Source organism: Odocoileus virginianus, chromosome 31, assembly GCF_023699985.2.
Source record: "Odocoileus virginianus isolate 20LAN1187 ecotype Illinois chromosome 31, Ovbor_1.2, whole genome shotgun sequence".
Classification (NCBI taxonomy): Eukaryota; Metazoa; Chordata; class Mammalia; order Artiodactyla; family Cervidae; genus Odocoileus; species Odocoileus virginianus.
In genome coordinates this window covers 24,068,148-24,356,505 of record NC_069704.1, presented here as the reverse complement: position 1 = coordinate 24,356,505, position 288,358 = coordinate 24,068,148, and the positions used below count along the sequence as shown (strand labels likewise).

The 288,358-nt window shown below is 43.1% G+C and overlaps 2 protein-coding genes and 1 non-coding gene across 9 annotated transcripts; 2 read left to right on the top strand and 1 right to left on the bottom strand.

The window, feature by feature from the left end:
* The first annotated feature begins 143,299 nt into the window (after positions 1–143,299).
* TRNAG-CCC (transfer RNA glycine (anticodon CCC)) lies at positions 143,300–143,372 on the top strand. Its single transcript has one exon. It is a non-coding gene; the product is annotated as a tRNA-Gly (tRNA).
* A 19,317-nt stretch (positions 143,373–162,689) lies between these two features.
* SYK (spleen associated tyrosine kinase) lies at positions 162,690–267,195 on the bottom strand. Of its 7 annotated transcripts, XM_070459405.1 has the most exons (15): positions 267,109–267,193; positions 250,500–250,593; positions 218,804–219,232; positions 216,316–216,476; positions 203,626–203,761; positions 200,354–200,435; positions 199,937–199,980; positions 198,198–198,266; positions 189,094–189,181; positions 187,335–187,512; positions 183,619–183,828; positions 182,577–182,766; positions 172,915–173,055; positions 171,665–171,777; positions 162,690–165,088 (listed from the first exon to the last, which is right to left on the bottom strand). In XM_070459405.1, exons 3-15 carry the CDS (start codon positions 219,203–219,205, stop codon positions 165,016–165,018), a joined length of 1,887 nt encoding a protein of 628 aa, XP_070315506.1. In that variant the 5' UTR covers positions 219,206–219,232; positions 250,500–250,593; positions 267,109–267,193; the 3' UTR covers positions 162,690–165,015. The 7 variants fall into 7 exon arrangements, with proteins under 7 accessions (XP_070315506.1, XP_070315510.1, XP_020750114.1 ...); XM_070459409.1 differs by lacking the exon at positions 250,500–250,593 and having other exon boundaries at positions 187,335–187,509; XM_020894455.2 differs by lacking the exon at positions 250,500–250,593 and having other exon boundaries at positions 267,109–267,192.
* On the top strand, positions 266,659–284,302 carry LOC139032374 (uncharacterized). The gene is made up of 4 exons (XM_070459131.1): positions 266,659–267,466; positions 267,690–267,811; positions 269,546–269,607; positions 283,553–284,302. Exons 1-2 carry the CDS (start codon positions 266,659–266,661, stop codon positions 267,713–267,715), a joined length of 834 nt encoding a protein of 277 aa, XP_070315232.1. The 3' UTR covers positions 267,716–267,811; positions 269,546–269,607; positions 283,553–284,302.
* Positions 284,303–288,358: the final 4,056 nt, after the last annotated feature.

Sequence of the window (288,358 nt, the reverse complement as noted above, 5' to 3'; positions counted from 1 at the left end):
TCCGGTGAGCAGCCCAGTTACCTGGTGGGGGGATGTTCTCTCCTCCTGAAGAGAGGAGCCAAGGCCAGGTACCATCCACGAGAGCAGTGCATATCTGGTTTTACTTCATTGATTTGCTTCGCTTCATTGCTACATTAATCTCCTTCCCTCTGTATGTTTTAGCAGGAAGCTTAGTCTCCAGGTTAGGAAACAAGAGTTGTTTGCCCAGTTGAGCCTCATCCAAACACCAACATTTTCTTTAAACCTCTTTCAAGTATTGCATCAGAACCTCGAGTTCTGGGGGCCGTGTCTGAGGTCCCAAATCCATAGCGCTTGCTTGGGTCGGGGATGAAAAGACAGGGAAGCAATGGTGTCTTTCTGTCACCATCCATCCTCTGCAGTAATTTCTCATCCCTCATAAAGCGCTGGCTACATGTGTCCAGTCGGGCTGACACTGGTGACAAAATCAGTCCTCAAAAGTCCAGCCAGGCCATAGTCATGTGGGCATCGTGGTGAGAGAGGCTTTTGTAAAGAGTTTTCTGAGCACAAGCTTTCCTTTCAGTCATAATTGTACCACATTTTAATAGGAAAGTTCTGTCTGAAAGCATGCCAACTGGAAATCAGATTATGTGGAGGGGATAAAAATAGCCCTGCCTGCTACTCAGCACAACGCAGCCCATCTTTGTCCTCATGTCTCGGGTGGAATCAACTTTGCCGTGACTTCTTCACCCTACCGGCTTCTTTCTGGAGCAGTGGATCAAAGGCCATCTGCCTTTCCTCCCTTTTTTTCCAGGTAACTTGAAAGTGAATTGGACTCAGCTTCCTTTTACTCCCTGAGAGCTCTGGGGGAGTGTGAGGAAAGGGGATCCAGTTGGCTTTTGGTCACTAAGGCTCTCCAGGTAAGGAGGAGACTAGACGTGCATCCAGTCAAGAGGCCAGTTTTAATCCATCCTTATCCCTCCCTGGGCTCCCCAGGTGCTCAGAGGGTAAACAATCTGCCTACAAAGCAGGAGACGCAGGAGACTCGGGTTTTTGACCCCTGGTTTGGGGAGATCTCCTGCAGGAGGGTATGGCAACCCACTCCAGCATTCTTGTCTGGAGAATCCCATGGACAGAGGGCTACAGTCTGGTGGGCTGGACTGGTGGGCTACAGCCCAAGGACTGGTGGGCTACAGCCCATGGGGTTGCAAAGAGTTGGACACGACTGAGTGGCTAACGCTGGCTGACATCCCTCCCTTCTCCTACCCTGACCACGTTGGGATTTTGAACTTGGGACAGAGAAGTGAGTCAGTCTAGAAGTTGTTTGGGATCATGTCACTTCAGGGGGTTGATATCTGCTTTTGTTTTTAGCTATTTTTGCTGACTTTGTCTGAGGCATCACCCATCAGGGACTGTAAACAACTGTCTCTGTCTTCTTGACTGGTTTCTGCACTGTGGATGGGCCCCAGCAACTGACTCTCTGGCCCCATCCAGGAGGCCCTGATCCAAACACTGCTTGGCTGGCCCCCTCTCTTCACAGGGCCAACACAGGAGAGCAATCCAATGAGTCTTTGTTTTTCTGGATCAATCATCTAATGCAAGAAACCCAGAGAACAGGTGAAAACCCTTTCTTGCAGTTTGGGAACGAATGGAACCTCTCTGTTCTGTGACCTGAGCTGAAGCTCCAATACACTGGCCACCTGATGCAAAAGCCAACACATTGGAAAAGACCCTGATGCTGGGAAAGACTGAAGGCAAAAGGAGAAGGGGGTGGCAGAGGCTAGATAGCATCACCGACTCAATGGACATGAGTTTGAGCAAACTTCAGGAGATGGTGAAGAACTGGGAAGTGTGGCGCACTGCAATCTATGGGGTTGCAAAGAGTCAGACACAACTTAGTAACTGAACAGCAACAAGGAAGTTAATTACATTAAAATGCAATTCATAATGGCTAGGTTTACGTGTTAACTTGATATATATCCAGATATCCAGATATTTAGTCAATCTAAGTCTGAGTGTGTCTGTGGGGGTATTTTTGAATGAGATTGGTATCTGGATCTGTGGAATGAGTAAAGCAGATTGCTCTCCCCAGTGTGTGTGGCCTCCTCTAATTAGTTGAAGGTATGACCAGCACAAAAAGGCAGACCCTCTGGAGAATGAGAGAATTCTTGGGAATTCCTTAGAGTTCCAGTGGTTAGGACTTGGAGCTTCCACTGCTGAGGCCCTGGGGTTTGATCCCCAATTAGGGAACTAAGATCTCCCAAGCCTTGTGGTGAGGCCAAAACAGAAAGAGTGTTTCCTACTTGACAGTGTTTCGCTGGGACGTCAGTTTTTTTCTGCCTTCAGACTGGCGGCTCTCTTGGGTCTTTAGTTTGATGGCTTACCCACAGATCTTGGGACATGTCAGTTTCCACAACTGTAAGAACCAATTCCTTATAATGAATCTCTCCCCTCATCCCAGCTTCTTTATACACATCCTACTGGTTCTGTTTCTCAGGAGAACCCTGACTGATACACAGGTTAAACTGACAGAAGAACTCAAAATGTAAGAGATTATGTTCAAACGACAATGCCCTGGATTCTCACTTACCAGCAGGCAAGATCACCCACCTATGATGTGTGGAGACTACACAAGTCCAGGAAATAAAAGGAAGTGTAAGACACAGGACTGCTGCCCTTTGGGAGCTTCTGCTGTGTGTGAAGGACTGCCAGAATTGAGGATGTGGACAAATGCGCTGAAGTGAAATGGTGCGATGGGGAGACAGGCAAGTCCCCAGGTGGAGCTCTGGAAGGGCCCAGGGTTCTGGGGCAGCTGGATTTCCTGGCCGCCTGGAGGAGAGAAAGAGTTCATTTGGATCAGCCAGGAGAGTGAGTGGTGGCCTGTGTGCTTCCCAAGAACAGTGGAAAGAGCGCTGGGACTCTAAAACAGAGTGACAGGAGCCATTGGAAACAGGCCACGCTCAGACAGTTCTGGGAGACCTCCTGAGGGTTTCTTGGGAGGTCCTGCGGAGTTGGCCTTTCTGTCTACCGCAGGACCTTACAATGCACTTTGCTGACCAATCCCCTGTTCCAAGAAAATCCCGCCCAAGCCTCAGGATGCGTGGGCCCCTTCCTCCATCCGGACTGCTCGGTCTCTCCGAGTCCCCAGGGGCATCCTGGAGCGGTGGCTGCTTCCACCTTGAACCTTGTTTCCTGAGCTAGCACCACTCTGTGGTTAGCAGACTCCACTGTCCACCGAAGGCCCTGCTGAGACTCCTCATGGCACTCCTACTGTGTGCAGGCACTTCGCTGACAGTTACCGGTCCTCACTGCTGCTCAGCCAGCAGGCATCGGAGGTTCCGTGTGAGAGCCAGTCAGTTACTAGAGGTGCCACTGCCTGGCCCAGCCCGTCAGCCCCTCACCAGGTCCTACTGCAGGTTCGCAGCGTGGCTCCACGCCTGGGTTGACCACTTGCTATACCAGAGGTAATTCTGTCACAGCCGGGACGCAGCAAGCAAAATGCCCTCCTTTTGTTCCAGTGTCATTCAAAACAGCATCAAGTCCCTGATCTTGATGGGCAATACTGGTTCCATCCTTCCTCTCCAAGCTTCCAGCCCCTGGAAGAGTGAGCAGAGGAGGCTCACTCAGCACAGGCTGAGCACATGCTTCCTGAGTCCCCTGCCCCAACTTACACAGCCCCTTGTGGAAGGTGTTCATGGACTTTTCATGCAATCTCTTTAACCATTTTATTGACTATTCCCACCCACTGGACTTTTAATTGCACACAAAGCACTTACTCTATTTCTAGGTCTTTTCTCTAGGCAGCTACCATGTGGATCATTCTGGTGTTTCTCTAGGTGGGAGGGGTTGAGCCCAGAAGTCAAGGGCCAGACCCTGAAAGTCAAGAGGTGTGTTTGCTGTAGCACGTGGGCAGCAGACTTGCAGCCCTGGTCATCTCTGTGTCAGCACATCTCAGTTTCTAAACTGGCTGCCTTCTCTCCTCTAAAAAGACCCCTTTGACATAGTCCCTGTGGGGTTCAGCTCCCTGGCCCAGTTCTATGCTGGAGTTCACAGGTTCACAATTATGGCACATACAGGGCCTCTTCCAAAGCATACACTCACTCAGCCCTCCATTGAAACCCACAGAGAGGGAGGGCCAACTCTGGGATTTGAGCAACCCCAGATTTTGATATCTGTGGGGGGTCCTGGAGACAACCCCACATGGGTACTAATGCGTGGCTATCCTTCCACGACCCCTGCTGTGCATTTTGCCTCTTCGTGGTTACTGGAATTGCCGCATACTAATCAGAGGGTTTGTATTACAGGCTAGCTAGCCTAAGACTCCCATTTTCAGTTTCCTCAAAAAATTCCACCTAGAGAGGGGCCAGAATTATGCAGTGAGTGCCTTGGTGGGGGTTCTGAGTGCAAAGGACTGCTTCCTCATTTCTGATCTGAGCACCTCCTCCCTCCTCTGGAATGCCTATCTACAGGTTCCTGGAATTCCTGCCTCGTCTCCTCAGAAGGAGACAAAGATCCATGTAGTCAAAGCTATGATTTTTCCAGTAGTCATGCACAGATGTGACAGTTGGATCATAAAGAAGGCTGAGCACTGAAGAGTTGATGCTTTTGAATTGTGTTTCTGAAGAAGACTCTTGAGAGTCCTTTGGACAGCATGGAGATCAAACCAGTCAATCCTAAAGGAAGTCAACCCTGAGTATTCATTGGAAGAGATGCTGAAGCTGAAGCTGTGATTCTTTGGTCACTTGATACGAATAGCTGACTCATTGGAAAAGACTCTGATGCTGGGAAAGATTGAAGGCGAAAGGAGAAGAGTGTGGCAGAGGATGAGATGATTGGATGGCACCACTGATTCAGTGAACATGAACTTGGGCAAACTCCGGGAGATGATGAGGGACAATGAGGCCTGGCATGCTGTAGTCCATGGTGTCGCAAAGAGTCAGTCATGACTTAGCGACTGAACAACAACAGCAACTCCTCGGAATTGCCCGCTGTCCTGGGCTCTCTCACGGCTGCAGCCTGTCCTGAGTGATCTGCTGGCTCTCAAGGTTAGGTCCCAAAGGGAGAGCAGAGATACCATGAGTGACATGGACTGGAAGAGTCCTTTTAGGGGTAGGAAGGGTGGAAGGGATGTTGGGGGATCTGAGGAATTCTCTGACCAGCTTCCTGTGGCCCTGGAAGGGTGGACTTGTCAGGAGTGCAGGGCAACTGGGCAGCTGGTAGGGAGTCTCCCACGTGCCGCCACATCTAGCGGACTGTGCAGGCCGCTGGTTCAGGACGAGAGCTGGATGTGGAGCAGGTGGTGGGATGTGCGTCACACCCCAGAGAGCCACCGTGACCTTCAGGAGGCAGCAGCTGCTTCAAGCTTCTGCCTTGCAAAAATCCCTTTTTGGGCTGACTCTGTGACATGGAAGGAGGTTCTGGGAAATAATTCAGGTGTGATCATGTTTAATTCAGGTGAATCACATCAGGCAAAGTGCCATGGTTTGACTTTATTTTTCTTTTATGCCTTTTCATGTCTTGCCCAGAATAGATAGGTGTTAACCACTCTGAACGTTAGGAAGGAAACAGATTGAAGAGGCAAATCAGATGCCATTGTGGACCCAGCCTAGATTCAGGATTACCTATCCATTATTATCCGTTGCTATTCATTGCTCCAAAACTTTGGCCACCTAATCCAAAGAGGTAACTCATTGGAAAAGACCCTGATGCTGGGAAAGATTGAAGGAAGGGGAGAAGGGGATGCAAAGGATGAGATGGTTGGATTGCATTACCAACTCAATGGACACAAGTTTGAGCAAGCTTTGGGAAATGGTGAAAGACAGGGAAGCTTGGCATGCTGTAGTCCATGGAGTCACGAAAAGCTGGACATGACTGAGTGACTGAACAAATCCGTTGCTACAATGGCAATGCCTAGCCCTTCTCTCGAGGCTGTAATGGGGATCAGATTGAAGTACTTTGTGTCTATTTCTAATGTTCCTGTCATTTCAAGAGTGTTATAAAAATGGAATCATAAAGCATATACCTTTTGGGAATGGGCTTTTTTCATTCAGAATAATTCCCTGGACATTCATCTGAGCTGTTTTGTGTACAAATAAATCATCCTTTTGATGGCTGCATTGTATTCTACAGTGTGGATGAATCACTCAACAGTTGAAGGCTATCTGGGTTGTCTCTAGCCTTTGCCTGTTACAAAGAAATCTTCTATGAACATTCATAGACAAGTTTTTGTGAACGTAAGTTTTCATAGCTCTGGGATAAATGCTCACATACACAATTTCTGGGTTGTATGCTGCTGCTGCTAAGTCGCTTCAGCCGTGTCCGACTCTGTGCGATCCCATAGACGGCAGCCCACCAGGCTCCTCCATCCCTGGGATTCTCCAGGCAAGAACACTGGAGTGGGTTGCCATTTCCTTCTCCAATGCATGAAAGTGAAAAGTGAAAGTGAAGTCACTCAGTTGTGTCTGACTCTTCGTGACCCCATGGACTGCAGCCCACCAGGCTCCTCTGTCTATGGGATTTTCCAGGCAAGAGTACTGGAGTGGGGTGCCATTGCCTTCTCCATCTGGGTTGTATAGGAGTTGACTATTTAGTTTTATAAGAAATGGTCCATTTTTCAGAGTACCATTTTACATTTTACATACCATTTTACATTCCCACCAATGCATTTTATTTTTAAAATGAATTTTCATTAAATTATTTGTTAGAAGGGGAGTGGTGATATGGTTTAAAAAGAGCAACAGGAGGGAGTCCTTGGAGAAATGGAAATGGTTTAGTATCTTGACTACAGTGATGAATATACCAATGTATACATGTGATAAAACTGTGTAGAACTAAATACGCACACACATCAGTACATACAAAGCTGGGAAAATCTGAATATGATAGGTGGTTTAGTCACTAAGTTGTGTGTGATTCTTTGCGACCTCATGTACCATAGCCTGCCAGGCTCCTCTGTCCATGGAATTCTCCAGGCAAGAATACTGGAGTGGGATGCTATTTACTTCTCCAGGGGATCTTCCTGACCCAGGGATCGAACCTGGGTCTCCTTCATTGCAGGTGGATTCTTTATCAACTGAACCACCATGGAAGCCCCATGATAGGTGACTATGATATGTTATCATTTCACAAGATGATGCCATTGGAGAAACTGGGTAAGGGTAACTGAATGTGAATCTACAATTATCTAAAAATAATTAAAAATAAATTAAATAAAATATGTAATATTAACAGAAAATGTCATGGAAAACATTATAAACTATTAAAGTTTAGGCAAATACTGTCGTTAGTTGCTTTTCTGGTGTTTGTGGCCCGGTGTCATCCTTTCCTTCACACAGCTAGGAGACCTTTTAAATTTTACTCCTCCCCCTCTGGCCTCATTTTAGGGAACAGAAACATGAGTTGGCAAGAATCGAGGGAAATGAAATTTGGGCAGTGGTGCATGCCCTCAGAAGAGTGGTCCACAGCAGACAAGGGAGGGGATGCAAGCATTGACGTATGTCTGGGAAAAGGAGATCTGAGTTGGCATCTCCCAAGCTGGACTCCATGATGGAATGTTCAGCACACCAATGCTTAAAAGCCTAGTGTGAAAATTTACTTCGCAGCCAAGCAGAGGTGGTACACGAGTGTCTGTGGGGCTGAAGCATCGGGCCCATCCCTGCCCTACCCTGGCAGAGATCACTGAGAGCTGATGATGCTGCAACTTAAGAGGAGAAGATAAACTTTTCTGGGCCTGGCCAGGGGTTCAGGGTCGACATGGCTTAGAGCTGGCGGGAAGTTGCCTTCTTTAGTTGACTCCCCTCTGACGTTTGGAAAATGGACTCTGTGTTAAAGACACAGGAGGGCATATTAAGTACCACCTGTGCTCCATTCGTGGTTCCTGAGGTGGCAGATTCCCTCCGGGGAAATGTTGACCTTTATGAGAGTCTATCTTATGACCGAAAGCTTTGCAGCCTTAAAATGTGGTCTGTCTCATTAAGTTGCTGTATGAAGCCTATAAATAACTTTAGAAAGGAGATCTTATGACAGCCTTTCACTCTTATTATTTAAAACAAATATTTGTTATTTATAGCTAGGTCACTAAGGGAGCCATTGCTTTCCAAAGCCTCTTATTTCCTTCAGTCTAACCTCAGAAATGGGGCGTGTAAAACTCCCCAAGTGGTGGAGGGAGGCCCTCTCTTCCCCACTTTGTTACACACCACTTCCTGTTTTTTGCCCTCCTAAGGACAGAAATTCTCCTCATACCCTTTATACCCTGGTTACCTTCCTGAAAAGCCAATTGAACCTTCTCTGCCTTGGACATCCTTATCTGTACATGATGTTTTCTCTGCCAGTAAGTCTGCCCTTCCAAGAACTGTGAAGGGTCTGAGCTTTCCTCTTCTTACAAACTAACAAGTTAGCCTGCAAGTTTCCTGTGTTCTTGGCAGAAGACAAGAGACTCCTGGGTTAGAGACAAAGAACAGTTTGTTACTTAGCTCAATTGCGGCAGCCAGAAGATCAGCAATTTTGATTTTGTGCTGCTTCTGTGAGCCCTGAATCCTACAGGAATTCCCCTGTCTCCCAAGTGGTTGCTGTATAGAAGAGGCAGCCCAAGCTCAGGGAACCTGAATATTTTGTACTCAGTCCTGCATCTGTTTCTGCAGGGAGGCTTTATCTTTATCATCCTGAATAGTAGACATGCTGACCACTTGTTTCAGAGGAAGTTACTCTTTCTCCACAAATCTTCACAGAGAGTTCAGAACAAAGCAGGAGTCAGTGCCTCATTCATGCCTCATTCCTGATTCATGTAGAGCTGCCAGAGACCCAGGGACAGTCGTCTGCTGAAGGACCAGAGACTAAATTTGTCTTTTAAACTTTTTTCTGAATCAACTCCTGTCCTCAGTGCTGCAAGTGATGGTCTATTCTTTTGTCTACCGCCAACGGACATGACTGAAGTGACTTAGCATGCACGCATGCATTGGAGAGGGAAATGGCAACCCACTCCAGTGTTCTTGCCGGGAGAATCCCAGGGACGGAGGAGCCTGGTGGGCTGCCGTCTATGGGGTCGCACAGAGTCGGACACAACTGAAGCGACTTAGCAGCAGCAACAGCAGCAATGAGACATGTGGTCTTGAGATGCAGCCACAGAGAGGTGTTGCCTGGTTCTTCCTTTAAGAAAACCACTGCCTTTCACCTGTAAGGAACACAGTCAGCTAATAGCCTTCACCTGCAGTGCCTTTGGGGACCCCCCCCCAGGCAATGTTTAGTCTGAAGCTGTATTCTCCTCAAGTGTGTGTGTGTGTGTTCAGTTGTGTCTGACTTTTTCCCACCCCATGGACTGTAGCCTGCCAAGCACCTCTGTCCATGGACTTTTCCAGGCAAAAATACTGGAGTGGGCTGCTGTTTCCTTTTCAAAGGGATCTTTCCAACACAGGGACCAAAGCTGTGTCTCCTGGGCCTGTTGCTTTGGCAGGCGGATTCTTTACCATTGTACCACCTGGGAAGCCCCTATATTCTCCTCAGGCAGTGCCAGACCAATGCCTGAAGACAACAGGGCTGTAGACTCTGGGCACTTCTGCTCAGCATGGAACTTCTCTACATCTATCTTGTGGGGGAGCTGCCTGCTGGGCTGGTGAACACCTTTTCCAGGCTGCAACCGCAGCCTGCGGCTCACACTTGCTAGTCTTCCTTCCTCCTCCCCCTCCTCTCAGAGGTATTAGGTTTGTGTTATGATGTGAAGGCTTCCCTCCTTTTAACTCACAGGTGTTACTCCCAATATATTTTAGCATTTTGAACTCTGTTTGAAGAGCCTAACCAACAGACTTGGTTGAAAAAGTCACTAAATTGCTCTTAGAAGAATTACTTGGCAACTTCAATGCCTACATGGCTTCCTCCAAGCCTTCTTGCAAGGTTTGATTCAAGAAATTTGAGATTCTCAGGTAAAGGCCTGAAGTGTTCCCCTGAAAATTGAAGGGATAGTTCAGTATTTACTCTTCATGTCCCAAGAACTTGTCCACACCCATCAACTCTTTCCAGAAGCCAGGGGCAGATTTTGCTCAGTCCCATGCCCTTGGTTGGACTTCTGTTTGCTTGTATTGGAGGCTTAGCTCGGAGATTGTTTTTCTGACAAGTCTTCTGCTACCCTTTTTATGTTTATTTGTTTATAAATATCTATTTCCTCCATTAGATGGTAAACTTTATGACTATAATGTTGTTTTTCAGTCACTAAGTTGTGTCTGACTCTTTGTGATTCTATGGACTGCAGTACACCAGGCTTCTCTGTCCTTCACTATCTCCCGGAGTTTGCTCAAATTCATGTTCATTCAGTTGGTGATGCTATCCAACCATCTCATCCTCTGTTGCCCCTTCTTCTCCTGCCCTCAATTTTCCCCAGCATCAGGATTTTTTCCAATGAGTTGGCTCTTGGCATCAGGTGGCCAAAGTATTGAAGCTTCAGCTTATGACTATAGGTCCATGTTTGTCCTCAGGGGCTGGAGAAAGGCCTGACACATAGTAAATGTTAAATAAAAATTTATCAAGTGAATAATGAACAACAGATGCTCCAAATTATCTGTTTACTGAATCCTGCCTGAGCCTAGTAATAATTCCAACTCAAATTCTCTGCTCCTAACACTTCTTAATTCCCTCTGCTAACTCCTCTCTTAAATATACCCTGGAGTTGTCCTGTGAAATGAAGCGAAGTGAAAGTCACTCAGTCGTGTCTGACTCTTTGTGACTCCATGGACTATACAGACCATGGAATTCACCAGGCCAGAATACTAGAGTGGGTAGGCATTCACTTCTCCAGGGGATCTTCCCAACACAGGGATCGATTCCAGGTCTCCCACATTGCAGATTCTTTACCAGCTGAGCAACAAGGGAAGCCCAAGAATACTGGAGTGGGTAGCCTATCCCTTCTCCAGCAGATCTTCCTGATCCAGAAATCGGACGGCGGTCTCCTGCCCTGCAGGTGGATTCTTTAACTGCTGAGCTACCAGGGAAGCCCAGAGTTGTCCTGTACAACTTTGTAATCGTTGTCATTGCTTTGCACTCACAGTGAATATATAAATTGTCACTCAGGCAAGAGAACAGTAGTAATTTCCCAGCTGGTGACATTCAGGTACCGTGGACGTCCCACGACAGCACTTATAGGCTCCAAAAAAAGTTTTATCGGTATTTATGTGGGAGCCATTCCAGCCTGCACTGTACTGAGAAATGAACTTCCTCTGTGGTCACCTCTGGGAAAACCCACAAAGATGAGAGAGTCCCTTCACAGTCAGAGGGACATCCCCGGAAAGGGAAACAGCTGGAATGGTTGGAACTCCGAGTTTGTTGCTGAGACCCAGGAGTGTTCTCTGATCAGCCTGATGGCCGTTTCTAAAAACACGAGGCTCCAGTTCTCTGTCACTCCCCTGCCATTCCTGGAATGGGCCCTAGTAATACCAGAACATTCGTGTGTTTCTGTAAGTACACCATGTTCCTGAACAAAGTTTAGCATATTTTTCAAACCTCTAGGGATAGTGAAACCAAGTTGTCCATGCAGTTATATGGCACATATATTAATAACCAAAGACTTGATTTTAACTTAGCAGCTTTGAGGATACTTCTGATACCCACTTGCATGTTTAAATAGTCACTTTGCCTCTGTTTCTCTCCCTCCACTATGCCCAGCCAGCCTGCAGCCTGAGATTTGGATAAGCAACAGTGAAAACCAAAGAAAATAAAAGGATAGGTTGGCACTATGCCCCATAAAATGATTTCACAAGTCATGGGTCTGCTTGCTCAATAAAACAACCTTCCTATAACCAGTTATTACTTATTCCCACTTGCTGCTCTTGTGGTTTTGGAAAGCAGTCCTTGCCTGTTTTTTTCCGTATTATATAAAATAACATCTTTCAGCTTACTCTTCATGCTCCCTCTTACAAAATCCCCGATGGTCAACTTTAAGTTTTAGATCATTTATTTTGTGTTATTTCACCATTGTGATCACTATTAACATTGTGATGTTTGTGCTTTATTTTTCCCTCTGTGTTTATGTCAACAGGTTGAAACCAAAATGTCATCATACCATATGAGCAACTTGATAATCTGCCTTTTTCCCTCAATGTTTTTTGTGAGACTGTTCCCGTGGCTCTGAGAGACCCTCAACATGTTAGTTTTATTTGTTGTATTTGTTATAGTATTATACTATGCCACTGGACATCATTTATTTGTCTATCTTCCATATTTTTAAAAAATTACTTTATTGAAGTATAGTTGATGTACAATGTTGTATTAACTTTTCCCATACAGCAAGTGACTCAGACATTCATATACGTGCATGTGTGTGTGTATACATGAAAAGAATGTGTGTATATATATACACACATCCTTTTTGTAATCTTTTCCATTATAGTTTATATCAAGGCATTAAATATAGTTTCACGTGCTATACGGTAGGACCTTGCTGTTTATCTATTCTCTACATAATAGTTTGCATCTACTAATCCCATACTCCTAATCTACCCATCCCCCATGCCCCCTGCCCCTTGGCAACCAGAAATTTGTTCTCTATGTATTTTTTGACATTCAGGTTGTCGCTAAAATTATACTATTTCATGTCATGTTACAAGGAATCTCATTTGATATAAGCTTTTGTGTATTTATCAGGACCATGTAGGCTTGAGCTGATAATAAGCAAGCTCAAAATCTCAGTGGTTTAACAGAGCAAAGCAGAGTCACTCAGTCCTGGAGGCAAAAGAAGCACCAGCACTGTAAGTGACCTTGCAAAGTTTCACTTCAGGAGAGCTCCGAGTGAACAGACAGCTCTCACTGCCCCTCCGTGCTGGGCGGGATGTGAAACTCACCACTTCCACTCATGGCCTTTGGCCTGAGTCAGTCCCAGGGCCGAGCCTGCCTGCCAAGGAGGTGATTTGTAACCTTCTATGAACCCAAAGGAGAGAGCAGGATGTGGACAAGCAATGATAATAGCCCCTCTATATGAGGGTATGACTTTTATTTAAGATGCATGTCCTTAGAAAGGGACTTACTGGGTTTTGCCAACTGTTTTTTCCTAAGAAGATTATAACATTTTTATGATCCCACCAGCTTGTTTAATGTCTTGGAAAAGCCTCAAATATTACCACTTTTTACTCTTTGGTGATCAGAGATGAGAAATGCCATCTCATCTTTTAAAATTTATATTTCTTTCATTGCTATTGGGAGTACAGATTGTTTTCTTTTTTTTTCTTTTCCAGATTGTTTTCATATGTTTAGTAATTCATTTTTTTTTTTTTTTTTTGCAAGAGGCCCACAGACTCATAAAAAGGTAACCGAAATTCTCCGAGCATCCCTTGCCCACTTTATCTTTGGAGTTTAAAATGTTTTAAAATATCCATCACAATGGCCTCCAACACTCGCTCACCCTTTCTCCCTCTATGGTAATTTGAATCCTTTCCTTAAGATGTAGGTCTACCCCTGGGATCTTCCTGCATCTTATAAGCAACTCATGATGAATCTCAGTTCCCTTACCTTCACAAATCTTCAAAAAAACAAATCTCCAACAGAAAACCCATACTCTGTTGTTTGGATCTTGTCAGAGGGATGGGAAGATTGAGGGTGTCCAGAGTCTTTCCATAGGCAGTTGAGTGTATGGAAAGATGGCTGAGAAGAGGGATCTTGTTAATATTCTTGAGAGTTCAATAGAAAATTTTAATTTTAGAAGACAATCTCAAATTTCAGTTTTCCAGGAGCACAGCTGTCAAAGGGCTCTAGCTACCTTGAAGACCATCTATTGGAGAAAGGTCATCAAATTATCAAAGGAAGGCTTTAGAGGTGTTGTTTCCTGCAAATCGATCAGCTAAGATGTCTGCAAAAACTGCCCTGGGTAATTGAGCTGACACACACAAGAACTTCTGAAAACATAATTCAAATGGAACTTAATTATGACTGAAAAACCCAATAGAAGAGAGAAACCACAGATTAGATGGTACTTGATCTGAAAGTCAACTAAAAAACATGCATTATTTTCGAGCAGGATATTTGAAGCAATTATGCATGTCCTAACCACAAAGCAAGGGCTTCCCTGGTAGCTCAGCTGGTAAAGAGTTTGCCTGCAATGCAGGAGACCCTGGTTTGATTCCTGGGTCAGGAAGATCCCCTGGAGAAAGGATAGGCTACTCACTCCAGCATATTTGGGCTTCCCTGGTGGCTCAGCTGGTAGAGGATCCACCTGTAATGTGGAGACCTGGGTTCAATCCCTGGGCTGGGAAGATGCCTTGGAGAAAGGAACAGCTAACCACTCTACTCTCAAAGAGTTGGACACAACTGAGTGACATTCACTTTCACTTTCAACCACAAAGCAAGTATTTGTTATCCAAAGAGTTAGTAGTTATACAGACATGATATTTTGATTATAATGGAAGTTAAGTAAAAAAAAATCAGTTAATATGTACATGTCCATAGATATGCATATATAATATATTAAGTTCTACACTATATATATTTAGAATGGAATGATAAAACATACATTAAACCAGATCTGAAAGAGCCACATGCACCCCAATGTTCATCGCAGCACTGTTTATAATAGCCAGGACATGGAAGCAACCCAGATGCCCATCAGCAGACGAATGGATGAGGAAGCTGTGGTACATATACACCATGGAATACTACTCAGCCATTAAAAAGAATTCATTTGAATCAGTTCTAATGAGATGGATGAAACTGGAGCCCATTATACAGAGCGAAGTAAGCCAGAAAGATAAAGACCATTACAGTATACTAACACATATATATGGACTTTAGAAAGATGGTAACGATAACCCTATATGCAAAACAGAAAAAGAGACTCAGATGTATGGAACAGACTTGTGGACTCTGGGAGAAGGAGAGGGTGGGATGTTTCAGGAGAACAGCATTGAAACATGTATATTATCTAGGGTGAAACGGATAACCAGCTCAGGTTGGGTACATGAGACAAGTGCTCGGGCCTGGTGCACTGGGAAGACCCAGAGGGATCGGGTGGAGAGGGAGGTGGGAGGGGGGACTGGGATGGGGAATACATGTAAATCCATGGCTAATTCATATCAATGTATAACAAAAACTACTGTAATGATGTAAAGTAATTAGCCTCCAACTAATAAAAATTAAAAAAAAAAAAAACAAAAAAAAAACATACATTAAAACTTTTTGGACACAGCTAAACCAGAAACTGGAAGAGAATGTGTAGTGTTTAATATGTATAACTGAGGAGAAAAAAAATGATCAAACATAATGAGGAAAGCAAAAAACTCAGGAAGAGAAAAAACAAGAAAACAAATAAAGTAAAAAAATGTAGAAAGAAGGGGGTAATAAAAATAAAAACAAAATTTATGAAATAGAAAGCAAACATAAAATAGAATCAATAAATCTAACAGCTGGCTTTTTAAATGACAAATAAAACAGACAAATTTAGTCAAAATAGATTTAAAAAAAGAGTGAGAAAGCACAAATAAGCAATACTAGGACTGAAAAAGGCATACCATTGTAGATAGAGTAGAAATTAGAAATAAGAATACACTAAGAACAACAGTTTTAAAAAAAAAAACATAGAACAGATAATTACTTCTAAAAATGAAACTTTGCAAAACTCAAAACGAAAAGAATCTGAACAGACCTCCGACTGTTAAAGAAATGTTAAGCAGCAGTTTAAAAGTCTGCTCTGCTTAATACTACACACAAAATACCAGGACCAGACAGTTTTATAAGAGAATTCGGCCAAACAGTCAAGGAACAGTTATCCTGGTATGATGCAGTATGTTCCAGAGAGAGAGAAGGCACTGCTCTCTGACACATCTTCTGAGGCTAAATTTATTTTTTACACCGAAACAGACAAGGGCAGCTGAGAAAGGAAAAATTCATCTTCCTTATAAATGTGGACATGAAAAGCCTAACAGATATGAGCAAATAGAATTCAGCATTAATAGATCAAGACAATAAGGGCTATTTAAGGAATGTAAGATTGCATTTAAAAATCCATTTGTGTATAGTTGACCCTCTGTATGGGCTTCCCTGGCGGCTCAGCTGGTAAAGTGTCCCCTTGCAATGCGGGAGACCTGGGTTTGATCCCTGTGTTGGGAAGATCCCCTGGAGAAGGATAAGGCTACCCACTCCAGTATTCTGCCTGGAGAATTCCATGGACTACAGTCCATAGGGTCACAAAGAATTGGACATGCCTGAGTGACTTTCACTTTCACTTCACTTGTCCCTCTGTATACTAAGGTTTTGCATCTGCAGATTCAACCAACCACGGGTTGAAATTGTTGAAAGAAAATCCCAGACATTTCCAAAAAAACAAACTTGAATTTGATGCATGTTGGCAACTATTTACATAGTATTTGCATTGTATTTACAACTATTTACATATAATTTGTATTATATTAGGTATTTTAAGTAATCTGGAGATTATTTAAGTATCTAGGGGACTGTGCTTACCTTAGGGCTTCCCAGGTAGCTCAGTGGGTAAAGAATTTGCCTGCAATGCAGGAGAGGCAGGTGACAGAGGTTCTATCCCTAGGTAAGGAATACCCATGATGGAGGGCATGGCAACCCACTTCAGTATTCTTGCCTGAAAATCCCATGGACAGAGGAGCCTGGTGGGCTACAGTCCACAGCATCTCAAAGAGTCAGACACGACTGAAGCAACTGAGAATGCATGCACATGGTTAGGTTATATGCAAATACTACACCATTTTATATAGGGAATTGGGAAATTCTTGAATTTTTGTGTCTGAAGTATCCTGTAACCAACCTCCCTGCATACCAAAGGACAACTGTAATTCACATCTTAACAGTTTAGAAGTCTACATCCATTCACAAGACAAACTCATAGGAAATGAAATAGAAACTGGGAATAGTACTTACAACAACAAAAAAAAAAAGATGTAGCAAGCAGCATCCAAAGGTGAACCATTAGAATAAGTTAAAAAAGCTAAGAATGTCCACCATCACTCGTTGCATCCAATATTTTATCTGAGTTACAAACTATTATAAGATACTAAAGAGAAATAATAAGTGCAAGAATTTCTAAGAGGGAAACAAAATTGACATTACCTGTTGATGATAAGATTGCCTACATAGAAAAATCCAGGGGAATCTACAGACAAATGATTAGAACCAACAAGAATGTTCAGCATATTTCTGGACACAAGAGCAGTATACAAATATAAATATGTTATCCCTAGCAACAGCCAACATAAAATGTGTTGTAACAAAGATGCCATTTGTAGTCATAACAAATTTTGAATAGTCTTTATGGAGGAAATATAAGTGTTAATTGAAGTAGAGAAATGCTATTGAAGTAATGAAGACTTGAATTGATGGAGCATTGTTAAGAGGTTCGTGGATGGGAAGATGATAGCATAAAGACGCCTATTTCTTACATTAACCAAATAATTCATTGAAATTTCAAATAATATTGAACAAATATTTGGGGGAAAATTGAACAAACTGATCAAAAACTCAAGTGGAAGAAGAAATAGCAAAGGAAAACCCAGATTAATCAAGATGGGAGGATTTACTTCCTGGGTATTTGGACATTTTATGAGACTATAATAACAAACAAACTGGTCAAAGGAACAAAATAGAGAACTTAGATTCAGATCTGTGCATATGTAGAAAATTGATATATGACAAGGTGGCCTTATTGATCAATCACAGTATAATCAACATGTCAATCAGTATCACAGGGAGAAGTGTTGGAAAACAAAATTAGATCTCCATTTCATGCCATAGTCAAACACAACTTCAGGCTGATTAAAGATCTAAATGTGAAAGGCAAAATAAAAAAGATTGAAGTATATTTAGAAGGTATTTATGATCTTAAAATTGGCAAGGATTTCTAAAAGATGGAAGGCAAAAACATAAAGCAAAAATTTGGTCCATTTTGTCATATTAAAGTTAAAGAAGAGCATAGTAGATGATATTAAAATGTGAAAAGATGAGGTGCAGTCTAGGAGATAATACTTGCAAGCATATAAGTGATCAAGAATTGACATCCAGAATATATGAAGAATCCTTTCAGTTTTAAGAAAAAGCAACCAACCCAATGGAGAAATGTGCAAAGGATATCAACAGGCATTTCATGTAAGTGAATAGAGAAGTGAAATTCTCTCAGTTGTGTCTGACTGTTTGCAATGCCATGGACTATAGAGTCCATGGAATTCTCCAGGCCAGAATACTGGGTTGTGTAGCTGTTCACTTTTCCAGGGGATCTTCACAACCCAGGGATCGATCCCAGGTCTCTTGCATGGCAGGCAGATTTTTTTTACCAGCTGAGCGACCAGGGAAACCCAAGAATACTGGAGTGGTAGCCTAAACCTTCTCCAGCGGATCTTCCCAACCCAGGAACTGAACTGGAGTCTCCTGCATTGCAGGTGGATTCTTTACCAGCTGAGCTACCAGGGAATCCTTCATGTAAAACATAGCCCTAAAGGCCAACAAACATGAGAATATGCTCAGTCTCACTCATAACCAGGAAAGTGAAAATTAAAATAAAATAGGCAAATTGGAAAAAGGTAAAAGTTGGCAGTACTACATAATGGTGAAAATGGAAGGGACTCAGGCCTCTGATGATGGGAGTGTAAATTAGGTGACCTTGGTGAAAGGTGACTTGTCAGTATCTGGTTGAAAACACAAATCCCCTACAATCTGGCAATTCCACTGCCAGGTTAAACTTATACAGATGCCCAAAGAGTCACAGGTGAATGTTCACAGCAGGATGGCACTTAATAGAAGAAAACACATAAAAATTTTAATATACATATTCAGGAGAATGGATCAAATCATAGTAAAGTTCATATAATGTGGAAAGTGTATTTTTTTATATTTAATAAAATGAATGAACTAACACTGATAAATCTAAACAATATACTGCTGACAAAAAGCAATTTATATACATTTAGAACATAACATTTATAAGTAATTTAATAAAGCCAAATTTGCAAGACATATATACTAAAGAGTAGTATGTGGGGCTTAAGAGTTTTTGATTAGGGTGGCAATGACTAGAGGAAGGAGTAGTGGGGATGTGATTGAAGAGGGGCATTTAAGAGTCTTCAACTGAATGTAAAATTTTATCTCTTATATAATAGAAGATCTGACTGAAGCAAATATAACAGAATATTGAGTTCTTATAAAGTTAGGTAGATGATCCATGGGTTTTGTTATATTATTTTCTTCTTCGTGAAATATTTTGAAGTAGTAATTTACAAAAAGAATATTTTAAATTATTTTAAAATATAGTATGAGATAAAACCATCAGTAAAAAAAAAAAATCTTTGTCATTCTATTTACTATTTTAAAGCAAAATGTAAGGCCATAAACGCTTTTTCAAATTTCAGTCTCCCATAAGTTAACTACTCCCTTTACAATTTTACTTCATTTCTATAGCTTTTAAAAAATACATAAGAACTTTATTGAGATATAATTAACACACCACACAATTCATCCTTTTAGAGTGTATTTAGTTGAATAGGGTTGTGCACCACTTTCAAATTTTAGAACATTTTTATCACCCCCACCAAAAAACCCCTGTACCCTTTAGCAATCAATTCCCATTTCTCACTTCCACCCACCCCCAATCCCTGAACCACTTATCTTCTATCTCTGTGTATTTGCTTATTGTGGACATTTAGTATCCAGAATAGTGCAATATGTAGCCTTTTGTTTCTGACTTGTTTCACTTAGCATATTTTCGGGGTTCATCCATATTGTAGCGCATGTCAATACTTTACTCCTTTTTGTTGCCAAATAATAATCTATTTTGTGGGTATTATATCACATTTTGTTCATGCATTTATCAGTTGATGGACATTGAGTTATTTCTATTTTCTGGCTATTTTGAATAATTCTGGTGTAAACAGTAGCGTACAAATTTTTGTGTGATATGTTTTTAATCTTCTTGAATATGTACTTAGGACTGGAAGTCCCTATGGTAACTTTATGTTTAACTTTTTGAGGATCTGCCAAACCGTTTTTCAAAGCCACTGCACCACTTTACATGCTCACTAGCAATGTGTAAGGGTTCCTATCTCTCCATACATCCTCATCAATACTTGTTATTGTCTGTCTTTTATTAATAATTGCAGCCATGCTAGTGTGTGTGAAGTGGTATTTCATTGTGGTTTTGCTTTACATTTCCCTAAAGATTAGTGATGTTGAGTATCTTCTCATGTCTTATTGGCTGTTTGCTTATTATCTGTGGAGAAGCATCTATGCAAATACTTTGCCATCTTGTAAATCAGGCTATCTTTTTCTGTGTTGACTTGTTTCCTGTATACAGGTCCCTTATCAGGTAAATGACTTGCAATTACTTTCTCCCATTCCTTGGGCTGACTTTTCACCTTCCTGATGGTGTTTTTTTTAAAGCATAAACATTTTTAATTTTAATGAAGTTAAGTTTATCTTTTTTCTTCTTTTGTTTCTCATGTTCTTGGTATTATATGTAGAATTTCATTGCTTAACTCAGGATCACAAAGATTTGCTTCTATGTTTTCTTCTAAGAGCTCTATAGTATTAGCATTTCCAGTTAGTTTTATGATCAATTTTGAGTTAACTTTTGTCTGTGGTGTGAGGTAGGGGGTCCAACCTTGTTTCTTTGGATGGTTGTTTCTAGTTGTTTTAGCATCATTCAAGGAAAAGACTATTTTCCCCGCATCAAATGGTCTTGGCATCTTTGCTGAAAATAAATTAGAAAAAAAACATATATATGAATTTATTTTTATACTCCTAATTCTATTCTATTCATCTCCATGTCTATTCTTGTGCTAGAACCATACTGGTTTGATTTCTGTAGCTTTGTATTAAATTTTGAAATCAGGAAATGTGAGTTCTAAAGCTATTCTTCTTTTTCAAAGTATTTTTGGCTGCTCAGAGTCCCTTGCATTTCCTTATGAATTTTAGGACTAATCTGTCACTTTATGAAAACAAAGCAAGCTCAAATTTTGATAGGGACTGTATTGAATCTATAGACTGATTTGACAGGCAATGCCATCATAACCATATTAAGTTTTCCAAACTATGAACATAGATTTTCTTTACACTTATTTATGCCTTCTTTAATTCTTCCAGCAATGTTTTATAGTTGAAAGCACATAAGACTTATTTCTTTTGTTAAATTTCCTCTGAAGTATTTTATTCCTTTTGATAATATTTTAAATGATATTTTCTTAATTTAACTTTTGGGTCATTCATTGTTGTTGTACAGAAGAACATCGATTTTTGTGTATTACAACATATTCTTTCAGCTCTGATAGACTACTTTGTGGATTACTTTAGGATTTTCTACATGCAAGATCTTGCCTTCCATGTATAAAGATAAGTGAAAGTGAAGTCACTCAGTCGTGTCCGACTCTTTGCGACCCCATGGACAGGATCCTCAGCCCATGGGATTTTCCAGGCAAGAATACTAGAGTGGGTTGCTATTTCCATGTTTAAAGAGAATTTTAATTCTTCTTTTCTTTTTATTTCTTTCCCTTGCCCAACTGCTCCCAAAGAATATCCTCATCATTTTAAAAGAACATCCTAGAGGATGAATTAAGGGTAAATAAGTGTGATGCCTCATTGACTCAGAATTGGAAAGAGTCTTAGAAATAATTCCTTCACTCATTTATTTGCCAAATATATCCTCAGTGCTCACTATGGGTTCAGGGCTAGACAGACAGTAGGGATCTGCCTTTATGAGTTGACGATGGCAGAGGCAGCTAGGGGAGTCAACAGGCAAATAAAGATGATTACAGATTTTGATAAGATTCTATGAAGGAAATAATCTTGATGTTATGATAGAGAGTATCTCAGGGTGAGGGGGTTGTGGTACCATGGATACCACACAGACAAAGTCATTTAGTTCAACCCTTTATCTGCTCTGTAAATTTTCTCTGCAAATTCCCCCAAGTGCTCATTGGGACTTAACCTTAATACTTCATGGGAGAGGTAATCTGTCCCCTCTTGTGAAAATCCATTCTGTAGTAAGTCTACTCCAGTTTGTAGAAAATTCTTTTTTAAATTCATTTATTTGGGCGCATCAGGTCTTAGTAATGCAACTCTGGATCTTCACTGTGTCATGTGAGATCTTTCCTTGTAGTGCACAGACTCTCTAGTTGTGGCACAGAGGCTTAGCTCCTCCCTGCCATGCAGGATCCCAGTTCCCTGACCCAGAATTGAACCTGGATCGCCTGCACTGCAAGGGAGGATTCTTAGTCACTGGGCCACCAAGGAAGTCTTGAAAATTCCTTCTTAACACTGGGTCTGAATCCCTCTCTTGACCCAGTCTCAGAGCTGGTCTTGGTTCTTAGAGTGGAGCTTATTTCTCTGCATAACTGAGCACACCCAGTCTCTCCCCTAATCAACCAGATGCCCTGCTGGTCACCCAAGTGAGGTCTGTGCTAAGAAACAACAGGCTCAGACTAATGCCCTTACATTCTGAAACCGGTGTGGTTATTACTTCCACCAGTCTATGGATGGAAACCTAAGGCTTGGAGACCTGAACATACAGCCAGGAAGGGGTATTGCAGAACCAACTTAGATTTTTATGTACTTGAAGCCAACTCTCTGCCATACCAGGTTCCTGGACAAGCTAGAAGGAGTGAGAGGTGATGAGCAGCTGTGCTGCGTTAAGAAGAACAGCTCAAGCTAAAAAAAAAAAACGAAAAAAAAATTGTTGGTATTTCTATTAGAAACTCCTCAGGGTAACCTTTGACATAGTGACAGGCTGGAAATGCCAACAGAGAAACTCACACACTTGCTTTTACTACTGAAGCAGAAAAAAAAAAAAAGCACAACAAAACTTCTGCTGTGGAGCAAACCTCAGGCACTGAGAGAAATCTGCCATCGCCCCATCTTCTGCTGACTTGAGTGTAGAAACGCGCTCGAATTTTGAGGATGTGGGTCTGATCTGTGACAACCCGCTGATGTTCTTTGGCAACATGTCTGCTCACTCCACTCCATCAGACAGTTAAAAATTACTGATAAAGCATGAGGGGTTTTTAGGAAGTTTTTGAAGAGACTTGAAACTGATACTTAAGTATGCCAGTAGGTTGAAAAAATAGAAAGAAAAGAAAACAAGCATGTCAGTTCTTCCCTTTGATGAATTAGATTTGAACTTTAAAACAAAAGGAAACCAATTTGGTTTGTTTCTTCTGAAGTCTCTCTTGCCCACGTGTAATCTTCATGATGTAGAAAGTGAAAGCCCCACTCTAAGGGGGAGCTGGCAATGTGTTGGTCTAAAGCAAAACTCTGGGTCATGCTGCCAACACCTCTACTGTGCAGCCACTGAACACAATAATCAAGTAACTTGTAAGTTTTCTCTTCCATAATAGAGCGTTATGACCCTCCTGGGGTTATTGTAAGAGTGAAGTGTGTAAAAAATATGCAAAATGCTTAGAATAGGACCTGTTATAGAGTTCAGTTCAGTTCAGTTCAGTCGCTCAGTCTTGTCCGACTCTCCACGACCCCATGAATCGCAGCCCGCCAGGCCTCCCTGTCCATCACCAACTCCCAGAGTCTACCCAAGCTCATGTCCATCAAGTCGGTGATGCTATCCAACCATCTCATCATCTGTCGTCCCCTTCTTCTCCTGCCCTCAATCCTTCCCAGCATTAGGGTCTTTTCCAATGAGTCAACCCTTTGCATGAGGTGGCCAAAGTATTGGAGTTTCAGCTTCAACATCAGTCTTTCCTATGAACACCTAGGACTGATCTCCTTTAGGATGGACTGGTTGGATCTCCTTGCAGTCCAAGGGACTCTCAAGAGTCTTCTCCAACACCACAGTTCAGAAGCATCAATTCTTTAATGCTCAGCTTTCTTCACCGTCCAACTCTCAAATCCATACATGACCACTGGAAAAACCATAGCCTTGACTAGATGGATCTTTGTTGGCAAAGTAATAGCACTTAAGAAATAAATGTTATAATCTCATCCTAGCTGGAGGACATGGGCCAATTTTAACAATTTTACTATTGTCCACCGAGGGCAGGTGAGATATTTTATATAACATTATACTTTAAAAAGAGGCATCCAGGGCTTTTCTCACGGTGCAGTGAATAAGAACCCACCTGCCAGGGCTGGGGACATAGGTTCAGTCCCTAGTTTGAGTAGATTCCACTTGTCTCGGAGCAACTAAGCCCATGTGCCACAACTACCAAGCCTCTGTGGCTCAACTACTGAAGTCCGAGCAGCCCAGAGCCCTGCACAGCAACTGCTGAGCCTGAGAGCTTCAACTACTGAAGCCCATGTGCTTAGAGGAGCCTGTGCTCCTCTCTGCAGCAAGAGAAGCCACCCCAATGTGAAGCCCTTAAACTAAAATGCAGAGTAGCCTCTGCTTGTCGAAACTAGAGAAAGCCCGAGCAAGCAATGAAGCAATGAAAAAGCAAGCAATGAAAAAGCCAAAAATCTTTTAAAATTATGTTTACTTAATTAATTTAAAAAAGAGCCATCTGAATTCTGTGCATTTGATTTGTGACTGTACATGAATGTTTAACGTTACATGAGGAAAAACTCCTCTAGAATAGAGATGTTTCTACCCCTGTTACGAGGGTTATTTGAAATAACCATCCTGAAATTTCTCCAGTTTCTCAGAACTAATCATGCAACTAAAATGTTTATTAAGCATCTATTTCTATTATGTTCTGGACACTGTGCCAGAGCTAGTTTTTGTGTAGCTTTCTAATGTTTCAAAATCTGTTTGTGATTAAGTTTATAACTCAAGATCCCTGCAGGTCAGAAACCTGGTTTAAATATCCTTGTCAGAGTGGTAATTAATTTTGAGGAGGAATCTGAACACTAAGTAGATATGCCTGTCTCCCTCTCTCTACACCTCTTCTCGCCTGAGTCCTGGCCTCTGGCCATCACTGGCATGGACTAGGGATGGAGGTTGACTCAGGAAAGGATCATCAGATTCTCTTGACCACGGATTTGCAATAGGATTTGGGAGGATCAGTGGGTGTCTGAGTGGTTGAGGCACCCAGAGTCTCGGCTGAGTCTGAAGGAGTCCAGGCAGTTCAAGTGCTCAGATGCTTAGTCCTGTCCAATTCTTCTGACCACATGGACTGTAGCCAGCCAGGCTCTCTGTCCATGGGATTTTCCAGGCACAAATACTGGAGTGGCGTGCCATCTCCTCCTCCAGGGTATCTTCCCAACCCAAGGACTGAAGTCAAGTCTCTTAACATCTCCTGCATTGACAGGTGGATTCTTTATCACTAGCACCACCACTTTGGCCACCTGATGCAAAGAGCTGACTCATTGGAAAAGACCCTGATGCTGGGAAAGATTGAAGGCGGGAGAAGTGGACGACAGAGGATGAGATGGCTGGATGGCATCACCGACTCAATGGACATGAGTTTGAGCAAGCTCTGGGAGATTGTGAAAGACAGGGAAGCCTGGCGTGCTGCGGTCCATGAGGTCTCAAAGAGTTGGACACGACTGAGCGATTGAACAAGCGCCACCAAAGCCAGGAATCAGCAGAGGGAGTTGTTTGCAGAGAGAAGCCACCAGGAAGCCCAGAATCTCCACAGAAAACAGCAGGAGGGCCCTCTGGCTGGTTTAATCTGGCTGGATCAGGATATTTCCTGATCACAGCAGGGGCTCTGGATGTGCCAAAACAGGCTAAATTCTTTCAGTAACTGACTTCTCTAGCTAATCTATCAAATTGCCTTGCCTGAGGCAGAAAACTTCACAGAGATTATTCTTGTTTTCGGAGAAGACAATTTGCATATATGTTTTGCCATTGTTGATTTTTTATTTGTTGGTTTATTTATCTTTTAAAAATATTTATTTTTTTATGTTCTATTTTTTTTTCTTTTTTAGAAAAAGGATGTCAGTGCCCCATCGAGTCTACATTTAAATTTAAAAAAGGTAAACACAGTAGAAGCTCATTGTGGATAAGCTGAAAATAAGCAAAATATAAAAATCACCATTAATTTCCCCTTCCTGCCCTCCCACAGAAGAGACCATCACCATAATATTTTATGTCACATTCTGTATGCATTTGTGTGCTGCATGATACGGGTGGCAGGATACGTTCATTCTGACTTTGCATGGTCTCGCCAGCTCACCAGGGGTCAGTCATGCATTGTCAGCTGTTTTATCACCTCATGACTGCTGGTGGAGCCAACAGCCCAGTGGGAAATGGATCTGACCTAGGAGGCCAAGGGGACCCTGGGAGAGAGCCTCCAGCTTCCCATGTTGGGGGGATTCCAGGCTTCTCCCAAGGGGGAGGAAGTGGAGGGAGGAAGGAAAGGAAGAGGGAGGGGAGAGAAGGAGAAGGAGAGAGGAAGAATAGAGAGTGAGCATGGAAGTCCGAGAAATGGAAGTGAGAGGAGAGACGGGGGTGCAAGAGAGGGGCTGGTGACATGTTGGTACAGCCTCATTGGAGAATGGTGGTGGAATAGAAGGAACGGAAATGGTTTACTTAATTTTTAAATTTAAATTCAATTTAAATCATTCAGCCACAGGTATACATATGTCCCTTCCATTTTGAACTTCCCTCTCATCCCACTGCATCACTCTAGATTGTCACAGAGCTCTTGATTTGAGCTTCTTAAGTCATACATAAAATGAGTTACTTTAAAGGGCCAGGGGCTACTACAGGAAGAGGAAAAAAAAAGGGTGTAAGGAAGGGTGTGGGATAAAGGCTGATGGAGAGTGAGAAGGGCAGGAAGGAGGGGAGATTCTGAACAATTGCTGTAAGGATTCTGTGGCCGGGAGAAGAGTGCGGAAGCCTAGAGAGTAATGTCCTGTGCTATGTGATGTCAGCATCTCTTTGCACCTTTTGGGGGCTCTGGTAAATGCCCATGTGTATTTTTGAGGCAGCTATGTAATCCATTTAGGCTTCCCTGGTAGCTCAATTGGTTAAGAATTTTCCTGCAATGTAGGATACCTATGTTTGATCCCTGGGTTGGAAAGATCCCCTTGAGAAGGAAATGGGAACCCACTTCAGTATTCTTGCCTGGAATATTCCATGGACTAAGAAGTCTGGCACCAGGCTACATTCCATGGGATTGCAAAGAGCTGGATATAACTGAGCAACTGAACAATAACAAATATCCATTGAGTTGGTGATGTCATCCAACAATCTCATGCTCTGTTGCTCGCTTCTCCTCCTGTCCTCAGTCTTCCCCAGCATCAGGCTCCCAGTGAGCCTGCCCTTTGCATCAGGTGGCCAAAGTACTGGAGCTTCAGCTTCAGCGTCAGTCCTTCCAATTAATACTCAGGGTTGATTTCCTTTAGGACTGACTGGTTTGATTTCCTTGCAGTCCAAGTGACTCTCAAGAGTCTTCTCCAGCACCACAGTTTGAAAGCTTCTATAATTCAGTGCTCAGCTGAAGAGTCAAATTTAATGGGGAGCCAAAAAGTTCAACCATCAAGATAAAACAACATTTTCTCCAACTTTTTATATGTACCTGGGTATTCTAATTTCTTTTTAAATTGATTTACAACACTGTGTTATTATAGTTTCAGGTGTATAGCACAATGATTCATTTCTCTCTCTCTCTCTCTCTCTCTCTCTCTCTCTCTCTATATATATATATATATATATATATATATATATATATATAAAAAATGTACACACACACATATATATATAATAACCCTTATAGGTTATTGCAAAATATTGAGTATAGTTCCCTATGCTATACAGTAGGTCCTTGTTGGTTATCTACTTTATATGTAATGGCGATAAATAACATTTCAATGCAATATTTTAAAAAGTCAAAAGTAATGCAAAATCATCCAAGATTGTTAAACAAAGTCCATCAGTGATGGAGCCATGCTGACCTGCCTTGGAGCCTTAAGCAAAAGGAAAAATCAGTAAAATGGATCCCATTCTATCCCCATAACCTAATCGAATCTGGAAGAACATTCGATCAACACAACCAAGGGGCATCTACAAAACACCTGAAGAATGCTCTCCAGAAGGGACAGGAAGATCAAGGAGATCAAATAGCAAGGAGATCAAACCAATCTCTGAATATTCATTGAAAGGACTGATGCTGAAGCCGAAGCTCTGATAATTTGGCTACCTGATGCAAAGAGCCGACTCACTGGAAAAGACCCTGATGCTGAGAAAGATTGAGGGTAGGAGGAGAAGGGGGCTACAGAGGATGAGATGGTTGGATAAACATGAATTGGGGCAAACTCTGGGAGATGCTAAAGGACAGGGAAGCCTGGTGTGTTGTGGTCCATGGGGTCTCAAAGAGTCTGACATGACTTAGCGACTGAACAACGTGTGTGAGGTGGAAGTAGGTATGTGAACAAGTATGTATGTGAATGTTTGTGGTATTCAAAGGGTGTATATGTGTGTGTGTGCATGTGAGTATATATGTGAGCATTAGTGTTTGTATGTATGTGAGTGTGTATTCCCAGGTGGTTCAGTGGTAAAGAATCTGCTTGCCAATGCAGGAGATGTAAGAGATGTGAGTTTGATCCCTGGGTCTCGAAGATCCCCTGGAGAAGGGAATGGCAACCCACTCCAGTATTCTTCCCTGGAGAATCCTATGGACAGAGGAGCCTGGAAGCCTACAGTTCACGAGGTTGCAAAGAGCTGAATATGACAGATCAACTAAACACACACATACACAGTGGTGTGAAGGTGTGTATGTGTTTGTACGAATGTGTGAGTGTGTAAGTGTGAGTATGTGTGCCAGTGATGGTTGCCCTTGTGGGCTTGGTCCAGTCCTGTGGGTACAGAACCTTCCTAAGTGGGGAGCATCCGGTCTTCCATTGTCCTGGTTGTGCTTGGTCTCAGGCTCACCACATCTCTGCTGGTGGCCCATGAGTTGGTCATCATCTGCCCAAATCGACACAATTAACAGAGGAGAAGCCCATGGAAGTCAGAGGAGCTGGTGCCCGCTCCACCACTGCAGGAGTCCTAGAGTCCTAGGAAGGAAAGAGGATCCCCGCTGACAGGGAGAGCACAGACTCCAGCAGATAGAAGGGGCAGAGGAAGCAGGAAATCTACTAAATCTGACTCCTGTAAATCTATCTTCTTCCTGAATCACAGTGGTTCTCTGGCTCATGTTTCCTCTAACATTCTCTGTCTGATTGCATTCTTGTATGTGAATACAGTTTTCTGCATTTCCTTTTCAATGAGACCTAAAACAGTGCACTTCACCCACTCCGAACACCAGCTGGTAAGCGTTGGACAGCACATGTATGCATGCACACACTCCTTTCCCTATGTATTAATACTTTCAGCAATTCCCCTAAATGAATCATCCCACCAGTCTGAAATTCTTCAGTACAGAGGACTTTTTGTAACCCTCTGGAGTCCGTGGGTGTGTATCTGTTGCCCTAAGTGCCTGCAGACACACACGTTCACACCATACACTCTCATACATATGACATGCTCACACATTCTTTTCTTCTGGGCTGTCATTTGGGTGTGGATCTGAAGATGTTTTCATCATAACAGTGAAGAAACCTATGTCAAGCTTCGGTAAGATGCTGGTTTCTCTTTCACAAAACTGGGTTTGTCCCTCTGAAGGGGGCCCTCAGCTTGCAATCACTTGGAGGTGCACAATAGTGGTAAATAGTTACCTTCATGTCACTCAGAAATGCAGGGCAATGCAGAGTGAACAGAGCAGTCAGGGGTCATTGTGTTTTCAAGAAAGCCCTGGGTCCCCATTCTGTGGCAATTCCCCCTCTGCTGGGGTTTCCAAGAACTGCCACCAGGGCTGGGCTGGTGGACTTCTTAGCTGCTCCTGCTGACTCTGCTGGCCACCCCCTTGTTTGTGAAAGTCCGGCTCAAATGCCGCACATGTGAGTCATCATCGTGCATCTTACATCACTCAGCTTCCTTTGAACTTTTGCTCATTAACCAGGCTCCCTTTCTGGAACTTACCATGCGTAAGCATAATGCCTGTTTATTAATGTTTTGGTCCTGAGGTCCTCACAATACTGCTGTGGGGTCCTGTTTCCATCAGTTAAAACGCCGGCATGAGGGAAATGAAGATGAGAAGGACAAAGTCCAGTTCTCCAGTGAGGACTCTGGCAGAACATACCCAGGCTGTAATTTCAGTCTGTTTTATGCCCCTTTCTTCATTTGTTTAAGATCTGATGATTTTATGACAGAGAAACCGTACATACCTCCTTCACTGAGATGAAGTGTTCCCACAGGAATGTCAGCATTATTAGAGAATGAGAGGCAGAATGACAAGGAAATAAAGCTGTGTGTCAGTGTGTTACTCTAAATCCACTTAAAACGAAATGTCTCTGAATCTGCCCTCTCTTCCCGTTTGCTGAGGGGCTGTGATTTATGAGTCTTGCAAGCGGGGCGGTCTAGCTCTTTCATCCCATCTGAGTGAGTGGTCTGCAGGCTGGTGGGGCTGGACCACTGGGACTGAGTGTGAACAGCATCACCGGTGGTCTTGTTTAGCGATTAGACTCCAAGTTGTCATAGCATGTCCTAGAGTCACCAAGTAAAGGCTCTGTTCTCAGAGTGAGCTGGAGCCTGGGCAGGAGGAGGCTTGCAAAGGACAAAGCGTGTGCAGTGTCGAATGACTGCCCCCCAGTGTCCCTCCCTGGGAGATGAACACAAAGGAACTAGTATGCTGCTGCCGCTGCTGCTGGGAGAGGGGCTCTGCTGGGAGAGCGCAGAGGGAGCCCAGGAGAATAATGAGTGGCAAAAGCTCAGTGGAAGCTGCGCCCTCTGTAGGACCACCTTTCAAAAGCACAGTGCCCTAGCCACGTTTCTAGAGCATGTGCTGTGCCTGCTAAGTCAGTTCAGTTGTGTTTGACTCTTTGTGACCCCATGGACTGTAGCCCTCCAGGCTCCTCTGTCTATGGGAATTCTCCAGGCAAGAATACTGGAGTGGGTTGTCGTGCCCTCCTCCAGGGGATCTTCCCCACCCAGGGGTCGAACGTGCGTCTCCTGCATTGGCAGGGTGGGTTCCTTACCACTAGTAGCACCTGGGTCAAATGTTCACTCTCTCTTGTGGGACAAGCACTGTCCTGGGGGTTGAGCAGCATCTTGAAGAAGGTGATGCCTGTAAGGTAGCTGTGCCTTATGGGACAAAGTTTTTCTTTTCCGGCACCCTGCTGACCTGCTGTGCTCCTTCGTGTGAATTTTACAGAGGCCCCCTTAGCAGAACACACTCCCTTGGTGTCTCCACATGTGCATTCAGCCCAGGTGAGCAGACCTTCAGGCTGGATCAGGTCGCCTCTGCCCCGTGGCTGGGCAGAATGGAACAACTTAAGTGGTGGCCCTTCAGATAAGTTGCACCTTCTTATATTCCATCCAAGTTGGCAATGGATGAAATCCTCAAAAAACTGGAGAGTGGGCTGAATTTTGCACCCCAGGGCTCGGAGCTCTTGGCCAGTGGGCTGGCCTCCACCTCTCCTCACTTTGGGCCAGTTGAGACCAGCTCTGCTCATTTTCCACACTCTTCCTCCAGATTCCCTTTTCCCAGGTTCCAGGTTTGTTTCAGTTCTCATAATTTCAATTCCCAGGAGCCCTTCTTAATCTCTGATTGTTCCTTTTTGTATCAACTCTTCTTGATAAATGGATACAGTGTCTTCTGTTATTTCTCCAAAGATACTAATGACACTTTTTTGAGGTTGTGTTTTGTTTTCCATCTTGTCTCTATTTATCTGATTTGATCTTTCTCCCTCCTTCTCTCCTTTCATTCCTCTCCCCACTTCTCTTTCTTTTGGCTCTCTCTTTCATATTGGAAGATTTCCTGAAGTGCTTGGGAAATCTTTGTCTATTCTTGTTAAAGAGACAGTTGACAGAGATCTGATTGTTTCAGGGGCAGGTTGTGCTACGTGGGGACTACCTTGCAGGGGCATGCATGTGTGTGTGGGCAGGTAGGGATCCACACCTCTCTCTTTTTAAAATTTATTTTAATTTTATTAAAAAATTGTTATTGGAGCATAGCTGATTCACAATGTTGTATTAGTTTCAGGTGTACAACAAAGTGAATCAGTTATACATACACATATATCCACTCTTCTTTAGATTCTTTTCTTATATAGGTCATTACAGGGTATTGAGTAGAGTTCCCTGTGGTATACACTGGTTCTTATCAGTTACCTATTTTACATATAATAGTGTGTACATTGGGCTTCCCTGGCAGCTCAGATGGTAAAGAATCTGCTTGCAAAGCGGAAGACCTGGGTTCGATCCCTGGATGGGAAGATCCCCTGGAGGAGGGCATGGCAACCCACTCCAGTATTCTTGACTGGAGAGCCCCCACGGACAGAGGAGCCTTGGGCTACAGTCCATGGTGTCGCAGGGTTGGACACGACTGAGCGACTAAGCATAGTATGTACATTTCAACCCCAATATCTCAGTTTATCTCTCCACTCTCCTTTCACCCTTCATAGTCATAAGTTTAGTTTCTACATCTGTGATTCTATTTCTGTTTTGTAAATTAGTTCATCTTTACCATTTTTTTATATTTCACATATAAGTGATATCATATGATATTTGTCTTTTTCTGATTGATTTACTTCACTCAGTGTGACAATCTCTAGGTCCACTCATATTACTGCAAATGGCATTATTTTGTTCTTTTTTTCTGGCTAATATTCCATTGCCTATATGAATGGTAGGAGCAAAGGATGGTGCTGCAGCCCAGGGCAAAGTAAGTTGGGGAGGGTACTGGCATCTAGCAGGGGAACAGAGATGGTGACTTGGTGGTTTGTAAACGTTTTAATCCTGTGACTTTCTTTTATATCTTCCAAAATTCCTGGTGCACCAAATCCCTGAAACTTTCTGGTGCTTTTTGGGAGCATTTGTCCAGTTTTATAAGAATCCCTTACTTTGTCTACCTTGCTAGCCAGTTACTATTTCTCCCTGGGCTTTATTTACTTTTAAAAATAGCTTTATTGAGGTTTAATTGATGTATAATAAAGCACACATTAAAGGACACAATTTGATAAATTTTGACATAGAAATATGCTTGCAAAATCATTGCCACATTCAAGGTAATAAACACACAAGTCATCCCCAGAAGTTTCCTCATGCTCTCTTCCAAGCCTTCCCTTCTCTCCCTACCACTCCCATCCCCTGGTAATTACCGGTCTATTTTTTGTTGCTATACATTAATTTACATTTTCTAAAATAAATGGAATCATATGCCATACAATTTTTTTAAACGTATTTTTTAATTGGAGGAAAATTGCTTTTCTGAGGAATTCAGCTCAGTTCAGTCCAGTCGCTCACTCGTGTCTGACTCTTTGTGACCCCATGAACCACAGCACACCAGGCCTCCCTGTCCTTCACCAACTGCCAGAGTCCACCCAAACCCATGTCCATTGAGTCAGTGATGCCATCCAACCATCTCATCCTCTGTCGTCCCCTTCTCCTCCTGCCCTCAATCTTTCCCAGCTTCAGGGTCTTTTCCAATGAGTCAGCTCTTCCAATCAGGTGGCCAAAGTATTGGAGTTTCAGCTTCAACATCAGTCCTTCCAATGAACACCCAGGACTGATCTGCTTTAGGTTGGACTGGTTGGACCTCCTTGCAGTCCAAGGGACTCTCAAGAGTCTTCTCCAACATCACAGTTCAAAAGCATCAATTCTTTGGAGCTCAGCTTTCTTTATAGTTCAACTCTCACATCCATACATGACTCCTGGAAAAACCATAGCCTTGACTAGATGGACCTTTGTGGACAACATAATGTCTCTGCTTTTTAATATGCTATCTGAGGAATGGAGACACATATACTCTTTTATTTGGCTTTTTTTACTCAGCATAATTCTTCTGAAAGTGACCCTTGTTGTAGCCTATAATGCTTTCTTTTTTATTGTTGATTAATATTCTATTGTATAGATATATCAGTGTTTGTCCACTTACCTGCTGTTGGACACTTGTTTCCAATTTTTGGTTATTACAAATAAAGCAGCTATGTTCATTTGTGTTTGAATCTTCCTATGAACATATTTTCTTTTGTCTTGGGTAAATGCCTAGGAGTGGAATGGATGGGTTATATAGTTTACATGTATATACAGGTTATACATTTAATTTTTATGAAACTACCTAGGTAATCTCCTGAAAGGTTGTTTCATTGTACATTTACACTGGCAACGTAAGAATTCCAGTTGCTCCACATCCTTGACAAGACTTGATATAGCCTTTTAAATTTTATCCTCTCTACAGTGAGCATTGTGTCTCATTGTAGTTTTAATTTTCATTTCCTTAATAACTGCTCAGATGTTGAGCTTTTCATGTGTTCACTTGTCATCCACACATCTTCTTTAGTGAAGTATCTATTCACATCTGTTGCCCATTTTTTTTGTGGTTGTTTTCTTAATAGTTTTTGTGAATTCTTTATATATTATGTATGCTTATATGCATTATTTTTAAAATTAGGGAATGTTTCAAATATGGAAAAAATTTCAAATAATAAAATAAAAATCCTATAAACTTGCCACCCATTTTTAATACATGAAAATATGTTCTTACATTTGCTTAGATTTTATTTTTTAAAGTAAAATTATAGATAAGATACACTGAAAGCCCTCTTCTTTTTTTTTCATTTATTTTTATTAGTTGGAGGCTAATTACTTTACAATATTGTAGTGGTTTTGTCATACACTGAAATGAATCAGCCATGGATTTACATGTATTCCCCATCCCGGTCCCCCCTCCCACCTCCCTCTCTACCCGATCCCTCTGGGTCTTCCCAGTGCACCAGGTCCAAGCACTTGTCTCATGCATCCAACCTGGGCTGGTTATCTGTTTCACCCTAGATAATATACATGTTTCGATGCTGTTCTCTTGAAACATCCCACCCTTGCCTTCTCCCACAGAGTCCAAAAGTCTGTTCTGTACATCTGTGTCTCTTTTTCTGTTTTGTATATAGGGTTATCGTTACCATCTTTCTAAATTCCATATATATGTGTTAGTATACTGTAATGGTCTTTATCTTTCTGGCTTACTTCACTCTGTATAATGGGCTCCAGTTTCATCCATCTCATTAGAAATGATTGAAATGAATTCTTTTTAATGGCTGAGTAATATTCCACGGTGTATATGTACCACAGCTTCTTTATCCATTCGTCTGCTGATGGGCATCTGGGTTGCTTCCATGTCCCAGGCTATTATAAACAGTGCTGCGATGAACATTGCACGTGTCTCTTTCAGATCTGGTTTCCTCGGTGTGTATACCCAGAAGTGGGATTGCTGGGTCATATGGCAGTTCTATTTCCAGTTTTTTAAGAAATCTCCACACTGTTTTCCATAGTGGCTGTACTAGTTTGCATTCCCACCAACAGTCTAAGAGGGTTCCCTTTTCTCCACACCCTCTCCAGCATTTATTGCTTGTAGACTTTTGGATAGCAGCCATCCTGACTGGCGTGTAATGGTTCCTCATTGTGGTTTTGATTTGCATTTCTCTGATAATGAGTGATGTTGAGCATCTTTTCATGTGTTTTTTAGCCATCTGTATGTCTTCTTTGGAGAAATGTCTGTTTAGTTCTTTGGCCCATTTTTTGATTGGGTCATTTATTTTTCTGGAGTTGAGCTGGAGGAGTTGCTTGTATATTTTTGAGATTAATCCTTTGTCTGTTGCTTCGTTTGCTATTATTTTCTCCCATTCTGAAGGCTGTCTTTTCACCTTGCTTATAGTTTCCTTTGTTGTGCAAAAGCTTTTAAGTTTCATTAGGTCCCATTTGTTTATTTTTGCTTTTGTTTCTAATATTCTGGGATGTGGGTCATAGAGGATCCTGCTGTGATTTATGTCGGAGAGTGTTTTGCCTATGTTCTCCTCTAGGAGTTTTATAGTTTCTGGTCTTACATTTAGATCTTTAATCCATTTTGAGCTTATTTTTGTATATGGTGTTAGAAAGTGTTCTAGTTTCATTCTTTCACAAGTGGTTGACCAGTTTTCCCAGCACCACTTGTTGAAGAGGTTGTCTTTTTTCCATTGTATATCCTTGTCTCCTTTGTCGAAGATAAGGTGTCCATAGGTTCGTGGATTTATCTCTGGGCTTTCTATTCTGTTCCATTGATCTATATTTCTGTCTTTGTGCCAGTACCATACTGTCTTGATGACTGTGGCTTTGTAGTAGAGTCTGAAGTCAGGCAGGTTGATTCCTCCAGTTCCATTCTTCTTTCTCAAGATTACTTTGGCTATTCGAGGTTTTTTGTATTTCCATACAAATTGTGAAATTATTTGTTCTAGTTCTGTGAAAAATACCATTGGTAGCTTGATGGGGATTGCATTGAATCTATAGATTGCTTTGGGTAGTATAGCCATTTTGACAATATTGATTCTTCCAATCCATGAACACGGTATATTTCTCCATCTGTTTGTGGCCTCTTTGATTTCTTTCATCAGTGTTTTATAGTTTTCTATGTATAGGTCTTTTGTTTCTTTAGGTAGATATACTCCTTAGTATTTTTCTTCTTGTTGCAATGGTGAATGGTATTGTTTCCTTAATTTCTCTTTCTGTTTTCTCATTGTTAGTGTATAGGAATGCAAGAGATTTCTGTGTGTTAATTTTATATCCTGCAACTTTACTATATTTGTTGATTAGCTCTAGTAATTTTCTGGTAGAGTCTTCAGGGTTTTCTATGTAGAGGATCATGTCATCTGCAAACAGAGAGAATTTCACTTCTTTTCTTATCTGGATTCCTTTTACTTCTTTTTCTGCTCTGATTGCTGTGGCCAACACTTCCAAAACTATGTTGAATAGTAGTGGTGAGAGTGGGCACCCTTGTCTTGTTCCTGATTTTAGGGGAAATGTGAAAGCCCTCTTCTTTACCCCTCCCTTAATCTTTTCTCTTCCTTATACAAAGTAGGCATTAATCTGAACTTGGTTCATATCCATGGCTTTATTCTTTTACTGCACACACACATACACACTCACATGTACACATACATAGACACTAAATTAGCAAAGTGTTAGTTATTTTCCCTGAGTTTTTCTCTGTTCTTGGACTTTATGCTAATATAATTGTACTGTGTATATTCTATGTGAATGCTCTTACTTACATTATGTTGTTTAAATTTATTCATATTGATGCATGTAGCTGTGGATTACTTCATGATTGTAGGCTTCCATTATGTGATAACACCAAAGTCTGTTTTCATAGTACTAATGATGGACATTTGGCTATTTTCATACTTATTATTATCAAAGATACTGCTAGGAACATTCTTGTGTTTGCTTTCTAGAGCATGTTTGTAAGTGTTACCTTAGGAAAATGATGGGCGCAAGGTGTGCTCAGGCTCCACTTTACTAGGTAACACCTAACATTTTCCTAACTGCTTAAGCAAATTTACAGTTCTATTAATTGTGATGAGAGTTTCCACTGATTCACATTCTCTCTAATACTTAGTATGATCAGACTTCATATTTTTGTCAATCTGGTAGATATGATAACTCAATACTTTTATTGACCATCTGCCCAACCTAGATATTTACTTTCTACTGTCTTCTGGATCCTGTTACTACTATCAACTCTTTTGTAGATAGCTATTCTTTTGTAGTTGATCTATTTTACCCTTGAAAGTTAGTTACTTGATCATGTCCAACTCTTTGCAACCCATGGTCTGTAGCCTATCAGGCTCCTCTGTCCATGGAATTTTCCAGGCAAGAATACTGGGGGTGGGTAGCCATTCCTTTCTCCAGGGGATATTCGCAACCCAGGGATCGAAACTGGGTCTCCTGCGTTGCAGATTCTTTACCATCTGAGCCTGCAGGGAAGCCTGTTTTACCCTTAAGATGCCTTTTGTTTCTTTTCTTCTGGTGTTATGCAGTGTCACTATGATATCTATGTGTAGGTAGGATGCTTAAAAGCTCATACTGGGAGTTCATTGAGCTCCCTGGATTTGAACATTTTTCGTGTGTGTATATGTGTGTGTTAGCCACCCCATGGACTGTAGCCGCCCCCCCCCCCCCCCCACTTCTCTGTCCATGGAATTCTCCAGGCAAGAATACTTGAGTGGATTGCCATTCTCTTGTCCAGAGGAACTTCCCAACCCAGGGATTGAACCCTGGTTTCCTGCTTCACAGGCAGATTCTTTACTGTTTGAGCTACAGGGAACATTTTTAGTAATCCCAGAAAATTCTCAGTAGTCACCTTTTAAAAACATTTATTCTTTTTTGTTCTCTATTATTGACTTTAAAAATTCTAATTGGACTTCCTTGGTGGCTCAGATGGTAAAGAATCTGTCTGCAGTGCAGGAGGCCTGGGTTTGATCCCTGGGTGTCAAAGATCTCCTGGAGAAAGATGGCAACCTGCTCCAGTATTCTTGACTGGGAAATCTCATGGACAGAGGAGTCTGGTAGGCTACCGTCCATGGGGTCACAAAGAGTTGGACACAACAGAGTGACTTTCACTTCACTTTGATCTTCTCACTTGAGCATCCACATCTCTAAACCACCTTTTACTTTCTGTTTCTTTGTTTCCTGGATTTTATTTTGAATAATTTATTTATCTCTATCTCCTAGCCCTCTCTCAGTTCTCTAGCTGATGTTTGTCTGTCCACTGCACTTTAGCCTAAGTGAAACTTTTTTTCACTTCTAGAAATAATTTTGAAATTTTCAAAGCTTTGCAGGTATTATTCACAGTGTGTTGTTCCTTGATCATATTTTCAGACTTACTTTAAAACATTGCTTGGTAGCATAATTATTTTAGGTTCATTTCTGTTCATTTCAAAATCTATGGGATCCAGCAATCTGTGTTTTTACAGATATTTCGAATGACTCCAGTGCAATTGTTCCTCAGAACACTCCATGAGAAACATGGATGATTTAAGAAATGTAAAAATGTCCACTTTTCAGCAATGGGTTTTCCCGTCAATTTTTTTTTATAATTTGATAGAAAAAATTATATGTTGATAATTTAAGAATAAGTACAGGTTTTTCACATTAGGAAAAATGTTCAGTTTTTCTTCTTGACAAGCTAGTAGAATTTGTATTTCATAGTTCCCATAAGAATATCCTTTGCAGTATCTTTTTAAACTTTGGTTGAAAGTTAGATTTTATGATTGGCAGGTTAGAAATACTGAGGCTTCTTATGGAAGAGTGAAAGAGATTCTCAGAATTCCAACTGTATAGGACTATGAATGGATCATGGATTCTGGAGTTTTCAGAGCAAAATGATTTACTGAACCTCTTAAAATTTGACAGCCATTTATTCTCCCTAAACTAGACAGATCTATGCTGCTGCTAAGTTGCTTCAGTTGTGTCTCTGTGCGACCCCATGAACTGCAGCCCACTAGGCCCCTCCATTCATGGGATTTTTTCCAGGCAAGAGTACTGGAGTGGGTTGCCATTGCCTACTCTGTATACCAGCACTAGATCTATCAGTTCAGTTCAGTTCAGTCACTCAGTCGTGTCCGACTCTTTGCGAACCCATGGATCGCAGCATGCCAGGCCTCCCTGTCCATCACAAACTCCCGGAGTTTAGAAGGAAATGGCAACCCACTTTAGTACTCTTGCCTGGAAAATCCCATAAATGAAGGAGCCTGGTGGGCTACAGTTCATGGGGACTCAAAGAGTTGGACACGACTGAGAGACTTCACTAGATCTATAGACACATTCAAATCCACAGAACATTTAAAGGATGACTTCCAATTATAAAGTATTTTTTGTGTGTGTGTGGAATGAAATCCCCAAAGTGAAAGTCAATAACAGTAACACTGAATGATTAGAGATTCTTTATAGTGTCCTCCTGTCAATAGCTGTAAGAGGTAGGTATTATTATTAATCTTATTCTACAGATGAAGGAGCTGAGGCACAGAGAGGTGAAACAATGTGTTCAAGGTCACACAGGGAATAATAGAAAACCCAGGATTAGAACTGTGTCAGTGAGGTTCCAGCACCTCTTCCCTTAACCTCTATGTGATAATATATTCTTTAATATTTTATCCTCTTTATATGTGACTGAGTTCTGTAAGGTGTATAGACTAGTATGTTTAAGGTGTCAGTGATAAGATAGGATGAAGTACTACCTGTGAATTTATAAAACTAAATTATTGTAGAGTTTATTATGTTTTACTTTTTAATACAAGAGATTGTGGCTACATAATAGACCAAAAATTGTGGTGAGTCACATGAAATTGCCAAGCATTAACCATTTTCAACTTAAGAAAAAACTTCAATTGTAGGTAAAAAATGGTACCTGTAGCTAAAACATGGTTGCTTCTTGGCAATTTCATGCGGTTCAACCAAATAAAAGATTTACATCTGCATGGTGATTTACAGAAGAGCATTTATATCATTCTCTCTGTGGTAGTGAGACTTGGATGAGGACATTGTTATGACCCTTGTTTACAGAGGGGAAGTGGAGGCCCTGTGGAAGGGAGCTGCCCCAAGTGGTGGACACCTGGGAGGGGACAGCATGAATCTTTAACCTGGTTTGCAGGAGCTGATTCTGCTGCTCCATCCCTCTTATCCTAGTACCTGTCCAGAGGTTGCTAATCCTGGACTGAGGGGTTTTAGGTGGTCCCTTTATATGAGCATGTTGAGCTCATCAAATACAACTTAATAGAAAAGTGAGGAGCAAATCTAAGAGGGAAGGTGCTGACCACTTAAGTAAAGCATGTGCTACAACTCAACACGTGATTATCTGCTTTTTAAAAGTAATTTATTGAGTTGAAACTCACATAGCACAGAATTAACTACTTTAGCAGTTTGGTGGCATTTAGTACATTCATAACGTTGTACAATCACTATTATTCTATCTAGTTCCAAAACATCCTTGACATCCCTTCAACAAAAAAGAAACTCCACATCCAGTAAGCAGTTGCACCCATTATCCCTAACTTCTGGCAACCAACAACATGAATTCTGTCTCAATATATTTACCTATTCTGGACATTTCACATAGATGGAGTTGTACAATATGTGACCTTTTGTTACTGCCTTCTTTCATTTAGCATAATGTTTTCAAGGTTCATCCAGCTAGCATAATGTTTATAGTATGTATCTGACTTCATTCTTGTTACGGTCGAATAATATACTGTTGTATATATTTACCATAATTTGTTTATCCATTCATCTATGGATGGACATTTGGGTCATTTCCAACTTTTGGCTATGGTGAACAGTTCTGTGATAAAAACACACATACATGTATTTGTTTGACCATGCTGTGCTAGACTTAGTTGCTCAATTATGTCCAACTCCTTGTGACCCCATGGACTGTAGCCCGCCAGGCTCCTCTTTGCATGGGATTCTCCAGGCAAGAATACTGGAGTGGGTTGCCATTCCCTCCTCCAGGGGATCTTCCCAACCCAGGGACCAAACCCAAGTCTCCTGCACTGCAGCCAAATTTTTACCATCTGAGCCACCAGGGAAGCCCAAGAATGGGTAGCCTATCCCTTCTCCAGGGGAACTTCCCAACCCAGGAATCAAACCAGGATCTCCTGCATTGTAGGTGGATTCTTTACCAGTTGAGCTACCAAGGAAGCCATTTGTTTGACTACCTGTTTTCGGTTCTTATTGGATATATATTAGGAGTGGAATGAAGGGTCATATGGTAACTCTATATCTAACTTTTTGAGGAACTGATTTTCAAAGTGGCTGCCCCATTTTACAATTCCAGCAGCAATATTTGAGGGTTCTGGTTTCTCTACATTCTTGCTAGTACTTGTTATTGTCTGTCTTTTTTCCTTTTTATTAGAGTTATTGTAGTGGGTGTGAAGTAGTTTTCACATTGTGGTTTTGATTTACATTTCCCTAATGACTAATGATGTTGAGCATCCCTTCATGTGTTTATTGATCATTTGTATATCTTCTTTGGAAACATGTCTATTCAGCTTCTTTACCCATTTTAAACCCTTTTTAAGCTGTCTATTCAGCTCTTTTACCCATTTTACACAGCAATCAGGGCAGAAAAAGAAGTAAAAGGAATCCAGATAGGAAAAGAAGAAGTGAAACTCTCTTTGTTTGCAGATGACATGATCCTCTACATAGAAAACCCTAAAGACTCTACCAGAAAATTACTAGAGCTAATCAACGAATATAGTAAAGTTGCAGGATATAAAATTAACACACAGAAATCTCTTGCATTCCTATACACAAACAATGAGAAGACAGAAAGAGAAATTAAGGAAACAATACCATTCACCATTGCAACAAACAGAATAAAATACTTAGGAGTATATCTACCTAAAGAAACAAAAGACTTATACATCAAAACTATAAATCACTGATGAAAGAAATCAAAGAGGACACAAACAGATGGAGAAATATACCGTGTTCATGGATTGGAAGAATCAATATTGTCAAAATGGCTATACTACCCAAAGCAATCTATAGATTTGATGCAATCCCTATCAAGCTACCAACGGTATTTTTCACAGAACTAGAACAAATAATTTCACAATTTGTATGGAAATACAAAAAACCTCGAATAGCCAAAGTAATCTTGAGAAAGAAGAATGGAACTGGAGGAATCAACCTGCCTGACTTCAGACTATACTACAAAGCCACAGTCATCAAGACAGTATGGTACTGGCACAAAGACAGAAATATAGATCAATGAAACAGAATAGAAAGCCAAGAGATAAATCCACGAACCTATGGACACCTTATCTTCGACAAAGGAGACAAGGATATACAATGGAAAAAAGACAACCTCTTCAACAAGTGGTGCTGGGAAAACTGGTCAACCACTTGTGAAAGAATGAAACTAGAACACTTTCTAACACCATATACAAAAATAAGCTCAAAATGGATTAAAGATCTAAATGTAAGACCAGAAACTATAAAACTCCTAGAGGAGAACATAGGCAAAACACTCTCCGACATAAATCACAGCAGGATCCTCTATGACCCACATCCCAGAATATTAGAAACAAAAGCAAAAATAAACAAATGGGACCTAATGAAACTTAAAAGCTTTTGCACAACAAAGGAAACTATAAGCAAGGTGAAAAGACAGCCTTCAGAATGGGAGAAAATAATAGCAAAAGAAGCAACAGACAAAGGATTAATCTCAAAAATATACAAGCAACTCCTCCAGCTCAACTCCAGAAAAATAAATGACCCAATCAAAAAATGGGCCAAAGAACTAAGCAGACATTTCTCCAAAGAAGACATACAGATGGCTACCAAACACATGAAAAGATGCTCAACATCATTCATTATCCGAGAAATGCAAATCAAAACCACAACAAGGTACCATTACACGCCAGTCAGGATGGCTGCTATCCAAAAGTCTACAAGCAATAAATGCTGGAGAGGGTGTGGAGAAACGGGAACCCTCTTACACTGTTGGTGGGAATGCAAACTAGTACAGCCGCTATGGAAAACAGTGTGGAGATTTCTTAAAAAACTGGAACTAGAGCTGCCATATGACCCAGCAATCCCACTTCTGGGCATACACACTGAGGAAACCAGATCTGAAAGAGACACGTGCACCCCAATGTCCATCGCAGCACTGTTTATAATAGCCGGGACATGGAAGCAACCTAGATGCCCATCAGCAGACGAATGGATAAAGAAGCTGTGGTACATATACACCATGGAATATTAGTCAGCCATTAAAAAGAATTCATTTGAATCAGTTCTAATGAGATGGATGAAACTGGAGCCCATTATACAGAGTGAAGTAAGCCAGAAAGATAAAGACCATTACAGTATACTAACACATATATATTGAATTTAGAAAGATGGTAACGAACACCCTATATACAAAACAGAAAAAGAGACACAGATGTATAGAACAGAGTTTTGGACTCTGTGGGAGAAGGCGAGGGTGGGATGTTTCAAGAGAACAGCATCGAAACATGTATATTATCTAGGGTGAAACAGATCACCAGCCCAGGTTGGATGCATGAGACAAGTGCTCGGACCTGGTGCACTGGGAAGACCCAGAGGGATTGGGTAGAGAGGGAGGTGGGAGGGGGGACCGGGATGTGGAATACATGTAAATCCATGGCTGATTCATGTCAATGTATGACAAAAACCACTACAATATTGTAAAGTAATTAGCCTCCAACTAATTAAGAAAAATAAAAATTTTTAAAAAATCCAAAAATAAACCAAGCTATCTTTTTATTATTTAGTTTGTGAATACATTATCTGCTTTTGTTTGTTGTTTTTTCACTTTTTTGATAGTGTCTTTTGATGCACAGAAGTTTTAAATTATGATGAATTCTGCTGCGGCTGCTAATTTGTTTCAGTCGTGTCCGACTCTGTGCGACCCCATAGACTGCAGCCCACCTGGCTCCCCCACCCCTGGGATTCTCCAGGCAAGAACGCTGGGGTGGGTATGATGAATTCTAGTTTATCTTTTTTGTTGTTGTTGTCATTTGTGCTTTTGATGTTACATTTAAAAAATCATTCTTTAACCCAAGATCATGTAGATTTATTCCTATATTCTCTCTTACAGTTCTTTTCTTTTCCAGTTTTAGCCCTTAAATTTAGGCTTATGATCCATTTTGAGTCAATTTTTATATTCAGTGGAGATAGGGGTCTAACAATTCATTTTTGGTAATAAAAATTGTATATATCTAAGTTGTGTGACATAATTTTTAAAATATTTTTTATGTGGACCATTTTTAAAGACTTTGCTGAATTTGTTGCAATATTATCTCTGTTTTATGTTCCTTTTTTTTTTTTTTGGCCATGAGGCATGCGGGATCTTAGTTCCCAAATCAGGATCAAACCTGCATCCCCTCTACGGAAGGCAAAATCTTAACCACTGGACCAGCAGGTAAGTTCCTAACATGATGATTTGATATGCATATATGTATCGAAAGGGCTTCCCAGGTGGGGCTAATGGTAAAGAAACCACCTGCCAATGCAGAAGACTTGAGAGACCCGGGTTGGATCCTTGGGTTGGGAAGATTCCTGGAGGTGGAAATGGCAACCCACTCCAGGATTCTTGCCTGGAGAATCTCCTGGACAGAAGAGTCTAGTGGGCCTCAGGCCACAGGATCGAAAAGAGTTGGGTACAACTGAAGTGACTTAGCACAAACATGCATGTGTATTGAAATGATTAGTATAGTCAAGCTAATTAATATTTTATCTCCTCATATGCATACCATTCATGATTATCTGTTTTGATTTTTATATTTTTCTTTTAAGCTATAAATATATTGAGAGCAGGACAATTAATATTTTCTCATCATTGTTTCCTCAACTTCTTGTACCATTTCTGATGTGCTTGCAAAGTAAATGAGACCTTATTGAAATCGTTTCATCTTAAGAATCAGCTTACATTCTATAAATCAATTGCTCTAGACCACATCATTCTATGTGAATCTTCAAGCCCGAATTGTAAAATTATGTCCATTTTTTCAACTGGGATGACTTAGTAATATGATTATGTATCCTTTAATAACTGGTCTCTTCCCACTCCCAGACTGGGCAACTATCATCTAATTTTAGCTTGAGAGCTCTCTGGAAAAACCTACTATTTCCTGGCACAGAGTACCTATTGAATAAGTCTGTTTTATAGTGGAGCCAAGAATAACAATCATTTCTCATAGTTGAAGTCATTGAAAATACCATAAATGGCCATACCTTTTTGTCATTCCAGAGACAGGTCATTTTTAAATTGGCAGTCTCAATAATAATGATGATTATGCAGTGAATGCAGTTTCCTTTGAAACACCCTGAAGTATTCTCATGGAAACCTTTTTTATCTTTACTGTATCCTTGTAAAGTAGGAAAGGGATGAGTAATTGTTTGTGTCAAATGACCATTTCCTTAGACTCAGTGAATTGGTCTATTCTCATACATTTTTGTTATACAGCTTTAGTTTTATGGTTTTCTATTGTTCTGGTTACTGTGATGGGCTATGTGAATCCTTTATTGGTATTATTTCCATCACCTCAAAAGTATATTTTTATGTGTTTCAATGAAGCCATTTAATAATACATTTCTCATGAAGAATACTATTGATTTGACAATATAGTTTGGGCATGAAACTATATTTGACTTTTAGAAGAGTTGGGATGAAATATGTTTTCTCTAAATGTTAAAATGTATGTGTCTCATGAATCAGTGTTATTTCTCTGATTTCCAAGAAGCTATTTATTCAGGCAAAAAAATACTTTTGTGGTACTGTATTCACTAGGAAAACACATCACTTCATTTCATAGTGTCTGGTGCCCTTAGAAGACATGTCCTAATAAATAAAACATAGTTTTCTTGTTATTCAAGCAAATATAGCACGTCATAGAAAATGAAGAAAACTTTTCATTCATTCTATATTTCAATCATTACAGTGAAATACCAAAGTCTGACTTTAAAGAGATTAAACTAAGAGGGAAAACAATGGATCAATTCCATTTGTAAATATAAATGCGAAACCCAAAAGTACTCTAAATATTAGCAAATGAAATTCAGGAATGAATTAGAAAACAAATCTTGCTTGACCAGGTAGAATTTACTCCATGACTGTAAAAATGACTCAGTGTGTTTAGCAAACTCATTACATAAACACATTAAAGAAACATGTAATTGTAGCAACAGATTTAAAGTAACATTTGAGTAATTTTTAGCTATTGGTATAGAGTTAGCTGAAAATGAAATAGGACTAAGAATAAACTACTGAAACATAATGAAGGCAATTTACCAGAAATCTACATGTCAAATTGTGAAATATTAAGTATCTAAAATGAGAAACATGACTGTAATGCCCTCTATCATCACTATTAAAGGACATGATTTTGGAGTGTCTAGCTAATGTAATAAAATAAGAAAGAGGAAATAAGTCATATTACTGTTAGAACAGAAGTATCAAAATTATCTTTATTTGTAGATGATAGAATTGCAGGCTTGGAAAATACAACAGGTCAAATAAAAAAATACTATTGAATTAAAGAGATAATTCTGCAAGCAAAACAAATAAAATTAATAGTTTAAAATATTATTAATCAATAGAAATTAAATGGAAAACTACCCCATTTAAAACAAAAATAAAAGCTAGAAAATTAATGGAAATGAAATGAATTTAATAATGAAAATAAAAACTAAAAAAATGAAAATGAATTTAATAGAAAATATTGGAAGATTATTAAACAGTATTTAGACAAGGTGATGCAGAGTGAATTGAGCTTAAAGATGTGCAGTCTTCAGAACTTCTCTGAGTCTCTTGGCTCTGCCTTCCTCATAGGCTTCCTCTGGTGCATGTATACTAAGTCACTTCAGTCACGTTTGACTCTTTGTGACCATATTGACCACAGCCAGTGAGGCTCTTCTGTCCATGGGATTCTCTAGGCAAGAGTATAAGAGTGGGTTGCCATTTCCTTCTCCAGGTGATCTTCCTGGCCCAGGGATCAAACCCACATCTCTTACATCTCCTGCATTGGCAGTCAGGTTCTTTACCACCAGCACCACCTGGGAAGCCCCCTACAGGTGCTCAGATGCTGTAGCAAGTCTTGGCCTCTTCCCAAGCATGACCACTTCCAGAGGAAGAAGAGAGACGTAACTTGTGGGTATTGACCCAGTTGAGCAAGACATAGCTTTATCCAAAGACCACACAGCTCTCCTCACATCCTCTTGACCAGAATTGGGCTGTATGCCAACTTTCAAACCAAACTTGGGGGAAAGAGTAGACAAGTTAGTGTTACTTTGGAATTGAGTGGGGACAACTTCCCATTCATTGGAAGGACTGGTGCTGAAGCTGAAACTCCAATACTTTGGCCACCTGATGTGAAGAACTGAATCATTGGAAAAGACCCTGATGCTGGGAAAGATTGAAGGCAGGAAGAGAAGGGGATGGAAGAGGATGAGATGGTTGGATAGCATCACCAACTCAATGGACAGGAGTTTGAGTAAGCTCCTGGAGTTGGTGATGGACAGGGAAGCCTGGCATGCCGCAGTCCATGAGGTTCCAAAGAGTCAGACATGACTGAGTGACTGAAGTGAACTGAACTTCCCATGAAAACATGGCAGAACTTGTTTCCTGAGAAAAGTCTAGGATTATATTGGTAAGGAGGAAGTAGAAAGGGATTAATCATCCTTTTGGAAGGAAAAAAGACCCCTACCTTGTTCAATGTAAATTAATCCCAGGTTTAAATAGCTAACTGTAAAACAAAACAAGAGAAGCTACTCCAAATTGGAAGTGGTCAAACAGGAGATGGCAAGAGTGGAAGTTGACATTCTAGGAATCAGCAAACTAAAATGGACTGGAATGGATGAATTTAACTCAGATGACCATTATATCTACTACTGTGGGTAGGAATCCCTTAGAAGAAATGGAGTAGCCATCATAGTCAACAAAAGAGTCAGAAGTGCAGTACTTGGATGCAATCTCAAAAACGACAGAATAATCTCTGCTCATTTCCAAGGCAAACCATTCAATATCACGGTAATCCAAGCCTATGCCCCAACCAGTAACACTGAAGAAGCTGAAGTTGAATGGTTCTATGAAGACCTACAAGACCTTTTAGAACTAATACCCAAAAAAGATGTCCTTTTCATTATAGGGGACTGGAATGCAAAAGTAGGAAGACAAGAAACACCTAGAGTAACAGGCAAATTTGGCCTTGGAGTACAAAATGAAGCAAGGCAAAGGCTAATAGAGTTTTGCCAAGAGAATGCACTGGTCTTAGCAAACACCCTGTTCCAACAACACAAGAGAAGACTCTACACATGGACATCACCAGATGGTCAACACCGAAATCAGACTGATTATATTCTTTGCAGCCAAAGATGGAGAAACTATACACAGCCAGCAAAAACAAGAGAGGGAGCTGACTGTGGCTCAGATCATGAACTCCTTATTGCCAAATTCAGACTTAAACTGAAGAAAGTAGGGATAACCACTAGACCATTCAGGTATGACATAAATCAAATCCCTTATGACTATACAGTGGAAGTGAGAAATAGATTTAAGGGACTAGATCTGATAGACAGAGAGCCTGATGAACTATGGACGGAGGTTCATGACATTGTACAGGAGGCAGGGATCAAGACCATCCCCATGGAAAAGAAATGCAAAAAGGCAAAATGGTTGTCTGAGGAGGCATTACAAATAGCTGTGAAATGAAGAGAAGTGAAAAGCAAAGGAGAAAAGGAAAGATATTCCCATTTGAATGCAGAGTTCCAAAGAATAGCCAGGAGAGATAAGAAAGCTTTCCTCAACAATAAATGCAAAGAAATAGAGGAAAACGATAGAATGGGAAAGACTAGAGATATCTTCAAGAAAATTAGAGATACCCAGGGACCATTTCATGCAAAGATGGGTTCGATAAAGGACAGAAATTGTATGGACCTAACAGAAGCAGAAGATATTAAGAAGAGGTGGCAAGAATACACAGAAGAACTGTACAAAAAAGATCTTCACGACCTAGATCATCACAATGGTGTGATCACTCACCTAGAGCCAGACATCCTGGAATGTGAAGTCAAGTGGGCCTTAGAAAGCATCACTATGAACAAAGCTAGTGGATGTGATGTCATTCCAGTTGAGCTATTTCAAATCCTGAAAGATGATGCTGTGAAAGTGCTGCATTCAATATGCCATCAAATTTGGAAAACTCAGCAGTGGCCACAAGACTTGAAAAGGTAAGTTTTCATTCCAATCTCTAAGAAAGGCAATCCCAAAGAATGCTCAAACTACCACACAGTTGCACTCACCTCACATGCTAGTAAAGTAATGCTCAAAATTCTCCAAGCCAGGCTTCAGCAATACGCCAGAAGTTCAAGCTGGTTTTAGAAAAGACAGAGGAACCAGAGATCAAATTGCCAATATCTGCTGGATCACCGAAAAAGCAAGAGAATTCCAGAAAAACATCTATTTCTGCTTTATTGACTATGCGAAAACCTTTGACTGTGTGGATCACAATAAACTGTGGAAAATTCTGAAAGAGATGGGAATACCAGACCGCCTGACCTGCCTCTTGAGAAACCTGTATGCAGATCAGGAAGCAACAGTTAGAACTGGACATGGAACAACAGACTGGTTCCAAATAGGAAAAGGAGTACGTCAAGGCTGTATACTGTCACCCTGCTTATTTGACTTATATGCAGAGTACATCATGAGAAACCCTGGGCTGGACGAAGCACAAGCTGGAATCAAGATTGCCGGGAGAAATATCAATAACGTCAGATATGCAGACGACACCATCCTTACGGCAGAAAGCAAAGAACTAAAGAGCCTCTTGATGAAAGTGAAAGAGGAGGGTGAAAAAGTTGGCTTAAGTTTAACATTCAGAAAACTAAGATCATGGCATCTGGTCCCATCACTTCATGGGAAATGGATGGGGAGACAGTGGAAACAGTGCCAGGCTTTGTTTTTTTGGGCTCCAAAATCACTTCAGATGGTGAGCGCAGCCATGAAATTAAAAGGCGCTTACTCCTTGGAAGGAAAGTTATGACCAACCTAGATAGCATATTAAAAAGCAGAGACATTTCTTTGCCAACAAAGGTCCATCTGGTCAAGGCTATGGTTTTTCCAGTGGTCATGTAAGGATGTGAGAGTTGGACTGTGAAGAAAGCTGAGTGCCAAAAAATTGATGCTTTTGAATTATGGTGTTGGAGAAGACTCTTGAGAGTCCCTTGGACTGCAAGGAGATCCAACCAGTGCATCCTAAAGGAGATCAGTCCCGGGTGTTCATTGGAAGGACTGATGTTGAAGCTGAAACTCCAATACTTTGGCCACCTCATGCGAAGAGTTGACTCGTTGGAAAAGACCTTGATGCTGGGAGGGATTGGGGGCAGGAGGAGAAGGGGATGACAGAGGATGAGATGGCTGGATGGCATCACCGACTCGATGGGCATGAGTTTGAGTAAACTCTGGGAGTTGGTGATGGACAGGGAGGCCTGGTGTGCTGCAATCCATGGGGTCACAAACAGTCGGACACGACTGAGCAAGTGAACTGAACTGAAAACAAAACGAACCTAAAAAAATAATAGCAGGAAATGAAGAAGAATATATATCTAACCTTAGAGTGAGGAAGGCCTTCTCAAGTGAGAGACAAATGATAATAGATTCACTGCAGACAGTAACATTTCTATATGGCAAAGAATATTGGAGGAGTCAAGTAAATGATAGAAAGGTGAAAATTTTGCAATAAATATAAAGTTTAATGTTGCTCCTACTGCAAAGAATTTCTGTATAAAGGGAATAAAAGGCAAAGACCCAGTTGAAAAAAATATCAAAGTGTCTGAATAGGCTAGATAAAATGCAAGAAGTGAGAAAAGATTAAAATGCTCAATTTCACCAGTTCACTAGGATTAAGAAAATTTAAATTAAAACAAAAATATCAAGTTTCCAAGCAAATTTTAATAATTTGGAAAAAAAACTGATAGGATCAAATATCTAAAAAGGCTTGGAGAAACTGGCACCCTGTAATTTTACTAATGGGAATGTCAATTGTTGCAACTTCTGCTTGTAGAAATTGGGGAAGCAATCTGGAAGTAACTGTTAACTCTGAGTATAGAAATCCCACTTTTAACAATATATTTTACCAAAAAAAACCCCACAGAAATGAATGTCTAAAGATATTCTTATGCATTTTCATAATAGCAAAACACAGGAAACCATCTGAATATCCATCTATGGTGGAATTGCTGATGAAACTATGGTACCCACAAACTGTGGACAAGCATGATGCTATTAAAGGCGAAGGGAGGTACAATCGTAGGACTGTGAGTATGAAAGAAGAATGAAGTGAAAGGAAGAGCAACAAATGCCAAAAAGAACTGACTGTAGCTTAATAGGACGGCACAGTGGGGCGCTCATTATCTGGAGTATTTTTAGTCAGGCTGAACACAAAGAACAGAAAGACAGTGTTAGAACAGCCCATCAGAGGAGGGAAGAGAGAGTTTATTTCCTGGTGCTCTTATCTTGTCTCCCTTTATTAAGTTTCCCCTTGAGGGTTTGGCACCTCCCTACCCACCATACTTCTGAGTATGCTGCCCTGGAGAAGTCAAGTCCCAGGCAGCAGCTGAGTTGACAGGTGGGAAGGCAGGAGCCTGAGAGTCTGGTAAGGCCACACCTGTGCACTGGAGTTGCTGCAGCTCCCACCATTGCAGCGACCAAAACAGAATGTGAAGGAGCTTGATTTCACTCAGAAGTGAGGTCAAGCTATCCTGGCTTTTGGATGTGACCTAGTGGAAGCTGCAGCTGCCGTCGTGGTGGCAGCAGCTTGGGATGTCCATGAACAAGGGGCCAAGATTTTCAGATTTCAGAAATCATCGTCCAGTAGCTCTTTAGATTGCTTCTGCTCCAGTTTGTCTGTTACCTCTGGTTGGTAGACTACATTCTTGTGTCTTTTCCCCTTTCTTTTATGTTTTCCATCTGTTCATCTCTTTCAGAATCTTTTCCTCTAATCTATTCCTTTTCACTTTTTTCCTCCTTGGTTGTGTCTAATCTGCTGTTAAGTCCTTCGAGTTTTAATACGAATAATTTTATTTTTTCTGTTTTAGTATATTCATTGTTTTTATTTAAAAGTTTCCAATATGCTGCCAGAAATTTCAGTTTTGTTCTTAATTTGCTTGATGATATTAAGGGTAGTTATTTTAGTGTCAAACTAGGTTTTAGATTATTGATAAATTATTATTAATTTTATGAGATATGATAATGGTCAGATGGCTAGGTTGTTAGATTATATATTGAAGTCTTTAGAGGTGAAATATTATGGCTGGGATTTGTTTTAAAATGCTGCCCTCCCATGTGTATATGTGTGTATTTGTATGTAGTTATTGAATAATTTGTGATAATATTGGGGGTTCAGTATACTATTCTTTCTCTGATGTATGCCTAAAACTCTCCAAAATAATAATAAAAAAAGTTTTTAATAAGTCTTGTTCTGATGACTCAATTTCTGGGAGGTGCTCCTCAGAGTTTGCTTCTATTTTCTCTTGCTTTTTTTGGTTTATTTTCCTGTGTTTTGTCTCATGGATGTTTGGTATTTTTGATTGAGGGTCAAATGACAAGTATATGACAGGTAGTAGGCTGTATGTAACAAGTAGTAGGAATAATTTGAGACCTAATCTGATATCTTCCTCCAGGAAAGGTTTGGACTTTCTCCCAACTGGCAGCTGGGACATTTACAATAATCCAGTTTCACACATGATTTGAAGGTGGGATTCAGTCCGTCTGAAAAACAATCAACGTTTGGGTCACTCTTATTCCTAGGATGGGAGCTCTTCATAGTCCCTGAAGGAGTCTTTTGGGTCTAGAAAAGAAAACAACAGTCTCAAAGGCCCCTTGCTGAATCATCTAACTTCAGAGAAAACAAAACAGAACTTCAGTTCCACCCTGATGCTCCAGTCTGGTTGCATCTATCTGGGACTTATCACCCCCGTCCGGAAACCTTCCACCCCCTACACCTGCCCAGAAGACCTATCCCCCCCTGCCCAACTACAAATGTCATCTCAACAAAAGAATACTCACAATATCCCGCCTGATTAACGTTTCCCTTTTCACTTCCACAAACCTCCCTATAAATATGAAGACTCTCTGACACCTCTTGGTGCTCAGCCTGGTCGTTAGGCCGACTGTTGCCCCTCCTTGGCTGAATAAAGGTAACCTACTTCTGTTGAGGTCATCTTTCCTTTTCTGCCTTGCCCAAACCATACCTTACAGTCCCCACCCAGAGTGTGGGTAGCCTAGGTGACTCTCCTGCCCTTTGATTGTCACTGGGCTCCAGGATTCATCTCCTCCTGAAAGGCTGCCAGGAACTCTTGATTTCTCTTAATTGCTTTTTTTTTTTGGAACTGGTCAACATCCCTGGGAAGACTGGGCCTCCCTCCATCCTTCCTTTAACACTCAGATTTTTCCCTGCTAATTCTTTGTTAGCTGTTTTTTTTCTCTGGTAGCTTAAGAAGATTTTCTTCTTTTGTTTTTTCTTTTTCTTTTTAATATTTACTCACTGTTCAAGCTAATCTCAAAGAGGACTGGCTGAATTAGTAAGTCCACTGGTACCATATGCCATCTTTTTTCTTTCTTTTTTTTTTTTTTTTTGTCCTTTGATAGGTGTCTCTTGTCTTCTTTACCATCACTCCTGCTTAGGGGCCTATGAAGACTGCCTTGAGAGAGCTTCCTGCTTTCATTTATGAACTGAAAACTGCTCTAGCCATCCTCAGAGCTGTTGATGCCCACAAAGCTCTTGGTGGCCCAGTCATATGGATTGAGCCATTTGTGTCTCTTTTGCAACAAGTCCATGTGCTCCCTGATAGGCATGGATAACTAAATTGACTGCCCTTGAAGACAGAGGGTGTGGCTGCCTCTGCTGGAGTCTCCTGAGTGCAGAGGAAATATCTGTGGTGGGTGAATGGGCTTGACTGAGAACTGAAAACTCATCCCGGAAAAACTGATGAAGTGGACCGTTCATACTGGTGACTCTGTCTGGCACAAATCACATTTTTTTTTCAACAGTAAGGTTTTAGATGCTTTTAGAGGATGTAGCTTAAGACCCAGAGAAGGCAGAAGCAACCCACTCCAGTACTCTGGCCTGGTAAATCCCATGGACGAAGGAGCCTCGTAGGCTGCAGTCCATGGGGTCGCTAGGAGTCGGACATGACTGAGCGACTTCACTTTCAGTTTTCACTTTCATGCATTGGAGAAGGAAATGGCAACCCACTCCAGTGTTCTTGCCTGGAGAATCCCAGGGACAGGGGAGCCTCGTGGGCTGCCATCTATGGGGTCGCACAAAGTCAGACACAACCAAAGTGACTTAACAGCAGCAGCAGCAGCTTAAGACTATTTCAACTTCTCCTAGGATTCAGTTTAGTTCAACAAACATCAAGGTGGGAAGGAGAGAGGGAGGGAGGGAAGAAAGAAAGAGGAAGGAGCAAAGTCAGTGGAAGGGGCTATTCTCCCATTTACTCTCCTTAAAATCATCAACAGAGTCGGAGCTGAGACATCTAGTGGCCATGTGAAGAGTGGCTACAGCTCATGATTGTTCGGTTGTGTCTGACTCTTTGTGACCCCATGAACTGTAGCCTGCCAGGATGGTCTGTCCATGGGCTTCTTCAGGCAAGAATATTGTAGTGGGTAGCCATTCCCTTCTTCAGGGGATCATCCCAGCCCAGGGACTGGACCTGGGTGTCCTGAACTGCAGGTAGATTCTTTACCGTCTGAGCCGCCAGGGAAGCCCCATGATACCTGGGGCTGGAACACCTGGGCAAGAGGGTGAGCTACCAGCTTTCCTGTGTGCTGTTTGCCTGAAAGGCAAGTGTGGTCTTTAACAATATGAGCTTTTATTCACCCTAATGGTTTTTATTGAAAGAGATCATTTATAAATACACAAGAAAGATTTGTAAAATTTAGCATAATTCCATCCAAACACCACATAGGGATAAATGGAACCTAGTTAAATAAGGTAAGCCCTGTATCATTCTGTCTTCATCTCTAATCCCTGCCACTGCCCCATCTGCCCATAACATTGATGATGTATCTATTATATTGAGCTTCAGTGTGTAGGTACTATTCATAATGTTTTACGTGAATTCATTTATTTGATCTCAAGACAATCTCACTCACTCTCATTTTACAGATGAAGAAACTAAGCCATAAATTAATAGCTTATCCATCAAGTGGTGGAGGTGAGATTCCAACTCGGAAAGTTTGGTTCTAGGGTCTGTGTTTTTTTGCTAACCTCATCTGGTCCTGAGCACAAAGCCATTCTGTTGGCTTCTCCTTCCTGGAGGCAGGAAGGCTATCCTCATTTTAGGCAGTCCTGGCCTATGACACAGCAGAATTAAGGTCATTCTCTAGAGTCATATCTCATTTAGAAACAATTTTCCACATGCGGTGCCCCTCACCTATTTTACTCTGCTTCCAAGTTATGTAATCTGACTTTATGTAACTCTGCTTCCAGGTTATGTAATCTGACTTTATGTAATCTGACTTTATGTAATCTGACTGTCATAGACAAACCACCCCAAGTCTCAGAGACCTACAGAGTTTTTCAAAGTTTGCAGTCACAATGGATATGGGTCAGGAATTCTTAAAAAATTTCCAGCTAAATAGATTTCTAATTCATAAAGGGTATCTTATTCCTCAGTTACTCTAGGTCAGATTGATTACAGAAAACACCTCTGTAAGGCCTTCTGCTGCCAGCTTTTGCATAAGTTCCAACAAAGAGGCAAAACTCCAAGTGGTGCATGAGTGCATGCTAAGTTGCTTCAGTTGTGTCTGACTCTGCAACCCTATGGACTATAGCATGCCAGGCTTCTCTGTTCATGGGATTCTCTGGACAAATACTGGAGTAGGTTGACATACAAGTGGTGCCAACCACTTAATTTGGTGCCAACCAAATAATTCCAAATTTTGTGTTTGCGGTGAACACTTAAACAGAACAAAAATACAGGTTTTTAATAGTTATCAGTAATACATAAACAGGAAAAGAAGTCAAGCATGGAAGCTGTGTTAAATACAAAATGTTCTTTCATTGGTAAAAGTAAAAAGACATGATCCTTCTTATCATGATCAGGCAAGTGGCAAATTCTTTGGCACCTGATCTAGATGGAAATGGCAGTAGGCCTTACCCACTAGAAGGAGGAAGGACCCCTGCTTCAGAGACAAGATAAGAGTGACCTCAGTGACCAGTAGCAGGGTCAAGCTGTGGTCGAGTGTCTGGGCCCACAGGTCTCTGGGGTGAGTCTCACTGGTCATACTGGTCAGGGAAGTAGATGGACACCCTGCTTGATCAATAAAACTGAAAAGCACTGAGTCAATGTTCGGAAGCCTGGAGCAAGGAAACCAGAGGAGGGGCCTTGAGTGAGGAGTTAGTTGGTTCTCTTTAGCTTAGACCCTGAGAAGCTGCCACGGAAACACACTGTGAGCCTTCTTCAGCCTTCCTGAACATGACCTGAAGCCCTTAATCAGGGTGACTCTGCTTGAGGGAGACAGAGACTCAAATTTTCAGGGAGCCATAGACACAAGCTCTGAGCTGATGTGAATCCGCCCAGAGCTGGGACTTCATGGAGGGTGGGAGGGTCAGAGAGTAAATGGAGTTTTGGCTTATATCTATTTCCTGGTAGGCCCAGTGACTTTGGCAACCCATCTGGTGGTTATTTTCATATTAGTTTCCTGAATGTAGAGTTAGAATAGAAATATTCATAATTATAAATGACATAGAACCTAAAAACTTGTGAATCACTATACTGTACACCTGAAACTTATACATTACTGTAAATCAACTATACCTCAATAATTAAAAAAAAGATAGACATACTCAATAATCAACTGCCTCCCCACATGGGTTCCCTTGTTGATAGAGGAGGGGCCTCTCTGCCACAAATGATCAATGGCACCCTTGGGAACCATCCTCCATGTGCAACCAACCCAATACAGCACCTCTGGGAGAACTGCAAAGATGAGCACCACCATCAAACACTGAGACACAGAGATAGTGACTCTACCTTCTCTCCATTTTATTAACTGATGCAAAGGAAGGCAATTCCTTGAGAATAACAATAAATTATCCTAAATTGATCACTTACGACTCTAACTGCAGGCACTTTTCATGATGTGGTCTCTACTAGGGAAAATCTCCACGGCCCTTAATGCCTGGTACAAACTTTCACTCTGGCTAGTGCTTTTCCTTTATTCAAATAAATAAAAGTAGAAGCAATATAATTTTAGCAGGCAGAAAAGCAATACTCCTTTACTATTCCAAGGCCATTTCACTGGGAAACTGAGAATTACATTTTCCAAATTCCTTTGCAGGAAGGAGTCTGGAGGTAAGTTCAGTTCAGTTCAGTCACTTAGTTGTGTCCAACTCTTTGTGATCCATGGACTGCAAGCACACCAGGCCTCCCTGTCCATCACCAACTTCGGGAGCTTACTCAAACTCATGTCCTTTGAGTCGGTGATGTCATCCAACCATCTCATTCTCTGTCTTCCCCTTCTCCTCCTGCCTTCAATCTTTCCCAGCATCAGGGTCTTTTCCAATGAGTCAGTTCTTCACATCAGGTGGCAAAAGTATTGGAGTTTCAGCTTCAGCATCAGTCCTTCCAATGAATATTCAGGACTGATTTACTTTAGGATGGACTGGTTGGATCTCTGCAGTCCAAGGGACTCTCAAGAGTCTTCTCCAGCACCACAGTTCAAAAGCATCAATTCTTCGGTACTCAACTTTCTTTATAGTCCAATTCTCACATCCATACATGACCCCAAAATAAAATCTGTCACTATTTCCATTGTTTCCCCATCTATTTGCCATAAAGTGATGGGACCAGATGCCATGATCTTAGTTCTCTGAATGCTGAGTTTTAAGCCAACTTTTCACTGTCCTCTTTCAATTTCATCAAGAGGCTCTTTTGTTCTTCTTTGCTTTCTGCCATAAGAGTGTTGTCATCTGTATATTTGAGGGTTTTGGTATTTCTGCCAGAAATCTTTATTCCAGCTTGTGCTTCATTCAGACCAGCATTTCACATATGTACCCTGCGTAGAAGTTAAATAAGCAGGGTGACAATGCACAGCCTTGATGTATTCCTTTCCTGATTTGGAACCAGTCTGTTGTCCCATGTCCAGTTCTAACTGTTGCTTCTTGACTTGAATATGTATTTCTCAGGAGGCAGATCAGGTGGTTTGGTATTTCCATCTCTTGAAGAATTTTCCAGTTTGGTGTGATCCACATAGTCAAAGGCTTTGGCATAGTCAATAAAGCAAAAGTAGATGTTTTTCTGGAACTCTCTTGCTTTTTCTATGATCCAACAGATGTTGGCAATTTGATATCTGGTTCCTCTGCCTTTTCTAAATCCAGCTTGAACATCTGTAAGTTCATGGTTCATGTACTGTTGAAGTCTGGCTTGGAGAATTTTGAGCATTACTTTACTAGCATGTGAGATGAGTGCAATTGTGCAGTAGTTTGAACATTCTTTGGCATTGCCTTTCTTTGGGATTGAGATGAAAACTGACCTTTTCCAGTCCTGTGGCCACTGCTGAGTTTTCATTTGCTGGCATATTGAGTGCCAGCACTCAGTATGACTCAATATGATGCCACTTTCACAGCATCATCTTTCAGGATTTGAAATAGCTTGACTGGAATTCCATCACCTCCACTAGCTTTGTTCATAGTGATGCTTCCTAAGGCCCACTTAACTTCACATTCCAGGATGTCCAGCTCTAGGTGGCTGATCACATCATTGTGGTTATCTGAATCATGAAGATCTTTTTTGTATAGTTCTTCTTTGTATTCTTGCCACCTCTTCTTAAAATATCTCCTGCTTCTGTTAGGTCCATACACTTTTGTCCTTAATTGTGCCCATCTTTGCATAAAATGTTCCCTTGGTATCTCTCACTTTCTTGAAGAGGTCTCTAGTCTTTCCCATTTTATTGTTTTCCTCTATTTCTTTGCACTGATCACTGAGGAAGGCTTTCTTATCTCTCCTTGCTATTCTTCAGAACTTTGCATTCAAATATGTATGTCTTTCCTTTTCTCCTTTGTCTTTATCCTCTCTTCTTTTCTCAGTTATTTGTAAGGCCTCCTCAGACAACCATTTTGCCCCTTTGCATTTCTTTTTCTTGGGATTGGTCTTGATCACTGCCTCCTGTACAATGTCTCAAACCTCCGTCCATAGTTCTTCAGGCACTTTATCAGATCTAATCTCTTGCATCTATTTCTCACTTCCACTGTATAATCATAAGGGATTTGATTTAGGTCATACCTGAATGGTCTAGTGGTTTTCCCCACCTTCTTAAATTTAAGTCTGAATTTGGCAATAAGGAGTTCATGATCTGAGCCACAGTCAGCTCCCGGTCTTGTTTTTGCTGACTGTATAGAGCTTCTCCATGTTTGGCTGCAAAGAATATAATCAATCTGATTATATTGATGATGTCCATGTGTAAAGTCTTCTCTTGTGTTGTTGGAAGAGGGTGTTTGCTAAGACCAGTGCATTCTCTTGGCAAAACTCTGTTAGCCTTTGCCCTGCTTCATTTTGTATTCCAAGGCCAAATTTGCCTGTTACTCCAGGTATCGCTTGACTTCCTACTTTTGCATTCCAGCCCCCTATAATGAAAAGGACATCTTTTTTGGGTGTTAGTTCTAAGTGATCTTGTAGGTCTTCACAGAACCTTTCAACTTCAGCTTCTTCAGCATTACTGGTTAGGGCATAGACTTGGATTACTGTGATATTGAATGGTTTGCCTTGGAAATGAGCAGAACTCATTCTGTCTGTTTTGAGATTGCATCCAAGTACTGCATTTCAGACTCTTTTGTTGAGTATTATGGCTGCTCCATTTCTTCTAAGGGATTCTTGCCCACAGTAGTAGATACAATGGTCATCTGAGTTAAATTCACCCATTCCAGTCCATTTTAGGTCACTGATTCCTAAAATGTTGATGTCAACTCTTGCCATCTCCCATTTGACCACTACCAATTTACCTTGATTCATAGCTCTAACATTCCAGGTTCCTATGCAATACTGCTCTTTACAGCATTGGGCTTTACTTCCATCACCAGTCACATCCACAGTGGAGTGTTGTTTTTGCTTTGGCTCAATCTCTTCATTCTTTCTGGAGTTATTTCTCCACTGTTCTCCAGTAGCATATCGGGCACCTACTGACCTGGGGAGTTCATCTTTCAGTGTCCTATCTTTTTGACTTTTCATACTGTTCATGGGGTTCTCAAGGCAAGAATACTGAAGTGGTTTGCCATTCCCTTCTCCAGTGGACCATGTTTTGTCAGAACTCTCCACCATGAACTCTCCAAGTAATTTATTCTTTAACATTTCTAGTTAATTTCTAACCTTTCTAACTACTCTGGCTGCTTCAGGGTCTTAGTTGTGTCATGTGGGTTCTTCCCTTGAGGCACACAAACTCCCTACTTTTGGTGCGTGGGCTCAGTAGTGGCAACACAAGGGCTTAGTTGGTCCATACCACGTGGGAACCCAGTTCACTGACCAGGAATTGAACCTGCATCCCCTGCAATGCAAGGCAAATTCTTAATTATTTAGATTCACTAAAGTAGGGCTTGACCTAACATGGCCTGCTGCTGCTGAGTCGCTGCAGTCGTGTCCGACTCTGTGTGACCCCATAGACTGCAGCCCACCAGGCTCCCCGTCCCTGGGATTCTCCAGGCAAGAACACTGGAGTGGGTTGCCATTTCCTTCTCCAATTTATGAAAGTGAAAAGTGAAAGAGAAGCCACTCAATCGTGTCTGACTCGCAGCCACCCCAGGGACTGCAGCCTACCAGGCTCCTCTGTCCCTGGGATTTTCCAGGCAAGAGTACTGGAGTGGGGTGCCATTGCCTTCTCTAGCACAGATCAAATCCATTGAGCTATTTGTTTTTGTGAACAAGAGCTTAGAGTATTTTTTCATTTACATATTATCTATGCTGTTTTGATGCTATTAACATTCCAGTTGACTTGTGACAGAGACTCTATAACCCAGAGAACCAAAAGTCTGTACTATCTAGCACTTTCCAGGGAAGTGTTGGCTCACCTTTGGTCTGGAAAAGGATTGGGAAGGCAGGGTTGAGGCTGGTTGCTTTTCCTGTGGCTTCTGTCTTTGCAGTTTTCTCCTCCAAGAGTCTCCCCAGTGTTGCGTCCTCTGATCTCTCATTTCCTGAGTGTGAGGAGACTCAGTCCTTGATGTGCTGGGACACGGCTCCACCAGCTCTGAACTTAGACTGGTATGGCTCCAGAAATGAACTCAGAGGCAGTAACTCCCCAACTGGGCTGGTTCTTAATGTTCCAAAATCATTTCAAGAACCCTAGCCTAGAACCTGTTCCTTCAATAATTTTTGAAATAGTTAAGTCTAAGTATTAAAACTTTTCTTGATTGGGTACACACAATTTTGGGTTTCTTAAATTGAATCCTGACTGCTATATACCTCATGTTTATGCACCAGTTATAGGCATTTAAACAGACACACATTTCTTCATATAGATCATTTATAATTTATAGCAAAAATGTGTCTATTGTATGTATAAAACAGAGACAAAGACATAATAATATTTTTTATTCAATAAATTAAAAGGCAAAAACTAACTGTATCTCACAATCTGAACAGGTTTGGTGGAAAACTCCCTGATGTTGACTGGATTAGAAATATCTAGAGACCCAATTGTCTTCTCCTTCTGGGATCCCTATTATACATAGGTTGGCATGCTTTATATTATCTCATAGCTCTCTTATATTGTTTTCTTTTCTTTTCTTTTTTTTTCACTTGGCTTTCTGTCTGCTGCTCTGATTGAGTGAAGAGGCGTGGGAGAGGGATGGATTTGGAGTTTGGGATTAGTACACACAAACTATTAATAGTATAGATAAGATAGATAAGCAAAAGGTCCTATTGTATAATACAAGGAACTGTATTCAATATCCTATGAAAAACCATAGTATTAAAGAATATGAAAAGGAATATATACATATATATATATATATACACGCAGGCATGCTGTCAGTCATGTCCAACTCTATGCGACCCATGGACTTCAGCCTGCCAGGCTCCTCTGTCCATGGGATTCTCCAGGCAAGAATAATGGAGTGGGTTGCCATGTCCTCCTCCATGGGATCTTCTTGACCCAGGGATCGAACCCAAATCTCCTGCATTGCAGGTGATTCTTTACTGCTGAGCCACTGGTAAGCCTGTGTATATATATATAAATATATATATATATATATATATATATATGAATGAATCACTTTGCCTTACAGCATCAATTAACAGAAATTGTAAATCAACTGTACTTCAATAAAATTTAAAAAAAGAGAAAGACCTAGCTTTTCTTGTTTCTTCAGAGTTGGCCCATGGCCAGAATGATTTTCCAGGTGCAGAATGATCCCCGACTCTATGCTGTGTGCTCCATCCAGTCTCCAAGGCCTGTTGCACAACAGTGGAGCTGGGTGAATAGGGAGGATGTTTTGTTATGCAACTCAGCTTCCTTATTAAGTCACCTCTGATGGCAAGGCTTGGCGAGCTTAATTAGGAGATTTCAGGTCTAAAGGAACACTGGCTCCATACAGAAAAGAGCTGAGGGTGACACATTAGAAGTCAATTACAACAAGATAACATCATGGCTTCCAGCGCAGGTAAGCCATCACTCCTACCTTTCATTAAGATGATCTAAGTCTGTTTTCTGAGTTACGCTGGGGCGTGGCTAGGGTTGGGCTGCATGCCAGAATGAAGACATGGTCTCCTGGTGCTTTGCAGAATCTCCAGTACTGCCAAGCTCTATTGGCCACCATGAGTCAGGGCAGGTGACCCTGCTCCCAAGCCCCATGCGGCTCAGTCACTGAGCGATGGGCTGAGAGCCTTCCCAAGCTCTGCCGCCTACTTATTTGATTATTGTGCAAAAATATATGATGGAAAATTCAGGAGTTTAGGTGTCTTTGTTGTTATTTGCTTTCTCTTTCATTCTATACGCCCATCCAACCTCCAACTTTTCTTCATGAGTTTAAGGACAAATACCTCAAAGGTCATCGGTAGAGGAAGAAAATATAAAACTAGTTCCTGAAAATAGGAATGGCCAAATGATCCCTAATCTGTCAGTGTAGAATTTACATTTAAGCCAATATCCTATGCTTACACTTTGAAAAACATAACAATAGTAGCTGACTTAATCCATGTTAGACAGCTAACAATAGTAACTGTCTCAATCCATGGTGCTTCCAGGTAACATTACGCAAACTCCTGATTGTAAGCAGGAACAAAATGCTTTTGAGGATGAAACTTTTCTTAAGTTCAAAGAATCTGAAAATATACCTTTTTGGCTTCTCTGTCCCACTCTGGCACTCATGGTCACCACCCTGTGTAGAAAGTGCAAATTGTTTTGAGCATAACATGCCCAGACTGGTTGGCTGGAAAAGTTTCAGCCCGTATTCTGTCGCTCAGGGAAAGGGCAAAGAAATGGAGGTGTAGAGCTACCTGGATTCACTTGTTCATAGAACAATTATTGAGTGTCTCCTGTGTGCCAAGAGAACTCCAAAGACTAGTGTTTCCTTGGTTTATTTTGAAGAAAAAAGTGCTTCCATGACTTTCCATGGTGACCTACTTGGCCACACCATTACATGGGCATAATGGGCAGAGTATGTTGTATTCTAGTAGTTTTCAGTGAAACTCCAGTCACTGAGCTTGTGTTCCCAAGGGCATGTAGGGTGCCACAGAGGCACAGGCTGAGGTGGTCGGCGTTCCTACTCTCATTTTATGGAGGGATGGATCACCGGATAGGAATCAACTGGCTTAGTTGCTTCTGGCCCATCAGTCTGTCCTATAAGGAAACAAGTCACACAAGAACTGAACAGCTGCAAACTTTCCTTCTTGTTTCCTCTGTTCTGTTTTGTACACATGCAGTGCACACACATGTACCACACACAGATTCCAAACCCACATGCACACCCGTGTCTCTTACATCTCCTGCATTAGCAGGTGGGTTCTTTACCATGAACACCACTTGGGAAGCCCTTTATTGTTATTAGGTGATTTTATTCTCCAATTGATCTGCTCTTATCATGATGGGTGGCTGTAAATTCTTTACACCCTCTTTGAGAGGTGGAGTCCATTTCCCCTCCCCTGGAATTTGGCTGGGTCTGTGATTTCTTTGATCTATCCAGTGCAGTGGACTTGATGTTCTGTGATGTCCAAGGCAGGGCCATTCCAGGCTGAGGATACTGTGTCTTTGAGCCCACGCAGTGCTGGGAGATGCCTATACACCAAGAAGAGGCTATCAGAGGGTAGCAAGGCACTCCAGGTCACACACAGTTAAACTACCAGCTGACATAGTCAGTGTTGCTATATGCACCAGTCTGGATGTCCAGACTTCCAGGTGTCTGCAATCAACATCTTGCAAGTTGGAAAAACCACCTATCCATTCCAGTCACTTTGCAATATTATGAACAACGATAAACAATTTTTTTTTGTTTTAAAAGCTGCTATTTTTAGGGTAGTTTGTTGTTTAGAAATAGATACATGAAGTGGCATGTGAATAAATTCATTCCCCAACAACATGCATTGTGACAGAAGAGACAGGGCAAACTCACCATGAGACAAGGAGATAACTAGATTGTTGTGCCTACTTGCAATAGACAAGGTTGGATTGAGAGAAGAAAGCCAATCCTCAGCTGAAAAATTTTGTCTCTATAGTTGGCATTTTGAAATAATCGCACACACACACATACACGGAACCACTTTGGATGCCCCACCCACAAATGCAGACTGATGATGCAGGTGTTGTTTTTGTGACTCAAATAAGTGGTTTTGTCATTAGGAATGTGATTTTCTAGAATGATGAACCACTCTTGGTAAAGTTCCAGGCAAAACAGAAAAAAAATCTCTTAATTTGCATGATAGATACATTCTTGGAAATTTCAATATAGTTTCATTCCTTGTAAAAATAGCCTTTGTATTTACATGTAAAGAGTTATAAGAAAGGTTCAGATCATCATAAAAAGGTTTCCCCATCTATGTGAAAATCTGAGTGGGCATTCAAAAATCTTATGAGATGAGGGGCAATTTACTATTTTGTAGGATGATTAGAATCCTTATTTTCTTGCAGGTAAATGCCAGAAGACCCCTCAATTATCATGTCAACCAAGCAAACCAAGAATCTTATTTTATAAGGGCTGAATTACAGTGAAACCCAATTCTTAACCTCACAACATTGCACTGATTGGACAAGAGTGGGACTCTGGAAACTGGAGCAGGAACATAGCAGCAGATGCAGTGAAGCTGGGGACCTTGAGCTCCTAAATGCCACCATGTCTTCCCAGACAATTGTATAGGAAAGAATTAACACAGAAAGTCCTGCTTGCAAGGTGACCCTCAGTTGACTCCTAGGAGCTTGGACTTTGGAAGAGATCCCTTCTTTCCTTAAATGATAAAAGTGTCTTAGCATGCCAACAGTGGGATTTACGTGAGACCTGTTTTCCTTCTGGGACTCTGAAATTTTGTTATATGGAAAATAGCAGGCGGTTAAAAACCCAGTAAAAAACCCTGGGTGCTGTACCTCTGATTCCCTGGTAGACAACATTCCCATGTGTCGTCACAGTTCATTGCTAGAGGAATTAAATGCTTCCTGTGTGACTTCATTGGGTGGGGAATCTCAGAAGCTTGTGCCTGGTTTCCCCTAGGTTTTGTCCCATGTGACTTTTTCCTTGGTCAGTTTTTATTCATATCCCTTTGAGTTAATAATAGTCGCAAGTACAACTGATATGCCTAGTCCTGTGAGTTGAACTGGGGGTGGTCTTGTGGAGCCCCAGTGTGGTAATAGAATCAGCCCTTCCCTCACCTGAAGAGGTGAGCTCCCTTCACCCAAAGACTTGCAATAGCTTCCCTGAGATAGTGGCCCTGAAGGCAGTGCTGATTCTCCTTAGGACTCACCCCGCATGATCACTCTCTGCGTCTAGACATAGCTAAACTCAAGTCCCAGCAGGCCCTACAGGGTGAGGTACAAAGTTTCTCCAGAGAGAAGAGTGGTGTGCACGCAGAGAACTGGGTGATTTTCTATTTTCTGTTGACAGAGTCATCAGGAATACATGTAGGAATGGCTCTTAAGGGTGTGACATCAAGGTGGAAAGAATATGAGGATGAATTAGCCTGAATTTATTGATACACATTCTCTAAGAAGATATTCTAGATTCAGTGTTTTTCTTGATGGGTTAGAAAGGACTCTACCAGCCAGTTTGATTGATTGAAATATGGATGTTTAAGACTGCCAGTAAATACTGCGGAGCATCATAGCAAAAGCCCGAATCACCATGAACAGATTGTTAGTAGAAATCTGGACTTGAAGGATGTTACTGCTGAGGATAAAGAAGGAAGTAGGAACACTGGAAGCTGGAGGAAGGAAGATGCTTGCTGTATTGCTACAGGGAAGTTCAGTGACATTTCTCCCTGTAGTTCATGGGAGGCAGAACTCATAAGCAATGAACTGGAATGCACAGCTAAGGAGATTTCCTCTAAGGGTTGGAGGTATTGCTTGGTTTCTTCTTACTGCTTATAATAAAATGTAAGAAAAGAGACATGGATTGAAGGAATAATCACTGAAGGACTTGGTGATTTTGAAAACTGCCTCTGCAGAGGACCAACGATCCTAAAAGACAGAAATGGATGCCAGACCATGGCAAAGAGAAAAGGCTGAGTATGTGACTGCACGACTCTTTGCTGAAATCCCCAAAGCTTAAAAATATAGAAGTATTTACTTACATCAATAACTTTTCCAAGAGATTAAGATATTCTTCCCAGATCTTCTATATCAAAACAGAGGGCCTGAGGAGACTTAAGAGCATTCTTCCTCAGAAAAAAACCAAAGGTAGAGAAGGGATTATCAGGAAAAGGTCTGTGGATACACCTTAGGTGAAACCCGGTGAAAATACACTCAAGGCTCACAAGCCTCTCAAAAAAATTGCATCATCAGAAACACTGCTGACTTGGACTAAATGGAACATAGGTTGTACAAAATGGCAGAGAAATTGGGACTGGCAACAGTGCCAGAGGTTGTTTCAGTTATTTATTGTTGTGTAACAATTAACCTTGAAACTTACTTTCCTGGCTATCCAGTGGTTGGGAGGTCATCTTCCAGTACAGGGGGTGTGGGTTTGATCCCTGGTTAGGGAGCTAAGATCTCACATGCCCCATGGGCCAAGAAACCAAAGCATAAAACAGAAGCAATATTGAAACAAATTAAATAGAGATTTTTTAAATGGTCAACATCAAAAAAACTTAATGGTTTTTGTCATACATTGTCAATGTATGACAAAAACCACAACAATATTGTAAAGTAATTAGCCTCCAACTAATTAAATGAAAAAAAAAACTTAATGGTTTAAACTTGTGATTCTGTGGGTCTGAAGTTTGGAATAGGTTTGGCTGGGTGGTTCATCTCTATTCCATCTGGCAGGGACTGGAATATCCACTTCCAAGATGGCACTTTCCTTTCATGCCTGGTGATTTGGTACTGTTTTATTTATTTTTTTTTCCCACCCAGCAGTCCTGGAGCCCTCTCTCACTCCTTAGAGCCTCAAATGGAGCTTGGACTACTTATAGCATGATGGTCTGCTAGCAGAAGCTTCCAGACCAGTTAAGAACCCTTCTGCTATATTCTATTGGGCAAAGCAGTCAGAAAGTCTGACCATCACATTGAGAAGAACCTGAGGATTAGAAAGCATTATTGGGGCCATAGTTGGAAAATACAATCTTCTATGGAGTCTCTTTAGAAAAATTCTTTCTTCAGTAGCAGGGATATAGGTTATATCTAAAATATCTTGAAGAATAAAAGTTCAGAGACACAAGGTTTTACATAATGTGAACTCACAGAGAGTCAGGGTCATGATGGAGAATATGGACATATCCATTAGCTCTTTGTATAAAATCCCAGAAACGTTCTTCTTGACTGCAGCAACTTATTAGTTCCCTGCCAACCACCTTAGTGTCTGAACATTCATCAGTCTGGAGAGTTGCTGGAAATATTAAAAGAACTGTGATCCTGTGCTTCTGCAGCCAGAGGTGGGAAGGAAGTAGGAATGACATTTGATCTCTCACTTTATTTTACCATTAAGAAGAGGTGGCAAGAATACACGGAAGAACTGTACAAAAAAAGGGTCTTAATGATCCGAATAACCACAATAGTGTGGTTACTCACCTAGAGACAGACATCCTGGAGTGTAATGTCAAGTGGGCCTTAGGAAGCTTTATTATGAACAAAGCTAGTGAAGGTGATGAAATTCCAGCTGAGCTAAATGATGCTGTTAAAGTGCTGCAGTCAATATATCAGCAAATTTGGAAAACCTCAGCAGTGGCCACAGGACTGGAAAAGGTCAGTTTTCATTCCAATCCCAAAGAAGGGCAATGCCAAAGAATGTCCAAACTACTGCACAATTGCATTCATTTCATATGCTAGTAAGGTAATGCTCAAAAGCCTTCAAACTAGGCTTCAACAGTACGTGAACCATGAACTTCCAGATGTTCAAGCTGGGTTTAGAAAAGGCAGAGGAACCAGAGATCAAATTGCCAACATCTGTTGGATCATTGAAAAAGCAACAGAGTTCCAGGGAAACATCTGCTTCTGCTTCATTGACTACGAGAAAGACTTTGACTGTGTGGATCATATCAAACTGTGGAAAATTCTTAAAGAGATGGGACTACCAGACCATCTTGCCTGCCTACTGAGAAACCTGTATGCAGGTCAAAGAAGCAATAGTTAGAACTGGAAATGGAGCAACAGACTTGTTCAAAATTGGGATAAGATTACATCAAGGCTGTATATTGTCACCTTGATTATTTAACTTCTATGCAGAGTACATTATGTGAAATGCCGGACTGGAAAAAGCACAAACCAGAATCAAGATTGCTGGGAGAAGTGTTAACAACCTCAGATAGGCAGATAACACCACCTTAATGACAGAAAGTGAAGAGGACCTAAGAGCCTCTTGATGAAGGTGAAAAGGAGAGTGAAAGCTGGCTTAAAATTTAACATTAAAAAAAACGAAGATCATGGCATCAGGTCTCATCACTTCATGGCAAATGGAAGGGGAAAAAGTGACAGATTTTGTTTTTTTGGTCTCCAAAATCACTGTGGATGGTGACTGCAGCCATGAAATTAAAAGATGCTTGCTCCTCAGAAGAAAGGCTATGACAACCTAGACAGTGTATTAAAAAGCAGAGACATTACTTTGCTGACAAAGGTCCATCGAGTCAAAGCTATGGTTTTTCCAGTAGTCATGTGAAATATGAGATATGACATAAGATATATGAGAGTTGGACCATAAAGACGGCTGAGTGCCAAAAAATTGATGCTTTTGAACTGTGGTGCTGGAGAAGACTCTTGAGAGTCCCTTAGACTGCAAGGAGATCAAACCAGTTAGTACTAAAGGAAATCAACCCTGAATATTCATTGGAAGTACTGATGTTGAAGCTGAAGCTCTCACACTTTGGCCACCTGATGTGAAGAATCAACTCACTGGAAAAGACCCTGATTCTGGGGAAGATTGAGGGCAGGAGAAGAGGGCAACAAAGGATGAGATAGTTGGATGGCAATACTGATTTAATGGACATGAGTTTGAGCAAACTCCAGGAGATAGTGAAAGACAGGGAAGCCTAGTGTGCTGCAGTCTATGGGGTCACAAAAAGTTGGACATGACTTATCAATTGAACGACAATAATATTTATGGATTTATTGTCATACCTTGGTTATTCACATTACTTAGAGCAAATCCATACACTTGTGAGTGGGGAACATTCTATGAAATCCTTATGCCTTTTTTCACAATGAATATCATGTTATGTCTCATCCGGTATCCTCATCCTTTTACGTATAAAGACTGATGACTTGTAAAATGTCCTGATAAACTAAAGAGATGCTCATTCATTCCGAGAAAGACTATTATGTCTGTTTGTGCCAGCACGCACATCAGATACCAGCAGTTGTGTGATGTGGTGTTTGACTTAGTTCTAACTCAATCCAAACATTTTCTACCTACTCTCTACCAGGATATATAGACTAGTACTATTTGCTACAAGAATTCTCATGGGAAATTTCCATGTTAAGTGTTGTTAACTTATATATTAGTTATTAATGAATAAAACATTTTATTTTACATAAAACATCATTTTACATTACAATTTGAAATTATTTTAAAATATACACTAAATTGGTACTCATCTGATGTCATGATTACTTATACTTTCAAACCAGGGATTTTGGGAGCCAAAATTTTGAGCTTCTAGGGTACATGAAACAGATCATCTTTTCTTGTGTTCTGTGCTCATCAAAAGTGAGATGGCACATGAAATGAACAGGATAGGATTGAGTATAAGTAACCTACTGAAACAGGAAGACGAAGCTGATAGGGATGTCCCAGATCTCACAAAAGGACCTGTTCCAATGGCTATAGCTGAATAACAAATACTGCCATCTTTGTGGCTCAAAATACCAACAATCATTTACTTTGGTCATGAAGCGCTTCCTAGGGAATCCAATATGTGACAGTCATCATTCACAGTAAGGTGGATAACCAATTAAGGGTATTCTGAAGTGTTCAGCAAGATCATAGCAATAGATGAAAAGCATTACCAGAGACTGGGCCATGAGGAGGACACCAAGCCAGTGTTTATTATATGCCATGGATTTCTGCACTCATGCTCAGCTTGAAATAATTCATTCAACTTTCCTTGTAAGAGTGCCTATGTTTATAAGGCTGTAGCTTCTGCTCTGAGACCTCAGAGATTGATCTCCATATTATATCTGGGTTCTTGGATAGGCCTAGTGGAGATTCCCACTCCTGACTCCCAAAAGCACAAGGATGTAGTTCATATGAAGGCAAGAGTTTGTTGAAGGCAAGAGTTTGTTGGAGAAATATGTATGTGTATATGTGTATCTGTGTATGCACACACAATTCTGTCCAGAGAATTCAAGTTTGGAAATGACTCTAATTTGGTGAAGTCCATGCATTCATGCAATATTAAGACAGAGAATAATTGGATATGTTGGGAGAAAGTTGATTCTGTTATCAAGAAGCATGTCAAGAAATAGAAAATCCTCAAAGAAAAGTGAGTGTAGAAAATATTTTTTCAAGTAGAAGAAAATGAAAGATGCAGAAAATGTATGAGGTTGATAATGGGGTACGTGACATAAGAAAGGGTCAAGTCCATATTACAGTGCCAACAGGACCCCCTTCCTAGCCTCTACTTCTATAGTCCCTACATGGCTTTATACAAATGAATCCCTGTTAACAAAATATAACAAAAATTACATTGTTGGTCATCATTGTCTTCTACCCCAAGCAATTTAAAGCAAATCGTGCTCTAAATCATGCTGTAATTGAAGAAACACAGCTGGACTTTGGACTTGTAAGGGCAAGTTCTGGCAGCCAGGCAATGAGTGGATGAGATAATTGTTTTCTACACATTCAGACAGAAATCATGTGTTTGTGAATCCACCATGAAAAACTGGGAAGGAAAGTCATTTGCTCCATCTGTGTGTGTGAATCACTGCCCAGGACAAGGCCAGACCAGATCAGGGCATTTGTGTAGATCTTTATAGAAAGCTGAGCTGAAGGAGAAATCTGTGGTTTTATCCATGAAAGAGGGGAGTTTACAGCAGCAGGGGCTGGTGTGCGCATGTTCCAGCCAAATAAATCCGGGTTATGAGCTTGACAAAATATATCTTAGTACAAGAGGAAGATCTTTGACAATTTGTCCAGCGTGTATTTAGAGGCAGGGGCTTCCTTGGTGGCTCAAAGAATCAGATTTGAGTAAAGAAAAGAGATTCAGTAAAGAATCTGCCTGCAATGCAGGAGACCCAGGTTCAATCCCTGGATTGGGAAGATCCCCTGGAAAAGGGAATGGTTACCCACTCCAGTTTTCTTGCCTAGAGAATTCCATGGACATTGGAGCCTGGTGGGCTACAGTCCATGGGACTGCAAAGAGTTGGTCACAACTGAGCAAATAACACTTTCAGCTCTACAGCAGAGAAGGCAGAAGAAAGGGCCCTTTGCTGGCACCCTTGGCTTGGCTCCTTCTCCTGTGATTCTGTTTGTCTTCAGATGTGCATCCACCTTCAAGCTCTACATTCTCACTATTCATTCCTCTATACACTCAAACAACCCCACAGGAGCTTCTTCCAAACAAAGGACCTTCACCCTTCCTAAGAGGAGTTGTGCCATCATTCTCTCTTCATCTCTTCATCTTGGGTAATGCTTTGGCACTCATCCCATATTGCTTGGGACCTCAAAAAGCTTTCTGTGAATCCAATCTAATAGACAATAATATAAGATTTAAATTAAGTAAGGAATTTGTTGATCCAGATGGTATTATTCATTGCTGACAGGGGACAATTATGAATAAAATGGATTCTAAAATCCCCATGAAAATGGGATGTATAAGGAAGATAACTAACAACAAGTTTGAGGGATGGTGAATAAGTATATTTCTGCATTTAAGGACATGAAACTCAGGGAGTCATTGCATGTGAGAAGTTTGATGACATTTTGTTTTGGGCACATTTATTTTAACTCTAAAATATTAAAGCAGTAATTGCAAACATAACAAGGGAGAATGGATGGTATTTAGAGACCAAGAGTCTTGCTTATCCCCAAATATTTCTTTCTTCTGTATTTCATTGGTACTCATTGGTAGCAGAGATTCCTGGCTTTGGCTCTTGAAAGTTTCAGATAGGGACTACTTGGAACCATCATTTGTCATCAGTTTATAAGCATGAAAATGTTTTATTCTGAGAAGCTGGCCCAAGGAGAGTCAGAAAGAGAAAGAATCTGGGGAGAAAGAATCTGGGAAGGAAGAAGTAAGTACAGGCAGAACTTGAGAACCTGAAGAAAGACTGAGCACTGTGAGTGGGGCATGGGCGCTCAGCCTATTCTGTGAACTACTGAAGGCAAACCAGTTGAGGGAGGAGAGACCATGCTGTTAATTTCTTAAAACACTTGGTGTGTTGCCTTGGCGAGCCCCTTGCACAGAAATGTGGGGGTGGAAGGGCTGGAAGAACAGCCGGTCTAGTTGAACCAAGGGGTCATCACATCCTTGTGTTACCTGACCACATACTGGATGCCATGTAACATCATGGGCTTTAAAGGGACAATGGCAACTAAAGTCCATGATGCTATTTGGCATCCAGTTTGTGGGCAGGTAACACAAGGATGGGAGAAGGCAATGGCACCCCACTCCAGTACTCTTGCCTGGAAAATCCCGTGAACGGAGGAGCCTGGTGGGCTGCAGCCCATGGGGTCGCTAGGAGTCGGACACGACTGAGAGACTTCACTTTCATTTTTCACTTTCACGTATTGGAGAAGGAAATGGCAACCCACTCCAGTGTTCTTGCCTGGAGAATCCCAGGAATGGAGGAGCCTGGTGGGCTGCTGTCTATGGGGTCACACAGAGTCGGATACGACTAAAGCAACTTAGCAGCAGCAGCAGCAGCACAAGGATGTGATGGCCCCTTGGTTGAACTAAATCCGCTGTTCTTCCAGCCCTCCCAACCCCACCCTTTTGTGCAAGGGTCTCACTAAGGCAACATACCAGGAGTTTTAAGAAATTAACAGTGTGTTCTGGGCTGGACTCCTCATCATCTTTCTTCCCATTTTAACTATTCTCTCCTCCCTCACTGCTTTGCCTTCAGTAGTTCACAGAACAGGCTGAGTGCCCACGACAACTACATGCAATGGCTGATTCTGGGCAGGATGCTAAAGGAGAAGATAGTTATAATAGGTTTATTGGTAGAAATGAAATAAGTTAAATATTACTGTGGGCAGCATAGTAATATTTTGATCAACATTGAGTTTCCTGATTTTGATAATTACACTGTGGTTATGTAAGAGAATGTCCTTATTCTGAAATCTGCCAACAACCTAAATGAATTTGGAAGTGGTTTCCTCCCCAGAGCATTCAGGTAAGAACCTGGCCCATTTGAATATTCTGAACTCAGTTTCATGAAATTCTAAGTGGAAAAAACCCCAGCTGAGTTTGCCTGGACTTCTGACCTTCACAACTGTGAGCTAATAAATAAGTGTTCTTTAAAAAAAAAATAAATAACATCATGGGATGAGTATGAAGTGTAAGAAATTATAAGAATGTTTTCTTATTCTTCAAAATTTTATCCAGAGTCAATACTATTTAATGTGACTTTTTGGTACCCAAAGTAGCCAAGAATCTAGTAATAAATGTATATATTAATACACATGTATTTGTATGTATACACCTAAGTGTGTGAAGATGATGGTATCTAGATGACAAACCAAAGTCAACTTGACTTTAGAACACCAAGGGCATCCTTGCCAGCTGAACACCCCTGTGATTTCAGTGCCAGTTGGACATGGGGCTGTGCCAGCTAGGTGTGTGAGAGTGTCCTTAGTGTATCTCACTGGGAGGTCAGTGCTTCTGCAGGGTCCTTCCTGAGCCGTTCTTCTAAGGGCTGTGGGAATGCAGAGGAAGTCTGGGAGCCTTTGGATCCAGCCCCTGCTCTGTGACCATGAGACCTTGGGCACGGCGGGACACCCTTGAGCCCCAGATTTCTCTCTGTCAAGTGGAGGCAGCAATATCCCCTTGGCAGGGTTCTGGTGGACATCAGCTATGACTTAGGTATTTTGCTTACCATGGAGATTGGGGAGTGCTTCATGACTGCAAGCCAGAATGATGATGATGATGAAAATGATGAATTCACTACTTTCTCATCTTTCATTTCTACTTTTCAGGCAATCAAAGGAGCCAAGAATCTATATGTAAATAAAATGAATAAATTTGTAAATGTTACAAATAAGTTGTAATTATTAGGATTCAAGAGTTAAAGGAAAAATGGGCCTCCCTCAACTTGTTTTCCCCTTTTTAAAACACACACACATGTATTTTTATCAGTAATACAGTAATACAGTGTTAGTGTAAAGATCAAAGCAACATAAAAGGAAATAAAAATCCAGTTCTTAGAAATGGCTCTGTTACACAGCATTCAAAATCTTTTTTCTCAGCACTGATAAACCTGTAGATGGAAACATACTCAGATCATTTTTCTGTTTTTACCAGTTTTGAATCACATGATACACAATGTTTATAACTCTCTTTTTATAAACATAACCTGAAGATTGTTTTCTATGTTAGTTTGCAACTTCTCCCTTATTGTTTCAAGGAGCTGAATACTACTTTATAAAGTATGGATCAACCATATTTCATTTAACCTTTTTTTGTTCTTGGTGAACATTTTAATTTTTTTCAATTTTGTAATCTACAGTATGTGTTTCAGTATTTTGATAGATATATTACAAGACTAGATATCAGAAGTGGATTTGCAGGTCGATGGAGATGCCCTTTTATAATATTAGATTTGTTGATTTACTCTCCAACAGACAGAATGTATGAGAGTGTCTCAAACACTTGTCAAGAGTGTTTATTTTCAATTTAAAAAAAATTGTCAATTGGTGGCCTTTTATTTGCAGTGGTTTCTTTACGAGTGAGATTGGACATTTAAGATAGTGCTTTACTTCTCTTGTATTTGTATCCTTTTTTTCTGTGACATTGCTCTTTTCATTGAATTTTTTAGGCATTATTGATGATTTTTAAGAGCTTAAAAAATATCTAAGGACATTATGCTTTTTTCCAGTTATCTCTTATATTCTTAATTTTTATGCTTTTTATTGTGCAAATAGTTTTACATTTTCTGTGGCTAAATTTGTTTGTTTTTCCATGTATGATATCTGACTTTTACACTTTTCTTAGGAAATTCTCTTCCATGTTATGTATATTTTTCTTTTTCCTTTTTAAGGTATGTGTACCTATGCCTTTTGAAGGCTAATAAAATGCCCAGTTTTTATTTAAACACATTTCTCTTATATGCATTCATCTGCTTCTGGACGTTTAAATTCTACCCTGTTGATTTATTTGCCTTTTCTGTGTCAAAATTCACTCTTTTAACTATTATAACTATATGAAGTACTTTCATATCTAGTAGTGTTTTCATATCAAGTTCCATTTCTCAGAGATTTCTGCTTGGTCATTGTTATACTTTTTCCTCCCATTAATATTTTAGAATTAGCTTGTCAAATTCCATTTAAAAACTGGTTGTGAGCCACCCAGTATTCATCAACCATTGAATGAATGACCCTCTGTAGTTGATTCACATGGTGGGTTGTTAAGCAAAAATTTTAAATGATTAAATTATAGATATATACAACCCCTTGACTGAATCTCAGAACAACTACACTCAATGAAGAAAGTTAGACACAGAAAAAGCACATACTGTAAGATCTCATTTATACAAACTTCTGGAAGAGGCAAAACAGACCCATGGTGGAACAAATTAGAAGGTGTTTGCTTCACAGTGAGAGCAGAGATCCACTGGCAGTGTATGAGAGAAACTTCTAGAGTGATGTTAGTATTTCATAATTGATACCAGTTTGTGTTATATGAGTGTATCCATCCCAAACCTTAGGAAATGTTCACTTAATATCTATGACTGTAATTGTATGTAAGTTTAAAAAAACTGTAAAGAATATTGACTCTAGCTAATGATATGTACATGAAATGTTTAGGGTGAAATATAATGATGTCTTTCAACTTTGATACGCATTACAAACGATGGATTGATGGGTGAATTAGAGGAATGGATAGGTGGACATTTTGTGATAAAACAAATATGGTAAATTATTAAGATGAATCTAGGTGGCAGGTATATGGATGCTCACTGTAAAGTTTTTCAACTTTTCTTTGTCTAAATTTTTTCACAATAAAATATTGGGAGGAAATCCTGTTGAGTTTTGGTTAGTCTTCCAGTGAATTTACAGATTTAGTTGGAAGATAGTTAGCATCTTTGTAAAACTGATTCTACATTAAGATGTTTGTTGTGTCTCCATATATTCAGCGATTCTTTTTGCTTTAAGTAAAGTTTTATGAGGTTTATTTTTGGCAGGTTTTGCACAATTCTTATTGGTATTATATGATTTTATTCCTACAGTGAATTTTTTCCAATTACATTTTCTATTGGTTATTACTGTGTACAGAAAAGCTTGATTTTTATTTGTGGATATTTCATCTGTTGAACTTATCGAATTCTAAGGTTTAATGATTTGTTAAGGATTATCTTGGGTTTTCTATATATGTGATTATTTTGTCAGGCACAAAATTGCCTGACATTTTTAACTTCCTCTGTATTTTTCCATTCATTTCCAGTATTGATTTCTCATTCTTTTTCTTATGTCATTGACAAACATGGGTGCCAGCAACAGTGAGGAGACCCACAGGGAGAGGGCAGGACAAGTGGTGGAGTGTTGGCAGAGTGTTGGCATCACTCTGGATCTGGAAGGCACAGTGAGGACTTTGGGGTGTGGGGAATCCCTAGGGGGGTGTGTACCTGGGAGTGACTCAGCCCAGTTCATCTGTTAAGAACCTTCTTTGTGGCCTCTTGAGGGATGGATGCATGAAAGCATACAGACTTATAGTCTACCTAGAGAGCGCAGGCAGGAGATGGGCGATGTTGAAATGTGAAGGAGAGGAGGGGTCAAGGGTGACTCCGAGGTTTTAGTTTGAGCAACTGGGTGCCATTCAGTGTAGGGAGAAATGGGGAGAAGTAGGTGGAGGGAGTAGGATGGGGTTGATATCTGAGCATGTTTGTGACGCCTGTTCAACATTGAGCTAGAAACATTTTGCACTTCAGGAGACTGGGCTGTATTGAACAATAAGTGGCATTGAGGCTGCGAAGAACAAAGAGGACCTTTATAAAGCATCCTAAGAATTACAAAGCAGGAAACACAGATTTGGGCAAAACTGAAAGAATATTCCCGAGAAGAGAGAGAGTCAGGGGTTAATAAAGGCAAACGCCAGGAGGCTGTACTCTAATACAAGAAAAGAAATATTTACACCTTTAAGGGATAGGTGTCATGAGTTGTTTTAGATTAAGGGTTCGATAAGTGTCTTGAGTTTCTGGCAAGTGTTTTGGATGTCTTCATTAGGACAACGAGTAGTCAAAAGGTCAGAGTCCATCCAGGTTGCGATGTGCATAAGTCACGCTTTCTCAATAACATTTCAGTTCTTTTTAGAGAGCTCTCTTAGCAATACCAACTCCAACTGGAATTTTTCTTTCACAGTGGGAGGTGCAGATTTGCAGGCAACCAATGTGTAGGTGACTTGCAGAGGCGCCACATGAGCTAGGCAGGTCAGCACTTTGGAGTTAAAATAAAGACAGGGTCTGAACCTAGAGCCCAGGAGGAGCATTCAGTGAGGGGAGGAGAGGCTGGTGAGTGTATGGTTGGGAAGCCAAGTCCTGAGAGTGGTCAGAGGAAAGGAGTGATTCACTCTCAACACTGGGTCTGTCTGCAAGATCAATGCTATCCTATGGGAATGGGGTGAAAGTCTGGTGGGGAGGTGTCAAAGGAAAAAGAAATGGGTGTCTGGAACCCTGGGACTCATCTTTAGATTTTTTTTTCCCTTAAGGGGAAACATGGGGATGGGGCAATTGCTGGGGGCTGAGTAAATAAAAGGTGAGCTTTCCTTTTCCAGTGCTGGGGGTGCTGCCTTGTAGGTTTATTGAGACGCCCCACTGAAGAGGGTAAACTTGACAAGGAAGGGCGGAGAGAAGACATGGAGGTCTGTGCCCCTAGGGAGAGGGCACCCCCAGGAGAAGCACAGATGATTCACCCAAGGTGATGTGACACCCTCCCTCCCTATTTTATGTGTGGAATATTCTCTTGTACCTCCTCTGAGGATACTGATGAGGCTAATTTTAATGTATTCTACTCTTTCTCTATTAATTCCATTCTTGGATGTTTCCTTACATGTTTGTTGTGTTGGCACACCTTCATGATGCTCACTTCTCTTGGGCATGTGGTACCGAGCATCAGTTTTCAACTTCTGGACTTGATGAGTCTCGCTCTCCTCCCAGGTTGCTCAGTGGTAAAGAATCTACCCACCAATGCAGGGTTCAATCCCTAGGTTGGGAAGATCCCCTGGAGGAGGACATAGCAACCCACTCCAGTGTTCTTACCTACAAACTCCCATGAACAGAGGAACCTGGTGGGCTACAGTCCAGGGAGTCACAAAGAGTCTGACACAACTGAGTGACTGAGCACACAAAAAATCGTTTCCTCCCAAGGAGAATTCCAATGCCATGAACTGGCCCAGGTGACTGTGGGAATGACATTGGGTTGGGTAAGGCAAACTGGTGGCTTACCTTCTGGGGTGGGGCCCATCTTCACCTTTTGGTCTCTGACCCTGTAGCCTCTGGGGCCTACAGTGGGAATCCTCCCTTCACTCACCGCTCAGCACAGCCTGGGGAGGTGTCAGTGCTTGGACTGGTTACTCAGGCTGTTGCTCCCAGTCCACCCACCATTGGACTTTCCTCCAGCTCTGAGGCTGGTACATCACCCAGACCCCTCTCTCCTTCACACCTTTGTGTGCTGTGCTATGCTTAGTCGCTCAATTGTGTCCAACTCTTTGCAAACCCATGGACTGTAGACCATCAGGCTCTTCTGTCCATGAGGATTCTCCAGGCAAAAATACTGGAGTGGGTTGCCATGCCCTCCTCCAGGGGATCTTCCCAACCCAGGGATCAAACCCAGGTCTCCTGCATTGCAGGTGGATTCCTCACCATCTGAGTCACCAGGGAAGCCCCTTCAAACCTTTGGTTGTTATTATCTCTGCTCTTGTTTCTCCATCCATGTGGGCCTCTTTCTCTTCTCTTTGGCAGTAATTATGATCACTTCCTGATGGTACTTTCTTACTTTCAGCTGCTTCCTGGATTTATTTTTGTGAATAATTCTTTCTCTTTATCTCAAATGAGCATGTGAGTGTACTTCCCATCTTGATCAATTATTTTTTCAGCAATTACTTCCTTGGAGACCTTGTCTCCTCTTATAATGTCAGCTCACTCTCGAAACCAATGTCCCCACCATTGTCTAAATCTTGGTGGTCCCTGAAATAAGTTTACCTTCTTCTTTACCAGTTGAATCTCCTTTTTTTTTTTTGTCCTCTAGGTATGTTTTATTTATTTTTTCCATTTATTTTTATTAGTTGGAGGCTAATTACTTTACAGTATTGTAGTGGTTTTTGTCATACATTGACATGAATCAGCCATGGATTCACATGTATTCCCCATCCAGATCCCCCCTCCCACCTCCCTCCCCACCCGATTCCTCTGGGTCTTCCCAGTGCACCAGGCCCGAGCACTTGTCTCATGACTATGTGAGTCTCAGATGAAAGGAATATACAACATGGGAGCAACAGTTTCCCCAACAGAAGAGTTCAAAAGGAGATTCAGAGGCAAAACACTCTCCAAATCTCCTTTTGAACTCTTCTGTTGGGGGAACTGTTGCTCCCATGTTGTATATTCCTTTCATCTGAGACCCACATGGTCATTGCTGTATCCACAGAGATGTGGTCTCAGGATTTCAGTCTGTTGCCCTGGGCATTTTACTTCCTGCCTCCATCACTGTCAGCACCTCTCTGTCTTTACTTGAGGGACCCCAGGCCACATGGATGGCCCCTTCCTTCCTCGGGTAGCACTCCAGATGGGCCCAGTGCATCTTTGAATCTGCCTGTGTCCTCTAGAATTCCCCAGTAGTCCAGCTCTGTGACTTTCTGCAGCTCCTCACTCCTGGTCTAGGAGACACAACAGGAAGAGACATAGGAAGCTCCTTGAGAGAAAGGAAGGTCTGGAGGGAAATATTACTTTTCCAACACATCGTCAATAAGTCCTCCCCACCCCCACCCACACCCAACAAAGATATTAGTGAATATATCTTTTACCTGCGGTGAGAACTTAAAAAGAGAACTATTTTTTTAGGACATGCAGGCCTCATCTAAGAATGGGAGTGGGTTGCCAACTGACCCCAAATCTAAAATTGACCCTTAAGAGAAAAGTGAAAAATCTTCCGACAGATGTGGGAAAGCTCGTTGGGGCACAGGGAAGTCTGTGTTTTTGTCTCGATGCTGTGAGGAAACTGGTGGCCAGGGCGACAGTTGGAAGGCTGGCAGACAGGCACATCTCCGCTCCCATGTGACGCGCTGGGACATGAGCCCCCCTATAATTAGGAATCCCAGATGCTGTGGTCCCAGCCTGCCCACCGCAGGCAGAGCTCCCAGCCTCCACCCTCCGAGGATATTTTGGATCGGGGGTTTTGATTTTATTTTTGCGTGAGATCCACCTCGGATGACAACACCAGGATTGATTGATGGCCCGCACCAAGCTGCCTCTTTCACCGCTTTGCTGGGGGGCAGGCCTGGGCTGTGGCTTCAGTCAACGGCAGCAGGAGGCCAGCTGAGATGGCTGCGGAATCCCACAGACGGTGCCTGATTTCCGGCAGATGTCCCAGATACCAGGCAGGAGAGCCCACCACAAGAATGGTTGCGTAAAAAAGGTCTGCTCAGTGTGACCTGCCAGCCACAGGATGGTTGCACCCAGCTTGGAGTGTGGACAGAACCAGACAGGCTGAGCCCGCAGTCCAGTCTCCCTCTTCCCAGGACAGATGCCCCAGCTGTCAGCCCAAGCTTCTTCTTCCCCGATTCCTGTCCCCTGGGGCCTGCCTCTGCAGAATCTGACCTTGAATGAAGGGGCCAAGCTATGCAGACAGCCCTTGGTCCTTCTAGGGCTGACTCTGATGCTGAGGGTAGGACCTGGGAGACTGCATCAGAATTAATAACCAATAAGCCCCTCAACAACTGCCCTCTCTGCTCCTGGTATGAACAACTGTTGGCTGGTTCTTTGGGACCACCAGACAGCACAGGCCTAGGGTGGGGATGTGGCGAGGACCACAGGACACTGCTCTGCTTTTTCAGAGCTCATATTGGGGACCAGGGTGTGAGTAACTGCACAATGAACAGATAAGCGAGTTGACAGTATGTTGTTCGTATATATTAGTCACTTCAATCATGTCTGACTCTATGCGACCCCATGGACTATAGCCCAGCAGGCTCCTCTGTCCATGGGATTCTCCAGGCGGGAATACTTGGAGCAGATTGCCATGCCTTTTACCAGGGAATCTTCCTGACCCAGGGATTGAACCCATGTCTCCTGACATGGATTCAACATGTCTCCTAACCCTAACCCTAACCCTGCACTGCAGGCAGATTCTCTACTGCTGGGCCACCAGGAAAGCCAACGTAGTATGTTAGTGTTAGTCGCTCAATTGTGTCCGACCCTTTGCGATCCCACGGACTATAGCCCGCCAGGCTCCTCTGTTCGTGGGAATCTCCAGGCAAGAATCCTGGAGTGGGTTGCCACTTTCTTCTCTAGGAGATCTTCCCAACCTAGAGATTGAATCCTGGTCTCCCATATTGCAGGCAGATTTTTACCACCTGAGCCACAAGGGAAGCCCCACATGGTATGTTGCTGCTGCTGCTGCTGGTAAGTCACTTCAGTCGTGTCCGACCCTGTGTGATCCCATAGACGGCAGCCCAGCAGGCTCATCTGTTCCTGGGGTTTTCCAGGCAAGAACACTGGAATGGTTGCCATTTCCTTCCCCAACATAGTATGTTGGATGGGGTCAAATGCCCTGGAGAAAACACCCAGGAGAGTGAAAGCAAGAGGGAGTGGGGTGGGCAGAGGGTGGCTGCAGGGAGCTTGAGATGCTGCTGGGAGAAGGCTGGTGAGGTGCTTTTGCAGGTGGAAGGTTGGGGCCGCCAGGCCATCCTCTGGGGTTCACATTCCTTCCCTACCCTACCCCCAGACACAGTCCTCATTGTAGAAGGGGCTGGGGCCTTGCAGACGGGGAAAGTGAGGCAGAGGGTGTCACTGTTTGGAGACCCCAGGATGGAATTTGAACCAGGTCTCCCTGGTCCCTATACAAAGAAACACAGGAAGAGAATTGCTTTGAAAACGGAGAAAACCAGAGGACTTCAAATTATACAGATTTATTATTGTAAAGCACACAAATTACCCCAGATAAATGGCGAAGAGGGCAGGACAAGCTCATGGTGGTCCCTGAGCCTCACCTCGCCCTCCCCCTCCCCCTCCCTCAGGTCAGTCCTGAGCACCCTCTCTCGCCCTCCGCAGTTCTCCTGGCCCTGCTTCTCACCGCCTTGCCTGCATCCTCCCTTCCCTGGCTTATCCTCTCTCCTCCCCACTGCTACCACCTCAGCTCCTTTCTCTCCTGTTTTGGAGCAGGTGATCAGATTTTTTTTCTCCCTTTGGTCAGGAGCTCACCAGCATGCTCATCTTTCCAGTGGGACTCACTAAGCTGCCGTACCTGTGAAATGAGCTCTGGTTCTCCCCAAAGAAGCCACATTCTCCCCAGAAAGGTGCAGGACAGACTGGCAGGGAGTATTTTGGAGGACAGAATACATGACGGAACTGCCAATCCAAGGCTGGGAGAGCCGCACTGTAAGAGGGCTGTGTGTGTGCTCAGTCGCTACGTCCGACTCTTTGCAAGCCCATGGACTGTAGCCCAGGCAAGAAGACTGGAGTGGGTTGCCATTTCTTCCTGCAGGAGATCTCCCCTACCCAGGGATTGAAATCACAGATCCTGCCACATCTCCTGCATTGCAGGCAGACTTTTTACCACTAGTGCCACTTGGGAAGCCCATAAGAGGACTGGGATCCCCTAAAGAGTTAGACAGCAGTCAAAAAGACAAAAGGAATGGCTCTTCTCACTTCCACACCTGCAAGTGGCTGACTGCCTGGAGAGAGAACACGGATGCGGAGACAAGGTCTCATGTGGCAGCTTCCCATCTGCGTGACCTTGCGCATCAGCAGGCCTCTCTGCGCCCAGCGCTCTGAGGCTGACAAAACCTGATCTGTGTTTCCTTTGCCTCCCTGGTAGGGTTTCAATGAGGAGAGAGTGAAGTCTGAAGATATATTGTAAAGTGCACCCTGTGAATTCCATCTTAACTAGCGTGTTCTTGAGTTTCAAGGGAATGTGGACATATTGGGCTTCCTAGGTGGCCCTCATGGTAAAGAACCCACCTGCCTATGCAGGAGACTTAATGGACAAGAGACACGGGTTTGATTCCTGGGTCAAGAAGATCTCCTGGAGGAGGGAATGGCAACCCACTCCAATATTCTTGGCTGGAGAATCCCATGGACAGAGGAGCCTGGAGGGCTACAGTCCATGGGGTCTCAAAGAGTCAGACACGACTGAAGCAACTTATCACACACACACACACATGGGCATATTACTGCCCAGTTGAACCTTGTTCCTGTCTTATTTATCATTGCTGGATGAATTTTTACCTTTTTGAACAACAGACTCCTTTGACAGTGTGAAGTCTGTGGGCTTCTTTTCAGAATGATATTTTTTTACACATGTACACAATCCTCTATGTATCTGTCGGCAACAATGCCATGAGTCCTGCAAACTCTTGAGATTTCTCAGATGACAGGCCCTTGAGAACTGCTTATCCAGCTGTGCTTTGTTGCCCACAGTCACATTCATAACCAAGGTCAGCGCTATGTTTCAGTTAGAGGTGAATGAAAATAAAGATTCATTTCCCCATCTTATTCCCCTATACCACCCATAGACTCTTGTGGGATCTGTGGCTCCAGGGTAAGCATGTTGGAATCAGAATTATGATCTCTGGACATTTTATTTGGACACTTGGATAAAGTAATTATAATATTAAGGGGCAAAATAAGAAGAAAATTCCATATTTTTAGTGAGTTTTTTGTCATTGTTGTTCCATTTTTAAAATGGAACCCAGAGAGGAAACTCCTCTAGCTACAGGGATCAAGTTCAATCTGACCACTAAAGATGAAATGAGAACATTGGCCGCTATTTCCAAGTTAGGGCTCAGTTCCTAACTGATCTTTCAATTTCTATCTTAAGGTGTAAAATGGTCCTTCTAAGGAGGTGGGCAAAGAGAGTCAAACGTCTCCTTGGGGGTTTTGCCTCTTTAACATGGACTCTAGAGTTCTTAGAGGATCAGACCTGGAATTAGGGAGGTCACAGAGGGTCAGATCTTGGAAGAGGGAAGGGCATTCTGGGGTGGAGTGTAAAGCAATCTGTCCATGATTTGTGGCAAATTCCAGACACACAGCTTCTTTGGGAAAGTATATTTCCCCAAACAAGGCTAAAAGAACACTCCACATTGCACAATTCCCCTACTGACAATTCCTGTGTTGATAATGATTGTAAAGATACATGTTGAATAAGTGATGGGTGATACTGTCTCAAAAAAGCAATATAGAATGTGACATAGAGGGAATAACAATTTTAATTATTAATAGGACTTGTGAAACAGATGTAGGAAGCTAAAGTATATCAATACCTTTCATTTGTGTTCAACAGCCCCAGATAAAGTGCAATTTGTTTACTCCTTCTTTTAGTAACTAATAAAATAAAATTCCTCAGCAAAAAAAGCCTACATGAATTGTTGGAGGTCATCCTGTGTGCTTCACCCCACATCACTTAGCCCTGAAGCTTTGTTTGTGTCAAGGTTATCTGTCTCAGGCTACATTTGCAGCAAGATGGAGAGTTGCCACTTGCATTGAGCAGCACTGGGAAGAGGGGCTTGGAAGACTTTCCAAGAATGCAGTAAAGTGGGGTGCAGGCTGGGCCCTTGGAACACACACACAACCTGGATGGGGCATCCGCTGGTGTCCACAGTCTCCAGGACAAATGTGCTGCTCACAGCTTGTTACATGTCAAAGGCTGGGCTGCTGCCTCTGAAAGATTGGACACTTCCATCCTTAGAGATCTAGTCCCCACTGTTAGAGTAGAAAGTAGATTTCTAGCTTCACTCACCATTCACTGCTGGCTCAATTCACTTCTTCTGCCTTGGTGCTGGCCTTAGAATTCTCTATGGGTTGGGAACCAGAGGGGAAGATGCATTGGGCACATCTCACACTTTAGCATGTCCTTGCTTCTTGTTTTTCCTGTAAAAAGAGACAATTCTTGATTCTTAACGTAGCTCGTGAAAACACTGTGAAGACTCATCAGATGATGTCCCCTTGAGAAAGAGCTATGTTGGGATAATGTATTATCCATTTGCTGAAAGGGCTTCCCTTGCAGCTCAGTTGGTATAGAATCCGCCTGCAATGCAGGAGGACCTGGGTTAAATTTCTGGGTCAGGCAGATCCCCTGGAGAAGGGAATGGCAACCCACTTCAGTATTCTGGCCTGGAGAATCCCATGGACAGAGGAGCCTGGCAGGCTGTAGTCCATGGGGTCTCAAGAGTCAGACACGACTTAGTGACTAAACCACCACATTTGCTGTAAACTGTGCCACATGGTTAGGAAGCCAGTTTTCGAATCACTTCTGTTCTTGTCACATGGTGTGTTTTTCTTCTGCGCTCATCTCTTGCCCCCACAAGTCCATGCTTTGGGGACTTTTGGGTTCCCGTTGCCCCAGAGCTCATGCAAGGGTTGATGGTGTGAGCTGCAAAGGGAGGTGCTTGGTGGCCAGATGTGCCCCTTGAAAGTGCAGAGACACTGCGCTGCCTGGCTCCCTGCCTCCGAGTTCTCTTCCTCTGTGACAAAACCCAGGGGCTCCATGTTCTGACTGATCATGAAAACACAAGAGGTAAAAGCGTTCTGGGCATTGGTGTCTCACTCTTTCTGGTGAGACACTTTCACAGTTGCCGTGGAGGGAAAACAAGCATTCTTGGTGATGCCACTTCTGCTTTTTTTTTTTAGGTTGCAAAATAACTTGATTTCTAATTTCTGGTAGAAGGGTCTTTCCCCCTGAGTAAAGAGCTCAGCCAGGACTCTGGCCATGCTTGCTTCTCCAAGACAAAACAAGCTGCTCCCTCATGGATTCTGTGGGCAGTGGTCCCAGCCTTGCCTGGACAATACGATCCCCTGCGGAATTAAAGCCAAACAGATGCCCGGTGCTGCCTGTACCAGAATTTTGGACCAAACAGGTCTGCACGGGGCCTGGCAGCAGGAATTTCCCAGTTCCCAGGGGCTCTGCAGTGAAATCATGTTTCCAAACCACCATCAAGCCCATCATTTCTTCAGCAGCACTGAAGACGACCAAGGCTTCTATTTCCACTCAGTGCTCCTTACTTCCAAGCATCAAACTTCAAGATATCTGACGTTTGTGTTTTCTGAATGCTTCACATTCTAAGTCTGCCCACATAAATCTGGACGTCGGGAAAAGCCACACATGAATTACTTTGAAAACCAACAGTTAGTAATCACTTATAAAAACTTAGCTGCGTTTTCAAACTGCATTTGCTGGACTAAATCAGAGCACATATATTTCCAAACTTTGGGGACAGTTGCTGTGAAATTGCTTTTCCAGCCTGTCTCCAAGGCCAGCTCTTCCTCTTATGTGACAGAAGGTGCTGGGTGGGTATTTCTGATCCCCTGGATGGTCAGCCACTTTGGGCTCTGAGGCCGGCCCAGGAGTGACCTAGATTGACCACAGGCCCAGGGCCTTTCCAGGGTCCAGGCTCTTTATCTTCTTCCTCTTCTATGTCTGCCAAAGAGAGAGAAAGGATGAGATGGAGGAACAATTGCCAGCTCTTTCTGTGACTTGATATTTCACTTCAAGAGCCACATGCTCCAAAATCAACCACTTATTCCTGACTCCTGAATCCACCACTGGACTTCAAAGACGATCTTACAGAGCAGTTTTAGGGTCACAGAAGCATTGAGGGGAAGGGAACTCTGCTCAATGTTATGTGCCAGCCTGGATGGGAGAGGATAATGGATAATGTATATGTATGGCTGAGTACCTTTGTCATCCGCCTGAAACTGTCACAGCATTGTTAATTGGCTGTACTTCAATATAAAATAAAGAGTTAAAAAAATGGAGGGGAAGGTACAGAGATTTGCCGTATACTTCCTGCCCCTCTCATGTCCAGCCTCCCTTGTTACCAATGTCCCCCAGCAGACGATAAATTTGTTACAGTTGATGAACCTACATTGATGCATCATAATGATCCCAAGTCCCTAGTTTACATTAGGGTTCACTCTTGGTGTGCATTCTCTGAGTTTGGACAAATGTATGATGACATATATCCACTATTATAGTATCTTGCAGAATAGTTTTACTGCCTTAAAATCCTCTGTACTCTATCTATTCATCTTCCCCCTAAACCCTGGTGACCACTGAACTTTTTTGTGTCTCCATACTTTTGCCTTTTCCAAAATATGATATAGTTGGAATCATACAGTATGTAGTCTTTTTAGATTGGCTGCTTTCCACTAGTAATGTCTGTTTAACATTCTTCCATGACTTTTCATGACTCGATAGTGTGTTTCCCTTCATCTATGAATAGCATTCCATTGTCTGGATGTATTACAGCTTATGGGCTTCCCTTGTGGATCAGTGGTAAAAATCTGCCTGTGATACAGGAACGTCAGGAGAAGTGGGTTCAATCCCTGGGTCAGGAAGATCCCCTGGAGGAGGGCACGGGACAGCCTACTCCAGTATTTTTGCCTGGAGAATCCTATAGACAGAGAAGCCTAGCGGGCTACACTCCACAGGGTTGCAAAGAGTCAAACACAGTTGAAGTGACTTAGCATGCATGCATGAATTTCACCTTATATGCCCATTCACCTACTAAAGGATATCTGTCAGTCAGTTCATTTCAGTCGCTCAGTCGTGTCTGACTCTTTGCGACCCCATGAATCCCAGCACACCAGGCCTCCCTGTCCATCACCAACTCCCGGAGTTTACTCAAACTCATGTCCATTGAGCCGGTGATGCCATCCAGCCATCTCATCCTCTGTCATCCCCTTCTCCTCCTGCCTCCAATCCCTCCCAGCATCAGGGTCTTTTCCAATGAGTCAACTCTTCACATGAGGTGGCCAAAGTATTGGAGTTTCAGCTTCAGCAACAGTCCTTTCAATGAACACCCAGGACTGATCTCCTTTAGGATGGACTGGTTGGATCTCCTTGCAGTCCAGGGGACTCTCAAGAGTCTTCTCCAACACCACAGTTCAAAGGCATCAATTGTTCAGCACTCAGCTTTCTTCACAGTTGAACTCTCACATCCATACATGACCACTGGAAAAACCATACCTTGACTAGATGAACCTTTATTGGCAAAGTAATGTCTCTGCTTTTTAATATGCTGTCTAGGTTGGTCATAACTTTCCTTCCAAGGAGTAAGCGTCTTTTAATTTCATGGCTGCAATCACCCTCTGCAGTGATTTTGGAGCCCCCAAAAAATAAAGTCAGCCACTATTTCCACTGTTTCTCCATCTATTTACCATGAAGTGATGGGACCAGATGCCATGATCTTAGTTTTCTGAATGTTAAGCTTTAAGCCAACTTTTTCACTCTCCTCTTTCACTTTCATCAAGAGGCTTTTTAGTTCCTCTTCACTTTCTGCCATAAGGGTAGTGTCATCTGCATATCTGAGGTTATTGATATTTCTCCCGGCAATCTTGATGCCAGCTTGTGCTCCCTCCAGCCCAGCGTTTCTCATGATATTCTCTGCATATAAGTTAAATAAGCAGGAATACAATATACAGCCTTGACATACTCCTTTTCCTATTTGGAACCAGTCTGTTGTTCCATGTCCAGTTCTAACTGTTGCTTCCTGACCTGCATACAGGTTTCTCAAGAGGCGGGTCAGGTGGTCTGGTATTGCCATCTCTTTCAGAATTTTCCAGTTTATTGTGATCCACACAGTCAAAGGCTTTGGCATAGTCAGTAAAGCAGAAATAGATGTTTTTCTGGAACTCTCTTGCTTTTTCGGTGATCCAGCGGATGTTGGCAATTTGATTTCTGGTTCCTCTGCCTTTTCTAAAACCAGCTTGAACATCTGGAAGTTCACGGTTCACGTATTGCTGAAGCCTGGCTTGGAGAATTTTGAGCACTACTTTACTAGCGTGTGAGATGAGTGCAATTGTTGCTTGCAAATTTTGACAATAGTGCATAAAGCTGCTATAAACATTTGTGTGCAGGTTTTTGTGTGGACAGAAGTTTTCAGCTCCTTTAGGTAAACACCAAGGAACACAATTACTGGATCATACAGCAAGAGTTTAGTTAGTTTTGTCAAAAACTGCCAAACTGTCCTCCACCGTGGCTGGACCACGTGTGTTCCCACCAGCAGTGAACCTGGGTCCTGCTGCTCCGCGAACCAGGTGATTTTTTATAAAAGGCCATTCAGTTTGCAGCAGAGGTGATTAGATTCCTGTTTAAAACAGACGAAGGAAACAAGTGAGGAACATAAGAGGGGAGGGAGGTGTATCACTGCTGGATAGATTTGCTTTTGACTCCCTTTGCTTCAGCTGTGCCCACAATTCAGGCAGCCAAGATTGAAAGCTGGTGGCTGGTGCCTATCACTGTCGGTGGTGATGGCAGACTAGGCCACCAGGATGCTCTTTTACCTCCAAGAGGCCTTTCTTGTATAGTTGCCTCGCTGTTGAAATAAGCACCAATCTAATCTCCAGTTTTGACAGATCTATTTTAAGTGGGTGGATCATTTTAAAGAGCTGCTGCTGCTGCTAAATTGCATCAGTCGTGTCCGACTCTGTGCGACCCCACAGACAGCAGCCCACCAGCCTCCTCTGTCCCTGGGATTCTCCAGGCAAGAACACTGGAGTGGGTTGCCATTTCCTTCTCCAATTTTAAAGAGCAAGATTGCAGTATTTTCACAGGTGAATTGACATTTTCCGCACCCATTTTCCCGAGTGACTGTCACAGGATGGAGTCCTGTGGACTCAGGCAGATCTCCTTGCCTGAGAGCAGTGTTCCTATCACACAAGGAATGAGATTAATTCAGACCCAGGGGAGACGCTAGAGGCGTCCTAGGGCAGTGGATGCACGATCAGTGAACCCAGCTCTGAGTTGAATAATGGTGACCACCCCAGCTGGCAGGACTGGGCCCTGAGCTCCCCCACCTGCACCCAGTGCTGCTGATCCCTGCTCTGGGAGTTAGAGGGTCCTTGAAGACTTCCTCTATCACGTCGTCAGACACAGAAACTGTTGGCCTCCTGAAAGTCCTTTGCCTTGACCCTCGGGCATCTTTTTCCTTACAGGTGTGCCACTGTCTCCGAATTTCCCTTCCCACCGAGCAGTGAGGCAAATTAGGGTCATGGTGACACAGACTTTGCTTTCTGATGGCTATTTTTCAGTCCTACTTGTCAATTCAGGAGACACCAAGGTCCTATGAAACTAGGTTTCTATGAAAGTGAGTACTACTGGATGTGAATAAGCACATACAAAGACATGAATCGAATAGGAGAACCACTGATGGGAAAACTGCCATCTAGATACATTCATGTGCATACAACTGAAGCACTAGTGAAGCACAGTTCATCCTTTTAAATTCATCACTCCTAATTTAGGTCTGTCTTTGAAGTAATTTGACTTAGCAGGATATTTGTCTGCAGTCAATGTTTTCAAAAGTGGATGTCATCATTTCTTCAATGTCTTCTAGAAATACTTTTTCTGCACTTACAGAGGGAATATTCTGACAATTCTTGGTATAAGTTATTACCCTCTCTCAGTTTTGTTCTTGATTTGAACAAAGTGGAGAATTTTGGAGACCTGCTCTAAGGCTGAATACTTCTTACAGGAGACAAGAATTTGAGCAGAGGCTGCCTGGCTGGGAGGGGGTGGTGTTGGCTGCTTTTGTTGCTGGCTGGAAGGCAGCAGGTGGGGTGCCTGGCAGGACGTCTGAGGGTCAAAATAGCTGGTTCTTGAATCTCATTCATTAGCTGGGAGATTTTGTTAATTATTCACCGTCCTTGGGCTTCTGCATCCTCATCTGTAAAACACAGACTGGAACAGTCAGCTTCAATCTTTAGTGATTAAAGTAACCACAGGATTGAATGGGTAATGTGTAAAAGCCACCTGTCACAGAGCAAATGCTCAATAAATGGGAGCTATTATTATTCTGCTTGCTACTAAGGGAACACAGGACCATGCCCCTGAGAAACATATAGGATAGAAAAATAAACAACAGTGTACCTGTTGGGACTGCGTCCCAGTATAATTCAGTTTTCTAGGATTCACCGTTATAATCACTTAACTCCTACAATGCAGCAGTAGGACTTAGCTCTAAGAGAAAAATGACCTCACAGTGGCAAGGGAAGAGATGCCACTTCAAAACCCAGTTGAGACTTGCCAGTTCTTTGTGGGCACAGAACAATGAGCTCAGAGGCTGGGGGCAGAGCAGGTGGCAGCAAGCCCATTCGCCAGCCACGGGCACATCTCCGCTTGCTCTGAGGCCATCACACGGACATCTCCCAGTGAGTCAGGGCCTGGAAGAGCTGGTGTGTCATGTCGTGATGAGGCAGGAATGAGACCCTACCCACTGTGGATAAAGTGCGGTTCTGTTTCTTAACGCGAAGCTCAGGCTCTCAGGTCCCTTCCCGTGTATTTGCCTCTAGGATTTTACCAGGCACGCACCAGAGCTGACATGTAACAGCACAGCAAATAGCTCCACATCATCTCCATCATATAAACACACTCTGCCTTTTAAGAATTTCTGAGTCAGTTATCACATTTTGCCAAAGATAGTTTCGCTCAAGACTGACTTATTTCCTTTGTACCCATAAACCATCAGACATCACTTTCGAATTTTCTAATTTTAGAGTGAATCAAACAAAAACATTTAATTTGTTCTCATGCAAATTATTTGTTTTTGCTTTAAAATATGCTATCTTTTCTACACACACACATATTGTACTAAGTCTCTCAGATCGAACTCGGGTCTCCCGTGTTGCAGGCAGACTCTTTTCCATCTGAGCCACCAGGGAAGCCTGTAAAGAATCCGCCTGCAATGCGGGAGGCCCAGGTTCGATCCCTGGGTTGGGAAGATCCACTGGAGGAGGACATGGCAACCCACTCCAGTATCCTTGCCCGGAGAATCCTCATGGATGGAGGAGCGTGGCAGGCTACAGTCCATGGGGTCACAAAGAGTCAGACATGACTGACTAATACTATGAAATATATATACATATATATATGTATATATATAATGGTCTGTTACCTGTTCATTGTTGTTGTTATTTAGTCTCCCAGTCATGTCCAACTTTTCATGACCCCATGGACTGTAGCATGCCAGGCCTCTCTGTCCCTCACCATCTCCTGGAGTTTGCCCAAGTCCATGTCCATTGCATCAGTGATGCTGTCTAGCATCTTGTTAATAATTGCTAATACTTTACCCATATGTAGTAGCTCAAAAGGCCCCCAAAATGGATGACTTGATTTTAAAACCTTTAGGCATCATCTGAGGCCTGTGAGGAAGCAGGAAAGGAGGCTTATGTGAGCTTGTCACAGCCTTGTCCTCCTGTGATTTTCTTGCATCGGACATACTCAAGTTATTATCTATCTAAGTGGACATTAGAAAAATATGGGTCCTGGGGTGATGGCAATCAAAGTTGCTACCTGTCCTTCAGGACATTCTAAGCAGATACTTACCTGTCTCAGATTCTGAAGATGTGATGGGGAGTTAGGTAATAGTGGCAGTCTTTTTTTTTTTTTTTTTAAACATCTGTGAATTAATATAAACTGGTTAACTATGTTCTTCTTCCTTTCTTCTCCCTTCCTTCCCTCCTTCTTCCACTTTTTTTTTTTTTTTTTGCTGCTGTTCTGGTCAAGTTCTGTCTCTCAGTTATTTACAAAATAGAATGGACAAAACTCCTCTGGGGACATTATGGGCATTAGATAGACATTAGGGATAATTGTTCAGAAAAGGCAATGGCAACCCACTCCAGTACTCTTGCTTAGAAAATCCCATGGATGGCAGAGCCTGGTGGGCTGCCGTCTATGGGGTCACACAGAGTCGGACATGACTGAAGCAACTTAGCAGCAGCAGGGATGATTGTTAATTACCAGCAGGACCGCTCCTGTGCCAGGAACAAACTCACTTGTACCTACTTAAAAGGCTTATGTGATTCATGTGTACTGAGTTCACCCTTTGCTTTGGGTGCCAGGTAGGATCGTCTCCTCCACAGGCATTATCCAATTAGTGGGATGGGCCTCCCTGCTGGCATGCCTGCTGGTTGCTCACGCCAGGCTTCCCAGGGTTGTCATGGAGACCGTCAGAGCTGATGCCCTTAAACTGGTGAAGGGATCTCTTAAATAAGGGAGGCCTAACCAGGGCTCCCAGACTAAACCATGGCTGCAAGTCCCAGACCCCTACAAAGAGAGCATGTCTCAACCAATGCCTAGATAACAGAGCACCCGGATAACAATGCCTGCATAACAGACTCCACCTGAGTCATGAGGCAGGGGAAACCCTGAACACTCCTGGCTCATTGCTGTGTCTAACTGTTCGCAGGTGCTGACCATCAGCTGTGTTTCCAGGATGCTCGGCCCTAAAGCCAAGTGGGTCTATTCTGTCCTCGGGGCTTATACTATACGACCCTGGAAAAGTGAGAATCAGGCAGAATGAAGCTAATTAGATTTTCCTGGTCCATTCCAAGTCATTTCAATGGGTAGGATATAGAAGCACTAGTAAAATCAGCATGGAAGAGGGTTCTAGAGATATCCTTCACAACTCCTGACACAGACCATTTATCAGATTGGCACACTGGGCTCTTATTAGTCAATGTCCTGTCCAGTGAGAATAACAGAAGCTCTTTTCTTTACGTTATACATCAGACACTGTGCTCTCTCTCTGTATTCTTCCATCAATCCTCACACTAACCCATGGGGGTAGTTAATACAATGATCAATTTTTAGATGAAGAAGCTGAGAGCCAGTGGCAGAACCAGGATCTAGACCCACGTGTATCTGGCTCAAAAGCTCGTGGCCTTGTCTGTGCACTATACGGCAGCAAGATGAGGCTAGACATTCCCTGCCAGGTGCTTTTCAATATGTGTTTTCCCCTCAAATAAACGTGACAAATACTAGCTGTAAGCTTCTATAATGTGACTTCTTTTCCTAAAGGCTCTCTAATTTTCTCTAGTGAACTGTGAATGTCTAGGAGAGTAGATATGCAGCTTGTTTAAATCACTACTAGCATCTCATAAAGCAGTGATCCACAGAACCTAACTTTATACAATGTCAGGGGAAGGCAATTGGACACATTGGATGGGAGAAGCTATGGGTAAATAAGGACAGGGCCAAGATATAGAGAGGGAAAGGTGAAGAAGGGGCCCTCAAAGCAGGAGATGGGGTCCAGAGGACAAACTTCCTCCTCTATACCCCCAACCCCACGACATGCTCACAACTTGCCAAAATGGGAAGTGCACATTAACTTTCATCCAAGAAACTTGGAGGGAAAAGTATTAGTAAATCACATTTTTTCTACATGTGCACATTAACTTTCATCCAAGAAACTTGGAGGGAAAAGTATTAGTAAATCACATTTTTTTCATTTCTCATCCGCAAATCAAATTTCACCCACAAAAACAAAAATCAAGACTAACAATGTCTTAAAGAGTCAATGACCAAGAAACAGTGGCTATTTGGTCCACAGCAGATTTGTTTTTCTGACAGACTTGCTTGTTCTGAGAAGTCATTTATGCAAAAGTCACAGAAAAAAAATATGACATGACATTGCGGGAAGTTCTAGCCACTCAGTGAGGTCATCAAGATAACTGGTACCAGTGGCCAATAGCAGGTATTTCCCTTTGTCCAACACCATGACAATATGAGCTCCACTTCTTCAGAGAAAATGGGGAAGGGAATTATACCAGTGCAGGGCAGAGACGGCCAACTCTCTTCAATATCCATTCTCCCTTTATTCCTTTTAGTAAGGGAATCCCTCAGAGTTTTAAACTGGACACATGGATAAGCGATTGCATTTCCCAGTCTCCTTTGCCACTGCATATGATCACGTGACCAAGTATGGGCCAGTAAGACGGGAGAAGAAGCGATGCTGCTTAAAAAATACAGGAGATGGTCCACTACTGCCCCCTGCCTGTCTTCCAGCTGGGAAAATGCCACAGTTGGAGTAGCTATTCACACACAAGAAATGGAAGTCATGCTTTGAAAATGACAGAGAAGTGGCATCAGCCTGGGCTGTTTGCCTTTGACATCTTACGTTAGAGAGAAATAAAATTATCTCAGCCACCATATTTTTAGGTCTTTGTTATAGGCATTCAGTCTATCTTCTACTTGATGCAGTCCAATGGTCAAGGTCGATTTCAGATGAATCATTAGTATAACAGAATTTCCCACTCCTTCCTCTATCTTTGTCTCTCTCTCTCTGGCTCCCCCAGCCCCCACTACTCACCAAAGTTAACACTCTAACTGGCTGTCTTCCACATGTCTGAACCTGTGTGTGGTCTTCCCTTCCCATACCTGAGTTAATTCAGCTAAATGCAATCTTGAAGGAAGAGATTAAGGGGTTACAGAAGCCATACAGGCATGATGCTGATCACTGCTTTGAAAACTGAGGGTACAACTCAACTCTCATTTAAAAGATACAGTGAGAGTCATTTTATCTCACTCCTCATTTTTGTCTTAAATGATAACGGAACAGAAATTGTTCCATCTGGAACATAACAGGGGTAAATAATAAATGAATGGGCTTGCCTCACCTGAGCCAGAGAACACACAAGGCAGAACAAAACTTTCAAAGAGCAAACACAAATGGGGCATGTGTGTGGCCTGGTAGAAGCAGACCTGGAGGTCTGGACACCCAGGGATCAGCTTCTGCTCAGGGTCTCAATGTTTGCAGAAGGAAGGAGAGAGTTTCTTAGTCCTCTCTCCCCTCCCCATGATCTGATCAGGGGCAGCTTGGATTTTTCAAAGATGGCTTCAAGGACAGCTCCCATCCCACAAGCCTGTCTGCAGTGTGGCCTTACTATCCTTCCGTAAAGAGCTGGAGGTCCCAATTTCTCCCCTGCACTAAACCTACTTGTGGGAACTAGCTGGTGACTGATGGTGAGTGGTTGTGACAATGTATGGAAAACTAAGTCTTCAAAGAGGCCCCAGCAAGGGTCACACCGTGAGCAGACCCAGCCATGGGAGAAGCTGCGTGAGGGCTTTCTGAAGTACAGGCTCAGAGGAGCCTAGCCTCTGGGTCACACAGAGAGGCTGCTAGATGATTCTAAATGCAGCCTCTGAGTCAGCCCAGCTAAGCTCCACACAACCCAGAAAAGAGGCATCTTCCTCCATCACACCCCCAGCCCTGTCCCTGACCCACAGAACCTGTGATCGTGAGTTGTTATTTTACATCACAGAGTTGGAGGTGGTTTGTCATGCTGCTGTAATAATGAAAAGAACTTAATATCCTTCCCACAAAGTACAGTTTTAGAGTGAAATGAAAAGCACATCTTGAAAAACATACCCTGAGTTCTTAGTCATCTGGAAATTTCCTAGTTAAAATATCAGGGTGGAAAAATCACCCCACACATAGATATTTGGTGGCTGGAAGAAAGTTGATTGGGTAGTAATACCGAGAGGGCCTCATTAGGTGAAGGCAGAAATGCAATACCCTGGACCCCAGGGAAAGGTCCTTCCTGCATTCATGAGTCCAGCATCGGTCTTTATGGAAGGTGAGCAGCAACAAGATAGGCTTGAGGCCAGGGACCCCTAGAATGAGGACTCCCAGGGTGTGGAGAGTTTGGGAACTGAGAGTTTATACATATTCCCTTAAATATCTTTGTTCTCACCCACAGTAATTCCACGTGATGCTTCCTGCTGTCTTCCAGGCACCTACCTTGTCAGGGCCACCTGCCTGGTGGGTAAAGGGGTCAAAGTGGGGTCAGTGTGAGCACGATGTCACACTCCACGAATGTCTCCCCAGGAGATGCTGGGGGCTCACTGACTCCAAGGCTGTGAGACCCAAGAAGGGCTGGCTCTGAGGGTACAGATGGAGCATGTGGGTGGTTTTAAGACCTGCATAGGCCAGAGGGTCAGTCCAGTGCATGCAGACTCCTGCCCTCCCCCCACCCCCGACCACTGCCATCCTGCTGTTGCTCAGGGCTGAGGACCCACCAGAACTTACGAGCGAAGAGTCACTGGCTCAAGGATTCCTGGATTCTGCTCAGTCAGATTAGTACAAATCTCAACTGGTAATCTTTTGTACATTTTTATTTCTAATTTTGTTTTGTTTAAGATGAATTCTAATCTTTGAGGCAGAGTGAATCCTCTATTTGAAAAACTAAAAATTAAGGTATGCAGAGGTCTCTGGACCAGTGATTCACAATGAAAAGGTTTGTTTTCATTTATTTTTGTTTTTTTAGCTAGGAATTACACTCCATTTAATATGAATATATATATATATATATATATTAGGTATATATATATATATACCTAAGAGGTAGTGCATTCCCATGGCCCATAAGTCCAATCAAGCCTTGAGTGACCATTTCCCTCCTTCACTTTTTTCTGTCCCACGCCCTCCTCCAGTCCATGTCTCCATCTTCTTGAGTTTTGAGTGAATCCTTCCAGATTTTCCTTATGCAAGTGTAAGAAAATGCAATAACATTTCTTTTATTTTCTTTCTTTCATACAAAGAGTAGCATTTTTCTTCTTTGCTTCCCAAAGAGTAAGTATTAAACCATAAATTTCACACTATTATTCAAATAATATCACTTCTAATGGTGTTATGATTGGGATGGTTAGTTATGTCAAAGTGACTAGGCTAAAATGCTGTTTTTTGGCCAAACACCAATCTAGAGCACTGGAAAGATACATATATATATGTATTATGTGTGTATATATGTATATATATGTATGTTAAGTGTGATTAACACTTAATCAGCAGCCTTTGGGTAAAGCAGATCTATGTGGGTGGGTCTCATTGAATCAGTCGAAGGCCTTAAAAGCAAACACTGAGGTTTCCTGAGGAAAGAATTCTGTCTCAAATCTGCCCCCATGAAGCCTTGCCTGAATTTCCAGTCTATGGGTCTTCCCTATGGATTTCGGATTCAAGACTGCAAAACCAACGCTGATCTGAATTTCCAGGCTGCCAGCCCACCCTGCCGATTTCACATTTGCCAGTCCCACAATTGTGGAGATGATTTCTCAGAGTAAATTTGCCTCTATATGCACAGCCTATTGGTTCTGTTTCTCTGCAGATCCCTGGCTGAAACAATGATTATGTCTTTTTATTTTTTTAATTTTAAAAGAAACTCTTTATTGAAGCACATGTGTGCTAAGTTGCCTCAGTCATGTTTGAATCTGTGCAACCTTATGGACTGTAACCCACCAGGCTGCTCTGTCCATGGGGATTCTCCAGGCAAGAATACTGGAGTGGGTTGCCTTGCCCTCGGGGATCTCCTCATCTCAGGGACTGAACCCACATCTCTTAGTCTCCAGCATTGGCAGGCAGGTTCTTTACCACTAGCACCACCTTTGAAGCCTTTTGAGGCATAGTTGAAGCATAGTTGATTTATAATGGTGTATTAGTTTCAGGCATACAGCAAAGTGATTCAGTTATATATATATGTATGTGTGTGTATATATATATATATATATTCTTTTTCATATTCTTTTCCATTATGGTTTAAGAATATGTTAAGTGTAGTTCCCTGTGCCATACGGTAGGTCCTTGTTGTTCATCTATTTTACATATGTATGTATATGTTAATCCCAAACTCCTCCCATCCCTCTCCACTGTCTTCCCCTTTGGTAGCCATAAGTGTATTTTCTATGTTTGTGAGTCTTTCTGTTTTGTAGATATGTTCATTTGTACTATTTTTTTTTTTTTTTTTGAGATTCCACATGTAAGCAATATCATACAATATTTGTCTCTCTGGCTGACTTCACTTAGTGTGATGTTCTCTAGGACTAGAGCAGGCATAAAGAATTTAGAGGTGACTTGTCAAGACTGTAATTCACTTTCAACTGACTCAGCAAGGGAAGTAAAGGAAAAGGATGGAGGCTTCGCTTCTGAATCCAGTCACATCACAGTGTTTGCCGCCCTGATCCCCTGGCTTCTCAGTCTGGGTCTTGTTGCTCAGTCACTAAGTCATGTCTGATTCTCTGCACACCAGGCTTCCCTGTCCTTCACTATCTCCCGGAGTTTGCTCAGATTCATAGCCATTGAGTCAGTGATGCTATCTAACCATTTCATCCTCTGCTTTCCCCTTCTCCTTTTACTTCTAGTCTTTCCAGACATCAGGGTCTTTTCCAATGAGTCGATTCTTTGCATTAGGTGGCCAAAGCATTGGAGCTTCAGCTTCAGCATCAGTCCTTCCAATACTATTCAGGGTTGATTTCCTTTAGTATTGACTGGTTTGATCTCCTTGCTGTCCAAGGGACTCTCCAGAGTCTTCTCCAGCACCACAGTTCAAAAGCATCAATTCTTTGGCACTCAGCCTTCTTTATGGCCCAACTCTCACATCCATACATGACTACTGGAAAACCCATAGCTTTGACTACATGGATCTTTGTCAGCAAAATGGTGTCTGCTTTTTAATATGCTGTCTAGGTTTGTTATAGCTTCCCTTCCAAAGAACAAGCATCTTTTAATTTCATGGCTGCAGTCACCATCCTCAGTGATTTTGGAGCCCAAGAAAATAAAATCTGTGTCTACACTTCCCTAATAAGAACCCAGGGACATCACTTCCTCACCTGCACTTTCACATGCAGCCTTGTGTGGAAGGGGAGGATCACACATGTGTGTCCTGGGTCCCCAAGGCTGTAGCTGGGATGAGTGGCATGGGATGGGATGGAAGTGAGGTTCTGGAAATGTCCAAGGCCCACTGGGCTTTTCTGCTTTCAAGGCTCCCAGTCATGTCTCTTTCCTGGCAGTTTGTAAAGGCAGCTTCCTTGTCTGTAAAGTGGTAACCATGTTCCTATTGGGCTCAGGATTATTTGACTTAAGTCCGTAAAATCCTCAAAAGGAAATCCACCCCATTTCTAAGTACCCTGGAAATGTTATCCATTTTTTTAAGCATAAAAATTTTTGTTTCTAGAGAACTGCTCTTCTTGAATGAAGTGAGGAACGAGATTGAGTCATGCCAAGAAATAGGCCTGCATTTTTTAATATTATAATATTCAGGCAGGTATGCTGCAGGTATGTGCTCAGAGGCTGAGCTGTGGCCCCATGGAGTGTAGCCACCAGGCTCCTCTGTCCATGGGATTCTTCAGGCAGGAATACTGGGAGCCACTCCCTTCTCCAAGGAATCTTCTTGACTCAGGGATTGGACCCATATCTCTTAAATCTCCTTGTTAGGGAAATTCAATAAATAGTCTTGTTTAGGCTTCAGAGAAAAAGCAGAGCAGACCTCTGACCTTGTTTCTAACCTGCCTGGATACTGCCTGACTGGGAGTGACTGTGAGTGGCTGCCTGCTGTGAGTGCAAGACTTGCAGCACCATAGATAAGATGGGGAAGAATTTTGAGATTGTTGAGCCCTTGGATGGACTGGTTGGGTCTCCTATTCATGGGGTGCTCAAGGCAAGGATACTGAAATGGTTTTCTATTCCCTTCTCCAGACCATGTTTTGTCAGAACTCTCCACCATGACCCATCAGCAACCAGTCCATCTTAAAGGAAATCAGTCCTGCATATTCATTGGACTGATTCTGAGGCTGAAACTCCAGTACTTTGGCCACCTGATGTGAAGAACTGACTCATTTGAAAAACCCTGATGCTGGGAAAGATTGAAGGTGGGAGGAGAAGCGGACGACAGAGGATGAGATGGTTGGATGTTATCATCAGCTCAATGGACATGAGTTTGAGTAAACTCTGGGAGTTGGTGATAGACAGAGAGGCCTGGCGTGCTGCAGTCCTTGGGGTCACAAAGAGTTGGACACGACTGAGTGACTGAACTGAGCTGAACTGAGCCCTTGGAGGGGGCCTGGACAACGGAGCACCAGGCTTAACTACATTCCAAGTTTTACACAACAAAACCAACAGCATTAACATGAAACCCGAGCCGCAATTTGGTCACAGATTGATGACAATATCATTTTGCATCATGGAATTATAAATGGGAACCCCGAACTGCAATATTTGAAGTCTCACTCATGGAGCAGTGCTGCCTTGGACTTTTTCCCAATTGGGACTCCAGATGTGCTATGACATGAGACTTCCCAGTGCTGATTAAGTCTGGATATCGGTCAAAACCCAATTTGATGATGTATTCTCTGCTTTTCCTATTCCTCTTTTCTTTTAATATTAGTATATTGAGAGTAAGCTAGATAATTCTCTAATAACTATTTGTACTATTTATTTGTATATAATGAGTGGCTTAGTTTGTTAACAAATCCTTTGAACCTGAGACGAAAGTGAAAACTTGGGACAACACACTTCTGCATTGGAAGGCAGATTCTTTACCACTAGTGCCACCTGGGAAGCCCTCAGAAAGGCATGGGTTTGAGTAAAATGGGGAGATTTCAGTTTCACCAAACGTGGATTTCCAACTGACAACAGCAATGGAATGAGCTCTGTGAGTTTGCTGGTCTAGGGTGGAGCTACTCCAGCCAGGATGGAAAATCTCCATTGTTTTGCTCTTTTCTGCAATGACTATGTTCTCTGTGAGTGTGAAGCTGAGAGATGGAGAAGCAGGGACACTGTATCTGCTCTGGCTACAGGTGGCTCTGTGATGCTTCAGGAGTTTGGGCTGGAACATTTACTGGGGCCCAGAGGTAGTCATCTCCAGATCTCTTACCATGGTTGCACAGTCTGTAATATTCTGTGCTCACTCCGATAGCTGCATCATGTGGCTTTTCATAAGAAACAAGGTAAAGGAAACATTGATATTTCCAGAGATGATGTGAAAATAGGTGTGATCAACCAAAACTGGGGGGGATGTTTTCTGAGTGGGAGTAGAGGAGCACACCCACAGTGGCCTTTTTTAAAGGAAACAGGGGCTCCAGCTTTTCCTACAGAAGCACCATTGGATCAGAACAAGCCCAAGAGAGGAGGGACCACAGGCCTGGTTTCCCCCTGGTGCATGAATCCCAGCCTTTCCCCAGCACCACATGTCTGAAAGGGAGTATCTGCTTAGTGCTCAGGACAGAGTGAGAATCCCAGCCTCTGCAGTGGAGAGAGGAAAAACCATCTGCAGGACACCTTCCCCAGAGCACCAGAGAAGAAGATGGCAAGGTTGCTGTCTCAGAGGTTGGGCCCTGCTCTGGGGTGGGGATGATGGGGGACACGTGGAGGATGCAGAGGGGGCCTGCGCTGTGGTGTCTGTGTGCTGATGAGCATCCAGACATCCTGACCTGTAGGTGGGAGAGGGGTGGTGTTGGGACCAAATGCACCTTCTCCTATAGATCCTTCTGCCCCGCTCCCTGGTGACATTGTTCTGGGGCTGCAAGGAGGGTGGGAGAGAGCGGTGCTGCTGAGAGTGGGGCCAGAAAAAGGCAGTACCACTGATCCAGAGGACACGGCATCTAGGGGAGTAAGAGGGGTACCATAACCTCTGCCCTCCTGGCCTTTCTTATGCTTGAAACAGTCGTTATAGGCTTGAGGCAAAGGCTGTAAAGAGAAATCTGAGAAATGAGACTGTCAAATCTCATAGTCTGCAGAACCATGAGCAGAGGACAATAATTTAAGAAGCGAGTGGAACAGCAGAGGGCTGAAAGCTGAGTGTATTGCCCAGGAGCCCCCTGGACCAGGGTCCAGCCCATCCAGACCGAGGAGCGGGGCAGAGGCAGGTCCTAAGAAAGTCCTGGTTGTCTCAGGTTGTTAGAAAGCAGAGAAAGCAGCCCCCTTTTCAGCAAACACATACCTGCTTTGTGTTGTGCTGGGGGCAGCAGTGTGCCTTATCAGCAATGACACCACACAGCCCGGCTTCCAACCAGCTATGTGCTTGGGACAACAGCTCGGCTAGGGCGCTTGGCCCGGGGAATCCTAACAGCCATTCCCACCTCTCAGGCAGACCCTTCAGAGCACAACTTCGAGCCTGGGTGTACCAGGATGCTCCAGAGTGAAATATGCCGTTGTTTCTCAAAGTGTATTCTTGTCAAATTTGGCTTTCATGAAAGCTGCATTACTGAAACCACAAGTATCTACTATATAGCAGAGGGAGCGATATTCAATTTCTTGTAATAAATTCAATATCTTGTAATAACCTATAATGGGAAAGAATTTGAAAAGGAGTATGTATATATGCAAATATATGTATATACACACACACTCACTGGAGCGGAGAGCGGCCGAGAGGAGATACCCCACGTCCAAGGTCAGGAGCACTGGCTGCACTTTGCTGGAGCAGCCATGAAAGAGATGGAATCCCAGACCACCTGACCTGCCTCCTGAGAAACCTGTATGCAGTTCAGGAAGCAACAGTTAGAACTGGACATGGAACAACAGACTGGTTCCAAATAGGAAAAGGAGCACGTCAAGACTGTACATTGTCACCCTGCTTATTTAACTTATATGCCGAGTACATCATGAGAAATGCTGGGCTGGAAGAAGCACAAGCTGGAATCAAGATTGCCGGGAGAAATATCAAAAGCCTCAGATATGCAGATGACACCACCCTTATGGTAGAAAGCAGAGGAACTAAAGAGCCTCTTGATGAAAGTGAAAGAGGAGAGTGAAAAAGTTGGCTTAAAGCTCAACATTCAGAAAACTAAGATCATGGCATCTGGTCCCATTACTTCATGGCAAATAGATGGGGAAAGAGTGGAAACAGTGGCTGACTTTACTTTTGGGGGCTCCAAAATCATTGCCGATGGTGATTGCAGCCATGAAATTAAAAGACACTTACTCCTTGGAAGGAAAGTTATGACCAACCTAGACAGCATATTAAAATGCAGAGACATTACTTTGCCAACAAAGGTCCATCTAGTCAAGGCTATGGTTTTTTCAGTAGTCATATATGGATGTGAGAGTTGGACTATAAAGAAAGCTGAGTGCAGAAGGATTGATGCTTTTGAACCGTGGTGTTGGAGAAGACTCTTGAGAGTCCCTTGGACTACAAAGAGATCCAACCAGTCCATCCTAAAGGAGATGAGTCCTGGGTGTTCATTGGAAGGACTGATGTTGAAGCTGAAACTCCAATACTCTGGCCACCTGATGCAAAGAGCTGACTCACTTGAAAAGATCCTGATGCTGGGAAAGATTGAGGGTGGGAGGAGAAGGGGATGACAGAGGATGAGATGGTTGGATGGCATCACCAACTCAATGGACATGAGTTTGGGTGGACTCCGGGAGTTGGTGATGGACAGGGAGGCCTAGCGTGCTGCAGTCCATGGGGTCACAAAGAGTTGGACACAACTGAGTGACTGAACTGAACTGAACACACACACACACACACACACACACACACACACACACACATACTGAATTACTTTGCTGTGCGCCTGAAACTAAAATTGCAAATCAGCCAAACTTCAATTTAAAAATTTGCATTCCTTAGCAGAATCCAGACATGAAGAAAATCATGGTCTCTGCTGAGGTAGGTGGAAGACAGAATTGTTTCTCCAAAGTCAGTTTGGTTCTTAGCTCAGGAAATAATGACTAACGAGATTTTATTGTAACTGCGGACATGCTATAGAAGCAAACACAGAGTGCCTTTCACAGAAACTTCCTTATGTCAGTGTATACTGCTTCTCCTCTTGTGTGTCTTGGGTGGACTGGACGGCTGCAAACCATGCACGGATGCCCCATTTCAAGTAAGAAAAGACCCTGGTCCCTACAGGCGTCTTCTCTAGCTGCTTAACAAACATCACAGACTCAGTGCTCAGCAGCACAAAACACCACCGAGGTATCATCTTACAAGTCCATCCAGAGTCTGACTATCGTCAGTGTCTCAGAGGCTGAATTCGGGTGGCAGCAGGACTGTAGGACTGAGGTCTCTGCTTCCTCAGCAGCTATCAGCCAGACCCCTCCCAGCTCCCAGAACTGCCCAGATGCAGTTCACAGCAGGCTTATTGCTTCTTTTTCCGCTCAGAGTGGAATATTGTTCCCTACTTCTTCCTCTGCAACTAGCTACGGAAAATTCAACACTTTAAAAGCATTATAAAATTAGGTGGGACCCAGCCACATAAGATACAATAATTATAGGAATGATATCCCATAGCAGGGAGATCAAACCAATCAATCCTAAAGGAAATCAACACTGAATATTCATTGGAAGGACTGATGTTGCAGCTGAAGCTCCAATACTTTGGCCACCTGATGCGAAGAGCTGACTCATTGGAAAAGACCCTAATGCTGGGAAAGATTGAGGGCAGGAGGGGAAGGGGGAAGTGGAGGATGAGATAGTTAGATAGCATTACTGACTGAATGGACATGAGTTTGAGCAAATTCTGGGAGCTAGTGAAGGACAGGGAAGCCTGACTGTGCAGGAGTCCATGGGTCATAAAGTCAGACATGACTTCAGTCTCGTAGAGAGAGACCGAACAACAACAATAATCCTATTGCATCCCAGCTCTGTCCCTTGTGGGTTCAAAGGGAGGAGAGGCAGGAACCTAGAGGTGCCTGAGAATCCTGCCCACACATTACAGATGGACTTGGATCCTGGAATGGGCTCGCTGCCAGCATCCCCAGACTGTACCTCCTTCGATTCAGTACAGCTGGATTCAGTTGCTGCAAACCTCAAACACGAAAACACCCTTTTCATAGTTTTGAGTGTAAAGGATGGAGATTCTCTGTGCTCAGAAAAAAAGTTTCTAATTTCTGCACACAGCCTGCTGCTCTGTGGGATTTTCTCTGTTGGGTTCTAGGGGTCTGTAAGCCCCTGGATGGGTGACCAGCCTGCCATACTCATGACCATGCCCTTCCTCCTGCCGCCTCCTGTGTGTTTACTGAGCACAGAGTGCTCTCTGCAGCCCCTTTGAGCCCAGAGTCCCCTTGCTTCCTGGAGACCTGCTATAAGCAATAGACCAGGAGTGAATTCCCAGGTGATATAATGGAGAGAAAAGGCCACCCCAGGTTTCCAAAACATTGTGAGGATTTAACCTGTATCTCTGGCTTCCTTGGTGGCTCAGTCGGTAAAGAATCTGCCTGCAATGCAGGAGATCCTGGTTCAGTCCCTGGGTTGGGAAGATCCCCTGGAGAAAGAAATGGCAATCTACTCCAATATTCTTGCCTGGGAAAATCTCATGGACAGAGGAGCCTGGCAGGCAACAGTCCATGGTGTCACAAACAGCCAGACACAGCTTAGTGACTAAACCATCACCACTAATTTGTATCCAAATGGTCATTAATCCTGTCTTTTCCCTCTAGCTTCTGAATGGATGCTTAAGAACACTGGATTGGTTCACCGTAATTTGTTCAGATTGGCTAAACCATACCTAAAACCCAGTGCTTCTTTTTAAAAGGGAGCTATTTTTATCCATGGTAGGCAGGCCCTGCCTCTGAGCCCTGAGAGGCATTTTATCTCCACACACTGTTAGTTCCAGGTCCTCACCATTTGCCATGGCAACATACCAACTTGGTTATTATCTCACATTTTGCCTGAAAATGATTCTTTCTGTATAAACATATAAAGAAAACTTTCACTGCTACTAAAGTTTGATGTACCAGCTGTGTTTTTTTTTTTTTAAATATGCTCCAAAATAAATAGCTTTTAGGTTGCAATACTTGTCTATGTCACATTTTGAATCACTTTGGAAAATCCTACTTTAATATAAGGAGCAGATCTGTTTCAGCAAATTTCATGAAAAAATTTATATATATACATACCTATGTGTGCATACTAAATTGCTTCAGCAGTTTCCAACTCTTTGCAAACTTATAGATTGTAGTCAGCCAGGTTCCTCTGTCCATGGATTCTCCGGGCAAGAATAACTGGAGTGGCCTGCCATGTCCTCCTTCAGGGGATCTTCCTAACCAAAGGATCAAACCCGCATTTCTTATGTCTCCTGCATTGGCAGGCTGGTTCTTCACCACTAGCACCATCTGGGAAACCCATACATATGAACGTGTATATATATATAAATAGATATATCAAGTTATATATATATAATTTTATTTTTTGTTATATCTCATTTTTACTTAGAGTACATATTTGAATGTGTTCCTATGACACTTATTCCCAGGGGAAACAGGGTCTTACTGACCTGAAGGTCCATTTCAGTGCCAGGGCTGTTTGCTTATTCCCCAACAGGACTGAAAGTATCAGGTTTTAAGAAACTATGAAATGGATAGGAGAGTGTTCCATTTCAACCTCATCCATGCTGCGCGGCTCCAGAGGGGAGGAACCTTCCCCATGGTGAGCTCTCACGCCGGTGACACGTGAGCATCATTGGTAACCCGCAGGCAGGTCTATGGGAATTTTTGTGCCACTTAAGAGTTTCACAGGCACCGAGCCTCCCCGCTCACCCTCTCTCACAGTGCTCGCCTTCCCCCAGGCTGGTGTGTCTGTTGCTTGCTTCTGTGTCTTGCAAGCCACCGTGGGGCCATTGCTAGTTCAGCCCCTCCTGCAGCTGCTAACAGGTTTCAGGCAAGTCCTGCCTCAATGTCATCCCTGCCCGAGTGAGCGCTGAAAACTGCCCATGGGCATTAGCTGAGAGCCAGGAGGAGAGGAGACGACTCCCTCTGGGAGAGTTAACGACTGACTGTGAAAACACGAATCTCATCTAGGATCCTCTGTACTCTATCCTCACTCTCCTAGCTGGAGGGACAACAATTCCTACCAGGTCAGGATTCTGTGGTGCCACCCAACCTCTTTTTGGACAGAAAGCTTGACTGTGTTTATGGCCCAGCCCCACCTCCCACATAGGCATCAGATATGACCAACCCCTGACTTACACTCCCTGAATTGCTTGTGTGGGCATCGGAAGGGCTTGTTCACTGCTGGTGCAGGCATTTCATCGTATTTCAGGGTGGAAGGAGCAGGCCATGACCCACCCCTGGGGTCTGAAGGCTCTTTCATGAGGCACACCAGCTCCTGATGATAAGAAGGCGGGGGCTCTGTACAGAGTGTGGAGATAGGTTGCTTGCATTATTTTGGCCCCCTCAGTCCCCCTGTCTAGCCAGGGAAATCAAGGCAAGTTACATAACCTCTCCCTTCTCAGTTTCCTTACCTGTAGAACAGGGAGGCAGGTTGTCCGCATTAAAACAGACATTTTCAGTGCAGAGCAGTACGTGTTTGCCCCCAAGTCAGCAAAATGCAAGCCAAAAATATGGGCTAATCTGCGGAGCTACAAACTTATACAATCTCCAGGGTTAGCCTGAAGTTTGTGGGTCCCAGGAAGTCCCACGCCACCTCTTACAACATCTTGGATCTTCCCTTTGGGAGTTCCAAACTCCAAAAGATTTTAATTTGCTATCCTCCACCCCCAAAATCCCTGTTTTATGTCACATAAATTGAAAGAAAAAAATGAAAACTCTTAGCACCTCTGTGGCAAATTCCCAGGTGGAAGAATATAACATTTAATAAAAGTTATTTGTGGGAGGTTGGTTTGGAGCAACTGTAAGACAAGTCAGGATGGACCACAAGGTAAAGGGTCCACACACAGAAGAATGAGTCCACGCCATCTCATATCCCACTTCCCACCCGTCATGGTGACACTGAAATGTCCACGTTCCCGTGGTATTCCTAACACGCTAGGTCTGCTCCCCTGGAGTCAATGGCCCCTGGACCTGACTGCCCCCAGACATATGCCTCAAACGGTCACTGAGTCCAAGATCCCTCTGCTCAATGCACAACGGGTCAATAAATCCGAGACACGTGGATTTGGCCTGAGGCAAGGTATATAACTTGATTCAGAAAGCTAGATGACCAAGAAGATGGCAGACTGGTGTCTCCAGGTTAATCTTATTATCAGGATCTGGATACCAGGTTCTTTTATAGAGCAGAGAGGGGAAAGAAGTGAGGAAATAAAGTAAAAAGGCTGGCCAATATCTCCCGGAATGGCCAGTCTCAGGAGGGGATGTGTTAATTTCTTCCTTTCTGTAGCTATCCACAGGTAGACATGGTCTAGAACAAAGGTATTTTGGTTTAACATTAAGGGAGAGGGGCAGGGTTCCCTGGGGCAGGCCATTATGCATGATTATAATAAAAGAAGCACCAAAAAGCAAAAGTTAAAGTAATAAAGAAACAGACCCAACATGGAATCAAAATTGACTCTTCCCTGTAAGAATCTTGTGTCCTACAGGTCATCTGACAGTGACTCTGTGTGTCCATGGAGAAGCTGAAACATCACAGGCACCAATCAGACTGGTCCCAGGGTTGGGGAACTGCACTATTCTTGGCTGGTTCACTTGCCTCCGAACAGGACTCACTGTTCATTCTCGTTTCCTCACTGGTCCCCAGTCAATCCAGCCTCAGACTCTGTCAGTCACTGAGGAAAGAGTTCCAGAATCTCCACTTCCTATCAGAGCCATATTCAAGTCTCCATACCTCTAACTTGCCCCTGAGTTCTCTCCTTTGCTCCCCTTGGCCATTTCTAATCCAACAAGCGGAGTGGATGTTTAAAAACCCCAGAGTCACCAATGATTTCCCATTTCATACAATTAAAATCCAAATTCCTTGTAAATTAGTGCAACCACTGTGGAAAATAGTATAGGGTTTTTCTCAAAAAATTAAAAATATAGAACTAACATATGACCCAGTAATGTCACACCTGGGTATATACCTGAAAAACAAAGGAACAAAGACACTAATCCAAAAAGATCCATGCACTCTGGTGTTCATAGCAGCATTATTTCCAATTGCCCAAGATATGGAAGCAGCCTAAGAATCCACTAACAGATGAACGGATAAAGATGGGGTCCAAGTATACAGATAAGGAATACCGCTGCCACCCCTTCACTTGAGTCATGTCCGACTCTTTGTGACTCTATGGACTGCAGCCTGTCAGGCTCCTCCATCCATGGGATTCTCTAGGCAAGAGTACTAGAGTGTGTTGCCATGACCTCCTCCAGGGGATCTTCCCGACCCAGAGATTGAACCTGGGTCTCCTGCATTGCAGGCAGATTCTTTACCACTGAGCCACCAGGGAAGCTCATACGGAATACTACTCAACCATAAAAAAGAACAAAAATTGTCATTTGTGGTAATCCAGATGGACTTGGAGGATATTATGTTAAGTGAAATTAGCCAGTCAGAAAAAGACAAATGCTGTATGATACTAATTACATGTGGAATCTAAATGATACAACTAACTAGCGAACATAACATGAAATAAACAGACTCACAGATATAGAGAGCAATTAGTGGTTACCAGATGGAGGGGAGAAGGGACAATATAGGATTGGGGAATAGGAGATATAGACTATTGGGTATAAGATAAGCTCAAGCATGTATTGTACAACATGAGGAATGTAGCTAGTATTTTATAATAATTATACATGGAAAGTAATCTTTAAAAATTGTATACTTTTTAAAATCTAAATTCTCCATTGCAGTGTAGGTACCCCTTGACTTGCCCCCTGTGTGTTGGACCTCCCTTCACCCAGCCTCCCTTTCAGCACACAATTTCGGCCACACTGGCCATCTGGCTGGTTCAGGGTCACCTGCTCAGCCTCTATCCAGGTTCCTCGTATCCTCTCTGGACCACCTGCCCCCAGTTTTTTGACAAGAGCAGCTTCTGCAGCTAATCCTGTCTAAAATAGCATCCTCTCTACGCTGTCTCTCTTGTCCCACTTGTGTCACTTCCTTGATCCCTCTTATCACTACCTGAAGCTGTATGGTTATTTGTTTTTCTTTCCCCTCATTGCAACAGACTCCCCAGAAAGCCAGGGATGTTGTCTTATTTTCATTTGTAAGTGCAGCCCCTAAAAGCAGAGTAGGAATTCAGTAAATATACTTTGGATGGATGAAGAGCTCATCTGCTGGTACCAGCATGATGTTGTAGTCACCTCTGTATATTTAAAAATCTCTGACTCATCAAGGAAGATGGGCATTTTGGATTTCATGGTTCACATTCTCCCCAATACCTGTTTTTGGTGTTTTGTTTTTTTTTTTAAAAAGGAGCCCATGATCAAAATGAGGCAACCTAGCACAGTGGATTGGACTTTTGAGTAAATCTCAGCACTGCTCTTAGAAGAAGAGCTGCCCCTAAGGTCATATTCTCCAGACTTTTCCCAAAAGAACCTGCCTGCTCTGATATAACATTGGGATCTGCCACCACTGCTATCCCTTTAGAATGAGGTAAGACTGGGACCGAGATGGTTCCATTTTTAACATCATTTTAACATCCCCATTACTCACAAAGAAGTCATAGGATTAGCACAACAGAAATTATTATGTACTGGCTGAAACTTAAGGATATTTACATATCAGAGTTGTTCTGGGTAGACCTAGTTAAAATGGTGATAGAATCCAAGTTTGGGTACCCCACTTTTGCTTCTTGGACATTCTTCCCTCTTCCCCTCCCCCCAACCACTCCTTCCTCAGCAGATCTAATATTTTGACGGCAGATCCAACCACGTTCTCTCTTCTTCTGCAGTCATCTCCACCTCTCTTGTATTACTCTCTCTCCATTGGATCATCAGAGACTTATCTCTTAGCTTCCTGTTATTTTTTCCAATTTCACTCCTATCAGCATGCTTGCCAGTTTCAATGGCTATAGAGAAGATCCTTTAAATATGCTTGCCTTCCTTCCCTCCCAGGCTCTTGTTCTCCACCCTCTTCAGCCACACTCTTCCAAGTCACAATGTAATTAGCATTACTTATGTCATTACTGGGGGCTTCCCGGCTGGTGCTAGCGGTAAAGAACCCTCTTGCCAATTCATGAGATGTAAGAGACTTGGGTTCTATTCCTGGGTCGGGAAGATCCCCTGGAGGAGGGCATAACAACCCACTCCAGTATTCTAGGCTGGAGAATCCCAAGGACAGAGGAGCCTGGCAGGCTACAGTCCATAGTGTTGCAAATGACTGGGTGCAACTGAAGTGACTTAGCATGCACACACATGTCATTACTAGCGGTTGCACTTCCAATCCTGCCACCATCACCATTTCAGGCATCCTCCTCTTGTCTCCCAGATCACTTTCTCCCATCTGTTTGGTGCTATAATTAACTCTTCAGCTGCACTGGGACTTCCATACACTGCCTTTCCTTATCTCAGTTAAATAATCCATCATCATGATCATGCCCTATGTACATCCTTAACTCACATATTCCTCTTCAGCTTTGTCATATCTTTTTGGAAAATTTCCCGAACTGGCTAAACCCAATTTCCCCAGGACTGGCACTTTGGCTGGTTCTCATTAGTGTGGCTCTGGTGTGTCCTGACTAATCGACGCCTGTGCCACATTGACTGTTAGAGGTTTTGAAGCTCACCGGTGAAACTTTCATCACTTATGCGCCTGCACATGTGCAGCTGCTGGTGGCTAGAAAAATACCCTCCAGCATGTTGACTGGCTTCACTTTAATTTCATAACATTGAAGGGGACCTATAAGTTTTCAGCTGTCACTTTACATTTTCTGGTCTATTTAGTCTCATGCCCTGGATGATCGGCAGTCTTTCTTTCCCCACACCTCCCAAACTTCTTCTGCCTCCTCTTCTCAGCTGATCACCTTGCTTCCTATATCACTGGGGAAAAAAGACAGCAAGGACAATCCACCACCACAGAAACCAACATACTGACACATTTGAGAGTATATTCCGTTTTCCCTCCTGCCATTTTCAACTGTAGATTCTACCATCTAGGAAAACTTCTCCGCTTGTTCATGAGATGCTATGCCCCTAGCACATTGCTCTAGAAATTCTCCCTTCTTCTCTCTTTCATACTAAGCATTTCCCACAGTAGTGGATCATTACCATCAGTATAACAATGCACAGTAATTTTATCATATAAAAGAAAAACAACAACAACAGAAATCTTTTGGCTTCACATCTACCTCCAGCTACAGCCCTGTGCTGGATATTGTCTATGTTTTCCCCTGTCCTACATGAGATGGATGCCTAGGAACTACATTTCCCAAAATTCTTGGCAACAGGGTTCTGGTTAAATTCCACTAGTGAGAGGCACTCTCATAATACTTAGAGAAGAAAGGAATACTTTCTTCTCTCGTGAGTACGAGGAGTACTCACTCGTTTAGAAGTGAGTACTTCCTAGGCATCTTGACCTCCTTATTCTTGCCTCAGGACCTTTGCACATTCTGTTCCTGATGCAAGGGAACTCTTTTTCCCCAGAGACACACATCACTCACCTTTCTCTTTACTCAAATGTCACCTTCTCAACTAGTCCTTCCGACCATCTTATTTAAAATTTCAACCTATTTTCCACAGCTCTCAGCACATTTTAATTCTCTTTTCCTAACTTTTCCTAATTTTCTTCTCTAATATTAGACCTTCTTCTAATACTGAAGGTCTAATATGACCTTCAGTACAAGTACATATTTATTTTTTCTTTATTGTCTGTTCTCACTGGAAAGTATGCTTTATACGTACAGGGGGTTTTATTTGTCAAGCAAATAAAACTTGCTTGACATGACAAATAATGCTTGACATAGAGTAGACACCCAATATTTTCTGATTGATCTAAATAAGTGAATATAATATGTTATTCAAAGCTGTAAAAGTTCTTCTGAGTACATCTTTAGGTGTAATTAATAGGTCCTGGTATGTTGAGCTTTTACTATTGCCAGTCTAGGTATTTTGCTCTTCGGTTTTAATTTTCCTTTTGAGTTAAGAATTGGTTAAGAGATGGGTTAAAAAATTCCAGATCCTAGGGGCTATTTGTTTATGGCTATTTTTTTCTTGTTTTTGTTATTATTATTTTTTTTTGTTTTACTGCAGTTTGATCAGAGAATGAGGACTTCCCAGGTGGCTCAGTGGTAAAGAATTCTCCTGCAAGCAGGAGACACAGGTTTGATTCCTGGGTCAGGAAGATCCCTGGAGAAGGAAATGGCAACACATTCCAGTATTCTTGCCTGGGAAATTCCACGGACAGAAGAGCCTGGAGGGCTACAGTCCATGGGGTGTCTAAAGAGTCAGACATGACTTAACGACTAAACAACAACAACGATCAGAGATTGATGTTGATGCTTCTGTTTAATTTCTGGGCTATATTGAGGTTTTCTGTATGTCATATTGAATGGTCACTTTTTATGTATCATTGGCATTTGAAAACAGTGATTATGTAATCACTCCACAAAGAGTTGGACATGACTGAGTCACTAGCACTTTCACCTACCACATTATAACACTTCTGTTCCATTCTGTTATGTGTTCATAATCCTAGTTTTGCTTTAGTCTTTGTTGCTGTTGGTTAGTCGCTAAATTGTATCCGACTCGTTCACAAATCCATGGACTGTAGCCTGCCAGGCTTCTATGTTCCTGGGACTTCTCAGGCAAGAATACTAGAGTGGGTTGCCATTTCCTTCTCCAGGGGATCTTCCCGACCCAGGGACTGAACCCACATCTTCTGTATTGGTAGACAGATTCTTTACTACTGAACCACCAGGGCAGCCCTGCTTTAGCCTCAGTCCAACAATAAAACGTACGATACTCAGAGCCGAATTTCTGCCATGACTTCTCATTTATCTGGTCTCTGTCTCAAGTGTCTCCTGTAGCAGTTTCTCTATTACAAGTATGAAAAATGTTTTTCCTTCTTGCTTCTTAAATTAAACAACCATCTGGTTGGGTTCAAATATTTTTGGTTACTTTGGGTGACCAAAAAGGCTTGTGTGTGTCATAATGTTATTTTAGCCTTTGTTTTTTCCTCCTGCAGAGATTTCAGCTCACAGCTCAAAATCTCTATTTCCCAGCCCTCTTCTTCAGCAAACTGCTCCCAGCAAACATGGCTTGCTTCTCTGGCTTTCCAACTTCTTAAGGACTTACACAGAGGGTGGTATAGCATGACACATCTGATTTTCTATTCCCATTACTGCAAACAAGGGGGTTGGTTGGTGGATGGTATTTCAAGCACATCACTTTGAGAAAGCTTCGCCAATGACCTCCCTCCCATGTTTCCAGCACCCTGATTGACAACTGCCGTGGACAGCCCTTCTTTTTATTTTATAGTTTGGATCTTTGAATATATCTAGACTCATCAGAGATGTAATTTCTCTTTCCCATATCCTTTGTTATTGCTGGATCTCTCAGAAGGAAACAGAGAAATGAAGATTTTATGCCATTATGATACAATCAGATCTTGTGAGTTTCAACTAAATTTAGAATCACTTATTTTAGTGTATCCATTTTCCTTTATTAGTAGATTGCTGTATCCATCCTGGTACTTCATAAATAATCTGAAGATAGAGATTAAGCATGTTTTCTGATATGCTTTGTTTAAAGCCACTATTTCTCAAGGGGAATGGTTTTGCAAATACATCATGAGACATTGAGTATATCTCAATGTCTCTCATGACTACTTCATTGAAGTAGCTCCTTCTAGGAGAACCATTGTATCTACTAAGTTTGCTGCTGCTAAGTCACTTCAGTTGTGTCCGACTCTGTGCAACTCCATAGACAGCAGCCTACCAGGCTCCTCAATCCATGGGATTTTCCAGGCAAGAGTACTGGAGTGGGTTGCCATTGCCTTCTCCATCTACTAAGTTTGTATATACCCAAAGGGGAAATGTTATCAAGAAATTACAAACTTAGGCAAATAGAGCCAAAAAATAAAAGATTTTTTTTTCTTTCTAGAAAACTACCACTTACTTGGGGCTTCCCTTGTAGCTCAGTCGGTAAAGAATCTGTCTGCAATTCAGGAGACCTGGGTTCAGTTTCTGGGTCAGGAAGATCCTTGGAGAAGGAAATGACAACCCACTCCAGTATTCTTGCCTAGAGAATCCCATGGACAGAGGAGCCTGGCAGGCTAAAGTCCATGGGATCACAAGAGTTGGGCATGACTTAGTGACTAAACCACCACTACCACCATCATCACCACTTATATATAATTAAAATGGTATAAAATGGTTATAGTTATATTCTGAGATACAATTAAACAGACATTCAGTATTTGTCAATATTTCAATTACTTAGGACTGTTGCATTCTCTATTTTATTGTATATCCTTTAAGGTCAGCATCATTGTGTCTCTAGCACACAAAATCTGGCACATACCAAGGAGGTGCTAAATAGATAAGTGTAACTTGACTTCTAGCCATCATTGTAACACATTTGATTTGTAACCCTCCTCCCGCACTATCTGACAATGTGCTGCTCTCCAGGCTGTGTGATCTCCAGGCTGGTTCTAAAGGCATGGCCGCCACTTTTCTATTTTCTGCTTGCTAGTCAAGTCTAACTTTTTCTTCTCTTGACTTCTCTAATTAGATTGGAGGAGGGCTTCCCCCAACCACTCTGTTTTCCATCGTTGGGGAATCCGCAAAAGTCTTGGCTAACAGTGCTTTAGTGTTTCCATTCATTCTCTTCTGCCCGTTTGCATCACAGGTAATGGAAAAAAATCCTCTGAGAAAACACAACAGGGACATTCATCCTAATCAGTGTCACTGAGACTACTTGTCCCTGATTAGAATCAAAGTTGACCTTCATTAGTCTTACTAGTCTTATTTACTGATGCTGATTATGTTTCTATCTAAGGACTACTAATCCATATCAAATATCTGATGGATTTTCCCTCCTAAAACAGCCCTAAACGTTAAAACAAAAAAGAGCAGAAAAATTAATTTCTTAGATTCCAGGTCAGTAGAGTTGTTTTATTTTTCCTCTTTCAACATTGCTCAAATATTTTAGGCAGACCAGAATATTTCTCAGACACACTTTCCAGTATGTTTCTCCCAAAGCTCTCAGGACTTTAGGGTCTTTGGGTAAAAGAAGCCCTGGTGGCTGGAACTCAGGCTGGATCTCAGACTTTCAGCTTTGTGAACTTGTAGGAGGTATGGTAGTTTACTTTTGGTTGATTTCTATCATATCTGATTTTTTTTTCTTCCTGTACCCACTCACATCCATGTGCTTTGGAGAACAAATACATCTTTATAGTCAACATTGGTTTGAACACTTTCTGAGAAACTATGATATCTCAAAGCACCAAGACCTGCATGGCCCAATAGGGCAGCCAGGAGCCCACAGGGCTAATACTGTTTGAAATGTGGCTACTCTAAGTTGGGATGGTTACATATGGACTCTTTTGTGATCCCATGGACTGTAGCCCTCCAGGCTCTTCTGTTCATGGGATTCTGCAGGCAAGAATACTGGAGTGGATAGCCATTCCCTTCTCCAGGGAATCATCCCTACCCAGGGATTGAACCTGGGTTTCCTGTATTGCACGCAGATTCTTTACCATCTGAGACACCAGGGAAGCCTTATGGTACAAAAGGAAAGTGAAATTCTCATTAGTAATGTTTCACATTAACTGCATGATGAGATGATATTTCCTTATATATTGAAATTCATTTTACTTTATTTTAATTTTTCTGTGTGTCTACTAGAAAATTCAAAATACCTAATGTGACTCACATCTGTGACTGCATTATATTTTTATGGGGTGGAACTGATCTAAACACTAGCCAAGTCTCATTTCTGAATTCTGGGCTAAGTACCGTGCCTAGGACGATGGTAAATGAGAAGAAAGAATTAGGCTCCTGTTTAAAGAGAGGCAGATTTAGTCCTCCTTCCTCTTCTCATTAGCTTTGAGACCTTGGCTGAGTGACTTAACCTTCCTCACCTCAGTTTGCATGGCTGTGAATACAGCACAGTGATATCGCTCAAACGTTGTGAAGATTAAGACAGGTGATAAAGCAGATGCATATAGTAAATCCTCACAAATGGTTGGTTCCCTAACTTTGGCCAAATAAAAGGACTTTTAAAATACACTTACTGGTTGTTTAAACAGTGCTGCCAGCATCATTTATGAAGCATATCCTTATATGGAGCACAGAAAAAGATGCCTTTGGCAGTATCTTGTGTTGGGGCCACTCTACCTTGGGGAAGTGATGGTACACAGCTTAGACAGGCAGGGAGTGGAGCTGATGGTGAGTGTCTGTTGGCAGCTCTATGAAAATTCCAACAAGAAGAATAACTCAGCAGCCTAAACTGTTCAGTGGTGAAAATAGAATGCAGCCTAGAGCTCTCTGCTGGTTACCTGTGTTCACAGACACTGGATTCAGATCTGCTTGGGAGGGAAGGTGAGGAAGGCAGGGACGACTCCAGAGGCTTTCCAGGAAGCAGCCCCTGGGTGTTCACATATTAACAATTCAAAGTTTTGACAAACTCAGCTACTTTTCACCCAGCTACACTGTTCTCCTATCTGAGGATAATGCCTTATTATTGGACATTTTCATATTCTTATTTTGTTCAGGTGAACAGTTTTAGTAATTCCTACACTTTTGGGGTTGACACTGTCAAACACCAAGGCAGCGATTTCCAATAGTGGGACAGCTTGATCAGGAAGGATGCTGAGAAGTTCAGGATCAGTGCTGAGTCATAGACAGAATTCAGGGAAGGTGGCAGGAACCCCCAAATCCCAGGCCCCAAATTCCTCAGCTTACTGTACAGTTTTCAACATGGCTGTGCCCTTTAATGGTACATACATGGAACCTGATACTTTCCACTTGGACCTCCCATTTCTGAGGTGAATGTGTTGCAGTCTTCATAAAAATGCCTACTCTTGGAATGCTTTCTAGTAAGCTATGCTATGAATGGAGAGTGTGTAACCAATGTACCTTTTGATCCTTGTGAACTGTTGGTCAGATCATCAAAGAGGGAAAATGTGCATAGAAATACACAAATATTTTTAAGTCTTTTTATTGCTTTACCATATATTCTTGAATATGAGTATTTGATTATTCCTAGGCCTTTGTATTTATGATATATTTATGATTTATTATTATGATGTGCATTTATTCACATTGGTGGCCCCTGATGAGTCCTGATCTTCACACTATCATGTTGTCCCCTCCCAGTGAACTTATTCATTTGTCTTGCTCTGACCAATGCAGCATCAGCAAACATGACAAACAGGCTTGGTGAGAGCTTGCATGCTGAGCTCTTCTCGGGACATGGTCTCTTGGCGCCCTCAGTCCCATGTAGAGAGGCAGCTATCCTACTGGGAAAACCAGGTGGAGGGAAAAAATGCTCAGCCGACTAAAGAAACCACCTTGGATGTTCCAGCTCAGGTAGCTGAGTCATGCATGAGTCATGAAGAATAATCATTGCTTTAACTCATTAAATTTTAATGTTGTTGGTAGCACAGTAATAGACAATTCAGACAGTACTACTTGTAAAAACTACTAGAAGATTGAGAAAGATAAAATTATTTATCAAAATACACACAATAAAAAAGGATCAAAAGACCCAGTGATGAAGTTACACAGAAAGATTAGGAGTAAAAAAAATAATTAAGTCCTAAGTACGATCAACTCTCAGGAAAGCTTGCAGTTGCATCCTGAATGATTGCAGGTGTCTTAAACTTCCTGCACCGAAACCAAATGAGGAGACGTGACCAGTTATGAGGTTGACAGTGGCCAGTGGGAAAAACACAGTAGCCTGTTGGACTGTTTGTCTATGAGTAAACACTGAGATTTGATACTCAGTGAGAGTATCAAGTGTCTCATCATGGGCCACCGATATGAATAAATGCACATTATAATAATAAATCATGAATACAAAGGCATAAGAATAATACAAAGGCCTGGAGAATAAAAAGCCAGGCAATTTATTCCCTGTGGCTTTGTTGAATGATGTTGATACAAATTTTCCTTTTATCTCCCTTTTATTGTGAAATATAAAACACAACCAGAAAATTATCACAGAATCAAGATAATTTATCGCAAAGTAAATACTTGCATAGCAAATACCCAGGTCAAGAATGATAACATTGCTTCTCCTGGAGGACCTTCCATCTGCCTCTGTCCCTAAAGGTAACAATTATCCTTTCATGGAAATCACTTCCTTGCTTCCTTTAGCAACTGAATACTATGGTTTGGTTTTGCTGGTTTTGATTTTTATCTTAATGAAAGCATGCAGGAAGTATTCTTTTGTATCTGGCTTGCTATACATTTTTCCTTTTCATCCCTGTCTAGCACAGCACCTTGTAAATATATTTCCATCCTTGAAATACATTTGGGTTATTTTCAGTTTGGGGCTGTAATAAATACTGCTCCAATAAGTATTATTGCATAAATCTTTTGGTGTACATATCTATGCTCTTCTGTTGGGAACATACATACATACATCAGTTGGGTCCTTATTTTATTAGTGTTCTTGACTTTAATTAATGATGCCAAGCTGTCTTCCAAAGTGATGGTACTAATGGACACCCCTTACCACGGTGTGTGAGAGCTCTGAACCTTCACATTACACCAAAGTTGTGGTGCTGTCTGTCTTTTTCATCTTGGCCATTCTGGTGTGTATAGGGCCATTGCATTGTGATTTTAATTTTTCTTGATTATTAATAACCTTAAGTACCTGTTCACAGATTTATACATTTAAAATCTATTGCTCAATTTTCTGACTGTCATTTTCTTAATCAAGTTGTAGAAATCCTTATACACACTGGGAAAGAGCCCTTTGTAAGGTCAATTCACTACAGAGGTCTCTTTACTCTTTATGGTTTATCTGTTCCCTTCCTACTGGTTTTTTGTTTTTTGTAATACAAGGGTTTAGGATTATTGTAGTACAGTTGATCAAATCTTTCTCTTTATGGTTAATGCTTCTTGTTTTATTTCTCTTTCTCTATCTTATGTTCAAGAAAATATATTTTTTTTCTGAAACATTTGTTGTGTTGCTTTTCAAATGTAGAGCTGCAAATACGTGTATGGTGTAAGGTAACACTGATTTCCTTTTACTTCTCTGCGTACCTCCAACTGATGCGATGCCATGTAGTAAAAAGAATTTCCTTTCACCCAGGCCAACGTTTCCTTGGCTTTATAGTCTGTCCATACTTTGCCTTTAGTTACTACTCTGAGTCTGTTAAATGTGCTACCTTACCTCTCAACTATCTTCTTAAAAACTGGAAACCATCTCACCCCCCAACACCCAGCTCAGGGGAAAGCAGTGCCAGCTGAGTTCTCTTCACTCTGACCCAGCTCAGGAATTCTCAACTTTACTTGTAGTTCTCTGATGTTTTCAAACTCATGTTTTCATATAGTATTTGGCTCTTATTTTGACCCCAGTCAGAATTTTATGTCAAATGAACTAATTTATCATTACTAGAAGCAAAAATTTGGTGATTCTGTTTTAAATAATGTATACAATATCTTTGAGAATGGCAGGAGAAGGGGAGAGGATAAGGCAGGTGAACATGAAGGCTTCAAAGATCCAGTGATGCCTTGTATGGGTTAAGGAAATGTGTTAGCTTCACGGGGTGACATAAATGCCCCTCTAGAAGATGCTATGGGCTAGAGGTCATGTCTAGTGAAGGGAAGGCCTTAAGTTCATGCAGGGACATTTTGTAAGGTGGCAGGCATAAGCAGTAGGTGACTTTAGCTGCAAGAACCATGCAAATAAATTCAGAATGGCTTAAATGACAAAGGAAGTGTATTTTTTCACATATTGAAAATTCTGTAGTCAGGGTGGTTCCTGAGTCGAAGAATTCACCACCTGGAACATCATTAAGGACATGGATTCTCTCCATCTTCCTCAGCATCTTCCTTCTCACAAGTGGGCTACACTGTCCTGGCTCTGCATCTAGTGACAGCGGTGGACAGTGAGATGGGAAGCATCGCTCTTTCCCGTACTTCTCTTGGTGACTCTTCTCAACAGCTAGGACAACCTTCCCCAGAAACCTCCTGAAGACTTCCTCTCCTGTTTCTTCAGTCCCAGTGGTCTGGACTGTCTATGCCTGATCTAACCACTGGAAGCAGGGTGGTACCAAAGTGATTGGTGGACTCATCCTTTGGAACTGGGATGTGCTCACCAGCAGCCCGCAGAGAGATGCTGTGGGCTTCTGGGAAGTAGGAGTCGGGAGGGCACAGTAAGAGTGCATTTGCATAATGCATGGGAGGAGGAAGAGAGAAAAGAGGCTCATGGACACACAGGTCTGTTAATAAAGTCCAGGCCAGGGTAGGGACATTGATATAGGGAAGGGATGGAAAGGTGAGAGGGGAGATGGAGGAAGAAAGGCAACAAAAGGGAAAGGAGTGAGGACAGTCACCGAGCCAGAGGTGGGGGCAGCATAGTTGCTTGACTTCTAGGAAAAGCATTCTTAGCCTTTTCTCTCCTCCCTTCCCTACTTTCATCACCTGGAAAGCTCCATCAGGACAGTCTACAGAGTTCTGGGTCTGAACTGCCAACCTCCTTGTACAGGTAAGTCAACCCTACTCCCAGTTTGCAGAGTAGAGGCTTTGGAGGGTCATAGGATTGATTCATGTTGAACAAAAATAATGGATGTCCCATGAGGGAATAATGTCTCAATAATGAACTACAGGAGAAAAAGGGGACAACAGAGGATGATATGGTTGGATGGCATCACTGACTCAATGGGTTTGAGAAAGCTCTGGGAGATGGTGAAAGACAGGGAAGCCTGGAGTGCTGTAGTCCGTGGGGTCGCAAAGAGTTAGATATGACTGAGCTACTAAACAACAATGGACTGCCAATATTGCAGGCTCAGGACCACTCAGACTGATGTGAACCTTGGAAAAAGCCAAGCATGAGTGGGGCCCTCATCATTCTTGGCCTTTTCAGATGCAACCATCCATTGGAGATGATGGAAACCCCAACAGCACTCATATGATTGAACTCAAGCAACCACTCATGCCTGACTAGAGGTCTGGCCCTTTCTGAGTGTGGCTTTGGGGGCTGGCTGAGCTTCCTGAGGTGTTGACTGACTCATCCTTTGGTCTTCTAGCTAGTCTGGGCCTTCCCCAAGCATGATGGAGTCTCCATCTTGGGAGCATGAGGATCAGATGGTAATTCTGGTTCAGAGGTGCCTTAACACAAATGGAGAGACATAGGCTGTAGTTTTGCATTATTTGGAGTTGGGGGCAGACCTGAGGTGAACTGGTTCTTTGAGACTCTAGCTGACTGGACCAAGAAAAGTCATCATGTACATGCTTTCCAACCCAGAAATCAGTTTGGTCTCTATTTTATACTGTTTGGTTAAGTCAACACACCCCAGGAGTGACCTGGTGACCTGGAGGTTAATAAGTCATGCTTGCTCTACAGATAGGACAGAAACCTGTCTGCCACATCCCAGGACCTTCTTCAGAGACTGGTATTTGAGGATGCAGAAGATGGCCCAGCAAATGTTTCCTGTTAAGAGACAGAGAGTAAATAATTTAGTCTTTGAAGGCTGCATGGTCTACATTCCAACTATTCAACCCTGCTGGGCAGCATGAAAACGGCCATTGACAGATTATAAATGAGTGGGTGGGGCTGTCCATCCACAAAACTTAATTAACAGACAGTCAGCTTTAGATTTGGCCCACAAGCTGTAGTTTACCAACTTCTGATCTAAATCACTAATGCTATTTTTCATGGAAAAAAGAATTATGTAAAATTGTTTATAATCGTCCTTTCATTTTAACTTACTATTTGATTTAAACACTTGTTAATGACATTTTTAATTGCCATTCCATTTTAATGGCTTCATAATTGGCCAACAAAGGGGAAAGGCAGCCTGGAATCTTCCTTCTTACCATATAAGGCATCTGGTCTTTTGAGCTTGATTGGCTGCCTGAGTAACTGCACTGGAAATTTCTAATGGAGTTACACAGTGGGTGAGTCAGACTCTCACAGTTCTTTCTGTTCCTATTTGTACAATCTCTGGAGAGTGTGGACTTTCCTGTTTTGTCACCCACTATCTTCATATCCACCTGGCCTTGCAGTTTTCACTGTCTCTGAGAGCTTGAGCGCCCACACAGTTCTTAATGTACCAAAGATGCCAAACAAGTGTTGCCAAAGATGGTGCTTGTACCATCTGTGATAGAGAATTACGTTTGAGCCAGAAGCACAATACTGCTCCTGTAACATCAATAGTTAATCACAGCCAGGTATTTTTACTCAAAAAGAGACACTATCTTCCCCTCTGGCTTATGATCAATCCACATGTGAATGGATCCACAATCACAGCAGTCAGCCTGGGTTAGGAGGTACAGGAAAACTATACTTGTTGATCAGCTGCTTGATGAAGAAAGGAAAGAGAAGGAGCATTTATGAGAACTTCCAGTGTGCTTAGAACCCAGAACTGAGCAGTGAGTTTGGGAGCAGAAAACCCACATTCAGCTTTCTGAGCCACTTGACCTCGGATAAGTTATTGAATTTTCTCTGAGCTTTTCTGTAAAAAAGTAACTATGGTGGTTTGAAGGCAAAAAATGGCCCTAATTTCGCTGGCTCCCTTTTATCTGTATGCTTTCTGTTGTACCTTTTTCAGCCTTCCCATTGTTAGAATCCAATTCCCCAGGCCCCAACTCGGTTGCCTTTGGACTTGCTTAAGTACAAGATGCAGGGCTGGCCAGGGAGCTGCCTGGAGGCAAGCGCACTGCCCTGGCTCTTGCCCTTTTGCTTTTGCCTGGGAACAAGCCTGGCCTGGCTTTCTGAGAGGAGAGACAGTAAGTTGAGAACCAAAGTGTTACCATGAGCCGAGAACCAGGTGAACCAAGCTGACAGCTCCCTGGACCCCATGAGCATACCCAATGCCTAGAGACCCACAGCTTTCCAGGGAATGACAGCTTTCCAGGGAATGACCTGAGGAAGCATGGCTCGAATACCAATTCCCTAGCTGCTCCAGCCTTTGCTGCTGACTAACTGAGTCATGAGTTAAAGAAACGCTTGCTGTTTGAGGCCAGTGAAGTTTGGGATGGCTTACTATGAGATAATAGCTGATTGCTGTTGCCCCATCTCACAGAGTATTGTGAAGATCAAATGAAGCTGTGCTCATTAGAGTGCTCTGAATCATGAATAGCACACAAAAATAAGCTGGGTTTCCCAAGTTTCAATCAGTATTGAGACTAAACAGAAGATGGAAACTGATGCAAACAGTGCATTCACTCCCACCTCACCCCATCACCACCCCCGCTCCCGCCACTCCCACTCTTCCTTGACACAGGAACAAGCTTGAGCTGGTTGTTATTCCTAATATCTCAGTCTGCTTTGGTCTCCCTAGATTTACACACTACACTCATGCACTTAACTGGCATTTATTGGTCACCTACTATTTTCCAGGCACTGTTTTTGGCACAGAGGAGGCTGGGATGGCAGGAAAGGGAGGCAAATCCCATCATCCTTCAGTGTCTGTTGGGCATTAGTTCCAGGAACCCCACAGATACTGCAGTCCATGAATGCTCCAGTTCCTCATATAACATGACATAGTATCCACAAGTTCTACATCCATGGTTGTGGATACCAACCGTAAACTCATGAATAAGGCAAAGGAAAGTATCAGAAGTGAAAAGGCTGTGCAAAAGATAAGTACAAAAAGAAGTGATGGAGTGATTGGGTGGCTACTTCACACTGGGTGACTTGGAAAGGAAGTGACAATTAAATGAGACCAATGAAGGGAATAAGTCAACTGAAGATCCAAGGGAAGAATGAATGAATGTTCCAGAAAGGAAAGGTACAAAGACCTTGAGGCCATAGAGGCAGGGCCTGAGCTGGGGGAGCAGCAGGGCCAGGTCGGGGTCAGTGGGGGATTCTATTCTCCATGTAACAGGGAGGTAGTCCCAGGACTGGGTCTATGTTAAAGACCTTCAGCTGCTGTGTAGAGGACTGCCTTTGGGAAACCAAAAGATGAATCCTGGGCACTGTTTAGGGGTCCTCTGAGGGTGTTGGCAGACTTTATTTATTTGGGCTCAAAATTACTGCAGATGGTGACTACAGCCATGAAATTAAAAGACGCTTACTCCTTAGGAGAAAAGTTATGACCAACCTAGACAGCATATTAAAAAGCTGAGACATTACTTTGTCAACAAAGGTCTGTCTAATCAAGGCTATGGTTTTTCCAGTAGTTATGTATGGATGTGAGAGAGTTGGACTATAAAGAAAGCTGAGAGCCGAAGAATTGATGCTTTTGAACTGTGGTGTTGGAGAAGACTCTTGAGAGTCCCTTGGACTGCAAGGAGATTCAACCAGTCCATCCTAAAGGAAATCAGTCCTGAATATTCATTGGAGGAACTGATGCTGAAGCTGAAACTCCAATACTTTGGCCACTTGAAGCGAAGAACTGACTCTTTTGAAAAGATCCTGATGCTGGAAAAGATTGAGGGCAGGGGGAGAAGGGGATGACAGAGGATGAGATGGTTGGATGGCATCACCGATGTGATGGACATGAATTTGAGCAGGCTTTGGGAGTTGGTGATGGACAGGGAAGCCTGGCATGCTGCAGTCCATGGGGTCGCAAAGAGTCGGACATGATTGAGTGACTGAACTGAACTGACTGAGGATGTTTACATGAGAGGTGTGGGTGATTTTGTTGAACTGGCATCTGACCACCACTCTACTCATGGCATCTGCCATTTAGAAATTAATGCCCAGTCCAGAGAGAACATCTCTTTCAGTTCATCATTTGTCAGCCCACACAATCTGTCTGCTCTGCTCTCTGTGCCCGGCCTGCACTGTGCACTGAAGAGCTATCTGGGCAGGTGCATGTGATGACATCGCATGACCTGTGGGCAGCAACCCGACAATGCACTGGGGATTCCAATCCAGGGCATGGTGGTGCCCGGGGTTGTAGGGTCAAGGCCATGGATTTTTGTCAAGTTTTCACAGGTTTTCAGATCAGATATCAGTTATATAACTTGGTTTAAATTATTTTAATTTTTCTGAAGATCAGCATTGTGTTTCGGAAGCTGGGAGCCACTGATGCTCCTGGTCTTAGGTGTTTTACAAATGGTTGGGCAGTATAGGATCACACAGTCAGTTGTCACTTCCTTGTATCAGGTGGTCATTGGATACATTTATTTATAGCAATGTCATTCACAACTCCTCATACAAGGGGTTACTTTTCACATTCTTTGGTTTGGCCTTTGTGGGTGGGATGGGGAAAATGCATTCTCTTCCTCTAGTTGACAACACCGGAATGGGTCAGTTTCAGTGAAATGGAACACTGGAGTGGACAAAAAGTCACCCAGTCTTATAGGAAGTCAGCTGTTCTCTGTCTCCCCCTTTCCCTCAAGCCCTTGCAACTCTCGTCCTAACTGCAGCTTAAGACAGACAAGGTCTAACAGGTGCTTGAGATTCCACAGTGAATTGGTTGTGGTAGACATGGCGTCAGACAAAAACACTGTAAAACCATCTTTATCAGTACTGAACATTCATGCAAAATATGTTCATGAGTTTAAAGATAAATATCTGATCCAATGGACTTGCCTTTTTAATTTATTTAATTATGGAGTTGAACTCATCAAATCAGGTCCAATTATGTGAAAGTTGTCATGGAGTGATTCATGTTGCTTGTGGATTGGGAAATAAGTGGACTCATGCTGTATGGATCTAACATCTCATTGCATTGAGCAGGTGCCCTCATCTTACAAAGATGTCAGTAACATGATGCTCCCTCTTTTCCTTAAATATTGTTTAACTCAGAAGCTACCCCTCGATAGCCAGAGTATTTTGCACATGGGGCTTCAATGTTTTGTGACATATAGATGGTCAGTCTGTGTAGTAGTTTGCTAGGAATGCTATGACAAAGCATCACAGACCAAGTGGCTTAAACAACAGGAACATATTTTTGCACAGTTCTGGAAACTGGAAGTCTGATACCAAAGTACTGGCAGGGTTAGTTTCTTCTAAGGGTTAATCTGTTCCAGGACTCACTCCCTGGCTTGTAAATGGTCATCTTCTCCTTGTATCTTCACAAGCTAGTTCTTATCCACATTTCCTCTTCTTATAAGACACCATCATATTGGATTAGGGCCCATCCTAATGACCTCATTTTCATTTAATGACTTCTTTAAGTACCCTATCTCCAAATACTATTATACTCTGAAGTCCTGGGAATTAGGACTTCAGCTTATGGATTTTTGAGGTAGGGGCACGATTCACCCCTTAATACTCTGGTTAATGTAGCCTGACACCATTTTGATAACCATGGAGGATGACTTTTAGGATATATTATTTAAAAAAATAGTAAGATTATTCTCCCCACATGATTTGGTTTCTGATGGGTGCTATGATTGTTTTATCCTAGGGGTAGGAAGAGAAGGAATCCTGTAGACCTCAGAGATAGGAATGCTGCTGGGAGAAAGTAGGGCAACCCTGGAGGTCACTGCTTGTCAAACACTAGCCATCCTAAGAATCACCAGAAAACTTGTGAAAGCAGAGAGTCCTGGGCTCACCTCAGAGCTTCTGAGTCAATAGATCTGGAAGGGCTCTAGAATTTTTATTTCTTGCAAGTTCTCAGATGCTGCTGGTGCTTTAGTTTGAGCAATACTTGGATACCACCCCTGCCCATAGTCCTAACAACACCCAGCAGAGTAGCCACGGTGAGGAGGGACTTAGCCAGTGGAAAGCAAATATTCTTTCTTCTCCTTGGGGCTTTGGGTTTATCATTAAAAGCCACATCTTTAGAAGACAAAAAAGATGAGTCCTAGGAGATAGGTATCATGGAGTGATTTTTAGGCATTGGCCTAAAATGGCACTTGTGATTGGCCTGAGCCATAAATTACTTATAATTACTTATATTAATTCAGCCCTGGCTGATAGTAAGCTTCATTTCACTTCTCCAGTATCTGTGACCTGAGCTGGGAGATTTGTGGGTTCCATACCCCACAATGGAAGGGACACAGAATGAATCCTACCAGTGCTTTCCTTCAGATGCCTACTCAGCTCCTCATTTGCTTAAGATAAGATTTTTGGGGACATCTCATCTCTACTGATTTATCTCCAGCAGCAGCAAATACCACTCACAAAATTATTCAGAATATTCTATTGCTTACTAGCCCTTGAGGGACTTAGTCAGAAGTGGTTAATACCTTTTCTGTCTAATTTGACTAGAAGGTTGTTAAGCTATAAATTAAAACAATATATGCTGCTTCTGCCAGTGATGAAGCTGGTTGTGTCCGTGTAAATGTCATCACCACTAAGCATCAGTGGTCGGGGTTGCACTTTTTTTTGTAGGGTCTTTGCTAATGCACTGAGCTGGACTTTGAAACAAGTCAAGCAAACTCACTGCATTTGTACTGTCCTTCCTGATAGGCTGACTTCCTGGAAGTTAGGGTGTATTAGACATGCAGGGGACCCTGGAGGGACTCAGGAGAACAGGCCCTTATGTAGAGCTAAGGAAACAGAGAGTAGTGCCAAGGCTCCACAAGTCAGAGGTGACCCAGGCCTCTGCCTCTCTCTAGAATGGAAAGTTCCCTGCCGGTGCTTCATGTACTTCTACTATGACTTGTGGGTTGTGGGTGGGAGGGGGACACCAAGGCCATGTCTGATTAGAGCAGAGCCATTCCCTCACCCTTGCTCCCCAAGTATTATCACCAGGGAAAGGAGCTGACCCAGGGAGGCGGGACCTTCCTCCCTGTGACTGGGCAGTGATGCTGCAGGGTTCCCGGCCAGCTCCTTCTCTCATCACCTTCCCCAGGGGCCCCTCAGCGATCCTGCTGCCTGAAGTGAAAGTGAAATCACTCGTCGTGTCCAACTCTCTGCGACTCCACTGACTGTAGCCTACCAGGCTCCTCTGTCCAGGGAATTTTCCAGGCAAGAGTACTGGAGTGGGTTGCCATTTCCTTCTCCAGGGGATCTTCCCATCCCAGGGAAGGCCCAGCTTATAGAAATGCCCCCAGGCCACTTGACTTAGGATGACCCGGTCTCTAGTGGGTAGAACACCTGAGCTAGACAGTTCTGTCCATCTAGCCCCATTTTTCTGGGGTTGTGGGTGGACATGAGTTCCAGCAGGTGTGGGAAGTTATTTCCTCAGAGACAGATGCCGTGGCCTAGTCTCAGGGCCTGGGTCCTCCTGCAGCATGTCTGTGAGGGAGCTCTGGTCAGGCTGTCTACAGAGCCACATTTTCCTTCATGTGTCTGTCCTTTACAGCTAGGCCTTGGCAAGCACTAGAATCCAAGAGGGTGGGGGGCTTATGAAAGCCCCCGCTCCAGAGTTCCTGAGTCAGCTGGTCTAGAGGGAGGCCTGAAACTTCATTTTTAGCCAGCTTTCTGGGGATGCAGATGCTGTGGTTGAGATCACACCTGGAGAAGCGCTGGTGTGAGAAGGGATGACAAATCCCTCAGGTTGCTGCTCTTTCCTTGCCCCCCGGTTGGAGTGGTACCAGAAGCCTCTCCCATCCTGTCAGTGGGTTCCGGTTTTTCTCAGGTTCCCCCTACTCCTGACCACAGATCCTTCTACACACCCTGCTTGGGGCTGGTGGCCAAGCAAGCTCTGGGTGTCACCCTCCTGACTGGTGCCCCAGAAAATCCCACAGGGCAGCAAAAGAGCCCCAGGCCAATGTTGGTGGACTTTTGTGTCCTCCTATAAAGTAATGCAGTTGGGTTTGAGAGTCTGTGATGGTCTCTCCACCCCAGGCTATAGCAAACACTGTTTCACGTCCTCTTTCATATCCCCTCAGCCCGTGTCTATTTATCCACTGCTACCAACAAATTCTTCCAAAACAGAAATTTGTTATTATTATATTTCTTGATTCTGTGAGTCAGAAATGTAGATGTGGTAGAGCTGGACAGGCTCATTTCTGGTCCATATGTCTGGAATATCAGCTGGGAGAATGCAGACTGGGCATTTCTCTCTCTATTATCACATACTTTTCTTAGTATTAATCTTGGGCTTCTTATAGCGTGGCAGACCCAGGTTAGTCAAATTTATCCATCACTACTCAAGGCTCCAGGAGTGGGTATTCCAAGAGGCCTGGGTGGGAGTTGTAAACTTGCATAAGATGTTTTTTCTGAAGTCCCCAAACATCGCTTCTATCATATTTTATGGGTCAAGGAACTCATGAAGGTAGGTGCCCAGATTCTGTGTATCCGTGAAAAAGTAGGAAAAAATGTGTGGTCTGGTTTAATCTACCATAATCCACCTGAGATAACAGGGAGTCAAGACAGATGGTAGTCCCTTATCCTGCAACATTCCACGTGGAGCCTGCTCTGCCTCAGTGTCTGAGGGCCTTCCCTGGTGCCCCAGGGGCTTGCTCAGGGCAGTGTAGGGCAACAAGAGTGCTGGCTATTTAAATTCCCAAGGAATTAACCCTAGCCAACAGGAGAAGGAATAAGTATATGGCCCCCAGTGTCCCCATCCCACAGTAAAATGATTCAGAAGCATGGTCAAGGTTGTGACTTGGGGGGCTCTTGGGACATTGAGCCCAGTTGCCAAGCAGTGTCTGTTCACTGGTGCACCCTCAATGGCTTTCTTTCCACCTCCATCACATTCTGTCTCCCTCAGGGGGCCTTTTAGACCACCTCCGAGATAAATGGCCAGCTCTCTAGTCCGTGTCTCAGCATCTGCTTGCAGGGGCAGCTGAACTAAGACAGACCTTGGTGGGGTCTTGAGAAGGCGCACAGCGAACATTCAACCCATGTCAGCTTACTGTTATTGTATCCTTGCCTTCTAGAAATGCCTTATGTCACTGAATCATAGTAGGGTTAGTCTCCTAATTCAGAGTTAAAGAAAATCCATAGAAATGTGATGACCTGATTTATGGACTGATTTCATGTTTTAAATTATGTGTGTGCCTGTCTAATTCTCAGCCCTTCACGATCAGAGAAACCTTGCTCTGCTGTATGCACCAGCTGGGTCATGAGTCACCTCACCAGGCCTGTGTCAATGCAGGGGCAGCATGACAACTGCACATCCCAGGCGTGCTCAGCAGGAGGGCCTGGACATGGCTCAGTGAGGAGCGTTTGCCATGAGCTGCCTCTGTGGTTTTGTGGCTAGCACAAAGGCATAGAGATGTCTTGAGTCTTGGAGTTGCGGAGCTAGCAGTTCCTGAGCATGTTCCTTCAAGAGGGTTACCTTATTTCACTCTTACACCTCCTGACTTTCAGGTGCAATTATGGCCCCCATTTAATAAAAGAGGAAGCAAGGTCTCTAGATGCTTATTGAATTCATGTTTCCAGTAGCAGCTCCTCCTCCTGATCCCATCTTCACAGTCTTGGTTCTCCAGTGACACCTAACATGCAAACACACACCCCCCTCACCAGACACGGGGAAGGAAGTTTTGGGTTCACAATGATATGATTCTGAATCATTTCAGCTTTCATTCCTGAGGCATGTTGCTCTGTTTTGGAGAGGTCAGGTCCATGTTTAGTGAAAGTTTGGGGCAAAAACTTGTAAGTTTGCAGGAAAGGGCCAGGCCGTGGTGGCATTCTATGTGGGAAGAAGCATCGTGAGAGCAGTGTACCAAGGACATGGTGTGTGCAGGAGATAATTATCCTGGTGCTGACTTTGGGAGGTGGTCATTGACTACAGAGATTCTCAAAACAATTTACTAAGTATTTTTACTGTCACCATGCACTAGGAATTCTAAACAAGGTCAGTGATGACACATCTTTTCCCCCCTAAATCTGTGTCATTGCAGGTCTGGAAACATTGCTGCAGTTTCTGGAGCCTTGGTGATGTGATGTCACCTGCAGACAAGCATGTGGTCCTTTCTGACCCTTCAATACATGGTCAGGGGACCCTGGGCAGCTCTTGGTCCTGGACACTCAGCTACAGCTACACTCTGGCTGTGAGAGCATGCTCTTAAGGGCTCTGGCCATTAAAACTCACTTCAGGCATATTTGGGTCTCCAGTTCTGGGGAGATACATGTTCCTGAATCAAAACAGTTGATGAAATGCACCATGACTGCTCAGTAATGGAAAAAATGATGAAGAAATAGAACTGAGTTCCTCTAAGTGACCAGTTTGCATTTTTGTTTGGGTTTAAAATTCCATGCAGGGATGTAAGTTAGAACTGAGTGCAGTATTTTTATTTGGCAAGTTCAGATTTTGGTTCCTATGTGGACTCCATTTTGTTTCATGACTATCATGGGCAATAGTTTCATCTTACTAAGAAATGAGTGTTAACAATGATCTGTCCTGGATGTAAATGTACAAGGCCTGTTCCACTGGACCTTGACTGGGGTGGACATCCAAGCCCTTTTTGATTTTTCTGCATGTGGTTGGCCTAAACCTGAAATTTATATGCTATATTATACAAACTGCTGCTTTTTCTGTTGTTAAGTTGCAACTGTCACTGTGTTACTGAACTCTCACACTGCATGTCTTTATTTGCAAGCCCAGATCCTAGTTAACATCCACACAAACATTGCCAGTTGGCACTATTGGAATATTTTCTGCTCCTGTGTTTCTAGACCTATCTGAGAATTATTGCTCAGGGACCTCCAGTCGCTGCCTATCAAGGACTCTGGCTATTTCTGCCAGTGCTAGACCCTGAGGTTCCGCATGCCCCCACACAGACCCCCACACTGCTGCAGGCCTCTGGCTGAAGCCTCCTCAGTACTGCCTCAGCCAGAAGGAGCTGTTCTCATGAGAGACAGCCACGCCCTGAGGTTGCTCCCATGCTCTTGGGGATCCCTGAAGCCCAGCTCCATTTCCTCCACTGGGGCAAGACTGAAGGGCTGGGATGATACCCTTCATTGGTGCTGCCTCCAGAGTTAAAATTCTCCCTCTGTCTGGTCCTGCTCCCTTACCCCCACAGGTACTGATCCTGAGGATGTTCCCCAAAGTACTGCCTTTGCACAAATTAGGGTGTTTGGGGACCTCTATTATGTGTATGACACCACTCACCTCTCCAGACCCTCATCTTGCATTGGTCAGCCCTCTGGCCTGTGCTCATTCCCCACATTCATGCCTGGGCTCCCATCTTGGCCCCAGTAGCAATTCATGCCACGCACCAAATACTCTAGTCATTCAGACTTCCGTGTTTACTTTCTTGACCGCTTTTTCCTTATAGGGGTCTCTGGGCCCCTTTGGTAGCTTCTGGTTGGGACTCCAGAGTGAAGGCTTAAGCTTGGCTATCCTGACCCTTGTCCCTTGAGTCTCTTGAGTTAAGGAGATCCACTCAGTCAATCCTAAAGGAAACCAACCCTGAATAGAAGGACTGTTGCTGAAGATGAAGCTCCAATCCTTTGGCCACCTGGTGTGAAGAGTCAACTCACTGGCAAAGACCCTGATGTTGGGAAAAAGCGAGGGCAAGAGAAGAAAGGGGCGGCAGAGAATGAGATGGTTGGATAGCATTACTGATTCAATGAACATGAGTTTGAACAAATACCAGAAGACAGTGAAGGACAGGGAATCTTGGTATGCCGCAGTTCATGGGGTCACAAAAAGTTGGACAGCACTTAGCAATTAAACAACAATAACCCTGACCCTAAAGAAGTTAACTCCCCATGAAAATGAGCTTAGTATTATTCCTCTGCTACAATTCCTTTCTGCACCTTCTCTCCAGGGGAGCAGAAGGATGGAAGAATGGGGAGGGAGGAGAGAACTGACTGTTCTATTCAAAGAGGCAGTTAAATCATATCTTCTTTTCAACCAGCAGACAAACAATAGAGGCTCTGTTCGTCAGGGTTCTCCAGAGGAGAAAAACCAACAGGAGGAGATAGATAGATATTCATATAAAGGAATTTCTTTTGAGAATTTGTCCATAAAATAATGGAGACCAAGAAGTCATACTCTACTCTGAAAGGGCTGAGAGTTGATAGAATAGTACAGTCTAAGTCTGAAAGCCTGAGAACTAGGGATACTGAAGGTCACATTCCAAGGGCAGAATAAGACTGTCACAACTTCAAGATAGACATAGGTAGAAGATTCTCCCTTCCTCCACTTTTTTTTTTGTTTTGTTTTATGCAGACCATCAGCTGATTGGGTGAGGCCCACCACATTGAGGAGAGCAATCTGCTTCATTCAGTCCACTAATTCTGATGCTAATTTCATCCAGAATTATACTCACAGACACAATCAGAATCACATTTAGGCTGATGCATGGGCACCCCATGGCCCAGCCAAAGTGACACATACAATTAACCTTGCTGTGTATAGCTATGATCTCTGGGTGCCTTGGGACTCACCATTGTTGGGGGGGGGGCTCAGAAGCATCTGGGACACATGGAATTATTGAGAAAAACTGAGACTTGTCCTTAGGCAAACCTGAGAGTCACTCTTATGGGACAGCCAACATGAGGAGTACAGCTGAAAGATGTGATGCTGGTCAATAGCCAGGAGGCTGCTAATGTCATCCCTCTTCATGGACTATGCCCCAGGCTCACTGGACCAGATGGAGGCATGAGCTCCTCTCCCTCAAGGCCAGTGGCCCTATCTTGGCTACTCTCAACCTTGTCCTTTCATGTCCCCCAGGGCCAATGGCCTCCTCCCTCTGATGCTGTGACCACAACCCTTGCTGATCTTCCTTCCTCCCACCTTTCCCCAGCCTTGGATAGGCCAGTTACATATTCAATTTATTATTCATGGATAACATGATGCCCTGCCCACCAGTCTTTGGGTTTTTAAATACTTTTAAATTATTTTTTGAGTATCAAAATACTTTTCTCTTGCAGATTGAAAGGTTTGCTTTTGATACTATTGTCTCAATAGAGAGAGCCTCTGTTAGAGGCTAAATGTTGTATGTGGGGCTCTTTCTTTTTTGATAAATTCCTTCCATAACATTCACCCTCCTTAAGAACACATCTAACAGGCAGAGGAAAGGAAAGGGAGGGGCTCTCAGATGTGTAGTCAGTCCTCTGCCTCCTCTTTCCCCTTATTTATTTTATCTTCTTAATAAGTTCAAATCCTGGGCACAGTTAGGAGTTGTTGCTGTTGTTCGGTTGCCAAGTCGTGTCTGACTCTTTACGACTGTACTTTCTTCTTAGTGGGACAAGATAAAGTGGTCATGTTTTTCACAAAACCTTCAAGATTGAAGACATCCATGGAGTCCAGCATACAGGTGTTTCTAAAAATTGTTCCCTTTGAAAGAGGTCACCTGCTCCTCCTTTCTTTCCTCTTCTACCCACTCATCTCTCCTTCTCTGATGAGATCTCCCAGTGAACCAAGTGTGGGAGTGGTGAGTAGCTTCCCAGGTTTCATCAGCTATCTAAGATCTTTATAAGCTTAGTCAACACTGCTGGTCCCAGAGAATGCAGGAAAGAGGCAATGATTCAGGGATCTAGAAGTGATTTCTCCCACCCCTCCCTGCCACACTTATGTACAGATAGAATTGTACATTTAGCGGGACTTGGTTGGTTTATTTCTCAATTCTTTAGACAGTAGTGGCTGTTTCTACCTGAAAATACTCTTGAAAGTGCTGGCCCCTCATCCAAGCGAATGGGAGTAAGGGCACAAGTGCCCATCAGCAAAGAAATGCACGAATGAATCACCTGACACCCCATTCTTTCCAGAGAGGGAACGCCACTTGGAACTGGGACACCGTGACCTACAAGCTCATGAGACAACACAGGGGAGGAGCTTGCAAATGTAACATGAGCCAAAGAAGCTGAACAAGAAAGTACAAACTGTGATTCCATTTGTGCTGTTTGTTGTTCAGTCACTAAGTTGTGTTTGACTCTTTGTGACCTCCATGGACTGCATCACACCAAGCTTCCCTGTCCTTCACTATCTCCCTGAGTTTGCTCAAACTCATGTCCATTGAGTTAGTGATGTTATCTAATCATCTCATTCTCTGCTGCCCTCTTCTCCTTTTGCCTTCAATCTTCCCCAGCATCAGGGTCTTTGCCAATGAGGTGACTCTTCACATCAGTCAGTTCAGTTGCTCAGTCATGTCCAGCTCTTTGTGACCCCATGGACTGCAGCATGCAAGGCTTCCCTGTCCATCACCAATTCCAGGAGTCTACTCAAACTCATGTCCATCATGTTGGTGATGCCATCCAACCATCTCATTCTCTGCTGCCCTCTTCTCCTTTTGCCTTCAATCTTTCCCAGCATCAGGGTCTTTTCCAAGGAGTCAGTTCTTCGCATCAAGTGGCCAAAGTATTGGGGTTTCAGCTTCAACATCAGTCCTTCCAATGAATATTCAGGACTGATTTCCTTTAGGATGGATGGTTAGATCTCCTTGCAGTCCAAGGGACTCTCAAGAGTCTTCTCCAACACCACAGTTCAAAAGCATCAATTCTTTAGCGTTCAGCTTTCTTTATAGTCCAACTCTCACATCTGTACATGACTACTGGAAAAACCATAGCTTTGACTAGACAGCCTTTTGTTGGTAAAGTAATATCTCTGTTTTTTAATATGTTGTCTAGGTTGGTCATAGCTTTTCTTCCAAGGAGCAAGCGCCTTTTAATTTCATGGCTGCAGTCACCATCTGCAGTGATTTTGGAGCCCCCCAAAATAAAGTCTGTCACTGTTTTCATTGCTTCCCCATCTATTTGCCATGAAGTGATGGGACCAGATGCCATGATCTTAGTTTTCCGAATGTTGAGTTTTAAGCCAACTTTTTCGCTCTCCTCTTTCACTTTCATCAAGAGGCTCTTGAGTTCTTCTTCACTTTTTGCCATGAGGGAGGTGTCATCTGCATATTTGAGGTTATTGACCTTCCTCCCAGCAATCTTGTGCTTCATCCAGCCCAGCATTTCACATGATGTATTCTGCATATGTTAAATAAGCAGAGTGATAATATACAGCCTTGGTGTTCACATCAGGTGGCCAAAATATTGGAGCTTCAGCTTCAGCATCAGTCCCTCTCATAAATTTTCAGGGTTGATTTTCTTTAGGATTGACTGGTGTGATCTCCTTGCAGTCCAAGGGACTCTCAAGAATCTTCTCCAGCACCACAATTTTAAAGTATCAATTCTTTGGCCTTCAGCTTTCTTTATGGTCCAACGCTCATATCTATACATGACTACTGGAAAAATCATAGCTTTGACTAAACAGAGCTTTGTTGACAAAGTGATGTCTTTGCTTTTTAATATGTTGCCTAGGTTTGTCATAGCTTTTCCTCTAAGGAGCAAGCGTCTTTTAATTTCATGGCTGCAGTCACTGTCCTCAGACATTTTGTAGCACAAGTAAATAAAATCTGAAACTGCTTCTACTTTTTCCTCATCTACATGCCATGAAGTGATGGGACCAAATGCCATGATCTTAGATTTTTCGATGAGTTTCAAGCCAGATTTTTCACTCTCCTCTTTCATCAAGAGGCTCTTTAGTTCCTCTTTGCTTTCTGCCATTAGAATGGTGTCATCTGCATATCTGAGATTGTTGCTATTTCTCCTGGTAATATTGCTTTCAGCTTGTGATTCATCCAGCCTGACATTTCACATGATGTACGCTGTATAGAAGTTAAATAAACAGAGTGATACAACTTTGTCACATTTCTTTCCCAATTTTGAACCAGTATGTTGTTCCATGTCTTGTACTAATTGTTTCTTCCTGACCTGCATAGTGGTTTTTCAGGAGACAGATAAGATGGTCTGGTATTCCCATCTAAGCAGGGAAACGAAGTTCTGCTGATGGAAGTCAGGGTAACAGTGGCTCTGGTCCCCCTCTAACCAGGTGGTCCTTCCTTGGGGTTGCTGACATCTGCTTTTGTTCTGGGGCTGGATGTGTGGGTTGAACAGTTAGTGAGACTTCAATAAATCATGCACTTATGAAATGTGTTATATGTGTGTGTGCGTGTGTGTATTTCACATTTAAAAGCAAAAAAAAACCCTCAAGGGCCACATCTGTGTGGAGCTCAGAGCTCGGAAGATACATGGGTTCTTGGGGAAGGAGAGGCCCACGGATACCACTTTCCTTGTCCATGGCACTTCCTTCCTGATTGGTGTTGCAGTCTGTGTTTTCTGTCTGTGGGCTCTAAGTGACAAGCTGGGGTTATAGTAGGGGATGGCCAGTGTAGACTGAAGTGGGATCCCCCAATGTCACCCACTGTATGATCATGGCTTTGAGGGGGCTGACAAAAGGGAAAATAAATAAATAAATAAATGTATCATTATTGCTGCTTTTAACATTAAGACTGCAGATTATCCAGAACAGTGAAAACCCTGAAGAGCGTTCTGATGCCTGACATTGAAGATCCAGGTTTATTCCAGAATGTATGCAGAAAGACAAACAGATACAAGTACAAGAAGAAGCAAAGGTGTGAGGGGCACCTCTTGGTCCCAGAGCTCTAGGAGGAGAAGGCTGGGAGAGGATGAGAGCTGAAAACCTCCCAGAGCCAAGGAAATGGGTTTCCCGTGGCAAACTTCTTTTGTGGATATAATCCAGGATTTATTATTGTGGTTGTTGCTGTTTCATTTGTTTGATTCACGTAAAACTGACCTCTTAAGAGGAATAAACTCAGTTTTCCTCTCAGAAGCCCTTAAAAACAGAACCATCCTCTTTGAAATAAAAGAGCACAAACCAATTCAAAACTTTCACTTCCTCATTTCTTTTGTTGACTCTCAAGGGAACTTAAGGAAAAAACAAAACACTGAGGTACATGGGTCTATTTTAAGAACAGCAGGTATTTCCACATTGGTGCTTTGACTTATTTCTAGACCAGAAGCTGGATTGCAGGTCCTATCACAGAGCCCTGTCCCACCTGGCATTTGCTCTTCACGGGGCATGGGAAAGAGCAGCGTGGGGTCAAGCCAGAAAGGCAGTTTTGTCTTTTTCATGATCGAATGCCAAGAACGTACTGCTTTTAGCATCTACTCTGATATGATACACAGAGGTCAGGACTGGAGCTTGGTCTTTTCTGGAAATGATTCCTTTGAATCAGGAGGACCACTTAAAGAAACAGAACTGCGTGTTCCTTGGTAACTTACGTCACTGCTGTTATGTGCAGCTTGTCTTGTCAAGACTTTATCTGGAAGCTTCTCGTGGGAGGTTTGTTCCCATCCAAAGTGCGGTGGTATTCGAGTCACTGCAAGTATCCCTGCCAGGGGGGCTGCTTCTATTTCTAGAACCATGCCCGAATGAATATGTAGGAAAGGATTTCACAGATTTCAAGTATGAGTGTTCTCCATAAGGGATCCCACAGTGTTGGAATGCAAACTAGTACAGCCACTATGGAGAACAGTGTGGAGATTCCTTAAAAAACTGGAAATAGAACTGCCATATGACCCAGCAATCCCACTTCTGGGCATACACACCGAGGAAACCAGATCTGAAAGAGACACATGCACCCCAATGTTCATCTCAGCACTGTTTATAATAGCCAGGACATGGAAGCAACCTAGATGCCCATCAGCAGACGAATGGATACGAAAGCTGTGGTACATATACACCATGGAATATTACTCAGCCATTAAAAAGAATTCATTTGAATCAGTTCTAATGAGATGGATGAAACTGGAGCCGATTATACAGAGTGAAGTAAGCCAGAAAGAAAAACACCAATACAGCATACTAACGGATATATATGGAATTTAGAAAGATGGTAACGGTGACCCTATATGTGAGACAGCAAAAGAAACACAGATGTATAGAACATCTTTTGGACTCTGTGGGAGAAGGTGAGGGTGGGATGATTTGAGAGAACAGCATTGAAACATGTATATTATCATATGTGAAACAGATCGCCAGTCTAGGTTTGATGCATGAGAGAGGGTGCTCGGGGCTGGTGCACTGGGGTGACCCTGAGGGGTGGGATGGGGAGGGAGGTGGGAGGGGGGATCAGGATGGGGAACACATGTATGCCCATGACTGATTCATGTCAATGTATGGCAAAACCACTATAATATTGTAAAGTAATTAGCCTCCAATTAAAATAAATCAATTAAAAAGTTAAAAAAAAGAAAACATATCAAGAAAAAGATGAAGTGCTCAGAATGTCAATTTTTAAAATAAAGTCACTTTTACATGAAGTTTGGAAAATTGCATGGAGGGTGTAGACATTGAAGGAACCACCATCTCATTTGTAATTTCTGTGGTAGGCAACTTCCGAAATGGGTCCCAGTGGTCCCCACCTGCTGATACTTATACTATTCTGTAATACCCTCCGTTTGAATCTAAGCAGGGACTAGTGACTTGCTTCTAATAAATATATAGTGGGGAAAGTTATGAGATGCTGTTTCCAACATTAAGTTGCAAAAGATTGTGATTTCCATCTTGCTCTCTTTTGTCTTCTCATTTGCTCAGTCTCATGAATCTAGTGGCCCTGTGTGAGTCTTCTAGGAAGATGCCCACACAGTGAGAAGTGAAGGGAGAAGTCTGGCCAAGAACTGAATCTGCAAAGAACTGAATCCTCCAGACATGAGTGAGCTTGGGAGTACTCTTTTACTAGTAGTCTTAGACAATGCTGGTTCAGCTGGCACCTGGAAGGCAGCCTTGTGAGTGACCAGAGTCAGAAGACCCAGCTTAGCAGTGACTTAGATTCCTGACCCACCAAAACCGAGATAATAAATATTGCTGTGAGCCACACACACACACACACACACACAGGAATCCCACAACATTTGAGTTTGAAATGACCATCTGGATCACCAGATCCAGGAGTCCCATCAAAGCCTATCTTGAGGTGGGGCTGCAGGAGGGAATTCCAAGTCAATGCCTCCAGGGTTGGCACCTGCTGTGACTATCGCCACACCATCTCCATTTACACACGGTGCTTTCACAAACAAGATTTCATTTGACAATGCTTACCAAAGTTAAAAAGAGTTGAAAACCAATCAGTTACTTGAGGCCTTTATTTTACAAACAGGAAAACCAGGCACAGAGAAGCATGCTGATCAAGGATTCCCAAACAGAAAGATCAGCAGATAACTGAGAACTCTCAAACATCAGAGAAAATTGAACATTATATTCAACAAATGGAAGGAGCCCATTTGGAAAAGTCTTAAAACGTAATCACAATATAGTCAAGGAGATTAGAGAATGTAAACTATTCATAAAACAAGAAGAGTTTGTTATGAAAAAGAACTAGGAAACTTGGAAATTAAAAAAAAAATGATTGCTTAAAAAAAAAACCTCAATAAGTAGGTTCAGTAGCAAATGACATGATTGAAGAATGATTTAGTGAACTAAAAGACCAGACATTTCTTGCAGAATATTCCTGAGGACAAGAAAATCAGAATAGGAGAGAATAGTGAACACATAAAGAGGAGAGTCAGAAGCCACATTACTTATTTTCCTAGAGTTAGAGGAGAACAGAGAGAATCCAGGGAGGTAAATAATCACTCAACAAATAAAAGAATCTTTACCAGATATTTTCAGTTCTAAGCGAGACTAGCCTTACCACTGTGTGGCCTTTGCAATCTATGGGGCCCTGTGCTTGGAAGGCTGTCAACTTGACTTAATGCCTTGCTGTCACTGACTTGAAATTGTTAATAATTTAAGCTTTAAATTTATGTTTTGTAAGTGAGGTCTGATGGGGCTAGTGGAGTGTACATGTGTGCAGAACTGGCGTCTGCTGGTTTCCTGCTGCCTGATTCAAATTCACAGTGCCCCATAAGCAGAGTAATTGTGCACCAGGATGCAGGGAGTCCATTCAGCAAGACTCAGAGTGAGTACGGTAAGCGTGTAGCTTTACAGCCAAGAGAAGGGGTGGTGACAGCTCTGCGAAGCCACTCTCTACTTGAACCAGAACTTGCTTCAAATGCACAGGGAAGGCAGTGGCCGTCTCAGCAACATGAAGAACCAAGGCACCCTGGCCTAGCCTTCCTTAACCATTTACATCTCTGTATCAGCCAACCACTGCCCTAAAGTGCTAACACAGCAGGAAAGGGAAGCACATTCTTATTTAGCTCTTCCTTTCTCCTCATCAGGCCAAAGTGTCAATAAGTGAACTAAGAGTGCTCGAGTTAGTTCTGTGCAATATTTCCATTGCTCAGGTAAGAATGAAATAGACCTCCATGGGGACTTCCCTGGTGGTCCAGTGGTTAAGATTCTGTGCTCCCAATGCAGGGGACCCAGGTTTGATCCCTGGTCAGGGAACTAGTTCTCCGATATGGCAACAAAGATTCTGTATGCTGCAACTAAGACCCAGCATAGCCAAATAATTTTTTTCTTTAAAGAAAGAAATACACCTGCATGAACTACACAAATAAACTATGTCATTTCAATGGTTCTTCATGTGACTCAGATACTCTTGCCTTTACATTTAAAGTGACATTGCACAGTATAATGGTGAACGCTAAAATGTATGCTAATTATTAAAAATTTTAACTTTTATTTATTTGGGACAACATTAAAAACACCATGCACAGTGGAATATTAGTCAGCCATTTAAAAGAATGAAATAATGCCATTTGAAGCAACATGGATGAACCTAGAGAGTATCATACTGAGTGAAGCAAGTCAGAGAAGGAGAAATGTCATAGGACATCCCTTTTATGTGGAACCTAAAACAAAATGGTATCAATGAACTTGCAAAACAGAAACAAACCCACAGCCTTAGAGAACAAACTTACGGTTGTTAGAGGGAAGGATAGGGGGAAAGACAGGCAGTTTGGGATGGGCATGTACACACTGCTATATTTAAAAAGGGTAACCAACAAGTATCTAGTGTACTGCACATGGAACTCTGTTCTATATATGTGGCTGCCTGAGTGGGAAGGGAGTCTGGGGGAGAAGATACACATATACATATGGCTGGGTCCCTCCACTGTCCACCTGAAACTATCACAACATCGTTAATCAACTGTACTCTGATACAAAATAAAAAGTTTAAAAAATATAATGAAATGGATATACTGGCACAAGTATGGGAAAATATAAGAAGGTTCTTAAGGTAAACATATAAATAAATTATTTTACATCAAAAAAATAAATGAAAACCAAAACACCATTCAAGTCAAGAGAGTCTGTGACAGAAAGGAAAGCTTTATACTATAGTATCTGTAAGTATGCTGTCTTATAGGGTCCCGCATTTACATTTTTCACGGGGTACTGTGAATGAGGGAACAGGTCCTCTTTAACAGGCCTGATGGATTCACAGCAGAATATACTTTAAACATGTTTCTTTTGGAAATTCAAAGGTAAAGGGGAATTTTTTGAGCTTTTCAGAGACAGAAAGAGAGCTCATTGACAAGAAATGAGAGTGACCAGGACAAGTGATAGCTGAGCTGGGTAATGATTTCATTGCTGATCAAGACTGTGCCACTTTGGATGTGAGCACCGTGGGGTGCCCCTCAGGCCTCCCTACTTGGTGAGGCCATGCAGGCAAGGCCCACAGCCTCTCAACAGTTGGGTGGCCCAGGCCGCACCTTGTCTTCATCTGATCTAGAAAGCAAAGGAGGTGGAGAAGCCAGTGTCCCAGGGAAGTAAGGTGGCTGGTGGTGAAATCCCCAGGGCCCTGTCCTCGCAGAACCGGCAGGGCTGGCTCTGGATCCGGGCCAGGTTCCCGGACGTGCAGAGACACAGCCTGCTGGGCTGTCCCCGCGGGGCTCTAGGCAGGGCTGTGGTTCAAGGACAGGCTGGAACAAAGCGCCCACTTCTCTGGCACCTGGACATTGGGGCCCAGCAGAAAGCCCAGGAGGATGGCGTGGGTGGGGGAGGCTGTGACAGACGCAGCCAGGACTGAAGGACACTTGAGCCACCTGGGAGACTGCTGTTCCCCATGTCAGGATGGCCAGGATTGACTCTGAGTTCATGCACTTGTAGACACACGCACACACAGCTACAAACAGACATACATACGCATCTGCAGACAGACATACAGAGACACACACATTTACAGACATACACACACCCCCCTAGAGACACACACAACACACATATATTAAAATACATTCCACAGATATATACATAGACACACACACAAACTCATGGACACATGCAGACATATACTAAGGAATACACACAGACATGCACATATGCAGACACACACATAGACATCCACACACACATGCACACACAGGATGAAAATTTCTCCTTTGGCTCTTTAAATACAGAAACCAGGGAAGGAAATATACAAACCTTTCACTTTGGCCAAGCAAACTCCTGGGCAATGTTAGGAGCTGGTGAACTACACAGGGAGTCGGGGTTCTCTTTCATCCCTTCCCCTTCATCCCTCGGAAGAGGCACTAATGAACAAACCCAGCCAAGCCATCCAGGAGGAGGGATATAGAGCAAAAAAGTCCAGTCGGCTGGGGTGTTGGAAAACCCCTAGATGAGCACTCGTTCCCATCCTTGCTGGGCTGGTCCAGGCTCAGAAAGGAATGAAACATGACTCCTGCTTCAGAGGACTTACAGCTGGACGTCCGTAAAACACACATCTCAAGTTGGACGGTACACTGTGTTACAGGGACCATGAGAGTGAGGGAATGCAAGGGGGTGGGTGCTGGACAGTGGAAGGAGGGGAAGATTTATGGGGAAAGAGGCATGGGCTAACTTGTTTGGTTGGAAGGGCTCAGGCCAGAGAGTGAGGCCAGGGCAGGCTCACAGGCACCCTCACTGGGCTGGCGTGAAGGGAAACTTCTGGCCAAGGACCCCGAGGACATATGGAGTCATGTTAACAGGTTCTTATGCTGCAGAAGTTCTATGCATTTTCTTAAAATTTATTTTTAATTGGGAAGATAATTGGATTACAATGTTGTGTTGGTTCCTGCCATAGATCAACATGAATCAGCCATAGGTATACACATGTACCCTCCCTCTTGAACCTCCTACCCACTTACCACCCCATCTCACCCCTCGAAGTCATCACAGGGCACCAGGATGAGCTCCTTGTGTTATATAGCAACTTTCCACTAGCTAGGTATTTTATGTGTGGTAATGTATATATTTCAAGGCTATTCTCTCAATTCATCTCACCCTCTCTTTCCCCTGCTGTGTCCACAGACTGGTCTCTATGTCTGAGTCTCTATTCTTGCCCTGCAAATATGTTCATCTGTACCACTTTTCTATATTCCATATATATGTGACATATACAATATGTCGTTAATATACAATACTTGTTTTTCTCTTTCTGACTTACTTCACTCTGTATAACATGCTCTAGTTTCATCCACTTAGTTCTGTGCATTTTCAATATGCTTTCTGGATCTCTGATAGCGGGATATTATCTACACAAGTTTCTGTAAGAATTTAACACAGACTCTATTCTGCTCAGCAGGATGCAGCCTGTACATCCTGATGTGAGCAGATGGTGGAGGCTGTGAGGGTTATGAGGAGGTGACAGGTTGTAGCCAGAAGACAGGACAAGAGGGTCCTGACTCTAACACACAGCGGAGTTAATCCAGTTTGCTAGATCAACAGCATGCGGAGCTGGAAAGTCACTGTTGGCTAAAAAGGACTGACCCCGGGTTGAGGGGGTGAATAAGAGATGAGGGAATGGATCTTAGTTGATCGTTCTCTCTGTGGTTGAAAAGAGAAGGTGCACAGAGAATCTCCAAGTCTAGTCATTCATAAACAGAGACAAGTGTATATTGATAATGGGGATCCCTGTGGGAGTGGGTGATGCAGGCCTGGTAGCATCTACACCGTAGAAGCAGGCTCTGTGCTGGGGTTGAGGCCTGGAGACTCACTCTGGACCATCCAGGGTGCCAGGTCTAAGTTTGGCCCTGGGTTTTAGCAGTACCTCCCCGGCACAAAGAACCCTTCAGCCTTGGGGTCCACGTGTGAACAGAGAGGCCTTTGGCCCTTGATTCTGGAAAGTCTGGACAAAAGAAGACCACGTGGTGGCTGCCCTTGCTCTTATGTGTCCAGCTTTGGCATCTGGTTCCAGAGTTGCTCCCTGGTGCTGAGGACCTCTTGGACTCCTTGCTTAAGGCCAGGCTCTGTAAATGCCTGGGAGGCAAAGTTTAGGAAGACTCCCCCCACTGCTGCCAAAGAATTGATGCTTTCAAACTGTGGTGCTGGAAAAGACTCTTGAGAGCCTCTTTGACAGCAAGGAGATCAAACTAGTCTATCCTAAAGAGATCAACTCTGAATATTCATTAGAAGGATTGATGCTGAAGCTGAAGCTCCAATACTTTGGCTACCTGATGTGAAGAGCCAACTCATTAGAAAAGACCCTGATTCTGGGAAAGATTGAAGGCAAGAGGAGAATAGCATTAGATGATTGACGCCATCACCGAGTCAATGGACATGAGTGTGAGCAAACTGTGAGATAATGATGGACAGGAAAGCCTGGAGTGCTGCAGTCCACAGGGTCACAAAAAATTGGACATGACTTAGTGCCTGAACAACAACAACAATCCCCCACTTCCCTCAAAGCCTGCCCTTCTTTCTCGAATCCATTCCTCAGCCTGCACATAAGTTCTAATTCTAGCCACACCCTCTCATGCTGCAGAAAAATGTGATAAGGTGTGATGCACAGGTAACTAGAAGGAAGTAAGAGAAAATGTAGAAACACCAACCTAGAAGAGTGATCTGTCACTCTTGACATTTCTCAGATATTTGGGGGTGTGTCAAGGAGGTGGCTTATCCTTGGCTTTGCTCCATGTCTGGGAATCAGGAAACAACACTTCAGCCCTGCAGTGGGATTGCCTTCACTTGCTGATGATCGCTGACCCGGGTGGAATAGAAAGAGCTCTGAGTAAGTATTTACGAACTCCACAGGCTCTAACCACACCCATTTTGGGGACTTAGTTGCTCCCCTTGTAAAACAGGGTGGGTTAGACCTGGGACCCTCTGTGTTACCCCCTTAGAACCTGCATCCAAACCATGCTGACTACATAGTAAACACATTGTTTATAGCTTCCTTTTAATCAAAGGCTTGGACTATACAAACCTGAATTAAGCAATCTGAGTATTTCTGATGTCTGAGTGGCCTTCTCCAGGAATATGTGGTGAGTCCTTTAGTTTCCAAAGACTCTAGACTGGGGAAGAACAGGCTTGAATGAGGGGCCCTTCCACCTCCACCATTCAGCTTCCCACCTCAAAATGAGCCCATCTCAAGGTCAGGCCAGCAGGAATGAACACACGCCAGGCAGATCTTTAACAAGAGGACATAAAGAAATCTTTCAAATCCCTTCTACTGGTTAATACCTAATGGCAAAGACTAGAAATTGCTTCCCTGAATAGAGTGCCAACCACTTACATTTGAAGTAAATCACTCACTACATCTTTTTACCTGCCAAAATGTGATTTCCAATACTGCGACCTGTTGTTGACTTTCAAGCGTTTGTGGAAACAGGCGGAACCTAAATCTCTGCCTCCGGGGCTTCCCAGGTGGCGCTAGTGGTAAAGAACCCAGTAGGCCTAAGAGAAACGGGTTCGATCCCTGGGTCAGGCAGATCCCTTGGAGGAGGGCACGGCAACCCACTCCAGTACTCTTGCCTGGAGAATCCCATGGACAGAGGAGCCTGGCAGGCTGCAGCCCGCAGCGTCGCAGAGAGTCAAGACAGGACTGAAGTCACTTACTTAGCCCGCAGGCGTGCAAACCGCTGCCTCCGGGAAGGGTGAACTCTCTCCCAGGTGCTACGCTGCCACCTAGCGGGCGCTCGGGGCGCGGCCGCGCCGGGTGTTCGTTCTGCAGCCGAGGGCTCCCCTGTGTCAGCCACGCTCCTGGGAGGGAGCCAAGGAACCTGCTGCCTTCCTGCCATGATCTGTCCAGGCCGCCTATGTTGACTCGATGGGATGGTCATCCCTCCCATCTTTGCCTTTCCCTTCTTGTCCTCACCTCCCATCTATTAAAAAGGGTTAAATCCAATGAAATAACCCTCCACCTCTGCAGCACATGGCAAGGTTTTTACTTGGAGAGGAGGCTTCTAAATCTCTGAAATGACCCTGGATTTGGCCCTGGCACAGGCGGACTGAATCCCAGTGGGTTAGGACTACACCATTAGATTCAGGAGGACCGGACCCCTAACCTTCAGAGTTTCAGGAATAAGGCTCACTTGGGGATCTTGGTTCTGCCCTGGCACCCCTAGTTCACTAGGTCATTATAACAGGGTGCCTAGCGGCCCAGACGACCGCACCAGGATGTCCCCTGGTGGCTTCAGAGCGGCTCACACTTGCGGGATGTCGGTGCCTCCCTGAACATGACCTTCGCAGAGCTGCTGTCCCACTCCTGGGTGAGCCCGGAGCTGGTGCCTGTGGGCTTCTCAGACGGCTTGAGACACAGCTGCAGACAGGCTTGTGGGCCCGAGGGGCGGTGGGCTCTGGGTGGCAGGAGCCCAGGCTCCCACACCCGGTTCCCTTCCTGCCTCCTGCCCTGATCAGACTTCCCATCAGCTCCTCCCCAAGAAGCCCTCTGTACAGGTGGGGTGATTATCCCTGATTTGGCAGCTAAAGCAGTGCCAGGGAGGAGGTGGCTTTCTCCAGGCACCTGTGAGGGTGGCGGAGGGAACTGGGGCCTGGTCCAATTTCACAAACAGACTCTGGGTTCCTCTTCCACAATGGTCCTTCCCTAGAAGTTTCAATGCAGGAGACCCGGGTTTGATCCCTGGGTCGGGAAGATCCCCAGAGAAGGAAACGGCAAACCACTCCAGTATTCTTGCCTGGAGAATCCCATGGACAGAGGAGCCTAGTGGGCTACAGTCCATGGGGTCGCAATAGTTGGACATGACTTAGTGACTAAACCACCACTACCTAGGAGGTTGGAATTCACCTTTACTAGAACACAATGCCACCTGGGATGTTTCCTCAGGTAATAGCTCTGGGGCCTCTCTGGGCCGTAGAAAACCTTCTGTGGGCTTTTTCTTCTCTCTTTTCCAGTTTTTTTTTTTTTTAATCACACTCTCTCCCTTGGTCTCCCACTTATAATCTCAGCTCTCCAGGGTTTCTCTGTCCCTCCGGATGACAATGGGTGGGAGGTTGACACTTGCCTTTGACCTCCAAAGTCCTTGAGCTCTTTCACTTGGGAGGGGGCTGGAGAGCAGAGGGACTCAACCCTGAGGCCCTACAGTTCGGGGTTAGAACTGATGACCTTGGGGTTGTGATGACCAAGGCTCTGTGGGTTCCTAGGGCAAAGCCAGAACACAGTGGCTGGACTGGGCACAATCCCTCCTCAGATCTGGCTGAACAAACCCACACAGAGAGGCCCTGATGAGAGCCAGGAAGCCACAGCTTGTGGGGACATGGCCCTGAGCAGACTCGCCTGTCTACCCTGTCACTGTTCTCTTGTCCAGGTGGGTGAGGGTCTTGGGAAACCCCTTTAGGGCCTTTAGCTGCCTGCTCCCCACCTGGTGGCCCATGCCCAGCACCAGGTAAACACAGCGGTTGTTTGACACCAACTACCAATGTCTGGGCACTTTCTCCAGGTGAGTCTGACCTCCCCCAGCTCCCAGCAATTCTGTGTCTCCCTGTGGCTGGCCCTGTCTGTGAAAAGCTGTTGGGGCCGTGTGGGGTGGGCTGGACATCGGAGAGCCGGGAGGGAAGGAATCTTGGATTCTAGCAGAGCTCCCTCTTGTCCAGGTGACTTCTGACATCTGTCTCCCCATCACCACCACCGCCATGCCCACTGTTCTGACTGGCCAGAATTGGGGTGAATGCTAGGGCCAGAGAAAGGATCTGTGGCCACGAACATGATCGAGGTCTCTAGGCTGTTAAACACAGCTGTTCAGAGATCATAGTGGGATGCCTCAGATGGTTCCTGTTTCTCTGCCTGACCTGGAAGCAGGGGGACCTGGATGGGGGGTGGCAGCGCACAGCCAGGCTTTTGGAGGCATGGACCAGTGGTAAAAGTATTTCTTTATGCAAATATAATCATGTCTGAAACTAAGTGTTAGTTGCTCAGTCGTGCCCAACTCTTTGCTACACCATGGCCTCTGGCCTGCCAGGCTCCTCTGTCCATGGGATTCTCCAGGCAAGAATACTGGAATGGGGTGCTGTGCCCTCCTCCAGGGGATCTTCCTGATCCAGGGATCGAACCTGGGTCTCCCACATTGGAGGCAGATTCTTTACTATCTGAGCCACGAGTCAGCTGAATCACAGATTCTCCAAATGAGAATATTCCTCTAAGGTCAGCATTTCTGAGCCCATGGGTCTTGAAGGGACACAGGAGCAGACACACGGGTACACAGCGGTGGCGCCTGGCTTCTCAAAGGACTCTCAGGGCCCTGCACTTTTGGCCAGGTGGCCTGGCCAGAGCCTGGTCTGTTGCAGGTGGGCAAGCCCATGTTACAGAAAGAGAGAGAGCCTCAGGGCAGGGACAACCCGTCCTGGTCAGCTACCGGCCCACAGATGTCCCCAGTTACACAGCCCTGTGTTCTGACCCTGTGCTGGTCTGGGCGCTGGGACCCAGGGTGAGCAGGACCCAGTGGACAGGTACTGCCCTGCTGCCTGTGACCCTGACCCCTGCAGATTTGCAGACTCTGTGGGGACAGAGTCCTGTCTCCTCTGGCTCAGGCATCAGGAAGCTGCCTAGTGCTGCAAGGAGCATGAGGTGTCAGGCCGAGCACCCTCACTGAAATAGCGGTGGCGTCCTGGAGACAGTCAGGCCACAGCTGTCAGCATCTGAGGTGCAGTGCCCTCTGACCCCCAGCAGTTCACACTTATCGCAGCACAGGACACGCAGGACCGGAGTCCTGGGGGCACTGGGTTATTTGGAAAGAGCCTGGAAGCAGGTGGTCCTCCGAGAAGCCGACTCTAAGGAAACGTCAGGGCAAGTGTTTATCAGCTAGAGCGTGGGTTCCACACCAGAAGGAGTAGAGAGAGGCAGGGCCACAGCCGGCTTCCCATGGGGCTCGTGGGGCCCAGCAGAGCTGTCCCAGGAGGGCCAATCGCTGGACCTGCACAGACCTGGACAGCCCACCTGGACGAGCACCCATCTCCCTCAGCATGTCTGTCTGTGCCAGAAAGCTTCGAGGGCCTTAAACTACCCCCTGGCTGAAATGGGGCCCCTGGGAACCTGAGATATGCCTCCAGGCCCTGGGCTTCCCTCTGGGACAGCTTCAGGCTCCGTCCTGGGAGCTCCTCCCTTTGTCTCCAATCGTGACCAGAGAGGGGCTCACTGCACAGCTGAAAATGGTCAGGGTGGGCCTCACTCTCTGCCCCCCAAGGACAGGGAGGCACCTCAATGACTTGTTCACGTAACCCTGTGTTCTAGTAAAGTGAACGTGAACATGTTAGTTGCTCAGTTGTGTCCGACTCTCTGGGACTCCATGGACTATAGCTCGCCAGGCTCCTCTGTCCATGGAATTCTCCAGGCAAGAATACTGGAATGGGTTGCCTTTCCTTCTCCAGGGGATCTTCCCAATCCAGGGATCAAACCGGGGTCTCCCGCACTGTGGGCAGATTCTTTACTGTCTGAGCTGCCAGGGAAGCGAAAGTGACACATTTTGACCCCAGTGCATGAGACTGTGGTCTCCCTTCTGGACTTTCCTGGTGTATCCAACCTTGTCTGTTCCTACAAGCGGTTCCCAGACTGCACCGGATTCAGGCCCCACAGAACTGGAAGTGCTTCTGCTCCCCCCGCCCCTACCCAAACACCGTGGGAGCCTATTCCTCCCGGAGACCACACATCAGACTCACCCACTGGCCTTTAAACGTTGTCAACACCCAGGCCACAGCCCAGACCCTGGAGAGCAGCACCGCGTACCCCTGCAGGCAAGTCTGGAGGGCAGCAGCTCAATCACCAGACCCCGGGCCCCTTGTTACCCCGCTTGGGGCCACGTGAGCCCCACCCGGGAGCTGGCAGGCATGAAGCGTGCTCTCCCAGACCCACTGCCTCAGACTCTGCTTTTCCACCAGATCTGTGTGATCCGTGAGCCCGGGAAGGCATTGAGAACGGCGACTGGGAGCCATTTGGCCCCCTCCCAGGTCTCCCTGGCACTAATTCCGCTCCACAGAGAGGAGGGGTACCTGGTGAGGGCAGGGCCGCCGGACCCCGGGTTTCCCTGAGGACACTCGGGCTCGTTTTCTGGAACCGTTGTGACACAGCACTGCAGACTGAGCAACTTAAACAAGAGAAACGCGTTGCCTCACAGCCCTGGTGGCTGGATGTTCAAGATCAAACCATGGGCCTGGATGGTTCCTTCTGACATTGTGAGGGAAGGATCTGCTCCCGGCCTCTCTCCTTGGCCTGTAAACGACTATCTTCAGGTTCACAAGTCACCTCCTGGTGTGCATGTCTCTGTCCAGTTTCCTGTTTTTATAAGGACAAAGTAATGTTGGATCAGGGTGCACCCACATGAACTCATCTTATCTGAAAGTGAAAAGTAAAGTGAAAGTGTGAGCTGCTCAGTCGTGTCTGACTCTTGCGACCCCGTGGACTGTAGCCCGCCAGGTTCCTCTGTCCATGGGATTCTCCAAGCAAGAATACTGGACTGAGTAGCCATTCTCTCCTCCAGAGGGTCTTCCTGACCCAGGAATCGAACTCTGATATTCTTCATTGCAGGTGGATTCTTTATTGTCTGAGCCACCGGGAAAGCCCCATCTTACCTAAATCATGTGCAAAGACCCTCATCCGCCAGTAAGATCATGCTCACAGGTACTGGGCTAGTATTTCAGCATCTTGTTGGGGACACAGCCCAACCACACCTTTCCCAGAGTGTCTGAGGGTGAGGTCGGTGCTGCAACCCCCTTCTAACTGGCGAGAGCCACCCTCGTCCAAAGGAAACACAGCAAGTCCCTTAGAAGGCACATCCTGGCTCTGGCTGCCCCTGTCATCTTCAGAAAGACACGGCATGGCCTTGGGTCCCATCTCTGAAGGAACTATGGGGTCGGTCAGCTAGAATCTCTCTGTGCTGGGAGTGAGGTTCTGGTTGGACTCTGGTGGGGACCCAGCTATTTCCAGGCTCTTGAGATGAACCAGTGAGCCCGGTGACAGAAGAGTCCATCTGTACAGTGTTATGGGCTGAGTCATGTTCCCCAAATCCATGTTAAAACCCTAATGAAAGGAAAATTTGGTCTCAAAGACAGATGTTCACAGAAAGACTAACATGTTTTATAGGGAGAAAACAGCTGTCTGCAAGCCATAGAGAGAGGCCTCAGGAGAAACCAACCCTGCTGATGCCTTGACTTTGACCTTGACCTTCCAGCCTCTAGGACTGTGAGGCGAGAGATGTCTATTATATAAGTTGCCCTATGTTTGCTGCTTTGTTATGGCAGCCCTGGGACACTGCCGCACCCAGGGATGCAGGCCCGGGAAAGACTCGGTGCCGCTGGCTTCAGGCAATGGTTGGGCACAGGGAAGAGCATGTAAAACATGCTTTTGTGGCCTGATGGCCACACCCAGCTCCAGACATACACCCAGGTGCGCAGGCAGATGCAACAGGCATAGTCTGAAGAATCCGACTTTGTTCTTGTCTCGTGAAACGTGGGCCAGGAACAGTCCCACTGGGCCTTGGTCTTTTCATTGATTCAGGGTAGGCTGCCCTGCCAGGGATCACAAAGTCTGTTGGAGCCACATGTGAGAGGGATGCTCAGCAGTATGGTGGGGCATTCACAGATGCCGGAGGTCAGGAACGTTTCCATCTTCTTTATGAATCTAGCCTGGGTTTAATCCACAGATAGCGTGACCTGGGGAAAAGGAAGCAGAGAATGTGGGGGCCAGGGGGTCCCTGATGGTGTCCCGAAGGGGCTGATTTCCAGGGGGCCCAGCTTGGGGGTGCAGAGTAGGTAGTAAGCATTCAGGCAAAATCCACAGTAGAGTGTGGTGCTAGAAGGTGACTTCTCTCCTCTTTTTAGGCACTGTTCATCCACCCCCTCTCACACCATCTACAACCTCCAGGATAAACATAAAAGATATTTAGCCCCCTGTTCGAGGTGGTTATTCAACCAAGTCTTCCAGGTTGTGGGTCTATACCGAGATGTGTGTAAGGGAATGGCTCAGACTGATATCACCATGGATTTTGCTCATTGCTGGGCATCCTGCAAGTCATCTGGGGACACAGGTGCTGGCTGTGCTTTTGAGGCTGAGGTCCCCAGATTCTTTTCCTGGATGAGACCTGAACCTCACAGTTTCCTCCAAGTCACCTTCTGCTGATGACAGCTCCTGATACCTTCTCAGGCCCCTTGACACCCTATTTTCCTATTTGTGAGATTTATGAGTGAAGGAGGCAGCTCAGTTTCTAGGCTGTTTTCCAATTTGCTGGCCAACACTGACAAGCTGATCATGACACTGACTTCTTCATGCCACAGATTTCTCAATTCTTTCATGAAAAGTTGGAACCCAAATCACAGGGAAGTGATGAGGTTTAACAGTGAAAACCACCAAGTCAGATTTCTATCAGCTGAGAGAATTCAAGACCTTCACTTTTCACTGAGATGCTTTGCAATTGCTGGAGCTCCTTAGAGAACTGTCCTGGTGGGTGTTCAATGACCCATCATGGAGAACGTCGGTCAATGCCACTTGGCCTTCATTGATGAAACCGAATCTCCCGGAACTCAGGTGGAGCTCTGACTTGAACTTCCTGTCCCAGGACGCCAAATGGTTCCAAGTCACCCAAGTCAGAGCCATGATACACAGGAGCACCAGTGATGGGCAACACAAGGGGGATGGATTGCACTGTTAAGTATTATCAATGCCTTGGCCCCCGAGGCTCCACTCCAGATGGATGGAGTATTGCTGTGGGAGCGCTGCAGAGAATGCAGCCTGGGCACCAGCATGTTTAAGGTTCCAGCTGACTCTACTGTGCGGTCAGGCCTGAGAACCAGTGGTGTTAGATGAAGACATCTGGGTTGACCTCTTTTGGGCAGCTCTTTCCTGAATCAGGAAATTTCCATTTGTAAAATGAGGAATCAGTGATCATAATCATCTCAAAAGTTGATTGGTTTTAGACTAAAAATAGAAAATGTACCTGAAAAGCCTTTGCAAGCTACATTATGCAAATGCAACTTCTATTACAGAGTGCTCAAAAATGACACCACACACACCTAGTCTACCAAAGCAAGCTAAACTGTGTGTGTGTGAGCAACCTTCTGAGCATCCATACTTTGCTTGATTTTTTAAAATCGATTTTAAAGCCCTTTGCATGCTGGTTGTTGCAGTGGTCAGAGGTGCAGGCCATGGGTTGCCAGAAGGCATCACGTGGAAGTTCCTTCCTCAGACCCACGTGTGTTCACCAGGCATGATCCAAAAGGAGGAAGACTGTGACCCCATAGATTCTCATGTCACTTTCAAGTGACATGGATGAGTGGTCTAACTTTGTTTTCTCTCCTGGTGAAGTCTTTAAGAATCAACAGTGGCTTGAGGCTTCACCTGAGGCTGAGAAAGGGTCCTTGCCATGTTAGCCATGCCGGGAGCTGTCTTTGAGACAACCTGGGCCGTGGCTGGCTTCCCAAGCACTGTGAATGGCCACTCTGCCAGTGGTCTGGTTCCTCGGGGGCAGGGGAACCAGGAGTCACAGCAAAAGCCTAAGTTCCACTTGAGGCTGCTCCTGCAGGGGTGGAAAGGATGCCGCCTGCTCTCAGTAGACCTGCCTCTCTCCTGACATGGGGCTCCCCAGCACCCACACCACCCTCTCACTGCAGAGCAGCAGGCGAGTCTCTGTGCAGTGCAGGCAAAGCAGCTTTTCTTGCGCACTGAGACATTAGGCTCTTAGAAAGATATTAACAACAGTGCCTCGGTCCATGCTGGGAAGTGGGGGAAACCAGTTCTGCATGCTGAGAACGGAAGTGGAAAGCGGTGATCAGGTTGGTAACAATAAACAGTTATTTTTATGTTGAGAAGAGTATTAAAAGTACAAGAAAGTCTGCATATGACCCTGCAATCCCACTCCTGGACACATATCCAGAGAAAAACATGGTCTGAAAGGATATATACACCTCCATGCTCATTTCAGCACTATTTATAATAGCCCAAACATGGAAGCAACCTAAATGTCCATCAACAGAGGAATGGATTAAATAGATGTGGTGCCATACATACGATGAAATATTACTCAGCCATTAAAAAGAATGACATAATGCCCTTTGCAGCAACATGGATGGGCCTAGAGAGTGTCATACTGAGTGAAGCAAGTTGGAGGAGGAGAAATAGCATATGTATGTGGAATCTGTATGTGGAATCTAAAAAGAAATGATACAAGCAAATTTATTTACAAAGCAAAAACAGACTCATAGAGAACAAACTTACAGTGGCCGGGGGGAAGGATGTGGGAAAGGAATAGTTAGGGAGTCTGGGATCCATGTGTACACATTGCTATATTAAAATGGATAACCAGCAAGGACCTACTGTATACCACAGGGAACTCTGTTCAGTGTTATGTGGCAGCCTGGATGAGAGGGGTATTTGGGAAAGAATGAATACATGTATGTGTATGGCTGAGTCCCTTTGCTCTCTACTGAAACGATCACAATGTTGTTATTCAGCTACACTCCAATAAAAAGTTTTTGTTTTCTTTTTTAAAGTACAATCAGGTCTGATAAAAAGGAAAAAACCTGAACACCTGTTTGACACAATTTCACACACAGACACACACACAGACACACACACAGACACACACACACACACACACACACACACACAATCCCTGGGGAACATTACAAAAGAATACAGGCCCCATGAGCCAATTTTGGACCCTGTGTTTTCAAATGATGACATGCAGAAGCAGGGTTTTGGAGTGCAGACTGGGGGACTTGATGACTTGGTGCCCAAGAATGAAGCCCAGCAAAGATACAGAAAAATCTCATTGCAGGACATTCAGCAAAGGACATTGTACTGACTTGAAGAGAAGGAAAGTTCCAGACTGAACAAGTGTCTAAATGTTCTGATTGCAGAGTAGATCAGTGGCCATGGCTCTCTGCGCTGTGCTGTGATCTAGCTGGGCAGCCCTTTTCTCAGGAGCAATCACCTCAGCTCAATTCTGTCTGTCTCAAAAGTCTGACTTCATCTTTGAGCAGAGTGGAGTCTGCTCAGGTCCTGGTGTCCCGATACAGACTGTGTATTTAGGTCACCTTCTTTCTGTCTGATTTTCCTGCCGTGTACATAATCGCTTGAGGTAAAATGTAGAGAGATAAGTGGGTTTGGTTTCATCAAGCATCCTGTTTTTTTTTTCTTAAGGGTTGAATGTTGACAGAAGCAAGAAGAGGAGGCGGGAGGTGGTGGGCTGGGGGCTTATTGGGCAGCTCATGTGCCTCATTTCTGGCAGGTGCTGGGGTGGCAGCTAGGTAAGGTTGCTCACTTGGGCACCTGAGCAGGCAGAAAGCTCCCTGGGAACACATCCAGTGCCCAGAGGTCGTGCTGTCCTGGGTGGCTTCAGTATGAGAGGAGATGCCACTCCTGATGTTCTCCAAGCATCACCGGGCACATCACGGAATGAAAAACCCACTTCCTGCGCAGAGAATGCAGGCGACTTGCCTACTCTGGTGAAAGTCATTTTCTTTCTGGCCCAAGCCCCCTGAGGAGGGCTTGTACTTACCAAAATGGTTTTCTTGATCAATGATCTTTCCTGCCTTTCCTCACCTGCTTGCTGCCTTCGAGGCTGACGCCTCTGCCCTGCCCCCAAGTCAGGGAAGAAGGGACTCAGCAGCTGTTTACAGGCCGTGAGTATTTACAGCATTGTCTTCCAAACAGCTTTGACAGCCTTGATGGTTTATAGAAAATTCATGATGTCATTACTTCATATGCGCTGTGGAGAATAAACAGCAACTAGGCACTGGCTCTTTACTTTTATGAATGAGGAAGAGTTGTTTGTGAACAATATTCATTTTCCACTCACTGTTCCACAGCTGAATGGTAGTCATGGAAAATTGAGTCATTCAAAGACCTCAAAGATTGCAAAGGCATCAAGTCTCATGACTCACGGCTTTGGTAAAATAACGCCTAGCTGAAAAAATAGCTCCTGGAAATGGCCTCAGCTGAGTGGCATGTGGGCTGAGAGCATCGCTTGGTCAGCGAATGCCCCATAGGAGGGTGGTGACTCGCAGTGTCAGGCTGGTGAGATCACGAGTTCAAACAGGCACAGACGGGCCGAATCACAGCTCAGGATGTGCTGGCCATCCAGGTGGATGCTTGCTGGACGTGGTGGTAGTGGCTCTGGGAATATGTTCTTTCTTTCTTTTGTTTTTTGGCCACACTGTGTGGCATGCGGAATCTTAGTTCCCTGACCAGGGACTGGACCCATGTCCCCTGCAATGCAAGTGCAGAGTCTTAATCATTGGACTGCTAGGAAAGTCCAGGTTCTTTCTTAATGTAGGTTAATATTGTAAAACTACAAAATAGTAAGTGGTCTTAAAAAGAGTTCTGTGTAATGAAACATCAAGTTATGTGCCCTGCGCCCTCCTTCTGTATGAAAATGCCATTGTTTGATTTATTTTTCTTTGAAGGAGAGAGTGATTATATGTGTCCTGGCGTTGTGTGTGTGCGAATGAGAGAGAGAGAGAGAATATGGTGTGTAAATAACCCACATATGAGAACAGAATGGGGCTAGTTTTTCAGCAGTAAATACATGGCAACTGCTTCCTTGAGCTTCCCTGGTGGTCAGTGGTAAAGAATCCTCCTGCCAATGCAGAAGACACGAGTTCAGTCCTTGGGTCAGGAAGATCCCCTAGAGAAAGTGATGGCAACCCACTCCAGTATTCTTGCCTGGAGAATCCCATGGACGGAGGCACCGAGGGGGCTACAGTTCATAGCGTCACACAAGAGTCAGACAAGACTTAACAACTAGACAACAACAGCTTCCTTGGCTGATTTCAGGGACAGAATCACCTTCCCACAAACACACTGCATCCGCTGTAGAGACCCTCCTGCGTGTTAAGTGTGGTGTTTCCCAGTCTGTGAGGAGCACCAGCTCCATTTTGCTAGTTGTCCTTGAGCACAATGGTGGCTCTGTGTTCAAAGAAGTCAGGAAAATGATAAGCTAGAAAAAATATGTGAAAAGGTCTTTGCTGCACTATTCCCTGAACCTTGGACTAAGGGGACACTGGGATTCTTATGTGGAAATGCACTCAGCCATGTGATTTCACCAGGGAACTGCTGGGTGCATAGCACGGCTCTGTCTCCAGACTCACATTTGTAGGGAGGACAGTTGTGAGATGTTTATTGGCCTTCTCTTTGGGTACATGGCAGGGAGAAGGAGAAGGGGCAGGGCTTGGGTGCTTGACTGCACTTTGCCTTTGCTGGGCTTCCATTGCCTGAGAAAGGCCATGATTCAAGAGGAATGGTTTTCTCTGAGAGTGAGGACGAATTCCATCCTGAGGCCACAAGCCAATGTCCAGAAGGAAGCAATTACTGCCTAAAGTGGGAAATGTCGGCATAGTTTGTCCTGAACTAAGATCTCATCCTGGCTCTTTCAGTTATTTTTATTTTTCTGAAAATCAGCTGTATGTTTCAGAAGCTGGGAGCCACCGCCACTCCTGGTCTTAGGTGTCTACAAATTGGTGGGCAGTTCAGGATCACATGAGGAGTTGTCATTTCTTTGTATCAGGTGGTCACTGGGTATGTTTCTTTATAGTAATCACAGGACTTTCCATAAGGGGGGTTACTTCTCAGGCTCCTCAGTTTGGCCTGTGTGGGTGCGATGGGGAAAATGCCTTCTCTTTCTCAAGTCGACAATGTCAATGGAACGACTGAGTGGACAAGAAGTCACCCCAGCTTACAGGAAGGCAGCTGTTCTCTGCTAACCCTTTCCCCTTGGGCGCCAGCAACTCTCATCCTAACTGCAGCTTGGGACAAAGTCTAACAGGTGCTTTTTCTTTAGTGAGAAAGTGTTTATTAACTGGTTTTGAAGTCCCTTCCTGCCTTTGGAAAGTCAAGCCACAGGTCTTAAAATCTCTCTCAGCCCAAGCTCAGTTTGGTGATAAAGCCATTTCACGTCACCGTTTCCCGTGGTCACAAACATGTGATTGCTTGGGTTCTGCTCCCTCACAGTGACCACAAATGGGATTGCTAGTTTTCCGCCCTCTTCCTGAGGTTGAAGAAGTCATTTCCTGCGCCATCACTCAGCGCCACCTGCTGGCCGGCAGAATTCCCACAGGCCAGGTGGGACCCCTGGTGGTGATCCGGCATTTTTAGACTATGCAGCCCCGCCCTCCATCCCGCCTCTGCGCCTGGCACTTACGTGTGCCAGGGCAGTCCGTGGGTAACCCTCAGCTGCAGTTGTGCACATCAGGAGGCTGAGTTTGTATGACTCCCCCAGGGTTAGTGCTGGAGACCACCTGTCATGCTCTGCTTCCGGGGCAACCCACCAAGGGGCTATTTGGTGGTCTGTGTTGTTCCTGTCCTGGGGCTGTCCTGATCTCAGGGCCCACCAAGGGAGAGAGAGGCCAGTCAATCCTGGTTTCCTTCAAACCTTTGCCCGCCAGGAGCCGGAGAAATTCTAGTGGGGCTGGAGGGAGGCTGGCAGCCAGGAGAGACTCTGGTACTTGACCCTGGCATACAGCAGGTAGAAGAGATCTGACAGAGCCACCGTTATGTATCCCACGGCAGGATGTCTGCCTTACACTTGCACTGAATTCCAATGAAGTGGTCGTTTGGAATAAGGTTCAGTATATGTGTGTGGCATGTGTGTTTATGAGGTATGTTATGTGCAAGGTATGTGTCTATGTGATGTCCATGCACGTTGGGTAACCTCCTTTAAAACAGGAAATGAGGGCTCTGGATTTCTTTCCTTGTCACCCCCAATGCTCCATAAACTGTGTGTAAAAAGGGAAAGTTCACACCCACAGCCCTGCTCTGGCCCCTTTTGGGATTTCTATGTTGTTGGTCCACACCAGTTAGGATACATTGTGAGCCGCAAGGCTCTTGCTGGGCAGACCCCTGCCCATGAACAGAGGAGCTCAGTGGCCCAGGGCCCTCATCAATAGGCCTTTCCCTTATGTGCATGGCAGAAACTTCCAGATCCACTCCCACCAGCCTGCAAACATCCACCATTTTAGACCGTGGCTGGGGACTTAACATTGTTTTTAACACGCTGCACATTGGACATGCTTGTTTGACACAGTGTATTTGACAGTATACTTATCCTATTTTGGCTTCCCAGGTGGTGCTAGTGGTAAAGAACCCACCTTTCAATGCAGGAGGCATAAGAGACACAGGTTTGACCCCTGGGTTGGGAAGATCCCCTGGAGGAGGAAATGGTAACCCCCTCCAGTATTCTTGCCTGGGAAATCCCATTGACAGAGAAGCCTGGCGGGCTACAGTCCATAGGGTCACAAAGAGTCGGACATGATAGTGTCCGAGTACAACTATCACATTTTAATTGCGTCCATGCAACTCATCACAAAGCTCATTTAAATTTTTTATTAAAAATTACAGTTGAAAAAAAGTCCAGTGACAAAAGATTGCTCTTCTGAAATGAATGGAGAAGATTCATTGGTCAACTGTGCTCCTTGGGAGGCTGGAGGCCTGACACTCCAGCAATCTGCCCCACATGTGAAAACCCGGGTGGGGTTCTGCAGTCATTGGTTGGGGGTAAATGTGAAGTCACCATCCAGTGGCAAAGGCAAGGCTGATACCAGCAATTGCAGGGAAAGAACAGGTTCAGACAAAAAGCATTTATTGTTTTACCCACAGAATGAATTATGTTTCTGTTACAAAAACTTTTGGTCCTAACTGAGGAACAAGGTATTTGTGGCATCAGCAGACAACTGATGCTGGCCAGGGCAATGCGTCCATCACGCTGTCCTTTTGATCCTGTTAAACGTGAACTGAAAGGTGTAGGCACATGGAGTGAGCCTAGATCAGGGTAAAGACACGCTTAGAACCGTCAGAAGGGCAGCATGCATGTGAAAGCCAGCCCAGGCCAGATGCCCCATGGGAAGCCCTAACCTTCCAAATTTTGCTCATTTACATCACAAATCCCTCTTCTACAAGGTTGCCTTCCCTGTGTCCCCTCCTCTGCGACCCCAGGGGAAAGGAGAGTTACCCAGCACACAGGACACAATTGTCACTGGATAAGATGTGGACACTGGCCACAGGGGGAATTCTACACTCAGGTCTCTCTCCACTGGGGGAGAGGCAGAGGATAGAGTGGGAGGGGGAAGCGCTGGCTGCCTCCCAGGCTGGGTTTCTCTTGCCCACTAGCATTCTAGATGTCTTTCCTCCCCTGACTCCGGGGAGGGGTGAGGAGATGCGATGCAGTGGACAATCCCACTTGAAAGAAGGAAAGAGCTCTGCACATTTACTTAGGCACGCCCCTTATTCCTGTATGCATGTGGCCTCAGCTACAAACACACTTTAGGGCTGAAGAAGGACCCTGGGAGTCCAGCAGTGTGTATGGATGGCCTCTTTCTTAGATGCCATCCTCGCTTTATCCAGATCTTCCTCTGATAATTCTACACAGCTTGACCACAGAGATTGTGTCACTAATCTTTATAATTTCAATGTGCTGTGCATTGAGTATCTGCTCAGCACATAGGAATCCTCTCTTTAATACAGTGAATAAACCACCAGGTGGCATGATTCCAAAAAGCATGGGTAGGTTCTGAAAGTTTTTTAACACAAGTTCCACCAGGGGACTCATGTCTTTACCTGGCTAAGCTGGAGTGCTGACCGCTGCCTTTCTCTGTGCCTAGCTCCCCTGTTAGGAGTGGGGCCTCCTCCTCTGGCCATCAGCTGGATGTAGACGCAACTGATGATGAGATGGTCTGAGTTTATGTGTCTTGACAGACCGAAGAAGGATGGCCAATTAACACCTACCTTTAAGGGCTACAGCAAACCGGATATCAATGAGCTGATGCCCTGCATATGATCAAAGAACAGTCAGGATTAACTAAGAAGTAGGGGACTAGAAAACATTTCCTGGGTCTTGTAGCTTCAACTGAAAATCAAACTCAGTGAGGCTTACTTGTGGGCAGGGCAGGGTCTTTGACTTTATTTTGAATTAATACTTGCTTCAGAAACTTATCTTTAGATGGCCTTGGCCATCAGGTTGTCCCTTACTATGAATACAGAAAAAGTCGGGGAATTCCAGCTGCAGCAGAGGAAGCCTGGATAAGCAGACAACAGCCCGCAGCACCCTGCAGTCTGTCCTCGGTCTGACCTGAGATGATGGGCACCTTCTCCCCTACTGGATCTTTACAAAAAACCTTCTTTACTAGTCTTCAGTCAAGTATAGTCTTCAGAGAGTCTGAAAGAGAGGGGCTGTTGCGGGGAGAGTAGGCCAAGCCAAATCATTCCAGCAGGCCCCATTTTCCACGTAGACCCGAACTTTCTGCCTCAGAACACACGGAGCAAAAGCAGGACCCAAACATTCTCTTTTCCCTGAACTGGGCTACAGGCTTAAAAACTGCACTGATGCAGCCTGATCTGTCTGTTGGTTTTTAAGCCTCAAAGCACTTTTATTGGGGAAAGTTTTTCAGTGGCAGGACTCAGTCTCAGGACCTGTCGGAGCCATGTTCTAGAGGCAGTCAAACCCCTTCTCCTCTCCTTTCCCTCCTTGGCAGGTGCCACAAGCCAAAGACATCCTCCAGAAATCGCAGCCGAGGTGGGCAAGAGGGCTCAGCACGCCGTGGTGATGCTGAGTGTTCAAATGCAACCCAGGAGCCTGAGAACTGGAAAGTGAGAAAGGAATTTGCAAACAAATCCTGCAAACAATGTGCCACGTGGACAAGAGACACTCACGAAGCCACAGGCCCCTTAGTCCTGGTGTCTGTCTGTCTTCTCACCGCTTCTCTGGGACGGGTTTACTTTGTGGAGGGCGTGTTCCAGGACAGGTTTTGGGGGAATAACAGTCACGGACACGGTCCACCTGAGCCGTCTCTCCCGATGGGCAGAGGGAGATGAAGGCTCAAAATCAACGCACTAGAATAGTCTTTCCGCAGCCGCTCATCTGCTGAAAGGCAGCCACAGATGGCGTGGGAGCCTTTAGTTAACCACATCGTAGTAGTAATTGCGCAGCCGCAGTTCCACAGCTACGAATCCAGGCCTGTTCTCCACGCTGCAAAGGGAAGAGAGGTATTACTGGTTGTTATCAATGCTTGTGAAAAAGCGCTGATCACAGCCGGGGGCCTTTGAAGGCCAAGTGCGAGTGGAGTGGCAGCGCCCTCTGCTGGCTTCCTCAGGAACCCGCAGTCACAGCACACCCCTGCTTTGGGCTCAGGTGAGCAGAAGCCCCTGGGGAATTGTCACACCCACCCCAGACCCACGGAACTAACCTGCATACTACAGACTGCCCAGGTGACTCCTGTCCACTTAAGGTGGGAAAGCTTTGTACTCAGAGTCAGGATCTTTAAACCCCACTTTCAGAGATGGTCTCGTTATGATCTAGCAACACAGAATGCATCTGAAAATACTTAGTTGACCAGTGTGCTGTAGATATATATTTAATACTTAGCTCCTAATCTTTTTAAGAAAAAAATATGGACACAATTTAAAGTCGTGCCCCAGTATATGGCTCCAGTGGATGGCTCTAGATTTTCTGAAAACATGCTGCTATTATACACGTAATGTGGCACGGTCTTACTTTTGTCACTGTTAGCAGGTGAGGTGACGGTGTATGCAAACCATGGGTAAAAGATTTTCACAATCTGCAACCTCTAAACAAACATGTATAGGCATCTCTCTTTCTTCTTTGCTGGAGCAGCCGTGAAGAGAGACCTCACATCCAAGGTAAGAAAAACCCGAGTAAGATGGTAGGCACTGAGAGAGGGGATCAGAGGGCAGACAGACTGAAACTACAATCACAGACAACTAGCCAATCTGATCACATGGACCACAGCCTTGTCTAACTCAGTGAAACTAAGCCATGCTGTGTGGGGCCACCCAAGATGGTCGGGTCATGGTGGAGAGGTCAGACAGACTATGGTCCATTGGAGAAGTGGTCCCTTCTCCAGGAAATGGCAGACCACTTCAGTCTTCTTGCCTTGAGAACCCCATGAACAGTACAAGAAGGCAAAATGATAGGACACTGAAAGATGAACTCTCCAGGTTGGTAGGTGCCCAATATGCTACTGGAGATCAGTGGAGAAATAACTCCAGAAAGAATGAAGGGATGGAGCCAAGGCAAAAACAACACCCAGTTGTGAATGGGACTGGTGATGGAAGCAGGGTTCGATGCTGTAAAGAGCAAAATTGCATAGGAACCTGGAATGTTAGGTCCATGAATCAGGGCAAACTGGAAGTGATCAAACAGATGACAAGAGTGAACATCGACATTCTAGGAATCAGTGAACTAAGATGGACTGGAATGGGTGAATTTAATCTACTACTGTGGGCAGAAATCCCTTAGAAGAAATGAAGTAGCCATCATAGTCAACAAAAGAGTCTGAAATGCAGTACTTGGATGCAAACTCAAAAAAGATGTAATGATCTCTGTTCATTTCCAAGGCAAAGCATTCAATATCACAGTAATCCAAGTCTATGCCCCGACCAGTAACGCTGAAGAAAGTGAAGTTGAACAGTTCTATGAAGAACTACAAGACCTTCTACAACTAACACACAAAAAACATGTCCTTTTCATTATAGGGGACTGGAATGCAAAAGTAGGAAGTCAAGAAACACCTGGAGTAACAGGCAAATTTAGCCTTGGAGTAAGGAATGAAGCAGGTCAAAGGCTAATAGAGTTCTGCCAAGAGAACGCATTGGTCATAGCAAACACCCTCTTCCAACAACACAAGAGAAGACTCTACACATGGACATTACCAGATGGTTGACACCAAAATCAGATTGATTATATTCTTTGCAGCCAAAGATGGAGAAGCTCTATACAGTCAGCAAAAACAAGACCAGGAGCTGACTGTGGCTCCTGGACCATGAACTCCTTATTGCCAAATTCAGACTGAAATTGAAAAAAAGGGGAGAAAACCACTAGACCATTCAGGTATGACCTAAATCAAATCCCTTATGATTATACAGTAGAAGTGAGAAATAGATTTAAGGGACTAGATCTAATAGGGTGCCTGATGAACTATGGATGGAGATTCATGACATTGTACAGGAAACAGGAATCAAGACCATCCCCAAGAAAAAGAAATGCAAAAAAGCAAAATGGTTGTCTGAGGAGGCCTTACAAATAGCTGTGAAAAGAAGGGAAGCGAAAAGCAAAGGAGAAAAGGAAAGATATACCCATTTGAATGCAGAGTTCTAAAAGAATAGCAAGGAGAGATAAGAAAGCTTTCCTCAGTGATCAATGCAAAGAAATAGAGGAAAACAATAGAATGGGAAAGACTAGAGATCTCTTCAAGAAAATTAGAGATACTAAGGGAATATTTCATGCAAAGATAGGCATAATAAAGGACAGAAATGGTATGGACCTAACAGAAGCAGAAGATATAAGAAGAGGTGGCAAGAATACACAGAAGAACTGTACAAAAAAGATCTTCACCACCCAGATAATCACAATGGTGTGATCACTCACCTTGAGTCAGACATCCTGGAATGTGAAGTCAAGTGGGCCTCAGGAAGCATCACTACGAACAAAGCTAGTGGAGGTGATGGAATTCCAGTTGAGCTATTTTAAATCCTTAAAGATGATGCTGTGAAAGTGTTGCACTCAACATGCAGCAAATTTGGAAAACTCTGCAGTGGCCACAGGACTGGAAAAGGTCAATTTTCATTCCAATCCCAAAGAAAGGCAATGCCAAGGAATGCTCAAACTACCGCACAATTGCACTCATCTCACACGCTAGTAAAGTAATGCTCAAAATTCTCCAAGCCAGGCTTCACCAATACATGAACTGTGAACTTCCAGATGTTCAAGCTGGTTTTAGAAAAGGCAGAGGAACCAGAGATCAAATTGCCAACATCCGCTGGATCATCGAAAAAGCAAGAGAGTTCCAGAAAAACATCTATTTCTGCTTTACTGACTATGCCAAAGCCTTTGACTGTGTGGATCACAATAAACTGTGGAAAATTCTGAAAGAGATGGGCATACCAGACCACCTGACCCGCCTCTTGAGAAACCTGTATGCAGGTCAGGAAGCAACAGTTAGAACTGGACATGGAACAACAGACTGGTTCCAGATAGGAAAAGGATTACATCAAGGCTGTATATTGTCACCCTGTTTATTTAACTTATATGCAGAGAACATCATGAGAAATGCTGGGCTGGAAGAAGCACAAGCTGGCATCAAGATTGCCGGGAGAAATATCAATAACTTCAGATATGCAGATGACACCACCCTTATGGCAGAAAGTGAAGAACTAAAGAGCCTGTTGATGAAAGTGAAAGAGGAGAATGAAAAAGTTGGTTTAAAGCTCAACATTCAGAAAACTAAGATCATGGCAACTGGTCCCATCATTTCATGACAAATAGATGGGGAAACAGTGGAAACAGTGGCTGACTTTATTTTTCTGGGCTCCAGAATCACTGCAGATGGTGACTGCAGCCATGAAATTAAAAGATGCTTACTCCTTGGAAGGGAAGTTATGACCAACCTAGACAGCATATTAAAAAGCAGAGACATTACTTTGCCAACAAAGGTCCGTCTAGTAAAGGCTATGGTTTTTCCAGTGGTCATGTATGGATGTGACAGTTGGACTATAAATAAAGCTGAGTGCCGAAGAATTGATGCTTTTGAACTGTGGTGTTGGAGAAGACTCTTGAGAGTCCCTTGGATTGCAAGGAGATCCAACCAGTTCATCCTAAAGGAGATCAGTCCAGGATGTTCATTGGAAGGACTGATGTTGAAGCTGAAACTCCAATACTTTGGCCACCTGAAGCGAAGAGCTGACTCATTGGAAAAGACCCTGATGCTGGGAAAGATTGAGGGTAGGAGGAGGAGGGGACGATAGAGGATAAGATGGTTGGATGGCATCACCGACTCGAAGGACATGGGTTTGGGTGGACTCTGGGAGTTGGTGATGGACAGGGAGGCCTGGTGTGCTGTGGTTCATGGGCTGCAAAGAGTTGGACACGACTGAGCGAGTGAACTGAACTGGACTGAACTGTTTCCTCTAACGTGGGCATACTGAGCATGATCAGCTGAAAACAAGTATTTCTTAAAACTCTGAGAATATGTCCTTGCTTGGAAGTTATTTTATTATGTAAGATTTTTGGCAATATTGCAAGTGAATAAAATTGCTCAGTAAGTGACACAGAACTTGAGGTTAAACTGCATACACTGTCCACATTCAACCTTTTTGACCAACAACAGCTGCAGTTTCACATGGTTCAGTCTAGGTATGAGAGAACAGCCAGGCACCACACATGGGGACCCAAAATCACTCACTCACTGTTAGAAGAGCAGTGGTTTCTGCAGAACCAAAATGGGTTTTTCTAGCAAATGGCATCAAAATAAATGGTTGCACTTATGGTTTTCATTTGCACTTATGGTTTTCAAGAGCAAGCAATAAGGCTGCTTGAAGTATGTCATCTGTGGTGATGGTTAGAGACAGAAGCTTCCTCTGTCTCACTGTGGGAAGATGTGTCTCCAGCCACCAAGGTGTGTTCAGGAGTGGAAGTGATGGCCAAGCTAGGGATGCAGAACCACAAGTGGAAACATGTGTCCACAGAGGGAAACCTTCCCTCCTGATACTACAACTAAAGAGCACAGCCTCATCATCTTTGCCAAACAGGGGGTTTTCCTCTGACCGAATGTACAAAAAGTCTCTTAAGAGTCTTACTGTGAGGGTTTCATCCACCTAATAGCCTGTACTGTGCTATGCTTAGGCGCTCAGTCGTGTCCGACTCTGCGACCCCATGGACTGTAACCCGCCAGGCTCCTCTGTCCATGGGGATTCTCCAGGCAAGAACACTGGAGTGGGTTGCTACTTCCTCCTCCAGGGGATCTTCCCGACTCAGGGATTGAACCCAGGTCTCCTGCATTGCAGGCAGTTTCTTTACCATCTGAGCCACCAGGGAAGCCCATGAATAGTGACGTGGGTAACCTCTCCTTTCTCCAGGGGATCTTGCTGACATACCAAGTGAACTAGTGTGGGGAAATAGGAATACAGAATGACCCTCAGCAAGGATGCCTGGGCAGGTTTCCCATAGGAACTCTCCTTTACGTTACGGGTCAGGCTGCTGCCGGGAAGCCAGGGAAACTCTGAGCTTCTGCAGCGGAGCGTGGCCAAGTGTCCTGTGTGCTTGCTGGTGTCCTGCCTGCTTCTGTGTACCAGGGTCTGGGGTGCTTTTGCTGCTCTGACCCTGGTGCCCAGCAGCCTCCTTCTCTTCTCATTTCCTGCACTCAAGTTCCTCACCCTGCAGTTCTCAGTTGGAACACCCCTTCCTGAAAGAGGCCAATATGGACTCATCAATGGAAGTATAACCCCCACCCCTCGCAAATCATCTGTGTGTGTGCTGTACTGTACTCAGTTACTTAGAAGGGTCCGTCTCTTTGCGATTCTATGGTAGTAGGGTTCAACTATCAGTCGGAGTAGTGTCCAACTCTATGTGCCTGTAACCCTCCAGGCTCCTCTGTCAATGGAATTCTCCAGGCAAGAATATTGGAGTGAGTTACCATTTCCTCCTCCAGGGGATCTTCCCCACCCAGGGATGGAAATTCTCTACTGTTACTCAAAGCTCCCTGTGGTTTGCTCTATAGCACCATCACAATATGTAATCATGCGTTTAAGTGCTTGGTTAATTTGTTTCCTGTTTGCCCAGCCCAGAATTGTTAACTTCCATGAGGAAAGTGCTCTTTCCCTTGGCTGACACCCTGGGTCACCTCTAGATAATAAAGCGATTCTTAACTTCCATTCCCAGCTACGGTCATGGAAGATGCTTCCTGGGATGTTGCAGAATTCCAGGTGGCATCTGGAAGCACTTAGAATATCCATCATCTTGGAGATGCTTCTGCAGCATCAGCTGTCATATCTGAGAAGAAACCTGATCCTCAAAATATTAAATCTACTGGCAGATATGAGTTCCTCCCGATTATAGACCTGCATCTTTCCCAAGCTACAAGGGCTCTGCAGACATACTTTAGTGTCAGAGGGACAGAGACCCTGGCCCTGGGTTTCCCCACAATGCACATGCAGGCTGCCAAATCCAGGCAAGGTCAAAGCCCATGTCCTTGATTCTCGGGGGCAATGCGTTTCCCTTGCCAGCTGAGCTCCCCTGCACGTCACCTGCCTACAGTGTCACATGTGCTTTACCTGGCAGGCCACTGGGGCAGACTCTAGGGTCACTGTTTCAAGTTCTGAGTCACTTTTGGGGAGTGCAACCTGAGTCAATCCATCCGTGATCATGCCTCAGGCTGAGAGGTGATCAGGAATTAGGACAGTATGACATCTCCCTGCTAAGTACTTCCATCATCTTCTCTTACCAAACATGGCACGCATCCCCAGACCAGACACTTAAGAACATTTGTTTTTTATTTTGAACACCCCTTAACCCTGACTGATATCATCTACATTAAAATTTTCATACCTGGAATTAGAGTAATTGTATACTCTTTAGACTAAAGAAGAGAAGTGTAGGGTCCAGGAAGCAAGATCTGTCCCCAATTGTTTGTTTAGAAGGGAGCCCATCCCTGATTCACGAAAGGATAGCATTTATGCTCCTTATTAGTGCCTGGCATTTCTATCTGCCTCCACAGGATTGGGCTAAATGGCAGGAAGAGCTGGTACTCACTCATAGGTCCAGCACAGGGTCATCAGCTCGTACATCTCTCTTGGACACCCTGGGGGGCACCCCATCCTTTCTCCTTTCTCCAGCATAGCAGAAACTTCACTGCCTTTCATTCCCTAAACCATGCAAAACCAAGTAAGCATTCAGCAAAACAAAACAAATAGAACCCATCCCTGAAAAGAAACGAAAGAGTCGATGCTGTGTGACTTCAATTACATAAAGTACAAGAAACAGAAGCACCTAACTTACGATGCCAGGAATCAGGTGGGGTGACCCTTAGCGTAAGTCTTGTGCATGTAGGGGGAAAAGGGAGCTTCTGTTTCTGCTCTGGGGGGCTGGCTTCATGGACATGTCCCAATTATGAAATTCTACCAAGTTGTAGCCTAGGATTTGTGCACTCTTCTGTATATATATTTTGATGTGAAAAAAAAAATCTTAGAAAAGATTACTGAACTGCACATTTGCTAATGAGAGTAGCCATTATTTTCATTTCAACTCTAATGAATGCTGATTTGGGTAAATGTTTCAGTAAAATTTGTATTTTAAGGCAGGACAAAAATATTAAATAAATATAAAATCCTCTCTGTGTGTTTTGACCTCCTCTCTCCCTCCCTATGTGTATCTGCACTACACATTAACCAGGGCTCCTCAAAGACAGGAATACCTGCTTGACCATAGAGATCAATTTTCTTTTTCTCTTCTGACACTGGCAATGTCGCTTCTTTAAAAAATAGTGTTCTTTCTTAGCTCTGTAGGGGGTCGTGGTGACTTGCTGTTCCCTTTGTACATGCTTACCTGGACTGTGTATCCTTACTGAACGAGTATGTCATTTTGATGTATAATCTTTTGTCTCAAACAATCGTGTCTCAAAGACTGTGCCTTCGGCTTTTAACAGGTGGAATAACTCCCAGTGCCTTCTAAGAATTTGCTTCCTGGGTTAGGATCCTCAGTTTGGCTCAAATAAAACTCCCTTTTTTCCTTCTGAACTTGATAGATAACTGAATTTTTGTTGACACATTAATGCATATTTATGTGTATAATACACAATGAAAAAAAACACATATATTGTCCAGATAGTTTCAAATATTTCTTTCAGTTTAGAATAAATTGAGATCACATTAACTGCATTCTCAAAAGATACAGACTCAGGAGAGGTGACCAAATTTGGTGTTTTTCAGGGTCCTGTAAAGATAATCTGGTGCGTATCTGTTCTGCTGGCCTGATAATTAGGAAATGAAGCACATGAAACTCACCCGATATGGCTTCTGCCCATAAGAAAACGCTTCCCACATTAGCACTCCGAAGCTCCAAACATCACTCTTGCTGGAGAACTTGTAGTAGTTGATGCATTCTGGAGCGTACCACTTCACAGGCCACTTTCCGTGGGTCTGGGCCTGAAAACCAGGCAAATGGAGGTGTTCCATTAAGAATAAAATGATGCACACCATGCTTGTTCATAGCAGCACTATTCACAACAACCGAAGGTGTGAGCTCCCCAAGTGTCCATTGACAAATAAACGGATACACAAAATGGGGTATACTGATATAGTGGATGTACATTTAAGAAGGAAGGGGATTCTGATAGATGCCATGACATACATGAACCATGCAGTTACCTTTTATTATGCTCAGTGAAATAAGCTGGTCAAGTCACTACAGGACTAATGTATGATTCCACACAACTGAGACCTCTGGAGTCACAGAGACGGAAAGTAGAATAACTGTTGCCTGGGGCCAGAGGAAGGGGAGAGATGGAGAGTAGCTGTTTAATGGGTACAGAGTTTCAGTTTGGGAAGATGAAAAGGATTCTGGAGACTGGTTGTGAGCAACGTGAATGAACATTACTGAACTGTACTCTTGAAATGGTTAAGATGGTAAAATTTCAGTTGTGTATGCTCATGCTAAGTTGCTTCAGTTGTGTCCGAGTCTTTGCACCCCTGTGGATTATAACCTGCCAGGCTCCTCTGTCCATGGGATTCTCCAGGCAAGAATACTGGAGTGGGTTACCATTTCTTCCTCCAGACGTTATGTATATTTTACTGCAATTTTAAAAATCAATAAAATTATGACACAAAATGCCTGTGTATATATATGTTCTGTCTGAATCTTAAAATATGATTAAATCTTAAAGTTTTAAGATTTAAATATGTATTGTTAAGATTTGGACCAAATTTTTTATATCTTCTAAGTCTCTTTGTCTCAACTCTGGTTGCTCACAGCTTCTTGGAGTTTGGCATGACAATGGAAGAGTCAGGCCTGAGTATTACTTAATGGTTTTGTTCCAAGAAATACTGGGCTGTTTACAATATATTTAACTATTATTGTACGTTTGTCTACAGTTTTAAGTCAGCACTGATTATTTTTGGGGAGATGGTTTCCTAGTATCATTTAAACAAAGCTGCAAACTTTCTAGTTTAAAAAAGCAAGTGGTGGTGAAAAGATCAAAATTTTGCCCAGAAAAACCCTTTCTGAGGGACATGAGGTTCAGTGTGACATGGATGTCTTACTACCTCCCCTAGAAGTCACTATAACCCTGGTGGCATCTCTTGGGGTGGACAGTGGGAGGCCAGCTGCCCTATGGTGGCCAGAGGGGGACAACTCAGGGATTTTAATCTGAGATCACTGATGCCAGCACACTTCTCTAAATGGCACATTGCTTATACATCTGTCTCATTCATTTTATGCACTATTTGTAGATTTTGATTTCAGATTTTTTGAACAATCTAGTCATGTATGTTATTTCAAATTTATTCTGAATTTTGATTACAAGATAAACCTTTGACAAATCCTAAATATGATGGAAAGTGAGTCTTTCCACCACAAACTCCAAGTCCTCATCAACAGAGACAGCATGGTTGATTATTTTTCTTGAGTCCTTCCAGAAAAATCTATATACAAGTATAAATAAATAATACATGCTTTTTTGAGAGGTAATCCAGCTACAGGCATATACTTCTTATACTTTACTTTTCAATTTTTCTACTTAGCCATGTGTCATAGATATATTTCTGTCAGCACTTGCAAAGGAAATCACTTTTAGAAGAGTTAATTGCATGCTTTCCATAAATCTCTATGATTCATTTAGCCTCCTGCTGAGAGGTCATTGAGATTTTTCCCTGATTTTTGCTCTTACACATCATGCTAGAATGAACATTACTGACAGTGTGTATTTGCCTTGTGTATGGAGTACTTGTAAGGAGTTGCTGGATCAGAGGGCATTTGTGTTTATGGTCCTGGTGCTTCACAAGTTCATGCTGCCATGCAGAGATCTCCAAGAGCCCAGCTAATCTGCTTCTACCACTATCATCTCTCTTTAATCTTTCTTAACTTTTTAAAGTTTTTCATTTCACTTTGTTTTCTTAAAGAAATTCTTCATGTTCCCATCTTTTTATGTGTGTGCAGTTTCTTTTGGTTGCTTCTAATACAGCTTTTTTTTTGACACAGTATGATGACTGAGACATGTATATACTGCAAAATATTTACAACAATAAGATTAGTTAACACATTCTTCACCTGACAAGATTACCATTTTTTTTGTTGTTGTTGTTGAAATGGTGAGAACATTTAAGATCTACTTTCTTAGTAACTTCCAAGTTTTACAATGTAGTGGACTTACCAGGTGGCTTAGTAGTAAAGAATCCACCTGCCAATGCAGGAGACCCAGGTGATATGGGTTCTATTCCTGGGTCAGGAAGATCCCCTGAAGGAAATGGCAACCCACTCCAGTATTCTCGGCTAGAGTACACCATAGACAGAGGAGCCTGGTGGGCTACAGTCCATGGGGTCACAGAGAGTTGGACACAAATGAGTATGGGCACATACTATGTAGTACTCTTAACTCTAGGCTCCATACTGTAGGTTAGAGCTCCAGAATTTATTTTATAACTAGAAGTTTGTACCCTTTGACCAATATTCTCATTTCCCCCACCTCCCAGCTCCTGGCAACCACAATCTACTCTTTGATTCTATGACTTTAGCATTTTTTAGATTCTACCATATAAGTGAGATCTTACAGTATTTGTCTTTCTCTGACTTATTTCCCTTAGCATGATGTCCTCAAGGTAGGTCTGTGTGCTGTGCTGTGCTTAGTCGCTAGGTTGTATCCGACTCTTTGTGACTCCATGGACTTTAGCGTTAGGCTCCTCTGTCCATGGGGATTCTCCAGGCAAGGAGAATCTCCAGGCAAGGCAAGAATACTGGAGTGGGTTGCCATGCCCTCTTCCAGGGGATCTTCCCAACCCAGGGATTGAACCCAGGTCTCCCTGGGTCCATTGCAGGCAGATTCTTTACCACCTGAGCCACCAGGGAAGCCCAAGAATACTGGAGTGGGGAGCCTATCCCTTCTCCAGGGGATCTTCCCAACCCAGAAATTGAACCAGAGTCTCCTGCATTGCAGGTGGATTCTTTACCAGCTGAGCTACCAGGAAAGCCCCCAAGGTATGTTGATGTTGTCTCAAATGGCAGGATTTCCTTCTTTTTTATGGCTGGATATATCCCATGTATTTGTCCACAGTTTTAAGACAACACACACACACACACACACACACACACATGCACACACTCACACACACATCACATTTTCTTTATCCATTCATCTGTTGATGGATATTAGGCTGTTTCCATGTCTTGGCCATTGTGAATAATACTGCAATGAACATGAGAGTTAAGATATCTTTACCAGATAGCGATTTCATTATCTTTGAATATATACTTTGAAATTCCTAATGATAACAATAGTTCTATTTTTATTTTTTGAAGAAACTCTACATTGCTTTCCATAGTGACTGCACAAATTTATATTCCCATCAACAGTACACAAGGGTTCCTCTTTCTCCACATCCTCAATAACATTTTCTACCTCTTATCTTTTTGGTGACAGCCATTTTAACAGGTATGAGGAAACATATGGTCATTGTGATTTGCATTTCTCTGTTGCTTAGTGATGCTGAATACCCTTATACATACTTGTTGGCTATCTGTAGGCCTTCTTTTGTTATAGAAATATAGGAAAAATAGAATCTTTCCATTCTGGTCCTTTGCCCATTTAAAAAACAGATTATTTGGATTTTTTGCTACTGAGTTGTATGAGTTCCTTATATATTTTGAATAATTACCAGTTATCCAAGATAGATGGTTTGCAAACATTTTCTCCCATTCTCTAGGTTGACCTTTAATTCTGTTGATTGTTTCTTTTTCTATACAGAAAACGTTTTAGTTTGATGTAGTCCTGCCTGTTGATTTCTGCTTTTGTTGCTTGTACTTTGGATGTCATACCCCAAAAAATCATTGCCAAGACCAATGCTGAGGAGCATTTTCCATAAGTTTTCCTCTAGGAGTTTTATAGTTTCAAGTCTTACATTTAATTCATTAATCCACTTTGAGTTAAGTTTTGTGAGTGTTATAGTCCAGGGGTCCAATTTCATTCTTTTGAATGTGAATATTCAGTTTTTGAAGAGTATTTTTCCCAATTAGATATCCTTGACTCCCTTATCAAATATTACTTGACTGTATATGCATAGTTTTATGGGCTATTGCTTCTGTTCCATTGGTTTTCAAGTTTGTTTTTATGTCAGTACCACACTGTTTTGTTTACTATAGTTTTGTAGTATAGTTTGAAGTCAGGAAGCATAATGCATCCAGCTTCATTATTTCAGAGGATTGCTTTGCCTATTCAGAGTCTTTGGGGATTCCATATGAATTTTAGGATTATTTCTTCCATTTTTGTGAAAAATGGAATTCTTGTAGGGATTTGTATTGAATCTGTAGATGACTTTGTGTAGTATGGTAATTTTAACAATATTAACTCTTCTGATCCATGAACACAGGATACCTTTCCATTTATTTGTGTATTCTTCAATTTTTCATCAATGTCTTATTTTCAGTCTGTAGATCTTTTAACTTTCTTGGCTAAATTTATTCCTAAATATCTATTGTTATAATGCAATTGTAAATGAAAGATTTTCCTTCATGTCTTTTTCAGATAGCTCACTGTTAGTGTATAGACATGCAACTGATTTTTGTATGTTGATTTTGTGTTTTGCTATTTTACTGAGTTTGTTTATTTGTTTTCACAGCTTTTTGATGCAGTCTTTGGGTTTTCTGTACACAATGTAGGGGTTAAATGATGTGGAGGTTCAGGATGCCAACACTTCATATACTCAAAAATCCATGTATAACCTTACAGTTGGCTCTCCATCTTCATGGTTCTGCATCTACAGATTCAACCAATAGTGAAATGTGTAGTGATATAGTACAGACTTAGTGAGAGAAATCCATGTCCAAGTGGACCTGCACAATCCAGATCTGTGTTGTTCAAGGGTCAGCTGTATAAGATTATGTCATCTGTAAATAAAGACAACTTTATCCTACCTTTCAGGTATGGATGCCTTTTATTTCTTTTTTTAAATTGAGGTAACTTTGATACATATGCCTTTTTTTTCCCTAATTGCTCTGGCTAGGACTTCCAGTACTGTTTAATAAGCACTCATCTTATTCCTGATCTTAGATAAAAAGCTTTCAACCATTCTCCACTGAGTTTGACGTCAGTGTGGGCTTGCCATTACATGGCCTTTATTGTGTTGAGGTATGTTCCTTTTACACCAACCTTTATGAGACTGTTTATCATGAAATGATGTGAATTCTATCAAATGCCTTTTATGCATCTAAAGAGATGACCATATGATTTTTATCCTTCATTCTATTAATATGGGGTATCACATTTACTGATTTGCATATATTGAACTATCCTTGCATTCAAAAGTAAATCCCACTTCACCATGACGTGTGATCTTTGTAATGTGGTGCTAAATTTAGTTTGCTAGTATTTTGTTGAGAATTTTTGCATCTAAGTTCATCAGGGATATTGGCCTATAGTTTTTTTTTCCTTATATCTGGCTTTGGTATCAAGAGAACATGGGCCTTGTAAAATGAATTTGTGAGTATTTCCTCCTCTTCCATTTTGGGCATTAATTCTTTTTGATATGTTTGGTAGAATTCTCTTATGAATTCTGTCTTGTCCATTTGGTCTAAAGTATAGGTCAAGTCCAATGTTTCTTTACTGATTTTCTGTTTGTAAGACCTATCTATTGTTAAAAGTGGGGTATTGAAAGCTCCCACAATTATATTGTTATCTATTTCTCCCTTCATATATGTTAGTATTTGCTTAATATATATTTAGGTTCTCCAATGTTGGGGCATGTATATTTACAATTATTATATCTTTTTTATGAATTGACCCCTTTACCATTATATGATGACTGACTTCCTTTGTCTCTGGATAAGGTTTTTAGATTGAAGTCTATTTTGTATGATATAAACATAGGTACATTTGCTACTTTTTGGTTTCCATTTGTAAGGGATATATTTTTCTACCTCTTCACGTGGAGATTTTGTGTGTCCTTAAAGTTGAAATGAGTCTCTTGTAGGCAGCATATTAGCTGGCTCTTTTTTTTTTTTTTGTCCTTTTAGTTACTCTATGGTTTTTGATTGACAAATTTAATCCATTTACAATTACAATAATTATTCACAGGTAAAGATTTAGTAATATCATATTATTGTTTTCTGGATATTTTAGATTTCCTTTGTTTATTTCATCCTCTCTTGTTGTCTTCCTTTGTGATTTGATGATTTTCCATAGTGGTATATTTAGTTTCTTTTGCTCTATCTTTTACACATCTACTGCAAGTTTTTTCCTTGTGGTTACCCTAAGGCTTACATACAATATGTTACAAATAAAAATCTATTTTAAGGTGATAACAACTTAACTTTGATTGTATGCAAATACTCTTACCCTTTCACTCTTCCCCATACATGCTATGTTTTCAATATCACAATTAAAGTCTTTTTATATCATATATCCAATAATAAATTATTGTAGCCATAGCTATTTTTAATATTTTTGTCCTTTATCCCTTATGCCAGCATCAAGTGATTAACACAACACCATATTATAGTAATGGGGAATGCTAAATTTGATTATATACTTACCTTTATCAGTATGCTTTATATTTTCATATTTTTCATGTTACTAATTAGCTTCCTTTTATTTTAGCTTGAAGAACTCAGAATTTCTTGTAACATAGGTCTAGTGGTAATATACTCCCTCAGCCTTTTTTTGGCTGGGAAAGTCTTTATCTCATTTTCATTTCTGAAGGACATAAAGCGTTCTCTGGGATATATAGTATTCTGGGTTGGCATGTTTTCTTTTTTTTTTCTTTTGGTACATTGACTATCATTCTACTCTCTTACGGCTTATAGATGTGTGCTGAGTAATCTGTTGGTAGCCTTAGGGGGAGCTCCCTTGTAAGTGACAAGATTTTTTTTTTTCTCTTGCTGCTTTTATGATTCTTTTTCTGATTTTTGACAGTTTTATTATTGTGTGTCTTGGAGAAGATCTCTTTCAACTGAATTTATCTGGGACTTGTGAGCTTCATGAACTTGGATGCCCAAATCTCTCCTCAGATTTTGGAAGTCTCAGTCATTATTTCTAAAAACAAGCTTTCTGCCCCTTTCATTCTCTCTTCTTGGACTTCAATAATACATAACTCATTTTGCTTTATGGTGTTCCATAAGTCCTGTAGGCTTTCCCCATTCCTTTCTTTAAGAAAGGTTTTGGTTGTGTTGAGCCTTTGTCGTGGTATGCAAGCTTTCTCCAATTGCAGTGCATGGGCTATCTAGTTGTGGTGCACAGGCTTAGCTACCCTAAAGTATGTGGGATCTTAGTTCTCCGACCAGGGATTGAACCCATGTTCCCGGTATTGGAAGGTGGATTCTTAACCACTGGACCACTGGGGAAGTCCTGAGAGAATCAATTCCTAGCCAGGTTGATAAGAAGTCAGAGATAGGGGTCTGGAATTCTTGAGGCTTTCCCTTTCTTGGTGAAGAGAACTCTTTCTAGCTGGGTTCTCGCCTGACACTGAGTAATACTGACCTGACGGATGGGATGATGCAGGCAAAATAAAGCTATTGTTTTTTCCTTTTAGTGCAGTTATTCTCATGTTTTTCATTCTGCTGTGTTGCTAACGCATTTTAAGTGGACTCCAAGAGTTCTCCCTGGAGCCCTGTGAGATGGTGAAGGACAGGAAAGCCTGGCGTGCTGTAGTCCACGGGGTTGCAAAGAGTCAGACATTACTGAGCAATTGAACAACAAGAGTTCTCTCAAAGCTGTTTCATTCATGGATAGCTATCTGACCATTGATCGTTTTTGGAGGACGGAATCTGGATCTCCTACCCCACTGTCTTGTTCCTGATCCATTGCCTTTTATTTCTATACTGTCTTCTATATTTTCTTCCCCTTCTTTATAGATTTTCAGAGATCTGCTTATTCCCTTTTCAAAATATGCTGTTTAATATCTGTGGCAGTTGGAAAAATTGACCCTCATGTTCTTTGACATTCCTCCCTTCTGCCTTGAATATGGGTGATCTGTGGTTGCTCTGACCAATAGAGTAAGTGGACAAGACTCTAAGCCAGTTCCTGGGCCCTGAAGTTAGGAGTGTGACAATCTCTACTTCCTGCCTCTTGAGTAACTTGGTCTCAGGACCCAGTCACCATGCTGTGAGGAAGCCCAGAAGTACATGGAGAGGCCACATGTAGATAAGTTATTGTTAAATGGATGCAGACCAGTGAAAGTCCCAGATCATGGCCCATGTCAAATCAGTCATTAGTGATGTGAGTGAGCGGAGTGGAAATAAATCCTCCTGACCTCTTGGAACCACCCGCATGACACATGACACATCTCTGTATGGAGCAGAGATGCACCATTTCCACCAAGCCCTGCTCACACTGCAGAACTGAGAGTAAATAAGTGCTTGGTGTTGTTTTAATGCACTAAGTTTTGGGACTATTTGTTATCTCAACTTCTCTGTCTCCTCTTTAAGCCCTTGCTTTAGATAGTCTGTATTTTCTTCTTCCTACTTATCATCATGAAGTGTATGTTCCAAAGTGTCTCTAACTTTAAAATCTATTTTTTTCTGGTGTGAATGTGTGGTTATTACTTGAGGGCTATTGTTTCCTTTGCTGCATCTCCTAGCAGTCCCATCAAAGGGATCATCTGATGCTTTACACATTCTGGCTCATTTCTGAAGTGGCTTCTCTGGGCCAGCTTGTCTATGAAGAATGGAGTGAGGAGCTGTGATGGGAGCTCTGCTTCTGTTGCTCAGCCTTTGTGCTGACCCTTAGCTGACTAAGATCTGCTATCCATCACCATCTGCCATACCCACTGCTGTCTCTCAGAGAAAGCATGGGTGGGTGTATGTGGTCACTTAGGTGTCTTCTCCAGTCACTTTGTGGTGTGGCACTCAGGGAAACTCCACAACTCTCATCCTGCCATTCACTAGTTAGGTCATCAGGGTATGTCATCTATTTCTAAGACTGCTGGACATTCCCAGGGACATGAAGAACTGAGAACATGCTCTTGACACCCTTTTCTACTATCTGGTCTCTGTTACATTTTCCAGTGGGTCAGGGTAGACTCTACATACACTCTGACTGCGTTCATATGAGGACTTTTTTCCCTTCTTTTACTTGCTATTAGCTCATTTGAGAGTTCACAGAGGAGCTTTGAAAAATCCTGCTAGAGTCAACCCGTCCAATACGTATTTTCCAAAGTAATTTAACAAATAAATTCTCTTCTTGTTTTTTTCCAGATGAATCACCATTAATACCTTGATTCCCTATTGTTCTAAGGAACACAGTTTGAAGATACTATTCTGAGTAAATCTCAAGTTGTGACATATTAGAGTATTTCCATCTTTTTAACGATAGAATCAAAGCTTAAGAAGAACATTTCTTACACAGTTATTTTTCTATGGGGAAATTGCTTCTTGAAATCTTACCAAAACAAAATAAAGAAAACATATATTTGCATTTCAGAGTTTTACTACCAGCTGCTCTGAATGGTGGGTAAGTTGTTCATACCTTATAGTAGTTTTCATCAGCACGAAGTGCTTTGGAAAGTCCAAAATCACTGATTTTGGCATAATGTTGAGTAACCAGCAATACATTCCTTGCAGCCAGATCTCTGTGCACAAAATTGCACTCTTCCAAATATTTCATTCCCATAGACACCTGATGAACCAGCTCTATGATGTTTTTATCCTTGACATGCCTGAAAGTCACACATATGTCATTAATGATAGTGAACAGGAGTCCATTTCAGAACAACCACCCATGCTTCTCATACAGAGAATATGAACTCACTTATTTCCTATTCTTCTAAAGCAAGAGTCATAAGTGGTGGTGACTGGTATTCAGCTGCTAGAGTTTTCAATGTGTGCTTTGAATTACATGAAAAGTAGTATAACAGGGTGGTCAGAGCTGGCTCATGGAGAACCAGGATTCAGTTAGAACCCTCATTCCAATATTGAAAAGGTAAGAACGCCAACCCTGAGTCCCATTTAAGTACAAACATAGGTGCAAATGGGATAAAGAAATCAATGGCTGTTATGATTTATTCCTCATGACTCTCTATCTCAACCATGGCTGGAGATGAGCATAGCATGATTACTCCATTGATGGTTGCAATGAGTTAACAGCAATGGATATTTTAAAAAATAATTACTTATGGGAATGCAGTAGTCAGCCAGACATGTAAAATATCACTGTTTTCCCATATAAAATGTTTATTTAATTGTTTCTTTTAAAAGAGTACATTCTTTCTGCCTGGTGAGAGGAGAATGCTTGTCAAGATAGTCTAGAGCTGACTCTATCACCAGGCCAGTATGACGTGAGCAAAGGAGTCCAAGTTGTTGAATTAGAGTTTTTCTTTATGTATTAAGAGTTAAAGAACACTTGATCCAAAGACCACAGCTCTTGAACCTCCCCACTCAAGGTCCCCGAGTGGCCAACTCTGGGAAGGCATGGGAGGAGACAAGGGTTCTGGAAGAAATCAGGCTATGATGTGCATTGGGCAGGCAGGCCCTGACCCTCACCTATGAGCTGCTGGGGCACCTAAGGATACCTGTTCTGTTGTAAATATTTGTTGAGTGGACCAAGTTCTGCCATCTCCATGACCAGCATCCAGGACTCGGCTTCACATATCCCTATCATGCGCACAATGTAAGGGTTGTCAAGCTGCTGCATGACGTTCGCTTCTGCTAATAACTCATCCTTAAGAGCAGGGTCATTGGCCTCATTTTTCAGGATTTTCACAGCCACTGTTTTCACAACTCTGCAAAAGAAATTGGAACACATAAGAAACTTTTCAAAGTGGCTCACGTATAGATAATTGTTTTCCATGAAGCATAATTCCTGTGCTGGAAATGACATTATAGAAATACCTGCACAGAGAGGAAATGTGTCTGACGAAGCCATGTTGTACATGGCTAATTCTTCAATCATGTTCTCTCATTTTATAGACAGAGAGTAATACCTAATTAGTTGAAAATAATGGGAGAGTGCTGAAGAATGCCGCAACCAACCAGAAAGCTGATGCACTGTAGAATATTTAAATAACTTTCAAATAAACCTTTAAAAACTATGACATGCATAGATTCCGGTAACATCTTGAGATGTATCACATCATTATGTGTAATGTATGTAATTACAACATGTCTTTAATATATGTTACAATGAATTTCTAGCTGCAGAATTAAAAAGCATACACTGTTGAAGCTTATAATTTACAAAACACTTCTAAAAACTGAGTTTTGCTAATTTTAAGCATGCTTCAACAAGTTTGAAAAAAACTAATTCTTTTCCATTTTCGAATAAAAGCATCATCATCTAAGTAATATTTGAACTCTTGAAAATATTCTGACATAGTGGGGCTTAAATAAATACATAGCACTTAACTATGTACGATTTGAAAAACTGCATCTTTTCATGATACAGTTCCCACAAATGCAGGAAGTATAACTCTTTTGTTGAACTTCAAAAGTAGAAAATAAAAACAGAAGTATCAAATAAAATAGGTTAAATAACAGAATAACAGAGTAAGTCTCACATACATTCAGAAAAGAACATATAGCTGCAGTGTAGAACTCAAGAGTATTTACACATTAGACACAAGATGTAGTTCCTACACAGATGGAAGTATAGAACTTCTCCACTACCTAAGAAGCCTCTGCATTCTCCTCCTGAGATCAAGGAAGTATAATCTTATGCCATCTCTAGATAGTTTATTGTTTTACCTTTCACATTTCAGTCTACCATCCATCTGGAACTAGTTTCATGTATGGTGTGAGGTAGGGGTCAGAATTAACAAGCACAAATCTCTTGATTCTTCCAGTGTTTAAGGAAGAAAGAACATTCACAAACTCTTCCAGAAACAAAAAGAGGAAGGGAACTTCCCAACTCATTTTATGAAGTTAGCATTAACCTGATGCCAAAACCAGACAAAGAAATTACAGGAAAATAATTTACTGATATCTCCCATGAATGTAGATGCAAAAATTCAAAGGGAAATATTAGAAAATTTATTTCAATGTTTTATGAGAAAGATATAGTGAATATATAATTCATGAATAAGATAAGTTTATTCCAGGAATGCAAGGTTTAACAGCTGAAATTCAATCAGTGTAATTCATCCACAAACACAATAAAGAAGAAAAAGACTGTGGCCCTATCAGCAGAGGAGAAAAAGTAAAGAAAAAATGTAACACACATTTATGATTAAAAACAAATCTCTCAGAAAAGTAGAAATAAAAGGAAACTTCCATAATATGATAAAGGGCAGCTGTGAACCTAGTGGTGAAATATTGAAAGTTTTCCCCCTGAAATCAGGAATGAGGAATGTGACCACTGGCACTTTTAACATTGAACCATAGTTTCTAGTTAATACAACAGGCAAGGAAGAAGTATAAAAGTATAACAATTGGACAGGATGAAATCAAACTGTTGCTATTTATAGATGATATATTTCTGGGTCAAACAAAACACAAATAAACGACTGGAAATAATGAGTGAAAAATAATAGAAGACTTTAAGAAAAGTTGTTGGACATCAGGCAAACAGACAAAATCATATTGCATTCAAGCAATGCCAAGGAATAGCAAGTAAAAATTTTAAAATTATACCACATATATTAAAACCAAAAATACTAAATACCTATGAATGACTCCAGCAAAGAAGCTGTATAAGACCTCTACACAAAAAACTAAATAATTTTGCTCAGAGAAATTAAAGACCTAAGTAGATGGAAAGATGGGTCATGCTTATTGATATGAAGACTCAATACTGTAAAGATATCATTTTGTCCCCAGTTAACCTATATGGCCTCTCCTCTCTCCACATCTCTAGTTGAAATTATGTATGTATAGTTATGTCCATGTCAATTTACATATTTAATTAAGTAGGGAATTGAGTATTACAAACTCGTTGAGAAAATTTATGCCTTAATACAGGATAATTTATATTAATTTTATAAAATAATGGACATATATCATATTAATTTATTTAAAAGTAAGCATAGCAGTCATATATCTATATATATGACTTTATATATCTGTCACATGTCATATATATATACATATATATATATATATATATATACATATATACCCAAAAAGTCAGACATGACTTAGTGACTGAACAACATATATATACATGTATAAACACAAATAGTGAAAGGGGCAGGATTAAAAGCATAAGTGTCTGTGCATACTCTAGCATGTATTTTTGACCCTTGAGCCATGTAAATTATCTGCTCAAGAAAAAACTGTATACAAATTCCTTAAATTGAAAATAGCATCAAACAATCAAACCCAATTATATTCATATCAGTAACATCCTAGCTTGGACATAGATTTTCAGGGGATTTGTTTTAAAGGACTTTAGAAACCAATAATCTTACTGAAAATTCCACGACAGATACCTTCTAAGCACCAAATAAAATACAAAGAGATTTTTAGTAATCTAGCAATTTTAATTGTTATATAATACATACTAGGGTTTCCCAGGTGGTGCTAGTGGTAAAGAACCCTCCTACCAATGCAGGAGACATAAGAGACATGGGTTCAATCCCTGGGTTGGGAAGAGCCCCAGGAGAAGGAAACGGCAACCCACTCCAGTATTCTTGGCTGAAGAATCCAATGGACAGGGAAGTCTAGCGGCTACAGTCCATGGGGTTGCAAAGAATCGGACCCGACTGGAGCAACTTAACACACACGTGCACACACATAATACATACTGCTCTTTGAAATTGTAGACTAGAGCAAATAAAAAATTATACTAATGACACTTGTCATCAAGAATTTTCTGGTTAAGAGAAATGAGACACAATTTTTAAAAATCAAAGAAAATAAGGGAAAACACTGTTATAAATGAATGACTGCATCTTAAATAATACATATGTGTATGCATGTGCATATAAAGATCTAAAAATTATACACACTCAGGTTTGTTAACAGTTATGTTTGGGTGGTAAAATATGATTTTTTATTTTCTTATATTGTCATTGACTCTATTTCTTAATTCTCTATAAGGGACACACAATACATCTAAACTAGTATGTACATAACTATTACATAAACAGTTAATATATATAATGGATGTTTTCATTGTAATTGTACCAGAAATGAACAAATATTACACGGTCAATCACAAAGCATTTAGCCATGTCACGTTACATTTTGTGTCCGGGATTAAAAGAACATGATACATGTATATGTGGTAGTTTCTAGAATGTAAGCTCATGTGAGAATAAGTGCAGGGAAATGGTGCAAACTTTTGACTTACTTTTTCATCTGGTAATAGCCCTTCTTCACGGTCCCAAAGTTCCCAGAGCCCAGTTCCTTGTCCTCCAGGGTCAGCAGCTTCCGGTCCAGGTAGACCTCCTTGGGCCGGATCTCCTCGGGGTCTGCATAGGGGCTTTCGTAGACCTCAGTGTCCATGGGCAAGGCTTCTCTCTGAGCTTCTGAAAAGGAGTTAAGAAACTTACAGCCCGTGAACTTGATCCCACGTGAAACTGCCATCGTCCCCTGCTCTTGCCTCCTGGGGTCGTGCCTTGCCTTTTGTGATCTTGGTTACCTTGGGCATTTATAGAGCCTGTGAGCACTCGAGACATAGCCTTTCCCGGCTATGGCAGGGTAGGAAAAAGGCCCTCATCTTTGTTGTACTTGACCCATGTTCTTGCACTAACGTACATCAAGAAAGAGTTTTCCTGTCAGCAGCAAGAGACGGATGTGCTCAGTCATGTCCAAATCTTTGGGGTCCCAGGGACTGTAGTCTGCCAGGCTCCTCTAGAATTTTCCAGGCAAGCATACTGGACTGGGCTGCCACCCCCTACTCCAGAGGATCCTCCCAGCCCAGGGGCTGAGCCTCTATCTCTTGCCTCTCCTGCACTGACAGGTAGATTCTTTATCATTAGCACCTCCTGGGATGTGGCCTCCTAATGGACTGTGGTGCCTTTAAACTCTGAAAATCTGGCCCTCCTTCACTGAGAGGCGGGGTCTACATCACCTCCCCTCCGTGGCTTCTGTAAGCATGTCCACTGATAGAGTACATCAGTAGTGATATTTGTGATATACTCAGGTCCTAAACGTCATGCACCTTCTGTCTGGGTTGCTGGGAATCTTGAAGCTTCAGACTCCGTGCAGCTGTTTAACTGCCCTGGCTCCTTCTATGCTGTGAGAATGCCCCAGCCAGTCCAGGTGGAGAGACCAGATGAAGAGCATCTGCGGCTCCGTACCCTGGAGATGAAAGATGCTGGCCGGCCTCCAATGCCCTGGTTCTAGTCCCACCATAGTCTCCACTCCTGCTGGCCCAGCTCCACCCCTGATCTGCCTGCAAGAGGCCCCATGCCGCCACGGCCCGGTTCAGCCTTGCCCAGATTCCTGACCTGCATGAGATAATTCAATAACTGCTGCTGATTTAAGCTACAAAGTTTAGGGTTGATTTTTTGTAGCATTACATAGATCAAGTTTACCAACTAACACAAAAAACCTGGGTCCACCTAGAAAACCTAAGAAGCTGATCCAGAGGCCCCATTTCTGACCAGTATAACAGAGGCCTTGTGAGTTTGAAGGGGTGCTTCCTCTCCTGGCCTTACAGAATCGCTGCAGTTCCCTGAACATGTCTAGAATCCCCAAACTTAGACGTTTCTTCAGTTTTTACCAGCTACCCGTTGCTGGACTTCCATTTGAATTTACTCCTGGACACAGACATCTTTTCAAAAACAGATCTTAGAAATGGAAACTTTAAGTAGCGTCAGTTATTACTGGAAAAGGTGAGACAGTCTGAAGCACTGGGTTTGAAGGATATTTTCAACATGGTTGATTTATTGTGAGGGAGGCTGTATAGACCATTTCATCCAACAGACACCACTACTTGCAGACACGTGGCATCTTCCACCTGCCACCAGATGACAGGATCACTCCCTGCTAGGCAGCGCTGTAACAGCCGACGACAGCAGGGTGAGCCGGCCCTGCCATTTGCGAGGGGCTGTGGGAGGCATCCTCGCGCTGTGAACGCCCAGGACTAAAGGGGCAGCTCTTACCTCTCTCGTTGGCCCACGGCCCTCGGTCTGGCTCGTAAGGGTTGAATGTTGCAGAACTATCTGCCTGGTTCCCTGGGGATGTGGAGGCCTGAGGCACACAAATGATAACAGCTCATTTTTCTTCATGAATAACACTGTTGAGTTGGCCTGCATACTAATTTTTATTTTCAAATAATCACGTCTTAACGTAAGCAGGGAAGACAAAGGAAGGAACCGGGCAAAGAGACAGGAAAACAACAAGGACGACATGGCTTATCTCATTCTCCGGGCAACTGATGGGTTGCTGTGAAGGCTAAATAAAGCTCATGCTCCTATAACAGAAGGGGCCTGCAGGGATCCCAGGGGGTGTCGTGAGAGAATTAAGCAGAACTGTTTCGGTGGAATTCCCACTACTTACTCGCCCTTTCAAATCCTACTTCCACTTGCTAAAAGATGCTGAGGATTTTCATTATCCCCTTGGATTCAGTCTCCTCCATTAATTCTCTCTAATATTACAGAGAAGTTATTGAAAAAGAAACATTAAGTATCCACCAGCTGCTTCAAACCACTTCCCAACTCTAAAGCATCCATGAATTCCCGGTATCCACATGTATCTTTACAATCTGTGGAGATCTAGCAACCTTTGGGTAAACGCCAGAGGGTAGTGCTGGTCTGGTCAGTAAGCTAGAGGTACCGAGACGAAGCGGCTGCTAGCATCCCAGGGTCTAGTGCCCCACCTGTTAATTGTCACTATCGTCATCATCATCAACAACCAACCCTTTGAGACAGGGAAGCCTATTTTTGCTAACCTGAAGGAAGGTATTTCTTCCTTGTACCCAGAGTAGGTAACTGATGTGTATAAAAAAGTCTTGCTGGCCATTATTAATGGCAACTTTCCTTATTATTTATTTGATCTGCATCAATTTGCAGCAGGAAATAATGGGGGGGGGGACCCACTGTTATATTCCTATATCTTTTCCCTTCCAAAAGTCTCTATCTCAATTCTGCCTGATCCACCTTTATCCTCAACTGAAAACAAAGGTCTGTGCTTAGTCACTCACTCATGTCTGAGTCTTTGTGACCCCATGGCCTGTAGCCCAACAGGTTCCTGAGTTCATGGGGATTCTCCAGAAAGAATACTGGAGTGAGTTGCTATGCCCTCCTCCAGGAGATCTTCCCAACCCAGAGACTGAACCTAGGTCTCCCACATTGCAGGTGGACTATTTACCGTCTGAGCCACCAAGGGAGTCCAAGAATACTGGAGTGGGTAGCCTATCCCTTCTCCAGGGGATCTTCCTGACTCAGGAATTGAACCAGGGTCATCCTGCATTGCAAGCGGATTCTTTACCAGTTGAGCTAACTGGGAAGCCCCCCAAGCAAGGGTATTATTACTAAATTTGTTTCACAGGAAAACCACGATTCAAATCATCTTTTTGGCATGAGTTGAGTAGAAAGAAATTTTATATACCTGCTTTTTTTTTCCAGCAGTGCCCAAACACTGACCATGAAGAAATGAGATACTGCCATATTTTGGAGAAATTTAGAGAAACAGAGACAGTAAGCTGAATTTTACACAGTCGCTTATCTACTGGCACACACGAAACGTTCACCTGCCTTCCTGACATCCCCAGCTCGGGATCCAAAAGTACAATAATGAAGTCACAGTGCATCACTGCCGTGACATGGTCACTTGTTCCTGAAACTGTCTTTCTCCTGCTAACCGAGCTCTATAGAGCCCCGGCTCACCATGGCAAAGCCCCTTCTGAGAAGCCAAAGGACATCCGCTTTTATGGGTCAATGGAATGCCATTGCATCCATTTTCTAATGACTATCTCAGCATTCTTATCAAACTGTTTAATAGAAACAGCTGTGATGTATGAAGAATGAAAAGAGAATATAAGTTACAGAGGATATAGTCATTTATTCACTGCATCAGAGCTTTGTTGCTAAATTGTTCACTCAACTACTGCTAAATAGATATGTGTTCAACAAACATAACATGAATGAATGAGTGAATGGAGATAAATTTCAAACTGGGAGGTGTGAAATGCAAACACTTTTAATGTGATTTAAAAACGAGTTCTCTCTCAAGTTCCTCTATTAATAGGTGTGGCTAATTCCAAATAACAATATACCACTTTTAAAAATTAACATATGATTATAAGACTCTTGGATATACGGTTCGTTCACTTTTTATTTATGATATAATTACCCTGTCTCAACAGAATTGTCCTAGGGGAAACTAGGTAATTCTCAAAGCTTGCCATACTCCTGCTCTGCTTAGCCCCCTCTGGTAATCAAACTATAAGGCTGAAATAGTTTTCAAACTAAAAAATAAATTCTTTTAGGTTCACATTGACTATCATTTCAACTTCTCTGATTTTTTCCCTTGAGGTAGGAAGATTCTGAACTCAAAAGCAAAACCACAACCCCAGGACCAGCTATCATGGACAAGGAGAAGGCATCAATACCCCTTCTCTGCACTGGAAGACCTCCCACTCTTTGCCCACTTAGGGATGTATCCCAGGACTGCAGCCCCTCCACCCTGACGAGATGTTCTCTGGAGCAGAAAGACTTCATAAAGGCTGTTATATTTGAAGCCAGAATGCAATGATCTGCAATATGAATCCTCCCACGGAGAATTTAGAAACAGAGGTGGGGATGTAAAAAGCACTGAAAAAGACACTAGGGCATGAGTAGTAGGAATCAGTAGTGATGGCCATAGTTTGCCTACAGCCCTGCACAGAGGGATGCGTACTCTGATTGGCTGTGTGGTGTTCATCCCTTGTCTGTCTTGTCTATGGATAAGAAAATGGGTTGCAGGTCTCCTCTTGAGAAGGGTGAACCCCATCTTTTAAGCTGAGGTGGTTCAAGGGCTTCATTTCAATATTGCCCACTTAGACCAGTCTTTGCAGTCTAAACCCTGAATTTCCCTCAATAACCACATCAGCTCCCTGCCTGGACCCCTAGGCCCTCCCTGCCCTGACTGGGACAGAGAATGGAAATACACTCCAAAGGGAATGCTCTTTGGAAGGAATGGGAGGTTTTTCTACCATGTCTGTTAAAAAGGCCGTACTGACTTAATTTGAAGATGAGGCTACAAATGCAAGTTTCATCTTTCCCAAAGCACTTGGTGATTCTACCATTCAGTAGAACAACAACAAAACCCTATGGAATCAAATGCTTGATTGAAAAGAAGATTTGAGGGCTTTGTAAACAATGAATTCTAAGGCAAAATGATAAATAAGGAAAGTATTGTTAATGCTTAGAATTGAAATGCCTTTTAATTTAATGAAAAACGTGTTGCTAATCCATTCCATCATCTGTCTTTATTATTTCTGCTCTGTATTTTAGCATCTATTCTGCCCTAATCAATAGCATCCCCTTTTCTGCATAGAGAACAAGGTATAAATGAAATGTTGACTGTTGCTTTCCCCCTACTTTGCTGACATTTGTAACTGAAGTCAAACCTGCAGGACACCACTAGATGGCACTAGCTACTTTAGCTTTCCACCTTCCAAAGAGCAATTTGAGAATTTTAAGTTTTGTAAATTCAAGTAAAAATAGATTACTCCACAATAATAAAAATAATATTTGTTTAGGTTGGGAAGATCCCCTGGAGGAGGGCATGGCAACCTACTCCAGTATTCTTGCCTGGAGAATCCCCATGGACGGAGGAGCCTGGCGCGCTCCAGTCCATGGGCTTGAAAAGTGTCAGGCACGACTGGGTGATGAAGCACAGCACAGGTTATCAGTTATGATTCCTGATCTCTTGTTGGCTACTCAGCTGCAAGCAGAAAATATATTTGACAAATATCCTTTGAGTGCCTATTTTTAAGAGGTACAGATTTAGAAGTGAGCAAAAGAGAAAAATGCATTGCTTTTAGGAGCTAATTCAGAGTTTCCTGACTCGGGAACATTGATTGCCAGGTATTCTGATTTTCATTTCTAGACCTTAATTTTTAGACTTAAAACACATTTTCAAGTCAGGTAACAGCAGTAATAATGATGACAATATATTCAATGCTTGCCACCACTGCAATGACAAAAAGAGCCAGTAGGCTTCAGAAATTTTAGCTGCCCAAACCAGACACAGTTCTGATTTTCAGTGGAATGACTTTGGTCCCAGTCCAAGGCTCCAGAACAAAACGCAGACTCTCCTTGGCCAGGGCTTGAAATAATCTTTGGTTTGCTTCAGATCCATAAAAATAAGCACTTGGCTGTCATAATTAATCTTCATTCACCTTAGAGGCAAAGATCTAAAAGCAGGTCCTTTATAATGATGTGGAAACATTTTCTCCAGGGTTTGGTCCACTGCTTCCACATTACCAAGTACATGGGTATGACTTAAGAATCCCTTCTTTTTTTCTCCTAGCTGATTCTTAGTAAATTGTGTTAAAATGTCTAAAAGTGCTCCAATCAGCAATGTAGGTGCTGGAATAAAACATGAAAAATGAATTTTAATTTGAAATTCTAGAACATTTTCCCACAACTAAAACAAATGTGAATGCTATGTTCCATCTTAGAGAATGTGCCTTTGAACTCTGAAACAGAAGCACAGTCTTTAAGGCTGCTGTTGTTCAAGCTGACAGCCATCCTCAATAGAAAGATTGGTTTGCATACTTAAAGTAGCAAAGAAAAATATTCCAATGCTAATAGGAGGAATTTTATTCGTGTAAGGATTACCAGTCCTTAGAGTAAGTGATGGCAGGAAGCAAGGAGAGAGTAGATTATACTTGTATTATTCTTCAGTTAAATTCATTCATATTTTCAAGTGTTAAAATGTTACTAATCTCTTAAAAATACTCCTGCCCTTAAGTTTTTGTTATAACATTTCAAAATTATCTGATTAATAATATTCTGCCAATCATAACACATTTGTCATTAACTATCTGCATGCTAGAGTTCATTCAGGTTCTATCATGTCCATTTTGTGCCTGAATTATTTAAAAAACAACAATTCATATTGAACAAATAAACAAATTCAAGAAAGTTATTTATACCTTAACAGATGGGATATTTGACATAATTCCCACAAGTCTTTTTCATGACTGGTTAAATAATGGAAAATTCCTCTTTTATTTTTAAGTATTAGGTCTCCTAAAATATTTCTAGTGAGCAATTAAAATATTTTTAATTCATTGCTTAAATCATATAACGCTTCTCTTTATCAATGAATTACTGATATTTTTGGCTTTTATGAAAGTTCAATGCATACTTCAAAGCTGTTATAAATTTAAATAGACAACAGCCCTCGTTTAGCCAGAAAAGTATTTTCACAGTATTAACCAGATTAATTAGCTTCTAATATTTAATAATCTTTTAAAAGTGATTAAGTAATTTAAGAGGGGCAAATTTTAAAAGGCACAACAGGGTTTCAATGAAAAAATGGGTCTCCTTGACACGCCATTTCCTACTCCCAAGGCAACTAGTGCTATCAGTATTTGCTATATTCTTCTAGAACATTCTACACTGTATCAGCACATATATATGTGCCTGACTTTGTCATCTTCAATTAACATTGCATTTTGGAAATGACTTTATATTTCAACTACCCATCATGGTATGAATTTTAACATAACTGATTTCACTTATTTCCCATTGATTTCTAAATTATTTCCAGACTTTGTCAATGATACAGTGTTAGAATGTTAGAATGTCAGAATGTCAATGATACAATGTTAGACATGTACCATTTCACACTTCTCCAATAAAGTACAGCTTACTCAACACACAGGTGTTGTGTGGTGTCACCAAACTTGTTTATTTGGGCTAGTTTTACAGATAGACATAAGAGAGCACCATAGTTTTAACTCTCATTTCTCTTATTATGAAACAGAACAGCTTTTCCTATGCTTAAGAACTATTTATATTTTCTTTCCTATAAACTATCCTATGCCCACTAACCTATTAGTTAAAACTTTTATTGATTTATATAATTTCTCTATAAAGATATTGACCTCCTATGTGTGTGTGTATATATATCTATATATATATATATGATCACTGCTAATATTTATTCTAAGTTTATTATGCTTCTTTGGAAGATGTTTTGGTTCTTATCCACACATGTATTTTGGATTTTTTGGTAGTCTTACTGGTATTTTCTTCAATTTCTTTAGACATTCTTCTTTAATCTAAAGACCTACTAAATCTTAAATTCTGGATATTTCTGTAATCACTGTAGGGGAGTGGGCTTCAGGCTGCTTGGGACAAGGACGGGGTGTGAGTGGGGCTTATTTCTTCACAGTGCTGGGTTACTGTTTACTGGGATGATAGCGTCTTGATGTGTCACCCTGGCTGACCTGAATGATACTGCTGTGTTATTGACTCAGTGATCATGGTACTGCTGTGGAGGGATATTGGACAGGTAATTAAAATTCTTAGTTAGTTGATTTTATTTAGGGAGATTATCCTGGGTGGGCTTGACTTAGTCAAGAGTTCTTAGAAGAGGTTGAGACTTTTCTAAGAGGGGTGGGGCGGGGGAGTGACTGACCCTTGGCTGTTAATGACAGCTCCGCCTTGCTTATCCTCCCCTCCTGAAGACTTGCCCTATGGACACTGAACTTGCCCCATCAGTTGTGTAAGGCAAGTCCTAGTGATAAGTCAATACATATATGTGTGTGTACATATATATGGATGTATATATAAATATGTACTTATGTGTCTTAAAAATGTACCTATGTGTGTGTGTGTGTGTGTGTGTGAGTGTGCTGTGGGTGTGTTTTATGCATAAACCTCTGACTGATCACATTCTCCTGGTAGAACTCTGAATGAAGCCCTTGGACACGACAGAATTAAGGTAAATGTGGAAAGCTGTGTCTTCTCTGCAGTGGAACTGCTTATGTCTGGGACTGCACAAGGGTGGAGGGCTATGCATCCGTACACTGGCCTTGGGCCCTCAGAAAGACAATGATGAATAAACAAGTGGTGGGAGTCAAGAGTGTGGTCCAAGTCCACAGGAATTCCTTCATGGCTTCCACATAGACTCCATGAACAGAGGGGCCACGGAAGCCCGGTGACTGAAAGGTTCTGAGCCTGCTGATGGGGCTCCACGAGTGGGCAACTGAATGTCCTTCCCCAAGTTGTGCTATAATATGAAGTTCTGTCAATGCAGTGTTTGATTAAGGACTCAAAGAGATGACTCATGGTTGAAAAGCACCAGAGCATACTTTGAATCACCTCAGTTGATGGGGCACCATCTGGCCTATTTTCCCCAGAATATGGTCCTATGAGATGACATCTTGACAACTAGGTGCACCCTCCCCAAGGAGAAGGGGTGAGTGCCGACACGGGTTGAGGGCCAGGAGGGCCAGAAGGTGGCAGCCATGGAGAGTTTCACCTTGGACCATGGGGAATGTTGACCTCTTCAAGGCCAAAGCCTCAATTGCCTATTTGCCTTGGTGACTTGAAACAAACCCCAGGTCATGGGGCAAAGGGGTACTGGCATAGAGCGTGCATTCCCCAGCCCTCAGGGTCACCCCTCTAAGAGCAACGCCCCATCATACCGGATGTTCCCCACAAGCTGATCCACCCTGACTGGGAATGTGGCCTCAAAACAGATAGTTACTCCATTCAGGTTTATCACCTAACGTCCCCCCTCAAACACTACATTAAACTCACTTCTCTTTTTCGTAGTCAACAAGATTGAACATATCTAGAATATAACAACCCACTTGGAAAGAAAATCTCAGGGCTTTTATGCTTTTCATTTACGTTGTTTCTGCTAAGTACTTCAGGCAATCTGCTTCATTGAACTGATGCTTGATTATATGCTGACATGTCTAGAAAAGGGGCTTTCTGGGTAGCTCAGTTGATAAAGAATCTGCCTACAATACAGGAGACCCCGGTTCAACTGCTGGATTGGGAAGTTCTCCTGAAGAAGGGATAGGCTAACCACTCCATTATTCTTGAGCTTCCCTGGTTCAGATGGTAAAGAATCCACCTGCAATGTGGGACACCTGGGTTGGATCCCTGGGTTGGGAAGATCCCCTGGGGGAGGGCATGGCAACTCACTCCAGTATTCTAGCCTGGAGAATCCCATGGACAGAGGAACCTGGTGAGCTACAATCCATGGGGCCACAAAGAGTCAGACATGACTGAGTGACTAAGCACACATGTCTGGAAAAGTACTAACTGGATATGAAAATTGAAACAATTATTAATAAAATAATTTTATACCACAATGATACAACTAAAAAAAAAAAAGAAATCCATATACACGTTATAAATATTTCTTGAGGGAGGTGATTCATTATAAATGAGTTGTTAAAAAACTTTTTATTTACCCCATAATTCAATCATATAGCAAAATACGAATATGCATTATATGTCAGCTTTTGTTGCTGTTATTTAGTCATTAAATCATGTCTTTTGCAACCCTGTGGACTGTAGCCCACCAGGCTCCACTGTCCATGGGGTTTCTCAGGCAAGAATACTGGAGTAGGTTGCCATTTCCTACTCCAGGTGATTTTCCCAAACCAGAGATCAAACGCGTGTATCCTGCACTGGCAGGCGGGTTCTTTGCCACTGAGCTACCAGGAAAGCCCATATGATGTCAACTTTACTGTCTCATAAATAAAAATGATGTTTTTCTAATCCTCAAATTCCACCTTGTCTTTGTATGTGTTATACTTCAGGTTCTGTGTTGGAACTCTAGAGCCACAAGGCACTTGATATTTATAAAATCAGTGACCTTGTGTAGTCACTGGGCAGGATCCACACTACTTTGGCTATTCTTTCCACCAACGTGTAATTTATCTAGTCAATTACCATACCACTGCCGCATGTGATCCTGGTTTCCTTTGAAAAGACTTTCCCACAGGAGAAATCCCTCCCACCTATCACACTGACAGAGACGACTTCCAAGGGCACATTGTAGCAGAGAGAGTGTGCTCACGGTGAGGGACTTTGCAGCAGAGAGACTTGGACCCACACAGAAAGCATGATGAGGAACGGGCACGGGCTGCCCGTGAGGGCTACACATGGCAGGGACGTGAGACCAGAGCAGAGGGAGGGTGGGCAGCGGTGCGCACGGAGGGGCAGCCGAGGGCAGCGCGCGGGTGCTGCGTGCCGGTCTGTCCTACCACTTAGTCAGGGACAGCGAGCAGGGGACGTGTTAGCACCTTTCTGTGGTCACGCTTTGGGAAGGAGTATGATTTGATTCTTGAGATTATTCCACCCGCTGACCAAGTCTAGAAACCATAATGGCAAAGAGGAATAGTAAATGTTTCAGAAAACAAATACAGGCTACCTTACATAACATGTTATTTTAGCTCTTCTTATAATTACAGTAACCCCCTCCAGATTCTGTTGATGAAATGCACTAGAGGTAACATGTGATCATTAGAAAGGCTTCAGGAAAAGCCTACTATTTGAGTAGAAGGATCTGGAAAAATATTTTGGCAATATTTTCCATGGAAGGCTATAAGATTCAAGTTTTCATATTAAATAGCCCACTTTTCATATATATAATTATTGTCAAACTGAAGACAAATCATCCTAAAGAAACTAATTCTGCGAGCCCAATTTTGTTACTTCTGGGTGCTGGTTCCATGATATTTGTGGAAATTCACTGAGCTGGATCCTTAGGGAACATGCATATTTTTATACAGTCAGTAAAAAGTTTTTCCAAAATGTCTAACACCTTGAAGCCATTACATCATGCACAACTAAATAGAAGCCTTGATATTCTTTTAAAGTTCTCACCCCAAGCCCACCTGTCTCTTAGAGCAAAGTGGACCTGCCTCATGGTGGATAAAATCTTAACGTTGACTCGCAAGGCCCATAGGTCATGTAAAGGGTAAAACAAAATGATGACTCCATAAAGGTGCTTTACTTTAGAAGTTGATCCCAAAGTTCACTGGCATTTCAGCTCCCCTGATTCGGGGACAAGAGCTGCTGCAAAAAGACTGCTTGGTTCAGGATAGGTGCAGCTTCTGAACAAGTCAATAGCCCCTGCCACAGGAGGAGGGTTCATTCCACCTTCTGCAGATTTTAAGGGTTAACAGGCAGAAAGTGAGGTATAGAGCACACAGCTCATGTTGGGGGAATTTTCAGACCTCACAAATGGCATTAAAGGGCATCAAAGGTCCACAGTGAGGTCCCCTTCAAAGTAGCAGGACATCATTCCTTCTTGGAGTATAAATCTGCGTGTCAGCTCCTAATAGTCTGGAGGGAGGAGAGAGCTGGAATTCTCTCTCTTCAGAAGCATCATGCATGTGTTGGCTAAACCCGCATGTAGAAGTGTGGATAGATCACATTCTCACCACCCACTGATGTGGAGGGGGTGGTGGGTTCTTGCCAAGCCTTCAACTCCATCCTTTTCTAGAGGCTTCTTCTCTCAAGTGATAGCACCAGGCACCCCCATTCCAAGCCTTCCTCCACCAAGCTATGGCCAAAGCAGCTCCCCTGGAAAGGGTGGGTTTTCTGATAACAATGTCTTGGTTGATTTAACCAAAAGAGTTTGGCAGTCAACCTCACTGAGACAACTTATATACCCAGCTTACTATTCATCATGTGTGTGGTCACATGGATTATACATGTGACTCCTCATGGATGGGTCAGGGCTGAGCTTGAACAATATGTTACCATTTCCAAAATCTACCAGGAGGTATATTTCTGATTTAACATTGGGTTACATGGATATTTCATATACTTTTAGAAAATGGAGGGATTTTAACCTACCAAAGAAGCTAATTTAGCTAGCTCAGAACTGAAAATAGGCTGATTCTAGTTGCACCAGCAATCCCAGTTTATCAAGTGTGATAAGAACAATGACCATTACTCTTTTGTCTAAAAATACTTTTCATTGTGCTAATATACAACTGCTTCATCTTTAATGGCCTGGCTAAGTAACACTTACCCCAGGATGAGAACTTGGAAGTTGTGGACGGAAGTTAATATTTCCTGGTTAGAAAGAACATGCATAATTACTGCTGTGTCAGTGAAAACCATCTATTTATCCCCTCCCCCACTGCAGATCAATCAATGTGGCTGTAAAATATTACTGCTTGAGGAGCAGATATATTTTCTGCATACATTTCTTGTTATCCTCTTTTACTCAATTTTCTCATATAAGCAATAAAAACAAATCCATTTTTAAAGTTATTGACTAGTTTTTGATGAATGATAAATATACAGTTGGAGTAATCATTTTAATCAATCAGTAAAAACAAAGTCTCACCCCATCTGGTTTGACCTTGCAACAGATCAAATCTATAATGAGGCTGATTATTATCAGCATCTGAAAGAGTGAGACTCCAGTGTCTTGGCTACTCACCCGATTGCCCACCAATTTTTTGACATGGAACTGTAAGAACTCTTAACAAACCATCTGATTTATAAGAGTAGTGCTCGACCAGCTGAAAAAGAAAAAAGTAAGAAAGTATCATAAATAATGGGGGCAGGAAATGCTCCTTACCTGGAGCAGCTGACTCCCCTTTTGGATTTTAAAAGTGATTCAAGGACAGCCCTAAACAACAAAAAGTGCTTCCTTGGTGGTCTTCCTGATTCCTCCCCACACCTCTTTCCTGCCACCCTCAGACTTCTAGCAGAAGTCCACATGCCACCTTCCCTTTTTGACCTTATTCTACCCTTGGCTCCCTTCCCTCCTTCCTTCCTTTCTTTCCTTCTTTCTTTCTTTGGTGGTAAGTTGCATGTCTTTGCTTATATTCTTCCATATCCATGTGATACTAGAATAATGAATTCATTTATTCGGTCTTTCAGTAAACATTCTGTTGTTTGGTAGGCCCTGAGACAGGACAAAAGGTAAACTATGATGAATGAGACACATTTCCTACTGTTGAGGTGCTTACTTCCTTGGTGGAGAAGGCTATAAATGAATTATAAAGTAGAGTAATTGATTCTGTATTAGTGCTTTGGGCAAAGACTTTGGAGGGACCAAATAACTCAGCCCAAAAGTTTCAGAGAGAAGACATCACAGCATGAGTGATATAAGAACTAGGGCCTGGAGAAAGCTGACCCTTTGAAGAATGGCCTTATGTTCACAGAACATGAACACCCTTGGCTAACGGTGCCCAGGAAACTCTGAATCATGATGTCTGATTCTACATTAAAAACGAAATGAATGGCAAGGAGATTTATTTATACCTAATCAAAATTATGCAACAGGAAGACAGCCTTAGTTTTCACATTTTCTTTTCTCAAACAGACATTTCCTCTTCAGACAAACTAAAATCCTTCTATCCAATAATTTTTTCTTATCTATTTACTAATTCCTTTTCTAGTTATGGACTCCTGGCTCCTAAACCTTTTTTTCTCTCAAAACTTACCCATTTGGGTAAATGTTCACTGAATGAATATATTTTATCGTTCCAGGGAGCATTCTTTTTTTAAATTTTATTTTATTGTGGAAAGAACACAATAAAGGATATCCACTCTCTTAATAAACATTCCAATATGACCAGCCCTAACACACTACTGAAACGGAGAGCAAAAGTCTCTCTGTTCTGTTAAATGCAACAGTGTGTTCTCAGACATAGTATTGAGATCGCTACAACAACTGAAATATCCCATGCATCTCTCCAGTATCATTCAAATATCTCCTTACATGCTTATGGTTTCAGGCAATCTACCCAAAAGGATGGGGAGGGAGGTGGGCATACACATAAAGATTTCCCTCTTGGGAAAGGGTACACAAACATTTTCTGTAAAGGGCCAGATAGTGATATTTTAGGTCTTTTCATTCCACTTATCATCTCTGTCACATAGTTCTTTATTTAAAATAAACAATCACCCTTTAAAATATAGAAACCATTTTTCTTCAAGGACTACACAAAAGCAGCTCAGGGCCAGACGTGATCCATAAGTGTGTTGATTCTTTCTCTACAGAAAGGAAAACTAGAGGAGTGTAGCAATTACCAACGCTCAGAAAAACAGCACCAGATTCCTGGGTAGGGGAAGGGTACCACGGAACCTTACTGTTGTCAAGAAAGAACAATGAAATCACACTCATGAAAATGGAAGGTACTCCTGGCACTTTCAAGGCTCTTTCTTAAACAGACATACAAGGGAAAGATTCAATTAAGGCTGACTGCTAAAATCCCATCAGAGAAGCCTGGTAGGCTACAGTCCATGGGGTCACAAAGAGTCGGACACGACTGAGCGACTTTACTTACTCACTTACTACAAAATGGTAGCGGAATCAGTAAATACGGGAAAAAGCCTTGGGAAGGAATTTACCAACAATTAAAGATGTTTAGCATTAAAGCCAGCATGCAGACTTGGAGACTGTGAGTGGACTCACTCAGGGAAAATGGTCATTCACGAGAAATCCAATGGCCGTGTAGCAGTGATGGAGCCCAGGACCTTCAAGCATCAGACTGACGGATGGAGGCCAGTGCCTTTCAATGCACACCATCAGCGATTCTTGTAGGAGGTGAGAGTCTCTGATGGGAAATTAATTCCAGAAGGCAATGTTCCCTACTCATCTCTCTGATTTGCACTGGGCAAACATTCTTTCAAAACGATACCATTAAAATAAAGCAAAGTCTGTGGTCAATAATGAGCTACACGTCAATGAGCTACAAACCAAAAGATAATGTCAGTGTTATGACTAATATGCATGAATATTAAAATACCCAGCATTCAAAGAAGAAGATTTTCTTCCAGCTACAGTTTGGAGCCAAAATACATCATGTGGTGGTTACTCTGAGTGCTTTCAAGGTAATGGGGATCTCTGATCTCAGATTTTAAAGAGACAAGATTTTTTGAGCCCGGTACTTTCCTGCTGGTGCCACCCATGAAGTTCCTGGTAGGGCCTGGTGTGGACATTTGAACCTGTCCCCAGTGACATCCTGCACCTACAAAACTCAATGTAGCTGCCGTTCTTGGGGTGGCAGAGTCCTTTGGTTTTCTCTGCCTCTGGGCCCACTACAGTTTATAGGATGTTTTGCCATTTCCTCATGGAGCTGTGATTTAGAATGAAGCCAAGTCGTTCGTACCTGGTGGAAAGCAGGGGTGAACATTGGGTTAGAGCTAGCACCCAAGGAACTCTCATATTACACACTGCTTCGGGCTTTCCTATCAGGTGGGTCAAGAACCCCTTTTTAGGCCAGGGGTGGATAATCCTATACAAGTGGTGGCCTGACGTGCAGGAAATGATAACCACTAGGTTGCCTTAATTTTGCAGCGATTCATTTTGCAGCAAGAATGGCACTTGACATGTTGTATTAAATTTGGCCTCTCGAAATTCAAAGAATAGTCTGATTAGCCACCTCTAAGACTCCCTTCCCAGCCATCTATACCTTTCTTTACTGTATATTTGTCTGAAAGGATGCTCTGGATTCCAGGTAGAACATCTCTAGTGCCTTAAGGCAGAATCTCCTGTTAAACCACGTGTAATCCTGGTTAGGTACTGCTGCCTGGTGCCAAGAGCTGAGGGGCCCTGGACAAGCTACGGGAGCCTCAGTCACCTAACATGGTAACCCTAGATCAATGCATCCAGGAACCTGGAGCGTACAGTGGGGACTCTGATTGGGCAGGTCTCGGCATGGACCCAGGTCTTCTATAAAGGTCCAGGAGGACAGGTACCTGCCAGAGTGTGTCGAAATTCTTCCCGCCAGGGATGGAGAGCTTCCCCGTTTTGTCCTTGTCGATGCGGTAGTGCAGCACCTTGCCCTCATGCAGGAGGCACAGGGCGTAGGACCCGTTGTCCCTGGCCCTGATCCTGGAAGAGAGAAGACAGGGCATCACCATCACGCCTACTGCCCGCCGGGGGTGGGCAGGAGTGCCCTGGGCAGGCAGCCTGCAGCAGCATCTTGACCTCAGGGTCAAGGGCTTTGTACCCAGGGAGGCCCAGCTCACAGCTCAATGACACCTCGAGTCCCAGACAAAGAACACCCAGTGGGCTTGGGAGGACTCAGGGGACGTCAGGAGAGGCCCAGGCTCTGGGGGTGAGTCCTCCATTCATCTGGAGCACAACTTGGCTCAGGGCACGGGCATGTGAACCCCACAGCACCCCAGAAGAGTGGAGTCTGTGCAGCCCTCTGCACTCGGGTCCTCTCTTCCATGAGGTCTGCTTTTGGTTTAGATTCCAGACAGGGCAGATCCCTCACCCAGCCCAGGTTTGTGCCACTGGAGGGGGTGTTTGCTGGGCATTTTAACTAGGAATATTCTCGACCCCAGATGGAGGCCGGGAAAGGTTCCCCCTCCCTAGGACCCTCTTCATTCCCTCAAGTTCACTCTCCGTTTTACAGAGAGGAGAAAGCAGGACTGGGATTTAAAATGTCCCATGGTAAAGAATCTGCCTACAATGCAGGAGACTTGGGTTCGTTTCCTGGGTCAGGAAGATCTCTTGGAGAAGGAAATAACAACACACTCCAGTATTCTTGCCTGGAGAATCCCATGGACAGAGGAGCCTGGTGGGCTACAGTCCATGGGGTCAGACATGACTCAGTAACTAAACCACCATGCGATAGCATCAGATGATGTCACCAGGAGAAGAAAATGTTCTCCACTGGTGGCTGGGGACCAATGAGCAGAACCAGGGCTGTGCTGGCTGCCCAGGCTCTGCCTCCTGGTCCCCTCCCTGATGCCACTCCCTTCCCTTATCCAGGGATGAGACTTGTGAGCCTGATGCCAATCAGAGACACCCATTGCACTCTAGGGGGAGGTCTGCCCTGCCCAGGAAGACCTGAGGGACCGTGGGAGGGTGTGGTCTAGGTGAGGGCTGCAAAGGCACAGAATGGAGATGAATCCCCTTCCCCAACTAAACTCCTTAGTTATCACCATCCTCAGCCCATCTTCCCCTCTCAGCAACTCAAGCCTTTGGGATCACAAGATGTGAGATGGTGAGTCACCGAGATCTCAGAAGGTCCCAGAAAGCCTCGGCGGCCTTGTCATTTTCTAAAATGAGGAAAATGAGGCCTCCAAATGTTAAGCAATGTGTCCAGTCAACTGTACTTTGGGAAGAGGCCCAAATGTGCCAAAACTGTTGTGGGATTTCCCTGTCGTGGGGAAATTTCTGATGCCTCCCCTTGGCTGTAAGAGACCACATCCATAGACCGGCTTTGGAAGCTGATGCAGTCACTTTTGGCCTTGTAGATTCATCTCAAAAAGTGAACCCAGGACATGAGAGCTAAGCTGTGTCACATGGGGCTGGAACTTTGTTTTAAAAATAAGTTTCTTTTAAGTTGTGCTTGGCTGTGCACGGCGAACAGGTTCCTTCCATGCCTCAGTGCTCAGGGCAGCTGGTGTGGGTGGTGGGACACACCCAGACTCCCCTCGATCTCTGCAGGACTGCTTCTGAAACCTTCTGCACTGTGAAAACAGCTCTTCCCCCAAAGCCAAGCAGGTCGCCTGCACCCCAAAGTGTAAGCTCCCTTTCATGGTCACATGGCCCATTAAGGCTAGTTGGTTGCTGTCAAATCGAAAAACAACCACACAGAAAAGGAAAAACATATTTTTATATGAGGAAGAACTGAGTTTATCTCTTAGGGAAGCTATTTTATAAGGCAGGGTTACTCACCCCTGCTTTGCTTAGTTTATAAGCATCAGTGGCAAACAAATAGGATAGTTTGAAGATTCAAAGAATTATACAAATTCTAAATACTAAGCATTAAGAATTTATGCAAATACATATAAAAGGTTAACTTAGGATAACGATGTCCACAGGCCATTCCAAAATACATTCTCTTCGATTTCAAGTCTTTGGTGTCTTGGGCTTCCCTGCTGGCTTAGAGTCGGCCTGCAATGCTGAAGACCTGGGTTCAGTCCTTGGGCTGGGAAGATCCCCTGGAGAAGGAAATGGCAACCCACTCTGGTATTCTTGCCTGGAAAATTCTATAGATGGAGGAGCCTGGCGGGCTGCAGTTCATGGGGTCACAAAGTGTCGGACACGAGTGAGCAACTAACTTTACTTTTACCTTTGTATCTTGGACCTCTGGGTCCTGGAGACAATTAACTGGATCTGAACTCTGACTTTCTGAATTCATGCCCAGTGCCCACCACTCTATCTTGCCTTAAGTCTTGATTGAACTTTTATTGTTAAAACAGACAGAGGATCGCAAAATAACAGGGAAATGGTGCACTCACCTCATTAGAAATGGGGAAATGGAAATGAAGCCCACAGTGGAAATAACATTATGCCCCCTCAAGACTGGCAAAAGTTAAAAAGGCTGAAAATAATAAATTGCTGAGAATGAGGGCAATAGGCACCTTCATTTACTGCCAGCAGGCGCATGAATTGGTTCAATCATTTTTGGAAAACAATTTGGAATTCTCTATTGAAACTAAACCTATTTTTTTCCTGAGTCAGCAATCCACTCAAAGATATACAAAATGCATGCATTCTGCACCTGTAACGTGTGTGGGGATGTTTATATCAGTTTTATCTGTCATTATCAAAAATTGTAAACAAGCTAAGTATCTGCTGAGTATAGAGTAAGTCAGTCTTGGGGTATTCATACCCCAGAATGTCATGAATAAAATAAGCAAACGACAGTGAAACAAAGCAAAAGTGACTCTCATAAGTATAAATGGACACTGTGATTCTACCTGTATGAAGTTTCCAGATAGGTCAATTTGAATGATTTCATTGAGAAATGTATACCTAGGTGGTAAAAAGTGAAAGAAAAAAAAGAGCAAGTGTACAGAAAGTTATGTCCTCTCCGGGATGGGTGTAAGTGAGGGGCCTTCTGTGACGCTGCTCCTATTTTAATTCTTGACTTTGGCGGCATTCGCTTTATAATTATCCACTAAGATACATGTATAGAGTGAGGCACTTTTGTGTGTGTTGAATATTTCATAAGAAAAATGGCATTAAAAGAGAGTGGGTGTGAGACAGAAACAGATCAGCGATTTCTGTAAAGGCACACACTTCCTTGAGGATCCTCCCAAGAACAGGCCCTGGAGGAGTCTCTTGCAGCGCTCCAGACAGGCAGCCTATGCCAACTCCCGGGACAACAGTTACCTGGTGAGCAGAGTCTAAGGACCAGCAGGCCCAGGGACAGGCCGTGGACATGCAGCCTGAGCAGCCCCCGAGGCAGCTGGCAGGAAACGAGGCAAAGAAGGGAAACCCACAGCCCAGCATCTGTAAGTGGCAAAGACCAGAGGCTTGGTGACACTAACGGCCAGCAACTGTGAGGTGTCTGCTGGCTGGCTGCAGGCAGATCCTGGGCTGGGTTATCTTTAATCTAACACATGGAAAATACTGGTTTGGAAGCTGAAGTAGTTCCTCCTCCTCCTGGTCCCCTCCTGTTCCTCAGAAAGACCCCCACTGTCCTGGGACACCCACCGGCTTTGTCACGTGGGTGCCCAAAGCGGAAAGAGCAAAGGCCAGTCTTGCAGCCTCTCTTGAGGATGACCACCTTCCAGGTCAACACTATCTTTAGCATGTCCCCAGAAGCCCCAGAAGAATTTTTTTCCAGGGAGTCTCTTGGAAGAAGCAGACAGAGGAAGCCAAGACAAATCTTAGCTCACGACAGATTTGTGTTTTGCTGTTACAAGGTGTGGGACTTCAGCGCTTTCAAACTGTGACGCTGTCCTACCTGGCCTTAAGATTGACTTGAGGTCCCTGGTGAGACAGCAGGAGATCCACCTTGCCTCCAGGCGTCTCAGGCTCTGCCATGAGCAGGTTTTGCACATCAGACATGAGGTATGAGGCAAAACTGAGGTCAGGAAAGTGTTCATTCTGCGAGATGCAGCCTGGAGGGGCTCCCCCTTCCTATGACTTCCTGGATCAGAGAAAACATGTAGTAACGATGCCCAGACGATACCACCCAAGTGGTGGTAGGGCCTTCAAGGTGACCCTCACCCACCAAAGTCTGGGGTCATGGCATTGTGTCTGCTGCAGACAGAACAGAACAGCCGGGGCACAGCCTGGCCTACCAGGCATTCTCACTGTCTGCGTAATTTTTCCCCCCATGTCAGAGCAGAGCATGGCTGGCTGGCGGGGGAAGGAGGGCGCTGGGGATAAGCTGTATACCTACAGCCTGGATGGGAGGTTCAGAGAGACATGGAGGGGGGGGCTCCCTTCCAGAGTTCACGCTCTATCACGTGGTCAGACACTGCAGCATGGGGCCCGACAGTGGCTTCTTAAGAGAGGAGCTGGGAGCGGGGAAGAAGATATGGGAGTGGCATGCCCTGGGAAGCCTGCTCAGTACTGGGCTTGCCAGCATAATGCCAAGAGCATCCTTGGACTCAGGAGAGGTACCAGCCTTAATGATCCACAGAATGGAAAAGAAAACGCAACTTCTGGGTGCTTCTGTCTTGCACTTCAGCAAAATTTAGGCATGTGAAACTTCCAAACATGCAGCGAAAGCAGGATCAGTTGGAACACAGGTCCAAACGTGGGGCCACGCCAAGCTCTTCTTTCACACATCTGCCTTCTTAAAACTTTTATCACAAACTCCCCCCTCTCTCCCTCTGCTCTAATTCATGAGGTGAAACCAGGTCACACTGCTTCTGCTCCAGCTTCATGGGGACCTTGATCAGACCAGTGAAGAGATACTCACATCAGTCCACGATCCCCTTTAAACTTTTCACTTCAGACAGGCCATGACTCTCTATGCTGACCTATAGCTGCAGGGCCACACGTGTCGAATGAAATAGCACATTTTGATCCCTGATAGCAGCACATAAGGGCACTCAAAGAACTCAGCTTTTACTGTGGGCATATGAGGGTCACGCACTCTCTCTCATTCATCAATGAACAAAAGTAAGATTTTTTTCCTAAACCCACAGATTGCTTTTGAAATGTAGGTATATCAGAAAAAAGTGAGCTATAAGTTGAGCAAGGAAAAGTGAGTGACAAATAAGGAAAAAAAAAAGTGTGTTTCACCTAATGACAAATACCAATATCAGTACTGGTGTGGACACAGGGAGAACATCCCATTCTTGGGGTCAGCAGCAAGGTGAGCATCTGAACCTGGGATTCCCACAATGAAGCAAGGACCATGAAGAAGAAAAGCTCTTCAACCCCGGAGGACAGTGTCCCTGGCACAGAGCACTCAGGAGTCCCACAGATAAATATCAATCAAATACAAGCTCAAAAGATCACTCCAAACCAAAGGAAACAGGAGTTATGAGAAAGATGGCAGGAAGAGAAAGAGAGCAGCAGGAGAGAGATAGATTTCTACACTAAGGACTTTCTGTTTTGAAATCGTTAAGATTCAGAATATATGCTAATTATACATCAAATGTTTAAAAAAAAATGAGGAACTCACAAAAACTAGCAAGCAATAAGATGCTCTCAAAAATGTACAGGACTATTTGAGAAACAACCAGAACAAACAGGACTGCTAGAAGTTTTTAAAAAATATAACTGATGGAAAAAAACAGTGGATGAGTTTAAAGCAGATTAGATAAAGATGAAATGAAAATTAATGAACCAAAAGACAATCCAAGAACATTAAATAGCATAGCACATAGAGAAAAGGCAACAGAAAATAAGAAAGAATAGAGGATGGAGTAAGGTCTAAAATATGTTTAATAGCAACCTATGAAGGAAGAAATGATAAGAAAGAAGGATAGTAATACTTGAAAAAAAAAAAATAGACGAGTATTTTCCAGAACTGATGAAAGAAAAAGATTCATAGTTGCAGGAAGCACAACTATAGGACAATCTTATGGTTGTAATGAACACATTACCTTGGTTCATCTCGATTAACAAATCAGATAGCACACTAGCTTTCCCTTTTTATCTTTCAGTAAACTGAGGTCAGAGAGATTAGTTAGGCTGTCTAAATCACAGAGCTATTAAATGGTTGTGCTTGTCTGAACTTAAGTTTCTACAAACAGAAGCAGTTTCAAGGTTAACTATGTCTCAATCAATCAAATAAAACAGAAACATTCCTTACTGCACATATACTTAAAGATGCTCCAATGAACTGGGAACACCTCAAATTATCACTATTCTTAGTTTTGCTTAGGTAGGCACTGGGCATCTTGAACAGGCTCAAATGTGGTCCCCAGACTAGCATCACCTGGGAACTTGTCAGAAATCCAAATTTCTGAGTCATAACCCAAACTTAGGTTATGACCTAAGCTAAAAACTGGGTGGGGGGGTTGTGGTTTGACCCAGCAATCTGTGCTTTAACCAGCCTCCAGGTGATTTGCACACAAACAGAAGGTTGCGAACCACTGCTTACATCACCTGCTCTGGACTTTGTATCCATCCTGTGGAACCTCATTCTTCATCCTTTCTCCTAGCTTGCATTTGTTCTTTGCTCATAGGGAATACAAGTGCATATTCTTACAAGCTATCTCAGTGTCTCTGAAAAATGTGTCACATTCTGAATATATTTTTTTCCTGGCTACCTTAGACTGAATTGTACTTACACTGAAAAAGATACCTCATAGCTCTTTCCAAAGAGAGGCATCCACCTGCCTCCCAGTCCATCTGATGGGACGGGGACAGGGGAGGGGGGAGGGCATTAGTGACAGCTATTGTTCTAAGATTCAGGGGTGGCAGGTAATATGTTATCTGGTGTCCCCAAGCCAAGTCCATCCTGGACAAGGACCACATGGTTTTGCAGAAATCTGATTCTGGGTGGACACAACGTTTTCCCTTAGAAAGGCATTGTAACCAAATCTTCCAGTGACCAGCTGTGTACAGAATGGGGTACACCCTCATCAGACCATCTATACATGCTGCCCATTTCTTTACCTGTAAGTTCTCCTGGAGGGCTTCCGACAGGGCCCCGAAACTTAAGAGGCACGAATAAGTGAATGTGTGTGTGTGTGCATAATTTGTGCATCCATGTGTGTAAGGGAGGTGAGGGTGTGAGGGCATGGGGTTATAAAGAAAATCAATACAGTGGACAACGGAAGGGAGGAAGGGAGGGAATGATGAGAGGGTGACCCTCCTTCTGGAAAATGGCTAATGAGGAAGGGACAATGCAAAGATCAAACGGCTTATTTTTCCTTGAAAGGTATGAAGAAGGAAGGTCTGGGGCGCCTGGATTTCAGATGCAGAGCACATACATAAGAGGACTCAGTTGTTCCACCGGGCTGGGTGGGAAGATGATCGTGGAGGGCCTGAGATGGGCAAATGGCACCTTGGAACCTGCTCAGAAGCCTCTGCACTCTCTTCTTCCTCGGCACACAGGGCCCCGGGGTACCCGAGATGATGCTTGACATATTAAAAAGCTGCCATGGGAAAGGAGCAGGCGGAGGAGTCCCACCCATCACATGCAACAACCACAGGCCGGCGCAGGGTGCTGGGGCCCACCCCAAGTGCAGGAGCTGTAACGCTCTATGACCTCAGGACGGGGGAAGCCCACAGGCCACAACTCTCGCCCTCCTCACACGCTCCCCAGCACAGGTGCCTCTCAGACCCTTGGACTCCAGCTCCCCTGGGCTTCCTCTTGGCCTCAGTTTTCACCTTCCTGCCCCTGCCTGCCCAACCCAGCTACCACATAGGCCACATTCGCTCTTGACTTCTGCAAACTACTGTGCCTGGTCCAAGACCTGACTGCCATCTCTCCCCCCACAGAAGCCTCATCCCCCTCTCTTGACACTCAGGGAGGGGGCAAGCCCAGAGGTCGGGGTCTCCGTCAGGACCTCACAAGTCTCCCAGACCTGACAGCCCCACTGGTTTGGCCCTGGAGACTCGGCCTGGCAGCACCTCACACCCACCACTCTCCTGGGATCTCTATTTCAATCCCCTCCACCTCCCAGCCCCGTGGCAATGCTGGCCTGGTACTCATCAGGCATTTCCAAAAATAAGACCTGCAGTCAGCACATACAACCCACCCCTTTCCTTCCACCGTCCTCACCCAGCAGCTCTGGGTACAGTTGCCCAGCACTCTTCCCACTGAGACTTTTCCTCCCTCCTGATGGAGGAGGTCAGGCCTCCTGATGGTCAGGCCTGCCTTTTCACCACCTTGTGCGTGTGTGCATGCTAAGTCACTTCAGTCGTGTCTGACGCTTTTCGACCCTGTGGACTATAGCCACTAGGCTCCTGTGTCCATGGGTTTCTCCGGGCAAGAATACTGGAGTGGGTTGCCATGCCCTCCTCCAGGGGATCTTATCAACCTCGGGATCAAACTCGCATCTCTTATGTCTCCTGCATTCACAGGTGAGCTCTTTACCACTAGTGCCCCCTGAGAAGTCTCAGCTAAATCTAATCAGCCAGTTTAAGGTTGCTGCTGCTGCTAAGTCACTTCAGTCATGTCCGACTCTGTGCGACCCCATAGACGGCAGCCCACCAGGCTCCCCCATCCCTGGGATTCTCCAGGCAAGGACACTGGAGTGGGTTGCCATTTCCTTCTCCAATGCATGAAAGTGAAAAGTGAAAGTGAAGTTGCTTAGTCGTGTCCGACTCTTCACGACCCCATGGACTGCAGCCTACCAGGCTCCTCCATCTATGGGATTTTCCAGGCAAGAGCACTGGAGCGGGGTGCCATTGCCTTCTCTGCCTAAGTCCTTGATTAAAATCAAAGGATTTCAACCATTAGCAGTGAGGCCCCTCTTGGCTCAGATGTTCTGCCACCACAAATGTACCTAATACCATAATTCAAGAGGAGGAAAAACTACAATTTGAGTTAGACAGATTCCCCAGACACAATCCATCTCAACAGTTAAGAGTCTTTGGAACATACCTTCTGCATTTTAAATTGCATTAGAGAGGATTTATAACTTCATTTAGGTCTCAGACTTTTTGAGATATGCTGCCTTTTCATCCCTGGTTTTTGTGGGTGGCAAGAAGACTGTTTTTCTAAGATGGAGGCTGGGGATCTGCTCCATTGAACCACAACACAGACCAGAGATTCCAGAATGAATCTAATATTTTCACACTCGATTCTCCAAGATATTCCTAAATGGGAACTGTAAACCTTCAACATTAGCCATGGGTGTCCCTTGGCCTTTCATCCTATGTTCATTAATGACTCAAAATCCACTTATATTTATTAACCTTCTATGAAGTACTTAACATTATGTGTGACCTATTCATGTGTTATCCGAATATGTATGAGTTACTCAGTCATGTCTGACTCTTTTTGACCCCATGAACTGTAGCCCACCAGGCTCCTCTGTCCCTGGGATTCTCCAGGTAAGAATACTGGAGTGGGTAGCCATTCCTTTCTCCAGGGGGGTCTTCCTGATGCAGGGATTGAACCCGCATCCCTGCATTGCAGGCGGATTCTTTACTGTCTGAGCCACAATGAAGCCCATTATTAAGAATCACAGAGAATAGGTTCTGTTTCTGAATGTGAAAGCCTCCTACATTCTCAACATCTTCCAGGTGCTGTGGGGGTGTTCCAGGTAAGATCTGCCAGTCTTGGCAAGTCATAGACAAGGTGGCATAGGAAACAAACACCTCTGAGCAGGTGTGAAGAGGTTGGTGGGGGTATAAGAAGCACATGGTGGTCATGGGCAGCCAACAGGAGCCAAACCATGTCCAGAGGGCTGGGAATGGACCTGCATAAGAACTGCAAATAATGCTGAGCTGGATCATCAGCCCTCAGTGACAAAATCAAGCAGCAAGATGAGATTGAACAAGGAACTGTACACATCAGGGTAACAGAGGGTTGGTGCTGAAATCGGCCTCTTCCCCAGGGTCACTGGGGACAACAGAGGAGGCAATGAACTGCTGCTCCCAGCAATAAGAGCCCGTCTGCACAGAAGAGACTCAGAGCCCAGCCATGCTGCTGCAGCCACCAGCACCCCTGCCTCTCCTCCTCCCAACATTCGCTAAAGGCAGTTCTTGTGCTCAGACGTGAGAAGGTGAAGGCCTTGAGGTCTCTGCAGAAAAACGGACATCATACTTTGGTTTAAATGCATATAAACGCACACAAGTGTGGCTGGTGAGCCTGCTCCCTTCTGTTCCTCTGCACTGGTTCTTTCTACGCCCAGCCAGATGGGTCACCGTGAACTTCAATTGTATTTGCCCTAACACCTTCCCAAAAGTAGATGCACTAATCTGCCCAAAGAAAAGTGTCAATACTGGAAAGCCCTCAGTGGCCTAGTCCCTATTCTCCATCCATCCCCGCCACACTCTGTACCATCCACAATGGCCTCATGGTGGCCTGACCCTCTGAGCACACTCCTGTCTCTGGGAACCTACACAGGCTTTCCCCTCAATCAGAATGGCTCCCGGCTGCCCTCAGGTCTCTGCTCAAATGTCTCCTTGATAGCAAGGCCCCTCCTGATCACCCAGCATAAAACAGAATCCCAGACCACCAATCACAGCAAGTTCTAGTCCCTTCCTTAAATGCTCCAATGAACTGGGTGGCTCTTGTTCAATTGTTCAGGGCCTACTTCTGCCAGTGTGGACTTCACAAGGCAAAGACCCCCATCTCCAAAGCCCAAGATGGAGTCAGCATCTAGCACCTCACACAACTCTGAAAGTGTTAGTCACTCAGTCATGTCTGACTCTTTGTGACCCCATGGACTATAGCCCACCAGGTTCCTCTGTCCATGGGATTCTCCAGGCAATAATACTGGAGTGGGTAGCCATTCCCTCCTCCAGTGGATCATCCTGATCCAGGGATCGAACCTGGGTTTCCTGCATTTCAGGCAGATTCTTTACCATCTGAACCACAAGGGAAGCCCAAGAACACACACAGCTGTGGACACTGCTAACTGCTGGTCCACAGGTGGACAAGTTCATTTAAATGATGGGTAAGTATGGAGGAGACACATTCTTTAGGGAAACCTGAATGAGGCCTGAGAAAACTCAGAAGGAAGGACTCCATAGCTGTGGGGCTGTTCCACGGTGGGTGCCCCCTGCAGCACCCCCTCATCTAAGTTGGGAGAAGGCAGCCTCCTTGAGTGCAGCACTCCCCAGCAAGCCTGACAGCAGGCTTCTGAACTGGCAAGAAGGCAAGAGGTCCTGCTGTCTGGATAACACAACTTAGGGCTGACTTAACCCACAGGAGGCCATAGGCCCAGTCCCATGACACGTGTGTTGGAAATTACTCTTAAGAAGGTGGTAAAAGTCCAAACCTCAGGGGCCAATGAGCCAAGAGGTGCTACACTGAGGGGAAAGCATCCTCCTGCTCCAGGATCTCTGCCAGTGGCTGTTTCTGCATCCACTAAGCATCATCCCAGTCAACTTGTGTGCCCACTCGAGCTGCTCTATGCTTGCTTTTAGGATCACTTTTTAAAAACAGTATTGTGTTTAAGATCATCTCTTAAATAAAAGGGATTATGGTAAAGTCAGGCTTCCCTGGTGGCACAGATGGGAAAGAATCTGTCTGCAGTGCAGGAGACCGGGGTTTGATTCCTGGATGGGGAAGATCCCCTGGAGAAGGGAATGGCTACCCACTCCAGTATTCTTGCCTGGAGAATTCCATGGAGGGAGAAGCCTGGTGGGTTATAGTCCATAGGGTTGCAAAGATTTGGACACAACTGAGCAACTAAATTTACTTTTACTTTTACGGTAAAGTCTGAGGAAAATTCTTTAAATAGATGGATACTCAGAGAAAACACTTTTATTTCTAGAAAAAGTTTAAAATACCAGCTGGGTGTGTCTCCACATTCTTGGTTACAGGGCTACACTGCTGTCCAAGTGTCCAAGGCCAGGATGGGGCACCCAGTCGGCATGGCCAGGGAGTGATCACTGAACAGTGACAAGCACAGGTGAGCATACCTCCATCCCCTTGGTCACAGTATCTTGGAGGAACAAGTCAACAGCTGTCTGAGACAGCTCCTTGCCTTCCCTGAACCACCAACCCTGCCCCGAGGTGGCCTGCATCTCCAGCAGCTCCGGGATTGACCATTGAGGAAAACAGTGAGCAGGGCTCGGGATGCACACCTCATTTCTGAGATTATGAGGCCAGAGTTCACACACCTGCTTGTGATCAAGTTCCTGTGCTAACCTTTCATATGAGTGACTATCAGAAAATTTTCTTTTCTATCTGCCCCATTGGCATATCTCTCCAAGCAAAAAGAGAAGCAAAGTCTGAGATCTTGGGGCAAATGTGAGCAAACATATTGCACTGTTTTTTAACATGGATGGATGCATACTATTACACATCCCATGTTTTGTCATTAAAAGCAGAATATGTGGCTGAAAAGACTTTCTTAAATGATGTCCCTCAGTGCCCAAGAAGTGGGTTCACTTTGGGGCCAGACTGGGCAAAACAAATGCTGAATTACTTGAGATGGCTTCAATTTGAGATGTCTATGAGGCCGACCAACATGTGTGTCTCAGTTGATAGCCCATGATCCCTTCCCCGGGGTCACCAGGAGTTCACGGATGGGAAGGCTGAGTGACCCTTAACTGTCCAAGCAGGCCTGGCACTAGTAGTTGAAGGGAAAAGACACAATACTTACAAAAACTTTCCATTTGTCTTTGATCCTATCAGGACAATCTGCTCAGATTCATCCCGAGAGATTTTTCCATGGAACCAGGGCATTTTTTCATGGGCTGTGGTGGCGATCAGTTTCTCCAGCTGAGGTTTCTGGCTGATGATGGCCTGCTCAAGAGCTTGACCCTGTCATGAGGAGAGAAGATGGAGTCATAATAAGTGAAATTGATAAGAAAGACACATGAATCAGGTCCAATCTGTCCCAAGTCCTGATACAGTAAAATGAAATCACATCTGTTTGTTTGTTCATTCAATAAAGAAAGTCAATAGACCTTATATGTTAAAGTATCTTCAAATGTATATACTAACAAAATAGATTTTAGAATAGAGGCTGGCCTTTGCAAAGACATATCGGGCTTTAGAAACCATCAGGTATAATCCATGAGTTCTAGAGAAGGGGCCTCCTACCCTCTCCCAATCAATACCTCCTAGAACTGATTGTTTTATATTAGACCCTGATAATTTAATGACCATCTGGAAGACTTAAGATGTGTGCAACCAAGGAGACATGCTTTTTTCTGTCTGCCCCTAAAAGGCTTCACTGAGTGGTTTACACATGCTGCTGCCTGTAACTGCAGGAGATGTGATCACAGAAAAAAAGAGATAAACCTTGACAATGCAGAAATGAGAACATGGAAAACAAGAATGAGAAGGAGGCTGACAGCTGGGTGAATTAACTTTCTAATCATACTTAGTGGGAGAGAAATAGATACCTATCACAGTAGTAAATGAAGAACACAAGTTGATGATTCAAAGTTATAAAAAGAACCAGAAGAAGTGAAAATAAAAACATAACCAACCCCCAAGGAGAGGAAAGAGAGGAGGGGAGGCAGAAGGGAAGGTGAACCTGAACATTTTGTCATGCTTCATAGATGGGATGAAAAACAAAAGCAGTAACAATTACATACCAAGGAGGTAACCGGTTCAAAGTTAGCAAAGGGCAAAAGCAACAGAGTGTGGAATACTACTCAGCCACAATAAAAAAGGGACCACTGACACATAGCTGGCTCACAAATTACACTGGGTGTAAGGAACCAGTCTGAAAAGGCTACATGCTGTGTGAGTCCATTTACATGACATTCTGGACAAGGCAAAACTATAGGGACAGAAATCAGGTAAGGGGTTGCCAGGGTTGCCAGGGGGTGGTCCTGAGGGTGCTTGATGGGTGATGGAACTGTTGTGTATCTTGATTGGGGGTGGGGGTGGGTATCACCTGTCTGTTAAAAAAAAAAAAATCATAAAAAATAAAAATAAAAAAAATAAAAAAATAAAAAAATCATAGAACTGTACACTCAAAAAGGATGAATTTTCATAGTGTGTAAATTATACCTCGGTAAATCTGACTAAAAGAGTAAAAGGATGGTCTAAGTCTTGGCACCAGGGACCAGTTTCATGGAAGATAATTTTTCCACTGACCTCGTGGGGGATGGTTTCTGGGTGATTCAAGCACATTACATTTATGGTGAGCTTTATTCCTATTATTACTAAAACAGCTCCACCTCAGATCATCAGGCATTAGATCCTGGAGGACCCCTGGTGTAAATCATATCCAATAAATACTAATGAAAAATACTGAATCCATAGTATTGGTCTGCAAGACTGAATTCAGTGCAGAGCATATTATAGGAGTAAAGGAGTGGACAGAATCCTCAAAAAGTCTTTACTGTTATCCACATGTATATGTAAAAAGTATATATCCAAAAAGAGCAAGGAAATGGTTGAACACATGAGTCCGATCAGAAGACTGTCAACCAGACTGGTGGCTCCTGATACCAAGTGCTATGGAGAGTGTGGTGGGAATGTTAAGTTGTCACAACCTCCGGGACCTTTTTGTATGACAACCTGTCATCACATCCAAATCCTTCACTGTGTTCAATCCAACCAGTTTGGGGTTACCCCACTGATATTGCATAAAAGGTTAGGAGAATGTTGGGGGGGGCATTATTTATAAACAATGAAGGTGTCTACCAATATGTACTAGTAAAATGAATTACAGTCCACAGGATAGACTATCAGATGGCTGGTAAGGGGCTGATGCAGCTGTGTGTTTGTTGACATGGAAAATTCTGGAAGAGATGTTAGGAAGGGGTAAAATCAAATGCCAATCAGTGTGTTCAGTATGACCCTCTTAGGTAAATAAAAACCAGTATTTGCCCTGTGATCCCGCTCTGAAAGGGCCCAGCGTGAATTGGGTGACAGTGGTTTCCTGTGGTGGAGAAACCCACATCGCTGGCACGAAGGGGCCCACCCCTCAAGCGTGACCACAAAAGAGGAAAGGCTGCCTTCTTGGAGTGAGGCATTTGGGGGCCCAAGTTGATGACTAAGAAGAGGGTTGCTTATCTGAAGCACCACTGCATAGCTCTCATGCAACTGGGTGCCTGTGTGGAATTCTAGGGCCCCTGTGAGCAATGAGACCCTGCCTTGCACCTGCCAGAGGACCGCCCGCCACCCACCTGTAGGTTCCACGTCTGTTTCACGTATTCTCGGATGAGGTTCTCCTTCAGGTCCTCAAAGGGGCCCGTCTTGGGCTGCACCCCCGGCGGCCGGTTGAAGGGCTTCTTGAGGAGGCAGATGAGGCCGTCCAGCTCCTGGGAGTGGTAGTGGCAGAGCTCGGCTGGGCTGCCATGGGCCCGGCCACCCGTGATGGCATAGGTGCCATTCAGCTCCCTCTCGATGGTGTAGTGATGCGCCTTCCTGTCGTGTGCCACAGACAGGGCGAAGCCACCCAGGTAGTTGCGGCTCTGGCGCAGCAGGTAGAGCCCATCGCTCATGCCCCCCTGGACCAGGTAGTCTTCCGCCTCCTCCCGCGTGATGTTGCCGAAGAAGAAGGGCAGGTGGTTGGCACTGTCCCCCATGCTGGCGCCTTTCCTTCAGGTGTCCACCTGGCAAAACAAGGACCGGGCAGTGGTCAAGACCCGAATGACAAGACACTGTTGGAGGACCCACCCTCCAACCCTGGAGGAAAGTCCTCCAGTCAGCGGGATGCTCTTCCTTTTGGGACTCAGGTCTAGAGCCTGAGCTAATCTGCCCTCTTCCTTTCTGCCCAGGTAACCATTAGATTTTCAAACACACCCTCTCAATATTGAACCAAAAAAGAAAGCACTGGACCAATGTGGCCAAATCAATCTCTCTGTTTTTGAAGTTGTAGTTGGAGACAGGGAATTATAAGAGACAAACTAAAAAGAGAAGTCCCCCTGCAAAACAGGGCTTAGGAGCCCTCACTCTGGTCACCGGGACACAGGGACCGAACCCAGAGGAGTCCATTCCTCTCTGGAGCTGGAGATGGCTGTCAAGACCACTCATGTTGGTCAGTTACCTGCAGTGAAGATGTTACTGGACTCCTTTTACATCAACACTGAGGGACTACTGTGTCACATGCTATAGCTGGACCCCAGAGACCTGAGCACTGGCCATGTTTATATACCACATCCAACCTTTGGCTGGGAGGTAGGACAGGCAAGCAGTTGCCCTGAGGCATGGACAGTGTCATCCTCCCGAAGCCCCAGGCCTCAGTAACATGCAGTCCCCTCCCTGCTCTCCTCTACACCACTTCCTGGCACCCACCTTGTACCAAACACACGGCTGATATTGAACACATGGTGTAGGTTCCACATTTGATAAAGACATCTGTCACACAAAAAGCTGCCTCTTGCACTAAACAGACACACACTTCAGAAGGGAAACGTGAAGACAATTTGACAGGAAGATTGTTTGATCAGTTGTGGTTGTAGATGAGAAGAATCTAAATTACCAGTCTAAAAAGTATACAAAAGGGTATAACCAAGAGGGGCTTGTCGTCAATGGAAATGTATCTAGATGGCTGCATCTGTGCATTGAGAGAGCAAAGCACATACCCCTTCATGTCACACACACACACACACACACACTCTACACACTCAGAGATGCAGATACACAAACACCTGTACACACACATGATTACATGAAACAGTTTCTTCTCAATAGGAAATACCTTAAAAGGACCATAGGACGTAATACCTGCCTGGTAGAGGTAAAATTTTTCTCCAGGTAATATTGCCAAATCACTATTTCTCAGTGAGCACCATCCCCCCCCAAAAAGACATAGGTTTTATTATAATTTGGTTGTACAAATAATTTTATTGCTTACTTAATATTTGACCATCAATCATTAATTTTTCTTTGTGGAAATTTCTAAACATTCATCGCTCAGCAAAGTTTTGTTTTCTCTTAAAAGCACAGTTCACATTTGCTCTTAAAGCAAAGATATCTGCTATTAACCAAAAGCCCTCTCTGGAAAGACAGTGAGTAGACATGTCTTTTGGGAACAATATTCCTCTTCTGCTTCTTTCTTCTTCTCAGGCTAATATCCCCTCTGTGCCATTTGTGTTACAAGTTCAGGCCCCTCTCCACAGTGATGGCCTGAGCACTTCTTTCTCATGCTCTGCTCTGATCTTGCAATGGGTCTTTCAGGTCCTCACCTGCCATGTGCGGTGAACCCACCTGCCTTTCCAACTCCTGTCTCCTGCAGCCCATCAGTTTTCCAACTTCCATGTGCCTGCACATCACCCGAACTCTCTTAAGAGCAGGGACCAGCCTCATTGCCGTGCCAACAATCTGGGTGATGTTGAAGCTGGCTCTGACTGCATCTGAGGCTGAGATTTCCATGTATTATTTGCCTACCTTCCAAAGCCCAGGCGTTGCCCCAGCCAGGAACCCACAGTCCTTTGAAAATACTTGTTTTTTCTTGGGCTTGTTTTTCAAATGGCTTTGGCATGTGTTCTGTCTCTGTATCCCTTATACGTGTATGTAAAGTTGCTTCCGTCACGTCCAATTCTTTGCGACCGTCTGGATTGTGGCCCTCCAGGCTCCTCTGTCCATGGGATTCTTCAGGCAAGAATACTGGAGTGTGTTGCCATGCTCTCCTCCAGGGGATCTTCTTGACCCAGGGATCGAACTCACATCTCTTATGTTTCCAGCATTGGCAAGCATGTTCTTTACCACTAGTGCCACCCGGGAAGCCCCCTGTATCTCTTACCACTGGCTCTTTAACGCATCACCCCCAATTGCACAGCTGTAAGCATCACTGCTCTCCCCTTCCCCTCCTCTCCCCTCTTATTCTTGCTTCATCTGCCCATACCCGCACTGTTCCCTACAGCTCACCCCATCCCTGTCTTCCTGTCAGCTTCATTCCTAGCAGGCTCAGTCCACAGGCCATGGGGGCCCCCTCCTATTTCCTGGCTCACACACTCCCTCTGCTTGGGTCACACACCATCTTGCACACCTGCCTCAGATGCACCATCACCCTCGGCTGTTCCTACTTCTTGGGACTTCTTACAGAGCTGCCACCCACCTTTGGGCTCAACAAAAACCGTAAGTCTTCAAAAACAATATTGTGTTAATAAATATTTTTAATTTATCTAACCCTTTAACCACTATCACTTTGAAAATTCATCAGTTTGCCACTAATATTTACATCGGTGCTGGCCTTCTGCTGTGAATCCCGCATTGAAGTGAATGAACGTGACAAGACAGGAGACAGGCAGAGAGGCAGCCTGCCAGGCCCGCCCTCCAGGCCCCAAGTAGGAGGCTCCCGAATGGCTCTGATGGAGATGGCAGGCTCACCCCCAGCAGGTGGCACCCCTCTGGCTTCCCTGGGAGAGCAAAGCCTGGCTGCCCTCAGTGTGAGCAGTGTCTGACCGAGTAGCCGTTTTCTGATGGTGTGATTTCCTGTTCTGGAGGTGACACTGGGCGAGGGCCTGACAAAGATGCACTGGGCCGTTGCTCTTGGTGGTGGTTTTGACAGTAGAGATGGTTTATTGCAAGGACAGCTTAAGGAAGATTCTTGCGCTATTTAATTTGGGGGGGGAAACAACATCTGTGATGCCCCGCTTATGTCTTCTTCAGACAGCTCCCACCAGCACCCACCTGACACCTTCTCCATAACACAGGCTGTGGTGATGGGCGACGGTCACCTCGGCTGTAGCCACTGTGCCCAGAAGCTGCATCCCCGCCCTGCTGTTCTCAGCCCTGCTTCTCAGACAGTAGCTCTCGCTCACTTTGCTAAAGTGGTACAGACAGCAGCTTCCCCGCTGCAATGCTCCCCTCTCTGCCTGCACTTGCTCACAGGCACTGCTTAAATCTTCCATTTTCCTGGACCCCAGAGGAAATCTGTAGCTCAAACTCTGTTTAACACCCACTAGGATGGATAATATGCCTTCCAGGATAATAGGATAATATTCCACCTGGGGTTTCCCAGGTGGTGCACTGGTAAAGAATCTGTCTTCCAATGCAGAAGATGCAAGAGATGCGGGTTCTATCCCAGGGTCAGGAAGATCCCCTTGAAGGAGAAAACGGCAACCAATTCCAGTCTTCTTGCCTGGGAAATTCCATGGACAGAGGAGCCTGGCAGGCTACAGCCCATGGGGCCACAAAGAGTCAAATACAACTGAGAGACTAAACAACAAGGGTAATATTCTCCTCGACAGTGCCTAGAACTTGCTACCCATTTTTTGTCTATTTCAACTTTCCCGGCTATTTTTTGCCATGTGTGAAATCACTTAATTCTAAAGTTCAAAAACTGAGAAACAAAAAAGGCCATTGGTCTCCATGGACCAGGTCCTTCAACACCTCCCAAACACCCCCAGCACCTCGGCTGGTGCATACCCGCACAGCTAGCCCTTGAGTAAGGTGAGGCTTCACGCTATTGATAGATGAGAGCCTCAAAACACGGCAGCATTGGGGAGAGCTGGATTGGGAGCTTGGGACTAATGGATGCAAACTATTCTATGTAGAATGGATACACAGCAAGGCCCTATTGTATAGAACAGGGAACTATATTCAATGTCCTGTAGTAAACTATAATGAAAAAGATAATGAAAAAGAATGTGTATATAAGTATAGCTGAATCACTTTGCTATATACCTGAAGTTAATAAGACATTGTAAATCAGCTACACTTCAGCTTAAAAGCAAAACCAAAAACACTGCACCATGACTGGCTCTTTGGGGCCTTTTTATGACACAGGTTCAAGGTGGATTTCACACTCAGAAAATGTTTTATAACATGAAATAATGCTTTGTGATTCCCGGAGTAGCCCAATCCTCTTCCCAGCTTAGTTTGGTCTCTCTCCAGAGCACATCTCCACGGGTGACAAACTTTTAATATGTGGTAATTTGATATTGAAGACAGATTCTTATCTTGGTCCTCCCCCCAGAGTGCCAGCTCTGGGAGGTGAGAAGAGAAAGATTTTGTTCACTTCCCTGTCCTGATGCCTGGAACAGTTCCTGGTATATGGCAGGTGGCCAAACTATTTGTTGACTAATAGGCATTGTGATGTTGTTGCTGTTTCATTGCTAAGTCATGTTCGACTCTTTGTGACCCCTTGGACTGCAGCCCACCAGGCTCCTCTGTCTATGGGATTTCCCAAGCAAAAATACTGGAGTGAGTTACTACTTCCTTCCCCGAGGGATCTTCCCAACCCAGGTATCAAACCCATGTCTCCTGGACTGGCAGGTGGATTCTTTACTGCTGAGCCACTGGGGAAGCCCCAGGTATTATAATGGGAAGAACAAACCTGACTCCATATTGGATCTATTTCTCTTTAACCTTTGTATTCTATTGCTTTGGCTTTGAGCAGTCTCTAGAAGGATGCTGCCTATAGCTTAAGCAAAAGTCGTGTCTGACTCTTTTTGACCCCGTGGACTATACAGTCCATGGAATTTTCCAGGCTAGAATACTTGACTGGGTAGCCATTCCCTTCTCCAAGGGATCTTCCCAACCCAGGGATTGAACCCAGGTCTCCCTCATTGCAGGCAGATTCTTTACCAGCTGAGCCACAAGGGAAGTCCAATAGCTGAAAGTACACATAAGAACGCACCTCTGGGAACCCTACCTCCTATGCCTGAGCATTAAGCTAAAATATCTTTGATTAGCTCACAGGAAATATCCTGACCTGGTCAACCTGCAAATGACTGCAGGAAAGAAGAAATTAGCACACCCCCTGCAGAGTCTGTCCGGAACCAGGAAATATTTGTAACAACTTAGCGCCAACTTCTTTTTATCTTCTCACCTCCCTGCTTTGCTCTAGAAAAGAAACTAGCATCCAAACCCCGGCAAGATGGGGACACCACTCCACCATATTCTCGGTCTGAATAAAGCTGCTATTCCTTGTCCCCACACCTCGTGCTCAACTTACTGGCCTGCGGTGTGGCGATCTCGGGCTTGGTAACTGTATGATTAAGTGAAAGCAGCTTTCAAAATAATGTGTCCAGATTAATCCAGTTTTGCTTTTAAAAGGTTGTATGTACGAAAGTATATAATAATATATAGCTAGAGAGTGAGCAGGTCTGAAGGGACGGTTGGTATGAAGGAAGGGCTGTGGCTGGTTTTACTGGCCTCTTTTGTATTTTCTGTGAAAGCATCCGCTCTGCCCCATCTTCTTCTGTCTACCACCCTCTGCCTGGCCTTTACTCCATGCTCCGTGAATCTGCTCTCACCAGTATCATCAATCTTCACATGGCCAAACTCGAGGTCATTCCGAGGGCCCTGTCCTGCCCGATCTCCCATTAGCAGTGGGTGCTGCCCAGCACCCACACTTCAGTGGATCAGTCCCTCTGCTTGTCCAGCTCCTCCTCCATCCATGGCTCCTCCTTCCTTTGCTTACTCTGAAGCCCAAAGTGGGGTCTTCATCTGCATCTACTCCCTGCACATGGCCCCCATGTGCCCATGGATCCCACATCCACCTCTCCTGGCTGAGCTTCTGAACTAAATACTGCTTATCTGATGCTTCCACTGAAAATCTAAAAGGCAACTAAACCTTCAGGTACCCAAAATGGGCTTTCAATTGCTCATGTATGGTCTTCCTGAGCCCCTCTTAATTAAGGAAATGACATTAACTCTAACCAGTTGCTCAGGACAAGACCCTAAAGACTTTCAGGATCCCTCCCTTTCACTCATCATGCATGTTTAATCCACTCACTTGTTGCTGCTGTTTAGTTGCTAAATCATGTCCAGCTCTTTTGAAACCCCATGGACTGTACCTTGCCAGGCTCCTCTGTCCATGGGATTCTCCAGGTAAGAATACTAGAGTGGGTTGCCATGCCCTCATCCAGGGATCTTCCCGACCCGGGGATGGAATCTGCATCTCCTGCTTTGGCAGATTCTTTACCACTGCGCCACCTGGGAAGCCCAATCTGCTAAGTGGATGATCTTATTTGCAAAGCAGAAATAGAGACACAGATACGAACAAACATATGGATACAAAGGAGAAAAGAGAAGGCAAGATGAACCGGGAGATTGAGATGAACATATATATGCCACAATGTATGAAATAGATAAGTAATGAAAACCTACTGTATAGCTCAGGGAACTCTACTCAACGTTCTGTGGTGACCTAAACGGGGAGGAAATCCAAAAAAGAAGAGATACATGTATACATATAGTTGATTCACTCTGCTATATGGTAGAAACTAACACAACATTGTAAATCAGCTATACTTCAGTAAAAATAAATTAAGAAAAAGAACATATTTTCTTTCAGATGGGTCCAGCCCACCCAGTAATGTGTCCCCTTGGGAAACACTGAGCTTCATTCAAAGCCCAAAGGGGCTCCATCAAGGGCTAGGGACTCTTGAAGGAAGTTGGACCAGCTGATCTCCAGGAAACTCTCATCAGTTTTCCTCTAAAAGGTATCCCAGAGTCATGGCTTTGTTTCATTTCCCTTGACATTTCCTGAGTGAAATGTTCATCAGCTCTCACTCATGTGAATGCAAGTCTTACCTCGTTTGTTCCCCCTTCCGCCCGACCCTCCTTCTGGTCCATTCCCCATCACAGCAGGCAGAAGCATCACTCTCTCTTAGACACATCCCAAATCCTCCTCCCCTGACCTTCAGAGCCTACTTGATTTGGCCCAAGCCCCTCCCTCCTCTTGCCCATCCCATCTCACCCGTGCTCACCACATCCAGCCACGCCGCCCTTCTTCCTGTCCTGGCACTTTCCCCCACACCCCCACACCCTCCCACTGACGGCTGGTTCCCTCCTGCTCACGCCTGTGGTCTCAGCTCATGTCACCTCCTCAGAGGCGTGATGCTGATGGCCGAGCCTAAGGTGGCTTCATGACCCCTTTATCTTCATCTCCTGAAAAGGTTTATTTCCTGAATCCATTCACCACAAGCAGGCCCATGTGTAATGTAAGCTCCGAGGTCTACCAATTGACCTGCAACCCCAAGAGCTGACCTGCATCCCAAACACTTAGGGGCTTCCCAGGGGCTCACAAAATACCTGATAAATGGAGATGTGCTGATCACACCATGTTAGAGTTTCCACAGTGGATACACACTGCTTTAGTAATATGAACTCTCACTGCGCAGCTGCTGCCCTGCCCGGGTGGAGAGCATGGTGCCAGACTGACAGAACCGTGGTGTGTGTCCAGCCTCTTTCAAGATCCACACGATTCTATTTTGCCCAAGACCCTATTAATGGTGCAGCTGGCTATGTGCCACCACTGCCGAGATCTAAACACGCAAATGCACAGGTCCCTCTGGAGCTGCTGTCAGTGGCCTATAGACGTGGCCCTGGCTGGCCTCAGCTCCTGGTATCCATACTGGGCTACTGGCAAGTGAAAAGCTGCCCTATCACATGTGATCAAAGCACGTCCTCCACCCTCTATTTACATACTACGAAGGCTGCATGTGTCCAACTCACACTCTTTTGATTGGTATCACCCATTTCCATCTGTCACCTCTCATCGCATCAGCACCATGCTTCTCAACCTCATACACTTGGCATCTGGGCCAGATCGTTCTCTGCTCTGGGGCTTCTTATCAACTATAGGCCGGGCAGCAGCAATCCTGGCCTCCACCAGTAATGCCAACAGCTTCCCCCATCTCCCAATCATGAAAACCATCTCCAGACACTGCCAAAAGTTCCCTGGACACAGTCCCCAAATGTCCCCTGACTGGAAGTCATTGTGTTAATCATTAGGTCTGCCCACACATCGGCGTGTTCCTTCCATTGCTAGAGCATCTTCACCAATAAACTAGATAAATGAATATGCCAGTGTCTCGTTTATTACCACGATCACTCCGAGCACAGGACAGGGAGGGGTGGAAAGGAACAGAGCCCTGTGGAGGTAAGTGTGTCTTGACTCCGAAGGTAGCAGAGTCAGGGGTGCAGAGCAGAGCCTGAGCGCCATACAGGCTGGCATCCCATCCCAGTTCCTGATTCCCAGACCCGTTAGAGCCACAGTTCTGCACCTCTGAAAGTGGTGGCAGTAGCACCAGAGTCACCATAACTCATTACAGTCACAATGGATAGTGATGGGGCTGCTCATGGCAACTGGGGCTACATGAACGGAGGCTCTGAATGAAAAACAAAAGGAATGGTTCATGGTAGGATGGTAAAAGGGGAGTTATGGTCAGCCCGCACTTGAAAGGAGTGTGTGCATGTGAGTGCGTATCTGTGTGTATGTGCATGTACACACACCACCCCCAACAGACATTCTCACACAAGGATGATGGAAGCTCGAGTTGAACCACAGACAATGATTCCTTACTTTAAAAAAGGAAAAGAAAGAAATTGAAGTCGCTCAGTCATGTCTGACTCTTTGTGACCCCATGGACTATAGCCTACCAGGCTCCTCCGTCCATGGGATTTTCCAGGCAAGAGTACTGGAGTGGGTTGCCATTTCCTTCTCCAGGGGATCTTCCCAACCCAGGGATCAAACCCTGGTCTCCCACATTGCAGGCGGACACTGTACCGTCTGAGCTACCAGGGAAGCCAAACCCTGCTTAATCAGGTAAAGCTTCATCCTGCATTCAATAACCCTCTGAGGAGCTATCTCTAGAATAGATCCTATTTCATCACTGGGCTTTGATTCTGGCTACCTCACCCAAGGAGCCCCATCAGCAGCCCCCCTTGAGCCTACAGAAACGAATTCCTGGGACAGATGATGAACCCCTTGAATCCGACTAGCATCCCCATGACTTCCTTGTTCCATTTAAGCAGCACTGTTTTCTTCTGCACTTCTGTCATGTTACAATATTCCCTTCCAACTAGCCTCTCAAAGTCCATTTTCCCCACTCCCAGGGCCAAGCCTGCCTGCACAACCTTTGCCCTTTACAATTCATTTAGCTTGGAAATATCACTTGTGTAGTTCTAGCTTATCTTACAGCAGTTTCATAGATTAAGAGGAATAGCCCATGCTTGCCATCATAAACACAATGTCTCAGATAAGATATGCAAAATTAAAAGAAAAAGTCACACTTCTGGGGGCAGCCTGTGTGCAAGGTTAGGTACAGCTGCTCACACCCAGGATAGCAGCTACAAAAGCTGTTTGGATAGCAGCTACAAAAGCTGTTTGGAACCCACGACTCAGATGGAAAGAAATTTTGTCCCTAACAGAGAACAACCAGAGTAAATTCAGCATGAGAAAGGAGGGCTGGGATCTGCATGCCCACCCACCTCAGCTTTTAAAACTTTCTATTTTTTTCCTTGCCTGCATCTTAAAAGCCATTAGATTAGATACTTCATAAGGATCAGTGTGTTTACTGTATTGTTTCCTGCCGCCTAGAACAGAAAGCATTAGTCACTCAGTTGTGTCGGACTCTTTGTGACCCCATGGACTGTAGCCCACCAGGCTCCTTTGTCCATGGAATTTTCCATACAAGAATACTAGAGTGGGTTTGCTTGCCTTTCTCCAGGGATCTTTCAAACCCAGGGATCAAACCTGAGTCTCCCACATTGCAGGCAGATTCTTTACCATCTGGAGGCACTAGGGAAGCCCTATCTAGAACAGAGGCGCCCCTAAAAATGGGCCTCAACCCTGCAAAGCTTGGTGGAGAATTAGAATGTGTACATGGCAGCCAGTCTCCATGATGGCTCCACAGATCCTTCCCAGCCTTCCCAACCTGACTGAGGGCTGACTGCACAGTGATAATGTGTGATGCCTGAGGCTAGTCCATACAGGCCTTTACAATTTTTGCCAGTCTCTGGATCACTCACCCTGGGGAAAAAGAAGTGAAAGCTTTAGTCACTCAGTCGCGTTTGACTCTTTGGAACCCCATGGACTAGAGCCTGCCAGGTTCCTCTGTGCATGAAATTTTCCAGGCAAAAATATTTGAGTGGGTTGCCATTCCCTTCTCCAGGGGATCTTCCTGACCCAGGGATTGAACCCACACAGATTCTGAACCATCTGAGCCATCAGGGAAGTCCCAACTTGGGGAAAGCCAGATACCAAGTCATGAGGATGTTCAAGCAGCTCTTTGAGGAACTGAGGCCTCCAGCCAACAGCCAGAGTGGATTTGCCAGGAGGAAAGCCACCTCAGAAGAGGGAGGACAATGGGCCTTCAGACCGTGCAGCGCTTGTGACCACAGCCTCACAGGAGACCATGAGCCAGGCCAGGCCACCTCAAAACCTGACCCCCAGACACTGTGAGGGACAGCACATGATTACTGCTGTTTTAAGCTGCTAAACCGAGGGAAATCAGTTGTGGAACAACAGATAACTAATACAGCACGCGGAATAGGGTCAGATGAGAGGAACAAAGCTGCTTCATAAATATTTGAATGACTTCTTGACAAACAAGGCCTCCGGATCTCGGACTGAGCGAGGGAAGTACCTCGAGGTTAGGTTCTGGCAGAGTCAGAATAAAACTTGCGGGTATTGAGGATGGAAGAGATGAACCCCTAAGGTCAGGAGGGAGGGAACTGAGGTACACGTACCTAGTGAGTGCCCCTAGGAACCGCCACCTCAGTCTGTCTTCCTCTATCCCCACTTCACACTGAAGACCATCAGAGGCACTGACCCCAAGCCCTGCAAAGGCCTTGGTATCCCAGCCTGGAAACCAGGGTCAGAGGCAGACCCCAAAGTTCAGAGTAAGTTACTGTCTCTGACAACATTGTAAGTCACTCACTCTCATAGCATCCTTTCCCATATTCTCTTTTCATCCAATGCATGAAACAAACCACAGTTGGCTGTCATTATTTGTGACTAGTTACGTTCTATGGCGGTGCTAGTGGTAAAGAACCCGCCTGCCAATGCAGGAAATATAAGAGATGTGAGTTTGATCCCTGGGTTGGGAAGATCCTCTGGAGAAGGGAATGGCAACCCATTCCAGTATTCTTGCCTGGAGAATCCCATGGACACAGGAGACTGGCAGGCTACAGTCCAGGGTCGCAATGAGTTAGACACTACTGAAGCAACTTAGCGTGCATATATACGTTCTATATAGGTGCTGTGAACAATGAATTTTCAAATGCTCAACTATTGCTCATAGAGAAAGATTGGGTTGGGTTCTTTCGAGCCTCTGATCCATGATATTTTTGTCAACAGATCAACATATAATTTTGTTTTATGTGTGTTTCTGTTTAAAGAAACTCATTTCATAGATATCATTGACATCAACAGCTCACTCACGGCCAACAACACTATAATTTATGCCTGAGGGAAGTTTATCTAGTGTTTTCTCCATAAGTCACTTCACAGCCTTCTTGCCCTTAGAAACACCAGACAGCACTTCAGCACTATGCTTGGGGCCCTTTTAAACAACAACAACAACAAACACACAAAAATATACAAAAAACATGGCACGAAAGAGACCAAGGAAAGGATACTTGTTTGCAGGACGAGCTGGGACAAGAGGACAGAGTGACTCTTCATTCAACCTCAGCTGGAAATGACTTGAGTGACTCACATTTTTCACTGTCCTGTGCATGTAGACGAATGACCACAAAAGCGAGGTGAGTATTGATGTGGGGGTTGCAAATCTATTTTAGCAAGAAGGTGAATTTGTAAAAAGGGAATCCATGAATAATGAGGATCGGCTATATGTGACTCTCCTTCACTCCCTTCCACTTGCCCCGAAGAGCCTCCACTTCATGGGTAGAAACACAAGGATGCCTTGGTATAAGGGATTTGATGGTAGCTCAGTGGTAAAGAATCTGCATGCAATGTGGCAGACTTAGGTTTGATCCCTGGGTTGGGAAGATCCCCTGGAGTAGGAAACGGCAACTCATTCCAATACTCTTGCCTAGGAAATCCCGTGGACAGAGGAGCCTGGTGGGTTACAGTCCACGGGATCTCAAGAATGAGATATGACTTAGTGCATAAACAACAGCAGCATAAGATTGTGTACTTAAATGTATTATTCTTGTTTTCTAAATCTGTGTTCAATTCAGTGCTTTTAAACTTGGTGTAGGACTAGAAGAGGTAGCCTATGTCTTTGTAATTTTTTTTTTAATTTAATTTCATTTTTTAGAGTGAGGAATATTTTTATTGATCATAATGTCTATCTTAATCATAGATTCCATAAAAATCCCAATATTTTAATGCTAAAAATTTCAGCTACAAAATGATCATTTGCTTATTTGTATTTTTTTCTTTTTCTCCCTCATATTTAAAAAATTTTTTATTGTATATTTTAGTATTGTTGATGAACAATATTATATTAGTTTCAGGTGTGCAGCAAAGTAATTCAGTTATACAAATATATGTGTCTATTCTTTTTCAAGTTCTTTTTTAGAAACCCCATCTGCCCTGGTTATCACCAGCCCTGACCTGCACTTCAAGGCTTTTCTTAAGACCCATCAAAACATGTCTACTGCAGGTGCTGCCCCTGACTAAGCATTCAGCCCCTTCTACTTCCTGTGGAGAACGTTTCAACAGCACTTAGCACATTAAAGGTGGCTGATTTCTCATCACAGGGTCAGTTTCCCCTTATAATATGGATGGAGGTGGCAGTGGCAAAAGTAAATGGTATTCTGGGGGAACACCATCTGGGGACAATTTCTGTCATAGCCCTACCACGTAGGGGAGCAAAATCAGGAAGATAGAAAATGATACCTTGCTCAAAGCCACACAGGCACCTCAATGCAAAGCAACCCTGATAAAATTTGCCTGGGAATTCCCTCTGCAGCTTCAAGCTGAGAAAACTAAGTTCTTGGACTCGGGTAAAAGGCAAAACCGCATCTGTAGGTTTGATTCATTTTCATAAGTAAGAGGACAGAGCGTGGCCCGGGGCAGGAGAAGAGTTCTTCCTGGGCCAGTCAGGTTCTGGCTGATGAGTTATAAGAAATGACCAGGCAAAGGGAGACGGAGAGGGACCATCCCGAACAACACCAGCAGATGACTGCCCTCCATCCGTCTGCAAAGGGCCCTGGGCCCTGCCCGCTGCAATAGGGTTTGGCTGCAATAAAAAAAAAACAGGTGAACAGACCTGCGGCTGCAACACGGAGAAACAGAACCCAAGTCCCCAGCCTGAGTTGGCCCCAGGTCCGTCCAGTTTCCTGAGTGATACCATCTGGCTTTCTGGGAGACCGCCCTGAAGGGCCGTCCCCAGGCCCTCTGAGGCCTGCTGGGCTGGCCGCACTGCCTCAGACCGGGACTCCCAAGGCAGCGGCATACTTCACAGCTTCTGCGGAGTGGTCCCTGTTCTGCATTTGTGGTAAAGCACAGAGATTCTTAGATACAGAGACACGCATTTAAGAAACAGAAAGTAAGTCTGAGGCTGGAGAGAACACGATGCTACACTGATATTTAGAAGAGATGAGATGTTCCAATACTTGAAAATGTTATCCAAACCTTCAGAACCAAGTTATTTGGCCTTGCCTTCAAAACCCTGAAGGTTTTGAAAATGCATCAAGGAAATACTGATGTACCTCAGCCAACATCTGGATTTTCAGGCTCCACAAAGATGTTCAAGAACTTCTTTACTATATCCACCCAATACTCCCTCAACATGATTGGCACAAATCACAGATACAATGCCTACAGAAATATTAACACTTAACATAAACTCTCAAAATATTTGGTTACAAATAAGCAACCAGCCCACCATCGTGAATTTAATTTCAAAATATGAATCATTTATTCATTCAGGATGTTTGTTGGGCATCTTCTACGTGCAATTCATTTTGTCGAGGACCCCGTGGAATAGGAAGGGGACTTCCCTGCCTCCAAACAATGAGCAAGCAGAAGTGGCTCATGGGTGGCGGGATCTTCTCCGGGGGCCCTGCTTCCATCCCCAGGATTGTGAAGACCCAGACTCTCTACTGTCTACACTTCTCCTCGCCTCCCAGGGTGACCGGCCAGAGCAACTGCAGATGTAACTTGGCGGAAATTCACCACGCTGTGCATTTGAGGCTCAGAGCTTGAAATGGGGCTCCTGACCCAGCTTGGGCCCAGAGAAACAGCATACAGAAGGCATGTCTGGATTTTAAATAACTTTCTGGCAATTTTCAAGCACTTTTTAAAGAACCTCTGCCATAATCCAATATCTCATTTCCCAAGTGGGGCTGGTAGGGAGAAAAGGGAATTGAGTGGTCTCCCTCCAGGATGTAGGGAAGAAGGGAGTCTAGAGATGGGGTAAACTGGGCTGTCTGCTGCCACAGCAGGGAAGGGAACTAGGGAAGAAGATTAAAGTCCCCTACATGGTGCCTGCTGACCTCAAGGCAGGAAAATCCAGCTCCAACTCCCTTAGGGAGGGAAGGTTATCCAGACACTCCTCTGCCAGGGCACCGGGTCAGAGGCATGCTCGTCATGAAGCTGGATTTATGCACGAGGACTCAGTTATTAGAAGTGAGCTAGACTCAGTGAAGAATCAGTGGGCACAGGAACACATCCAAGTGGTCGCTAGTGATGCCCCCTCATGCTTTCTTGGGGTTATTGACTGTGGGCTGAAGCCTGGGTCAACCCAGAGTGGTTCCTAGGACATCTCCCCGCCTCCACCCCCCACCATGAACTTCACTCAACCACTATGTCCAGAAAACCACCTTGTCTTCCACTCTGCTCTGGGGAAATTTAAAAACAACAGATAAAGTCATAGATGAGAGAGTTCATGTTGCTGGTGGCTGATACCCCTCACTGCCCTTCTCTTCCTTTGGGCATATCACACAGGGAATTTGAACAGGCAGCAAAATTACTGAGTTTTCCCTGGTCCTGATCCAGATTACCCTCCAAGACCCCTTCGCACTCAGAGAACGTCTGGACCTGTTGGCAAAGCCATGGTCCCTCACAGTGACTTGGCCTCTCCTGTCCCTTCTGGTGGTGCCTGGAAAAGGATTTTAGCTTCTGAGCACTATTTTACTTTCCAGTACCCCCACCTCATTCACGCGATATTCACAGGGACCCTGCAGCTGCTGGAGAAACCACACCATGTTATTTAAATGACACATTTAAATCAAGGGTCACAGTGGTAAAGAATTCACTTCAATGCAAGAGATTCAAGAGACACGGGTTCAATCCCTGGGTCAGGAAGATCCCCTGGAGGAGGAAATGGCAACCCACTCCAGTATTCTTGCTTGAAAAATCCCATGAGAGAAGAGCCTGGAGGGCTACAGTCCATGGGGTGGCAAAGATTCAGGCACAACTGAGCATACACACATACACACACAAATGAAAGGATTACAACTACTAAAAGTTTTACTAGGCATATATGAAAAATTGCCATTACTTTTTTCTGATCAGTGAAAGAATAATCATGGGTGATTCATGATGGCAAAATACTATAGAAGTTTATGATGGTATCCTTAGATTTCATAAACCTGTGACATAAATATATCCAATGCTTCCATAGCTGGCAAAGGGTTCTATGAAAGAGAGAGAGACGGTTTGACTACACAGCAACCATAGGCAAGAAGTAGGATGGCAAAGACCTGAGTCCCGCTCTTCTGGGTATGCGTTCAGTGGGAAAAGGCTGCCTTCACAGGGCAGAGAACACATAATGCAGAAGCACACACACGAACTCCCTGAAACCCAAGTGCACTACCCTTCCTGTGAGCAGTCACAGAGGGGAGAGCTTCAAGGTCACCGTTCTGGATTTCCTTGATTCCCACACATCTGACCTACCTTCCTTTTCTGGATTCAAGTGCAGGTCTGCAGTTAGAAGCCCAGGACAGCATGGAGTGTGGGAAGCAAAAAAAGCCCAAGACAGAGAGAAGTATTTAAAGGGAGAATAGCAGATACGGAGAGAAAGCAGAAGACAAGCCTTACCAACTGGAGTACTTCCTGTCTGTGCTGTGTCTGCAATTAGGGAAGTGGGCCTTCTCCTCCCATCTCAGCGAACCAGCCAGAAAGCAGAAGTGCAGAGCCCCACGCAACTGACCTTGTTCACTTGCACGTACAAACAGACACCCCAGGGACAAGGAACCCACCAGAACACACAGCGTGCCAATGGCTGAGCCTGCTTGTGTTGAGCCAGTCAGGAAATACACCCTCCCAAGAGTTCTTACTGAAGGAACTGTGTCCTGAAGTGCTAGGTGTGTGTCTGACTCTTTGTGACCCCAAGGGCTGCAGCCCACCAGGCTCATCTGTCCATGGGGATTCTCCAGGCAAGAATACAGGAGTAGATGTATCCTGTAAGCTGCTCCTGCTGCTTACTCACTTCAGTCGTGTCCAACTCTGTGTGACCCTATGGAGGCAGCCTGCCAGGCTCTTATGTCCATGGGATTCTCCAGGCAAGGGTACTAGAGTGGGTTGCCATGCCCTCCTCCAGGGGATCCTCCAGCCCCAGGGACTGAAGCCAGGTCTCCTGCATTGCAGGAGGACTCTTTATGCTAAGCCACCAGGGAAGCCCATGGAGTGGATAGCCAGTCCCTTATCCAGGGGATCTTCCTGACTCAGGGATTAAACCTGGGCCTCCTGCATTGCAGGAAGATTCTTCACCGTCTGAGCCACCAGGGACGCCCCAAAGTGCTAGGTGGGGTACACCAAAGTCATCTTGGTTATTTTATACTTTAAATAGCCCTTGCGTGCACGCATATGTGATAAGTCACTTTAGTCAGGTCCGACTTTTTGAGACCCTATGGACTGTAGCCCGCCACGCTCCTCTGTCCATGTGACTCTCCAGGCAAGAATGCTGCAGTGGGTTGCCATGCTCTCCTCCAGGGGATCTTACCAACCCAGGAATTGAACCTGCAATTCTTAGGTCTCTTGCATTGGCAGGCAGGTTCTTTACCAGTAGCGCCACCCGGGAAATCCCTTAAACAGCCCTGCTGCTGCTGCTGCTGCTAAGTGGCTTCAGTCGTGTCTGACTCTGTGCAACCCCATAGACGGCAGCCCACCAGGCTTCCCCGTCCCTGGGATTCTCCAGGCAAGAACACTGGAGTGGGTTGCCATTTCCTTCTCCAGTGTATGAAAGTGAAAAGTGAAAGTGAAGTTGCTCAGTCGTGTCCGACTCTTAGCAACCCCATGGACTGCAGCCTACCAGGCTCCTCCGTCCATGGGATTTTCCAGGCAAGAGGACTAGAGTGGGGTGCCATTGCCTTCTCCATTAAACAGCCCTAGGACATTATAAATATCAAATTCCACCTGAACTCTGGATCAAGTAAGAGAGAAATCCTAGGAAAGGACTTATTAGCGACCTCAGGATGCTAATTCCTGTCTGGAGACTGGAGAGGTGAGCAGACATGGTCTTTACGGCAGGAAGGCCAGAGTTCAGGGTCAGAGTACCTGTGCCAGCCATCTCTGACTCTGCTCTCAGACCTCCTGGCAGAGAGCCACCTGTAGTACCAGCAGGGGACACAACTTCAGAAAGGGCCTTTTGTGAAGTCCTTCAAGTGGAGACAGGAGGTGCCTTCCAAGGATCTACTAAACATCCACACACTCTGCAGGAAGCACAAATCTGAATGTCTCACTCCAGGCTATGCCATTCCTTTCACCTGGAAAAACAGCTGGGAGGAGCCTAGCCAGGCATCACCCAGAAACAGGTGAGGGAATGTCCTTGGAAAGGCAAGATGGAGAAACACCCTCTCCAGATACTTGAAGCTGGAAGGAGTTCGGTGGGTGGTTTACTTGGGTGAGGCCAGGACACTGGCAAGGATGTGTTCAGAAAAGTAATAGCAGCCAACCTGTACCTAAAGCTAGCAAAAATGATAGCTCAATGCAAAAAAAGCATTACCATTTTACGAGTGATAAACCCAAGGCACAAACAGGCTTAGTGCTGACATCTGATGACTGTGAGATGGATGATGACAAGGATGGCAACCAGAAGCAGCTCCCTTGCAGGGCATTGGCTGACCTGCACAATATCCTTAAAGGTAGTGGCTGCTGTAGCCCCTAACTCACACATCCGGGTATTGGGCTCCGAAAAGTCAGTTACTTCTCAAAAAAATGCACAGCTATTAGTGGGAGAGCCAGTGTGGGAAGCCAGCCCTTCTCTTAGCTACTGCCTTTAGGACCTCAGCTGAGTGTGAAAAGACGCTTCTATCAGCACATCCAAATGCAAGATCAGGGCTTTGCAACACCAGCATCACCAGGAACTTGCAAGAATTTTGGTTTAAGAACTCCATCCATATAACTGCTGAGGACAAAAAAGCTAAGCCCTCTCAGACAGTTCTCTCTCCTCCTCATTCCTGAAAATAATGCATCACCAATCTCATGCATCTTATCTTCTAACCTTCTAAACACGTCCACTCTTCAAACAAAACCTAATCATACCACTTCTCTGCTAAAGATTCATCACTGCTCTCTGATCTCAGGATGAACTCTAATTTCTTAGCATCCACATCAGTTACCCTCAGATCTCACTAGCCTGGGCTTTCTCTGTACAGCATCATAGATGTGCTCAGACCATCCACCTCCCCTCAAGGTACCATGTGCCCTTCTGTTGTAATACTGACCGCAGTTCTGACTTAATTTTAATTTACCTTTACTTAGATGTGTGTGATTATTTGATGAATTCCTATCTTGAAAAATGCAGGCTGAGATACCTATTCATCCCTCTCTCTCTTTTTACTTTTTAAATGAACTTTTAATTTTATGATATTATTTAGATTTACAGAAAAGTTGCAAAGATTGTACAGGGAGCTTTCCTATACCCCTACATCCAGCTTCCCTTATTATTAACATCTTACATGATTATGGTACATTTCTCATAATAGTGAACCAACAGTGACAAATTATTATATTATACTTTATTATTTTCTTTGGGTTTCCTTAGTCTTTACCTAATGACTTTTTTTTTTTTTCTGTTCTAGGAACCCAGCCAACATATCATATTATACTTAGTTGTTACACCTCCTTAGGCAATTGTTTGGCTACAACATGTTCTCAGACTTCCCTTGTTTTTGATAATCTTGACAGTTTTGAGAAGTGCTGGTCAAGTGGTTTGCAGAATGTGCTTCAGCTGAGGTTTGTCTGATGTTTTTCTCATGGTTCCACTGGGGGTTATGTGTTTTGGGGAGGAAGAACACAGAGGTAAGGTGTGTTCTATCAACGTGACTTGTCACCACTGATGTTAATCTTTGATCCTTGGCAGAGGTGGTTGTTCTCAGGTTTCTCCACCATAACGTTGCTCTCCCACCCCATCCCATTTCCATATCACCCTCCTTGGAAGGAAGAATTTCTGCATGACCTGCACTTAAGGACAGCTGAGATACCTCCTTGAGGGGAGAGTATCTATATCAATTGTTTGAAATTCTCCTGCAGAGTAGATTTGTCTATTCTCTCCATTTATTCATTTATTTAATAATTTATTTAGGTAAGTATGGATTCGTTATTTATTTTTTATCCATTAGGTTGTAATCTAATACTACTTTATTTTGTGGCTTAAATTACTCCAGCCTGGTTGCGGGAGCACTTATGGCTGGCTCCGTGTCCCTCTGACACACCTCCATCACTGTGGGGCTTTTTGAGCACTTTTTTTTTTTCCACCTTTGGTGTGACAAGATACTCCAAGCTTATCTTGTATGTTTCTTGTTCCTATCCCAGAATCTATGGTTTGTATTCCGTTTTATTGAGAGGGTATTAGAATCTAAGATCTGCGCACTAGGCAAGCTTGCTGCTACCAGGATGTCATTATTTCTAGACCTTGTCACATGACAGAGCAAAGAAATACATGCGTCTACTTAACCTGTATATGTAATACATGTCTAAAGTATTTCTGTATATATCCATCTGTATCTGTATTAATCCACTTGAGAGTTTCTACTGACGTCTCCATTCCTGTTTTCTGGAAGAGAAAATTGTTGAAAATCGATATAATCTCTTCCTTAAGTAATTCACCAATGAAACCTTCTTTTCTGGGTGCTTTTTTGGGAGGGAGGTTACAAATTATTGATTTAAATTGAAAAGACATGGATATTAAAGTTAGTTTTCTTTCTACAAGTTTCAACAGTTTGTGTCTTTCAAGACAGTCTATTCACTTAATTTACCACATTAGTGAGAACAGAATTGTGTTACAATACTTCATTATTGTCCACTTGTCCACTGAATCAGTGGCACTGACCTCTTTTTTATTTCTGATATTGCTAATTTGTGTATTCTCTCTTTTTTCCTGTTTACCTTAACTAAAAGTTTTTTTAAGTTTATTGATCTTTTTCAAAGAACCCCTTTTGAATTCTGTCAACATTCTCTATTGTCTTCCTGTTTTCAATGTCAGTTATTTCTATTTCAATTTTAATTATTTATTTTCTTCTTGTTGTTTTAGAGAAATGTGCTCTTTTTTCCTGTAGTTTTCTCACATTAAAAAACAGGTTGCTGATTTTATATTTTCTTTTTAGCTAATGTAAGCACTTAATGCTATAACATATGCATTGCTTTTGATGCACTCCATGAATTTTGGTAAGTTGTATTTTCATTTTTATTCAGTTCAAAATATTTTAAAATCTATCTTCAGACTTCTTTCTGAACCCACATTGTATTTCAAAGCTAGTTGTTCAATTTCTAAACATTTGGGGATTTTATAACTTTCTGTTGCTAATTTTTGGTTTAATTCCATTGTGTTCTGAGAACATAACTTGCATTTGTTTTTCATTTAAATTTGTTCACATGGTTTTCAAGAATTTGTTCTGTCTTGGTGAATGTTCAATGTGAGTTTGAGAAGAATGGGTACTGGCACACAAGCAAATATCAATAAAACTAGTCACATGAATTTTTTTGTTTCTCAAGAAGTGCATGCATATATTAATAAGTGTTATGTATGTACTATACTGGTGAGAAGTAGCATTGTTTTAAAAACAATATAAATATCTTAATTTAAAATACTTTATTACTAAAAAATATTAACCATCAACTGACCCTTCAGTGAGTCACAAGGTTTTTGCAATAGTAACACCAAAGATTACTGATCATAGATCACCATATCAAATATAGTAATGAAAAAGTTTGAAATATTGTGAGAATTACCAAAATGTGATGCAGAAACATGAAGTGAGCAAGTGCTATTGCAAACACTGCACTGACAGAATCACTTGACATAGTGCTGCAACAAACCTTCAATTTTTAAAAAGCATCAATACCCATGAAGCACAATAAAGCTAAGTGCAATAAAATAAAGTCCGTTTGATTTTTTCCACTGTTGGATTGGATATCTTATAAGTACCAAGTAGATGAAACAGTGCTGCTCAGGTCATATATATACTTTCTGATTTTCTATCTGCTTTATATATCAATTACTGGCAGAGGTGATGGAAACTTTCAGTTGTAATAGTGGATTTGCCTAATCTCCTTTCAGTTCTATCTGTGGTTGGCTTACGTATTCTGATGCTTAAACATGTGCACACATGTTTAAGATTGTTGTGTCTCCTTAGATAGTTGATCCATTTATTATTATGTAACAGGCCTCTTTATCTCTGATAATCTTCCACTTTCTGAAGTCTGCTTTGTCTAAAATTAATATAGCTGTTCTGATACTCTTTTGATTAGTGTTAGCATGGAATATCTTTCTCCATCACTTTACTTTTACTTTATATGTGTTTTTACATTTAAAGTGGGTTTCTTGTAGATAGTAGATAATTGTGTCTTGTTTTTTAAACCATTCTGACAAGCTCTGTGCTTTAATTTGTATGCTTAGACCATCTGCATTTAAACTGATTATTGAGTTACTTGGATTAATATCTACAATGCTTGTATCTTTTTTTTTTTTAACTCACTGCTGTTTGTTCTTTTTTTTCTCCTGTTTCAGCTTTCTCTGGTTTTAATCAAGCATTTTATATCTTCTCAGCATATCCTTTAAAAATTTTAGTGATTGTCCTGTAGCTTACATTATACATTTTAAAACTTAAATTCCATCTTTAAATAACACTATACCGCTTTACATATACAAGGACCTCATCACAGGGTATTCTCAATTCCTCCATCCTATCTTTAAGACAATGCTGTCGTTCATTTTGTGTATCCATGTGCTATAATAATCCAATATGCTGTTACTTCTATTGCTTCAAACAGTTACCTTTTGACCAATTATGATTATGGAAAACAAAATAACTTATTTTTTCTTTTCCTTTTTCACATAGATCCAAGCTTTGGACCTATATCATTTTCCTTTTACAATTAAATAGTAAGAACTTCTTTTAATATTTGCTCTAGGGGCAGTCAGCTAGTGGTGAATTTTTTTTTTAAGTCTTTATTGAGTTTGTTACAATAGTATTTCAGTTTCATGTTTTGTTCTTTTGGCCATAAGGCATGTGGGATCTTAGCTCTCCTACCAGGAATTGAACCTGCACCTTCTGCATTGGAAGGTGAAGTCTTAACCACTGCACTACCAGGGAAGTCCCCGAATTTTCTGTTTCTGAAAAGTCTTTATTTATCCTTCACTTTTGAAGGGTAAATTTGATGGATATAACATTCTAGGTTGTTGCTTTTTTCCTCTTTCCTTTCAACACTTCATATCTTTCACCACACCACTTCTCATTTGCAATGTTTTTGATGAGAAGTCTGCTATGATTCTTATCGTTATTCCTCTGTAGGTAAGAGTTTCAGTTTTGTTTTTTCAACTGGACTCTCCTACAAGTGTATCCTTTATATTTGAAACAACCAGTCCCCCACCCATCTCATTTACATGCCAAGCCAGTATTCCTCAGTCATCCCAGGGTCAGGTACCAGGCAACTAGAATAGCCTGCATGCACTACAGTCCACTGAAATTATTCAAACTAGCCAATTCCAAGCTTACTTACTCTATCTCACTTGTTCTTTCCCACAGAAATCACAACAAAGGCTCTTGTAAGTATTTTCTTCTCTCTGTTTCCATCCTGGCAAACCCTGGTGCTTCCTAATGTAGCCCTGCCTGCATGGTGTGCTATGCCTCCTATTTCTAGGGATCTGTGGATATAAAAACTTCTATCTTCATGACAGTTATTTCTGTGCCTGTGTGTCTTACCATACCCCAGGTACCCTTATTTTTTTTTTCCCCTTTCTTTCTTTCTTTTTTTTTATTTTTTATTTTTTTTTCCATTTATTTTTATTAGCTGGAGGCTAATTACTTTACATCATTGCAGTGGTTTTTGTCATACATTGAAATGAATTAGCCATGGATTTACCCCAGGTACCCTTAAAACAAGGTTTTTAGAGATAAAGCCAGAGAAAGTGGAGACCTTCCTGAGACTATGACTCACTGAAATTTCTCTCTTTCAACCTAGTCCACAATTGGCCACACCAAAATGATCATCTAAGAGTTCTATCCCTTTAGGGCTCCAATAGCTTCTGCTCTAGGTAAGCAGGATTTGGTGGTTCTGGAAGCACCAAACATAACATTTGGTCCATAAACATTTCTCAAATGAATAATGAATGAGCGAGTGAGATGTAACTGCAGTTTTATCCAGATGGTGCCCCAATTGCTTATCTCAAATCTAAAATTTCTAGGTGGCAGTCTGTCCTAAGACCTCTGTTTCCTAAGTCTAAAAAAGTATCACTGATTCTCAATTGGTCCAGCTTTGTAATAGTCTAAGAATAAAAGTGACAACACCTATTTTAAGTTCTTTACTTGTTAGAGCTGAAACTGGAAGATGGTGTCTTTTTTCTTTTACCCTTACCTGGTGTCTATCCTATTAGAGATGGCCCACAAATATTTGGCAGATAAATAAATAAATGAATAAGTAATAAGATGTGATTACTACTTAACAGATGATCCACGTGCATTTGTCAAATGAAAGAATGAATGATGAGATATGATTATTCTATACTAGATGGTCTATAACTACATCATACCTGTGAATTTATGAATGAAAATGATTCAGATGTGATTATCTGATCCATAAACATTTGTCAAATGAATAATGAATGAGTGAGTGAGTGAGATGTGATTGCAGTTTTTTCCAGACAGGCGACCCATCTCAAATCCAAGGCAACCCACGGGTGCTTCAGGGTCCTAAGTCGGGTTCACCCAATTTCACTCTAAATAACTAGAGAACCCAACCTCCTCTGACATACAGTGCATACCCTTTCTCTACTTTCTCCCCAGGAACTCTGAGACCAGTCCTAAACTACTTCTGCCTCAACTGACAGGATGTCTTTTTTTTTATGCGGATCTGGAATGCAGAAGGAAAAAAAAAATTACTTTCTCCCAAATACAATACAGTTAGAAAACCTTCATATGTCCCATTTAGATACTGTCCAGTGTTACTTGCATGCCTGTGTTCTAAGTCGCTTCAGTCATGTCTGACTCTTTGCAACCCTATGGACTGTAGCCCACCAGGCTCCTCTGTCAATGGAATTCTCCAGGCAAGAATATTGGAGTGGGTTGCCATGCCCTCCTCCAGGGGATCTTCCCAATCCAGGGATTGAACTCACGTCTCTTAAGTCTCCTGCATTGGCAGGTGGATTCTTAACCCCTAGCACTACCTGGGAAGCCTTGGTTAATTAATAAATCATAATCTTGTCCCAAATTACAGGGACATTGTGGACCTTATTGTCTTAATTCCCTTCTTTTCCTTCTGCATAACCATTAAAAACATTTGAGGCTTAAACCAAGAAAATGATAATAACTCTGCAAAATTAAGGGTCTTGTGCTTTGAAAGCAATGCTCACATTTCCCTTTTACCTGAATAGCAAGATCAAGCTGCATTTTCCATGCCTTATTTTAGGCAGTCAACAACCCACTTGTAGAGTCACAGAAAGCCTTGCATTCTTGGAATGGAGCGGTGGTCTGTGACAGGGTCACGGGACCCAGCTCAAGACAGAGTCCCTGGGTCCAAACACTGACTCCACTGCTTTTAAACCATGCAGCCAAGCCTCAGCTTTCTTTCTTAGCAAAATAAGCATCACTCTGGAACCCACATCCAATAGTGATGTGGGGATTCCATTGCCAATCTGTGTAAAGTGCTCACAGTGCATGACCTGGCACCTGGCACATGCCTCAGGGTGATAATGAGGGTGGCCTAGTGGCAGTCAGGGTAACAACAGTGCGCACCTTCACTACTGGTGGAAATGACTTCCTTGGGTAGATTTTCTCATCCTTTCACTCCTAGGATGGCATGTTCACCTGTCTCCACGGTTCTGTGGCTGTAAGCAGGCTCAGATGACACCATAATTACAAGTGTTCCCCTAATGCTAATTGTGGTGGGAGGGAGATAACTATATTATTATCATGCCTTTTTTCAGAAAGGAACATCGAGGTGTTTAGGGGTGAAATTTCATAACATCTGTAGTTTACTTGGAATGCACTTCAGGAAAAAAAAGGCAAAATAGTACCACAGCTAAGCTTTGAGTATATGCATGATACACGGGTCTGCATATTAGAAAATATTCAAGATAAAAATGTAAGTTTTTTCATGCAAAAATATTTTTAAAAATGAGCATAAAACGCATCTTGCATAATATGGACTTTAAAGACAAATTTTAAGCCTGTCCTTATCAGCCACCACTTTGACTGCATGAGGGTCCATGATTATACACGAGAACATCTCTGGGCTTTACGGATCTTACTGGAAAAAGTATGGATTTATGGGTCTTACTAGGGCTAACCAGGTGGCTCAGATGGTAAAGAATCTGCCTGCAATGTGGGAGACCTTGGTTCTATCCCTGGGTCGGGAAGATCTCCTGGAGGAGGAGATTCCAGTATTCTTGTCTGGAGAATCCCATCACAGAGGAGTCTGGTGGGCTACAGTCTATGGGGTCACAAAGAGTCAGACATGACTGAGTGACTAAGTACAGCACATGGGTCTTGCTGGAAAAAGTGGGGATGACCACAGCCTGCTAGACCCAAACACCCTCCCTCCAAGCATATAAAGTGATGGAGAGTATCAAAGAATAAGGTACAAGAAATTTTGAAAACACAGAGCCTAAAACAAAAGATTCTCTATTATGATGTTACCTAAAATATTTTGTTCACAGAAACCTCCAGCTGCTAAAATGACTACCATTTTACCCTCCAAGGAACATAGGACCTTTCTCACAAGAATTGTTTAGGTTCAACATTTCCCACCTGAAAAATAGACTCTGCTCCCCCTAGAAGATCCCTTCTCCTATTGGCTGGGTGGTGCCCACCTATTTAGGCAGCACTGCTTATGCTCATGCTAATTAGCATTTTATTTTATAAATTGCATCTGGACTGGGGGAACTATAAATTTCTGACAAAAACCAAAGCTTTGGCCTGTTTCCAGTGGGACCCTGAAGCTGTCTTAAATATTGTACAAAGAGAGTGCTGGCTTCCCAGGCATGCTCCAGGTGTGGACCTGTCTTTTTACACCTGAGTTATATGATGCAATAAAGACCTCACTGGAGGACAATGCTTGTTGGCATCCTGCTGTGCAGAGGGGTTTCTGTCTGACAGCCTCTGAGTCAGCCTAGGCCAAATATGACCTGTGATGACTGAAGGGTCTGAATACAGTGAGCCACGAGGACCTTCTGGTGGGTGCATATTACTGTATATCATTACCAACTTCCCACTGTGCAGCTAGGGGGGAGAGAACTTGCCATAAAATCAGTCCCTGGTTATGATAAAGATATTTACTTAAAAATACTGGCTATGAAAAATTAATCTCTCATTAAGAAAAACACTCGTGTAAGAATTTGATTCTTATTTTGAGAAATCACTAGGTTTGCTACCAAGTTTAAACAGAAATGACCTTGATGAAATGTCAGGATGTTTTCTGTTTTGAAGATTTTTTTGATGTGGACCATTTTTAAAATCTTTAAAGAATTTGTTACAATAATGCTTTGGTTTTTTTGGCTGCACAGCATGTGGGATCTTAGCTCCCCCACCAGGGATCGAACCTGCACCTCCTACACTTGAAGGCACAGATTTAAACACTGGACTGCCAGGGAAGTCCTACTGTTAGGACTTTAAATTCTGATGAATTAAATGGATTCGTCTGACCTCTGGACCTGTTCATCAATGTCCTCCTGGTACGACAGGAGTGACAGCCTCACGGTAGGAGCTCAAGAAAAAACCTGCTAATTTAATAACTATACAAAATGCAAGGCTAAGGAGATGTTCACTGGATTATAAAACAGTCCATTTGTTTCAAAACCATGTCTCATAAAAACAGTCAAATTTAACTGGGTTTTAAAAATTATTTCCCTGATTTGTACAAAAATGAAATAAAATACAGCCATCCCTAGTTATTTGTGGTAGTTATGTTTTATAAAGTTGCCACTAACACTGAGTTAGCAAATACTGAACCCATTGCTGCTAGGGGCAATATACGGCTAAGTTCCTAAGAGTCTCAGGGCATCTTTTCACCAACCAAATAATACATAACCTTGTTTTATGGATGTTCCTGTTTAAAGAAACCTTATTTTATATATATATATATATATATATATAGTTGATTCATTAATATTGAACTCACACCAAAAGCCCTATGACCCACGGTGGAAGGAAACTTGTCCTACACATGTGTTTTCCCTGTTAAGGTGCATCACAGCCTTCCTGTACGCAGCACACCAGATGGCACTTCAGCACTGTGTTTGGGAGTCAATTTAAACAGCAAAATCATCAACAAAAAGCACAAAAAATACACCACTCAATTGATATCAAAAAGAACACTGTTCTTGGGGTGAGCTGAGAACTTCACCTTATTCAGCCTAAGCTAGGAACAAGCACATCAGATGACTCAAGTATTCTGCTGCTCTGCACATGTCCACAAAGAGCCACAGAAGCACCATGGGTACTGATTCAGGGATCACAAAAAAAATTTGGTGAGCAGGCAAATTGACAAATATGGAATCTGTGGAAAGCGAAATATAAGTCTCACATTCATTCTTTATTCACAAGGGGGCTCAGTGGTCACAAACTAGATGGGAAAGTACAGGCTATTGTAAAACATCAATACAAGGGTCAAGAGATACTAATATTTGGAAAATTTATATCTCAATTCATCTCAGCTCCTGATAACTATGCTTTCCTTTATTTGCTTGGCTCTTGAATAAGATGAATCTTGGCACTCTCAAAAAAATGTAAGCAGTATTTACATTTACTAAAAATCAGTCTACTATGTAAAGAAAAGTCTGTCTGGTTTACTATCGTGGGTGTTGATGTTTGCTGTAGATGAGTTGTACAGCTCACATGACATAATCAACGCCATGTACACAAGGCAATGCAGCAAATAAGTAAGGGAATAAACAGACTTTGCACCCACAGGGGCCTGTTGCTCACCAGCTCTCCAGCCTTGGGAAGTTACTCTCCACAAAAAGGGTACAACTTCTACTTTATTTGGGATGCTCTTGTTTTAGAGGAAAGAAAGGGAAAAAATGGTAAATCAGCAGTGTTTGTTAATTATGAGTGATGTTGCACTTTTCTGAAATTTTTAAATGGTTGCAGTGAAGAATAAATGAGATTATATCTGATCAAGACCTGGTACTGGGCCTGCTCTTTCTTTCAACTTGACTGTATAGAGCTTAAGTGCAGAGAGGGATCTTGGCTACTGCAACAGTCCCAGCACCTAGCACCGTTCCTGCTGGTGAGAGGTATTCAGTGAATCAATATAATGAACAGATCAAGAAACCAGCCAACAAAACAGCCTTGGTTGGACAGGTAGATTGGGAGAGGCTGGCAGAAGCAAAGAGTGTCACATGAACTTTTCTGGTCATTCTGAAGTTGTTTTCTGTGTGTTTGTTCTTAACTATTCCTGTAGAAATGTAGTTGTTCCGTGAAAATGTGAAACATGCTAGGTTGTCATATATGATAAATATCAAAATATCAGATAGCTTGGATGTTGATAAAGATGTCACAATTCCCTTCACTTTAAAATCACCCTCTAGAAAGAACAAGAGAAATGCCATGGAACTAACAGACGCCACTCACCCTGATCAACAATCTGAAGGGAGCAGCAAGATGCAGCAAAGGCTTGTCCTGGGGGCATGAATACCTTTAAGGAAGATGGTCAGGAAGCAGAGGTGCTTCTGCAGACGCCAAAGCCTGCTGAGCTGGAGCTTCTACTAAGCAGGGGGAAGGAAGCCAGCCATCCCATGGGGGTAGAGAGGAGATTCTGTCCATCACCAACTCCCGGAGTCCACCCAAACTCACGTCCATTGAGTCGGTGATGCTATTCAACCATGTTATCCTCTGTCATCCCCTTCTCTTCCTGCCCTCAATATTTCCCAGCATCAGGGTCTTTTCAAATGACTCATCTCTTTATATCAGGTGGCCAAAGTATTGGAGTTTCAGCTTCAACATCAGTCCTTCCAATGAACACCCAGGACTGATCTCCTTAGGATGGACTGGTTGAATCTCCTTGCAGTCCAAGGGACTCTCAAGAGTCTTCTCCAACACCACAGTTCAAAAGCATCAATACTTCAGCGCTCAGCTTTTTTTATAGTCCAACTCTCACATCCATACATGACCACAGGAAAAGCCATAGCCTTGACTAGACAGACCTTTGTTGAGAAAGTAATATCTCTGCTTTTTAATATGCTATCTGCTGCTGCTGCTGCTAAGTCGCTTCAGTCAAGGTTGGTCATAACTTTCCTTCCAAGGAGTAAGCATTTTTTAATTTCATGGCTGCAATCACCATCTGCAGTGATTTTGGAGCCCAGAAAAATAAAGTCAGCCAATGTTTCCACTGTTTCCCTATCTATTTGCCATGAAGTGATGGGACCAGATGTCATAATCTTAGTTTTCTGAATGTTGAGCTTTAAGCCAACTTTTTCGCTCTCCTCTTTCACTTTCATCAAGAGGCTCTTTAGTTCTTCTCCACTTTCTGCCATAAGGGTGGTGTCATCTGCATATCTGAGGTTATTGATATTTCTCCTGGCAATCTTGATTCCAGCTTGTGCTTCTTCCAGCCCAACGTTTCTCATGATGTACTCTGCATATAAGTTAAATAAGCAGGGTGACAATATACAGCCTTGACATACTCCTTTTCCTATTTGGAACCAGTCTGTTGTTTCATGTCCAGTTCTAACTGTTGCTTCCTGACCTGCATACAGGTTTTTTCCAGAGGCAGGTCAGGTGGTCTGATATTCCCATCTCTTTCAGAATGTTCCACAGTTAATTGTGATCCACACAGTCAAAGGTTTTGGCATAGTCTATAAAGCAGAAATGGATGTTTTTCTGGAACTCTTGCTTTTTCAATGATCCAGCAGATGTTGGCAATTTGATCTCTGGTTCCTCTGCCTTTTCTAAAACTAGCTTGAACATCTGGAAGTTCACGGTTCACATACTGCTGAAGCCTGGCTTGGAGAATTTTAAGCATCACTTTACTAGCGTGTGAAATGAGTGCAATTTTGCGGTAGCTTGAGCATTCTTTGCCATTGCCTTTCTTTGGGATTGGAATGAAAACTGACCTTTTCCAAGTAAAGGTTTAGCCAATTCTCTCCCTTCCTTCCTTCCTTCCTTCCTTTCTCTCCTCCCTCTCACACACATACACACACACACAGACACACACACAGCATTACTGAAAATGAGGAAAAGATTCTGTTAGGCTAGAATACATCCTAGGCTTCTCCCTGATATGATTCTTTTCCAAGATGAGGAACTTACCTTGCGTCTGTACAGTGACACTAAGGGGAGAAAAAGGAGAGAAGCAACAAGAGAAACAAATAGCACACAAAGAACAGTGGCTGGAAAATCATCCCAAGGGGCAGATGAAATCACAGCCACACATACAGCCATGGAGCCAAAGGACTTAACAAAACAGCCACTGTTAGAAACAGAAGCTCTAAATGGAGACATGAAAGGCAGAGGATGAGGTGGGGAGGCAAGAAAAGTCGTGGGAAATAAGCCGGCAATCAGGGGGAAACACAGGAAAGAAATGATGTCTGTCATTTCCAACAGAAAAAAAGAGAACAGACGACTAACACCGTGAATAAGGCGGTGGACAGGATGGAGTAGCTTGAGAAAAATGAAATGAACAAAGAGTGGAAGAATCAACAGAAGAAGACTAGAAGGACAAAGGAGATCCAAAGTATGTAAGATTGACATTCCTGAAGTGGAGAATTTAAATAAAGGGGTGGTACAGATGTTTAGAGCTTCAATTAAATTTCAACTTCCCCTGGATTCCCTTATCCAGGATCTTACAAAAGGAAGGAAAGTTCTGGGCTTCAGACTTCTTCTCAGCCATGCTCCAAGCCAGCAGACAGAGGGCCGATGTTCCCAGAGGGGTCGGGCATGTCTAGACCAGAAACAAAAGGTTCAGCTGAGCTAAGGGCTGGCTGCAAACATCAAAATTTCAGGACAGGGACTAAAAGTACTGTGCGTGGTAAGAAGGTTCTAATGCTTCTGCCAAGAGTCCAAAGGCCAAGCAAGCCCATTACACCTCCAAGAAAAGATGCTTCTTACCTGTGCAGATGGGGGTGGGAGGACAGAGGTCGGTACAGCAGCCTACAGAGTCTAAGTGTGACGGCCTGCACTACTGCCCCCAGTGTGGAGTGAGCACATAAAATCACAGAAGAATGTTTTCAACAATAAGTTCAATAGCAAAGCTCTGGGCCAGAACAGTGAATCTTCACGTGGACAGCAGGTAACAACCACCCGGGTACCGTAAGTACTGGTGAACGTGCCTTAACCCAAACTCAGAACTTCCAGAGGTGGGGCCCAGATAGCACTGTCTGTCTGTTTAATTTTCCAAGTGATTCTCGTGAGCAGTGGGGACAGAGAACCACAGTTCTAGAATTATTGCCTCTGTACCGAAGGTTCAAAACTGGTCCAAACAGAGCTGGCTGATGATGTGAGCAACAGCGTGGGCTACCGAGCAGAAGAAAAATGGAAAGAATAGAAAATTCAAAGTTTTACATAGAACTCTAAAGAAGAAATTAGAAAGGCATTCAGGAAACCATGTTTAGTTCAATAAAGCCTCCTCACACACTGACTTTTAGACATACTGATTTTGCTAACTCAGCGATTCAGGTAAAAGCATCTTGCCCTCCAGGCCTCCTTGCCCATCGCGCCTGCGTTGTAACGGCCGGGGATGGGGTGGGGCATGAAGTCAGCTTGGGAATCCACACGTGTTGCTCCACTTCCTGATGTCGGGCTGAATCATGAAAGGAAGTTCTATAATTCGCAAACCCTTCCAACTGCTTCTCTTGTGGTATTTTATCTCTCCCGAAATTGAGCAGCACAGGAATTTCAGAGACAGGCAAATGTCACATCTCTCTCACGCCGCCCAGAAGGAGGATGAGGCAAAGCTGGAACCTGGGGACGGGGCAGGCGCCCAGCCTCTGCCCGTCCCCGCCCCATCACAGGCTCCACGGGTGCTGCCCGCCACAGGATGCACCTGCCTCTCAGCCCGCCTTGCCCTTTCCACTGCCGTCGGAGCTCTCAAGTGCACGTGGTCACGTTCCGTTCCCAGAAGTGAGAGTCTTGTTTTCTTGTATTGGCAGGAACAGAGCATGGTCATGTGATCAGCGTGGTGTTTTCCTCATTCTGCCTGGAGGAAGAATACACCCCCTCTTCAAATCTTCCTTTTAAAATGGACAGACTTTGGATTCCAGATATTTTGAGAAAATGGCGTTGGATATTCTATTTTACTGCAGAGAAGTTAATCAGTACTAAAATTTTCCCCATTACCTCTAAATCCTTTTGAACAAAAAACTATTCTTTCAAAAACTATACTAAATCAAGTTTGCTTAACTCCAAGATATATTACTTAGTATTCTCCAAGATGGGGTTCCCATTAGACTGCTCCAAGAGCACATCTGGGAACCATTTCAGGCCCTATGTGAGTAACCTGTCACTAAACTAGACTGTCATGGTGTGTGTACATGTGCATGTGTGTGCACGCACATGTATGTGTGCTGTGTGTGTATCTGTGTTGATGGAGGTTGCTGTGTTGGGAATGAAAGGGCCAGACCTGATTCTTGTGGTCTCACCTCAGGGATGTGGGCATCCTGCTGCCACCATCACCTCCGAGGCTGGAGTCCTTTAAAGAAACAGGAGCCACCCCGGATCCACACGTGGAAAAGAGTGCAACAATGCACTGCTGACACACAGCAGTATCAAGAATGAGGAAAGGTGTGCAGGGGACAGAAACTTGTGTCTCCTGACTCCCCAGGAAGGACCCCATAGGGCCCGGGTATAACACAGAGTGGTTAATCTGTCCCAAGACCATATTGCAGTGATGGAGATACTAGTTCTACTCTGCCCCACACAGTCACCTGCCACATGAAGCTAGTGACCCCTGAAATGTGGCCACTGTGACCAAGAACTGATTTTTACATTTTATTTCATTTTAAGTATTTGCAGTAGAAACAGCCAGATGTGGCTGCAAGCAATGCTCTGAGCAGCACAGTTCTAGATCCTTGCCAGGGAAGCTGGAGAGAGGTCACGTGTCCTCAACTGGGCAAGATGTCAGAGGGCAGCAGCAGGCAGTTCCTCCATCAGACCAATGAGACAGGACTGCAGGTCAGCAAAGGGACTCTCATAAATTCACCCCAAGGAACACACTATGTGGTCCAGACACCTCTCCCTTCCAGATGTTTTTCCTACTTGGGCCAAACTTGGGGCTCTAGGTTTTCTCTTAATTAACAAGAGACACACTTTATTCAAAATACCTAGCTTACTGTATTCAAACCCTACATGACATATTGAAATGCAAGGAGGGGACATTAAAAGTCTCATGAGCAGAGAGCCCCATGCTGGAAGCATAGAGCTCACAACAGTGTCCTCAGCATGGTCTCCAAACCAATGTAAAAGTACATGACTGGGGTCCAAAATAAGGTCATATTGTGTTTTAGAGCTTCAGGGTTAGAGTGCCCCTGAGCTGACTGTCCTCGTCCAGTCACTTGGGGACAGGAAAGAACACTCCATAAGAGCTGCCTATTAAAACCCAGCAGGGTTCCCCAGGGCACCACCAAAGAATAGACACACACTTGCTTCAGAGTCAAGTGATACTTGGGCCAGAGCCACTCTCTCTGTGTTGTTTTCATTGTTCAGTAGCTCAGTCACATCTGACTCTTTGCAACCCCATGAACCATAGCATGCCAGGCTTCTCTCTCCTTCACTATCACCCAGAGTTTGCTCAAACTCATGTCCATTGAGCTGATGATGCCATCCAACCAGCTCATCCTCTGTTGTCCCCTTCTCCTCCTGCCCTCAATCTTTCCCAGCATCAGGGTCTTTTCCACTGTGTAGGCACTTCACATCAGGTGGTGGCCAAAGGACTGAAGCTTCAGCTTCGGCATCAGTCCTTCCAATGAATATTCAGGGTTGATTTCCTTTGGGACTGACTAGTTTGATCTTTCAGTCCAAGGGACTCTCAAGAGTCTTCTCCAGCACCACAGTTGAAAAGGATTAATTCTTTAGCGTTCAGCCTTCTTTATGGTTCAACTCTCACATCCATACATGACTACTGGAAAAACCATAGCTTTGACTGTACAGGCCTTTGTTGGCAAAGTGATGTCTCTGCTTTTTACTACATTGTCTAGGTCTGACTCTTTCTGTGACCTTCCCATAAAGTCCTCTAATGTCATTTTGCCCCGGGAGACCCTCCTTTTCAATCCCCAGGTAACCAGAGGCTACGTAGCTCCTTGACTACCTGTACCCAACCACGACTGCCCTGCAGAGCGCCTACCTGTCTGCAAGCCAGTCTGCTGAGCGCTCTGCACAGTGTCTCTGGAGCCACAGTCACCCTGGGGCAGGTCTTTTCAGCCTTCTTTTGGTGATGAGGTGGCCAGGGCTGAATCAGTTTCAAGGAATGATGGAATTGAGCACTGCCTGCCGCTCACCCCTGACACCTAGCCCAGGTGAGGACATCTAGCTCAGGTTGGGACCTGCGACCCTTTGTTGCAGTGTTTGTACCTGGACAAATATCTCCTCAAGCAAAAAATTACAGAGAAGCTTTAAGGGACTAAAGTAACTGCGTGCATGTGCAATTGGGGCAAATTATGGATGAGATACAAAAAAGACCTGCAAGCCTCGACCATCACTTCTGAAGAGCCAGGAACAAAAGCTGTGGACTGAAAGCAGAAGTATAGTACTGTGCATGCCCTCTGCACTCAACACCACTAAAGTAATGGGCAGCCCACCTAAGCCGCCCCTCCAGTCTAACCTCTGGACCCACCTACCCTCACTTCATATAAGGAACTAAGGCACTTCCACTAGAGCAGCAAGCAAGGAAAATTGTTCCTTGATTTTGCTCCCCACTGCTGTGGGAGCCCCAGTAAAGCCTCACTTGAATTCCTTGTCCGGCCTCTGGCCAGTTTCCATTGATTAAGGAGGCCACAAACCCTGGTCAGTAACAGAGCTAGAGCCATGGGCTTGGTTTGCTCCCACCACCCACACCATCTCCCAGAGGGACTTTCAGAGCTGGACATTTATATGTCACAGTCATGGTCCTAGAAGTTTCATTATAAAATATAAATGTGAGGCTTCCCATGTGGGTGCTGCTCAATGCTTCCTCATGTATGCCTGGATGGCCAGGGTCAGTACCAGGAAGCCCAGAACCCGGGAATCCCCCAATGGTCCACCCAGAGAGCGGCCCCTTCGTCAACATATGCTGCAGCCTTCGAAGCCCAGAAGCCACAGTCACCAAGAAACCCAGCCGCAGCCCCCCCAGCTCTCCACCCAGAGTAAGTTCATTTACATCCTTCTCATGAGGGAAAAAACCATCTCACATGAAACAGGTAGACGACACACTGCCTGAGAGTAAATAAGGCCAGTGGACTTGGAGTAATGCTAAAAACTAGTCTGAAAGATGGACGAATCGTTCACATTATCTTGGGTAAAAAATGTTGTGAGTGGTTTGTCTAATCGGACCAGTGCACACATTCTTTCTTGGACAATCATTTCAGGTGCGCTCACCTCCTACAAGTCTCACAGCAGGGTGCTGAGAACACATTCAAGTTCTCACTCATGCTTCCAAAACTTCCACAGGCCTCCAGATGTTATGAGTGCAAGTTTCCAAGGAGTAGAGTGCTTAAAGCATAAAAATATGTGAGTTTTCTCTATCTCCATTACTCTCCTCTCAATCAATCTCTCTCTCCCTTTCCCCTTCTCTCTCTCTCTCTCACACCTAATCTGCCCAGTCTCTTCAATCAAAGGCACACATAGCTGCCACTATACCCAGTGAACCAATAAAATCACATTTGGTGGAACTGTGTTGGCTATGCTTGTGTGCTATGCAATTCCACTAACTAATTCTAAACCGGTGGTTCTCAACCTTGGCTGCTGCCCTTGGTGCAAGAGGGGTGAGGAGACCTTAATGATAAATATCCAAGGCAGGTCACATGCCAGACCACGTCAGAAACTTTGGCGGCAGCCTGGGCATCCGTGAGTGAGACAAGCTCAGATGATGGCTGTGTACAGGCATGTTGCGAACCTTGGCTGTACACCTCTGGGCAAACTACCCAACCTCTCCAAGTCTAACACCTTGGAGACAGTAGTAGGGTCCCAACAGCCATAACTGATGCTTTGGTTCTGAATTCTGTTCCTGGTCTTTTCCTCCTTAGCCTCCAGCCCCATAAGCAAACCTCATCATTTCATTACAATCACTGAAACATCTGTATGCAAAGTAAAAATGCACATTTCACTTCTTTTTCTCCAAACCAATTCCCCTGCTGCCCTCACTAGATAACTGCTGCTCACAGTTTAGTGCCTTTGCTTTAGAATCTCTCCGCATATTTACACACACACACACACACACACACACACACTGGTATAAGCAGACCTGCATCTTTATATAGCAAATAACATTCCAATGTAGCCTACATTGTTATGTGCATGCGTTTTTAAAAATGTAGTGATATACTACATCTTGCTTTTTCACTGAATTTAACTTGACCATCTTTCTATTTTATTTTATAAGAGTCCACATTTAAGAAAAAGACCACATATGATTCCAGTGCATGGATAGACCACAGTTCATTTAATCAAGCCTGATACAAATTTCTTTCTTCCTTCCTTCTTTCCTATTACAAAATAAAATGTTGCAATGAGTTACCATATGCATATATATATTTCCCCAGTTTTATCAATTTATGTGTGTAATAAGTTCCTAAAAGTGAAATTGTTGAGTCAAACACGTGTGTTTTACATTTCCAAAGAAATTACCCAACCGCCCTGCAGGCGCTGACCTGTGGGAGTGTCCCTTTTCCCCACATTTCACCATCCCATAAACCCTTAAATCAACGTGAGTTTACAGAGAGGCAAAGCATATTCTTGTGCTTTTGGTTCCTTTGCATTTGGGGCTGCTTGTTTGTGTCCTTGACTGATCTTTCTATTGGAATGTGTTTATTTTTCTCATTGATTTGAAAGAACTCACTGCATATGAGGGCTTCCCTGGTAGCTCAGATGGTAAAGAATCTGCCCGCAATGTGGGAGACCAAGGTTTGATCCCTGGGTTGGGAAGATCCCTTGGAGAAGGGCATGGCAACCCACTTCAGTATTTTTGCCTGGAGAATCCCATGGACAGAGGAGCCTGGCAGGCTACAGTTCATGGGGTTGAAAACAGTCAGATACAACTGAGCAGCTAGGCACAGCACAGCATATGAAAGCTACTAATCCTTTACCACAGACCTTGAAAATAAATGTATCTTTTGTGTTCCCCCCCTCACTTATTTATATTTTCCCTTTGTATAAGGACTTGTTTGCAATTTTAGAAAATCATACTCATCAACCTTTTTTCTATCATGGTTTCATATTTTCTACCATATTTAGAGAGGCCTTCACTCCAGAGTTATTTTATAATTCAACTCTTTTCTTCTAGCACTTTTATGATTTCACTGTTATATTTTTATTCTTTGTTCAATCCAGAACTTATTTTCATATAGAGAGCAAAGCTTTATTTTTCCCAAGTCATCAGTCAGCTTTCTCACAACCAATAATTAATAACCTATGCTCCCTTTCCTGACTGATGGGAAAGGCCACCCTTGCTTTGCACCAAATTCCATGTGGAATTTGGATCTGTTGCCCCACTTTCCTTTGCAGTTTTCCCTTAAGATCTTGTAGAATTTGTCTCTCTTCATCATTCTTACTTTTCATCTTTTTTCCTTTAGGTCTCACAGGTTTCATTTTAAAAAAAATAAAATAAAATTGCCAGACTAAGGTGGAAGGAAGATTGTATCGCGAGCATTTTAACTTGTTTAGTTTTCTGTGTGATGTACACCTTGTTCCATAAGCTTTTGTGCACAGAGCTCCCTTCGGCTGGCTTAGAAATCTCTCCATCGTGATAATGGAGAGCTCCTTCATGCTCCTGGGGCTACAGAGCAAGTCCATGGTCAGGGGATGGGGATGGGGGGGTTGGCAGGCTCCACTTAACTACCTGTTGTGGGAGGAACCACTTCCCTTTGCAAATAAACATGTTGAAGTCCAGACCCCCAGTACCTCAGAATGGGATGCTGGAAATCAGGCCTTTACAGAGGTAAGTTAAAATGAGGTCATTAGCATGGGACCTAATTCCCTATGACTGATATCCTTATAAAAAGAGGAAATTACAGATACATGCACAGAGGGAAGAAGATGTAAAGATACAGAGAGAAGACGCCATCCATAAGCCAAAGAGAGAGGCCTCAGAAGAAACTAACTCTGCCTACACCTTAATCTCAGACTTTCAGCCTTCAGGGCTGTGATGTGATACGTGTCTGTGGTACTATGCTCCAGGACCTTAGGAAACTAACACACCATTCCTCTATTAGTGAATGCTGATAGTTTCCAGATATTAAGAAGAGGTGGCAAGAATACACAGAAGAACTGTACAAAAAAGATCTCCATGACCCAGATAATCACGATGGTGTGATCACTCACCTAGAGCCAGACATCCTGGAATGTGAAGTCAAGTGGGCCTTAGAAAGCATCACTATGAATAAAGCTAGTGGATGTGATGGAATTCCAGTTGAGCTATTCTTTTCTCTGGAAAAGGGATACGCTAGAAGGAATATCTTGCACATAGTTTTGCAGGTATTGGCTTCTTGGGGGAAACATACATGACTTTTCTGTATTCTTTCTAGAAGGCATCCTTCCCCTGCAGTTGTTAACCTGCGTTCCTTTGCTGAAACCATTGAAATCCCACCTGCATCACAAATATTTCCACCATAGAACAGAACTTCATTTGAAATTTTCCTTTATCTCCTCCTTCATTCTAATCTTCAGGACCCCATGTATGCCCCCTCCCAACCCTCTCAACAATAACATGTGCAGACAGCAGTGATTCTATCCTGTGTGGGGACAGTGGCAGAGATATCAGCCTGATATCTGAGCAGACAAAGGCTCGGAGTATCCTTTTAAACCTTACTTAAAGCTTCTCACATTACTTTAGTTCACTCTGGGTGGCAGATTTGAAAGTCAGCTCAATCTCAGTTGGATAGCAACATGTGCAAAAGCATCAGACATTCCCACGTTAACCTCTCATGGATTCAGGAATTTTTTGTCCTATTCCTACTGAATTTGCTTAATTTCTCAACACAAGCTTATAAATATAACAAGTTTTCTAAAACTGCTGGTAAAAGAGTAAAATCGACATGTCAAACTGGGCTTCTGCCCCCTGGCTGCCTCCACCAACAGGACTTTAAATCTTCTTAGCACCAGGCATGACAGCAGGTCCCTTTAGGCTCCTCATCAGAGAAGTGGATACAGAGTCTAATTCTGGATTGGAAACATCTGGGTCTTAGGTTTCAACTCACAGCAGCATCACTTAGCGGCTGGACAAGTCCAAGTGACATCCTCTTTCTGGGTCTCACTGCTTCTCAGGGGGTTGAATTAGATGGTCCCTAAGATCCCTCCCTCCTCTAACATCCCAGGCATCCTTACACACACTTCTAAGAAACATGATTCAGGACTAGCAATTGCCTAATGATCACTAAAGGCTTGACAATGCAGCCCTCTCTCTAGAAACAGTTCCTGCCTAAGCTGTAGAAGGGCTAGCCCAGCTCCCAGGGCAATAGGGAAGACGAAAGAAGCCCCAAGTCTGCCTTTCACGGCTGCTCTAGGGAGCTACCCTTCCTCCTCCTCCTCCCTGTCACTTCCTTCACAGCTATGACCATCAGCTGATTGGTGTGGCTGAAAAAAAGGAAGTGTTGGACTTCCCCTTCAAGTATAAACAGCAGCTAAAAATGCAGAGAAAGAAAAGAAACAGCACTAAAAACAATAATACAGAATATAAATCCATAACCATGCTGGGAGCAAAGGAAGCAGATTGCTAGTGGAATGGAAACTCTCACTACTCTCAAAGGACTCAAAGAAAGATGGGCTCAAACTTAGGAAACCACAGCCTAAGTGCAGGCAGTTGGGGATGGCTGCAAAGAGTCAAGGGCGTGGTGCCTTGGAAATGACAAAGCCTGGGTGGGATGGGGTGGGTGAGGTGGGGGAGAAGCAGAGTGGGAAGCAGGCAGGCAGCCAAACCCTCTCCAACTCCTCAGCTGCTGGCACCCCTAAGAGCAGCAGAAGGCCCTCTGCAGGAAAGACGTGCGTTTGGAGAGGCAGAGTATGGCCACATCTGCAAAGAACAGAGAGTGCCTGCACCCCACTCCGTGGTTACTGGCTCATCCTGTCCTGCTCACATCTCAGGCTCCTCCCATCTCATGTATGTGTGTGTTAATCGCTCAGTCGTGTCCGACTCTTTTCTTTCCCACGAACTGTAGCCTCCCCGGCTCCTCTGTCCTTGGTATCCTCCAGGCAAGAATACTGGAGTGGATTACTATTCCCTTCTCCAGACCCATCTCATGGGTGACAGGTAAAAAGAGGGCCATGCAACATACTCAGCCTTAAAAACTAACTCCGAGGGCATCTCTGAAACAAGATCAGCACACATCCTAGCACAACAAGAAAGCTAACCCCACAAAGGTAAGGAACCAAATGGGCAAACAAATGAGTAGGTGCTAAAGGAGACAGAGCTCACAAAGCGAGAAGAGAATGTCCATGCTGGAAGCAGTAACAAAAACAAGTATCTGGAAGAACCTAAAGTATCACTTAAAAAATAAAGAATTAACTACCTTCCTTCCTTGCTTGCCCACCTGTTTGCTAAAATACAAATGACTCAAGAGATGGACTGAAAAACAGGATGGACAGGGCTGAAGATCTTTCTTGGGCAAATGATCAACTTGTCAGTTCCATGAAATGCAATGAAAAGGGTAAAAGAGAGGGAATGAATGAAAGAAAAAGTGCACTCCCTGCAGCTTTGTATATAATATCAAAAATTAGAGAAAAATCCTAAATGTCTATCAATAAGTAATCATATTTTCTGCTCTGGAATAAAACACAAGGATCACTGATAGGAAGGGCTCCCCCAAACCTGTTGATTAAAAAAGTTAGTTGCAGGAGGACACTGGTATTAAGAAGACACACAGTATATCTTCTAAAAATATACATGTATATATACACGCATGAATGCACAGGATGATAGATCAAGCTGCCTTCCCTCAGCTGGGGTGGGCTGGGGCTAAGGGTGGTGGTCAAGGAGGTTTCCAGTGTCACCTGTCATATCTGAATTCTTCACCAATGGGTATGTACTCAGACATCAGTTATGCGAGTCAACACTGTTCAAAAAGAAAATGATAGAAAGTTCTCCCATCTTGGAGGTCAGAGAAAAAAAAAAAACTTCAGAGACAGTACTTACTCATCTGTGACCTATTTGGGACTGCTATTATTAGTCTCCAGCCAAGACTACAGGGCAGACTCCCAGAGCTACCCATCCGGGAAAGACTGTGACCGTTACGCCAGTTCTAACCACAGGCCAGGTACAATTACTGCACATGTTGTCTCCACGATGCTCCACAAGGAAATCCCCTGTAATCCTTCCATCTACAAAGACTGAAAGAGTAGCTTGAAAAGAGTGGGATTTGAATCCAATGAGACTTCAGACCCCCTACTCTCAACCACTGTTGATAAAAAATATTCAGGGACTCAAGCATTAGGGCAATCAAGTGCTTCAAATACTCTTAGTGTGTGAGATGAAAATAAATGTAGTATTCTGCCTCCATCTAAGCAAAGCCTAAGGATCTTGTAAAGGGGCAGCAGGTTACCCGCTTTTTCCCACAGTAGACCTGGAGAGCCCCTGTATACAAGATGCTCCAAGAACCGGTGTATCCCATGATCACAGGGGTGTGAGAGTTCAGTGACATGTGCCCTGACCATGCACACCACCTGCACCTCTGCCATGAACAAGCCCAGGACAATTACCCTGCTTACTCGACTTTATTCTGTCTAAGGATAAGGAAATAAGGGAAGGTTAAAAAGGACAGCTTCCGAGGAAATACCATTTAAAACTGCATAGCACCCGCTTCAGAAATCAAGAAAATTGAGGCCAGTCATCTGATATTTAAAATCTGTGGAGTCCCCATTCCCAGGGAAGTACATATTCCCATTAATCAAATAATAAAACATCAGGGTCAGAGCAAATACAGAGGTGACACTGAGACTGATTTAAAGTATAGATGCTAACTGCTAAATTGGAGCTAAGAATAATCTTTCACTAAGTATGATTCAGAATATGCCCCGACCTGAGAAAGTATAAAAGTTCCAAAAACTACAAAAAGTAATAAATTATACAAATAAGCAAATAACCATAGAAATCAAAAGTTTGGGGGAAATGTTTTCAACAATTATGACAATGGATTTACAAGGGATTTAAAAGGTACACAAATGTTGATAAGAGTTATGTTAAGACTCCAAAATGTGTACAGGACAGCAACTTGCAGAAAATATATTTAGCTAACCAACACCCCCAAATATGCTTCAGTTATTAATAGGTGCATAGCAAGACTGAAAAGAAACTGTCAGACTGATGCAGAGGCAGGGGTTTCCAGAAAAAGAAAGAAATGGAACTCATAGAGTGCTTGATATATTTGACTCAGTAGGAAATTGAGTCCAAGTTGTTGGGGGGGGGGGGGCGCGGTGCGCTTTAGCTTCATGTCAGAGAGTTGGGGAGAACCATCACAGGCACAGGGCCAACTGAGAAAACACAAAAATAAAACAAGAATTCACCCCATGAAAAACAGTTTGAGGTACAAGAAAGAAAATGGAACTATACTATACAATATGCTCTATTAGTAAACAAAATCACAAGGTAAATACCAAATAGCATCTTAACCCTAGGTTAAGGTTCCAGCCATCCATTCATCATGTGTTCAGTAGGGTCTGAGTCTTTGTGACCCCTCAGACTGTAGCCTGCCAGGCTCCTCTATTTATGGAATTTTCCAGGCAAGAATACTGAAGTGGGTTGCCATTTCCCCCTCCAGGGGATCTTCCCGACCCAGGGATTGAACCCATGTCTCCTGTGTCTCCTGCATTGCAGGTGGATTCTTTACCCCTTGAGCCATTGATCGAGGAAGCACACAGAAAGATTATCTTGGGTAATAATGATAATTATCCTAGGATTGCCATGTCCTTACTTCTCAGAATAGGAAGTCAGCATTGTCTAAACTAATGTGTGTATATATATATATATATATATATATATAAAGCAATTGAACATAGCATCAGGAAATAAGAAGGAAAATTCTAGAAGAAATAGCTAAAAATATTAAAAGATTGCTTTGGGGGAACAGTACTAGAGAATGGGAAGGTATTGTTATAAATTGAAATTAAATGAAAAGATTAACTCTGGTTGCACCAAAACATTTCCATGACCGAACAGAAATGGATAGATTTAATAAATTGTCAGACTGACCAGAACAGCATGAAGATTTAGCATTTAAGACAGAAGATGGAGTGGGGAAGTAGAAGGTTAACTGTTGCACATTCAAATGCTCTTTGTAGCCTCACTGAGTGTAACTAAAGAAACCAATGTTTAAATTGTAATTTTTTCAAAAATTTGGCACTCAGCCCTCTTCCATCCTTTCACAATGCCCCCACTGACTGTATCCAGGCCTAAGCCTCACTTACCTGACATCAGCCCTACACTCTCCTCGTCAATCCTGCTGTCTGCCCAGCCTCTGCTCAGATCAGATCAAATATCTCACTAACAGTGTGCCAATCCGGAAGCCCAATGTCCTCTGAAATCTGTGCTCCCCCCGCCCCGGGGCTCCAGCACAGTACTGAGAGGTACTGCCTTCTCCAGCTACAGGAGCTAGGATTCCAGTGTCAGAGCCAGGTACCCTCAGGACACAGGATGCTGCTTACCAGAAACTGTCCATCATTAATTTTCAGTACACCCCCCTTGGTAATTGAGGTGTTACATTATCCTCACCTTTCTCTTCCTATCTTCAGCCTTTGGCAGCCACCAAAAATAGATACATAATTTCCCAGAAACAAAAGAATCAAGAGAGAGTCCTTTTTGATTTGTTAGATCCACTGCAACAGAAACTAAATATTCTTCCTTCTATTGGTGTCTTTGGCAGTGGCTAAATTTGACTATATTTAAGATTCCAATTTAACCACCTTTCAGGATTCATAGGGCAAAACTTACATAATTAATTCTTAAAAGAAAAAAAGCAAAGTGATACAAGCTAACATTTTGCCAGAAAAAATTCTAAGCTAATAGAAATATTCCTACTGATGCAAAGCCACAGTGAATGAATAAAGCTTTTCCTTTAAAATCCAATCAGCTGAGTTTTTTTTTTTAATCTTCCCACAATTCTTTTCTTTTTCACCCACTTTTAAAGAGAAAGGAAAAAAATTTTTTTTTCTGAATGAAAAAAGCAAACCCAACTTCTTCAGTTCCAAAGTAGAAGGTAAGATGGTGAGACATAATTAAGTTAAGCAATTTAATTCCAGTCTCTCTTTAAGACTCTGCCTTTTGATTTCAGTTGCTTTAAAAGAAAAGTAATGATCAGTGTATATACGTTTTTTAAAAAATTTCACTCACTGGCCTAAGTTCCTAATTTTCTCTCCACTCATTTGCTGCTAAACCAGTACAGAAGGGGAAGAAATTGTTGGGCAGGGAGGGGGTTGACTTAGGGAATCAGAAAAAAATCTATATGGTGGAGAACTGAGAAAGCAAACAGTAACTTAGATTGTACAAAATACCAGACCTTTCCTTAGGCACAGATAATGGAGACAGAACAAAGAGAACAGGAAGCAATATTTCTTCCAAGGACAAGGTTAGTTGTGAAGGGTGATAATACCTCTTCTTTAAGTAACTACTGCATTCTTTTTCTAGAATCAGAGTGGCAGAAACTTTGCTGTTGAAAAGTCTATAAGAAAGGATGAAACCTCCTATTCTCACTTGAAGGATCTGTATTTGATTATCATTGAAAATTCAGGGAAGTCTTGCTATTTCAAACTTTCTGTAAAGGCAGAGGAACTATTTGTCTAATTACTGGAAAGTGTGACTTGTTGGGCAACAGAAATGCAAGTTGCTTTCAAAAGCAAACAGTAGCTCCATGAAGTCTAACACAGACTCAGTTCCTTAGCCCTAATTCTACAAAGCTCTGAAAAATAAGGTTTCTGGTGAGCTTTGTAGGGAACCTCATAAGTGACAACACTTGCCCTGAACTGGCACACAGTTATTTGTAGCCTCTCTTTATTCCACTTAGTAAGACTTTTCACACTATTGGTGCAGAAATATGAACACGTGAGATTACAGGAGGCTGCCCAGGCTGTGTTGGAGTGGTGTGCAATATATAGCGTCAGTTTGCATGCACACTTTTCTAAATTCTGAGAAATGGATTTCTCAAGGCTGAAACTCATATTCTAAATTTGAATTCTAAATTCTGAGAAATCTTGAATTCCAAAACATTATCTTGGCACAGGGTTTTGGATAATGATTATGGATATGCTATGTGCTGCATAAGTTACATTCTATTAAGAAGTCTTTGATTTAAAAACAAAGAAATGAGACCTGCACTTAGAACAATAAATAACAAACCTAAAGAAGGCTAAGATGAATGGTTTCTGAAATGCAAATCTAGCGATAAAATGAACTTTCTGACAATTTTAGCCCTCAGGAAAGGTAAAGAGCTAAAATAAATACCACATTTTTATTCCTGAATTAAAACATTAAGAACATTATAGTTATTTAGATGATTCCTAAAATCCTACATATTGAAGCACTCTAAATACAAAGAATAAATTTTTTATTTATATAAAAGTAAAATAAAGAAGTATAAAGTTTCTATCTTCCTGCAACATTTCTCTAAACAGATCAAAGCAAAAGTTCAGTGTAGATAAAACAAAACAATTTAATAAAATAATTTTAGTAGACAAGATTTTTCACTTAAAACATCTAATACTTTACAAGTATGTAAACCTTTTAGTTCAAAGACAAACATATCTGGGGACAGGAGAGGGATGTGCACATCAACGAATTTAGCTGCATCTAATGAAAATGTTGCCTGAGTAACAGCAATGAATTTGTTCTTACTACAACAAAGAAAACACATGCTAGAATCAATTCCATTTCTTTCAGGAATTCTCCATCATCCCCCCCACCTTTCTTTTTTTAACACAAAGATTCAGATGTGAGGTATCTCCAAGTTTTTTAACTACATACTGAACCACCTCTAGGGTTTAAGGAAAAGAACAACTCAAGCCGAGAGTTTTATTTGGGTCAATGGGAATCTTTGACGGAGTCAGGCAAACTCATTAAAATAATCTGCAATCCAGTTTCCAAAGGCCACCTGGCAAGATTCCAAGGGCCAGCTGGTCACCAGTCAGCAGGGGTGTCTTGGGTTGGTTCCCGTGAATATACTGCACAATGAAGGAGAGTCTCTTTGCCAAACAACTGCACCGCAAACGGCCAAAGATTCAAACTCTAACTTCTCCAATGGTCGTCTTTTTAGTTCTTGATATTCAAACAAACCAAAAAATGAATCGCCTTTGTATCATTATGGAGGTTAGGTTTAAAGTTTTGAAGCCGTGCGTGCATGTGTGAAGTCGCTTCAGTTGTGTCTGACTCTTTGCGACCCCATGAGATGTAGCCCGTCAGGCTCCTCTGTCCATGGGGAGTCTCCAGGCAAGAACACTGACGACCCCATTTCCTACTCGAGGGGATCTTCCTGACACAGGGATCCAATCCGCGTCTCCTGCATTGCAGGCAGATTCTTTACTGCTGAGCCACAGGGGAAGCCCTTTAAAGCCATACTGCCATAGTGCAAAAAAATCTTTAACTCAAAATCGCATTTTACTACACCCAGCTTTCCTGCTCTTCAAGTCATTCACTGGCTAATTATGTTATTTTACCATGAGAATGTAAAGGAAGGAAAAAAAAAAGGCAATCATGCTACATTTTAGTAAAGGTTCAGAAACTCATGTTTTTATGCAACTGCTCTTTCTGTAGTAAAAGTATAAATAAAACCTTTGCATGCGTATGAACATCTCTACATTGAGTCACTTCCATAAATTCAGTGGAATTTTCCAGTGACTTCTGTAAATGGCCAAACGAAAACATGTTCTTTCCGAGACCCGAAGTTTCTTGTGCCTGCGGATTCCAGCTAGTCTCCCAGGACTCAGCAGCTTCCGCACGCGGCAGCACCTGGAGTTTGGGGGCCCCATCGCCCAGCCCCCAGACCCCCAGGCCCCCAGGCCCAGCCCCTGGCTTCCCGTACAGAAACCGGAGCCCAAGAGACACCAACTAGGTTTAGGAGAAAAGCTGGCACAACCGACTAACGCTCAATCGAAATATTTTATCAAGTGTTCCCTCCGATTTTCAAAGCAGGAAGGCCCTGCGAGTACCTGCCCGAGTGTGCCTGGGCGCACAGGTCTTGTGCGGGCCGAGGAAGGGCCGCATCTTTCCCTGTCTGGGCGCCGGCGCCGTCTCCCTTCCCACGCCGCCTTCCCCAGCCCTGCAGCCGAAGCGGCGGGATCGCGCGGCCACACCTACCTGTGCCAGGTGAGGCGAGGGCGGGGCGCGGGGCTCCGAGAACCGGACGGGCGAGATGGCGGGGGCAGCTCGGGCACAGCGCCGGGCCACCCGCGCGCCTCCTCGCTGCTCCAATCGCCGGAGTCACCTCAGTCGCCCAGTGCACGACGCTTCCTTATTTTGGGCAACTTCCTTAACGCGCCCTGGCAGGCCCTGAACTTCCTCCCAGCTGCCGCGCCCCGCTGCCCCAGGCCCGCCCTGCCGCCCGTGCGCCCCCAGCGCCCAGCGCAGGGGATCGGCCGCCAGAGCGCACCGGAACCCGGCTCGCGGGGTCGGCCCGAGAGGCAGGAGGCAGGAGAGGAGAAGGGAAGGGAGCCAGGTGGGCGCTCGGCCCCAACTCCCCGGGCGCAGGAAGCCCAGACGAGGGGGCTTCATATGCACAAAGGGGGCATAGCCAACAACTGAACCCTCTGGCCACCTGTCCTGCCTGCTGCGTGATTCTTCCAAGGACCAACAGGCACTCAGGGTCACGCCCATCATTTCCGGTGCAATTGTTTGGGAAGAGAATCTTGTTCACAGTATGGTCTATTCCTAATCACCAGCCCAAGACGCTCCTGATGAATGGTGATCCGAAGGCCCATGTCGTTCTCAGAGGTGGTCTCCTGACATAAGCGAACATCAGATTTCACAACTCACCTTTGGGTGAGGCCAGCCTGTCCAACAGGTCAGTTGTGTGAAGGCTTTAATTATTACGAGGTTCTTGACAGTGAGTTAAACTTGCTTCCCTCTTACCCACAAGGTTCTGATGTTTCATTAAATAAAGTTTCATCTTTCTCTGTAGTCTTTAAAATGGTTTAAAAACACCAGGTGGTTCTTCTCTCCCCACCCCCCACCCCCTTTTTTTCTGTTAGCCCTCTTTAGAATCTTCCCATAAAACAGCTTCCAGACCCTGGCTGCCCTGGTAACTCTGGCTACCGTTGCCTGTTTGAAAAAGCTGAACCAAAATATAATCAATAAAATAAAATATATAGGGTGTTAGATTAACGTTGCCATGGAGAAAAACATTAATAGGAGGCCTTTAGACTCCAGTGGGACCCCTCAGACTTTTCCACGGGAACATTCTCTTCCATTTATTTTTACCACTAAATTTTTAACTCAAGTGAAGGGTTTTTACTATGGTTTTATTTGTTAACCACTGGACTTAAATTTTACTGCAAATAGCCAAGGAAATAGCCATTGTTGTCTAAACAGAGGCTGCAGAATCTGTCCTGCTTTTACTAAGATTACAATATTTCCTTAGGTAATGCTTATGGGAGATAAGATGAGGTTTTCCACCCATCTCTAAGCCACCTTTTAGCACTGCTACAGTCTTTCCCACCTTTGAGTCATCTTAAAAGTTAATGAGCATGCTTTTAATGATTTTTTAAAAAAATGTTAAAATTATCACATTGCTGGTTTTCCAGGGGTTGAGAATCCATCTGCCAGTGCAGGGGACATGAGTTTGATCCTTAGTCTGGGAAGATTTCACCTGGGGAGGAGGAGGAAAGGCAACTAAACCCATGCACCACAATTACCTAGCCTGTGTGAGCTAAAGCCAGAGCTGATATGAGAAGCCAGTGGACCTCAACTAGAGAGCAGACTCATCTTGTGGCGACTAGAGAAAGCTTGCACATACCAACAAAGACCCAGTGCAGTCAGAAATAAATAGATAAAATTTAAAAAATAAAATCATCACACAAATACCTAGGGAAAAAAAAAATCTTCCTAAAAGTCAAGATGTTTCTTCCAATCTTTCTTTCTTCCTTCACTGCATGTGTCATTTCCCTTTGCTGACTATGCTGTTTTAGCTTTCATTGAAATAAATCTTAGCTATGATTATATGCTGAGTCCTGGAAGCCTTCCTAACAAAGCTCTGTACCCAAAGGGTCCTACAGATTCCAGACACAGTTACTTTTTAAAAATCTCCTGCTCCTTATAGATTCTTTATTTTTTTATTTCTTCAAAAACTAAATATATTTATATATATATGATTTTGCTGTGTTAATTTCACCTTATGAAGTCTTGAATGTATACTTATATTGTCTGAGTGTTACAGAGCCTGGCTTTTTTAGTTGTCCTTAGTTACACTGGACGAGGAGCCTGGTGGGCTGCAGTCCATGGGGTCACTAAGAGTCGGACATGACTGAGCGACTTCACTTTCAGTTTTCACTTTCATGCATTGGAGAAGGAAATGGCAACCCACTCCAGTGTCCCTGGAGAGTCCCAGGGATGGGGGAGCCTGATGGGCTGCTGTCTGTGGGGTCGCACAAGAGTCGGACACAACTGATGAGACTTAGCAGCAGCAGCAGCAGTTACACTGGACTGTGAGCCACTCCTTGTCCTTGAAAAGTTATTTATGGAAATTAGTTGAGGTCCAGGGTGACAGTATGTTTGTTTGTTTGTCTGTTTTTTATTTCAGAGAGAATTTGCCTTTGCTTCTGTCAGCAGTCTGGAGTGCAACTAGTATGTCAACAATTTAAGGTAAATTCTCAGCTTATGTCTTTAGGGACCACCTAGGGAACATGAATCTCGACTGGAAATTTGGGCCCTATTATGGTCGACTTGGACTTCCCTGCTGGATCAGATGGTAAATTGTCTGCCTACAATGTGGGAGACCAGGGTTCAATCCCTGGGTTGGGAAGATCCTCTGGAGAAGGAAATGGCAACCCACTCGAGTACTCTTGCCTGGAAAATCCTGTGGACAGAGGAGCCTGGTAGCTTACAGTCCATGGGGTTGCAAAGAGTCGGACACGACTGAGCGACTTCACTTTCTTTCTTTCTGTGTTCAACTTGTGGCTGCACTTTCTCAAGGATTCACTTGCTCTGATTCTGCTTTGTGCTTCTTTTCACATTTCTTCTATCTTTAAGTCCATATTTTTGTATTCCATCTTTTTTTTTCTCCCTTAGTTCACTCCATCATTTGGTAGAACACAATTTCTACATAGATATTTATTTAAAAAAAAAAAAAAAGAAACATAATAAAACAAAATAAAGAAACATAACAAGAAGATACAGCACAATTCATCTTCAAGAGTGATGCATGTCTCTAAAATACTTTCAGTTCCCTTCAGTTCAGTTCAGTCTCTCAGTCGTGTCAACTCTTTGTGACCCCATGAATCGCAGCATGCCAGGCCTCCCTGTCCATCACCAACTCCCGGAGTCCACTCAAACTCATGTCCTTCGAGTCTTTGATGCCATCCAGCCATCTCATCCCCTGTCGTCCCCTTCTCCTCCTGCCCCCAGTCCCTCTCAGCATCAGGGTATTTTCCAATGAGTCAACTCTTCGCATGAGGAGGCCAAAGTATTGGAGTTTCAGCTTCAGCATCAGTCCTTCCAATGAACACCCAGTCCATCTCCTTTAGGATGGACTAGTTGGATCTCCTTGCAGTCCAAGGGACTCTCAAGAGTCTTCTCAACACCACAGTTCAAAAGCATCAATTTTTTGGCGCTCAGCTTTCTTCACAGTTCAGCTCGCACATCCGTACATGACCACTGGAAAAACCATAGCCTTGACTAGATGGACCTTTGTTGGCAAGTAATGCCTCTGCTTTTTGATATGCCATCTAGGTTGGTCATAACTTTCCTTCCAAGGAGTAAGCATCTTTTAATTTCATGGCTGCAGTCAGCATCTGCACTGATTTTGGAGCCCCCCAAAATAAAGTCTGACGCTGTTTCCACTGTTTCTCCATCTATTTGCCATGAAGTGATGGGACCAGATGTCATAATCTTAGTTTTCTGAATGTTGAGCTTTAAGCCAACTTTTTCACTCTCCTCTTTCTCTTTCATCAAGAGGCTTTTTAGTTTACCTTCACTTTCTGCCATAAGGGTGGTGTCATCTGCATATCTGAGGTTACTGATATTTCTCCTGGCAATATTGATTCCAGCTTGTGCTTCTTCCAGCCCAGCATTTCTCATGATGTACTCTGCATATAAGTTAAATAAGCAGGGTGACAATATACAGCCTTGATGTACTCCTTTTCCTATTTGGAACCAGCCTGTTGTTCCATGTCCAATTCTAACTGTTGCTTCTTGACCTGCATATAGGTTTCTTAAGAGGCATGTCAGGTGGTCTGGTATACCCATCTCTTTCAGAATTTTCCACAGTTTATTGTGGTCTACACAGTCAAAGGCTTTGGCATAGTCAATAAAGCAGAAATAGATGTTTTTCTGGAACTCTCTTGCTTTTTCGATGATAGGCAGTCATATATCTCTATATTTAATGTCTCTTATGGTAATTATCAATGTCTGTGGTGAGTATCTTAACACTGATAAGATAAGCCATGTAGTGATGGCCTCCAAAGTGGTTAGAATTCTAGCTGACTACCAACGGGGATGTGACTCCCAGGTAAGGAAGTGGAAATAGGTATTTTAAAGACCTTCCATATCCAAAATGCTTCTACTGTCAAATTTGATTGATGGTTTAGAATGTATGGGACTTCCCTGGTGGCTTAGATGGTAAAAGCGTCTACCTACAATGCAAGAGACCCAGGTTCGATCCATGGGTCCGGAAGATCCCCTGGAGAAGGAAATGGCAACCCACTCCAGTACTCTTGCCTGGAAAATCCCGTGGACGGAGGAGCCTGGTGGACTGCAGTTCATGGGGTCGCAAAGAGTCAGACACAAATGAGCGACTTCACTTTCACTTTTAGATTGTATAGAAAATAGTAGTTCAAATAGTAGTTCAAAAATGACTTCTCTTCACATTTTAAAGTTATAATTCTATTGCTTTTTTGCTTTTAGTGTTGCTGTTGAGAATTCCAAACCATTCTGGTTCTTCATCTTGCATCCTTCAACTTTTATTCTGATTCTTTATCTTCTCAGCATTGTTAGTAGTTCATTGTTTTACCCATGCTGGCAACCCTTCATTTTGTTCTGCTTCTTTGTGCCAGACTGGCTTCCCAGGTGGCGCTAGTGGTAAGGAGCCAGTCTGCCAATGTGGGAGACATAAGAGGCCTAAGTTCAGTCCCTGGGTAGGGAAGATCTCATGGAGGAGGACATGGCGACCCACTCCAATATTCTTGCCTGGAGAATCCCCTGGACAGAGGAGCCTGGAGGGCTACAGTCCATGGGGTCGCAGAGTCATACCTGACTGAAGTGACTTAGCACACTTGTGAGAGAGAGCTCCTTGAATCTTGTATCAGAATCCTTTTCTTTCCTCTTTCTGGGTAATATTGATAGTTTGATATTGATAATAAAATATTATTATTGACATGAATAATAAATATTAATATTTATTCACTTAATGCCTGTTATACTGTAGGCTTTGCACAGGGAAGGTGGGGGTGTTTAGCTGGAGTTATGTTGTACTAACTGGGCTCCTCTCTCCCACATCCCTCATGATAAATATATGAGGGTTCACTCCTCCTTGGGACTTCCTAGGTGGCACTAGTAGTAAAAAAATCTACCTGCCAATGCAGGAGATGCAGGAGACAAGGGACGATCCCTTGGAGGAGGCAACCGACTCCAGTATTATTGCCTGGAGAATGCCATGGACAGATGAGGCCTGGTGGGCTACAGTCCTTGGGGTCACAAAGAGTCAGACACGACTGAGTGAGCATGTGCAATCCTCCTTGTTAGAGGAAGAAGGAAGAGTTAACTCTTTGGGGAGCACTTTTGGGCATTCACCCAGTTCCCCAGCTCTTCACACGCGTGAGAGTCGTGCCAGATTCTTGACATTTTTCTTTTTGCCCTCATCTCCACAGCAACTATTTTCACTACTTCTTGGTCAAAACTGGGGACAGCTAAGAATAAACAGTTCTTTTTACTTCTCTCAAGATTTCTGCAAGAATTGGCAGGATTTTGTAGACTCACAAAATGTAGTTTCTGGGAGGAGGGGACATGACCTCATCGTGACACTCTCAAAGTTCTGTTTTGTGGATGAGCCAGCACTTTTCTAAGTTTATGCCATTAAGGGCTTCTCCTTTTCTTATTTGGTTACTGTTGGTAACTTTTACATTTTTATTTCTCCCCCTTCCTTTTTTTATTGGGTAGAGTAGAAGAGATGTGGGGGTGAAAGGGGAGGAAGGGTTCTTTATATTTTTTCTAGATGGTAGAAACTTGATACTCCCTGAATATCTCTCCACTTTTATCTAGAATTTAATGCCACATATTTTTTTTATAGAGTATAGATCATATATTTTAAAATTTAGAATGCAAGGTCCTCATTTTTCTTCTCTTTCAGATAAAAAAATACACAGTTACACATGACACTTTAGGTTGCAAATAAAATAATATTTAACTACAACTGCCGAAACAGTAAAATTGATTCATCTGCCGTTGGACATTTTGATTGCTTCCATGTCTTGGCTATTGTAAATAATGCTGCTATGAACATTGGAGTGCATGTATATATTGGAATTCTAGTTTTTTTCAGATATATGCTCAGGAATGGGATTCCTATTTATATGTTAGCTCTATTTTTAGTTTTTTAAGGAATTTCCATATTGTTCTCCATAGTGGCTGTACCAATTTATTAATACATTCTAACAATGATGTTAGATTAGTAGATACTAACAGTGTAGGAGGGTTCCTTTTTCTCCACACCGTGAATGGATAAAGAAGATGTGGTATACATATACAGTGAAATATTGCTCAGCCATAAAGAGAATGAAATAATACCACTTGCAGCAACATGGATGAACCTAGAGATTGTCATACTAAATGAAATAAGCCAGACAGAGAAATACAAATATCATATGATACCACTTATATGTGAGATCCAAAAAATGATACAAATGAACTTATTTACAAAGCAGAAATAGACTCATAGATATAAGGAACAAGCTTATACTTACCAAAGGAGAAGGATAAATTAGGAGTTTGGGATTAACATATACATGCTAACTATGTATAAAATAAATAGCCAACAAGGACCTACTATACAGCACAGGGAACTGTTCTCCATATCTTGTAATATGGAGAGGCAAAATAATCTGAAAAAGAACATTTATTTATAACTATATGTGTGTGTGTGTGTGTGTGTGTGTGTGTGTGTGTACTGAATCACATTGCTATATATCTGAAACTAGCACAACATTGTAGATCAACTGTAATTCAATTTATGGTGGTCCAGTGACTGAGACTCCAAGATCCCAAGGCAAGGGGCCCAGGTTCGATCCCTGGTCAGGGAACTAGATCCCGCATGCCTCAATTAAAGATATGTAACAGCAAAGACCAAAGATCCCATGTGCCACAGCTAAGACCCAGCACAGTCAAATAAATACTTAAAAATGAAATAAGAAGATTAAATAGTAAAATTTTGCTGACATGTAAAGGAGAAAAATCCCAGAATTAGGACAGTGTCAGGTGTACTTTTATACAAATTATTTTAAGTTGAGATAAAAGTTATGTGACACAAAATCTACCATTTTAATCATTTTATAATGTAGGTGAAACTTTTAAAAATGTTGTAGCTCAGCCCTTTCTTATCTTATGAAGATAAGTTAATTTTGATTAATTAGGCAGAATCACTGCCAGAATAAATAGATAAATTCCTTTATCTCAGTGATTTCTCCAGCCTGGCCACATCCATCTCTCTTCTAAAATGCCACTGAACATGGCAGGAGGAAGAGCCTCTTTCTGCTGCTGGGGTCCCCTGCCAATTCAACCATGATCTCAATGTGACTTTCCACCTACAAATTACAGACTGCCTTCTTTTTCTATAGTTAGTGAGGCTTTGAACAGAAAGAGAATGAAAAAGTTACTTAAGAATCAAGTAAAGCATCGGAACTTGGATGCCAGCATCTAAGCTAGTGGTGAGAACATTGAGCAGAGGCTACAAAGCCTGGGCCTTCATCCCAGTGCTCCCCCTTCCTTGCGGCCCTGAGCAAATCAAGTCTTCTGTGTGAATTTCTGGTTTCTTGTTTTCCATGAAGTTTAAGTCAGCAAGCAAGTATTGTGTATCATTTATTGTCAGACCTAATCCTAAGCACTGGAGATTTAAAAGGATGGGAAAATTTATGCTAAAAAATAAGTCCTGTCTTCACAAGTCTGAACAGGTAGGCATACATTTGCCTAGAAGGCTACTCTTTAAAAATATAATTACTAAGCAAAAATAAACAAATAGAACCTAATTAAACTTAAAAGGTTTTGCACAACGAAGGAAACTATAAGCAAGGTGAAAAAACAGTCTTCAGAATGGGAGATAATAGTAGCAAACGAAGCAACTGACAAAGAATTAATCTCAAAAATATATAAGCAGCTCATGCAGCTCAATACCAGAGAAATAAACGACCCAATCAAAAAATGGGCCAAAGAACTAAATAGACATTTCTCCAAAGAAGACACACAGATGGCTAACAAACACATAAAAAGATGCTCAACATCACTCATTATCAGAGAAATGCAAATCAAAACCACAATGAGGTGCCATCTCACGCCGGTCAGAATGGCTGCTATCAAAACGTCTACAAACGATAAATGCTGGAGAGGGTGCGGAGAAAAGGGAACCCTCTTACATTGTTGGTGGGAATGCAAACTGGTACAGCAACTATGGAGAATAGTGTGGAGACTCCTTAAAAAACTGGAAATAGAACTGCCATACGACAATCCCACTGCTGGGCATACACACTGAGGAAACCAGAATGAAAGAGACACGAGTACCCCAATCTTCACCGCAGCACTGTTTACAATAGCCAGGACGTGGAAGCAACCTAGATGTCCTTTGGCAGATGAATAGATAAGAAAGCTGTGGTACATATACACAATGGAATATTATTCAGCTATTAAAAATGCATTTGAATCAGTTCTAATGAGGAGGATGAAACTGGAGCTTATTATACAGAGTGAGGTAAGTCAGAAAGGAAAATACCAATACAGTATATTAATGCATATATATGGAATTTAGAAAGATGATAACAATGACCCTATATGCGAGACAGCAAAAGAGACATAGATGTAAAGAACAGACTTTTGGACTCTGTGGGAGAAGGCGAGGATGGGATGATTTGAGAGAATAGTATTGAAATATGTATATTACCATATGTGAAATAGATCACCAGTCCAAGTTTGATGCATGAAACAGGGCACTCAAAGCCGGTGCACTGGGACAACCCTGAGGGAGGGGATGGGGAGGGAAGTGGGGGGGTTCAGGATGGGGGCCACATGTACAGCCGTGGTTGATTCATGTCAATGCATGGTAAAAACAATTACAATATTGTAAAGTGATTAGCCCCCCATTAAAATTAATTAATTAATTAAAAATAGAATTACTTAATTGGAAGGAAGTTCAAGCTGTTATTTTTGACTTAATCAAAATCACTTCAATCAAATGGATTTTCTCATAGGAAGATCTTTCAATTCTTATTTTATAAAAATGCAATTCAGTTTTAAACTTATTTTTTATATAATTGGCATTTACACAGTTTAACAAATTAAAATGTATAATTCAATTATTTTAAGTATATTCAAAAGTTGTATAACCATCACCAAATTCAATATTAAGATTTTTTTCTTTAAACCACGAAAAGAAATGCTGTACCCATCAGTAGTCACTCCATTCACCCCACCTCACACATTCCACCCCTTCACACACACCCTAGGAAAGCACCAATCTTTATTTCTGTCTCTATCATTATGCTTATTCTGAGCATTTCATACAAATAGAAATATACAATATGTGCTTGTTGTAACTGACTTCTTTATTATGTTTTCAAGTTGTGTTATCGTAGCATATATTTGTATCTCATTCCTTCTTATTGCCGAATGGTATCACTTTGTATGGATATACCTACACTCTTTTATCTATCCACACATTGGATATTCTTTGACTATTATGAATAATCCTGCCATGAGCATCTGTATGTCACTTTTTTATTATATCATATGCCAAACATAAGCTTTAATTTTGAAGAAGTTCAATTTTTCCAGTTTTTATCTTTTTTTGCTTATAGTTTTGTGTTGTATCTAAGAAACCATTGTCTTACTCAATATCTTAAAATTTTACTCTTCTGTTTTCTTCTTTTGTTTTCATTCTGTTTCTGGAATTTTATAGCTTTAGGTCATACATTTATGTTTAAGATCTGTTTTGAGTTAATTTTTACCTATAACTTTGAGTATATACATTTATTTTACATATAAATCTCAGCATATAATTTTTACATATAATAATAAAGCTGTATTATTATATGTAAAATTATATTTTACATATAATAATAATAAAACTTCAGCCTTTATGCAGGGTGTATGTTTATAAAGCCTTATATGCAGCCTTTATGCATATCCAGTTGTTCTACATTAGTTGTGAAAACAGGTATTCTGTCCACAGTCATTTCAACACCCTGTTGGAGATCAATGTAAAGATTTATTCTGGACTTTCCATTCCATCTCATTGATCTATGTATCTGTCCTTATACCAGCACTAGAGAATCTTAATTACTGTCATTTTGTGGTGAGCTTGGAAATGGGAAAGTGTGCATTCAGCTCTGTTCTGACTCAAGATTGTTCTTGCTGTCATAGTTCCTTTTGCATTTTTATATGAATTTTAGGACTAACATCAATTTATGCAAAAACAGAAGCTAGTTTTGAAAGGAATTTTGTTGACTCTGTAGATTGATTTGGGAACATTTCCATCTTGATGATATTAAGGTGTTTGGTTTTTTTTTTAATTTGGAGAAAAATTGCTTTACAATGTTGTTTTGGTTTCTGCCATACAACAATGTGAATCAGTCATAAGTATACATATGTCTCCACCCCCTTGAACCTCCTTCCCATTCCTGACCCCATCCCACCCCTCTAGGTTGTCACAGAGTATCAGGTTGGGTCCCCTGAATTATATAGCCACTTCCCACTGCTCTCTGTTCTACATACAGCAAGTAATGTATATGTTTCAATGCTAGTCCCTCAGTTTGTCCCACCCTCTCCCTCCCCTGCTGTGTCCACAGGCATGTTCTTTATGTCTGCATCTCTACTGCTGCTCTGCATATAGTGCATGATTCCATATTTATGCATTAATATATGATATTTGTTTTACTCTTTCTGACTTATCTCACTCTGTATAACATTTTGCTTCCATGTCCTAGCTATTGTAAATAGTGCTGTGATGAACATTGAAATACATATATGTTTTTCATTTGTGGTTTTCTCTGGGTATATGCCCAATAGTGGGATTGTTTGATTATATGGTAGCTATATTCCTAGTTTTTTAAGGAATCGCCCTACTGTCCTCCATAATCACTGTATCAATTCATATTCCCACCAATAGTGCAAGAGAGTTCCTTTTGCTCCCTCTCCGACGTTTATTGTTTGTAGATGTTTTGATGATGGCTATTGTGATTGATGTGAGGTGATATCTCATTGTAGTTTTGATTTGCTTTTCTCTAATGAGCAATGTTGAGCATCTTTTCATGTGTTTATTAGCCATCCTAATGTCTTCTTTGGTGAAATGCCTGTTTAGGTCTTTTCCCCACATTTTGATTGGGTAGTTTGTTTTTCTGGTATTGAGTTGCATGGGCTGCTTGTGTATTTTTGAAATTAATCCTTTGTCATTTGTTTCATTTGCTATTATTTTTTTTTCCCATTCCGAGGGTAGTCATTTCACCTTGTTTATAGTTTCCTTTTCTGTGCAAAAGCTTTTAAGTTTAATTATGTCCCACTTGTGTTTGTTTGTTTGTTTTTATTTCCTTTACTACAGGAGATGGGTCATTGAGGATCTTGCTGTGATTTACGTCATAGAGTGTCCTGCCTCTGTTTTCCTCTAAGAATTTTATATTTTTTGGTCTTACACTTAGTTCTTTAATCCAGTTTGAGTTTATCTCTGTGTGTGGTGTCAGGAAGCATTCTCATTTCATTGTTTAGTGTACAGCTGTCCAGTTTTCCTAGGATCGCTATTGAAAAGATGTCTTTTTTCTCCATTGTGTATTATTGCCTCCTTTGTCAAAGATAAGTTGCCCATTAGTGCGTGGGTTTATATCGGACCTTTCTGTCTTGTTCCATCGGTCTATATTTTGGGTTTTATGCCAGTACCATACTGCCTTGATGACTGTAGCTTTGTAGTTTAGTCTAAAATCTGGACATTGATTCCTCCAGCTCCATTCTCTTTTCTTAAGACTGCTTTGGATATTTGGGGTCTTCTGTGTTTCCATGCGAATTGTGAAATTTTTTGTTCTAGCTCTGTGAAAAATGCCACTGGTAATTTGGCAAGGATTGCCTTGAATCTGTAGGTTGCTTTGGTAGTATAGTCGTTTTCACAATATTGATTCTTCCAAATTCAGGAACATGGAATATCTCAACATCTGTTTATGTCACCTTTCATTTCTTTCATCAGTGTCTTATAATTGTCTGTATACAACACCTTTGTTTCTTTAGGTAGGTTTATTCTTTTCATTGCTATGATAAATGGGGTTGATTCCTTAATTTCTCTTTCTAATTTTTTCATTGCTAGTGTATAGGAATGCAAGTGATTTCTGTATATTGTTTTATAGCATTTACTAAATTCACTTATTAGCTCTAGTAACTTTCTGATAGTATCTTTAGGGTTTTCCATGTATAGTATCATGTAATCTGCAAACAGTGAGTGTTTTACTTCTTTTCCAATCTAGATTCCTTCTATTTCTTTTTCTTCTCTGATTGCCATGTCTAGCATTTCCAAAGCTTTGTTGAATAATAGTGGTGAGGATGGACACCCTTGTTTTGTCCCTGATCTTTGAGGAAATGCTTTCAGTTTTTCACCACTGAGAATGTTTGCTGTGGATTTGCAATATATGGGTTTTATCATGTTGAGGTAGGTTCCTTCTATGCCCATATTTTGAAGAGTTTTTTTTTTTTTTTTTAATCATCAATGGATGCTGAATTTTGCTAAAAGCTTTTTCTGCATCTGTTGAGTTTATCATATGGTTTTTATGTTTCAATTTGTTAATATAGTGTATCACTTGATTGGTTTTCATATACTGAAGAATATGATGTGAACTTCCTTATGTCCTACTCTCATTAATTAACATTGGTCCTTATGAACCTACTCACCCCTGACCCAGACAAATAATTGTTGTGCCCTCTTCGACATTTGTGCTAGAGATTATATATATATCTATCTCAGACAGTAGAAACTAAAACTTATAAAATTGATGCTTTCTAAAATATCACTGGCATTTTTCTTTTAGTTAAGCAGTACTCAAGTGAATTTTGTTTCTTTAAGTCAGTGCCAGTACTGTGGTTAGTGCCAGTATATGTGGTCTTAGGGAGATGGTGAGTGATTTGTGGAGGAAATTAAGTTAAATATAAAAGTAAATAACTTGAAAAATATAATATTTTTAAAAATCTTCTAATATAAAGTATTAAGCATATTGGTATGAAACCCTATTAAATATTATTACCCTTCCCAGTGGCACTAGTGATGAAGAACCTGCCTACCAATGCAGGAGATGTAAGAAATGCAGGTTCTATTCCTGGGTCAGAAAGATCCCCTGGAAGAGGCCATGGGGATCACTCCAGTATTCTTGCTTAGAGAACTCCACGGTCAGAGGATCCTGGTGGGCTATGGTCCATAGGCTCACAAAGAGTCAGACACAACTGGAGCAACTCAGCCTACATCTCCCCTGGGAATCAATCTATTTCAATTTTACTTAGAAAAAATATTCTTAGAAACAAAGAATAGAAGCTATTTTTTTCTGATCCAAAATATGTTTCAGTTCCATGAATGGGCATTTCCTTCTTGCCCATACATCTCTTCCATTGATAATGTTTGAAAATCTTGACTGATTTGAATCTTCAGTTTTGATCTGGCGTTGAAGTTGTCACTTTGAAACTCAGTTAAGAATGAAAAATTGTCATTCTTTTCATTCATACAAATGGCAAATAGGTACGTGAAGACATACAGACGCCCAATAGACACATGAAAAGATGTTCTACACTGCTGTTCATCAGGGAAATGCAAATCCAACCACAGTGAGATACTAACCCGCACCTGTTAGAATGGTTATTATCAAAAAGGCTAGAAATAACAAGTGTTGGTGGAAATGTAGTGAAAAGGGAACACTTCTGTGCTGCTGCTGCTAAGTCCCTTCAGTCGTGTCTGACTCTGTGCGACCCCATGTGTCTGACTCTGTGTGACCCCATAGACGGCAGCCCACCAGCCTCCCCCGTCCCTGGGATTCTCCAGGCAAGAACACTGGAGTGGGTTGCCATTTCCTTCTCCTTCTGTAATGTTAGTGGGCACTAAATTGATACAACCACTATGGAAAACAGTAAGGAGAGTTCTCCAAACATTGAAAATAGAACTACCATATCATCCAGGAATTCCACTTCTCAGTATTTGTCTAAAGAAAATAAGAGCATAAACTCAAAATGGGTATCTGCGCCCTCAGGTTCTTGGCAGCATTATTTACAATAGCCAAGATAAGGAAATATAAGTGTCGACTAATTAATGAACAGATAAAGAATATGTGGCATATATACACAGTGGAACATTATTTAGCCATATAAATAAATTAAAATCCTCCATTTGTGAAAACATAGGTAGACTTTGAGAACATAATGCTAAGTGAAATAAGGCAGACAAAGAAAGACAAGTACCATATGATCTCACTTAAATGTGGGATCTAATATATATATTAGATTTATACACACGCACATATATATAGGTATGCAGAGAACAGAGTGATGGTTTCTGAGCTAGGAGGTGAGAAGTTAAGAGAAATGAATGAGCTGTTTTTGTCTTTTTTTTGTTGTTGTTTAAATAAACTTTATTTTTAAAGTTAAAAATGAAAAGTTTTCAAATTAATGTATCTTTTATAACTATTAATACAGTTTGTTGTAAAATTTGTTGCCATATAGAAACTGAAGCAAGGAATGACTGATTGAATTATCTACATTCTTTGCTTTTGAGTTTATGGTTCCTCAAGGCTCCCTGCTTTCTAAATGGTGGCTCTGATTTGAGTCAAAGACAAAATAGATGGCTAGGAACGACAAGGGGCTACTAGACAGGCAGGGTTAAATGAAGACAGAATTTATAAATAGAAATGGCTCAAGAAAGAACTCTGATTTTCCAAAGAAAATATATATATATCTAACATGTGTGTGTGTAATTGCTCAGTCGTGTCCGATCCTCTGTGGCCCTTTGACTATAGCCTGCCAGGCTCCTTTACCCATGGGATTCTTCAAGCAAGAACACTGAAGTGGGTTGCTACACCCTTCTCCAGAGTGTCTTCTCAACTCAGGAATCGAATCTGCATCTCCTATTTCTCCTGCACTGCATGCAGGCAGATTCTTTACCCACTGAGCTACAGACACTTTAATAAAAGGGGTAAAATATAAAAGACACCCAAGTTACAATTTTAGAGGCAACTAGAACTTTTCTTGATGTGGTTTTAGTCATTTGTCTGCATACATATAAATGTGTGATTATTTATGTTTTTTATTACCTGATTATAGGATTAGATAGCATGTCAGGAAATGCTTTTTATCTTCCTACTGACTGTAATGCATGGACCATGAACGATAACCAATCCCTGATGATATACCATTAATTGTTTCCAGAGATTTGCTATTATGAACTGCCTTGCCATAAAAATCCCTGTTTGTACATCTTTGACCCTTAATGGATCTTTCTGGGATAAAATCCTACAAACTTACTTAGTCAGAGGAGGTGCAGTTTCATCTATGATGCTTTTTGCTTAACTGCACTCTGGAGAGATGTGACCCTGATAGTAGTATTCTTCCACCTTGTACAGAGCTCACTCAGCTCAGGATTGGGTGGAGCCAAAGTCTAGCATTCACTCTGCTTAATGATGCCTTTGTACCAGGTAATGTGAGAGGTGAAAAGTATCTCGTTTTAATTTCTAATGTATATCATTTTAACTAGAGAGATTGAATGTAGTTTTATAGGTTCATTGATTATTAATATTTACTTCTTTGGGGAAGTGCCTATTCATTGCATTTCACAGTACTTTCACCAGGTGCTAACTTTTGTGTTGATTTATAAAGTTTTTGTAGATTATAAACCTTATTTCTGTGTTCACCAGTTATGTTGTAAATGTTTCCTCCCATTTATTCTTTATCTTTCAGCTTTCTATATTTCATTTGTTTATGTATCTGTACCAAAATAATATTTCAGTATTTTATATGGAAAATTGCCTATTGTTTCTAGCTTTAATGCCTTTGTTATCTTCAAATATATAAAAGTATTCACATGTTTTTGCATTTAAATATTTAGAATCCATTATAATCCATGTGAAATTTATTTGGCATAAGGAGTGAAATAGATATTCAATCTCTTCCCCCAAATGGTTAGTCAGTTCATTCAATAGTCCATCTTTTCAAAGATTAGTAATTAAGTTTTATCAGATACTGAATTGCTAAATACTTGGATCTATTTCTGGTCTTTTTGTTTTGTTTCATTTATCTGTCTAATATGCTAGGACGTTACTTCTTTAATTGCTTTACCTTTGTAATTTTGATGCTTTGTAATTTTGCTTCATTCTGATCCTTTTCCAAGATTTGAAAATGTCTTCTTTGAGACTCAGATGTATAGAACAGACTTGTGGACTCTGGGAGAAGGCGAGGGTGGGATGTTTCAAGAGAACAGCATCGAAACATGTATATTATCTAGGGTGAAACAGATCACCAGCCCAGGTTGGGTGCATGAGACAAGTGCTCGGGCCTGGTGCCCTGGGAAGACCCAGAGGGATCGGGTGGAGAGGGAGGTGGGAGGGAGCACCGGGATGGGGAATACATGTAAATCCATGGCTAATTCATTTCAATGTATGACAAAAACCACTGCAATGATGTAAAGTAATTAGCCTCCAACTAATAAAAATAAATGAAAAAAAAAAAAGAAAATGTCTTCTTTGCTAGCAAAAGTCCTTCCCCCAACATGATAGGATGTTTACTTTTATTTTCAGTAGGCTGAGAAAACACATATGCACGTGCATTCTTAGATCACAGATTCTCTGATTCAGTTTTGAGAAGCTAAAGGAGGAAAACAGAGGGAAGTTGTTCTCCAATTCATGGTTGTTAAGTGGAAAAGTGAGTCTGGTATAGTGATAGAACATATTTCTCTAACAGTGGTCTACACTGAGTGTTAAATTTTTCTGATATTTCTAGTGACTTGCATCAGAGTGAACTGCTAAAAAACAAGTGTAGGTCATTCTACATGTTGTTGTCTTTTTACACATGCAGCTGGAATTATTTGTATTTAATATAAATTTATTAAACTATAATTTATGCTATAGAATATGTTTGTTAATTTATAATTTAGAGGCTGACAGCTGTTGACTACAGTTTCTTTTATGACTGGTATAACTAGACAGTCCCATTTCAGTATATGTTTGATATTATGGAGATAATCCTTAACAGAAAGTATACATTGGACAACCTTTCTGTTACATGAAACAGACACGCAAACTACATAGAACCTGAGAAATTAAAAACTATTTATTTCTTCTACAGTTAAGAGGACTATAGCTTGTAAGGTGATATGTAGACACATTCCCTACTCTAACTTTCTGTATTAGAGAAGGTAAATGTTAGAACATGGGCTGGGACCATTGAGGATTTTGAAAGAACTGTGTCTGTGGTCACAGTCAGAGGATGGGCATCTAGAGACAGACATCTAGGGAGCAGGGGCGCTGTCGGAATCCTACATTCCAGCCTGTGGAGTTCTCAGCCACAGAGGGCATCAACTTCAGTATCATGGAAGGTGTTTGGAGCGACCCAAAATAGGTCCTCCGTTCTCCTTGTCAGAGGCTACACCGAGGACTGAAAACATCTTGAGCAACCAGAGCATTAGAATAACTCCTGATTGGTGAGAAGCTGACGATGGCTCCATCAGGACTGGACCGCCCTCTGCTGTCCTCCTGGTCTTAGAGTCCTTGTAGCGCAGGGACATCTCAGAGGAGAAGCAGGACGAGAGCTTCCTGGGGGTGCTGTCTGAGCAGGTTGTGGAGGGAAGCGGGGATGAAATGCAGGCGAGAGGAAGTTGGGTAGGCAGCTGGCTACTGAACTTTGGTGAGTGGGCATCAGCTGAGCAGTCATCAGGTAGACTCATGTACACCTGAAATCAGAGGCTGCAGGCTGTATCTCCAGGGTCTGGACTCTCAGACCCTGGTGAGCTCTCGGGGACCCTCTGCATCGGGGAGGAAGACCCAGTGGTTGTGTGAGCTTCTGCTTATTGGCACAATCCACAACCTCCTGCCTGGAATCTGCAGAGGGTGCTGTCTGAACAAACCCTGACTCAGGGAATAGCGCTGTAAATTTAGCATTGTTTTGTCATCATGGGGAATATTTTTTTTTACATTTTTTAACAGCTCTTTTCATTCGTTTTTTGTCTTTGAGGCATTTTATAAAAAGTAAAAATTAAAGATGCTGTGAACAGCGGTCAGAGATTGGTAAACTGCAACAGCTGACCAGATTTGGCCAGTGGCCTCTTTTGTATATGCCCTCCCACACCAAGGATGGTTTTTACAGTTTTAAAGGACTGTTTAAAGGGTGTTTAAAAACTCACACAATAATTAAACCCTGGACTGCAGCCCAGTCCCTCCCCTATCTCCCCCATCACAAAATTGTTCTCCTGTTCGGTAGAGTTTATTGCCACATAGGCCATCCTGTTTTCCTCTCTTTTGAAGGAAAATTCAGGTACAAACTACCCCTCCAATCAGGAGTCCCCGAGATGGGCTGCCTTTTGGTTTTCAGAAGCTGCCAGTGGGTTTTAGTGTGTTGTGTTATGATATCAATGATTTTTTAAATTATATTGTTGTTCTTGTTTTTTTTACATGGTGTACTTAAAAGGCAGTATCTCTTGTACTGTAAATTTGCAGAAAAAGATGCATAATGTATTTTTGTTTTTCCTTCTGTTGGAGTGTACTGTATGTAGTCTGTGTGCGTCTCCTGATGAAAATAAACTTTCTCTTTATATATATATATATATAAAGAACAACTAAATACTGTTGACTATGCCTCAGAGATTCCTTGTGGCCTGGGCATTTTTGCTAACATTAAAACCTAACATTTTTACTCTCTGGCTCTCTGTAACAAGTGTGTGGACCTGTGACATGCTGCTGCTGCTGCTAAGTCGCTTTAGATGTGTCCGACTCTGTGCGACCCCCCACAGTAGCCCACCAGGCTCCCGTCCCTGGGATTCTCCAGGCAAGAACACTGGAGTGGGTTGCCATTTCCTTCTCCAGTGCATGAAAGTGAAAAGTGAAAGTGAAGTCGCTCAGTCATGTCCGACCCTTGGGACCCCATGGACTGCAGCCCACCAGGCTCCTCCATCTATGGGATTTTCCAGGCAAGAGTACTGGAGTGGGTTGCCATTGCCTTCTCCCCTGTGACATAGATAATCTAAATTATTCAAGGAGTTTATTAATTAAGAGTATTGTGGTCCTTCTGTACAGCGCATGGATTCCTTACACTAAGGAATTCCTTACACTTACGTCAGAGACAGGCGGCTTAGTGCATCGTCGGCGAGAACACATTAAGTAAGTTTGGGTACTATGTGCTCGGTTGTTCAGTCACATCTGACTCTTTGTGACCCCCTGGATGGTAGCCTGCCAGGCTCCACTGTCCATGGGATTTCCCAGGCGAGAGTACCTGACCGAGCTGCCATTTCCTCCTCCAGGAGATTTTCCCAACCTAGGGATCAAACCTGTGTGTACTGCATCTCCTGCATTGGCAGGTGGGTTCTTTACCACTGAGTCACTGGCCCTAAGTAGGTCTGAGAGATGGAAACTATTTAACCGGAAGTTAGGTCTTACTTTGAAAAGCACATCAAAGTCATTGGGATTGAATAGCTAGCCGGTCTGAGCTGGTTTACCCTGGTCATAGTCAGGAAAGAGAAGAAAGGGTCTCATCACACCAAGGCTGCCTCTAATCCCAAGTCTGCCGACTCCTGCCTTCTTCCAGGTCTTCTCTGACCTTTGCAAGGACCTGATCACCTCCTACACTACCCCACCCACCCACAGCCCTCCAGAAGCCAGAGGGCTTATACTAAGCCCTTATGTCTAAGCTTATACTAGATCTTGTATTAAATATGAAATATTTGTCTTAAGCTTTCCCACTCTTGCTCTTTTACATGTAATAATGAAATGTGATGGTAGTGGTTTAGTCACAAAGTTGTGTCTGACTCTTGTGCCCCCATGAGAGTAATTCTGCCAGGCTTCTCTGACCCTGGGATTTCCCAGGCAAGAATACTGGAATGGGTTGCCATTTCCTTCTTCTGGGGATCTTCCCAACCCAGGGATTGAACCCACGCCTCCTGTATTGCAGGTGGATTCTTTACCACTGAGCCACCAGGGAAACCCAATAATGAAAGGAAGAAAGGACAAAAAGATGAAAGGAAAAAAGAAAGTTCTGTTACCTTTCATTGAAGTTTTATGCAAACTTTTTAAAAGAATGATTCTGTTCAAAAAATTAGGATGCATACTGATTTACATAAAAGTATCAGGTTCAAACGTTTTTGTATCCATTTGTGGTACTCACTCTAAGTTCTTTTTAAAATTTATAAAGATTTTAACTGTTCTGAATATCTTCATTTTACTTTATGGATGGCAATGAGAAAGCGGTGTTGATTTGTTTAACTTTGGGAATCTTGAATAAAGATCCTGATTTAATCATACATTAAAATATTAAAAATGTATTATTACTCAATTCAGAAAACAAATTTGACTCAGAGAAACATACTAATAAGTGGAAATCTGTCCTTTACTTTTTTTTTTTTTAAAGAAAAAGACTTTCAATTTTAGAATAATTTTAGATTACAGAAAAGTTGCCAAAAAGCTACAGAGAGTGGCCACGTACCCTTCTGCCAACTTCCCCAGCATTAACATCTTATACAGCCATGAAGCAGTCATCAAAACAGAAGGATTACCGTTGGTGCAGTATTGGTGCAATGTTGTTAGCTAAACTGAAGATTTTATCCTACTACACTAGCTTTGCTGTTTCAGATCCATACCAAGGTTCAAGGCTGCAGTCAGTGCCCTTTTGGGTTTAAACTCCTCTAAGACAATATCACATTCAGACTTAGGTGTTTAATGAAAAGACTGGACTTTCTACTTTTGAAGGTTCCTTTAAGATATGATTTTCCTTCATTCTGTAATGTAAAAACCAATGAGAGAAAGAGATAAAAAAAACTCCTCTACCTTCAAGTGCTTTTAAATAACAAAGATTTTTGGACAGATGCCATACTGACAGAAAGAAACCCTTAGTAATTTTTCTTAGAAATTCAAAACTCTCATAATTATTGACAGAAAATGCTTCCTAAATTCCAAATTAAATTCTTTCTGTGGCAATCTAATTCAGCAGAAAC

Excerpts from the sequence above, each read along its gene's own strand:
- LOC139032374 (XM_070459131.1), top strand. The coding sequence starts at position 266,659 with ATGGCCAAACGAAAACATGTTCTTTCCGAGACCCGAAGTTTCTTGTGC. Across the intron at positions 267,467-267,689 it reads GGAGAAGGGAAGGGAGCCAG|CCCAAGACGCTCCTGATGAA; the intron begins GTGGGCGCTCGG and ends CCTAATCACCAG.
- SYK (XM_070459405.1), bottom strand. The coding sequence starts at position 219,205 with ATGGGGGACAGTGCCAACCACCTGCCCTTCTTCTTCGGCAACATCACG. Across the intron at positions 200,436-203,625 it reads ATTTCGACACACTCTGGCAG|CTGGTCGAGCACTACTCTTA; the intron begins GTACCTGTCCTC and ends TTTCTTTTTCAG. Across the intron at positions 171,778-172,914 it reads ATGGGCAGAAGCCATATCGG|GGAATGAAAGGCAGTGAAGT; the intron begins GTGAGTTTCATG and ends TGCATGGTTTAG.